This window comes from Piliocolobus tephrosceles, chromosome 17, assembly GCF_002776525.5.
Source record: "Piliocolobus tephrosceles isolate RC106 chromosome 17, ASM277652v3, whole genome shotgun sequence".
In the NCBI taxonomy this organism is placed as follows: Eukaryota; Metazoa; Chordata; class Mammalia; order Primates; family Cercopithecidae; genus Piliocolobus; species Piliocolobus tephrosceles.
The window spans coordinates 56,168,442-56,456,799 of NC_045450.1; the positions used below are offsets into that span (position 1 = coordinate 56,168,442).

General features: G+C 43.8%; 1 protein-coding gene and 1 non-coding gene across 2 annotated transcripts; both read left to right on the forward strand.

Moving 5' to 3' along the window:
- Positions 1 to 24,977: 24,977 nt before the first annotated feature.
- ZFHX3 (zinc finger homeobox 3) lies at positions 24,978 to 196,804 on the forward strand. The gene is made up of 9 exons (XM_023210312.2): positions 24,978 to 27,696; positions 34,138 to 34,634; positions 96,217 to 96,448; positions 155,239 to 155,346; positions 173,062 to 173,195; positions 173,324 to 173,524; positions 184,769 to 184,871; positions 186,162 to 191,609; positions 195,044 to 196,804. The coding sequence occupies exons 1-9, from the start codon at positions 24,978 to 24,980 to the stop codon at positions 196,696 to 196,698; spliced, it is 11,097 nt and encodes a 3,698-aa protein (XP_023066080.1). The 3' UTR covers positions 196,699 to 196,804.
- On the forward strand, positions 163,123 to 163,182 carry LOC111541499. The gene has a single exon (XR_002731272.1). It is a non-coding gene; the product is annotated as a U7 small nuclear RNA (small nuclear RNA).
- Positions 196,805 to 288,358: the final 91,554 nt, after the last annotated feature.

A 288,358-nucleotide genomic window follows, 5' to 3' on the forward strand; every position in this document is an offset into this window, starting at 1 on the left:
ATATAAACATGTCATGCATATATGTTTTATATGTATAAATTCTGTTGAGGCCTGGAGTGAGCTTGCACATGATAGTGAGGTTTGGCCCCTTCTCCCCGGCCTTGTTGAAGACCATCACGGGGGTCCTCAACATTGCAGACCCAGCAACACAGGTGCTGTTCAACCTAAGGGACATTGACCTATAACACTGTCCTCTAAGCCATCTGCCACATCCCCCCTGTGAATTTTTTTTTTTGAGTCACAGTCTTGCTCTTTGGCCCAGGCTAGAGTGCAGTAGTATGATCATGGCTCACTGCAGCCTTGACCTCCTGAGCTCAAGTGATCTTCCCACCTCAGCTTCCCGAGTAGCTTGATTCACAGGCATGCACCACCATGTCTGGCTAATTTTTAAGGATTTATAGAGACGAGGTCGCACTGTGTTACCCAGGCTGGTCTCAAACTTCTGCGTTCAAGTGATCCTCCACCTCAGCCTTCCAGAGTGTTGGGATTACAGGCGTGAGCCACTGTACCTGGCCTCACCAGTGAATTTTTCAAGCTTGTGAACACAAGTTTCATGGAGTCACTGGGGAATGGAGGAGGAGGAGGCAGTAGATAGACTAGGAGGAAGGTTGAATCAGGGCAGCTGCCACCTTCCTGACTGTCTTGCCAGGCTGCAGCCTGTGGCTTGCTTATTCCTCTTTGCTGCCCAAGAGGAGCCAGGAGTGAAACTATCAGATGGGGAGGAAGCCAGCAAACAGGTTGTTCAGATAAGGGCTGAGGCCTGTGCTTGAAGAAGTGTGAGCAGATAGAGGCAAGAAGGTTGCAGGTGTATGAGATTCCCACCCATGGGATTTAAGCTCCAGCTGGTCAAGGGTTCATGCAAAGCAGGGTCAGGAAGCCAGGCCATAGAAAGCCAACAGCAAGATGGAAGGTTCTGGACTATAACTGGTGAGGCCGGGGGGTAATGGCAAGATATGACTTTAGTATCAGACCACAGGCTTACTGAGCAGGGCCCTACCCTGCACCCACACATGCAGTGGGTAGTTAGAGCTGTGCTGGTGAGGGAAGGGACCCAAGGAGGGATGGTAAGAATGGCCTTTGACATGTGGTTGGAGAGTTGCATGGAGCCATGGCTTAAGCAGGCCTTCTCTCTCTCTCTCTCTTTTTTTTTTGAGACAAGATCTTGATCTGTCACCCAGGCTGGAGTGCAGTGGCACGATCATAGCTCACTGCCGCCTTGAATTCCTGGGCTCAAGCGATCCTCCTATCTCACCCTCCTGAGTAGCTGGGGCTACAGGTGCGTGCCACCATGCCCAGCTAATTTTTTAATTTTTGTAGAGATGGAGTCTTACTATGCTGCTCTGGCTGGCCTTAAACTGCCAGGCTCAAGTGATCCTCCCGCCTCGGCCTCCCAAAAAGCTAGGATTACAGACATGAGCCATCGCACCTGGCCTAGGCCTTCTCTCTTGACCCCTTTGGGGTTGCCCTCCTTCTAGCTGGGATGTTCGGGGACCCTGGTCACTGTTGTGTGTTCTGGATCTACTCACCCTGCCCCCTCTGCCCATACTACCCCATTCCATAATTTGGAAAGGTTTGTTTTGAGCATTCACACTCTCCCTAAAAATGTCACTCAGCTTAGTCAGTTGGACTCAGAAAGTGGTCAGCGGTTATGAAGTTGCCTCATAAGTCTTACTGTTTTCTATCATGATAGGAACGGGGGCTTCCGGGGTCTCCACCGTGATGGCAGAAAGTGGACTAAAGAAACTGCTCACACCCATAGAATAAGTGACATCCGTGACAGGGAAGAAGCCAGTTTCCTTCTTTCTGGTTTTATATAGATACGTGGACGTTGCTTCCGTCATGCCACAGTAATCCTGGGGCCTAAATCACCCTTTACTTAACCCACACCGGTCTTAACCTGAACTCTGCATTGACGTGAGCTCCTCTGAGTTCAGCCTCCTTCATGAGGAGCTCCTGGACGTTGACAGCTTATTACCTCTTTTTACAAATAGCTTTTTGAGCCGAGTGGTCAGTCTATTTTGGATGACAGTGTTGTCTGTGCAGTCGAGGGTCTAAGAGGAGGAGTTGCACCCAGGCTACTCCTCAGATCTTCAGCTATTTTTATGAGCCAAAGATCCTTGCTTCAGCACTTAGTGCTTTAGTGGATTTGTTTCTCGGGCCCTCCACCATTCTGGTCTATGTAAAAATTTATGACTTAATGTCTTGCCATCACTGTTCTGGTCTATGTGGAGCAACTCAATATTTGGTGGTGTATATAACTCTACTCCGCTGAGGTGTGATCAATGAAAATACCTCCTTTGGGTCTTTGGCGTCCTATCTTTTTCTCTTATTTAGATGATATATGTTTTGGAAGGATTTGGAAGCTTAGGCATGCCGCAGGTAGGTTTCTTTCTTTCTTCTTGTTTCTCTGCGAGTTGGTGATTCTCTTTGAGGAAGTGATGCCTTCATGGAGCCAAGAGCACCGCAGTGGAAACTGGCGCTTGTGTCCTGGTCCTTGCTCTGCAGCTAACCAGGTGCAGGACCTTGAGAAAGAATGACACATAGGAGTCACTCAAATGTTTGAATAAATTATTTTTTAAGCCTGTAAAATCGAAAATATGATTCCCATTCTATTTAAAAAGATTGTTGGAGGTCAAATGAGAGTGTTTGAAAATGTGTACAAAGGCCGGGTGCAGTGGCTCACTTCTGTAATCACAGCACTTTGGGAGGCCGAGGCGGGCAGATCACCTGAGGTCAGGAGTTTAAGACCAGCCTGGCCAACATGGTGAAACCCAGTCTCTACTAAAAACACAGAAATTAGCCGGGCATGGTGGCAGGTGCCTGTAATCCCAGCTACTCCGGAGGCTGAAGCAGGAGAATTGCTTGAACCCAGGAGGCGGAGGTTGCAGTAAGCCGAGATCGCACCACTTCACTCCAGCCTGGATGACAGAGACTGCATCTCAAAAAAAGGAAAATGTGTAGAACGCTGTGTGCATGGAAGAAGCATTGTTACGTGTCCTTTGGAAGGCTGGTGCTGGGTGTGACTGTACCCTTGGTCACATATTGGGGTCCCCCTGAAGAAGTCCATTGCACAGAGTGCTTCCGGGAGCTTGCAGTGTGGTGATGCAAATTGAAGTTGGAGGGTGTGCTGGATGATGGGGGTGGGTGTGGGCCCACATATGGCCAGAAGCCTACTTACCATTGGGCCATTTACCTACAGAGCCACACTAGAGAACCAGCCCAATTGGGAGCAGTTCAGTTGAGGCTTTGCAAAGCAATTAAGGTGCTTATAAAACATTCATGCTGAGATAAAAGACAGCGTGCGCAAAAACAATGGCTGGTAAACATCTGATTTTTTAAACTCACTGAAAGTGTTAAAAATATTTTCTTAACCCATCGAGTCAAGAAGTGAAGGCTTTTAATTCATCAATGGATGCATATTTTTCTTAATCAGACTTTGGCTCAAAGCTTGAAATCAAGCTGTTATGTAACCTTAGGCTGTTAACTTTTGTAAACAGACTGATTTTTGCTCAGTACTGACCGTGATAGTTACCACTTGTAAAGGCTGTCAGGTGCTATGCCCAGGCGTGATGCATATTGTCTTTTTCTGTGTTCTTTTAAATATCAGCAGCTTGGTGGTGCTTGGTACCTTCTAAGAGTAGGAGTAAGAGTGGGGGTCAGTTGATGGTGATTTTTGAAAGGAGCTTTAGAGATAGCTGGGGCCCACCCTGGGAGGAAAGCCCTTCTGAAGAAAGGAGAAACCCACATTTGTTTGAAAAAAGGCTTGAGTTGCTGTGAACGTATTGACTCAAGACTGAATCTCTTGGTTCTGGTCATTGCTGTTCTTTTAGAAGATGTTCCTGATAGCAAATGGTAACTTTTAAGGGAAAAAAAAAAATATATATATATATATATTGTATAAAAGTAGAAAGAATGACATAATGAACCCTTCCATAGTTCTATCACTTTGACTTAACAATGACCTTTTGGCTAGATTTGTTCCATCTTTTTTGTTCATTGCTGAAATATTTTGAAGCCAACGATATCATGCTGCTTCATCATTTTCTTATGTAAATATAATATTATTCCCTAACAAAACTGACTTTTTTTGAGACAAGGTCTCACTCTGTGGCCCAAGCTGGAGTGCAATGGTGCGATCACAGCTCATTGCAGCCTTGACCTCCCCGGTCTCAAGCAATCAAGTAGCTGGGACTACAGGTGCACACCACTGCACCCGGCTTTTTTTTTTTTTTTTTACTTTTGGTAGCAATGAGGTTTCACCATGTTGCCCAGGCTGGTCTAGGACTCCTGGGCTCAAGCAGTCTGCCTGCCTCAGCCTCCCAAAGTGCTGATATTTCAGGTGTGAGCCACTGTGACTGGCCAAAACTGACATTATTAACATGATCTAATCCCAAGTTGCAATTCACACTTATCTGATTGTCCGCAAAATGGCTTTTTACAGTTGGCTGGTTAGAACTGGCATCCATATGAAATCTACATAGCGTATCTAGCTGTTGTTTGGTTCTTAGGTGCCCTTTAATCTAGAACAGGTCTCCTCCTTTTTCAACGTCCATGTGAGCCCCTCCCCATCCAGCCAGCCTGTGGATTTAAAAGGGTGACGCGGAGGAGCTTCATGTGGGAGGGAGGCACTGTTAGTGTGGTGTGAAGATACCCAGGTCTTCGTCCTAGCTCTGCCACTGACCAGCTCTCTGACCTCAGCAAACCACCAACACCCTGTGGGGTCATTATTCTTGTCTATCAATGGAAACAATGAGACTAGCTGGCCTCACACTCAAGCCTTCTCATTATTACCTCCCCAAAGAGATCCGGGAAATAGGGCTGCACACCCTGCTTGCTCCTAGCCTTATCCCATTCTCAGCAGTTGAGAAATGACTGGAGCTAAATAATCCTGACCAGTTAATTTGTTTTTTTCTCTTGGACATTGTGAATAGTGTACCTTTAAAGGCATACCTAGCATGCCTTTATCCTCTTGAGTTTTAGAAAGCTTAGAGCCAAATGTGACTCAATGTGTAGATTATTCTTATATGCATTTTAAGCTTGATTTTTTTTGGTTCAAAATTTCCTCGAGTTTTGTTTTTTCTTTCTTATTTTGCCCTGGCCTCGATTTCTGCTGTGATGGTGTATTGTATACTGTAAACAAGATCAATAAATGACTGTGTGCTAGGTATTCTTATGGGGCCATCACCTAGTGTGTAAGCTCATTGAGTTCGGGGTCCACGTCTTATATATTCTGTGCTTTGTTGAGGCACAGATTAGGTGCTCAATAAAAGCTTCCTGAGAGATTTTGGTTGGACATACTGCCGTCACTCGTCCATGTAACATTTCCATTTTAACAGTGAAGAGTTGTGGGGAGCAGTATTCATTTCATCGCTGTGCCCTGGTTCTTCTCTGATCCATCTTTCCTATGGCAAAATGGCCCGTGGAGGTCTGCAGAGCCACCTGGCTGGTGATGTTTTTCATAGAACTTGTCTTTTTGAGGAGCTCCTTGCTGTTTTTTCTATAGGCCTTAGGTAAGCAAAGCAGTATTTGCCAGGCAAACAGTTGGAGGGATCTTAACTGCTAAAACAGTAACCATTCTACACATGCTGAAGAGAAGCCCACCTGTGATTCCAGCCTTGGACACAGGAGTGCTGTTGTTGGGTGTTCAGGATGATGGAGGTGGATGAGTCAGAATCTGTCGTCTGCTACATCAGTAAAAGAGTAAACTAGCCCATCAGATGTGCTGTATGCTCTCTTAGGACTCAGGTGTGAGCTCTCCTGTTGACAGTCAGCTTTCCTTTGCTGCTTGTGAGAGTTTGGCCTGACCCTCAGGAAGGTGTTGGTACCAACTGGGTTCTCTCCTTTACCTTCCTAGACCTCTGCCTCTTCGTCTATCCAGGAGAGAGAGAGAGAGAGAGAAGAACATTTGTCCTAGAGGGTTAGGTGAGGACCAGAATCTGGGCATGTTAAGCACCTAACAGTGCCTGGCACACAGTAGGCACTTAATAAATGGTAAGTGCCTTCAGGATCATCTCTACGACTGGCTGGAGGACATCTTTACAACTGTTGTGTAGTGGCCTCCTCTTTTCTTGTTTGTTGACATTTGGAAGGGGATCCCAAGGGGCTGTGGAGATGGGTTGGAAGAATGTTTATTCTGCATCCCTGGAAGACTTTGCTGTAATCCATAGAGAAGCACTGAGGTGCCCTGTTGGTTCAGAGAGTCCAACGATGTCCCCCACCCCCGGCCAATGCTCTCCCAGGCCAGCAGCGTGGCATTGGTCTTTTATCTTTCTGGGAGGAGAGCACTTCCAAATCCTCTGGACAGTGTGGACACAGCCCAGAGGAAGGCAAGGCCTCGGTGGGGCACGGGCCGGGGGGAAGTGGGGGTCCTGGGTGTGGCTGGGAAGTTGAGGCTCATGGCCTGCAAGTTTTCTTCTAATGGAATTTCCCATCACTTACTGCCCTGCTGATTTCTGATCAATGAAAATGAAATTGCATCACCTCCTCAGAGGCTCCACGTATGCCTGCTGCTTCCAGCTGTGTCAGTTCCGGTAAAATAATCTCATCAGGCGTGCGAGAGGGTAATAGGAAATAAAAATAAAAACCCACAATTAGCAAGAGGCCTTGTAGCTGAGTAACACTTTCCATCCCAGAGCAGAAAGGACTGGGTCATGAATACTCAGGAAAGAGTTCCTCAGAAAGAAAAACAAATCCCAGGCTGGACGCGGCAGCTCACGCCTGTAATCCCAGCACTCTGGGAGGATGAGGCGGGCAGGTCACCTGAGGTCAGGAGTTCAGGACCATCCTGGCCAACATGGTGAAACCCTGTTTCTACTAAAAATACAAAAATTAGCCGGGCGTAGTGGTGCGCGCCTGTGATCCCAGCTACTCAGCAGGCTGAGGCAGGGAGAATTGCTTGAACCTGGGACACGGAGGTTGCAGTGAGCCGAGATTGTGCCACTGCACTCCAGCCTGGGCAACAAGAGCGAGACTCTATCTCATTAAAAAAAAAGAAAAAAGAAAAAAAAATCCCTGGTCCTTTTCTTCTTCCCCTTTTTCTCCTCACTTCCCCTCAATTCCATCTCCCCCCTCCACCCTGGGGTGCATGGTTTGAAATTGTGTACAGATTTTCATGGCCCCGCTTTTGGGGTCAGTAGAATTTCTGTGTGATATGCACGTGCTGGTGTGGTTTTTGCTTTTTTTTCTCCCGAGTCCCCTGCAGATAGACAGCAAGTGAATCATAGAGATCCCAGCCCCTCCTCAAGAGCTGTGTGGAGAGTGATTTTCTTTTTTTTTCCCCACTGACCTATGACAGGAAACTAATAGTTGGGGAACATGTCAAAACCAAGCGCAGGTTGTACATAGACTTCTCAGAGGTGGTTCATGTTATTTCCTAGACTTTATGCTTCAATTATAAGTCCATTAAGAATAAGACTGCCCCCTCTGCAGCATTCCTCGTAACGCAGCATGTGTTGTGAGCATGCGACCGTATACATGGACACTGGTCATGTGAAAGCTGGGCTGAGCCACCTCCTCGTGGAGTGCAGTGAGTGTGTCAACCTGCCAACCCTCAGCACCTCTTCATAAGACCTGGGGAGGCCAGACACTGCATCCGGAACATGCTGCTGCTTATGTGTGTGGAGCTTATAAAGTCGCTGGTCCCAGCTTAAAGAGGAACCAAGGCCAAAGAAACCAGGATGGGAATGCAAAGGGCAGGTGAGGAAGTGGGAAACCAGTTGGGTTACCTAGGAGGAGCCAGTAGAAATGAAATCATATCCTTTCTTGTCAACTCGACATCAAAGGAGAAGAAATGCTTATGTGTAGGCCGGTTCAGCGGTTCTGGCAATTTCTCATCGCCATTTGTGGGATGGCATGCCCTTCATCCCAGAGAAAAACATGTTGGGCTGTCAGGAAATGGTCAACCTAAAACATCCCTAAAATGCCTTTGATGGGGGACTCCCATGTGGACTGAAGACAAGACCCCTGAGGGGGTTAGAATTCCCAGGGGACCGGCGGAGCTGAACTGAGGTCTCAGGGCCTCCGGGTTCCCCAGCACGGCAGGGTCTCAGGGCAGCGGCTTCACTAGTCCAGCCATGTGTTGCTGTGGTCAAACCGTGTTTTTAAACACGGTGGACCTCGGTCAGTTCACTGTGACCATACCTTGTTAATAGAAGGACAGAGTCTGCCATCAGAGCAGGTAGACTCTGGAATGAGGGGAGCAGTAACCCAGATAATTGTGTTGATAGAGTGAATTCGGTGGCCACGTGGAGTGCTGAGTCCATTTCTACCCGGTTTCGGATCACTGCCTTCCAGTTCCTTCCTTTGCCTGCCTGGACGCTATTGAGAGCAAGCTCGTAGGAGTCTGTATTGACAGGAGGGCCGCTGTGTATGTTGTAGGCACTCAATAAATATTGTGGCACGAATGAATAAAAATCATTAGAACAGCCAGTGAGTAGTTGGATAAGTATTATGCAGAGGAGCTTAAAACTATGACCACTGGGGCCAGAACCCCAGTAGCCTCTGTGTTATTGAAGTCAAAGAAATAAAGAAATTGGCCCCATTCACCATCCATATTTGATTCCCTGAAACTTACCATGGCTTAACATGGAAATCTTTTGGAACTGCAGGAACAGTTGCCAAAATTTGTTCCAGTGCTGTCCAAGATTAGAACTGCTGGCTGGAAGTTTTGGTGGGATGAGCAGAGCTCTAGGCGTGAAAGGAGAGAGGGTGTAGCTTCAGAAAGAAAACTGAAGTTCTTTATGTTAACATGCATTTTTCATATGTTTGTGTGTTTGCACAAATACGCTTCCCCTCTTTCATCCTAGACACTTAGCAGAGGGTCTTGATCTACATTGATCACATTTTATGACTTGAGCTGGCAATTTCTCCCCTGGGACCAGACCTAACCAGGGTGTTCAGGAAGCCATTAAGGAAAAATATGTAACCACACTCATTCCCAAACTCAATTGTTCCGTCTTAGCAGTGCTCAGATAAGAGTTTTTCAAGCATAATTAATCCAAGTACTATTTAACGTGGCCTTGGTGGTTCCTCTTAGCAGCTGTTGACCCAAACGCAGCATTGGGAGCAGCAAGAGGAGAAAGACCATCTGTGCCATTTTTGCTGAGTTGGTGGGGGTGTAATTATTGCCGACAGTCACTTGGTTCTCTGGGTGGCTTCTGGAAGGTTAAGAAAGTGTGAGCTCTTGGATCCTTACACTTTAAGAAGAATTTTTCCCTTGTTATTTTAACTAATTATCAGGGCCACTCTTTGAAGTGGCCAGTGGTAAGTATGTCTCAATATGGATTTCTTGATTAAAACTAGCAGTGCAAATAATGGGCTTTGTAATTACTATGTGGGATGGAGAAGGGGCCATGAAGAACGGGGCATGTGATTTAAATTTCATGATCCCCTGTCTTCCCCTTGCACACCCCCTCTCTCCTGATTGTATTGTATTTTATTTCGTTCGAGACAGAGTCTCACTCTGTCTTCCAGGCTGGAGTGCAGTGGCGCGATAGGCTCACTGCAACTTCTGCCTCCCAGGTTCAAGTGATTCTCCTGCCTCAGCCTCCTGAGTTAGCTGGGATCACAGGCGCGCGCCACCACTCTGGCTAAGTTTTATATTTTTAGTATAGAGGGTGTTTCACTGTGTTGGCCAGGCTGGTCTTGAACTCCTGACCTCCAGTGATCTGCCCACCTCGGCCTCCCAAAGTGCTGGGATTACAGGTGTGAGCCACCGCTCCCAGCCCTGATTCCAAAGTTTTAAAATTTGGAAGTCTTTCAGACAAATTCAGAGTGCCAGCAGAATCCATGCCCCTTTCAGTCTGTCTCAGCCCTTGGGTCCTGGTGGTAGTTCTGCTGCCAGTTCACTTTACCCGTAAGAAAGAGAATTGAGATTGGAGCAACTCCCTGGGCCTGTGGGATTTGAGGACTACTCATGATGAAATACTCCTCTCAAGTCTTCAGTCTAGTGCAATGAGTTATTTAGGAGGGAATTCAATGATGGGGTCTCTGTGCACAGCGTGCCTCCACCAGATAGGAAGTTGGGGGGAAGCTTAGTTCACACATCCCGAAGGGGTCTCTCGAGGGTGCCCAGTCAAGGCCTGGGGAAGACCCCGTGTGTGGTTTTGCCTTTGCAATAGGCATGTCCTTTTCATGCCTTTGCCAATGTCTCTACCTTACAGTGGCCATTCCTGCTTTATTGAGTGTCCCTTCGGCTCCCCACTGCTTGAAAAGCTCTTTATGCTAACAAGCCAGGGACATCTGAAGAACTTGCTGTGCCCGTGCTGGTGAGAGGCTGTGTGTGTGTGTGTGTGTGTGTGTGTTCCCCTATTAATGAGCCTCCAAAGGGCAACCTTTGTTTGTTTTGTCATGATGCCAGTTCCAGAGCCTCGTGCCAGAGCAAGCTGCTGATGGTGAGCCCACCGAGTGGTTTTCTTCCTGCCGAGAGGAAAACACACTCCTTGTTTCAGAGTCATTTTGGAGATAACTGCTGGGGGAAACTTTCCTTTGCCCAAGGCCAGCTCTCACCTCACCCGTACAGGGCTTCCCATTGTCCTGTGTGTACCATTTGGCAGAGTCATTGCGAGGATGTACCTCTGTCCAGCAGCGTTGAATGGGGTTTCCCAGGTGCTCAGGCGCAAAGAAAAGCAGCTGTACTATGTTCTTCATTTGTTCTCACGTAGTTTCGATGTGAATAAAAGAAAACTTAAGGCCCGTGGCTGGCTGCTTCTACCTGTATTCCCCAAACTGCCAAGTGCCAAGAATCTGCCCAAGTTCATTTCTCTTGGGTTTGTGCAGCCTTGAACGATAGCAGTTACTTCTGTTCAAATTAGTGTTCTCCTGACTAAGAGCTACCTAACGAGAACTTAGGAACCATAATAGACTCATCTTTCTGTTGAACTAGTGAACCCGGCTTTGATAGCCCTTCCCAGAAAGCGGAAACCCAGGGGTTTGCTTGCATGTAGTTCATATCTGATTTTTCCTCCTTCCGAGTAGAAGTTTTTTTTTTTTCTTTTTTTTGGAGACGGTCTTACTCTGTTGCCTAGGCTGGAGTGCAGTGGTTTCCATCTCTGCTTACTGCAACCTCCGCCTCCTGGGTTCAAGCAATTCTCATGCCTCAGCTTCCCAAGTAACTGGGATTGCAGGTGCCCGCCATGACGCCCAGCTAATTTTTGTATTTTTAGTGGGGGTCACCATATTGGCCAGGCTGGTCTCGAACTCCTGACGTCAGATGAGCCGCCCGCCTCGGCCTCCCAAAGTGCTGGGATTACAAGTGTGAGCCACCATGCCTGGTCAATAGGTGAGGATTTTATTGGCCAAGTAAAACTTGAGCTTGTGCTTCTTTAAGGATATCCCAGGTTTGGATGAGTGTTGAGGAAGAGAAAGGCTATTCAAAGGGCCTGGGGTTGTGGGAACAGAGCTGATAATGCATAAGAATGCAGAGATGATGGGGAGGAGTCCTCGTTTGGGGGAAACGACACAGATGATCGAATGGTAGTGTTGGCGGTAGATCTTAGAATGATTTGAAACCACTCTGGAGAGTTTCAGTTTGAATGTATTTTGGCAGTTGGTTCTTGGATGGGGAAGGATGGGGATGAACATGACATTGGAGAAGCCAGACTGATCTTTCCTTTCTATTTTCTGCAAAGATGGCACCAAAAGTTCCTTCCAGAGAGACCAGGGCCAACAGTGGAGGGGCAGTGCCCTTTGGACATGTTGAGCCATGCTGAATCTTGCTTGGTGGGACACTAGCCATATGCTGGTCCTCCGAAAGTGTGAGACACATATTCAAGTGCCAAGTCAGGAATGGAAATTTTTTGCTTTGGGAGTCAACTCATAATTTCAGTAATTGAAACCACAGAAGTAGTTAAGGTAGCTGATGTACAGAGTTAAGAGCAGAGAGCCAAGGGGGAAGAGTACGATGACGCTTAAATACCTACAGGAGAACAGGGAGGAGAGATGTCTGTGGGTTGAAATGATAAGAGCATTTTATCAAATAAGTGGAAAATGTACCCGTGGAGAGCTGTAGGAATGGGGAGAGGACAGCCAATGTGGAGATGACAGAGGTGGGAGGAGGGCCAGAATATGTCAGAAGTGGGGGAAGATTTCAAGGAGTAGCGGGAAGCAGTTTTGAAAGGAGGGGAGATTGAAGCTTAAAGTAGAAGAGGAGGAACCATTAACCAAGACCAGAAGGACACTGGTGACTCTGGACCAAGGACAGAAATCTTGGCGACATGGTGTCTTCCCACCCTCCTGGAGCAGATATCTGGCCCTTCAGAGAGCTAGTCCTATGCTCTGGGCTGGGGCTTGACATCTGTGTGTATTTTTATTGTGCCCCATAGTTGGTTCCACTGCACAACAAAGCTTGAAAATGATTGATGCGGTTTGGCCCTTTATAATCACATAAAGGAGGGGGACCTCACTTGAATACAGGAAAATTGATGTGGAGCAAATGAAGCAGTGGACAGAGTCCACTCGTTGGAAGGAGTTGAGATCTGAAGGACAGAGAACATCTTCGGAACTGGCAGTCTAAGTAGGTCGGACTCTGTCCTGTCCAGGAGCTCATAGGATGGTGGACTGATAGGAACTCAAGGGGGAGGGATCACCAGTCAAATTCTGCAAAACTCTCTCACTACTCAGAAAAGGAGAACACACACCTGCCATAGAAATAGCAGGCAAGGCCGGGCACAGATGCTCACGCTTGTAATCCCAGCACTTTAGGAGGCCGAGGTGGGTGGATCACCTGAGGTCAGGAGTTCAAGACCAGCCTGACCAACATGGTGAAACCCTGTCTCTATTAAAACTACAAAAAATTAGCCGGCTGTGATGGTGCACTCCTGTAATCCCAGTTACTTGGGAGGCTGAGGCAGGGGAATTGCTTGAATGCAGGAGGTGGAGGTTGCAGTTAGCTGAGATTGCACCATTGTACTCCAACCGGGGCAACGGGGTAAAACCCCGTCTCAAAAAAAAAAAAAAAAAAAAGAACAGGCAATTCACAAAAGAAATGTAGACTGCCAGTAAATATCCATAGATGGGTTCTGTCTTACAAGTAAAGAATGTGAGTTAAAATGAGATGCCATTTCTTGCCTGGCAAACGGACTTTTTAAAATAACAAAGTAATACCTACTGTTGATGAGGGTGCAGGATAACTGATGCTCACACACCAATGCAAACAGGAGCGGAAAGAACTTTCCTGGGGGACAGTTTGGCATGTTCCAGAGGGCCTTAAATGTTCCTAGCATTTGAGTCAGCAACTCTACTTCCAGAAATGCATCCTAAGGCAATAGAGACAGAACGTCATGAGTAAGAGCCTGGTTTTAGAGTTGTAAGGGAGGCTTACCTAGTTTCAAAGGCCGACTAAACTAGCATGCAACTTGGGCAAGGTACTTAACTCTCTAAGCCTCAGTTTCCTTGTCTGTAAAATGGGCTGCCGCAAGGATCAAACAAAACAACGTGTTCAGAAAAATCGTGCTCAAAACCATGCTTGATTCAACCAGGTGGACAGTAATGGAGCTACTTGGTTTGTTGTTTGCTTGGTTTGTTGTTGTTGTTGCTGTTGTTATGTGTGTACAAAGATTTAAGGGCCCTTATTGCAAAATGAATAGCAAAATATTGGGAATTGTTTAAATGTCTAATAATAGCATTTGGTGGAAATTACGCAATGCGTATAAGATATAGTATCTATGTAGCCATTAGTTCTAACTTATGAAGAATATTGAATGGCGTAGGAAAAATTTCATACTAAATTAGGTTAAAAGGGCAGCCTACATGAAGAGCAGTGTGATCCGAGGTGGGGAAGGAAAATCTGTATCTGTTAACATGCAGAGGAAAAAAAGCCCGAAAAACTACCTAGCAGTGGTTCTCTAGCTGGTGGAATTGTCAGTGATTTTAACCTCAGCTGCTGAGTCTTTTTGTACATATCCAACTTTTTAAAATAATGAGCTCCCACAACTTTAATCATAAGACATTATTTAAAATAAATTTGACATCATGAGGTGCCAGATTGAAACTATGATGGGCCAGATGGCATGTTTTTACATTGTCTCCTAGCTTTTGCCCTACCATCCCAATAGCAAGAATGGAGAGAGAGCAGAAATAGGATCTTGGAGAGGAACTTTGAGGAAATTGGGAGGAGATGAAAAAGTCTTGAGCGCTGGCAAAGGAAACACGTAAGTGTTGGTTATGGTTGGTGTTGGAAAGTGTCCGGTTTAGCCAGGAAGGTGCCAGGAGATGAGTGAAGATTGGGGTTGTGAGCTGTGGACTTGCTGGGTAGGAGAGGTGGGTTGGTACCGTCAGGTAAAGCGATGGTATTTGGTGAAAGGAGGTTCTGCTGCAAATCCGGGAGGGGATCAGTGCTTTATGGTAATTAACTCCAAGTCAGGAGCACCAGTCAAGCCAGTCATGGGTACACGATGCTGGTCTTTCCTGTTCTGGATATGGTGGAAAGGCCTCCACGTGACTCAGGGTGGATACTTACATACCCAAGGGTGAGATACAGTTACTATAGCTGTTTAAATTGCCCCAATCCCTTTTTAGAACAAGGCAGAGCATAAATAATAGCTGGTTTGTCTTGCTTTTTATTATTATATTCATGGGTTTGGTTTTGATTCATGGTGGTTGAACTCTGAGTATGTTTACATATATAATACAAAAAACAAGTCTTTTTTAATTCCTCTAAGTACACACAGACTGGGTTCCTAGACCTGGCTCTGCTCTCACGACTCCCTCCTGTTCCCCTCCACGACTCCATTGTAACCATTGTAACCAGAATATCACAGTGGTTGTGGAGTCCCTTCAGAATGGGCTGAGCTAGCAGTTTTCACTTCCAGGCTGATTTATGTTCATGCTGGAAATAGCACAGATGCACTTATTAGCAAACATGGAGGCCCATGGCCTGAGCGATTCTCTGGGCCTTCCGGGCAATGGGCTTCCGGCAGCACAAGGCACCTGTTCAAGCACATGTGTGTTCTCCGACCTGGCCACACTTGCAGAGCAATCCTGAAGGCTGCTGGGAAATTGCTACCAAGCAGATGGAATCACCGGTGTATGACTTAACATGTATTGCCTTCTGTGCAGCAGCAATAGATAAACGCTGTTATTGTAAAAAACACAGAAGGGAACGAACTGGGTATGGTTCTTCAGTGGATTCCAAGCTAAACAGATGCAGGTATTATTTCGTTGACCCTTGAAGGAGGTTTCACCTTCTCTTGGAATCTGGATTGCCTTTGTTTTTTTGTTTTTGTTTTTTTAAGGAGGTGGGGTTAGTGAGGGGATAGTTTCTTCATGGTAGTGTGTTTTTCTCGCTGGTATGTTTTAGTCTGGATTGAACAATGCTCAACAACAACTCTGGGGGCTGCTGGAGTTCTCCTTTTATCTGAGGGCTGCCCTTATCCCTTTACTTAGAATCACCTTTCACAAAGTTAGGGAACTCTGTGAAAGTTCCCTAGGGAACTCGGGAAATCAGCCCCCAGTCAGGATCTTGGGTGTCACGGGGAAATGGCTCAGTACTGTATAACCTGAAGTTCTGCCCAAGTTGGAATGGCCATTTATTTGTCTTCTCCAACTGGAAGGCTCCGCCTAGAAGCCTCTCGGCTGGAGGAGGGAAAGACCAGTTTTCAGTTTTTTTCTCTCTACACCTCTCTGTCCTGCCTCACAGCCACTTCCTTTTATGCAGCTCTGCTGGGAACAAATTGCACATTAAGATTTAAGATATATGTCAGGGTGGGTTGACTCTTCATGTATAGTTTTGGGGGTTTACTATGTCGAATTTTTACTCTGGACAGTTTCTTTCTTTTTTGACAATTTCAAGTGTACAGGGAAGTTTTCACAGTTGAACAAAGAATTCTCATGTCCTTCTTCTAGACTCCTCCTATGGTAACATTATCTCATATATTTATTCCTGCTATATATATGTATATATGTATATACTGACACACACACATATACACTCACATATTTTTTCCTAACCCATTTGAAAATCGAGGCATTGTACCCCTTCACCTCTAAATATACCAGTGTGTATTTTTAAAAACAAAGACATTCTCTTTTATAAACACACTGCAGTTATCAAAATTAGGAAATGAGGCTGGGTGCGGTGGCTCACACCTGTAATCTCAGCACTTTGGGAGGCTGAGGTTGGTGGATAACTGGAGGTCAGGAGTTTGAGACTAGCCTGGCCAACATGGTGAAACCCCATCTCTACTAAAAATACAAAAAAATTAGCCAGGTGTGGTGGTGGGCATCTGTACTCCCAGCTACTCAGGAGGCTGAGGCAGGAGAATTGCTTGAACTTGGGAGGCGGAGGTTGCAGTGAGCCGAGATTGCGCCACTGCACTCCAGCCTGAGTGACAGAGCGAGACTCTGTCTCCAAAAAAAAAAAAAAAAAAAGACAAAGGAACATTAACATTCATATGCCACTATTAGCCCATCTACAAAACCTTATTTCGATTTTGTCAGTTGTCCCAATTATGTCCTTTAGAGGAAAAGAGGATCCCAGATTATGTGTAACATTCATTAGTCACGTCTCCTTAGTCTCTTTTAATCTGAAACAGTTTTTCAGTCTGTCTTTCCGTCGCATGGCCCTGACATTTCTAAAGAGCATAGGACATTCTGCAGACTGTCCTCAGTTGGATTTGCGTGATGTTCCCTCATGATTAGATTCTGGTTGTGCATTTTTGACAGGAACACCAAGGAAGGGATGTTGTGTTCCTCTCGGTGTATCCTACCAGGAGGCACATGACGTCTGTTTGCCTCACTGCTGGTGATGGGAACTCTGATCACTCAATGAAGGTGGTATCTGCCAGCTTCTCCACTGTGAAGCTGTTGTTGTTTGCTTTTTCCTGCTATAATTAAGAAGTGTCCTGTTGGGAGAGACTTTGAGATTGTAAATATCCTGTTAGTATTCAAACTTTTGTTGTTGTTGTTGAGATGGAGTCTTGCTCTGTTGCCCAGGCCGGTGTGCAGTGGTGCGATCTCGGCTCACTGCAGGCTCCGCCTCCCGGGTTCACACCATTCTCCTGCCTCAGCCTCCCACGTAGCTGGGACTACAGGCGCTCGCCACCACGCCGGGCTAATTTTTTTTTTTTTTTTTGTACTTTTAGTAGTGACAGGGTTTTACCATGTTAGCCAGGATGGTCTCGATCACCTGGCCTCGTGATCCACCTGCCTCAGCCTCCCAAAGGGATTACAGGTGTGAGCCACTGTGCCCAGAAGTATTCAAACTTTCATCCATTAGTTTGGGTACCCGTTGATTCTTCCCGGAGTGGATGATGATGATGATGAGGATGATAGTTATCAAATGGTGCTTTTCTTACTCTATACCCTTTATCTACGTTTATTAGTTGAGTTTCTACCCTGTGGAAGAACTTTCCATTCTCCCACACTTTTTTTTTGTTGTTCTTAAAGTAGGGACTGGGGGATTCTTATGTTACACATTGGGTTGCAATCCTTTACTGTCACTTAATTTTCTTGCTCACATTGTCCCTGATGTGGCCAGTGGGAGCCCCTCCAACCTGCCCCGAGGTCATTTTAATACATCTTCCTTATTCTTTGAGCACAAGTAGATGCTCTGAGGTCATCTTGTACTTTTCCTGCTCCAGCCCAAGAATTGGCCATGTGTCCAAGGAGCCCCAGTTCCATTTCATAGAGAATGGTTACACCAGACATATCTTAAACTAAGAGAAAAAAAAAGAAAAGGAATGGATACAGGGATGCTCTTTTTTCCTATTTCCCCCATTGTTTTATTAAGCACCTGTTTATATGTCAGATGTGGAGGACTCAGAGATGAACGGCACAGGGAACCTGATTTCGTGCCACTCACAGCCTTGTGGTGGGGACAGACAAGCCCACCGATAACACCCGGGAATGAGAAGAATCTTCACCTTTCACAGGCTGCCTGATGTAGCCCCCTGGCCACAGCACAATCCCCTTCTCCGTTCTTGAAGCCACAGAGTGCAGTATTTCACAGCATAAACATTCCATTTGGGAACTGTGATGATCTTGAGAAAGATTTTCATTTATAGTGACCCTACCTCTCTTTCCTTACAGATTCCTCTCATTGCCCCTAATTCAACTCTGGAACTAGGTGGAAACCACAGACCCAAACTAAGGCAGGGTTTCATATAGCCGAGGATAGCTGTCTTGCCCTGCAACGAGACTTCTCTTTCCTGCACCCTTGAGCTGTGTGTGTGTTCAGCCATTCCGATGAAACTACAGTTTCTTTGTTGGTATCTCTCTTAGGAGATTGCCTGCAGTGGTTTGTTAACATTATTCATGCAGACAGAGAAAGCGGTGGGCTGTGGACCTGCCGAGCTCCAACAGGTACAGAGTAGTCCTGTTGCCAGACCCCATTATGGTCTTCGGCCACCATGCCAACTTTGGGCTTCCTCTGAGTTTGTCATCAAGTAAAACCCCTAGATATTTTGTTATTGTTGTTTGCATGAACTCTTAAGACTCCAGGTCTCTTCCATCTTCCATTGGTTTAGCAGATTGCCTGAAATTAAATGTAGGGCTTCATGTTTTTCCTTCTAAAGTTTGGTCCTGTTAGTTTGGGCCTGTCATTCCAACTCATGGAGATTTTTTTTCTCAGTCTTGATTCCACCATTGAGCATTTTAATTATTCCCTTGAGCTTGATGTGCTCTGCAAGTGGACATGCCTGCATGGTCTTGTTCCTCAAGCTGTTGATTTCAGTCAGCCGAGTAGGGACAAGACAGAGCCTTGTGGCGTGTCCCGAGACACACGGACCTCTGTGTTGACGCTTAAAGTAATGGCATCATTAGTCGGCTATAAAGTTGGCCACAGTTTATTATCTGAAAGCTGTTTTGCCATCCTGGATGTAAAGAAATGATAAATTTTGTGCTACCTTATTAAGATAAAAAAGCATACTTTACTATATTTCTGAGACCATTAAGTCTAAGTAAAGGTATTTTTGGGTTTATTTTATGTGAGTTTTCTTACTGGACCTACAGCTTATTGCTAATTCCTCAGGATCATCCCCCCACCTAAAATTCTTTTCCAGCAACTGTTGAATCTGAAAACGATGAAGAACTTGCAGCATATACTTTACAACATATTCTTGAAGTATATCCATATCCATTAAGTCACTCTGACATTGTGACTTTCTCCAAAACGATGCAGACGCATCACTCTTTCCCCTCCACCTGCTTTGTATTAACTTTATATTGCTTTTTATTTGAGTGTATTTGTGTGTGGTCTGTCTTCTCCACAAGAATGTAAGCCGAGACCTTTTATCATGGATTCTCCAGCATTGGACACATAGTACATGCTCAGTAAATGCCAAACGAGTGAATATGTTTCCTGATCTGTAGGTTCTGGAATCTGCCTTTTGTCCTTCTTTAAAAATCAGGATATTGGACCTACATTTCAGTTCTTTGCAGCAGCTTCTCCTCCCTCCTTTATCCTCTCTTGTCTGTCTAAAGATATCCAAGCAAGTCAGTCTGCTTCGAACTGTTCCCCTCATCCCCATCACTCTCAAGCAAGAAAAGCATGTTTGGGTGAGATGCCAGTGTTCTTCTGCATGAGCAGTCCCGGGATCCCATCACCTTAGGACAGTCCCTGGGTGCTTAAAGACTGAGCGTGAATGTGAGATGTAGGGATGTTCTAGTGTTCTCTTTTGAAAATTAGACATTAAAGAAAAACAGGCCGGGTGCGGTGGCTCACGCCTGTAATCCCAGCACTTTGGGAGGCCAAGGCGGGCAGATTGCCTGAGCTCAGGAGTTTGAGACCAGCCTGGCCAACACATTGAAACACTATCTCTACTGAAAAATAAAAAAAAAATAAAAAAAATAAAGTTACCCAGACATGGTGGCAGTCGCCTGTAGTCCCAGCTACTCAGGAGGCTGAGGCAGGAGAATTGCTTGAGCCCAGGAGGTGGAGGTTGCAGTGAGCTGAGGGCGCGATGCCACTGCACTCCAGCCTGGACGACAAAGGAAAACTGCCTGAGAGCACAGACTCCACACCCATACTGTCTGGTTTGTCAGTTAGGCCATATAACTGTGGGCCACCTCAGTTTTCCCATCTTGAAAATGGGGATAAAGATAGTATCTATCGGCCGGGCATGGTGGCTCATGCCTGTAATCCCAGCACTTTGCGAGGCTGAGACGGGTGGATCACGAGGTCAGGAGATCAAGACCATCCTGGCTAACACAGTGAAACCCCATCTCTACTAAAAATACAAAAAATTAGCCAGGTGTGGTGGCGGGTACCTGTAGTCCCAGCTACTCGGGAGGCTGAGGCAGGAGAGTGGCATGAACCTGGGAGGTGGAGCTTTCAGCGAGCCAAGATTGTGCCACTGCACTCCAGCTTGGGAGACAGAGCAAGACTCAATCTGGAAAAAAAAAAAATAGTGTCTATCTCCTAGTGTGGGTATGAGGATCAAAGCGATACGCTGTACCTGTGGGTCTTAACACAATGCCTACCTCATTAAGTGATGACTTCCATTATGATGGTTTTCAGTTTTATTTTCCTTTTTCTTTTTCTTTTTTAAAGAGACTAAGTCTCATTTTTGTCACCCAGGCTGGAGTGCAGTGGCCCGATCATAGCTCGCTGCAGCCTTGAACTCTTGGGCTCCAGCAATCCTCCTGTCTCAATGATGGTTTTAATTTTACAGAGCTTTGAGAAATGAAGGCACAAAGGAGGAAATGAAGTCACCCATAACCTCATTCCCTAGAATTCACCATTTTAAAAATTGTAATATAAGTCTCTATTTTCCCCACATAATACCTGTATGTGCTTTGTTCATTCAGCATCTGTATGATGATTTCCCCATGCTTATAGTTTCTTTAAGGAAAGCATCTTTATAACAACATATGGAGCTCTGTGCACTGTAATTTATTTAGGGTCTTTGTTTTTGCCTAAATTTCTCATCTTTTTTTTTCTGTTATAAATGCTGTGATGAATAAACTTAAATCTCCACGCATTGCTTAGGTTGTTTCCTTAGGATGAATTTCTAGAACGGGGAATTGTCGAGTCAAGGGGGAGGGATATGCATTTTTGAGGCCTTCAGTGTATGCTGCCTGGTCACCTGTAGGAAGGCGGTATACACTGCCTCTCCCTCCGGCAGAGTAGGGGATCACCCAGGGAAACAGGCATCCTTGCCTGCTGGCTGATGTCTCTTGAGTGATCCCGCATGGGATATTCTTGGAGGCAACAGTTTCTCACTGCCTCTAGTCTCTCTTTGTTTTTGCTCCCTTCCCCTTTGTTTCCCTTCTTGGTTTCCTACCAGACAGCCTCTTGTGAAAGGACTGCCTAATTAACCCTGTGCTAATTAACAATTTAAAATTACATGGTGCGACTGTTCATGTTTAATTCTCCGGGAGCTGGAGCAACAGCAGGAGCCCCTCCCCTTCGTCATAACCGCACCCCTGCCACCCCAGCTTCCCTGAAACTGGTGCATTTTACCCAGTCCTACCTCCTTAAGGGAACAGGATAAAACTGTCATAAGCACATTTTTAAAGAAGGAGATGAACGTTTTGATTAATAGGGAGTTACAGGGTAACAGGGTAGAGTTTTATCCTTTTAAACAATCTTTGAAAAGTAAAGATTGACATTTGCAAAGATGCAGTGGGCTTTACAGGTGGTTCCAAGGGAGCTTGGAAGATGAGCAGGGGTTGGGGGGTGCTTGATGAAGGTGCTGGAATTCTTCTGTACAAGATTACCTTTCAAATGGCAGATTTAAGTGCTAAGCAGAGAGTGCGCAAGCTAGGTCATTCCTATATCTTCCCTTTAACTTTCTCATTGGAGAGATGTGCTCTATTAAAATCTAACTGAATTCTTAAAGCCCATATGTTTAGTGCAACATCGGGGGTTGTGAGTAGAGTACCTGGACATTTTTTAGAGGGAGTTCCGGGTGCCGCCAGCAGAGAAGCGGGCTGCAGGAAGGGAGGAGGGGTGTGAACCTGTACGAGCTGGCCCTGGCGCTAGGGAAGCACTGGGAAGGGGCACAGAACCTGGGGGGAGCCTGAAGAGAGGTATGCGTGTTGGACTGGTGGGGCTGCTTGGAAAAGTGCGGGGACCCACTGGGTTCCCAGGCTGCCCTCTGTAACTGAAGATCATTGATTTTACGGGAAACCGTGTTTACAGACAGAGTGCTGATCGACCTGCCGAGTTGACTTCTGCCTCCTTAAGTAAGAACTACCTTTTTCTTATTGACTGGCTGATAAACAGAGCGAGAGAGAGACAGCTGGCTGTGGGGGGGAGTGGTAGATGCCCCAAGACCCTTGAGCTGCAGGATGGGGCGGGTTGGAGAGACTTCTTCATCTCTGTGTGCAGGTCCCCCTCTTCTCCATCTCCATCCCTGCACCTCCCAGGGACCACAGGGAGTCTAAGACTGACCTTCCCTGGTTACCTAGTAATACAGGTACCAAGGACAGAAGAGCTGTGCTTGGTATCTGTATTGGTGAAGATGGAGTGAAGCAGAGAGTGTCTTAAGTTTAATGCAAGGTCCCTGAGGATGGTGTGAAAATGCAGATTCTGATGGGGTAGGAGGAGAGGGTGCATGTGTCTTAAGCTACCCGGAGAGGATAGTGCTTCAAGTCCATGAACCACGCTTTGTTTGGCAAGGCTGCAAATGGGCCTGCTTGTCGCAGCCAGTGCATATGGGAAGGAGGCCCAGAGGAGGTAGCTTGGGTCCTGCAGTGGGTTCCTCCTCTCCCACCCGTGTCCTCATGGCTGCTGCTCCCCATGAATGGGTGGGCTCTAGTGTCACCACCACAGGGTCACCAACCACCATCATAGGTGGGTACGGTGTCATTCTTTCCTGACATCTTCTGCTTTGCAGTAGAAAACAAAGTAAGGGAGGTTTTAAAAGTCCCAGCTCCTTGGCTGGATAGTTTGTGGAAGAGGAGGAGGAATAAGAGAACAGAGCAAGAGAAGCCCACCAATTAATTGGTAAACGCTTGCAGGTTTCTCTGGCCCAACCCAGGCTGGAGAGGAGATTGGCTTTGCTGTCGATAAACAAGTCCCTGGTGCAGCATCAAAGCTGTTCTCCTTTATCAATCGTGCCCCCCCGCCCCCTTCCCGCATGTTCCTGTAACTTACCAAGCATTTATGACATTGATTTTACAATCGGGCTGTTAACCCTCCCGCCCCTTCAGGCCTGCCAACCTTTTTGGCCCAAGCTGTCAATCAGATGTCATCCAGCCAATCAGAAGCATCCCTAAGAAGAGCGACCCTGTAGTCTCACCTGTATCCCAGCTCAACCTTGTGAGGAAGTCCCATTGCGTTTGCTGTTTGGTTTGGTTTAGTGGAGTAGTCTCTGTTTTAAATGAGTATGTCCTTTCTAAGGCGCGTGGAACTTTGTGGTTGCAAAATCTGAGGTTATAAACGGAGAGATGGGGTATGTGTTTGCATGTGTGTATTAGACACATCATAGCTTTAGTCTTCCAAAAAGTTATTTCTCCCTGAGACTTGTGGTAAACCTGCCGTCCCCATCTTTTCCCGAGGGGGAGCTGTTGACTCATTGTGCAGTCAATAATCAAGAAATGAAAAAAAGATTGAGAAGATAGGGGCTGTCGGGGAGGGAAGTAAGATCAAACCTGGCCAAAACCTTCACCAGCCGGCTATGAATGAGATGGTGGGTGGAGAAGTGGCCACATGTTCTCCAGGAGGAGCTGCAGGGGAATGGTGGCTGGGGACCTACGGGCGAAGGATCAAGGCTCTGCGAGGTGCTGAGCTGCCTGTAGGAGCAGGGCCAGACGGAATAATCACCCCTGCGATGATATTACCGCAGGAGCAGAGTGGCGGCGATCTGATGCCTCCCTCCCCAGGGACGTGAGGTCTCAGAGGGCACATTCAGCTCAGTGGCACTTTGGAGTCGGAAATGGAAAAGCCCCAGGGCTGAATGACAGCTGGTTGGGTAGCGACTAATAACTAAGAGGCAGGTGTGGAGCTGGGGCTTGCCGAGCCCAGCTGCCGTCTCGGCTTGCCGCTCAGATCCTTGATAGCAAAAACCACCAAGCACGTGGGGAACGCACTCCCTCCAGCCAGGGCCAGATAGAAGCTGCTGGAGGGGGTGTTGGCAGATCCAGAGTCTGGTCCATTCCTGCTGGAAATACCAAGCTCACGTTTTGCACCTATGTAGTTTTAGTCTGAAGTCAGCTGAGTCACAGGCCAGGGAGCTTGACTGGTATGGGTGGAGGAGACAGGAATCTGGGGACCCATCTTTTCTGTTTCACGGTGGTCAGATTAGCACTGAGCCAGTTTTTAGATTCAAGCCCCTCAGTTTTACTGCTTATAAAATGGGACTGATGCCTCCCAGACCTGGAGAGGACTTTGTGGAATGCGTCTAGTCCTGCACACCCTGCCCTGTGAACCTCAGTTTCCTTACTCACCTTCTTTGAACTTCTGAAACTAGAACCATGGTCAGTAAAAGCCACGGCAACTTTTCTAAATCCATGAGCGTATCCCACGCTACCATCCTTTTTCCGGGGACATTGAACCTCCCTCTTCTCAGCCCTCCCCTGTATTCCCCTGAGGCACAGACAGTGCGGGGAGTCGGTGCTGACTTCGTGTGAGCTGTCCAGAAGTGGTAGGGCTGTGGCTGTGACCTCGTGAGGAGGAGCTGGAGAGATGACGGGTCTGTTCTCCACTGTGGCCTGTCGAAGCTGTGCTGGCAAAGAATGGATATTCCTGCTAGTCTTCAGGAGCAGAGCAGTGACAATTCGAAGTCGAAGAGGCCTGCTCCCGGCCTTCTTTCCCCATGTCCCTTGCTCAGGCTGTTGACCCGGCCGCGCCACCCCTGTGTGCTGGACTGTGCGGGGCAGTGTCCCCAGGCCCGCCCTCTGTCCCGTGTCTCTGTGTTGTGGGTGTTGTGGACAGAAGCCTCTTAGAGCGCTCCGTGCGGTGGGACCTCAGCCTCGGCCCTCCTAACCTCTTTCCTTTCTCTCTCTCTTTCCCCTCTCTCCCTCCTCCCCCCTTGCCTCCGCCCTTCAGGTCCGATCCTCCGTACTGGGTGCAATGAAAGCTCCACGCAGGCCTTACCATGGAAGGCTGTGACTCGCCCGTCGTCTCGGGGAAGGACAATGGGTGCGGTATCCCTCAGCACCAGCAATGGACTGAACTCAACAGCACCCACCTCCCTGACAAACCCAGTAGCATGGAGCAGTCCACAGGCGAGAGCCACGGGCCCTTGGACAGCCTGAGGGCCCCCTTCAATGAGCGCCTTGCGGAGAGCACCGCGTCGGCCGGGCCCCCCGCCGAGCCCGCCAGCAAGGAGGTCACCTGCAACGAATGTTCGGCTTCCTTTGGCAGCCTCCAGACCTACATGGAGCACCACTGCCCCAGCACGCGCCCCCCGCCGCCCCTGAGAGAGGAGAGCGCCAGCGACACCGGTGAGGAGGGGGACGAGGAGAGTGACGTGGAGAACCTGGCCGGGGAGATCGTCTACCAGCCGGACGGCTCCGCGTACATTGTGGAGAGCCTGAGCCAGCTGACCCAGGGCGGGGGCGCCTGTGGGAGTGGCAGCGGCAGTGGGCCTCTCCCCTCGCTTTTCCTGAACTCTCTCCCTGGCGCGGGGGGCAAGCAAGGGGACCCCTCGTGTGCTGCACCCGTGTACCCGCAGATCATCAACACTTTCCACATAGCCTCATCCTTCGGGAAATGGTTTGAGGGCCCAGACCAGGCTTTCCCGAATACCTCAGCCCTGGCGGGGCTCAGCCCCGTCCTGCACAGCTTCCGCGTGTTCGACGTGCGACACAAAAGCAACAAGGATTACCTGAACAGCGACGGCTCTGCCAAAAGCTCCTGCGTATCCAAAGATGTTCCTAACAATGTGGACCTGTCCAAATTCGATGGCTTTGTGCTCTACGGCAAGAGGAAGCCCATCCTGATGTGTTTCTTGTGCAAACTCTCCTTCGGGTACGTCCGTTCGTTTGTGACCCACGCGGTGCATGACCATCGAATGACCCTGAGCGAAGACGAGCGGAAAATTCTTAGCAATAAGAACATCTCCGCTATCATCCAAGGGATCGGCAAAGACAAGGAACCCCTTGTAAGTTTTCTGGAACCAAAAAACAAGAACTTTCAACACCCTTTAGTTTCCACAGCTAACCTCATAGGCCCCGGACACAGTTTTTATGGTAAATTTAGTGGCATTCGAATGGAAGGGGAGGAAGCTCTCCCAGCCGGCTCCGCCGCTGGCCCCGAGCAGCCCCAGGCTGGGCTCTTGACCCCCAGCACCCTGTTGAACCTTGGCGGGCTCACCAGCTCGGTCCTGAAGACCCCCATTACCTCAGTCCCCCTGGGGCCTCTGGCTTCCAGTCCTACCAAATCCTCAGAGGGCAAGGACTCCGGGGCGGCGGAAGGAGAGAAGCAGGAAGTGGGCGACGGGGACTGCTTCTCGGAGAAAGTAGAGCCAGCCGAAGAGGAGGCGGAGGAGGACGAGGAGGAGGAGGAGGCGGAGGAGGAGGAGGAAGAAGAGGAGGAGGAAGAAGAGGAAGAGGAAGACGAGGGTTGCAAAGGACTCTTTCCAAGCGAGTTGGATGAGGAACTGGAGGACAGGCCTCACGAGGAGCCTGGGGCCGCAGCAGGTAGTAGCAGCAAAAAGGACCTTGCTCTCTCAAACCAAAGCATTTCTAACTCCCCCTTAATGCCTAACGTGCTCCAGACGCTGTCGAGGGGCACAGCTTCTACTAGTTCTAATTCTGCTTCTTCCTTTGTTGTCTTTGATGGTGCGAACAGGAGGAATCGTTTAAGCTTTAACAGTGAGGGCGTCAGGGCCAATGTGGCAGAGGGCGGCAGGAGGCTGGACTTCGCTGACGAAAGTGCCAATAAAGACAATGCCACAGCACCAGAACCAAATGAAAGCACAGAGGGCGACGATGGGGGCTTCGTTCCCCATCACCAGCACGCTGGCTCCCTCTGCGAGCTTGGGGTTGGGGAGTGCCCCTCGGGGAGTGGCGTGGAGTGCCCCAAATGCGACACGGTCCTGGGCTCCTCCCGCTCGCTGGGCGGTCACATGACCATGATGCATTCTCGTAACTCGTGTAAGACACTCAAGTGCCCCAAGTGCAACTGGCACTATAAGTACCAGCAGACCCTGGAGGCACACATGAAGGAGAAGCACCCGGAGCCGGGGGGCTCCTGTGTCTACTGCAAAAGCGGGCAGCCCCACCCCCGGCTGGCACGAGGCGAGAGCTACACGTGTGGTTACAAGCCTTTCCGCTGCGAGGTGTGTAACTACTCCACAACTACCAAAGGCAACCTCAGTATTCATATGCAGTCCGACAAGCATCTCAACAACATGCAGAACCTGCAGAACGGAGGCGGGGAGCAGGTCTTCAGCCACACTGCCGGGGCGGCAGCGGCCGCGGCGGCTGCGGCCGCGGCGGCAGCCAATATCAGTAGCTCCTGCGGGGCCCCCTCGCCCACCAAACCAAAAACCAAACCCACCTGGCGGTGTGAGGTGTGTGATTATGAAACCAACGTGGCCAGGAACCTCCGCATTCACATGACCAGTGAGAAGCACATGCATAACATGATGTTACTGCAGCAGAACATGACCCAGATCCAACACAACCGCCACCTGGGCCTTGGCAGCTTGCCCTCGCCCGCCGAGGCCGAGCTCTACCAATACTACCTGGCCCAGAACATGAACCTGCCCAACCTAAAGATGGACAGTGCTGCCTCAGACGCCCAGTTCATGATGAGCGGATTCCAGCTGGATCCCGCGGGGCCCGTGGCTGCCATGACGCCTGCTCTAGGTGAGGATGACTACCTGTTTGTCTGTTTTCATGATAGGAATTTAACCAGGGAGAATGGTGAGTAGGGTGAGATAGTGCTGTGGATTCAGTTGACTCTGGTCTTCTTGAGTGGTTTTTGTGTAAACTGGAGTGTCTTACAATCAAGTATTCTCAAGAATCCCTTGAACTCTGTGTGCATATGGAAAAGTTTATACATTCAAGAGAGATATGATTGTACTCTGGCTACATGGGGCTGGGATTAAAACGTGAGTGTTTCCTCTAGTTTTCTGTTCCCATTCTGTCTTTCTCTCTTTTTTCAATTTGAAAAATCACTATAATCACCCAAAACTTTGGGGTTTCATCGGATATTTACTGAAACTTACAGGAAACTATAGCTGAGGCAATCATCTCAATAAGAGGACTAGGGACAGTTATCTCTATGATTTAAATAGAGACAATCATCTCAATAATAGGAATTTGGAACCATAGTGTATGTTATTCAGATAGCCAAAGGCTGATTCTGTGCGGAGCTGGGAGCCACCCAGATAGACTTCACAAAGTTCTCTGTGTATTTATGAGGACCTCGATGAAAGAGATGTGATTTTTTTTTTTTCTTATTTTCGGTGAGTGCTTGGTGATTAGAATAGTTGGGAATTAATTGGGAATTGAATGGCCCCAGTGGCACTGGTGTGAGAGATGAATAAGAAGTAAGTCGTAAACATTGTCCATCAAGGAAAGTTAACTTTTAATAGCAGTTAGATCCTGGTTAGCAGAGCCTTTGTTGCCGGAAAGAATGACCTCTGCTGTAGAGAAACTGATTTGGCTCTGTCCATGCTCCCAGTCTTACCAATGAGCTTACCATATCTAGAATAGGACGGATGTGGGTGCTGAAAACTTTGGGTTTTTACATAGAACGAACCACAGCCACTTTGAGGATAGCTGTTGCCGCCAAAACAATCTACAGATGGGTTTCATGAGAACCCTTTGATAGCTGGGCCACTCATGCCTCCACCCTGTATGCCTCAAACAGAATCCTGCCTGCGCCACATCCCGTGACCCTGCTAATGGACTTCGTGGGACCAGTGACAACGGCCTGAATTAAGCAATATGCCATTATTAACATGGGAATAGGTTGTTCTTGGCAACAGAGTGTCAGTGAGGACTTTTTTCCAGGATGGCTTAGATGACTGCAGAGCCAAGCCTCACCAGTTGGCAGGTGTTTATTTGTGTAGTGTTTTAGTGCTAATTGTTGCCGATGAGTTATATTTCAAAGCGTTCCATTGGTTTTTCTTGCTATGTATTCAACTTTTAATCCTTAGTACTTTAATCTTTTCCATTTTGAAATATTTGCCCATTGATCCTTTATTACCAAATGATTTGAAAGTATTTGACCAACTGGCTAATCGTGGATGCACAAGCACCGGTCGCCTTATTTGTCTCCAGGGTGAACCGTGCACGCCAGGGGATGGGCGTGAGTAGTCTATGGTTTTTTTTTAAGCCAGTAGAAATTGGAAGGAGTCATAGAATCTTGGGAGGCAGATCTTGGAGCGAATCAAACATAATGGAAGTGAAATGAAGACAGAACATGGGTAGGTTCATGTTGGGTCAAAGCGAGGTTTTTTTTTTTTGAGACAGAGTTTCTGTCTGTCACCCAGGCTGGAGTGCAGTGGCGTCATCTCGGCTCACTGCAACCTCCACCTCCTGGGTTCAAGCGATTCTCCTGCTATAGCCTCCCAAGTAGCTGGGATTACAGGCCCCCACCACCATGCCTGGCTAATTTTGTATTTTTAGTAGAGATGGGGCTTCACCATGTTGGCCAGGCTGGTCTCGAACTCTTGACCTCAGGTGATCCGCCCGCCTTGGCCTCCCAAAGTGCTGGGATTACAGGCGTGAGTCACTGTGCCCGGCCTAAAGTGAGACTTTTTAATTATCTTGAGAACAGGTAACTAAGGCTTGCATTGAGAAGTAGAGAAATATTTCACTTTCACACCAAGTGTCTGTGAGTCTTTGGGGCATCATGCACTGTCCTAGGCATTGTGGCAGATTCAGAAGGAGCAGAAGAATGAAGCCCTGTGTTCTAGACACACATGGAAGGGCCACACCATATTTCTTGGAGAGACTAGGACTCTTCCTCCCAAGGGATTTATCCAACTCAGTCACAAAGGGCCCTTGAATTTCCAGTGTCACTACTTGTTGGCCAAGGGGAGTCCCTGGAAACCTGTGCCTTCCTTGGGCCACGAGAACTGCTAAGAAGGTGTGAGAGCCACAAATCCTTTATGCCGGAAGCTCAAGTGGGTGTGGGTGCCATAGAAGTGTCCAAAGGCCTTGGAATTTGAGTTGTATGACCTCAGTAGGAGAAACCAACTTATGCAAATAAAAACAGCCATAACTTTCAGTTCTAGCTGTGGCTCTACTGATTTTTGTCTTTTTTTTTTTTCCCCATAGTCCATTTATAAGATGGCTGTAGGTGTTATTAGACGTGACTGAGTTCTGAAGGGGGAAAAAAGTTTTTGTGAAATGCACTCCTCCTTACAAGGTGATTGTTCTCATACTTCCCTTGGCAGAGCCCTCTTTAGTATCATCAAACAGACACTGATTCTGGGGATGCTTCTTTTCAGAGGCCTTTGAGGAAAGGGTTGGGGCTCCTTTGCCTAGTACAGTTGGATCTGCTGCTCTTTGTAGACAGCACATTAGATTTGAGGCCTTGTGAACATCCTCCCAAACCTTCCTTTCAACTCTGAAATTTAGCATAGCACCAAGAAAGGGGTTGCTTGTGAGGGTGGCTGTGTGTTTCCCAAGTAGCCAGCCAGCCCCTGGACACCTGCACAAGGTTTAACAGCTCCCTTCATCTTCCTTTGATTCCAGAGTGTGCCTTTTAATCCATGTGCCTTCGTGATGATGTGCTGATGGGCGGGCTCACGTGTCAAGGTGTCAGTTCCAGTGTTAGAGTTAGGTGTATACCCGGAGATGGGGACCCGCTCCAACACCAAGTATCCAGTGTAGCTCAAGACTAAAGACCTGCCAAATTCTTTTTTTCATTTCTTTTTTTGAGAGAGAATTTCACTCTTGTCGCCCCAGCTGGAGTGCAATAGCATGATTTTGGCTCACTGTAGCCCCTGCCTCCCAGGTTCAAGCAATTCTAATGCCTCAGGCTTCTGAGTAGCTGGGATTATAGGCATGCGCCACCACGCCCAGCTGATTTTTGTATTTTCAGTAGAGACGGGGTTTCACCACATTGGCTAGGCTGGTCTTGAACTCCTGACTTCAGGTGATCTGCCCAGCTTGGCCTCCCAAAGTGCTGGGATTACAGGTGTGAGCCACTACGCCCAGCTCCAGCTTCTTATTTATAGGGGCCCTGCTCCTAATTGTTTGTGAATTGGGTGAGATTACTCCACTTTGTGGCAGCTGAATTAGCAGATTTGCAGGATTCTAAGCCCTGGGCTTGTTTCTCTGAGGCATAGTTCTCGAAGGGAGTTTTCACTTGCCCGTCATCCTCACTCGTTTCAGCACTCTGCTGCTTCTATCCTTTGCATTTCATTTTAAGAGCCTAGAATGCTGGCTAGGCATGGTGGCTTATGCCTATAATCCAGCACTGTGGGAGTCCAAGGATCACTTGAACCTGGGAATTTGAGACCAGTCTGGGCAACATCTCAACAACAAAAAAAATTATTTTTAAGATCAGCCAGGTGTGGTGGGATACACCTGTAGTCCCAGTGACCTGGGAGGCTGAGGTGGGTGGATCAGTTGATTGTGGATGTTGCCTGGCAGTGAACCACTCCAGCCTGGGCAACAGAGTGAGAGATCTTGTCTCTTAAAAAAAAAAAAAAAAAAAGAGCTTAAAGTGGAAACTGGGACTTAGTTCCTCTGCTTATTCCAAGGACTTCTCATTTTCACTCAGGCATCAGCAAGTGACAGCTGAATTTCTCTTTAGAGCAATATTGATGTGCCGAGGTTAAATCTAAAAAGTGGAGACAATTTGATACTTCAGGTGGTTGGCATCAGAAACAAATATATGTTTGCTCCTTGTCTTACCCTCCGGGCAGTTTCTGCTTTGACTGAACACCGAATATGTTTCGTGGATGTTGCCTGGCCTTCGTCCCCGTTAAGGGATGGAGCTTTTAGGCTTTTTTTCTTTTTTTTCTTTCTGTTTTTCTTTCTTGTCCTAAAAAGAATGTCATAGTTATGGTTCCTCTCACCAGGGGAGATGGGAAGACAGACAACACGCTGAAAGCTTCCTAAGCCTTCTGGAATGCATGTGCAAAAGATTTCTGTGGCTCACTAGACTGTCCGTGAGCTTCAAACGCAGCTGCTGGTCTGCTTAGCAGAACCTGTACTGATCTTGTCACTCGAGGTGACTTGTGTAGCGTCAATAAGAAAATCATAAAAAAAGAAAAAATCTTTTCTCTGATGAGCCACTGACTTGAATTCTAATCAGTTATAAAAAATAAAATAACCTTGGCCCAACCACACATAAAAGGTCAAATTTAAATATCAGTTGGGGAGGTGGGGCAGACCCAATAGCTCAAGTGCGTATGTGTTTAGGAAAGAGAAACTAGACACCAGTGCCCAGCTTTCTGCTTGACCGTATACTTCTGGGAACTGGAGGGAAGGCTGCTCTCTTCAAGCCTTTCTCCTGGTAGAAATAAGCCCTTGCAGTATTCATTTACCGTAGCAAATGTGAGCTTGTCCCCAGTTTATGCAGGGCAGTGATGGACTGAAAAAGACCAGGGTGGGAGAAGGAGGAAGAGATCTTCTCCCGGCCCTTTTGTGGAGATGTGGAGCTGACCCCGTCTCACTGCCTGTCTCGGTCCACTTCCTGAACATGCGACAGTCCCATTCTTTTTTCACTCTTGTCTAGCACAGCAAACATTTAGGTGTCTGTGCCCTCTGTAGAGGTCCAGCGAGGATAAGACTGAACCCCTGTCCTGGGGAGGTGCCACCTTGATGGGGATCCCAGCTATGGTGCATTTCTGTATGTAGGTGACTGAGTGGCAAAGGGAAGGTGATAGGTCCTAGGATAGCTCCGCATGTCACACAGGGCGGAGGCTCAGGAAAGAGAATAAGTGGCCCTACTGGGAAGACATGGGAGGGTTGGCAGCATTGACTGACGGGAGGGATATTGACCAGAGGGGAGTGACGAGGAGTAGAGCGATTACTCCCCAAGTCTTTTTATGTTTCGTTTTGTTTTGTTTTTGAGACAGGGTCCTGCTCTGTCACCAGGGCTGGAGCTGAGTGGCACGATCTCAGCTCACTGCAGCCTCTACCTCCAGGGCTCAAGCGATTCTCCCTTCTCAGTCCCTGAGTAGCTGGAACTACAGGCATGCACTACCATGCCTGGCTAGTTTCTGTTGTATATTTTGTACACCATGTTGCCCAGACTGGTCTCGAACTCCTAGGATCAAGTGATCTGCCTGCCTTGGCCTCCTGAAGTGCTTGGATTAGGTGCGTGAGACGCTGCGTCCAGCCCCACTCCCCAGATCTTTGCTTTGGAGAGGCACTCTCCAACGCAGGTGTCACTCACCGCCACATAGCTTCCTAAATTTAAATAACATTAAAAATTCAGTTCCTTAGTTGCACTACCCATATTTCAGGTATTTGTTAGTCACATGTAGCCAGTGACTGTTGCACCAGACGACGCAGCCATAGATTGTTCTCAAGGTAGCGGAAAGTCATGTTGGTCACTGCCACGTCAGATACATTCTGGGCCCAATTCTGGTTCCCCATGAAGGCTTGGTATATTAAGATTGCAGCTGTAACGCATTTCCGATTTTGGAAGGTCTGTGGTGTGAGATTCTTTTATATCCAGTGAATGATACATATTTCTGTCTTTTCTTGGATCTTAGAGAGGGGATGAATTGAAATATTAAAGAGGTGACTGAGCACTGTAGCTCACGCCTGTCATTCCAGTACTTTGGGAGGCCGAGGCAGGTGGATCAACTGAGATCAGAGTTCAAGACCAGCCTGGTCAACATGGTGAAACCCCGTCTCTACTAAAAAAGACAAAAATTAGCTGGTCTTGGTGGTGGATGCCTGTAATCCCAGCTACTCAGGAGGCTGAGGCAGGAGAATCGCTTGAACCCGGGAGGCGGAGGTTGCTGTGAGCCGAGATCGTGCCACTGCACTCCAGCCTGGGCAACACAGAGCAAGACTCCATCTTGGAGGAAAAAAAAGAAAAGGAAATATTAAAGAGGCAATGGCTCCTAGCTTTTCTAGGTGTTCTTTTCCTAAAGAAAGAAAATACGAAACCTGCCAGAATTCTCAGAACGTCCACAGGAAAGATCGAAACACATCCGGTTGACATTTGTTTGCTTGTTTTCCAGCCAGTAACCCTTTGCAATCCTTGAAATGTGATCTTTTCCTTTTGGACCCCAGTTGAGGGTGGCGGAGGGCTAGGGGGTGCCTCAGCTGTGGCCGTGACCACGAGCCTGGTCTCTGACTCTCTCCTTCTCTCCTTCCCCGCAGTGGGCGGTGAGATCCCCCTAGACATGCGGCTCGGGGGCGGGCAGCTGGTGTCAGAGGAGCTGATGAACCTGGGGGAGAGCTTCATCCAGACCAACGACCCGTCGCTGAAGCTCTTCCAGTGTGCCGTCTGCAACAAGTTCACGACGGACAACCTGGACATGCTGGGCCTGCACATGAACGTGGAGCGCAGCCTGTCGGAGGACGAGTGGAAGGCGGTGATGGGGGACTCGTACCAGTGCAAGCTCTGCCGCTACAACACCCAGCTCAAGGCCAACTTCCAGCTGCACTGCAAGACAGACAAGCACGTGCAGAAGTACCAGCTGGTGGCCCACATCAAGGAGGGTGGCAAGGCCAACGAGTGGAGGCTCAAGTGTGTGGCCATCGGCAACCCTGTGCACCTCAAGTGCAATGCCTGTGACTACTACACCAACAGCCTGGAGAAGCTGCGGCTGCACACGGTCAACTCCAGGCACGAGGCCAGCCTGAAGTTGTACAAGGTAAGGCCCAGCTCCTTATGGCTCAGACGCCCTTTCTGAAAGGAGAGGGTTGCGCACTGGGGAGTTAGGGAGCACTGGGGAGGAGTCGGACCATCTCTGGCATGGCCTGGGTGGCTGTTGGTTGGGAACCTGGAGTGGAGAGGAGAGTCGGCAGTGTCCACTTTGTCACCAGATGGAAACGTGACAGGTTCAGTGAGTAGCTTGAGTAGCTGAAGGTTCTCTTTTTGGATGCCCAATTTGGGGGCAGGTTTTGTTGACAGCGCCTCTAGGGTTGGTTCTTTTCTTTCTTACATGGGCTCTTTTGCATCCTCTGCTCCTGTGGTTTCCCTCTCTCCTTTAGGCTCCCTGTTCTCCTTTTCCATCTCTTTATTCCTTTTTTTTTTTTTTTTTTTTTTTTTCCTATTTCTCCTTTCCTGGATGCTCCTGAGGTGTTTTGTTCCTCCCTTCCTTCTTCCATCCATCCATCATCCACCAACAAATATACACTGGGTACCTTCTCAATGCCAGGTACTGTTCTGGGCATGTGTCCACGTCAGTGCATGAAACTGACCAAAAAAAAAAAAAAGCCCTGCCCTCATAGAGCTTCCATTCTTTTAGCAGGAGATGGCTGAGAAATGATGAATAAATTAGGTAGCAAGCTAGAAGGTGGTGAATGCTGTGGGGAAAATGGGGTCCATAAGGGGCCTTTTTTGTCCCTCCCCCCACTTTTGTGCTTCCTGGGTTCTGTGTCCTCTTTCTCTTCGTTATACTTTTTCTTCCTCTTCCTGGGCTTCTCCCATCCTCCCCCTATCCTCCCCCTTTCCCTTTGTCTCTTCTCCTCTTCCCTCTTTCCTGTCCATTTATTCTTTCTGTCCCCCCACCCCACTCTTTCCCCCCAGCCCTTCCCTCTACTCCATAGATGGTAACCGAGGAGGAGGTGCTCCGGATACTGTAAATAGTCCTTTCACTTGCACGGCAGAATTGCTCCAGACGTCTCTATTGATTTTCACTGGACTTAAAGCCTCACCTTTTTCTCTAATCATCCCATAATGGCTTTAGTATGAACAATCAGGTACAAATCGCCATAAATCTCCCCGGCCTCATCCCACACACCTTCCACTCCCTCACTCTCTCTTTTCATTTTGCTTACTCCCACGATCAGCTTCTCGTACCTTTCACACCGTTTCTCAAGTCTTTGGGCTCATGAGTGTTTGGTTTCTGCTGTCTCTGAGCTAGTTGAGTCCCTGCTCTACTCAGCATGATTTTAAATGGAGATTCCACGTAAGGAAGGCTTCTAGTCTTTTCCCCATGTCAGCCTCTGCTGGGATTGATAATTGTACTTCATTGACAGTTGCTCCTTCTCAGGGTTTGGGGAGGCCTGCGTAACGCAGTGCTTAAGAAAGCACTTTAGGGAAAGGAGGAGAAAGCAGGAATGAGGTAGAGGTGATAGAATGTTCTGGAATTGACTGTGGACTCAGCTATGGTGCAGTGAGGAAGGTCTGGACACCAGGCAGCCAATCCCCTTATCTCAAATGAGCAAGAACCTTGCTGGACTGGCTTAGTTTTGTGCCACCATTAAAAGAAAAAAGCTCTTTGCAGTCAGTTTAAATTGGAGGTCTGAACTGGCCACAGGATGGTGCCAACGTGGTCAAGAAAACCTGATGGAAAAACCAGTGGAAAAAAGAATTTCCAAAGGACCCAACTGAGTAAAATTTGTACAAAGGACTTGGCGTGGCCATTGAAGGTTGCATGCAACTTTGATGAAGGTCGTTTAGAGGTGGCACGAAGCTGGCCTCTTGCATCCAAGGAAAAAATTGCCCTTTAGATTCTAAAATGCACACGGTGGCGATTAACTCTCACGCTGCATCCTCTGTGTGGCTGAAGTCTTGAATAACAGTCTATCAGGCGCTTGACTTTGCTTCTAACGAGCCTGGAACTTGGAGGATTTGCTGAGAACATCCTGTTTTGGTCCCCAAACCGTGTCCACGATCACACCCAGAGAATCAGGGTGAGGTGTGGACGGAAGAGATGCGGTTTATTTGTGTGTTTCTGCACTGCTAGCCTGTCATCCTGGGACTTTTTTTCTCATTTCTTTTTTTAAGGTAGAGGAAACTGTTGCTCAAAAAGATGGCGTGGGTAGAAGGGTCCTGAGTGTTGGGATGCAGGGTAGAACGTGGACCCAGCACCCGAAGGAGAGATCCCGAAATGGTGCATCTGGCCGGCACATCCCCGGGGTGACCAGCCCCTGAGGTTCAGGGCAGAATTGCCTCCGTCAGGAGCCAAAGGTCGTTAGTCTAGTCTCATTAGTCCTTGGGTAATGAATGGCCCTGTGCCTGCCCGGGCTCCGCCACAGGGCGGGGAGCTCTCCCGCTCACTCCTGAATGACACCACTGGGATTATCATTCCAGTGCTCACTCTGAGCCCTTTGGTCCCTCAGTACGACTAAGATCAAACTTCTCTTGCCACTAAGGGGGGCTCCCTCTCATAAGGTTTCATCAATCCATGAATTTAGGGTAGGGATTGGAGGTGGTTTGAGAGTCACTTTTTCTCTAGGCCCTGGTGTGGCCTGTAGTAAATGGAGATTGATTGCATGTTATTTTTCCTCTTGCTAATGTAATCCATTAGCCCGGCACATGCATAATCAGTTTAGAGCACAGTTAACTGGATGTAATCGAGTTCTTTACTGTCTGCTAGAGAAACCGCTCCAGATGCGGCTGACCCGGGGAGCTGACCGGGCTTCTCACACACAACCCTCCTTACTCACCCCTTCCCCACCCCACCCTGTCCCGGTTCTCTGGCACATTATTCATGATCAGCCAGGGCGGCTCTCCAAAGCTGCCCTCCGCGGCACCTAGTGAAGTGGCGGTGATGTATGTGGCTTCCCGGTGGCCCTCCCAGCCCTCTCTTTCAGCCTAGGCTTTTATTCTCCTCCTGTTCCTTTTTCATGTTGAAGGAGACAGAGCTGCATTCTCAGGAGATTCAAGCAGTGGCATGGCTTTTGGTTTGTCGTCTGACCTCACCCTGGGCGGGAGTCACTGTCCTTGCTGTCACACATGCTAGTGCATAGGTTGCTATGTTAAGAGGGAACTTTCTGAAAGTGTGAGATATTTTTAATCCAGAAATATGAGAGGGTTGTGCTAATCTACAAAATTTGATGGTATTGTCTTTGTTGCCTGGAATGGTGTAGTTTTGATTTGTGTGTGATACTAATTTATAAATCAGGATTAGGTTCAACCTGTTTTTCTTCTGCACCTCCTGGAAGTAGGGTGGAGTGGGGGAAGGCTGCAGGGCCCGAGGCATCTGAGGGAAGCCCCCTTACCTTGTCTCTGGGCCCCAAGTTACTTCTGCAAAGTGCTCCTGATTGAAATCCTTGGGATCTTTTGGGCTGAAGCAGTGGCCGGCTCTGGCCCAGCCCCTAGTGCTCACATGTCCATGTCCTGACACTTACCATCTTGTGATCCCTGTGATTGGCTGACATAGCAAGAAGCCCAGAGACTCCAGTGAAGCTTGGAGACTGGGCTCTTTCTGTCCTTAGTGACGCATTTGAGCCAGAATGGAAAAGGCACTTGTCTCTCACTGGGGCTGAGCTCCAGCTTCCTTAATTCCTCATCCTTCTGCTTTCACATGTAAATGTATCACTCCTTTCTCAGAGGACTACACCCTGGCCCCACTCTCAATGTTCTCCACCTATAGAGATAGATGTGGGTGCCCTCGCTCCTCAGAACTAGGAGAGCAGCTGTCACTGACACATGCTTGCCCTCTGCCCTTTCCCACGGCTAGTGTAGAGCCTGCATCTGAGCCATGTGGGTTCAGAGCTGGCACGAGTTCTTCCACGTTTATCTTGCATTCCCAGCCTAGTGACGTCCATGGTGAGCTCTCTGAAATGTGTGCTGCTTTCTGCCTGGAGGAGGAGGGGCCACAGAAAGGGCAGTTGGAAATCAGTGCACACTCCCGCCATCTCCCAGAATCTGTTTTTCACTTTGATGTTTTTCTTCACCTGAGAGTCACTGGAATGGAAATCTGTCAACTTTAGCAGATAGATTAAGGCCCCACCAGAATCTGTTACTCAAAACAGTTTCCAGCTGGGGTTCCTTTGACTGGGCCAAGACTGAAGGTTACCTATTCATCTTAAATACTGTACAAAGAGGGTTGTCTACCACGGTGTTGGGTCTGGGCCACATGTGAGCTGCCGTGGGTCAACGGGGCACACAGGAGAGGAGAAGCCAGTGTCCAAGCCAACTCTGCTTGGCCTGAAGTAGGAGGCAGAATGTGTTATTGATTCATGCACGTGGCCAGATTCTCCACATAGAGGACGTCTGCTCATGCCATTCTAGGAGGATTGCGCAGTATGGGAGGATGTAAGAAAACCTCCATCAGACTTTGCATTGCTTTAGAACCCATCTTCTCAGTTCTTTCCCTGATGCATAAGAAACTCATTGGGACTCACATTCCCAGCAGGGCCATAAAATCATCGTATGGTAGACGGGCATATCAGACAATGTAGGCGAAGTCAGACAGCGATCTGGTTTGAAATCTGCATTCTTGGTGCTCCTCTGTGGGGGTCTTAGGAAGACAGCTGCACACTTTACGTCTGTAGGTGGTGCCTGGAGGCGTTTGCCTTCCACTGAGAGCAAAAAGCATACATCCTTTGGGGAGTGTCCCCTTCCTCCCTCCCGTGCTGCTTTCCCAGCTTGGCTGTGTGTTTGAAGCTCTGGGGAAAGCGTCATATGGTTCGCATTGGGATTCTGGAGCCAGTTTGCTCAAACCTTGTTTTCTTGTTATTAGACTATTTTGTTTTGTTTTGTTTTAAGTACATACTTCCACCACCTTTCCTCCCTGCCTTGGTACCTTCAACCAAAAAATGAAAGGAAAGAAATGTTTTTCTGCAGGTGATTTAGAAGGTGTGAAAGGCCAGATGTTTTGGTGAGTTTTAGCAGATTTCACCCTCATGCTCTGCTTCTCCTGGAGCCACTGGAGGCCTGAGGTTCATTTCCATGGCTTGATGGTCGGTGCTGGTGGGACATGGGTCTCTGCAGCTGGGCTGGGAGGCTGCACATGGAGCTGATGGGTCCTCGCTGAGAGCCTGGGCTGACTCTGACAGCTCTTGTGGCCACCAGTTAACTTCAGGGGAACTCAAGGAAGATGGAAAGACCAAATATTTTGGGGGGCAGGGCTTGTGCTAGGACCAAGTTCATCCATCACTGCTGTGGGAACGTATGGCTCATGGCTCACCAGTGGTGTGCGGCATGAAAGCTGGGTACCTTGCTGGGAGGTCCCTTGTTCTTTCCTCCTTCCAGAAGCTTCCCACCTATCTTGATCCACATTCCTCCAATAAGTTATATTTCATACTCTCAGCTGATGGCTTTAGGCACAGGTTTTGTGTGGGCCACTCTGGTTATAGCATTTTACACACCCTCATGTCAAGAAGGTCAGGTCAGTGTTCTCTTTTGACTCCACGCTTTTAGACACCACATAATGGAACTGAAATCTTATTAGATGTGCCTGTTGGGGGAAAAAAAAAAAAAAGTTTAGTACTTGAAAACCACCTGTTGAAAAACCAGTTTTGCAACCATTAACCATAGCACTTTTATTCTCATTTTTTCTAAATGTTTTCAGTTTTTTTCTCTGTCTCTCTTTTCTGAGTCCTTTTTGTGGATAGTAAAGAACTGACTGACCCTTTTAGAATAGTATTGTATTCTTAATTATTTCTTACAAGGTTAGCATTCCATGTTTACCTCAAGTGTAAGCTAGTAATAAAATGTGGATTCCCTGTTTCTTAGTTAAAGTAATATGAGTAGTGCATGTTCACTGTAAAAAAATTGGAAAAATCCAGGAATAAAAAAGAAAGTAAGTATCTGGTTAATCCTACAATGTGATGGATTTTTATTTTTATTTTTATTTTTTGCATGTAACATAGGAATTTTACAAAATTGAAATGGCATCGTGTAATACCTGAGACCCTTTTTACATCTTTAAATATTTTCCAATGATTTTTAAAGTGGATGTCTTTTGTGTAGTTTCTGACTTTACTGTCCAGAGGCAAACCCACTGTTACATGTAGTTGATATTTTGTGCTCTTTTCTGTGCTTCTATAGATGAAAACGTGTGTGTGTATGTATCTGTACACACATACTGTTCATTTTTAAAAATCTTTATAGACACATGCTATACTTTCAATTTTGTTTTATTTTGTTTTTTGAGACAGAGTCTCACTCTGGCACTCACACAGGAGTGCAGTGGCCTGATCTTGGCTGGCTGCAACATCTGCTTCCCAGGCTCAAGCGATTCTCCCACCTCCGCTTCCCAAGTAGCTGGGACCACAGGTGCACACCACCACACCCAGCTGACTTTTTGTATTCTTCATAGAGACGGGATTTCGACATTTTGCCTAGGCTGGTCTTGAACCCCTGGGCTCAAGCACGATCCTCCCACCTTGGCCTCCCAAAGTGTCAGTTTGTTTTATTCAGGAAACTCTTTTAGGTCAGTACATATAGATACTTTTTATGCAAATCATTTTAGGTCGGTACATGTAGATGCAGTCGCTCTTTTTAATGGCTATATAGTATTTCCTTTATTATCCAGTCCCTTTTTGATATACTTTGAGCTTATGTGCAAGGTTTGGATACTGCAGATAATGAGCTAGGAACATGATTCTCTACACACACCATGAAGGGGGATTGTTGGCCCCAGGACCTAATGCCAGTAGATGCAGCACTTCCCAGAGGCCTTTTAGAAAGCAGGTGGCCGTGTCATCCTCCCCTGTTAGGTGATGGCCAGACTCCCATGCAATGACGGACACGGTGTTGTTGTTTTTCCATTTTCATTGTCAGATTGACAGCATTGTTCTAATGTAAGTCCCTTTTCATTGTTCCAATGTGGGTAGATGGGGGAACATTTTTTTTGTCATGTAGTTCTTCGTTTTTGTTTTTTGTTGTTGTTGTTTTTTTTTTTTTTTGAGACTGGATCTCACTCTTGTCACTCAGGCTATAGTTCAGTGGCGTGATCTCAGCTCACTGCAACCTACGCCTCCTGGGTTCAAGTGATTCTCGTGCCTCAACCTCCCATGTAGTTGGGATTACAGGTGCCCGCTACCACACCCGCTAATTTTTGTATTTTTAGTAGAGATGGGGTTTTGCCATGTTGGCCAGGCTGGTCTCAAACTCCTGACCTTGAGTGATCCACCTGCCTTGGCCTCCCAGAGTGCTGAGATTACAGGTGTGAGCCACCACGCCTGGCCCTTTTTGTGACTTTTGAGGAATATATTTTGTGTCTAGCTGTAAGACTCTGCTTTTGTATACAGTGTGATTTAGGACTCTTTATTTTCCTTCAAATTCAATGGCTAGCTGTACGACGATTGCTTAAATAACCAGCCTTTCCTAGCTGGTGTGCAGAGCTGTTTCTCATTCTCCATTCTCTTACGTCTTGCAGAGCCTCTTGTGAATGATCCACAGATTTAGGTAAATCAGACATATTTACGGAATTCTGTCATTGGAGACACTGGGGAACAAGAAGAAGGGACGGAAAGGCCTCGCTTTCTTTCCTGGCATTTGGAATCTGTGGACTAAACGCCTTCCTCTCGCCTTTTCCTATTTCTCTCTGGCGTATTCCCCAAAAGAAAATTTCTTAGATTAGTTTGCCTTCATTAAACTCTCCAGGATGAGGGAGTTTCCAAAAGAAACAGAGTCTTCAAAGAGGAGCTGGGTTTTTAAGGCACCTTAATGGAGACTGTGGATCTCACCATTTATCTTTAGAAAGGGATCAGGAATAAATTCTGAAAGCCATGGAAGTTCCCTTTCCTGAAGTTCTTGTGTAAATAGCATATAGATTTCATGACTGTGTCTACGTATTTCCAGTGTGAACTGTTTTCAGGTACTGGTTACAAGTCTTTTTTTGGATTCCAAAGGTATACCATGGCCCCTGACAGGCTGAGCAGCAAGGAGGTCTAATTTCAGAAAATCTAATAGCTACCACTTTGTGAAAATATTTACGAATCCCCTTGATTCTCTGCTTAGAAAGTTCTGGACCTTCTTATGAGAGAGAAATCTCAAACTTTCAGTCCCTTCACCCACCCCCCACCCATCCAGAGGAATAAGTCACACCGTGGAATTCTTTGCATGAATGACATCTGCCGTCTTAGGGGTGGTCTGTAACCCTTAGGAGAATTTTGTGCAAATATTCCATTGCTTCTGCATTCCAGAATAACGCGTTATGTTACGGTTGTTTTAGGTAAACACACTCTGGCAGGAAAGCCAGTATGGCAGGTGCCACATAATGGGGCAAAGGTGTGAACTCAATGTTGAATTCTTTCAGCTTGCTGAAGACTTGGACTAAAAGGGCAAATTTGAATACATCTAGTCCCAACAGGTGTTTCTGGGTTTTTTTTGTTTGTTTGTTTTGAAAGGAAAATCGTAAGGGAACAATTAGGCATTGTCAGGAACACTGTCAGGAAAAGGCAAGAGGTTTTAAATAATTATATGATCCACCTGAAACATATTCTTTATTCTGTTTTACACATAAGTTGAAACTATAAATACTAGTAAGTGTAGAGTGGGAAAGGCTGTTACTATGCAAACCATTTTGGTAGTATTGAGTAAGTGTGTATTTAATACTTAACAAAAATTGATTTTTAGCACATAAAGCAGCCGGGATGTAGGATGAAAGTGAACATTTTCTAATGGCAGAAAATCTGTCACTCGTAGAAATACTGGAGATTGTAGAAACTAGCAACATTAGGGTGGTGACTTGGGATAGTGTTGGCAAATACTGCAAAGAAAAATGTGGAATTCTTGGTGATGTGAGTTTCATTTTTTTTTTCTTTGTATAAAAAGAAATTTAAATCACATTGAAAAAAATAGAGACAGGGTCTCTCTCTGTTGCCCAGGCTGGTCTCGAACTCCTGGACTCAAGTGGTCCTCCTACCTTGGCCTCCAAACATAAATTTCAGATAAGCAACAATGGTGTTTTGTGTAAGTATATCTCATAAATTATGCTTACACTTACCTGAAATTCACATTTAACTGGGCACCTGTATTTTGTTGGGCAGCTCTGCCTCTGGATAGCCTAGAAATTCATAGTGACCTCTCAGCAGACTCTACAGAAGTGTAAAGAGAGCTATGTGACTTCCTTGTTTGTGAAACCCTTTTTCTTCCAGTGGTTCCCAACAGAAGAAAGTTACAAATACCTCTAATGATGATACCCAGTTTTTGTTATTTATAGAAAAGTGTTCTATCCGATATTCACATTTTCTGTGTTACGTAAAATGCTTTCCTATAAAGAAATCTGAAATTTTCTCCAGAGCTGTTTGTTCCAACTTACTTTTCAGTCATTTTTTTCGTGAGTCCCTTTTATTGAAATGCTTTTGCGTCACACAGTGGATATCAGGAGGCCTGGTTCAGTCAACAGCAACTTGGCCAGATGTTGAAGCTGCCTCTGGTTCGCTGCAGGCCTTCTTGGTCTCCTCCTGCGCTGGTTACTTATATGTAGACCATGAAAATTCACAGCACGTGAGCGTTGCTTACAGTGCATGGGAGACCCTGTGTGCCTGTGGTGTACAGGTCACTAATAAGGAATGCAAAGAGTAGGTTTAAATTGGGACTAATCATCAAGAATGATTAGGGGGCGTTCTCTAGGGTCCCCCTCTTTGTCCTGTAAAAGGCCAACTAGTTAGAAGGTTAGAAATGTTTATCTACTGATAGTGTTTGGTTTGTAACCTGTTAATGAGTGGAACATGTTCCCAGACTCAGGACGAGAGCCTCCAAAGCACAGCCAGTCTCTTAGGTCAACAGTGGTACCCACACTGCCTTGGCGGGGCCGGCCTGTGCACTGGGGTTGCTGAAGGGGTTTGCACCCACTTGCTGTCCCTTTTGAGTCTCTCCTCCTGTCTTCTGTCGCTGGCAATAGGTTCTTCCTGGAGGATGACTGGACCTTTCTAACCCCTTCTGAGCTGACTTCTGTGGACTTTTTTGGTGGCACGTGTTACCCCTGGGCATCCCTGTCTTCCTGCTGCCCCTCAGAGTAAGACAGAAGGCTGGGTTCTGGGTAGAAGGCATCCTTGCATCAGCTACCCTGACTTCTTCTCCTCCTGTGGGTTCAGACCCCAGCCCTCAAGACCTGAGAGGCCAGACGTATTTCCCAGATTTCCCTGTGCAGCTTCTGGGAGACTGAAATCACTGGGAAGGGGTCTTCCTTCCCTGGGTCAGCATATGTTGAGTGCCGATTTTGTGCTGGGCATTGAAGTAGGATTTTGTACAGACTCAGGCTCATACATGTGTAATGTGTTACTAAAAAACTTGTTTGGGGCCGTGGTTCACACCTGTAATCTCAATGCTTAGGAAGGCTGAGGCAGGAGGACCACTTGAGCCCGGGAGTTCAAGACCAGCCTGGGCAACATAAGCAGACCCCGTCTCTATAAAAAAATTTTAAAAAGTAGCCGGGTGTGGTGGCATCCACCTGTGGTCCTAGCTGCATGGGGGGCTGAGGTGGGAGGATCACTTGTGCCTGAGAGTTCAAGACCAGCCTGGGCAACATAGCCAGACCTCATCTCTACAAAAAATATAAAAAATTATCGGGGTTTGGTGGTGCGTGCAGTCCCAGCTACATGAGAGGGCTGTGGTGGGAGGACTGCTTGAACCGCGGAGGTCAAGGCTACACTGAACCATGATCACAGCACTGCACACAGCCTCCGCCTCTGGGTTCAAGTGGTTCTCCTGCCTCAGCCTCCCAAGTAGCTGGGATTACAGGCACCCACCACCACACCCAGCTAATTTTTGTATTTTTAGTAGAGACAGGGTTTCACCATGTTGGCCAGGCTGGTCTCGAACTGATCTGCCCACCTGGGCCTCCCAAAGTGCTGGGATTACAGGCCTGAGCTGCTGTGCCCAGCCTGTTTCTATGGGCCTTTGGGACAATGAGAATGATAATGTCGGGGTTCAGTGTTTGCTCCCAGACCCCTTTTGCCCTTGGGAAGGAGTCTGTGTCACTGCGGTGGTCCTGCAGATGCCTGTTGGCTCTCCTGAAGATCTGGGAGGAGCTCCGATTGTGTTTGTGGCAGGGAGTGTCTTAGCAGAGTGGCCCCATCCAGCTTCAGAATATGTCTTGCTGGTTTCGAACAGGGCTCGTTTGAATTGAATGTTTCGTGTTCCAGATTCTTTACGAACTGCTCACTGTCGCAGGCCTGGGAAGGTTCTCTGAGCAGCATCAGATGTTTTTCCTGTTGAGGGTACTGTGTGCCTCGGGGTGGGGGTGGTGGAGATCAAAGGTAACCCCACAGGCTCGTCCCCAACTGAGGAGTCCCCTGCTCCAAGATGGTTTTTACTGTGGTCCTCCCGTAGCTCCTGTGCCTTTGTCTTCTATACTTCCCCTCTACCACCATGTCTCTTGTTTTCTAAAATAATTATAGATAGAGAAGCATGGGGAATATTCCTCGGCTCCTCTAGTGAGCCCGGCCAAGTGGCGTGGGTCCCAGGGCTACGATTTCCTCACTGTCCTAGACATGAGTCAGCAAGTGTGACTCCGAAGCCAGCTGTGGTTGAGGAAGCACTGTGGGGAGTGATTTGGCTGGAGACATGTGTTTGTGCGTGGTTGTTCGCTTTCTGGTTCTCAGATTAGGCTCTGACCGTTTTCATTATTATTATTTTTTTTTTTTTGCCCAGACTGGGTTCACATTAGTGATGGCTGCAGCTGTCAGCGTAGGAAAACCAAACAGCTCCTTCAGGGACAAGAGCTCTGACCTTTGTCCCGTCTCTTTGTGTCCAACTTGGAATTCATCCTCGGCTCTCTTCACCTCCACAGTCTTGCTGCCCTGGTTGGTGTCTCTGAGTGTTTAGTGCTTTGAGTTTATCTAAACTCATGCTTTGCGGGTGTGCAGATTTGCTCTAAGGTGGTGAGTTCTCAAGTGACACCTCTGTGGATGGCTGTTCTGCCCTGATGTTCTAGCTGGGTTCCTGAAGGACCCAGCAAATTCTCCAGAAACTCCCTCTCCCTTCCCGCTGCCTCCCGCAGACACATTTGGACGCCTGTCTTCTTTTCCTGGCTTGCGCTTTCTTCCTGTTGGAGTGTGGCGTTTGGAATCAAGTCACCTGGGGAGATTTCAGACAACAGCCACAAAGCCCAGCTCCACTGAGGGGAGACTAATTACACAGCTAATTAATCCAGCAGATGTCATTTTAAGTGCTGATTTCCATGTGATTTGGTTACACACGCCCTGCATTGCCGAGATGGGCACGGGGGTCTGTTGGAAAGTATCTTTTATTTTTTAATCAAACTTTAAGGAAGAGTATATTTCCTGTCCATCGTTTATGCTCTAGGGACACATCCCTGGTTTTCCAGGACTGTCTCTCCAGCTGCTTTACCCACAGACGGCATCTCTGCCCCACACGGGGTTCAAACTGTTTGGCACCACGCTGGTCTGCACGTCATATGCTCGGTACTTTCACCAACTGGTTCGGAAACCTCTTGAGGACATGGATTGCCTTCAGTTCTGTGAGTTTCTCAAGAATGCAGCACAAGTAGGCATCAGCAGGTGGTTATCTGTTTCTTTCCGATTGCTTTCTTGTCTACTGAAAGCAAATTTCTTTGCAAGAAGAGTAGCTGAGGAGTGTCTGAAAGGTGTTGTTTTGTAAGCAGAGAGTTAAGACTTACAGGACACCAGTGATTGTTGGAAAACTGAGTAGGTCGTGCATAGCACCAAAAAAAAAAAAAAAAAAAAAGCTCTTGGAGGCAGAGGAGGAGAGTCAGGAAGTGAGGGGGATGGTGTTTTCCTTCCTTCTCTCTGCAGTAGTAGAAGTGGAACAGAGAGGATGGAAAGGTACTGCCTTCTGCAGGTGGCCTGGACGCGGCTGCAGGATGGAGCGTGGCTGTGGCCCTGAAGCTGGCAGCCTGTGCTCATGGAAGTTACCTGGTCCTCCGTGGGGGCTGGCACCTGCCCAAGGCCACATTGCCCAGCATCCCCTCACCCTGAATCATGCCCACTCTGGGAGTGGACTCACCATGTCCCCTCCCAATCGCTGGATCCAGAAGTGACACATTTCACCACTGGTGGGACAGATCACTGGTGGTTTCTGTGTTGCTGACTCTGTCGGCTGTGTCCTGATCCCGCTGGACCTTTCAGCCGCGCTTGCCCTTTGTCCGCCTCTGTTGGCTTCTCTTCTGTGACTTCACGGTGAGTATTGTTACGCCCCCAGGCTTGTCCCAGAGCCCCTTCCTTTTTCTGTCTGCAACTCTCCCTAAGTGTCTCATTCAGTCCAGTGGTTTTAAACCCCATCTACTTTCCGGTGGCATCTGAATCTGTCCCTAGTGCAAGCCTCTTCCTGTATGCAGCTCCCCACCTGGCATTTGCATTCAAATGTCTGAGAATGAACTCCTCAGGCTTAGCATGGTGCAGAGAGGACTCTGTGACCGGAACCCCCAAATGTTTATGGGCTCCCTCATCTCGGTTAGAGCCACCTCCAGCTTATCATTTGCTTAAACCAAAAAGCTGGGAACTATCTGTGGGGCTTCTTGTCTTTCGCTCCTCTACAGCCAAACCGTCAGCAAGTTCTGTGGGTGCTACCTTCAAAAATACATTTGCACCACCACCCTTCCAGGCCAGCCCCTGTCGTCTCTCTGTATTTCAACTCTCCCCCACCTCTAGTCTTGCCCTTTACAATCCCCTCTCCATACAGCGATTTTACGAAGAGGAAAATCAGGTCAAAGACCCCACAAAGGCTTTCCACCTCACTTAAGATAAAAACTCACCTTGGTACTGTGGCTTACAAGCCCCTTTGTGACCTGAACTCCTCCCGCCGTGCTGACCTCATTTTATAACCTTCTCCCCTTTGCCCCCTACACTGCAGCCATAGCGGCCTTCTCACTGTTCTTTCAACCTGCTAAGCTGGCACCTACCACAGGGCCTTTGCAGTTGCTGTTCTACTGAGTGTATGTACCTCCTTGACCTTGACATTCAGCTCTCATTCAGTGTCTGGTCCTCAAAGAGGCTTTCCCTGTCAACCAGTCTCAAGGAGCTACACCATCACTTCACTCAAGATAACTTCTCTGCATTGACAGGGATTATATTTATTTTTCTTGTCTGTTCATTAATTTAGTTGTCTCCCAAGACAGCAGGGGCCTACGTTGCCCCATTAACAGCTCTGTCCCTAATGCTTAGAACAGTGTGTGACACCAGCCCAGTAAATATTTATTGAACCATAGGGTACCAGCAGAGCGTGCCATGGCTTCTACTCTGTGCTAGAACAGGTACAACAGCCTCATGCACACACTTGGCATTTCATAATGTAGAGCCCTAAGGCGTACACTGGTGTAAACTGAATGGCTTGTGTGAACCAGGTCATTGCAGAGTTTCTGCAGCCCAGGTCATTTACCATCAGCTTCACACAGAGCTCTATTCCTGTACTGACTCCTGAGACACAGCCCTGGCAAGATCGTGCAGCTGGTGTCAAAGTACTTTGAAAATTCCCACGTGCTGCTGGCCACCCGTGAGTTTCGACTCTGTCCCCCGCAATTCTGCCGGCCAAAATCACAGGTCTTTCTCCCCAGCACTGTCATCAAAATGCCTTGTTCTGTTCTTATGATAGACCGTATTTTTAGTGGTCTTTCTCCTCTGCTTAGTGGTAAGACCCTTACCAGTGGGGTCTGTTTATTGTCACCCAACTTTGTAACCTTCCCAGGGTCGTGGGGATATTAGATAGACTATCAGCAAGTGTCACCTGATGATTTGATGGCAAAAGATGGAATCTTTTTGTTTTTTTTTTGAGACAGTGTCTCACTCTGTCCCCCAGGCTAGAGTGCAGTGGTGTGATTTCAGCTCACTGCAACCCCCGCCCCCCGGGTTCAAGCGATTCTCCTGCCTCAGCCTTCTGAGTAGCTGGAATTACAGGTGCATGCCACCATGCCCAGCTAATGTTTGTATTTTTAGTAGTGATGGGGTTTCACCAAGTTGCCCAGGCTGGTCTCGAACTCCTGACCTCAGGTGATCCGCCTGCCTCTGCCTCCCAAAGTGCTGGGATTACAGGCACGAGCCACTGCACCCGGCCAAAAGATGGAATCTTTTTTTTTTTTTTTTTTTTTTTTTGAGGCAGAGTCTCGCTCTGTCACCAAGGCCGTAAGTAGTGCAGTGGCGCCATCTCGGCTCACTGCAAGCTCCGCCTCCCGGGTTCATGCCATTCTCCTGCCTCAGCCTCCCGAGTAGCTGGGACTAGAGGCATCCGCCACCATGGCCGGCTAATTTTTTATATTTTTAGTAGAGACGGGGTTTCACCATGTTAGTCAGGATGGTCTCGATCTTCTGACCTCGTGATTTGCCCACCTCGGCCTCCCAAAGTGCTGGGATTACAGGTGTGAGCCACCGTGCCTGGCCAAGATGGAATCTTAAACATAGAAATTTAAAGATTAGGGGCAGCCCCGAGTTGGCTCCTCCCTCAGTTTCCCTAGAGGCTCCTCTGCTGCTTTTATTCCCTTCTCCTTGGGCAAGTGTCTTTGTCTGAATGATGCTTACTTATTCCCGTATCTGATCGCCCCCCCCCCCCCCCCCACGCTGAGAACCACGTTTTTGGTGGCAGAACATATTCCCAGTGAGAGAAACTCTGACCTGCTTCTCTCCTCCTGCCCCATGTACAAGCCTCATGTCCTGGAGCACCCGCTAGCAGGATAACGTCCTTGCTTCTTTAGGGCAGTGACTTTTAAACTTTGTTGACGATAATCTAAAAAGAAATGCATTTTACATGGGTGACCCAGCACGTACCTATAGCTCGATATTCTGTTTGTTTGACTAAAACAGAAGTTGTACAGAATGATTTTATCCTTACTGCAGGTGCTACATTCTGATGCTTTCTATTGCATTCAATTCTGTTTTGTTTTACAAATGCTGGTTGTACTCACAGCGTGGATTTCGTGATCCCCTGACATAATCCTGATTTCGTGATCCAGTGACTCTCAGCCCGGGGGCCTTTAAAAAACTATGCATGCCTGGTTTGACCCCCAGAGGTTGTGGTTTCATTGACTGTCGGATTCTGAGGTGCGGCTGCAGTTTGAGAACCACTGCTCTAATGGGTCACGATCTGCAGTTTAAAAAACATTGCGATACAGAATACAAAGAGGAACTGATCATTCGGTAAGAGCCGTCAAATGTGGACACAAGAGTTATCCAAGTTGACCGGAAGGTGGAGGGAGGGAGCAGCCGCACCCAACTGGTTACATCCAAAAAGACCTCTGGGAGGGAGGGGCAAGCGGGAGTTTGAGCAAGATTTAAAGCGGGTATAATCATATAGAAAGGTGAGCTGGACACAGGGCAAAGGCAGATTCATTCTCATGCTTACCGAACCTGTGGCTGTGGTACTAAAATAATTTTAATAACTAGAACTTCCCCTCACATACTTGGGGATACTATTCTGTTTTATTTTTTTGAGACAGAGCCTCGCCTTGTTGTCTAGGCAGGAATGCAGTGGTGCGATCTCAGCTCGCTGCAACCTCCAACTCCCCGCTTCAAGCGATTCTCCTGCCTCAGCCTCCCGAGTAGCTGGACTTATAGGTGCCCACCACCAGGCCTGGCTAACTTTTTTTGTATTTTTAATAGAGACGGGGTTTTACCACGTTGTCTAGGCTGGTCTCGAACTCCTGACCTCAAGTGGTCCTCCTGCCTCAGCCTCCTAAAGTATTGGAATTACAGGCTGAGCCACCAGGCCTAGCCTACTCTAACTTTTAAAAGAAAGTTGTGAGCTAAACATTTCATAATAACAACACACTGGAATCTGGGTCTTTTTAGTGTTTTGCTAGTCAGGAAGTCTGCTCACATGATCTATTAAAATAATAAAACTATGAAAAAAACCCATAAACAAAACGAAAACTGTAGTTGAGGCTGTGCGTGCTGGAGAAGGGGGAGGGGTAGAGTGTACTGCTTCTGCAGTTTACTTTGGAATGAATAAAAGATGTAAGGCACATTGATAGCAGGATAAAGAGATGGCTAAATAGACAGCAAAGCATTAATTTCAGCAGCTGGGTGATGGATACTTAAGTGTCTACTATATGATTTTTTTTTTAGCTCATCTCCATGATTGGAGATGTTCATAATGCAATGTGAGGGTAAAATACTAAAACCTAATGGTGAAATGTTCTCTCCTCTCTGAGCTCCACCGTGCAGAAGCTTTGAGGTCTCAACTCCTGCTGTCCTCCCTTCCACCTTCCTACTCCTGGGAGAGTAATGTTGGTGATCTGTTGTGTCTCTGAAGACAGGGCTCACATCGGTTATTTCTGTTTTAGCAGACAAGGGCATACATTTCACTAGAGGCAGAAACATACCTAGTTAAGAGTGCTCAAGCTACTGCGGGAGAGGCAGTGGAAATCTAATGGGATCTGGCCATTCGGGAGGTGTCTGGATGCCCATGAGATGCCCGGCGCTTGTTGGTGCGGCAGGTGGAATGGGGCTCAGTGAGCGCTGCCAACTAGAAAAATTTAAGATAGGACGTCCATGTGTCTTAAAGGAAACCCAGATAGCTTTTAGGATTTTAAAGAGGGAGAAGATCCCTGGTGTCAGGCTGCCTGCGTTTGAATCCCAGCTCCTGGGACTTAACATAAGTTAATTACCGTTCGTTCATCATCTGTAAAGTGGGCTGATAGAACGACTTGCTTTGATAGGGCTCTCGAATGGGTTAAATGAGATAATACATGAAATGCACCTAGACGTAGTCTGCATATAGCATCAGAAAGGTGTTAAAGGACTCCATTTTTCTGCATTAGATTTCCCGTCATCTTCTGCAGACCACACAACTGACATTATTTTTATAATTTGGTTTTTATTAGCTTTGAACTTGACACACTGTTGGTTTGGAGGATAGAAAGATCAGTGGATTTTTTTTTTTTTGGTATGGAGCAGGGAGAAGGAATTTCCCCGAAGATAGATTATGACTGATGTTTAGTGAAATGACCTTGAGCTAGTAATTTAACCTTGGTCAATCTGTCCTGGCCCCATCTGAAGGATGAGGAGCTTGGATTCCTCACTAAGTCTCCTTCAAGCACTAAGTGTGTGTTTGTAGGACTTTTTTTTTTTTTTTTTTTTTTTTTTCCAAAGGGCTATCTCCATCTCTTCTCCTGAGTAATGGAGCAAAAAGTGATCTAGTGAAGTACTTAGGAAAATTAGAAAGTGATCCAAGTCCAGCTGCATTGTGGCTACGGTTTGCTCCACCCCTTCCCTGAGAAGTACCTAAGACGTCTTCCGTTGTGAGAAGACGACGATGATGTTACTTTCACTGACATAATTTTATAATATTGTTCTGTATAACCTGGGAGGTTTCAGTTATTTGTTTGTTTCTTTTTAAATGGGACTTCCCGCAAGCATCAACACATACGTATTTCACTTATGTGACCAAAATTAGGTGCAGGTTAGAACGTAGACTTGGAAACTGGCATGGAGTACACAGAACATTCAGGGGAACTGTATTCCTTGGTATTTTTCATTCCCTTACATGTGTACTTTTCTGATTAAAGCTAGTGCGTATTCACTCTAAAAAAATAAAATAAAGCCACAATCTAGAAATACACAGCTTAGAGGGCAAAGATGGAAAAACGAGAATATATTTGACATTGGTGTCTTGTTATGGTTTGTGTTTGTGTCTGTTTACATTTTGTAACCTTGGCAATACCACAGAATATCGTAAAAGGGGGAACAGCTTCTGGACGCAAGTGAGTGTTAGCTGGTGCTGCAAAGCTCACATACCCTCCTTGCATAAGTGACTTCATTTGTATCGAAAACCGCAGTGTCCATGGCTTGGATGCCTTAACATTGCCTTAGGAATCTCACTTTAATGTTTATATGAGTGTCCTTGCTTGTGGCTGCACCGTCCCAATCTCCCTTCACTGTAGGGAGCACCTGCAGTCAAGTATGCCAAACTGTTTCCATGGCAACCCTTTGTTACCCATTAATTTAAAATATTCCAAATTTTTTCTCCAGCTGAAACTTTTACTTTTTTTTTTTTTTTTTAATGGTGCATCCCTCCTCCTCCCTGTTGGTACGTTGGAAGTTAATCTCCTTGGCTACTGAAGTCATGATTGTTTTCTCCCTTCCCCCCACCTCTTTTGAAAGCCGAAGAGTGAGTGTGTGTGTGTGTGTGTATGTGTGTGTGTGTGTGTTTTCTTTTAATGAAATAAATGGCTAATCCCGGAATCTCTGATTACAGCTCTGAGTCAACAAGTGGGAGGAGATGCCTCCCTTCTTGATTTGAAAGAAGCAGAACTTAATGTGAAACCATCTTTAACATCTGAAACGATGTGCGAAATATGTGCAACAGAATAAAAATCTCACCAAAGCTCACGGCCTGCCTGATGATTAGATGCATAAGTGGATCTGGAAAGTATACTTGAAAAACAGAGCGGCTCTTTGTAATGTGAATGGTGAATTTAATGGGTACTAGGAGGACGGAGTTTTGGCAACATATGTTTCATGCTGGTGTCAAGAGGTGTGTAAGAAATATGTCCACAGCTTATGTTTGGAAACTTTCACCTATGAAATGAAATGCAAATCAGTGGCAGTAAACATGTTAAGGTTGCAAATTTGAACACAAATGAAGAAATGCAAAAGAATGTTTTGCATAGCAACACTCATTTCACATGAGTTAATTATTACTATCAAATATGATATTGTAATGGCCAGGATATGGAGTACGGCTCAGTGATGGCGCCTTGTACCACATTTTACATTTTATGACTGTCATATGCAAGTCTTTTGCATTTCTTATGTGTATGTCATGATTTGGTCATTTATTCTTACTAGAACCATAATCTTCCTTATTTTGGCAATGTACAGGCATTATTTTTGTTTCCTTCCCTAGTAGGTTTTATGAGTATTTCTAAACTTACCAGTTCTGATCTGTTATTCACTATTGGCAGTTGCTGAAAGAGCTAAGTGCTGGCTGTGTTTTATAGCTGTGTAGCTTTCAATTGCTATTGTCTGCTCCATAGCCCTTTAATTTCTAGAAGCATCCTTACCATTATGTCACAAGCGGGTTGTGTTCAGATCATTTTGGGTCTTAGGACTTTTGGGCCTCAAGATACTTTGCACATATAAAATCTGTCTGCAAGAGATCACACAGAATCCATTATCTTCTTATCGCCCTTCCTCTTTTTTTTTTTTTTTTTTAAACTTGCTTTTATTTTTCTTTTTTCCCCTCCAATTCCAAATAGTTTGGCAAAGATTTTTAGGTGCAGAAGAACCATAAAGGGGTGTTTTGATGAGATGCTGCTCCCCTCCCTTGGGGTGACAAAAATGGGTGAGAACCTGTGTTTGTTAGGAGAGTATGAAGTATATTATTATTATTTTATTTTATTTATTTTTTTATCTCTTGAGAACGAGTTTCACTCTTGTCACTCAGGCTGGAGTACAGTGGCAAGATCTCGCCCCACTGCAGCCTCCAGCTCCCGAGCTCAAGTGATTCTCCTGCCTCAGCCTCCTGAGTAGCTGGGATTACAGGAGTCCGCCACCACACCCGGCTAATTTTTGTAATTTCAGTAGAGACGGGTTTCACCATGTTGGCCAGGCTGGTCTTGAACTCCTGACCTCCAGTGATCCACCCGCCTCGGCCTCCCAAAGTGCTGGGATTACAGGCATGAGCCACCGCACCCGGCCTGTTTTCTTTTTTAAGTGAAGGTTTCTTTTCTTCTTGTCCTCCTTTTCATGCTAGGGGTCTGGAAGCCCAGCACATCCGGGTGAACGCAGTTGGTTCAGCATAATTGATGCAGTCTCCTTTCCCACAGCTGATGAGGATTATGTCAGCTTGGTTTAACAGTCTCATTTTCTGCTCCCAATGCACACTTGTTTTAATGTGTTTCGGTTAATGAGGTAGAAGAGAGAATGAGGTGTTACTGTTTATGTACAGCCAGCTTGTGCGGAGGGCCCTGTCACAGCCCGTGTGGCCCCAGGCATCCTCTGGGGCAAGAGCCACAGAGCGAGGCCACCATTCAGAACACAGTTGTTCCTGGCTGAGGAATGCAGATCCTGATGATGACCTATAAGCTTTGCCAAATAGTCTGATTTCCACCATTTGTGTTCTCTAGACATATCTTTCTCATGTAATGATAAAAAGATTAAACTTGGCTTAGAGCTTGGGGTGCAGTTGAGGGAACTGATCGAACACTTCACCCCCAGAGCTTTTTCAAACTTGGCTTTTGTATTCCTTTCACCAGTCCCTCACCCCTAGGTGGACCCCTCCCCAAGCAAGGGTCAATTTAACATATAGGTAGAACCAATGTCAAAAATCCAAGTGGAGTTAAGCAGTAAGAATTTGAATTTTTGCCTCACTCTTTTTTTGTTTTTTTTTAGACAGGGTCTGGCGGCTCTGTCGCCCAGGCTGGAGTGCAGTGGTGCTATCTCTGCTCACTGCAGCCTCCACTTCCTGGGTTCAAGAAATTCTCCTGTCTCAGCCTCCTGAGTAGCTGGGATTACAGGTGCGCGCCACCATACTCGGCTGAATTTTGTATTTTTCGTAGAGATGGGGGTTTCTCCAAGTTGTCCTGGCTGGTCTCGAACTCCTGACTTTTAGTGATCTGCCCACCTCGGCCTCCCAAAGTGCTGGGATTATAGGTGTGAGCTCCCACACCCAGCCAAGCCTCATTCTGTTGTCCATGCTGGAGTGCAGTAGCACAATTATAGCTCACTGCAGCCTCAACCTCCTGGGCTCAGGCCATCCTCCTGCCTCAGCCTCCTGAGTAGCTGGGACTACAGGCACATACCACCATGCCCGGCTAAACTTTTTATGGTAGAGATGGGGGTCTTGCTGTGTTGCCCAGGTTGGTCTTGAACTCCTGACCTCAAGCCATCCTCCCTCCTTGGCTTTCCAAAGTCCTGGGATTACAGGCCTGAGCCACTGTGCCTGGCCTAAGAATTTGCATTGTATCTTACATGGGTCAGAACAGTGTTACTGGTGAGGGAGGTAAAAGAGATAAAAGAGACTTCCAGGGGTAATCTTATATGAACAAGCATCTGGTTTGGGTCATGACTTGGTTCTTGCTCATTTTTGGAGCTTGGGCCTGGAGTTTGGGGGCCTATCGTAAACACCGTTTCCCCCCTCCTTAGGGTGCCTTGATGAGCCGGGTGCTGCCAGAGAACAGCCAGGAAACCAAGACTTAGGCCAGTGGGTTGGGGTCGGGAGGGCTTTTGCATGTATTCAGATCTCCAGTCCTGGATGCATGGACAGCAAAGGGAATATCAGGGGTACAACAACAACTTGCCCTCTGTGGGACCAACCCAAGCCATTTTGTCAATTGCACACACATTGTGGAAGGACCTGTTCTCGTACCTCCTACCCATCTTTCCATCTTCCCCTTAAGCCCTTTCCTTCCTCTCTCTCTCTCTCTCTCTGTCGGTCTCTTGCTCTCTCCTCTCTCTCTCCCCCCCACCCTCCACATCATTGAGCACCCTAAATGGTTAAACCTGTTGCCTGACCTTGGCGCAGTGCCAGCCCCATGGGGCGCTGTGCAGCCTGGAGACCCCCGGCGCATCCCAGCTTCCCGAAGGCATAGTGGCCATGGGTTTCAGCAGGAGTTAAACAATTACTAAGTCTTAGTCCTCCCCACCTTCCGTGGATTGACTCTATAAATTGTCAGCCTGTTGACATTTTAATGCGAATTATGTCATGTGGTATCCCCTTTGATTTCGACATGCCTCAGTTTGTAAATACATGAGCCACTCAAAGGCTTGTGGTTAGTGTACACTCCGGAGGCCTCGGGGTTTTTGGTGGGGGAGAGCGCGCTGGAGGGAGCACAATGCTGGGAGTGTGCCTGGCGCTGAGAGCCTGCTGCAGCTCCCCAGGGCAGCTCCGGAGGGGCGGGGGGCTGTGCGGAGGGCCTGCTGCCAGCCCCAGTGCCATGCTGGGCACCTCCCAGCCCCTCCCGGCCACTGGGAAGGCCACTGCCTTTGAGTCCAAGTCACGAGATATTTTCATTGAGGGCATCGGTGGCTGAATGTTCCCCCAAAGTCAGCGTGCAGCTCTGCTCCTCCTTTTGTGAGGTGTGATGTCGCTTCCCCCATCACCTGCACCTGGAGAAGAACTGACTTATTCCAGATTCCAAGGCAAATCAGGAGGCCAAGGGGGCGTGGCCTGGAGCAGGTGTTGCCCTCGGAAGAACTTGGCCATCCCAGTGGGAGAATGAATCGGGAGGATTGTTAACGAAAGAATCAGTGGGGATGGAGAAATTGAGAGAAGGAAGACGAGGAGCAAGGATTGCTGTGACACAGGGAGAAGACTCATGGGTGTGGGTCTGAACAAATTTTTAAAAAATTGTTTACTACTGTTTAGAAATGGAAATTATTTTAACCAATCTCTGACCAAGTGAAACTGACCAGGTGAAATTCTCTGACCAAGTGAAGGAGGAGTGGAGACCTGAAGGTTCTTAATGTTCAGATCTAAAAGTGAAATTCTAGGGAAGAAATATGGAAATAGATATTCAGAGGCAATTTCAAGTGAGAACAGCTGAGAAGCCCCTGTGCTGGGACTCTCCTCCAGCTCATGGTTCTTAACACCCTGTTCTCTGTCTCCTGACCTCTTGATTGGAGACTTTCCTATAAATTTCGTAACCCTGGGGGAGCTGGCTTCTCGGTAATCCTTTGTGTGTAGGATGTCAGTGCTCTAGAAAGAGAGAACTAGCCATCTTGAGGTCTGATGAGCTATGCCCAGGGGAAGTTGGCCAGGAGAGACCCAGAGAATGGGCCAGGAGTAGAAACACTGGTCTCTGCTTTGTGTAGGAGAGGCAGGAGCATGTAATCGCCCCTCATCTGAATACAGCAACTGCTGGGCCTGCCGTCTGTGTTGGAATTTGGCTGATTTACAGAAATGTCATGGGATCTTTGATGCCCATGGGTGGTCAGGACCTATTTCCCACATGCTGAGCAATTCCAGTTTCATGTGTGAATAATGCCTATATTAAAACAATTAGAAGTATCCATACTCCGAACAGGAAGAAGGAACCCCAATTCACATTGATCAGAGACACTTCCAGCTCATTTGAGAAAGTACTGGTAACTTCCATAGGGTCCGAATATGTTTTTCAAAGTGGATTCTATAATTCATTTTTAAAGAGTTGTAATACACACAAGTGTTTGGAAAGTGGAGTTGCTGTAGCTGTTTTACCTCTTCCATGGATTTATCTGGTTTTGGTTACTTGGGGAGGAGAGTGAGCGTGTGAGAGAGACAGAGACGGAAAAATACATATTGCTTAGGGGAACGGTTTAGTTGGTTACTATGGGCAATTATATTCCAGCATCTAGTTTGAGTTTAGCTGTAAGGGCATATGCAAAATAAAACGATAAGACATTACAGTAATCATGACCCATAACAACATTACTCCTTGTTAAGTTTTTTTTTTTAAGGTTTCAGATGATAGACGTGTTTCCAAGTTAAAAGAAACAGTGACTTCCAAGATGTAAAGGGAGGTCTGTGCTTTTTAAATAGATCATAAAATTTTGTTTGCAACATGCAAATAGGTCTCAGTTACATGCTTCCTCTCTATTGTAATGATTATAAGTTAACTCTTGGAAATAAGCTTTCATGCACAAATACAAGGCCCTTTTCAAGAAACTGACATGTGTTATATAATGAGTAGTGGGGACAGGGGAGTAGCTGGGGACAAGGGAGTAGCAGTCTGTACCTCTTTGCATTTCCCTCCTGTCTTCCAGAGGTTGTAAAAGCTGTGATCACTGCCCACCCTTGGCTGGTGCCTGTTCCAGCCCCTCTGGGCAGTTTGGTCAGGGAAGTAGGCCCGAAGGTGACACTTGGTTTTGCAACCCTATAAATTAGACACTATTGTAGATGATTGTATGGGTTCATTTGCTTTGACTCATTTGTTTTTCCTCATGATTCCTTCAAAGTGAAAGGCAACTCAAGATAAGGGAAAGACACGGGACGGGTTTAAGTAGACACAGGTGTGGGCTGCCTGTTAGCAAACCTGGGAAATGTGACCATCAGGATCACCTGTCCTTGACCCTCCCGCAGCATGCACATGCAGCCTTGCTGCGGTGGTTGGGAACCATTTAACCTGACCTGCGACGTGCCTGTACCTCCTGAAATTTCCTGGCATTCAGGGGCCTCTAGAATTCTCTTGCCCTTTCCAGAGTTAGGGACCTCAAGGTTCTTTCTATTGAACTTTGTATTTAAAAAGTATAAGCTAGCTCAGTGATGGAACAATTGACAGGGTAAAAGTGCACTTGACTCACTTTACGGCTGTGTTGACAGTGGGCAAGGATCGGTAGGAAGGAAGAAGCTGGCCAGCTTCTGGGAGGTGGGGGAAGAGTGGGCAGCCGCACGACAGATTTCGATAGCACAGCAATGGCTTTGTGTTAACTCCGCATTCCAGCTTGCTCCAGCTGCACAGGTTATTTGCATAGCACACAAAGCACAGATTGTACAATGTATCCAGGTATCACTGGCATTGGCAATTGACTACACATATGAATGGGACCTGTGTGTCCCCGTTGTAAGGCCTTCCCAAACCAACCTCGTGACTGCCTAGACAGAGTTCAGACTTGCCAGCCGGGGCGCCGGAGTAAGACCCATCTGCATTCTCCGTTTTCGGGTCTATAGATGCGTTTCTGTAAAGGGTAGGAGGAAATGGGATGGAAGTCCCTCAGGAGAGAAGTTCCCTGAGGAAGAAAACCCAGGAGGTTAGTCTAATAAGAAGAGAAAAAAGGAAGTTAAAGGGAGGCGGGGGCTAAACGAGAGTGAAGGAGAAGGGTTTTCTGACAATTAACTAATTCTCCTTGCTCTAACCCGTGACAGAATTAATCACACATTAACACACTGACAGCAAAATTAATGTCATATGCAAATTAATAGTGCAGGCTTGGCATTCAGCAGCCTGTTGGCTTCTTAGGGCTGGCGCCGTAGTTCTGCCCACCCAGCCCCGGCCTCTCTGTGGGCCTGGTACCATCTCACCCTCATCCTGCCTGAGAATATCCAGGGTGACTTTGTCACAGAAGCAGCATCTCATCCCATCTGCTGGCTTGAAACAACTTAAGTCAAAACCCATAACCAGTTCCTGCCATGTTGTTTTCATTGTGGACACAAAGGCAGGAATAACAGGAGCCTGGGTTGAGGAACCCTTGGGCTGTAGTACTTCTCTTACCTCCTTTGTAGTTTTACCCTCAGTGACTGTCGTTGTAGGAAATCAGGGGCTGTTTTCTTGAACGATTCCTGGGAAGGGTCTGTGGTGTTGCCCCAGAGTCGCCATATTTAACAGAGGGAGCTGGGTTGCAGGGAACAGGGAGGGATAGCAGTATAGCACGGTCAAATCCAAAGTCATTTATGTTTTAGTTACATGGTACAAAGTGAATTGTTTTATGTGGCTTCAAAGAGGTCTAACCTATTGCAACCAACTCTGAAAGAGAAAATGTGAGCCTCTCCTTGATGTTAATACATAAATAAATAACAAGATGAAAGAATAATATGTTTTATAGCATTTTGACTGCTGAACTTGAGTGCCCGGGGCAAGTGCTAGCTAGCCTGTTACAGCCGACGGCTAACCCACTTGTGAATTTGCCATCTGTGATAATTATTATTTTGACATGTAATGAGTAATCATGTTGTGAACCAGGCATTACACGCAACTTAAAGACGTGGATCTGCCCGGTGGCTGTGTCTTGAATGCGGTAGGACGAGGCGATTCAAAGTAGGATGAAAACAGTCAACTATGTATGTTGATCGGGAATGAATATTGGCATTTTCTTAGTGGCGCTGATTTCCTTAGCTTTTTCATTAGCTGCCACTTCATCTACTACCAAGGAAAGAGACTTGAGATTGATGAGGTCATGACAGAGATCTGGGAATCGTTGTTGTAGGCTGTGGAATGGTCTTAATTCCTGGGTGTTCCTGGTGGTGTCTGTATATGACATGTATCAAACAGGCTCAGAAATGCATCGCCTATATCAGGGCCATGAAAATTAGGTTCCTGGGAAATCATTAACCTAAAATTTTGATTTGATAAATAATGTGAGGTGTTTGCCTCTATCAAGGATGGAAGGCATATATATTCAAAATTCTTTTTTTTTTTTTTTTCTGGTCTGAGACAGGTCTCACTCTGTCACCCAGGCTAAAGTGCAGTGGTGCGATCACAGCTCACTGTAGCCTCTGCCTCCTAGGCTGAAGAGATCCTCCCACCTCTGCCTCCTGAGTAGCTGCAACTACAGGCATGCCCAGCTAACTTTTCGTATTATTTGTAGAGATGGGCTTTCACCATGTTGCCCAGGCTGGTGTTGAACTCCTGGGTTCAAGCGATCCTCCCACGTCTGTCTCCCGAAGTGCTGGGGTTACAGGCATGAGCCACCGCACCCGGCCCTATGTTCATATCTACTGTTCTTGTAGACAGATAGATGCCAGCCTCTATTTGTGTGCACAACGTATACACAGATACATATACCTAAAAAATATATATAGATATACTCTGATGTGTGTATGTATGTGGATATACTTCCTGTAATTTTCGTGTATAGTATAGTGCCTTAGATACTAATCATTTCGTCAAGTCCTTCCAGCAGCTTTACCATATATGGACTTAGCGCTCTAATCGGAGGAGCCTGGTCTGGACAGAGCAGGAAGCAGGCTGGTGAGAGTCTGCCCTGCCCCCAGCCCTGACAGGTATCAGCCTCAGACCCTGTAACGTCAACTGTAAAGTGAAGGTGTTTGCCTCCCAGAGTTTTTAGGATTAGATATCCTAAAATAGAATATCCTGTTCTAAAAACTGTACAGCATGTTTCAGTCTGAAACAAATGTTTTATGATTCATTTTTGATCACACAAGGCAATTTCATAGGAAGAAAGCCAGCTACGAAGAGAGTGCTGGGAGTGACGGTCGTTCCATAAGGCTGTAGGTAGGTTTGGCCACACTCAGGTTCATGTGACATTCACTGTCACCGTAGTCCCTGGTTGAGGGTGACAAGCAGGTGGATTTCCTTCTGTGATGCTAAAGTCATCCTTGATGGTGGCCCTTTCTGTCTGTGCTAAAGGTAAGGATTCGTCCTCATCTCCATTGCCACACCTCCCTCTTGACACTGGCATAATGGGTGGAATAGGATGAGATGAACTTGGGCTAATAGAGAACTAACAAGTGACAGTGGCCAAAGGGAAGGTTGTGTGTCCGGGACGGGGGGCCTCACCATCCTAATGGAGAGATGGTTGGGAGAGGATGGAGGATTAAAGCTCCTTCAGCTGAGTGCAGTACCAAACCAGAGAGGGTGAGTTGCAGTAACTGCAAGGAGGAATTGGGTGCAAAGAGAGGAGTAAAGATAGGGTAGTTTGGGTGTCATCCCCTGTGATTAAAGTTCTCCACAAGAACCCAGGAGTGGGATTTCTGGCTCTGGTGCCCCTGCGGTGTGGAAATGCAAAGGGCTGCTGTTTTGATGACTCAGTGGCAGAGTGTGGGCTTCATGGCATGCCTACCATGCTGCAGGGCTGAGAAGGAAGCGAGACCCGCTCCGTGGCTGGTGCCCCCAGATGTTTCTCCATGGAGCTTGGTATGGGAGCTCTCTGGCAGGGGCCCCTGCTGCCTCTGTGCCCGGCTGGTAGGCAGGCCTGCTTTCGTTTTGCATCTGTGCATGTGGCCATTTTCATTTTTCCCTGGACAGCCTTGCCTGGGGTACTGCCTGCTGCCGGCGAGGGTTGCTAGGAAACCAGCCAAGGCCTGTCTTCTCCTGGCTCAGGACAAGGCCCCCACCAGCTTCCCGGGGCCTGAAACCAGCATGCAGCACGCTGAGCGCCAAGCCAGGCACTGCCCCCTTTTCTCTCTGTCTCATCCTTTCCCTCGAGACCCCTCGACCCCTTTCTGTACATGCAGTGATCATTTGCTGCACGAAGCATTGGGGGAAAGTGAGGCCACGTCAGCTGTCTCCATGCTTCTCACTGTACTATTAAGGTGCTTTCGTCTGAGAATAGGAGTAGCCCCAAAGCCAAATGAAAGTGAGATTCCCTCTGATTGTTTTCTGGGGTCTGTCTTGGCTAGCACCTGAGCCTCCCAAATCCCCATTCAGTTCTCTGCCCTTTTGCATCATGCCGTCTTCCCGCTTAGCCCTATGTATCTCCTTCCTCCTGAGTGATAGTCATGTCTGATGCCCTTTGAAGAACAGGAAAGCCGCAAGCATTTTTGGCCATGGGGTCTAGGAAGGAAGTGACCATGATCACATTTCTATGAAGCACTTGTCCAAGTTCCTAGAAGCTGCATCTCCTAGAAGCTTCGTTGATGACATCACCCAGTTACCCTCCAGCTCTCTAAGCATGATGCAGGGTGTGGCGGGAGAGGGAGAGCAGGGTCTGTAATTCAGAAGTGAGCTCCATCGTTAAGTGAATGAATGCCTAGATGTTCTGCAAGGACACTCTGAGTATCTGAGTTTGGTTGGATTAGCTTTTTTTTTTTTTTTTTTGGAGACAAGGTCTGGCTCTGCCACTCAGGCTGTAGCTTAGTGGTGGGATCACAGCTCACTGTAGCCTTGAACTTCTGGGCTCAAGTGATCCTCCTGCCTAAGCCCCTCAAGTGGCTAGGAATACAGCATATACCACCATGCCTGGCTAATTATTTTATTTTTTGTAGATATAGGGGGTCTCACTTTCTTGCCCAGGCTGGTCTCAGACTACTGGCTTCAAGCAATCCTCCCACCTTGGCCTCCCAAAGTGCTGGGATTACAGGCATGAACCACCTTGCCCAGCCTGGATTTGCTTTAAAAGCTAAAAGAGTTGTTGTCTTCCACTTGCAGAAGCTGCTCTGCAGGTGACCCACAGACAGTTTTTCCTCTAGGTGTGTTTCTTTTTTATTATTTTTTTTGAGACCAAGTTTCACTCTTGTCACCCAGGCTGGAGTGCAATGGTGCGATCGTGTCTCACTGCAACCTCCACCTCCCAGGTTCAAGTGATTCTCCTGCCTCACACTCCTGAGTAGCTGGGATGACAGGCGCTTGCTACCACCCCCAGCTAATTTTTTTTAAAATTTTTTAATTTTTTGTATTTTTAGTAGAAACGGGGTTTCACCATGTTGGCCAGGCTGGTCTCGAACTCCTGACCTCAGGTGATCCACCTGCCTCAGCCTCCTGAAGTGCTTGCATTACAGGCGTGAGCCACTGTGCCTGGCCGGTGTGTTTCTTTAAGGTGATTATATTCTAATCATAATGGAATCCAGGGGCTTACATGCCCTGTTGGTGGCTGCGTGTATGAGTTTAATTTTTCCACTGATAGCTATCACAGTGTAAAGTGGCTAATTCTGTGCTGAGGCCCAGTGGCTTCTGGGTGTTGATATGTGTGAGATGCTCTTCTTCACAACAGTGTTTATTTTGGTTATTTGTTTTTTTAAGTTGGCAGATTGCTCAGTGGGACTAGTTAAAATAATTACAGCATGTTCTTGTGGCTTACCATGCAGCTGTTAAAAATGATGGTGCAGGGACCAGGCGTGGTAGCTCGTGCCTGTAATCCCAGTACTTTGAGAGGCTGAGGCGGGCGAATCGTGAGGTGAGGAGTTTCAGACCAGCCTGGCCAACACGGTGAAACCCTGTCTCTATTAAAAATACAAAAAATTAGCTGGACGTAGTCACAGGTGCCTGTAATCCCAGCTACTTGGGAGGCTGAGGCAGGAGAATCGCTTGAACCGGGGAGGTGGAGGTTGCAGTGAGCCGAGATTGCGCCACTGCACTCCAGCCCTGGCGACAGAGTGAAGAACTCCGTCTCAAAAAAAAAAAAAAAAAAGAAAGATGGTGCATATATATATATTTTAGTTGGAAAGAAGGCCTCAACATAGTATAAAAATGTTACATATACAGATCATTGCGTTTATGTAAAATTGGAGGTATATTATAGATAGGAGATACCAAGATGGATATTGGTAAAAAATGTTCACATTAGTGATAGAATGTGATGATTTATACATCTCTTTGTGTACTGCCTTAAAAAAACAAAAGCAAAAAACAGATCTTTCTTAAAGATACCACCTGGCTCAAGGATTCCTAAACCTAGCTGTGTGTCAGAATCAGTCAGAGAGCCCTTTGAAGTAGAAAATATAACTGGTTATTTTGCTCATTAGTTGATGCAGTTTCTTCCTAGGCTCGATGGTCTTTACATTTTGGCATGTTTTTGCAATGGCTGGTACCGGTTGTTCCTTTCCATGTTTAGGGCTTCCTTCAGGGTCTCTTGTAAGGCAGGCCTGGTGGTGACAAAATCTCTAAGCATTTGCTTATCTGTAAAGAATTTTATTTCTCCTTCACTTATGAAACTTAGTTTGGCTGGATATGAAATTCTGGGTTGAAAATTCTTTTCTTTAAGAACGTTGAATATTGGCCCCCACTCTCTTCTGGCTTGTAGAGTTTCTGCCGAGAGATCTGCTGTCAGTCTGATGGGCTTCCCTTTGTGGGTAACCCGACCTTTCTCTCTGGCTGCCCTTAAGATTTTTCCCTTCATTTCAACTTCGGTGAATCTGGCAATTATGTGTCTTGGAGTTGCTCTTCTGGAGGAGTATCTTTGTGGCGTTCTCTGTATTTCCTGAATTTGAATGTTGGCCTGCCCTGCTAGGTTGGGGAAGTTCTCCTGGATGATATCCTGTAGAGTGTTTTCCAATTTGGTGCCATTTTCCCCCTCACTTTCAGGCACCCCAATCAGACGTAGATTTGGTCTTTTTACATAATCCCATACTTCTTGCAGGCTTTGTTCATTTCTTTTTCTTCTTTTTTCTTTTGGTTTCTCTTCTCGCTTCATTTCATTCAAACACCGCATGTTCTCACTCATAGGTGGGAACTGAACAATGAGCTCACTTGGACTCGGGAAGGGGAACATCACACACTGGGGCCTATCATGGGGAGGGGGGAGGGGGGAGGGATTGCATTGGGCAGTTATACCTGATATAAATGATGAATTGATGGGTGCTGACGAGTTGATGGGTGCAGCACACCAACATGGCACATGTATACATATGTAACAAACCTGCACGTTATGCACATGTACCCTAGAACTTAAAGTATAATAAAATAAAAAAAGAAAATATGCTGGGCACAGTGGCTCACACCTGTAATTGCAGCACTTTGAGAGGCCAAGGCAGATAGATGACTTGAGCTCAGGAGTTCAAGACTAGCTTGGGTAGCATGGTGAGACCCCCATCTCTACAAAAAAATACAAAAATTAGCCAGGTGTGGTTTTGCCTGCCTGTAGTCCTAGCTACTTGGGAGGCTGGGGAGGCCGAGGTGGGAGAATCGCTTGAGCCTGGGAGTTCCAGGCTGCAGTGAGCTGTGACTGTGCCTCTCCACACTCCAGCCTGGGCAACGGAGCGAGACCCTGCCTCTTAAAAAAAAAAAAAAAAAAGTACGGAATCTGAGCTGAGGTCCTGCCTGAGAGACTGATCCTGTGACCCTGGATTAGGGAAATGCTCAGAATCTGTGTTTTTAACAACCTCCAGGTGCATCTCCCCTTGAAGGGCTTTTAGGGAACACTGAACCCAGTGAAGGAACATCCTATAGAAATACTTCTAAACAAAGGTCATAGAGATTCTCTGAACATTTCCATTTCTTTACACAAGGGAGTAAAGGGACCTTTACACAAGGGCCACCTTTAATTGTCATAAACCCCATCCTTTATGTTGAGATACTGGCTGCCTTGTTACCTGCAGGGGTAGAGATACTTTTGTCCTGTTCCTCTTCCAGAAGAGACATCTTCCTTGTGATATGATGACTGTTTTAAGTGTTTAAAGGATACTGCTTTTTGTGACTTTTTAAAACTTTGCAGTATTTGATTTTTTTGGACGTCACTATTTTTTCCATCATAATTTTTAATAGCTGCATAGTATTGTATGAAGATATCATAAGCAGTTTAGCTAACTGTCCTTCGTTTTCTTATCTCTTGTCTTCATGTGTATGTACTTTTCTCATCCTCCTGAACGCAAATCTCAACCACTTGTGACTATTCTTTGTATGGTTTCCAAACCCCTTACTGTCCTTACCTCCTGCTTTTGACTTACTTGCTTGTTGACACATCCCTTGAATGATGATGCCTTTGATGGGATGTGGTCTTCTGGACAAGGCCTCATTCATGTTGATCACAGGGAGTCTGTCCCTTTCCTTGATATAGACACCAAGTCATTAATGTTCTAGTCTTTTATTAAGCAGCCATCTCAAACCCTCGGCTCCTGTGGAACTTGGAGTCCCCTGAAACTCTTAGAGTTTTGTTGTTGACTTCATTTTCATGGAGCTGACAGTTAAACCAGGCCTCCTTGTCCCCTCAACCTGGAGAAGGAACTATGACATTTATTGCTGTTTTTCTTCATCTTGTTTATTCCATTGACTCAGTGGGCTGACTGCCCTCTCAAATTTATAATATCTGAAAATGTGACAGTAAAGTGATCGTCTTCATATACACACATATATATTTCCACTTAGTTATTTTTATTAATTTTGAGTTCCAAAGTGCTTCATGTTTATTGTATGTAAAAAAAAAAAAAATTAGAAATGCAGAGACACACACACAAAGAAAATCATCCCTAATCTCACTACCAAGATGCTTTTAATTTTAAATGTTTTGGTATATGTCATTTTTAGCCTCTCCTGTACAGATGGGATATTATTATTTCATAGAATTGAAATGATACTGTATGTATCTTGTAACTGGCTTCTAAAAAGCTTTGCAATGTGCGACCTTTTTTGGATGTCACTAAATGTTTTCTACAACATGATTTTTGATAGCTACATCAAACACCCTGTGGTATGAAGGTACCGTGATTTAGTTAGTTACTACTGCATTCTACAGTTGGCTTGTTTCCAGTTTTTTACTATTATAAATTAAATGTTCATAGATGGATAATATAAACAAATTAAAATAGCTCTTTCTCTATCAAAGGTGTTAAACGTGTATTTGGTCTGTTACTGTCCACCCCTCCCCAAATTTATCATTATCTTTTGCTGTTTATGTTATGTTTTGAGATTCCAGTGTTTCAAAATTTTACATGGTGACAACTTCTAATTTTTGCTTCCTTCTCCTTTGTTTATTTATTTATTTATTGAGACAGGGTCTTGCTCTGTCACCCAGGCTGGAGTGCAGTGGTGTGGTCATGGCTCACTGTAGCCTTGGCCTTCTGGAATCAAGCGATCCTCCTACCTCAGCCTCCTGAATAGCTGGGACTATAGGCGCGTGCCACGACACCCGGCTAGTCTTTGTGTTTTTTGTAGTGACAGGATTTCACCATGTTGTTCAGGCTGGTCTCAAACTCCTTGGCTCAAGCATCGCACCTGCCTGGGCCTCCCAAAGTGCTGGGAGTACAGGTGTGAGCTGCTGTGCCTGGCCTCCTTCTCCTTTGTTAAGCTTAGAACTGCCTTTCCCCTGCCAAGATCACATTCACTCCATCCCCTTTCAGTCTTTCATGGTTTCATGTTTTGACACTTAACTGTGTTATCCATCCGGAGTTTATTTTGGTATATACTGTGCGATAGGAGTTCCTCTATTTATTTTTTCTCAATTATCTGTGCCTGCCATGTTTACTAATCAGTCTAGCCATCCTTTGCCGTGGTGCCTAGAAATGCCACTATATCACGCATAAAGTTCTCATTTGGGTCTGTTTCTAGACATTCTCTTGTTTCATTAATTTGCTTTTACTTGGGCCCATACAGAACTGTCTCAATTTTTTAGTTTTGCACTGCCTGGTATTAAAATATAATAATCCTCGTTAGTCAGTTTGTACAAATGATTTTCATTTCACCTGTTTCTTCCCCTATATGACTTTTTGACTAACTTTGTTGGGTTGATAGGCATGACTTCTGTCTCTGTTCAAATCTTGTTACAAACGCTGGACAGGAGAGGTTCACCTGGATAATTATATTTTACTGCAGGCGTTTTCCTCCGTGTTGACTTTGATTTATCATCAGCATTCTCTGGGCCAACATTTTTAAGTACAAAGACCTCTTACCATAGTATAATCAGATTCCCGCATTCCAGATTGTTCACAAGGATATCATGAGATACAAAATCAAATGTCATTAATCTTTAATAGTGCCTGATCTGCCAGTTAGGTATTAGTAATACCAGCAGTAGTCACCTTATTTGAGAAGAAGAAAGGGGGGGGAAAGTGAAGACTTAAGGAAGAAATGAAGTTAGTCTCTTGCTCTGTACTTGGTATTTACTTCCAGTGATTCACTGTTCTCTTTTCTAAGTGCTTACAAACATCTTCCTAATTATTTTAGATTTTTGCCATGTATACTATTGCAGTCCATCATTTCCAGCTTCTGATGCCATTAAAAATCAGAAAATGTGCCTGTCTTCAATGCTATTTTATGTTTTCTGGCTGAAGTGAAACATTGAATTGCATGGAAAAGAATACCTTGAAATGTTAAGCAGTTATGTCTAGAGTGGGTGATTCTTAGAATGGGCCTTGGAACTCTGCCTGGCACATAGTAAGCACTCAGAGATTAACTTGTTAATAACACTTCTCTGCATTTTATAAAATGATTATATATGCTTTTAAAATCACACTGAAATTCAGCCTTTTTTTTTTAAAGACAGGGTCTTGCTCTGTCACAGAGGCTGGAGTGCAGTGGCACAAACACGGCTCATTGGAGCCTTGGCCTCTTTGCCTCAAGTGATCCTCCTACCTCAGCCTCCAGAGTAGCTGGACCCACAGGCATGCATGTGCCACCACACCCGGCTAATTTTTTTATTTTTTGTAGAGACTGGATCTTGCCATGTTGCCTAGGCTGGTCTTGACTTCCTGGGTTCCTCTTGAGCCTTGGCATCCCAGAGTGCTGGGGTTAGAGGTGTGAGCCACTGCACCTGGTCTCAGTCTTGAGAGGTGGCAATTCTGTTTTCCTCTTTGAGATCTAGTTGGGTGGACAGGTTTGAGCAGAGGCCCACCACGCTGATCCCGGACACTGGGTGTCGAGAGCCTTCTGTCTGATATGTTCTGTGAATCTAGATGTTGATGGAAGATCTGCTGTCTGCCCAGTCACTGATGGGATCAATATAGTATTAGAATTTGTATGGTGTGATTCTTTATTAGTGTCATTTTTTTAAAGGCAAATTTTTGCAGTTGAAACAATGGGAGGACAAAAGACAGGGTTAAATGGAGGAGAAATAAATGCCAGCTATTTGGAGAATCCAGTGAGGGGTGGGTGTGCAGGTAGGGGACATTTGTTGCTTCCTACACACTTCATCATCTTTTCTCTGTGGACAGGATGATGGTAAAGCTCAGTATTGGAATTTTGAATTTTGAATACCATAGGTTACTTGTTAGTTTATGTGTGTTTTTTGTTGTTGTTGCTTGTTTGTTTGTTTGTTTGTTTGTTTTTAGATGGAGTCTCACTCTGTTGCTCAGGCTGGAGTGCAGTAGTGCGATCTCAGCTTACTGCAACCTCTCCCTCCTGGGTTCAAGTAATTCTCCTGCCTCAGCCACCCGAGAAGCTAGGAGTATAGGCGCCGACCATCACACCCAACTAATTTTTGTATTTTTAGTAGAGACAGGATTTCAACATGTTGGCCAAGCTGGTCGTCTCAAACTCCTGACCTCAAGTGATCTGCCTGCCTCAGCCCCCAAAGTGCTGGGATTACAGGCGTGAGCCACCACACCCAGCCTAGCCTATGTTATTCTTTTGGGTAAGAACACAGCAGTTCTTATCTAAACATTCCTTGTTCCTTTCTTGTTTCTCTAGAAGCAAGAGCTTCCTTGTTTCTTTTTAATGTCAGAACATGAGGTGTTTCACAGTTGGGATTAAACAAGCCCACGAGTGGATATTTGCAGGTTGTAGATGGGGGGCGTCGTGGGCCAAGTTTCTTCTCCGAGTCTGCCTGCTGATCGCTTTTTTCCTGACCTCTGAGCTTTATTGCTTTGTCACAGTGAACCCTCAGAATAGCAGAAAAAGTAAATGTTTTTGGGGAAAGTTCCAAGTTTGTGTCTGTGGTAGATAGGGGCTGAGACAGGAGTAAGCATCGTGGTCTGTGGGTTCTGAGCATCTTCCATACCTGTTCACAGAGAGAGAGGTCCTTAGCCCTGCTCGTATGTTCTGGATTCTCTGCCACACTCTAGAGATAACGGTGGACTGTCTTCTGTTGAAAACCCTCCAGACCATCTTGGTTTTGTTGGGCCTCCTTAGCGTTGTCACTCAGAATGCCACTGTGGGAGTGCCATGGTGCTGCCACATTGTAACTGCCCTGAAATTTCACAGTTGTATGTCAAGAAGCAGGATAGCAGAGAGGTCTCTAGTGCAGCATGATCTCTAGAGCTAGGGGGCCTGGGTTCAGCTCCCACCTCTGTCCCTTCATAGCTGTGTTAACATGAGCAAGTGATTTAACCTCTTGGTTCCACATTTCACCTACTGTCATTTGGGAGGATTGTTGTAATCTGGTGCCACCTCATTCATCTGGCTGTGGTGGGGATTAAATGGGCTAATATCTGTAGGTACACAGCACCTGGCCTGGCACCGTGTGGGTCCTGAGGCTCTTGGCATTGCTTCATTTGCATTGTCGAGAGCCCAAGTATGCAAAACAAAGACAACAAACTCTGACTTTCTAGATAGACATTTCAGCCACCTCTCTTTGCATAAAGAGAAGTTTATCTCTTTTATGAGATATTTTTTATTATTAACAGCATAATAACCAGAAGGTGAAGCTTCACTCCCCTGCTCTTAAGTATAGGCTGGGCTTAGTGACTCCCTTTTTAATGAGTAAAGTCTGGAGAAGGAAAAGTGTTAACTTACCAGTGGAGAAACCCAGCAGATGTCACCTGAACAAAGTGATCAAGGTCAACATCACCAGTGATGGGTCATGTTGATGTCACGTAGCCCCTGATGTGATATGATGGATGGGAAGGGTCCTTCCCCTTGGTGGCATTCTCTCCAGACATCTGTAATCTCAATCTAATTGTGAGAAAACATCAGACAAACCCACACTGAGGGGTCCACTGCAAATACCTGACCTGCCCCCGTCAAAAGTGCCCAGGTCTTTCCGGACAAGGAAAGACAGATTGGAGGCGATGGAGGAGAATGACATTTCAGTGCTATGCAGGGACCTGGTTTGGATCCTGGACCAGAGAAAGGCCTTGAGTGGAAAACCGGGTGGCATCTGAAGAAAGTCTGTACTTGGTCATAGGATTGTAGCAATGCTCTTTGCTTTGCTTTGACAGTGTCCCAGCTGTTAAGGTGGAAGATGTTGATGTTAGAAGCGGCTGTGTGGAGGGCACATGGGAACTCAGTGTATCTTTGCAACTCCTCTATGAATCTGACGTTACTTCAGACACAAAAATTTCAAAACCAGAATTCAAAAACCAGGCCTGTTTTACAAATCTTTAATTAGGGCCGGGCGAGGTGGCTCACGCCTGTAATCCCAGCACTTCAGGAGGCTGAGGCAGGCAGATCATGAGGTCAGGAGATCGAGACCATTCTGGCCAACATGGTGAAACTCTGTCTCTACTAAAAATACAAAAATTAGCCGGGTGTGATGGCGCGCGCTTGTAGTCCCAGCCACTTGGGAGACTGAGGCAGGGAAATCGCTTGAACCCAGGAGGCGGAGCTTGCAGTGAGCCGAGACGACCCCACTGCACTCCAGGCTGGTAACAGACGGAGACTGTCACCAAAAAGAATAATAAAATAATAATAAAAATCTTTAATTTGTTTAGAAGAAAAGGAAATAAAAGTGCAAGCCCCATCCCTGCTCCCCATTCACCCCTATCCTGCCTCCCAAGGACAGCAACCCTTAGGAGCTGCTGTTTCTCCCAGACCTCTAAGTGCACGTAAACATTTTTATTAAAAGTCTTAAAAAGCCTTTTTGACTCCCATTCTGATCATACGCCTTAGAAGCTTCCAACCTTTTAGCTTTCCTGCAACAATTTTCTAAACAAGTTTCTTTTCAGACGTATTTTGGCTCTTCCTTAAGACTTATTTAAGAGCAGCGTTTGGCCAGTGCTTAATTTCGTTTCCACTCGTACCTCGAACCCATCCAGGTCCCATTTATATTGCCACTGCCCTTGCCAGTCTTTCTAAAGCCTCCCAAATTAGCATCATCTGAGAATTTAATTAACTGGCTGTTTACTAACCCTCTCCTTTCAAGATAATTAATGAGGATGTTAAGTGACACTGGGCCTGACATTGCTCCCAGCGGCACCTGAGCAGACACCTACCCGAGCGGAGCCTGGCAGGGTCGAGCTCCTGCCTTTGTCTACCCCTTCAGCCAGCGTCTGGACTGCATGGCCACGCTGGGTGCTGGCAGCGATGGCACATGTTTGCTGAAAATCAGCCTTTCCTGCCTTGCCTTTTATCCTCTCGCTTTCTGTTTTGTTAATTAAAAAGCCTCATTTTACTTAGAATGGAATGCTTATTTTTTATGTTATTCCCTAGACAGCGTCTACATTACCGGGCTTGAAATTAAACTAGCCGAGAGAGTCCGGAGTTACAATTCGCTTTTGTTTCTAAAGTGGCAGTGTGACGTCTTCCACATCCCTCTCCCCCTGCCCTCGGCTTTCTACTTAATCCAGGTAACTAGATGTGATTGTTGGTCTAGAATTCAGCACCATCCACTAGAACTTTCTGTGATGATGGAAATGTTCTGTGATCTGCGCTGTCCAGTGTGGTGGCCACCAGCCACACGGGGCCATCGAGCAATTGAAATGTGGCTAGTGTCACCAAGGGATTGAACTTTTCATTTTATTTAACTTAATTTAAATTTAAATAGTCACATGTGGCTAATGGCTGCTATATTGGCCAGCCGCTGTGAGTGATCTTTTATCTGCCTTGGGTTATCCGTGGCGGGTCTGAAATGCCCAGCCGTTTCCATACCTTCCCCAATGCTTTGTTTCTCTGACCGAGAAGGTAAACTGATTTTGCCACTGCTTTCAGCAAGCCCTAATTAGGAAGGTAAGTTTTCCGAAGGAAAAAGATGTTACTTTCTAAATCCAAATGTAAATGACTTGGATTATCCGTGTCACTGAGCACTTCATTCATGCAGATAATTGAGAATTGACAGTGTCCTTTTCCCGCAATTACTTCCTGATAGTTCCATGTGTTACAATGGGGGAAACATGGAGCTGTTTTTAAATAGCTATGTTAATGTCCTCATTAATTTTACCTTTTTCTACCAATTAACAAATATTAACTCCTGTGGCAGAATTAAGCTGGCTTCCCTTGTGAAGCTACACTCATTCTCGACCCCCTCACCGCCTGAGTCTGGTGAAGCTAAGCTTTTCACCTTGTGTTTTGCAGTGTGCAACCTGAGCAGCAACATGACGTTTTGTAGGGGAATCTTTGTACTGGGTTATTCACGGACTAGCATAGCACAGGGTGACAAACCCCGGCTCAGGACTGGTAGATCCCAGGGTTGACTTCTGTGATTCCCACTCGCCAGCCACATTCTCTTTCACATTTGGACCCAGGGATTGCAAACCCAGATGCCTGCAGGGGCCACACAGGTATCATAAGTGGGTGACTGGTGTGGGGCTGCAGGGCTCCTGCACCATCTTGTCTAGATAATTGTTGACATGAGGGAATGTACAGTACAGCCAGAAACCCCCCCTTTTCTTAATGTCTAAAGAGGCAAAAAATCTTGATTGTATGGGAAATTGGCAGATTTTTAAATGTTCACCATTTATTAAGAATTTTTCAAACTCCCGAGGGTTGTGAAGCTGCCACCTGCAGGCTTCCCAGCCACTGCCAATTTGCCATCTCTGGATTCTCTCTCCTGTGTCCATTAAACAGAGGAGGAGCCATCTGCCATGCCGCCATCCGCTGCCTAATGTCTCAAGGTGCTTGTGAGAATCGTTTGAGCTTTGTAATGGCCAAACCCTTTGAAATCTATGCAGGACTATGTACATGTAAGATGATGTTATTGAGAAGACATTTAAGTACTTCATTTTTCTCAATCCAGATTTCCTGACCACTTGTTCTTAGATGTCAGGATCCAAGATTCTTGGATGTCCTAGCATCTGCTTTTAAGAGCATCTTAGGAAGGAAGCAAGAGCATGGCATGATGCAGGGATGATAATGACCTGACTTTTCACCTTCTCATTTTTTTACTCCCTGGCTGTTTAAAACCGGATAGTTTTCAGCTACTGGAAGGTGTAGAGTAGAAGGCTACATTTTTGTTGTCAGTAATTCCATCACTACGTTCGTTCAAAGTGGTGTCAGTTACAGGTATTGTTAAGCTCTGAGTCAATGTTATAACCTTAACCGTTACTCCTGTGGTGGTATTTACCTTGGTTGTAGAGTGAGATGCAGCACCCAAGAACCGGTGCCCTGTGACTGAGAGCCCACTGATGAGAAAGTTATGTTGGAAAGCCTGAAAACAAGGAGTGAAGTTGAATTGTTCTGAAGTCATTTCATAATTCAAAGTTAAATGTTTCTTAAATAGGTGTTGACTTTCAGGTTGAAGCAGCTTATTTTCATATGAAGTTTGCAAGTCTGACTTTTTAATTTTGTTTTTTTTTTGAGACAGGGTGTCACTTTGTCACCCAGGGCAGAGTGCAGTGGCACGATCTCGGCTCAGTGCAGCCTCAACCTCCCAGGTTCAAGTGATCCTGCTGCCTCAGGCCCCCAAGTTGCTGGGACTGCGGGTGCACGCCACCATGCCCAGCTAATTTTTATATATTTTTTTTTTTTGTAGAAACAGGGTTTCACCATGTTGCCAGGCTGGTCTCCAACTCCTGAGCTCAAGCAATCCTCCCACCTCAGCCTCCCAAAGTGCTGGGATTATACCGCACCTGGCCTGAGCCTGGCTCTTAACTTGAGTTTCAAAAATTGTAAGAAATTTATTTTGCTTATCAAAGAGTGTGTGTGAGAGGGTGTATGTGTGTGTGAGAAAGAGAATGTATGTGTTCCCTTCTTTATTGAGAGCAGGTGCGTGATTTTTCTAGATGATTGTATAAATTTGTTGTGAAGTTTTAGGTCAGATAACAGTGTATCACTGCCAGAAGAGGGAATCCAGCCAGCCATATGTCTTCATAAATAAAGTTTTATTGGAACACAGTCATGCCTATTCTTTTATGTGCTGCCATGGCAGAACTGAGAAGTCGAGACAGTGATGGCACGGGCCTTAAAACCTAAGCTTTTTACCCTCTGAATATTTACAGAAAAAATTTTCTGACCCCTTGCCTAAATTTTAGAAATGTGCCTTCCAAGAGGCTATATTTTTATGAATTCTAGGGAAACTGGGACCAAAACATTATTCTGCCCAAACCATTCTTGAGGCAGTTGTCAGGTCGGTGGGCTCTGGCTTATTTCTGTGATCGTAAGAATTTGCTTATTAGATGTTGAATGCAATGGCCCTGGTTTCATGGTAACTAAACCTGCATCTGCTTCTCGCTAATGTACTGCTAGTCATTTTATTCAGCAGACTGAGTAGCTTTCACTGTTTCTATGGGAAGGACAGTGCTCATTAGTGGATGTGCTCAGCCTTCAGTTTAGCTAAAATCTGAATGCTTTCTCAACCTGAAACAGTGGGTATTATTCTAAATGTTAAGTAATATGGCTCTCTACAAAGACAAAGTGCTTCCCAGTCATTATTAGCTGCTTCATCATCGTTCCTCATGATGATGCCTTGAAGTAGGTTCTCGTATCGCCGTGCTGATTTTAGCACTGGAGCAGGGACGGGAGGGTAACTTGCTGAAGGTCACATAATAACAAAGCCCGATGGCAATTTGTGTCATCGCATGAGTCATGTTGGCGTTGGGGATGCAGCTGGCACCAGCGGGACTGACACCCAGAGGCAAGCCAGTCCTTCTAACAGGTTCTTCCCCAGAAAAACCAGATGATTTCATTAGCAAGGTAAGTGAACGGATGACCAAGTAATTAATTCCTCTTTGTGTAGTCAGTCCTAGGACCCCGATGAAATCAGATGGCGGGGAGGCTTCCTGAATCTTCAAGTTCCCCTTTCCACCCATTGTCGTCTCCTGAGCAGCTGTTTTCTTTTAATTTTGCTTTATTGTTTAAGGAAGTTCATTCACACTGATTTTCTCACTCAAGCCTCATGGCCCCTTGTGGGGTAGGTGGCCTTATTCCTCCTTTTACAATGGAAGAGACAGCTCAGTGTCAGTCCTCCCTCTTCACCACAGCTGCTCACTCCCATTCCTCTTCACCACAGCTGCTCACTCCCATTCCCATTCTCACTGCAGAATGATGCGGCTCCTGTGCGTCAAGCCTCAGGGAGGAGAGTACAGCATCCCTGCCCTCAGGAACCTTCCAGTCTTGTTGGGTGTGCCACCTACATAAAGTAGATTACCAGCACTCAGGGTGGCAGTGCCCATAGCCATGCCGAGAGCCCAAGACTTGGAGTTCAGAGGAGAAAGGTTTGCTGCAGACAGGAAAAGGGTGGGAGGTGAGATGCTTAGAAAGGAGGATAGAATTTGGAGGAGCAGGGGCTGGGCGCAGTGGCTAATGTTGTAATCCTAGCACTTTGGGAGGCCAAGGCAGGCGAATCACTTGAGGCCAGGAGTTTGAGACCAGCCTGGCCAACATGGCGAGACCCTGTCTCTACTAAAAATACAAAAATGAGCTGGGCGTGGTAGCACGGGCCTGTGGTCCCAGCTACTCGAGGCAGAGGTGGGATGATCACTTGAGCCTGGGACTCAGAGGTAGCAGTGAGCTGAGATCCTGCCCCTGAACTCCAGCTTGGGTGACAAGAATGAGGCCCCATCAAAAAAAAAAAAAAAAAAAAATGCATTTGGAGGAGCTGGCATGGATGTGTGCACAGGAGGAAGTGTCCTGAGCCTGCACCTGTGTGCATACACACCCACAACACACACACACACACACACACAAATGGAGACCTTTGGAAACGAGAGAACTGGTAGAGCTGCTGGCTGGAGACAGGGGTTGTACAGGGGAGTAGTGGATGATAAAGACCCTGTAGTGAAAGGCCTTTCTCACGTACAGAGAATGATGAGGATAATTTTTAGAGATGATTGACGAACACTCATTTTGGGGAGAGATTAGAGTGTGAGGAAAGAAGCAGCGGGAATGTAGATAGCCACATGGGGAATGAATGAATGAATCAAAGCCGGAAGAAAGACCATAATAAAAATACCAGTGCTACCAGAACCTGAGACTGGCTGCTGTTTCCTCTGGCCTTATACTCTTATAGAGTCATCTGGAAAGGTCATCGAAAGATTTGTGTTTTAAGACTTAAGCCTTTAAAATACTTACTAAGAAAAAGCGTCCATAGACTAGATTAAGGCTAGCAGAGCAGGCTACTAGATTTGAGATTCCAAAAGACATCACAAGCGCACTGGTGTGATGGCGAGTGATTGACTGCATCTTAATGTTGTAGCCCTGGGAGAAAGCACGGCCAGGTCTGTGTCCACGTGCCATTGTGCACGTGTCACATAAAAACTTCTAGCATGCCTGATGTGTCCTGATGCTTTCCATCTGGCGGGGTCTGGGTAGTCCTCTCTCTAGTCCTCGCTTCCACCCACCTCCTTTGCTCCTCCCCAACCCCTGCCATTTTGCTCAAAGAAAATTTTCCTAGTCATCAGATGTTTGTGTTTTTTTTTTTTTTTTTTTGAGACAGGATCTCGCTCTGTCGCCCAGGCTGGAGTGCAGTGGCACGATCTCGGCTCACTGTAAACTCCTCCTCCCAGAGTCAAGTGATTCTCCTGCCTCAGCCTCCTGAGTTGTTGATACTGCAGGTGCGTGCCACCACGCCCGGCTAATTTTTGTGTTTTTAGTAGAGACAGAGTTTCACCTTGTTTGCTAGGCTGGTCCTCAAACTCCTGACCTCAAGTAATCCACCTGCCTCAGCCTCCCAAAGTGCTGGGATTGTAGGTGTGAGCCACTGCACTTGGCCAGCTCTTATGGTGCAGTTTTCTGCAAACTTGATTTTTACTGAAGAAAATTCCTCACAGTTCTCTAGAAGGTTTTGTAAACTATCATCTGTGTGGAATGAGATTGATGATACCCCCACCCTGATCCCGTGCCCCCCAGCAAGGTCATCGACCACGGCTTCTTCCTGTGTCATCACTGTTTCTTGGGCCTGCTAGTACAGTGAACTTAATGAGTATAAGCAGGGGATGTTTTGGCCAGTGTGGACTGGCCGATGAAAATTCTCCCTGTATTTTGCCCCTTAAAAATAAGTGTTAAAACGTTTTCACGGACCGGCCTCCCAGTCTCATTCCACTAGGAGCTGGAGAGCTGACCAACCGGGAGGCAGCATCTTTGGATCAGATTGCTTGGATGTCCCTGGGAGGGATCTTGTCGGGGGGGGGTTGGCCAATCAGAAGACTGGGGATTCCGGAGTTTGGGCGTAGCTGGAGAGGGAAGGAATCACATCAGAACATGCAACTCTGACCCCATGTAGAGAATGGTTCATTCCTCCTAGGTCCTAGAATGGAGAGTAGAGGAAGGTGAGAACCTTAACCACAGCGGTTATAGGACTTGGAGATCCAGTCAGCAGCAGTCTCTGGCAACGGTTAGATTAGGAGGACAGGAAATTCAGGAAGAAAATAAAGTTGTACATGTGATGTGTATATGAAAAAGATGTCCCCCTCATTCTGACTCATCGGAGCTGTAGACAGTCAGGCTGTCTTATGTTCTAGGCATGCCTTTGTGGCCACTGCCTTCAAGGTATCTCAGCACTTTCACACCACTCTGTTGGCTTGGGTGGACATTTTATGTTTGGAACTAAAATGTGCAGCACATTCTTTTTATCTGCAGAGGTGTGTGCGGTGAACAATGCGCGCACACATGCAGAATTCTGACAGCCTGAGTTACTCCCCATGGGAGGCATCTGCGGAGTGTACTCCCTCTTCTTTTCTTCTGTGGTCTTGATAGTCTTGATGTTGTTCAGATATCCAAATCTTGCAATTATTTGTCAGTTTAATAGTGAAAGAGCATAGTGATATTAAACCCATGTAAATAACATAGCTAGGGATGTAGAAGCAATGGAGGAATGGAATGAGGAGGACCAACTCAGTTGTCCTCTGGCTGGGGGACATTGTGGCTGATTGGTGGGGAGGGGCAAGCCCTTTTGTGATCCACATACTAAAAAAATCAAGTCACTGAGTACAGCCAGTGTAATTATCTCCTGTCATTAAATCTTATTTAAACAAGCAATAAATATTAGCAAACATTTTTACTCTCTTCATCCCCCAACCTCCCATCTCAATCATCGAGGGACATAGAGCCCCATGTAGAAATCAAGTGATGCATCTGCACAAAAGAAAAGGCCAGGCTTAGTGGCTCATGCCTGTAATCACAGCACTTTGGGAGGCATTGGTGGGCGGATCACTTGAGGTCAGGAGTTCGAGACCCGCCTGGCCAACATGGTGAAACCCTGTCTCTACTAAAAATACAAAAATACAAAAATTAGCTGGGTGTGGTGGCGGGCACCTGTAATCGTAGCTACTTAGGAGGCTGAGGCAGGAGAGTCGTTTGAACCCAGGAGGTAGAGGTTGCAGTGAGCCAAGATCGCACTACTGCACTCCAGCCTAGGTGACAGAATGAGACTCATCTCAAAAAGGAAAAAAAAAAGAGAATGCTTTGTGGTCCCTCATAGGGACCACCCCTTGTGGTGGGGGCCCCCCCCCCCCACAGTAAAGGAGCCACAGTTTTAGCTCAGGTGCAATGCATAAAGGCTTCCAGGCCGAGGTGCCACCAGCCTGCTGTGGGAGATGTGTGACATTTCAGCATGGGTCAGAGTTATCTGGGAGGGTTTCCCAGCGAGAAAAGGCGCTGAGACCAGAATGATCAGAGTTGGTGGGGAAGGTGGGAACTGACACGAGTAATTGCATGTGGAATGTGGAATGTGGAATGGAGCGGAGGACTGAAATCTGAGATGGGGGAAGTGAATTTGGACTGGATTAGATAGGTCTTGAAAGGCAAGCTAAAGACCCAGGACTAATAATGGAGCCTTAGAAGGATTTTCTTCATTTGTTCAAACTTTCAGCCCACAATTTTAATTTTTTTTTTTTTTTTGAGACGAAGTCTCGCCCTGTTGCCAGGCTGGAGTGCAGTGGTGTGATCTTGGCTCACTGCAGCCTCCGCCACACGTGTTCAAGAGATTCTCCTGCCTCAGCCTCCTGAGTAGCTGGGATTACAGGTGCCCGACGCCATGCCCAGCTAAGTTTTGTATTTTTGGTAGAGGTGGGGTTTTGCCATGTTGGCCAAGCTGGTCTCTAACTTCTGGCCTCAAGCGATCCACCCACCTTGGCCTCCCAAAATGCTGGGATTATAAGTGTGAGCCACCACAGTTTTTAAGTCCCTGCCATGGATCAGGAGCTGTGCTGATAACTGAGGAGAGAAAGATTCGATTTGGTCCCAGCCTGTGGGATGCTGTTGACGGTGTGGTGGAGGAGCAGGGGTGGTTTGCAACTCGCACAGCATAGGAGCTGCTTCCAGTGGGCTGGAGGGCCCAGAGGAGGAAGCGATGGAGCCTGGGGCTTGAGGACGGCTTTGGAGTAGGAGTGGCCTGTGAGCTGGGTCTCTGCATGGGGCAGGGATCTGATCTTTCTAGCTGTATATTTATTTTCTCTTAGTCTGCTGATCCCTTAGAGTTTTCAAAAGACCCAGTTATTTTCATTTTTACTTCAATCACAATATGAGACCGTTAACTTCTGAAATTCAGTAGTGTGACCCATTTCATGATCTTTCCCAACTAATAAAATGGAGTTGTCACAAGGGCCTCTGTGTTGTTTTGGTTTTATTTTTCCCAGGGGCTTTGCATTCTGGAGCAGATGGGTGATGGGCTAGAATAAATAGTTCCTCCTCTGAGCCAAACCTCAGTAAAAATAGTTCCTAGCTACATCTTGGGCATCTGGACTATTTCTGATACAGAAAGTTCCAACTCTATGTAACGTACGAGAAGGTTATCTCTACTAGAAGCCTGCCCTGTCTGACCCCCGCTGTAAGATGGTGGTCACCAAGTAAGCTTGCCTCAGAATCGCCTAGAGGGCTTGTTAAAAGCCAGATTCCTGGCCCCATCCCTAGAGTTTCTGTCCATCTGGACAGGGTCTGAATTTGCACATCTGACATTCCCAGAGGGTGCTGTTGCTGTTGGTTGAGGAGCCACACTTGGAGAACTCCCTGCTTTAACCCAAGCATAAAAGGAACTGCTGGGTTCTTGGGACCTGCCCTTGGCATGGGCCTTTCTCGACGACCTCCACAGTGGGCACCCTCCTTGAACTCTCGCAGCAGGAACAAATGCACAACGGCCTCTGAGGAAGGGAAGATGGTGTCCCAGGTTCCCCATAGAGCCCTCTCTGGTTATCCTGGTGAGACCTCAGACTCCTGCAGTGCCGGGCTGGGTGCAGTTGCATTCAAGACTCTTGACTTCCCACATCCTCATCTGGAAGGAATAACCATTCTCAAGACCAAGGTTTGGCCTCAGAATCTTGGACATCAGCCTCAGAGTGGTGGTTTTTGTTCCTGTTCAACTTTAGCCCCCGACTGGCCTGCGCGGCTGTCAGACTTCGAAGTTCAGCCTTGTCCCCCCTCTCTCTGGCTGTTTGTTCCTAAGGCCCTTCCATGAAAGGCTCCTCAGCCCCCCGTCAACCCCTTTGTGCTCTGAAAATGGTGTCTCAAAAATGAGGGTGCTCATATTCAGGGACAGCTTGAGATCCTCTACCCCAGGGGATGCTCACAGGTCTTTGCGCTCAGGCCCATTGGAATGATTAATTGGTGTCCTCCACTCTGCCGGACAATTAAGGAAAGCAGCAAAAGGAGGGAAAAGTCTTCAGTGAGACCTAATTTGGCACCATGTTGTTTTCTGTTAATCTATTTTGTTTTCTGTCCGTCTGTCCCCAGGGACGGGTGCCTTGCTGCCTGCTGAAGCATGCATAACTAATGTCCTCATTAAGGGCTGATCTGTTTATCAGGGCCATTGGAGGAAGCCAGCCTGCCAAACCCAGGCGCAAGCTGGGGGCTGTTGCCTCCCTCTGGGCCTCAGCCCCACCTCATTAAGCTGGTCCGGGCTATTGATTGGGAGCCTGTGTTTGGAAGAGTCTTACTTACTCCATGCATTATCTTGACAGATTGATCAGACCTGATTGAGAACCTCTTAAAGGAACGAACAGCTGTAATGGGAAAGTTGGACTCTGTCATCCGTTAGGATGATTCTGGGAGCAAGAAGAACAAGGCTGACATCTTGGAGCAATTGTATTTACAATTAACATGGTTGAAAACGATTGCCTCTATTGATCCCCCCTTCCTGCAATTACAGCCCCATTGTTTACATTCCAGCACTTCAGTTATAAAAAGGAAATTCAATAATTATTGCATTATTTAAAGTTAAAGTGCCACAGAGTTTGCTGGCTGCGCTTGCTGGTTGATTTAACGTTCAGTAAAATCCATGCTGAGCTCTCCATCTTGAGGCCGAACAATATCGGCTTTTAATGAGACTTAAAAAGGGGGTAGGGGAAGGAGGGCAGAACCCAGTGCATGGGGTGTTTGTCTGGGTTATTTATGGGGGAACCCAAAAGCAGAGCTGGGAAATGAGCAGTGTCATCGTTTTCAGAACTGCGGCGCGCTCGCCACGTGGCCGTCCATTCTGCACACAGCCATCTCCTGGCCTCTTGACGCAGACTCCGCTGTCCTTCCTCAAAGAACCATCTGTCTCATTTCACTGTCGGTCCCTTGCTTCCCTCCCACAAGACTGTCCCTTTCAGCCTTCCACAAAACAAATGGAATTTAAGGAGAAAAAGTGAAATGTCTGCATCAGCCAGAGTGATCGACGCCAGAAGTGTTGATTTAGAGGGAATTTTTCTGCATCGCCCCGTCACTTTCTCATTCTCTCTTTTAAGAGAAGAATAAAATAAAAAATCAAGCCCCTTGTACGAGGCAGAAGACAGCCTTGTGGGTGCTGCTTACCTCCTGCTTGTGTTGCACCGGCTGCCCTGTCTTCTCTCATAATGAAGGTGATGAGGGTATTTGTCAGCGAATAGTAGGAACTCAAGAGGAGCCTCTGGGTTTGAGCATCAAATTCATGCTCTGCAGCAACAACCAGAAAGTTCAAGAGCATAGGAGGAATTTTAAAGAGCATTTTCTTCTCGCATTTGGTTGAAATTCTTCCATAGGCTTGGTTCCAGCAAGACATCTGGGCAGGTGCACTCAGCGGGCTGCAGAGCAAGGGAGGAAAAAATGATGTCTCATGCTTTGCCATCAAGAGCCACGCTGCCAGCGACAGCCCCGGGAAATTTTCGAGTGCAGGTGTGAAAGGGGAGAGGAAGATGAATAGAGCCAATTCTGACTTTTATGAAGTATCTGGAGCAGACCAGTAGCGGGCAGCTGCTTCCGTGTGACTTTTTCATTAAGGAGGTGAATTCTTGTGTGCAGGCATTGCATGATTTATCAAGTGCAGTTTGCTAGAATTTAAGATACTCTTTGGGAAAAGCCAAGTGCAGAGATTGTTGGTCCTGGAAGTTTTCCTCCCTGCAACAGAACATCTCCATGTATTCCGACTTGGGTCCTTTTTCCGTGGCCATTGCTGTCCTGACCAGAGTATCGGTTCTCAAAGTGTGGTCCCAGACTGGCCTCATCATGACCTGGGAGATTGTTAGAAATGCAGATTCGTGGGGCTCACTCCCGACCCACTGAATCAGAAACCCTTGGGATGGCCCCAGCGATCTAGGGCATAGCATGCCTCCCAGGTGCTTCCGACGCACGCTCAAGTTAGAGAACCACTGAGCTGGAACACCAATGGCGTCATCTATCACCAAGCCCACCCGGCTGTACCTGCCCATCAGAAGCGACGAAGCAAGATCTGGACTCACAGTAGAAAGACCATGACTGTCTCAAATACTTGGGTAGTTCTTCACATATTCTGAGGCCTTTTCACATATGTGGAAATTTTCTCATGTGGTTTTAAGAATTGCTTTGAGGAAGACAGGGTGAGTAAAATATCTCCAGTTTACAGATGCAGTAGCACACCTGTTTTGACCAGTAGACAGCGTGTTTTTTTTCTGCTGGATTGACTGTCATAGAATTGGAGATACAAATAAGCAAATTCTTGAGTGGATCTGGAGAATCAGGGAAGTGTCTCCCAGGCGATTCAGCCCAGCTCTTCTCCCTTCCCTGCTCCTCACCTGGGGCGTTGGCAGACATGAGAAAGAACGTGGTCCTTGCATTCTGTTATATTGGTGTCCAGATGAGCAAACAGGCACAGTAAACTTTTTTTTTTTTTTTTTTGTGGCAAGGGCATGGGCTTAAGGTTTGGATTCGGGCTCTGCCTACACCAACAGCCTGAGTTTGGCAAGTTTTGCACTTCTTGTAAGGGAGAAGGCAGCCCTGTGTGTGTTCAGTATCCTCTGTCCATGTCGTAATTCCTATATGTCAGTTTCTTTATTGTCAACCAAGGATTCCTTTTTGGAGCCTGGGGAGGAGTGAGGGTTGGTTGTAAGGAGAGAAATATCAAATAGGTATGTTCAGTAGATGTTCATTCCCATCCCTAATCCTGAAGATTAACTGATGAAAAGTAACATTACTAATAGCCTCACTTATTATGAGGGCTAACCATGTATCAGACACATCGTATGAAGCATTTTATGTGAATTATCCCATTGATTCCTCCCAGCAGTGAAATGAGGCTCTGTTATTGCCCCTGTTTTGCACACAAGGAAACTGTATGTGACTTGCCCTCCGTGGCACAGCTGGTGAGATTCAGAGTGAGGGTTTTCCACCGGGCCGCTTAATATAGAGTGCCCCACAAACCATCATTATTGGCAACAGTTTGACATGGAGTTGGATGAGCACAGGCTAGAGTAGTGTGTATATGGTGGTGTATTAGTTCGTTCTCACGCTGTTAATAAAGACATACCCACGACTGGGTAATTTTTAAAGGAAAAAGGTTTCATCGACTCTCCATTCAGCATGGCTGGGGAGGCCTCAGGAAACTTACAGTCATGGTGGAAAGGGGAGCAAACATGTCCTTTTTCACATGGTGGCAGGAAGAGAAGTGCAGAGTGAAGGGGTGGGGAAGCCCCTTATAATACCATCAGATCTCATGAGAACTCACTGTCACAAGAACAGCAGCAGGGGTAACTACCCCATGATTCAGTTACCTCGCACTGGGTCCCCACCATGATATGTGGGGATTATGGGGACTACACTTCAAGATGAGATTTGCGTGGGGACACAACCAAACTGTATCAGGTGGCTTTTATTTTTGTGTGGGGACCTAAATTTGGGAGAGCTGGAAAATAGTGCTAGGGAAGAAGTACATCTTACAAATGAAAGAAAGTTACTGCTCCTGGTATGATATCCTAGCGAAGAGGTGATTGTCAGATTCTGGAAGTTCTAGGTTGTTTCTGAGAGTAGTCAGTTTGAGGTTAGCCTGGTGGGACCCACTTTGTTGTTTTAATCACCCACATACTCCCCTCAGCTTCTGAGCTCTGTGCACACTCACTCAACCATTGTGGAAACTAGTCCTCATTTTGCTTGTGACATTATGCTCTGGTAGGCCCCTTCCTCTGAGTCCTACCATGAAATAAGATGTAGGGGGTGTTCATTCACCATCATATGCATGCATAGCATTTACTATGGGCAAAGTGCTTACACACACCTTTTTTTTTTTTTTTTTTTTTTTGAGACAGGGTTAATAATTTGCTCCCATAATGGTAAAAATGCATGCCTGATAAATTTCCTCACCATGTATAAAGAGTGGCTCCACACTCCTTTCTGGAGCTCTCCTAACAGAGGAAAGTGAAATCTATTTACATGGAGGCATCGACATTCCACAAGGATCCATGTTTGTGTTTTCCAGAAAAGAGTCAAAGCCAAGGCAGATACAACCTATAGACAGGTATAGACTTAGATAGTTATTTTCCTTCTAGAACTTACTGTTTTTCTCAGGGCCACTAATGTTGAGAATTTTGAACCAGGAAATGTGATTTGTGTAAGGGAAAAGGTAGAGGATCGGGAAGTCTTCGCTCTGGCCTTGGATATGGAGAGCGACCAATCATGGCTTGTTCCACGGCCTAAGGAGCCTGGCCTAGAAACCAGAAACTAGGTCAGAGCAACCCAAATGGATTGATCTAAGGGAACATTTTTATTTCCTTTTACTTTTTTCTTATAAATCATGGTTGGGGCTTCTATCTTATGGTGTCTGCAGGGATCCTACAATGAAATAGAACTAAATTAGCATGTGTCAAGGACGAGAGCTTGAGCAGATGAAAAGCCAGCGTTGAACAGAATATACATATATATTTAGGTTGACCTTCCAGGAGTCTTCCTAAAAATGTGACATTACATTTGGAACTATAACGCGATCTCACTGATTAAAAAATTAACCTCCCCCACTCCTGGTTGCATTACCCCTGGGAGGATTTTCTTTTTAATTTTGGGCATTCGAGGTGAACACCTGGGTCTGCAGAGTCTCATGTTCCACAACCCCCTGCAGTCTGTGCAGCGTAGCTTGGCGGCTGTGTACTTGGAACTTGGACTCAAGTCTCAGGCTCTGGTCCTGTTTCCTCCATGCTCAGTGTGACCTTGCAGGCTTCTTTGAGCTTTGGGCTCCTCCAAGGATGAAAGCCAAATGTGACCCACCTCATGGGGTTGTAATGTGAAAATTTAAAAGTGTGTGTAGGCTGGGTGTGATGACTTACATCTGTAATCCTAGCACTTTGGGAGACCGAAGTGGGAGGATTGCTTGAGGCCAGGAGTTCGAGACCAGCCTGGGCAACTTGGCCAGACCCTCTATCTACAAAAAATTAAAAAATTAATCAGGCGTGGTGGCACGCACCTATAGTCCCAGCTACTCAGGAGGCTGAAGTGGGAGGATCATCTCAGCCCGGGAAGGTTGAGGCTGCAGTAAGCTATGATCGCACCACTGTACTCCAGCCTGGGCGATAGAGTGAGACCCTGTCTCAGACAAAAAAGAAAAAAGTGTGTGTGTGTAGATGCTCCACCCACAGTAAATGCTCTGCATGCATATGGTGGTGAGTGAACACCCGCTATGTCTTCCTTACTTCATCTTATCAAGTTGTGGAATTAGCAGACTTACTGATCCCCATCTTCTCCCCATCCCTCTCACTGGATTTGTTAGTGAGATTTCGTAGTCCTGTCCCTGAAGGGAGAGGCTGAAGCTGTTGTGTGCTGTGGTTGCTGTCTTTCCCTGGAGAGGGGTGCTGTAACAGGCAGCCTCTTCCATCATGGGGCCTCCAGTTCTATGGACTGAGAAGAGTTACAGACAGGCTCTCCTGCCTGCCTTTGGCCTGACAGGTGTCTTGGGGGTTTTCCAGAACATTCCACCATGGGGTTTCTCGAACTCTGCTGGGCAGGAAGCACCTGGCATCTCCTGGAATAGCTGGCTGGCTCAGAGGGGCTGCTCTGGAAATGGAGTTGCCCTCTGTGCCTGTGTGCACAGCACAGTGTGCCAAGAGGGCGGCTGCGGTGTGTTTATAGTAACAGGTGGTACTCCCCGAGGAAGCTTTGTTTGTGAATTGAGTGTGTTTGTGTGTGTGTCAGAATGTACTTTGTCTATTTCTACTTTAAAGGGGAGGCTTTGACAAAACCTGATCAATATTTTGCATTCCATGCATGAGGAACCAGATGTTAGAAGTTTCCTATCGTTGGGGAGGAGGAGGGAGCTGGGGCCCCTCCAGATTTATAGAAATCAATGTTCTCTGACAGAAGTTGGTTAGTTTTCCTGGGAAACAAGTAACAGGAACACATTTTTTTGATTTTCACGATGAATTATTTTCTAACAAGAGCCCTCTTTTCGTCTCTTTGACTTTCAGTGTTTGACTAGGGTGAACGAGCACAACATACCAATGGGGTAGAATCCCACAAAGTCGCGCAGCGGAGCCTCTGTTCTCTCCCTTCTTTTTAAATTATTAGTTTGCTTTTTGCGCTTGGTGTTACGTGCCAGCCCCTTTATCCGAGGTGCCTCTTGTTGCAGGGAGGGCTTTGCTGTGTTCTTCTCGGTGAAGCAGACCTAGAAGGGAAGGCACAGAGACGGATGGGGGCCGTGAGGTGTTTCCGTGTCAGAAGCATTGGAGTGTCATCTTCCAGTGAAACTGAGACGGGATGAACATTTTAAAGCATGAGTAGCCCTAATAGGATTAGGAAGAGGTGCAAGAAAAGGTCTATTTGACCAACGTGAGTGAGCCCTCGTATGAACCCTGGCTTCGTTTCCAGCCATAGCTGTTGACCCCCTAATGTGTGCCAAGTTTCCAGTGAATCCAGATGAGGACAGTCTGTTATCCACTGCACAGCATTTGGAGGACTTGGAGATAGTTGGGCTCTTTTTCTGCTCCCATTTATGACTCAAACTAGATACTTCCTTCCATCATCATACTTCTCCAAGGTTTCAGAAAGTAAATTCAACTGCCAAGCATAGATGTTTCTTTCTGTGAGAGCTACAGTACCTTTGCCGTTCTTATGATACAGTCTTTTGCAGGTGCTATCTGTCTGCTTTTATCTATCTATCTGTTCGTCTGTCTGTCTGTCTTTATCTATCTATCTATCTATCTTATCTATCTATCTAGTCTATCTGTTTATGTAGTCTATCTAATCTATTTATTTATTTATTTATTTGAGACGGAGACTTGCTCTGTCGCCCAGGCTGGAGTGCAGTGGCGCGATCTCGGCTCACTGCAAGCTCCACCTCCCGGGTTCACGCCATTCTCCTGCCTCAGCCTCCCAAGTAGCTGGGACTACAGGCGCCCGCCATCTCGCCCGGCTAGTTTTTTGTATTTTTTAGTAGAGATGGGGTTTCACCGTGTTAGCCAGGATGGTCTCGATCTCCTGACCTGGTGATCCACCCTTCTTGGCCTCCCAAAGTGCTGGGATTACAGGCTTGAGCCACCACACCCGGCCTAATCTATTTATTGAGACAGGGTCTCACTCTGTCAGCCAGGGTGGAGTGCAGTGGTGTGATCATACCTCCCTTCAGCCTCCACCTCCTGGGATCAAGTGATCCTCCTGCCTCAGCCTCCCAAGTAGTCGAGACTACAGGTGTGTGCCACCACTCTTGGCTAATTGTTTATTTCCTTTTGTAGAGACTGGGTCTCACCATGTTGCCCAGGCTGCTCTTGAACTTCTAAGTTCAAGTGATCCTCCTTCCTTGGCCTCACAGTGTTAGGATTACAGGCGTGAGCCACCACGCCTGGCCTCCAGGTGCTTTCTAAACAAGCAAGTGAGTTGGAGTGGGGGTGATCAAGGAAAAGTATAGTTAGATTTAAGGTTATAGGGCGAGGTTGGCTCAACCAAGTGAGTTTGGGTAGACCCGAGTTCCCAATCTTTTTTGGTTAGCTAGGTTGACCTGGAGCTACTGGTTGGTCTTGCTTTCTCATTAGTAATTTGTGGTAAGATACTGGATTTTCTTGAGTTAGCTAGGAGGCCTCTGTGATTTTCAGTATTCCAGGAAGTATATTCTCAAAACAGTATTCAAGCCAAAGGGGGATGCCCTCATTATACTCTTCCTTGTGCTCTTGGAGTTGCTGCTGTCACTGCCTGCATCACCTACAGGTTAAGTCCCTGGGGTTGGGCATATTCTGTGTGCATGTGTGTGCCTGTGTGTGCGTGCCTGTGTGTGCGTGTGCACACAGTGTCTTGTGTTGTAGACACTTAGACTCAAACCTAAACAATCCCCCGCCAAATGGGCTCACCAGCTGGTTTTCTCTGGGTCTCCGGGTGGCATGCATCCCAGTACACTACCCACAGTTGGAGCTGTTGTTTTGTTTTCTTTTTAAAATTACACTCCTGACCCGACAAAGGAGAGTAGGTAGGAATTGTGAGCACAGAGTAAAGAAAATGGAAAAAGTAAAACAGAACCCGGTTGCCCTCCTCCCCAGCGGGTGAGCTCTGTGATAGAGGCGGAAGGGGTTGGGGAATTCAGGATTTGTGTGGGAGAAAAATGTCCTGCCTGGCGAGGAGAGCAAGAACTCTGAAAGCAGGCAGCTCCTTTCTTGAGTGCACCACTGGGATTTGTGCCTTGGTGGATTCTTCATATATTACAGTGAATTTAATTAAATACATTGTGATCCCAATTGAGGGTATTCTAATTAGCTGGGTCAGGAACAAATTATTCTCCCTCCTCCTCCAAATGAAAACATCCACTCTGTTCTGCGGGGAAGGCATGTTCTTGGCTGACTGACGTGCCCCGTGGAGTGCTCACGGGCCTCTTAGCACACTCCCTACCGCTGCTTTTTATTAGGCAGGTTCCAAGGGTGGGATTCTGGGGGTAAAGCCAGTGCCACTTGGGAGGAAGGGAGAGAGGATCTGACCAACAGGGTCAGGGGTTGAGCCGCTCAAGGCCTAGGAAATGGCCGAATGATGTGGAGAAGGGTCACAGAGGTCAGGACCCTGCCGCTAGCTTTGGGTCTCTGTTTACTTCTGGTTGGACAACTTAAAAAATAACAAGACACTTGGAAAATCTGGGGAGAACAGGACTTGTCACATGCAGGTAGACACCAGTGGACCCAAGCAGAAGTTTGGGTTGGGATGTTAGGTTTATGCGCAAGTGTTTCCTGGCAACCAAGATATAGTTTATTCTGTATGTTTTGGTTTTTTTTATTTTTTTATTTTGAGGCAGAGTTTTGCTCTGTCGCTTAGGCTGGAGTGCAGTGGCTCACTGCAACCTCCACCTCCCAGGTTCAAGCGATTCTCCTGCCTCAGCCTCCCAAGCAGTTGGGACTACAGGCATCCACCATTACGCCCGGCTAATTTTTGTATTTCTGTAGAGATGGGGTTTCACCATGTTGGCCAGGCTAGTTTTGAACTCCTGACCTCAGGTGATCCACCCGCCTCAGCCTCCCAAAGTCCTGGGATTACAGGCGTGAGCCACTGCACCTGGCCCATTCTGGATTTTTAAAAGTGTTTTGGAGAATAAACTTGGAATACAAAGCAAGCTTGGAATTTTGAATGAATCTTTCACGGAAGTTTCTAGGAGAGGACCCTAGGTGTGTTCACTCAATCAGGGTAGGTGGGAGCAGCCATGGCTCCATTTTCTTGTTTCCTCTATTCTTTTCTCCACGATTTTTAGTGTATGCCCAGTTTCTTGCTAAAATGACTCTCAAAGTGGCAGACAAAAGAGTTCATGGCAGTGTAAGAGATTGTAGTTTACCAACATGAGCTAGAGTGTGGTGTGGATTTTAGAATATCTTTATCGTATCCTATTTTTAAAGTGTGAGTCCCCGTATGATGTTTATTTCAATCCGGGGTTTATATGGTCCTATGACCCAAGAGCCCATGGATTTAAGGACAAAAGACATTTGACATCGTATTTCCATGCAACTCTTTTGGCCACGTTATTCCTCTCTTCTGGCTCGGAGATTGAAGACTGCAGCCATTTGGAATAGAACTCTCACACATCCATATTCAAATTTGATGTTTGAAATTCAGTGCCTTATTGTGAGGAAATCCTGTTTCATAGGGAAGTAGTGGGGGATTGGAGCTAAGGCTTTAGTGATTCTTGATCTGATTTCATAGTTTATTCTACCTCCAAAATCTCTTGACGGAACGTATTTCTTTGAATTTCATGGCTGTTGTCTCTGCTATCTTTTATTCATTCAGTTTTAGTTGAAGCTTTAATGAATATCATTCTTTCGGTCCTGGTGACCTAAGACAGCAGTTCTTGGCTCCCTTACAGGTTTCCAGCTCCTCGGTTTTAGGACAAACTAAATGGAATATCCTGGAATATCCTGGTCCTGTTTGTGGCTTCTGAGTTCTGAGGGGCTTCGTGGAGTAGTTTGGGGGAAGGGATGTGGGCTAGCTCATCTTCTCCGTTCACTTCTGCCTGCCTTCTCCCCAGGATTGTCACCTCCAGAAAGCACTGCCTCAGCACATTGCGTCCTCCTGACACCCTCTGAAAGGAACCTCATCGCAGAGAAGGCAGTGAAGTTAAATCATTTTTAAAAAGCAGCTCAGAGGTCAGGCGCAGTGGCTCACGCCTGTAATCCCAGCTACTTTAGGAGACTGAGGCAGGTGGGTTGCTTGAAGTCGGGTTCAAGACCAACCTGGCCAACATGGTAAAACCCTGTCTCTACTAAAAATACAAAAATTAGCTAGGTATGCTGCCTCACGCCTGTAGTTGCAGCTACTCGAGAGGCTGAGGCAGGAGATTGCTTGAACCCAGGAGGTGGAGGTTGCAGTGAGCCAAGATTGAGCCATTGCACTCCAGTCTGTGCGACAGAGCAAGACCCTGTCTCAAAAATAAATAAATAAATAAATAAATAAATAAATAAATAAATAAATAAATAAATAAACAAAAAGCAGCTCAAATTTATCTCCAGAAAAGTAGCTTTTTATCACAAGTTGTAATTTTTGTAATAGTTAAGATTGAACTCACTGGTTCTTCCAACACTTTCTTGTTGTAGAAATTTTATTTTGTCCAAGGTGCTGCATTTGAGTGTGTGAATCACCCATTTGGGGGGCAGAAGGGATTGTACTCTCTTGGTGCCTGTGAAGCTCGCTGCATTCTTACGTACAAGTTGGCAAGATTTCCTGTGGGATACTTGAGCCAGTTTATGTGATTGAGGACTTCAACCCCCCTCCCATGAGTTTTCTGTGACACTCAGTTGGTGCATTTATGTTTCTTCTTCCAGCAAAGTACAAACGTGCTTCTGGATTTTTCATACGTGATCAATGAACGCAGGACGTGTGCATGTCAGTACGTGAGCCTCAGGGCAGTGTCCCTTGATAGGAAGCACTCAACAGGGCCACTCTGGTATTTTCAGGATTGCGTGGAGTGCAGGGCATTGTAACCATTCTAGCTTGTCAGTGTCTTGCATTCTGAGCTGGGCAAGGATGAGCCATCCAAGCAGGACTAGAAACCATTATCCCGGCATAGACATCAGACAGAAGCAGTGTGGGTCAGAAAGGAGACAAGCAACATGGGCAGTTCCGTGATGTTTGTTGTGGGCCTGCCATGGCTCCAAGGGCCAGGTTTGGCTGACTGGGCTGGGGGTTGGGGACAGGTGGTGAGGAGGAAAAAGGAAGGACACGTAATCACAGGAACACATAAAGCACTCACATGACCTGAATTTCCTCCTTCAAAAGGGTGCTGGGTACATGGCTGGAGGAGACAAGCCTCAGGTTCTACATCTCTCTCTCCCCCCAACTAACTGAGTTACCTTGGGTCAGTCATTTAAGCTTTTGGGGAGTGCTTCCCTTGCTTCATGTGTACCCAATAGAAGAATTCCCTCTTCCCCTAAAATGAATCATTGGAAATGAAGGAGACGGCCTTTCTACACCAGGAGCACATTCATTCTGTGATAGTCAAAAAGGGTCCATAGCCTTCATTACATTCCCAGGAGACTCAGAAACATTGTGAGTTTTGTTCTTAGGTCGCCTTTAAGTCTTCCTAGCCACAGAAACCTGGGGTCTGCCACCTGTCTGCATGACCTCTTCTATTCTGATACCCCAGACATGAATCCTTTCTGTGCCTGCCTCCTGGGGGCTCTTAGGCTGCCATGCTCTGGGATCAACACTGTGTCTACTAAAAACAACAGAGGACGTAATTTGGATGGTCTGACCATCTGATATACCAACTTACCAATGATATTGGCCAATGATAAGCCAGGTGACTTTGAGATCCTGACAGGGGAACTAGTCTGGAGAAATGTATTTTTCTGGCATTTTTCAATCTAGGGGAAAACCTAATTTGGGGTTCTCCCAGTAGACTGTGGTTTTAAATAAAAACACTGGAGTTGTCTTGTGAAAAAGCCAGATACTAGCTGTGGCTCCATGTTCCTGTCCTAGGGTGCTGTACAGGCAGGATGACCAGAGGCTATTACCTGAACCAGGGGTTGGCTTAACTTTTCCTGTCATAATTTAGTACATTTCTATAGTAACAATCTAGACCTTGTGGACTATACCATCTCTGTCACAGCTGTTCAACTCTGATGTTTCAAAAACATCCATAGATAGTATGTAAATCAATGGACGTGGCTATGCTCCAATAAAACTTTATTTACAAAAAACAGGCAGTGGGTTGAATTTGGCCTGTGGGCCATTGTTTGCCAATCCCTGATCTAACAAGAGAAGGACACTTTAGAGAACAAAAGGGGAAACCTTTACCCTTGTGCCAGGAAAGCCAGTGTTGCACTGAGAGGGCCCATGTGATCAGGATTATCAACATTCTGAAAAGCCACATGGCCGGGGCTGTTTGGGGGAGACAGGAGTGGGTATCAGCTTGCTGTGCCTCTTCAAAGAACTGCTAGAGAAGGGTACTCTGGGGAAAACAAAAGCAACCCCTCTAAGGAGTCTCACAGTTGAAGACTATATTAGTCCATTACTGTGCTGCTACCAAGAACTGCCCAGGACTGGGTAATTTACAAAGGAAAGAAATTGACTCACAGTTCTGCAGGGCTGGGGAGGCCTCAGGAAACTTACAATAATGGTAGAAGGGGAAGCAGGCATGTCTTTCTTCACAGGGCAGCAGGAAGGAGAAGTGCTGAGTGAAGTGGGGAAAAGCCCCTTATAAAACTTATCAGGTCTCATAAGAACTCAGTATCACAAGAACAGCATGGGGAAACCACCCCCATGATCTAATCACCTCCCACGAGGTCCTGCCCCCAATACGTGGTTATTACAGTTCAGATTACAATTCAAGATGAGATTTTGGGTGGGGACACAGCCAAACCATATCAAAGACTGTCCTGTTTGGCTGTGGAGATGTGTCCCCTGGAGGCATGCCTCTGCCTGTGACCAGGATGGTGTGGGCTGATGCCAGTGGTGGCTTTGAGTGGCTTATCCAAGGCATGTCCTTCTCTTTTGTCCCTCGCAGCACCTGCAGCAGCATGAGAGTGGTGTGGAAGGTGAAAGCTGCTACTACCACTGCGTTCTGTGCAACTACTCCACCAAGGCCAAGCTCAACCTCATCCAGCATGTGCGCTCCATGAAGCACCAGCGAAGCGAGAGCCTGCGAAAGCTGCAGCGGCTGCAGAAGGGCCTTCCAGAGGAGGACGAGGACCTGGGGCAAATCTTCACCATCCGCAGGTGCCCCTCCACGGACCCAGGTGAGTGGTCTTGCAGGTGTAGGAGTTTCAGGTTGGGCCTGGGTGTTCACCTCCTTGAGGCCTCCTGAGGACTTCTGTTTGAGGGAGACATTACTGATTTAGCTGGTCCTCATGTTCCGTACTGACTTCATAGGTGAGCATTGTGTTTTGGAAGGAACGTGCAGGGATTGTCGCCTGCCTGCCTTTCTTTTTCTTTTCTTTCTTCTTCTTCTTTTTTTTTTTTTTAAGGAACTTGGCAGCACTTTTCTTGGAGCAAGGCTCAGTCTTAGGAAAGTCACAAGCTACTACCCAGGGAGCAAGCCAACAGAAGATATTCTCTATTCTAAGATTCCTCCAGTACATACTTTAGATTCAATGTATTGGTTCAGATTGACATAGCAAATGCTACATCGCATGTCCTGCTCAGTGTTAAGAGTAGACAATTTGTGGCCTCAAAGTCTGGTCAGTAAAATTGAACTTTATAACAAGTGCTTGTTATAAAAATTTCAGTTGTATTTGGGAGTGATTCTGGGTGTTTCTTGGGTCCACACTGCTTGCTACTTCAATGCGTCTAGACCTTATAGTGGGAGCTCGCCTCGTTTCTACCTCCCCATGTCGTCTCCCTGCAGCCACCTTTTTCCCCACTTCCCTCCCTCCACCCGTCACTCCCTCTCCCATTGGGACTTCATTGGGTAGAATCACCTCCTCTTTTCTGTTTTTTCAATCTTCCAGTCTCTTGTGCTCAACTTAGATGCACAAGACTCGCCTCTTTCGAAATGAAAACTTTCCAAGAAAAGCTCTCCCTTCATCCTAGGTCCCATGCTCTCTGACAGAATCTTTCAGATTCTTAAGAGAATCCTCTGACCTGCCCACCTCTATTCCATGTCTCAACCTCCTATAGCCCATTTCCTCTGTCACCACGCCGCTCTTGGGAGGGTGCTGCTGATCTTTGCCTGACACAGCCCAGTATGCACTGGGCCTGACTGTTTTCTGTTTGCAATGTTTGAAATTGTTGCCCAGCCCTTTCTTGAAGCTCCCTTCCCTTCCCTTGACTTCCCTTGGCTTTCAGGATGTTTTCCTCTTGTCCTCTGGCTTCCCTTCACAGTCTCCAAGCCTGACCCTGGCTGGTGGTTCTCCGCCTGCCCCATGTGCCTGGGCATCAGGCACTGTGGCCTAGTCCTCGGCTCTCAGCCTCTTGAGCTTTGATCTCCTGGTGCTGCCAAATGCCCTTGAACAGCTTCCTGGACGCCACTGGCCCCACCTCCCAGATGCTGAGCTTCCTGGACATCTCATTGGTCACACCTCCTGGACCCCTTGCTCACCACTCTCTCTGCCACACTTCTTTTTCCTTTTAATGACAGCTTGTCTAATGGCCTGGCCAAGCCAGAGACTCGAGGCCACTCCTGGTCCCTCAGTCTCCCGCAGCGCCTTTTTAAATGCAAAAAGTTACATAAATTATATGAAGAAGAGCATGCCCCGTTCCCATCCCCTTTTCCAGGGGATCAGCTTTCGACTTTCAGATGTTTCTTTTGTTACTTATTTCCATGTTTCTCCTCATGCTTCTACGACTGTATCTTGTTTTTAAGTTTCAGATGTTACCTCTTGACTTTCTACCTGGGCAGATGAGGATTTCACTGGTGTGCTGTTCCACAAACCCACCTGCGTACGCACCTACACCCATACCCCAACCACAAACTCACTGAGATGGCACACACACCAGCCCCGATACCTCATACACACACATTCTTGCACCTGTGCACACACGCATGCACGCACGCGTGCACACACACACACTTTCTCTGCATCCCACACATTTCATCGACATTCACATACACAGCCCACAAACAAGACACCATATCCACATACATTGTATACACACACACACCCTGTATACGCTCACACACCCACACAAGCCATATACTGCACCCACACGCCCCATCCGCGTGCACCTCCTGCACATACACTGCACCCCCCACATGCAAACGTCATAAACTTATAGACACTGTACCCCACACACCCCACACACACTGACAGGCACCCTCACTCTACCCGCAAATACACAGGCACTGCCCCGCACACACCCGCACCCCGCATACCCCACTTGGACTCCCTCCCATTCCCCAGCCCCCTCCACACTCAGTCCTTCCTCCCTCCACCTTCTATTATGATTAAACAATAATTGGGGGTTATATTAATATTCAGTGTTTTCATTATTATAACTATAAATATTAATCGCAGCTGAGCCATGTAGAGTTTTATAATTTCATTTACCTTCTTGTACAACTTACTGTTTTCTCTGGTTTTCTAGGTACCTATGATTAATTCATGGCGAACCTTACTCTGCCAGCAGTAGACATTTCCTAATCTCTGAACGCTCTGCTCTATCAGTTTTTCTGTCAGCTTCATTTCCTCCTGGAGGCATCCCTCCTAAGCCCCTCCAAAGCCCTCTGCCCACCTGCTCCTCTCCGGATCATCCGACTGCTCCTTCGCTGCCTCCTCATATAAATGAAACAGCAATTCCCAAATGATGGGATAGAACACAATTCAAGAATTTTTCTCCCAGCTAGAGTGGTCGAGGTTTCGACAGTCAGTAGGAATCGTTTGTTCAGGAAAGGGCTGTTGGGTGCTGGGGTAATTTTTGTCACTTGAAGGTCACTGCAAGACTGTCTCTTGCCACGTGTTTTTCAAACGCCTCTTCTGGTTAAAGTTGAAACACCTTAATTGGTGAAGCTTCTGCTTTGCCTCTGATCCCATCCATCTGCATGGGAGCACTCTCAGGAGTGAGGGACGAGGACGGGCCTGAGGCTGAGGCCACTGGGCCATCTAGCTGTGGGGGAGCCCGTGCCCCACCCAGGGATTGTGGCCTCCGTTTGATCCGCTGCTCTGCATTAGTGCAGAGATTCTTTTTCTGGATTAGTGCACCGGATTCTTTTTCTTTCTAGCAGCACACCTAGACCTGTTTCTTGTTCAGGGTTTGTGTTTTGTTTGGGGTGTTTTTGTGGCCAGCTCTGCAAACATCATTGTTTTCATTGTCTGTTAAAACCTGGTCCATTTCACCCCTCAATTCTTTCTTTCACTCTGCTCAGAATTACTTTTGTATTGAGATGCCCACAGTAAACAGTGTACAACTGCCACTTCACCCGGAGTCTGTGGCCTGGAACAAACGGTTACCTGTTGTGGAATGTGGTGCTTCCGTGGATGCAGGCCGGCACCAGTGCCTTCGCGGTTCCTCTCGTTTAGTGTGTACCAGGGGTTTTTCCCCCCGAGAAGCGTGTGGGTAACGTCAGTGAGATGATGGACTTCCCTTCCGTATTTCAAGATCCTTTGGGATTGGCTTTGACCTGCAGTCATGCTTTTGTTCTCTCCCCTGCTCCCTCCCCACACCACACTTCCCCTCCCACACACAGGCTCCAGTTCAGTCCATGCTACTGATGACAAAAGGGACAAAGTATGACGTATTATTTATTCATATTGACATGAACAAGAACTTGGTTCTGTTTTAGGAACCACTTTAAGAAAACTCACCTTAAGATATATCCTCCCGGCCGGGCGCGGTGGCTCAAGCCTGTAATCCCAGCACTTTGGGAGGCCGAGACGGGCGGATCACGAGGTCAGGAGATCGAGACCATCCTGGCTAACACGGTGAAACCCCGTCTCTACTAAAAAATACAAAAAACTAGCCGGGCGAGGTGGCGGCGCCTGTAGTCCCAGCTACTCGGGAGGCTGAGGCAGGAGAATGGCGTGAACCCGGGAGGCGGAGCTTGCAGTGAGCTGAGATCCGGCCACTGCACCCCAGCCTGGGCGACAGAGCGAGACTTCGTCTCAAAAAAAAAAAAAAAGGTATATCCTTCCTCTCCCCAGAGGTTGGCTCTTCGAAACTTGAAAGGGTATCTTCAAGAGAGTGGACGTTATGGACCTGGTAGAATTGAGATGTTTAAGATGATCAACTTTAAATTTTGTAAACATCGACTTTATAGACTATTCCCAACTCTGTTCTCTTTAACACAAGGGTCAGGACATGATTTTTCAGCTAGAAACGTCATCCTGTGGCATCAAGAGCATTAGGAAGTCCTAGAGCACCTTTTAGGAGCCCCACCCGCTCTGACCAGAGGCTGCCTATCCATGGCTGTGCTGTCTCGAGTTAGAAGTTCTGGCTTTCTGTCATCATCCTGCTAAGTGATGACATTCCTTCTCCTTTCCTCTTCTCCTCTGTTGTCCACGTGCCACAGAATATTACACAAAACCCTTCAGAAATAACTCCCTGTCCCTTCTGAGTTCTGGACCTCATCCCCAGTCTCAGTTCACTACCTGCGGGTATCTAGATGTCTCCTCCTAAGGCAGGAGGGGTGAACTCCACAATAGTTTCTGCCCTGTGGATGACAAAAAAAATCATCTATTCCCAGTTTACCTGTTATTTAAGTCACTTGTTTGCCAGTCGGCCCAGTTCATCATGTAGCCTGCCAACCCATGTGAACCTGTGGGTCTGGAGGAAGGAGTCAAGGTAGAAGAAATTGAAAAGGTCTCCTCCGTCCCTTCAGAATTTTCTGGTAGCAGCCAGGATCTATATCTGTCATGACTGGCTACGTAACCCTGTGAGAGGCCTTGTGGTTGGGCACATACATCTAAGTCCTGCCCTGCACCAGAGGACAGAGCCTTGGCCACCAGCTGAGTGCTAACAGTTAGGCTGCTGTGCCCGTGTGGCCCTGCCGTGGTGGAGTTCTGCCCTTATGTCAGTGGGCAGGCCGCGTCCTGTATTAAATTGTCTTTGGTTCAGTGTGATGGTCTTTGTCGTTACACTTTTCCACCCTTACCCCACAATAGACGCAAGCACACATGCCTGCTGGGGCCTTCCTGTTTTAAAAATGGCCTGGAAATACATCTCTCAAAGACAGTAACTCACCAGGTGAGGTTCCTCTTCCAACCCCCACAATTTATTTTTATTGGCTTGAGTGTTTTTTCTGCAAGACCAAGTAGTCTCTGGAATTGGTTGGGATTTGGTCTCGGCATTTCATACTTACCCACCCACAGGTAGAAGCCACTCATCGTCACTGGCCGATGCCCTGGGCCGGAGCCCTGAGTTGCCGGCAGCTGCCATTTGCTTCCCTAGTTGACCAGAAGCTCTTGAAAAATGGAGAGCTCTCAGAGGTGGGTCATGTGGAGGATCAGCTTCCCTGTTTGCTTATTTAAAAGGCATTTCTGGCTCCTGGGTGAAACTGTAGTTAATTTCATTCTATCAAGTGCCCTGGGCTTTGAGAACACAGGCCCTTTGTGTTTCTGCTGTCAGCCTTTCTCCTTCTCCTCCTCCTCCTGTTTTCTCTCTTACTGGCCTTGTCCTAAGTACTCTCTCTTTCATGTAGACATAGACCTCCAAATTTTACATGCATGTAATTAAGTTCAACAATTCTTTACTGACGACCGATTACACATAAGGCTTTTTCTGAGCTGGAGAGTTTAGCTGATGACTGATGCCTCCTCTGCGCTCTCAGTATGGACACACTGATGACTAGACCAGCTCAGGCATTGGAAGTAACTGGACCCGGACTCAGTTTACAGGGGGCACACGATGATTCAGAATTTAAGAGACTTGTTTTGCTTGGAGCAAAAAGCAGTATCCCCCTTTACAGATACATCTTTGGCATTCACAGTAGTGAATTTCTGGGGCCAGAGAGGTGCACACAGCTTGCCAAGTGGTAGTGTGGTTTTGGTGACAGCCTTTACTGCAACACTCCCTGGCCTCATTTGATGGATCATTTTTTAAACCAAGTTTCAGGGTGTTCTGCTTAACTTATATAGCTTAAAAGACCAAGAATGTATACTGTCTTCAGCTTTCTTACTTGGTTTTGTTTTTATTTTTCAAAGTTGGTGTAAGGCTGCTCTCTAAATATAAAGTATATCTTTTTTTTGTAAATAGCTAAATTATATGCAATTTCAGTGTAATTTTTCTGATAGCACTAAAATATGTTGTGGCCAGCTCTGAATTTCCGAAATATTGTTTTTATAAAACCAGCACACCCATACTTTTTTCTCCTCTCCTTTTTACTGTACTTCTTGTTGACCGGGCTTGGGGAAGGTATAGGAACTTAAAGTATTTTTAACTAGAGAAGTTAAATGTAAAAGTGCATCAAAACAAATGGGGGTGACTGAAATTTTAAGCGTTTATGGAGGCGTGGAGAAAATATGACTTTATCTGTCTAAAGGACATTCCCTGATGAAGGACTGTTTGGACAGGGATTGTACATTTCAGCATGCTTTTTAGAAAGATGCTTCACAATGCAAGGGTAAAGAGAGGTCATTATGTATGAACATGAAAAGAGAACATAATGTTGTTAAATGAAAAATGAGTGTACAGGATAACATAGGTTGATTCCTTTTTGTAAGTATTTTTCTTACAGCTTTAAAAATAATCATTCAAGCAAGGAGTTTGTGACTGGTGTCTGGCTGTTTTGGGGGTGGGATGTATTTATATGGACTAACAGAATGTCAGGTGTGTGGCACGGGCTCAGATGGTGGTGGTGTTTGTTGATAGAGATTTTAGCAAAATCACTAACAGGCTACCGAGAAGTAAATCTTGGTTGTCTTTTGTTCATGGAGGTTTTTCTTATTTGCCAGTATTTGTAGTTTGATCGCTCTGTGATTCTCTTGCATTTTGCATTTACATAGAGAGGACAGGAGTAGTTCTCAGGGTGTACACTGTCTTGTTTTTCTGTTGGAACAGAGTTCTTGATTTGCCTTAATTAGTCCTCTAACAATCTACAAAGGTCAGTGCCAATTGCTTGTTAATTTACATTTGTAATTGTGATGGCTTCTGATTACATATTTCTTGTCTTAGTCCTTCCTAAGTACATGCTAGTGTGTCCTCCCCCACCCGGCCCCCCGCAACACACACACCCCAGAGTGATGTGAAGGCCAAAAATCTGACTTCTCATAGATGAAACCTTTGTAGCGACTGTCCAGCCTCACTGGAACTTCAGTGTCTGTTCTGGAAAGCCATCTTGGAGAGGCTGTTGCTTCTAAGTTAGGGATATAATGAAGCCAGAATCAGGGAAATTACGTCCATACCAGGAAAGAAATCCGAGAGCCATTATCTAGGAGCCTTGTTGTACTGAGTAATTAAGGGCAATTAAACTTTTCTGCTTGCTCTCTGCAAAATATGCTAATGATCTGGTCTGCTGGAAGGTGGACATACGCAGTGCTGTTTCACTGCTGTCAGATGCTGCTGGCCTGTAAGGTCTCCTGGAGAAGGTGTGGCATCACCAGGATGGACAGTTGGGCAGTGGGTTGAGCGTGCAGCCTCCCACCCAGCCTCCTATGTCCTGGCTGTCTGTTCCAGGACTTGCACCTGTTCACCAGTTACCTAGACCTGGCTGCAGTGGCCTGGGCTGCAGTGATTCATATTCACTCATTCTTTGATATTCTAGACCCACCATTCATTCGTTGTGTTATTTTTCTGAGATGATGAGCTCCCAGGGTTTTGTGCGTATTTTTTCAGCATGTGACATTGTGGCATCAGCTGTACACTGCCCTTCTGGTTAATGTTGTTCTTGGCCAGGGTCTCCAGGCTGTCTTCCATGCTATCTTCATGAATGGGTGGCAGTGCATGCCTAACGCTGCCCGCTGGGAGAAGCAGTGATACTGTAGCCTCTCACTGCTAGGGAGGGTTTTTTTTTTTTTTGGCACAGCAAAAAATAAAAGGAAAAAGGGGTACCTGCCGGTGGTTCCTGGAATTAGGAGAGACAGTATATGGGTGTGGTTGTGTGTTGAGGGGTGAGCATTGGGCAGGGGGTCCTCTGTTTACGGATGTGAGCATGCCAGAGACCCCCGTTGGCTCGTCAGAGCCCAGTGACGTGGGGACCCCCAAGGGAGCCGCAGGACATCATGTCATACCAAGTGTTCTTTTTGTGAAACCTTTATTTTCAAACATCCCAAGTCACCTTCGAAAGGTATATCCAAGAAACTTGACAATTTGAACCTCTGCCCTAGACTGAATGTGGACAGCTAGCCAGTGAGTGGGTGTTTGTGCTGGGCTGGGAGTTGGGGGTTCTGTCCCTGGATTTCACCAGAGGGGAGAGACGTTCTAAAGCCGACCGTAGCAGAAAGTGGCAGCCGTCCTCTGCTGTCTCCTGCCATGGGTGCAGACCCCTCCCATATGGATCCCCCATCCTAGCCTCTGGAGTTCACACTTTCTCCATTACCTGAATGGATGTTTCCAGAGAAATAATGATTTGTACCTGTACCGTCTTTAGTAACGCCCAAAGAATCCATTTCTAGGGCTACTTACATCCTATATGAAACTTGTTCCCAACCTTGGTAGGGGCCAGGGAGGAAATAGAACATGCATCTATCTCTCTGCAGACAGAAATAGCTCAAAGGCTTTTTCTCAGAGTCACAGATGTTAAGGAACCCCCTTCAAACTGTGACCCAATTATAAGAATTATGGTTCCAAATTATTTTTTTCAAACATTGACGAGCAGTGGAAAGTTTTGTGGCCTCACAAATCAGTCTAAGCACTACCCATACCTCCCTGGTTCCTGGGCTTTCAGATTCCCTGAGAGCCACAAGGAAGCATCTCAAAATTCTCTATTAATGCTAAATAAAATTTTAAATCCAGTTTCTGCATCATACTAACCAGATTTCAAGTGCTTAATAGTGCCATGGGGCTCATGGTTAACTTCGTACAGATTTCTAGAACAGTTCAGAAAGTTCTGTTGGACCATGCTCAGCTCCTCCTCACTGGGTTTCCTCAGACTTCTGGTAGATCCAGACTAGGTTTGGGTGACATTTTCCTTAATCCTTTTTGGCTTGCATTTTAGAGAAGTGTGGTTCCCGCCAGCCTGGATGGGGGTACATCTTTTCTTACTGATCTTTCTCTCTGTTTCACAGTTTTTCTCAGTATGGGAGAAACGTCTTCAAATAAGCATTTAATTTTGCGTTTTGCCACTTATGTCTTATTCCATTAGCAGTTTTGAGGGACTTTGAAAGGACTTTGTAAAGATGTGTTTTTCAGAGTGGATGTTAAATGGCTTTTTATCGTTTTATACCTCAAGACTATCTTGAGACCTTTTGTGTATATGTTAATAAAAGGAGCCATTTATTGCTTTTAAAAGATCTTTGACCTCTGCTCTAATTAGAATATCAAAAATCAGACAGTGTGTGATTTTCTTGGTACAGGGCCATCTGTTGTTTCAACCCAAAATTTTATCCACAGTTGTCATATTATAAAGTCAAAAAAGAATGTGTGTATTTTTCACCCCCCATTTCCATTGGTTGGCTTAAACAAAAGAATTGTATTTTCTCACAGTTCTGGAGGCTAAAGGTGCAAGATCCAGGTGCTGGCAGGTTTGGCTTCTCCTGAGGCCTTGGTCTCATACAGCCTTGTCTCTGTGGGAGTCCCCCTGGTGTCTGTCTCTATGATTAGGACATACCAGATAGATTGGATTAGGGTCTACCCTAAAGGCCTCACGTTAACCTAATCACCTCCTTGAAAGTCCTGTCTCCAGTCATAGCCACATCCTCAGGTACTGGAGGTTGGGACTTCAACCTAGGATGCTGGGGGGAACCACAGCTCAGTCTATAACCCGACTTTCTGATATCTGAGGCCAGTTTCTTGTTTCCTTTTCTATGGTTACTTTGGGTGGGGCAGGAGGGTAGGACATAAAGGTGGTGGCAGAGATGAAGGGAGGTCATGGAGATCCTGGAAGTCGCCTCGGGCAGAACCGTCAGCGCCCACCAGGCCTTCTCTGGCTTCCTGCTCTCAGCACACCGTTCTCAGTGCTGGCTTTGGTATGGGATTAACTACTGCAACCACTGGAAGGGGAATCCGAATGAAGCTGGCAGTGCTCAAAGATACTCGTGAGGACAGGAAAAGGGGTCAGAGCCATGAGTCCTCTGAGCCCATTTTACCATGACTCTTTCCATAGCCCTCGCTGAAACCTCGCTGCTGGCAAACAGAGGACTGATTGCCGGCCACATAGAGGAAGGTTCTTGTGCCTGTGAAATTTGATGGTCTTAGCATCGAGAAAAGCTGCCTTTGCTGAGGGTGCTCCTTCAGGCTGGCCTGTATTGGGCTCCTTTTGGAGGGATTTATAGAAATAGAAATTCCTTGGCCGGGCGCGGTGGCTCACGCCTGTAATCCAGCACTTTGGGAGGCCGAGGTGGGCGGATCACTAGAGCTCAGGTGTTGGGAGACCAGCCTGGCCAACATGGTGAAACCCCATCTGTACTAAAAATATAAAAATTAGGCAGGCATCGTGGCAGGTGCCTGTGATCCCAGCTTCTTGGGAGGCTGAGGCAGGAGAATTGCTTGCACCCGGGATGCGAAGGTTGCAATGAGCAGAGGCTGCACCACTGCACTCCAGCCTGGGTGACAGAGCAAGACTCCGTCTCAAAAGAAAAAAAAGAAATATAAACCCCTCCCTGCTGCCCACTGCGCTTTTAGGAACTGAGCAGATCTCACTAGGCTTGTGTGTGGTGTCTGTGCTCTGGTTGGGGTAGATGCTTCCTAGAGTCTTACAATTTTCTATGACCTGTTAGAGTAGAGAATTCAATACGGTGCCAGTTGATTGACTGGACTTCCATCCAAAGGATTTCAGTTGCTGGAAGTACCTGAAGGACTTTTTATTCCTTGGTTTTTCCTTACCCTGTGTTATATACTCCAGGCTAGACATGATAGAAAGATCCCAGTGTGTATATTGTTACCCTGTGTAGCTTTCATTCACTTGTGCCTCCAGGGCAAGTCACATCCTGCTTCCCAAGGCTGCTCTTTCCCAGATTGAGCCTGTGATGCAAGCCCCGAGGGCAGCCTCCACAGGGCCATTCCTGTCCTGCACGAGTGTAAAGCAAAGGCGAACTGGGGCCTTTCCTGGCAATCCTGGATGTCTCAGGTCGCTAGGTTCCCATTGCACCAGCCCATCTGTCTCAGTGCCATGTTGCCAGTGGCTGCTGTATTGGATATGCAGACAGAAGCCATTTCCTTCCCTGTAGAATGTTCCTGAGGACAGGGCTGCTGTAGACAGCAGCAGAGTAGGGACTTGGTGCTGAGGCCCAGGGCCCAGGGCCCAGGGCTGTGCTCTTCTCGCTGCGTCTCGCCTCCTTGCTGCGGGCTGACAAACGCATCCACGGGACAAGTAGCACTTTGCCCGAGGGGTGGGATTCTTTGTGTCTAGAAAACAAAACAGTGTGATCCATCGCTGAATTCTCTCCAGGATAGAAATGAAGAAATCCTAAGACTGAGGTGAGCAAAGAGGCAGCAGTTACCTGTGACTCTGCACACTCCAGAGCGCGTGCCTCGGGTTGCTCTGAGAAGTGGGAACGGTTCGAATGGTTTTCCTAATGCCCAAAGCCCTGTGTGCCTTTCTTGTGTGAGTCTATTTCAGAAGCACTGAGAAACCCCACAGCATGGAGGGCAGCCCTGATCTGATTGGCCCTGGCAGGGGTCCTCACTGGAGTGGCTTCTAGCCTGTCACCGGCACTGGCACCAGTGAAGTGTGTGTGTGATGAGGATGTGGCCTGGCCATCTGCTGTGCAGCCCTGAACCCAGCCCATATGTTTTTGTGGCAATAACTGGGATTTTGTAGTAGATGTCAGCTGGACTTTTGGTTGGTGAGTTTTTTTGTTTTTTTGTTTTTTGTTTTTTTTTTGTAGAAACAGGGTCTCTACACAGGCTGGAGTGCTGTGGCACAATCATGGCTCACTGCAGCCTCCCATCTCCTGGGCTCAAGTGATCCTCCTGCCTCAGTCTTCCAAGTAGCATAGGCATGCACCACCACACCTGGCTAATTTGTTTATTTGTAGACAGGGTCTCACTATGTTGCCACTGAACTCGTGGCCTCAAGTGATCCTACTGCCTCAGCCTCCCAAAGTTGTGATTTGCCCTGTTCAGGTTTACAAGTCCACTATAATTCAGGTGTGAGTTGCCTCCTTCGCCACTCAACCCATGGCCTCCAGTTAAGGGGAGCCCCTTCGGGCAGGGAGTAGAGGTGCCCTGTCTCCGGCAACCTTGAGTACAGGGCTGACTGCAAGGAGAAGGGGTCTGAGTTCACCTGAACTTTGAGGAATCCATGCACCTGCTTGTCTGGGATCAGCATAGTGCTTTGGGGCTCTCTGTTTTAGCCCAGGGATCAGAAGTTTTTTTTTTTTCCTAAAAACTAAATCCTTTCCTAGTGACTCACTGCCCAAGCATGAAACACAGGAAAGACTTTTGTCCTTTTAACTTGAGGACGAGTCGTCTGTACTACAACAGAAACACCAGACACGAAGAATGAGAAACTGGCTGTGCTCAGGGTGTGTGCTGTGATGACTAAGGCAAATTGAGATTCTCCTCCTACGCTGGACCCTCTGATGCGTCGTCACTTTCCACAGACCATCTTCCTACAGAAGACCGTGATGTTTATTTCCACAATAAGAATTTGATCTCACTCTTAGATATTGTAACAACAGCAAAAACCTACACAGCGCCTTAACACCGTTGTACTCTTGGTGGCCACAGTGCTGCGTGTCCAGAGGTCATTATTCCATTCTTGAGGGCTGATGACCTACTTCTGATTTCCATGTCTAGCTGGCCTTTGACAGACAGGCCTGATCGAATTCTGCAGCCATTTGATTCTCTGAGGACCTGTGCCCAGACCTCAGGCGGATCTGGAGACTTCCTTAGAACACATAAGACCGGGGAGATTTGTGCCATACTGGGCTGTTTTCTCTGGGCTTTGCTTTAATCAGGAATGTAGACTGTTTTTTGGTTTTGGTAGACGGCATGTAGGGGCAGGGCTTCCAGTCATTTCTGTAAGGCATTATTACAGGGCTAATTGGGAAATAGTGATTCTTTTTCAATAGCTATTTTGGAATCACTCCCCTTTGTCCCCCACCAAGTCCCCGTTCCCCTTGGGATTGTCAGGCTCACGTTGAAAGACCCCCAGAGGGAAGGATGTTGGCATATATCACAGATATCTGGAAAGAATGTTTCAACCACACCTGGCTGCCGTGTGTGAGGACAAATTTAATTTATTTTAAAAATCTGGCCACAGGCAGCCTTTTCTGTTTGTTTCTTTAGGGGGGAAAAAAATTGAAAAGCAGCAGCAAGCTATGGTTCACATTTGTTTTCTTCCAGATTGGACCAGCCAGCAGAAGAGAGATTATCTCTAAAGGATATGAAAGGTTTAATCATTTTAATTTTGTTTTTATTAAAGTTTATCATAACTTTTTTTTTTTCAACATGCCTGGGTAGAACAGAAGGAGAGAAGAGGAGGTAATATAAATATACAGAAACCCCCAAGCATTTGGTTAATAAAACTTTCCAACGGGCGATGCCTCTTGGGGAGGAAGTGGTTGGATGGCTGGGGATGGCGGGCCGGCTGGAGAAGGCGGTGACTGTGCTGAATCGTGGCCAGCATCTTGCAAGCTTCCTGTCCAGTTCCAGCAGACACTTGTGGGAGCTCAGAGCTTTCACGAAACGGAATGAGAAGAAGCTCTGACTGTGGGCTTATTCCATCATGTTTCTCAAGCAAGACTGAATCCCTGAGCCATCTGTAGAAGTCTGAATTTACAGAGAACAATAAAATTTGCTTCTATGAGATTCTTCCACCCCTACCATCTCAGTGAAACATTTGAACCCGGATATTTTGAAAACTTGCTTTAGGCCAAAACCTCTGAAGTTGGATGTGTGCACGTGTGTTTTATGAAGCGGTGACGTTGGGATAAAAATAGCCTTGGTTTTTGGATAGAAAAACTATCCTATAAATTATGATGAAGCTGAGTAACTAGGATGCTAGATTAACAGGACTTTAGGCTCCTTTTCCCTTTAGGACAGAAAAATAAGCTCATGTCAACATTAATTCAATTGTCAAAAATCACCTGGGCGTGGGCTGGTGTTATCATCACAGGTGTTCAGTGCGGCCTCCCGTCTTCCAGGGCTGTAAAACTCGGCAAAGGCGTGACTGTTTGGAATTCCAGTCCTGGGACCGGGCAGGATGTTGCATCACCTGATAATCATGAAATTATCTTTACCATTATGTTCTTACAAAGGCTTGAAATTTGACTTGCACATTTTAGACATCGTTTTAAGCAGCAGGATTAAAGCATTGTCATCTCGTTATACCTGACTTAACCTGGCAGTTCAGTTAACCCTATACCAGTCTTTAAGTTTTTGGCTGCATTAGCGCTTGCAGTACTTTCTACAGCATTTTTATGGGTGGAATGGTTTGTTCATCAAGGAGAAGCGGCTCTTCTAGTGAAAGCTGCAACTCCAGTTCCTCAAATGGAGTGGAAACTCACTGAGGCTTCACCTCAGCCATGTGAGCAATAACCTGGCTGTGTAGATAGTCACATGTTTTCTGAAGTTTCCCTCAGGGTTTCCCAGGGCATCTGGCTGTGCCTCCTGGCATAGAGGGCTTCCAAGAGGAGCCGCGCTGGATCTGCAGCCTCCCTGCAGGGCTGCGCTCACAACCAAGCCAGGTCTCCCCGCTGAGAAAGGGACCCAGAGCCTAGTGGCTGCCCCCAGTCTGCAGGGATCTGCCGTGTTCAGTCAGCGTGTGTTCCAGGTGGAAGGACGGCCGGGCCACCTTACTGGCCTGTAAGTTTGGAATTCTTCTATGGGAGTTACGTGAGCCAGTAAGGGGTAGTTTTCTTGGTTACTCTCAGCTCAAGTTGTACAAACACTAAAAAGGAACAGACACTGGCCCGTATCATTCTCTGTGGGCTTCTTGATGGGAGCACAGCATCAACAGGTTCGGCTTTCAGAGGAAGAGAGACCTGACACCTCTCCCGTCCAGGACTTCTGTCCCGGGTTGGACTGGATGACCCCAGCAGTTGTGGTGTGTAAGTTTGGTCCTTGTTTTTGAAGCTGTATCACAGGTTATGAACACAGCAGAAGGTGGGAAAACAAAAATTATTCTTCTGTTTCACACCACTCAGCTATAGATCACAGAAACACCCCAGAGTGGCTTCCGTGAGTTAGGAGGGCATGGCGTGGTAGCTCACACCTGCAATGCCAGCACTTTGGGAGGCAGGAGGAACCCTGGAGCCAGAAGTGTGAGTCCTGCCTGGGCAACATGGTGAGACCCTGTCTAAAAAAAAAAAAAGAGGTTTCATTTTTCCTTATATAAGCAGCCTTGGGAGGAGGGCAGTCAGGTGCAGAAGTGAAGGTTCCACTGAGTCAGCAGACACCCCCTTTCCTTCTATCCTTCCATGTAGCCATTCTTACCAAGCACTTGTTGGCTCCTTCATCTGAGCTCCAGGCAGGAGAAAGTGGGGCTGGTGAGAGTGCATGTGCCACCGTAGACCACCTCTTTCAAGTTTCCTCTAAAGCCCCGTCCACTTGCTTTCTCCTACATCTCATTGGCTGGGACTGCATCATATGACTGTCCTCAGGCACAGCAGACAGCACTTTTTGGGTGAGGGATTGTGCTCTGAATAAAGGGAGTGTTCTGTTAGCAAGGAAGTATGGTTTTTACGAAGGCAATTAGAAATGTCAGCCATATGTCTTTTAAAAGATAAGAAGATTAAGTAAACTGTGTTATGATTATGTGGTGGAAATCTGTGTAGCCATTAAGAATAATGTTCTTGATTAATATTTAAGGATATGGAAGCAAGCTCCCTAGACTGAGGGGTGGGTAGCAAGACCCTAAACCACATATAATTGTCACAATTTCCTTAAAAATATCTGTACGTAGACAGCACTGATTATGGACAATTTTTATTGTCTTCATACTTTTTCTGTTTTCAAGACTTTTGACAATAGGCACTTAGGCTTTTATGATCAGAAAAAAATGGGCGAACTTGAAGTGTAAGGAGTAGAGAACCTGGTAATTACTACCTCGTATATGAACTATATTCGATGGAAAAAATAAAATGAGTGATAAAAGGGAAAATCTATAAACACGTAGCGATAATGGAATGATGACGAGTAGCTGAGGTGGTACGGATTCATCAAGAACAAATCTCATCATACTAATAAGATAAAATGAAAGAACATACGTGAGTTCTCACTGAAGAGAGAAGTCGTGCAAATGCAAATTTATATTCTGGGGCCTCTAAATGTGCAGCAGAAACATTTGCCATTTTCTCCAAGCATGCTTTTTGAAGTCATTCAGAGGCATTCTTTTCCCTTCATTCTTGCATTGGAAACATTGGGGCATGTTGAACTTTGCAGCTGTTTATTAAACATCTGTTGTTAGTTGTAAATACTGGTTGCTGTGAGGGAATATAAAAAGAACAGAAGAAATGAGCCCAGTCTATGATCTTTTGGAAGGATGTGAAAAATACTCCCATTGAAGGTTAACAGGGTTCAAGGTGGTCCATGGTGAGCACCAGAGAGTGGAACAGGAAGTAAATACTCTGGGCCTTCGAGGGTAAGGAATTCCTGGGCTGAATGATGGGGAAGCTCTAAGGAGAGGGTTAGGCTGAACCTGGAAAGATAAATGGATAGAGGCAGAGGAAGAGGACCCCGGGCTGTTGTGGGAGTTTGGGACTCTGGTCAGGAGCCAATGAGCAGGCCATTCTGCCTAAAGAGAGGATCTTGGGTTTCCAAAACCCCGTCTCTACTAAAAATACAAAAATAAGCTGGGCATGGTGGCGCATGCCTGTAATCCCAGCTACTTGGGAGGCCGAGGCAGGAGAATTGCTTGAACCAGTGAGTTGGAGGTTGCAGTGAGCCAAGATCGCACCATTGCACTCCAGCCTGGCAACAGGGCGAGACTCTGTCAAAATTGGGTTTCCAATTCCAAAAATTGGAATCCCATTTGCTTCCATCTTTGGGAAGTCTAGTTTCACCCATTCCCCGGCCCATGCTCCTCCACCCCCACCCCGCCCCGTCTTTTGAAAGACGAGTAGGTGAGTGTGAATATGGATTTATTTAAAACAAATACCTGGCTGGGCAAGTGGCCCATGACTGTAATCTGAGCACTCTGGGAGGCCGAGGCGGGCGGGTCACTTGAGGTCAGGAGTTTGAGATGAGCCTGGCCAACATAGTGAAATCCCTTCTCTACTAAAAATATGAAAAATTGGCCAGGCATGGTGGCGTGTGCCTGTAGTCTCAGGTACTCGGGAGGCTGAGAGGCATGAGAGTTGCTTGAACCTGGGAGATGGAAGTTGCAGTGAGCCAAGATCTCCCCACTGCACCCCAGCCTGTGTGACACAGTGAGACTCCGTCTCAAAAAAAGCAAGAAACAAATACATGAAAACTCCTGTTTTTCTCATAATCTGCTAAACAAATTGAGAACCTAGAGAGTGCTTTCACATGTTGAATTCTAACTAAAAAGAAAGCCTTAAAGATGGGAATAATATGTTGATTTGGGGGCTATTTGTATTGGAGGGGAACTGCAAGTGCTGATGGGAGCTCTGTTTTCATTGAACATTTTCCTTTATATGGAAACAGTAAGTAGTAAATGAAATTTACATATGATCTGAAGTATGCGTAATACGTATAATTGCAAACTGCTTAAGAATACAAAATTATATAATTGGACTAAGAGTTATTTTATTTTCAATTTGTAATTCCTTAAAAATTTTTAAAATTTTGGCCAGGTGTGGTGGCTCACACCTGTAATCCTAGCATTTTGGGAGGCTGAGGCTGGTGGATCACATGAGATCAGGAGTTCAAAACCACCCTGGCCAACATGGTGAAATCCCATCTCTATTAAAAATTAAAAAAAAAAGAAAAAGCCTGGTGTGGTGGTTCACACCTATAATCCCAGCACTTTGGGAGGCCGAGGCGGGTGGATCACAAGGTTAGGGGATTGAGACCATTCTGGCCAACATGGTAAAACCCCGTCTCTACTAAAAATACAAAAATAAGCTGGGCATGGTGGCACATGCCTGTAATCCCAGCTACTTGGGAGGCCGAGGCAGGAGAATTGCTTGAACCAGTGAGTTGGAGGTTGCAGTGAGCCAAGATCGCACCATTGCACTCCAGCCTGGCAACAGGGCGAGACTCTGTCAAAAAAAAAAAAAAAATTAGCTGGGCATAGTGGCTACTTGGGAGGCTGAGGCAGGAGAATCACTTGAACCCTGGAGGTGGAGGTTGCAGTGAGCCAAGATTGCGCCATTGCATTCCAACCTGGGCGTCAGGAGCAAAACTCCGTCTCAAAAATAAATAAATAAAATGTTGATATAATTTCAGACTCACAGAAAAGTAATGTACTTTACGTAGTAAGAAAATTCTCTCACCTGCATTCCCCAAATATTAGTATTTTACCACATTTCCTTTTTTGACTTCTCTCTCGCATTCCCACTCTTACTGTCTCCATAAATATGGAGAATAAATAGAAATAATACACATTGCTATTTTTTTGGAACCATTTCAGAGTAAATTTCAGATATGGTGCCCCTTGACATCAAAATAAGTTAGTGTCTTTTCCTAAAAACAAAGATATTTTACATAACCACAGAACAATCATCAAAATCAGAGAATTAACATTGCTATAAAACTATTAGGTTATTATAGTTCTTATTCAGATTTTCCTGATGATATCCTTTGTATGAAAATAATATGTTAGATCACAAGGTATATTCAGCTGTCCTCTTTCATATTCCTTACTTTTTTTTTTTTTTTTTTTTTTTTTTGAGATAGCATCTGGCTCCTTCACCTAGACTAGAGTGCAGTTGCACGATCTTGGCTCACTGCAAGCTTCACCTCCTGAGTTCACGCCATTCTCCTGCCTCAGCCTTCCGAGTAGCTGGGATTACAGGCACCCACCACCACCGCCACCACTCCCAGCTAATTTTTTGTAGTTTTAGTAGAGACAGCATTTTACTGTGTTAGTCAGGATGGTCTCGATCTCCTGACCCCGTGATCTGCCCGCCTCGGCCTCCCAAAGTGCTGGGATTACAGGCGTGAGCCACTGTGCCTGGCCGTTTTTTTTTTTTTTTTTTTTTTTTTCCGTTTTGTTTGTTTGTTTGTTTGTTTGTTTTAAAGACAGGGTCTAGCTCTGTAGCTCTTCACCCAGGCTGGAGTGCAATGGCAAGATCTTGGCTCACTGCAACCTCCGCCTCCTAGGCTTAAGTGATCCTCCTACCTCAGTCTCCTGAGTACCTGGGACTACAGGCATGCATCACCACATCTGGCTAGTTTTCGTATTTTTTTTAGAGATGGTGTCTCACCATGTTGTCTAGGCTGGTGTTGAACTCCTGGGCTCAAGCAGTCTGCCTGCTTTGGCCTCCCAAAGTGCTGGGATTACATCTCACCTGGCCCATATTCTTTAATCTAGCATTGTTCCTCAGTCTTGCCCTTTTCTTTTGTGACCTTGACATATTTGAAGAGTGTAGGTCAGTTATTTTGTCAAGTATCTTTCAACTCGGTTTGTGTGGTGTTTCCTTATGATTAGAATCAGGCTGTGTATTTTGGTAGAAATTCCAAAAAAGAAAGTGTGTTCTTTCTCGTATATTGTTTCATGAGATACATGATATTGATTTGTCTCTCTATTGCAGGCATCAGCTTCGGTCAGTTAGTTATGGTGGTTCCTTCTAGGGTTATCCATTCTCAAGTTTCTATTTTTCCCTTTGTGATTAATGAGAATCTAGTGAGGAGATACTTGGAGATGATTTAATAAGGAATTGAATTGTTTGAATGAGATTATTTTGAAAAAATAGCTAATAAAAATCAATAGGGAGAAATATTTGGCAAATGAAAGTGGTGGTCATTAAGGATTATTTTTAGCCTGTACTCTCCTTCCCAGTTTTCCAGATGATTAGGAAATTCAGCAGGCCAGAACTTCAAAAAGACTAGGAAGAATTTTCCAGAATGTCACTGATCACTGATGGCGTAAATGGGGGATGATGGCTTTGGGAAGTGGACAGAAAACTATTATAGAATAAGAAGGAAGATCTTTGTGTTACCTTGGCCAGGGCCTGAGTAGCAGGGTCTTAGGAATGTGAAAGTTGGTATTATGATAAATTGTAACTTATTTCTAACTCCTCTTTAAGAAAAAAAAAAAAAAAAAGCACTTCTAGCTGTCATCAGTGTGTTCTTCCATAACTGAGCCTCTGGTTGGCGAGGGCTCTGGCTGGCTGGTCCTTGATGGATGATGGCAGAGGAGTTGGTAACTGTGCAAGAGCCGACAGAAGGGAAAGTGAGGGCTCCGGGGCCGGGCTCGCTGTTTCGCATTTCTAGTCTCCCCCATATTTTTTAAATGTAAGACCTGGAAATAGCATTTGATGAATTTTCCATTTTCTCTACTAAAACTATTAAAAATTTGAAGTCCTTCCTGCCTTCCTTTCCATCTTCTCTCCCTTATCTGAAGGAAATGAATGAGAAGCCAGATGTTTGCCCTGAGATGGCTCAGAAAGCATAGTCTCATCTTCACCTTTCACCCTTTTTCTGTTATTTGGATTTTGGAAATACAGCCTTCTGATTTTTCTTCCTCTCATGTCAAATCATCGTCAGCTTTTTCTCCTGTCCATTCTTAGAATTCCTGCCAAGCCCCACTCTTCCTTTCTGGAGGTAATTATTCCTGCTTTCATCTTCAAAGCTGTACGTACAATAGGGTCGTTTCTCATGACTCCTGAGGTGAACAGAGGGCTATTGAGCCCTTGAGCCTGGAGAAGCAATCAAGGTGGAGGTGCAGAAGGTGACCAAGAGGCTCTGTGTGCCTGAGGAATCTCGCTGTCTAACAGGAGAAGATTCCTAAGAAGCCTGTTGATGTGGACACTGAAAACTGAAGATCTCCCAGTGTGTAAAGGTCATGGGATGTAGTTGTAGCCAAAGATAGAGCGCGAACAGGTGGAGGGGGAGAAGCAAGAGCCGACGGGCGCTAAGGACTTTCCCCTCTAGGGAGTGCGGAGCCCTGAGATTTGGGGGACCTGACAGAGTCACCTGATCTTTCCTTGTTTTAGAGGGTAAGACTGGCTCCCCTGTGGAAGATGGAAGAATGTGAAGGAAAGCTTACATAAGGTGAAAGATGCCAGAGGGTCTAGGTTAGAGTGAGATACTTAATGCTGTGTTTAGGTGGTTCCACCTGAGAGAAATGGGGAAGAGAGCAGGTAGGGATGATCTGAGGATGTGGCCTTGGGCCTTGGATGGGCGCTGATTCTCCAAGTGGGAGAGAACAAGATGAGGGGCAGGAATGGGTAAGAGGGGAGGGTGAAAATGATGTTATCATCAAAACCACACATACCTCCCTCATTCCCCACTTTTCTAAATGAATACAGCAGAGAATCTGTACCGCTGACTTTTGCACACAATTATATTTATGTATTCTTTATGTATCTCGTTATTCCAAAAAGACTGGACAGCCTCGTTTGGCTGATTATTTAATATTTGCTTACTATTCATCCCTAAAATTATAAACCTCTTGAGGCAGGGGTCATGTCTTACATTACTTCTGTCCAGAATCTATCCCATTGATCAGTGGCTCAGTCAGTTCCATGCTTCCTTGGGCGCCATCTTGCCAGAGCCCTGTGGGTTCCTTGGCAGATTCTGTGCGGCTCTTGCTATTGTCACCATTTTTTTTTTTTTTGCCTCCACAAACACCCTTTTCAGTGATTGGTGAGAACTTTCCAGAAAAACCGACTCAACTGGTTGGTGCAGTGACCAGAGGTATCATTAGAAGAGGAAAGCTGCTACCTTAAGAAAATAGTGCCTGGGCATACATAAGCATCCCTTTTTTTTTCTGTCAAAGAGTCTACTCTGTGGGTTCGCTACTTTTTGCCTTGGCTAGAAACTTGACAGGAAATGACTACAAGAGCAAAAATAGATGATCCAATCAAAATAAATGTGGATTACATGTTTAAACTGGTGTCAACAATAAATGGAAGAAGAGTTTACTCCTGGGTGGTAGTACTCCATGAGGGTACTAACGTATGAGATTACAATGTTGCTTCTTTCGGTCTTAGATTTTGGCATGTTTTGTCTTCTGAAAGGCGTTCCACGTGTCTTGCCATCTTCCAGATAGAAGAGGACCTGCTTAAAAAAGAGTTCTCATCTTCCTACTCAGGATTAGGCAGAGCGCACTTCTCCATTGCATAAAGTGCACATTTCCAGAGCTGTGCTCTGTGAGTGATGCTGTGAGTGCAGTTTTTTCTTCTAAAGTGTGTGTAACCACTCAGAGTCATCACATAGTGTGCTACACTGACATTATTGACACCTGGTGGAGTAGAATTAATGCTGAGCTTCTCCCAGCAGAGTCCCAGATGACAGCTTCCTGTGGGGTTGAGGATGCCACCTGGACAGTCTCATGCTGCCTTAGTGAGACTTGACACTGGACCCACCAGGTCATCTTTTGTTCAGTCCATGGTGGGAAACACTCATGCCAATGAGATGCATTCTTTCTGAACAGTTCACTCTCCAAAATAAGAAAAGCAATACAGGCAAGAATAATGACTTTTCGTATTTTGCAGAACATCTTCCAGAAAGATGATAATTTAGGGAATCTGGATATTTCCTGCTTATCCCATTGTTTCCAGGTCATTCTCTGGCTTCAGTTAAGCTGGAACTGCAGGTTGGTGGGTTTGTGCCTGTGTGGATGGTGAATGGGTGGGGTTGGTGGTGGTGGGGTTGGTTCATGTCACTTCTGTACACCAGAGATGTTCAAAGAGGTGGCATTGCTTTGAAGAACCTCTGGGATAGAGTGAAAGGGGCTTGTAAATGTCCTTGGACATTCTGCTTAGACCCAGTGCCCATCTCATTTCCATCTCCTCAACTCAGAGGGACTCTCTTATACTTCTTTTTCTTTCTCACTCAGTGAAGACTGGAGGCTTTCAGATCAGACCTGGTTGCAGGAGCTTTTATAAGTGACATAGAAGTTTAGATCCCAACTTTTCTGAGCTTCACGACCTTGGTCAAGTTATATAACCTGAGGATTTCTCACATTTTCAGGTAACCTAATGAAAAAAATGGTCCCTCACCCCAGAAGAATGCTCATGAATGCACATGCACAAAAAGTGTCCACATGTTTGTTTCAGGGGCTCCTAATTACACCCTTCTTGAGCCTCAATTCTTTTACCTATAAAAGGGGATGCAAATGCACCCTCAGGGGTCTACCTCATTAATCTTTGTTTGACAGGTAAATGAGGGTATGTACATAGAGTGTCATCATACTTAGTGTGGAGCCTGGCACATAGTGGGTGCAACCTTTCTTTCTGACCCTTCCTCTCTGGCTACTGCTCTCACTCTTTCTCTCTCTGTACATCTGCCAAGGGAGAAAAGTTAGTCTTATTTCATTTTAGGATCATTTGTTAGGACACAGCCCTGCCAGATTTTCATTTCATCTGTCCACAGTGATTTCTTTGTTCCTTTTTTTCCTCCTTCCAATTTGGGCATCTCACGACTGCATCACATTGTCTTTCTGGGCTGCAGCCTCAGTACACCCGTTTCCTCTGTGTGGGAGGAGTATGTTGAGCTCAGAGAAGCCCCGGGTCTCCCTCTCCCACTTAGGGCTATCCCAGTGGTATGTGGAATCTTCAGCATGGCGTTTCCTTCACTGTGTAGGGCAAGGGGAGCCCTACTGCAGAGTTCATGCCTCAAAGGAGCATGAATGGCGTAACTATGACCTCAGTCTGTGGGGTACACAGCAGCACAGAGTGCTCCTCTGCAGATATGGAAGTCTTGGTCAGCAGCAGAATTGGGAAGAACCAGTCCTGATGGTGGAAGCCCTCATTTGTGATGAGTTGGAGGTGACCCTGACCACCTCCAACCCACAACCTTCCTCCTTAGGCAGTCACAGGTAGTGGGAGGTACCCTCTGTCTCAGTAGCAAAAACTCGGCTTCTCTTTCTGTTTCCTATACCTGCCCCCATAGCCTGTGACAGTGTACTCCTTGTCAGTGTGCCCTTGGGTTGGCGCATTGGGTGGGGAAAAGATCCACATTCATTCTCAGAGCTCACCAGAGAGCGAGCCAAGTACTGCTGTTAACAAGGGGCTGTCACAGCCTAAATGCCTAATATAGTCCAGCACAGGGCTGCCATGAAGGTGAAGACAGATCCCAGCACTCACAGCCCAACTTGGGGCTGAACGGGCTTGTATGTATAGTGAGGGTTCAGCTGGGCTGGTGGATGGTACCTTGGAGGGATCTTATCCACAAGCCCTTTTCCCATTGATGTCTTCACCTTCTGACCTTACCTGGTTCTCAACTGCGTCCTCAGTCTTGTGCCCTGCCTAGGCATTTGGAAGTCATCCGTAAATGCTTGTTGGTGAGACTCCTTCAAGTCACAGATTCGTCTTAAGAAAGTGAAAGCTTCTCTCTCAGGTTCTTAAGTTAATGTTTCATCTTCTATTTAAAATAATTCATTAGGGTGGTTCAGCCAGCTGTCACTATCCTGACAGTAGGCAGGAATGTAAAATCCACTTTTTAAAATAGCCTCATTGGTAGAGGAATATTGGCCTCTACCAATAAACCCACTTGGGCTTTCCTGGCTGGAAATGCACTGGCCCACATCTTTATTTGCATCCTCCAAGATTCCAGGACAGTCTGTCATTTTTCAGGTGGCATCATCACGACTCATAAATTGAGCAACACTTCCGTTAGATTGCCCTAGGCATCATCTTCAAAACTCTCACATCTGGATGTCTCCAAATACTCTGCCATGTAGATGATTGATAGCTTTCATTCTTGGCTGGATTCTGAGATAGGCCATAGCTGTTGGGATTGGAATTGGTGGTCCTGATGTGCCACTGTGTGATCAACAGATCGATAACATTGGTGGCCATGCAGTGAGGCCCAGGAGTGTGGGCCACCTGAGAGGTCAACTGCTGCTCTGTCAACAGTATTTGGTGCTTCATTCATAAGTGTAGAGAAAGATTTCAAAGCTTTATGTGTGTGTCTATTGATACACGACAGTCTGTTGCCCAGATACAATGCTTAAACTGTTTGGGTGGCCTGGGAATACTTTCACATCTTCCTAAGAAGGGGGATGAACGCCCCCTCAAGCTTCCTACAAAGACAAGAGAGCGCAGCGCTCTGAGTTGCTGCTGAATGATTGATGTGGTCTTGTTTGTACATGTGCTTCTGTGTTTTCTGATGTGTATTTAATGAAGCTTCCCATGTGCCAGGTATCTTCAGAACCCTAGAGACATGGTGGTCAATGTGGGTAACCAGGCCCCAGGTCTTGTGCAGCTTACATCAAGAAGGGTTTATGAGGAGTAAATAAAAGAAAAATATAAGGGTCAGGTAAAGAATTCAAGTCAAATATAAGATGGGTGACTAGGGGTTGATGGGGTACCTGTTGTAGAGAGATAGTCAAGAAAGGAAGTTTTTTAAACAAATAAACCTTCTCTGTTCCTGTGTTGGATAATTTCAAACATATCCATAAGTAGACCATGAACCAGCAGACCCCATGAACCTGTCATCCATCCTCAGCAGATACCCACTCACAGCCAGTCCTGTTCCATCTATACACTACCCCTCACTCCCTGCTTCCCTGTACTCAATTACTTTCAAACAAATCCCGGTTATATCATTTCATCCATATTTGTCTCTCTCTCGCTCTCCCTCTCTCTCCCGCCCCCCTCTCCACGGTCTCACTCTGTCACCCAGGTTGGAGTGCAGTAGCATGATCATTTACAGTCTTGATCTCCCAGGCTCAAGCTATCCTCCTGCCTCAGTCTCCTGAATAGCTGGGCCTGCAGTCACACGCCACCATGCCTGGCTAATTATTTTTTTATTTTTAGTGGAAATGAGGTTTTGCTGTGTTGTCCAAGTTGGTCTTGAACTCCTGAGCTCAAGCAATCCTCCCACTCCGACCTCCCAAAGGACTGGGATTACAGGTGTGAGTCACCATGCCTGACCTGTATCTCTTTTTTAACAAGACTACAATATCATTATCAGACCCCTAAAAATTATAAACTCATGGAATCATCAAATATTGGGTTCGTATTCAGAATTCCCTAATACATGGATTATTTTTATTTATTTTAATTTTGATTTTTGTAGAGGCAGGTTCTTGCTTTGTTGCCCAGGCTGGTCTCAAACTCCTGGGCCTAAGTGATCCTCCACCTTGGCCTCCCAAAGTGCTGAGATTGCAGGTGTGAGCTGTCATACCCAGCCTAATACATGGGGTTTTTGATGGTTGGTTTGTTTAAATCCAGATGCCAACATGGCGTTCACATTACATGAGGTATGTCTCAGAAGTCTCTTTACCTGTATGTTCCTCTTCTAACCTGTTTTTTTCCTTCCTTGCAATTTTGGTTGAAGAAACTGAGTCATGTATCCTGTAGAATCCCTGCAGTCTGGATTTGGATGTTCTGATGATTATAGCCCCACAGTGTTGTATAACATGTTCTTCTTTCCCCCTGTGTTTTCTGTGAACTGATAGTTACATCTAGACACTTGATCTGATTTAGGAGCAGTTTTACTTTTTCTCCATGGCCTCTTCATATGTGTTAGTCAGTGTGTCTGATCAGGAGATACATGATGTCTCACTGATGCTTTTGTGATGTTGGTAACCGTTATGATCATTGCCCAAATCTCATTTTATTTGGAGCTGGCAAAGTGGTGATATTCTCATTCTATTATTTCTTCACTTATTAGCTGGGCTACTCCTTATCAAGGGAACGCTTTCCTCATTAAATATTTGTTTACCCTGTATACTGTAAAGGCTGGTTAAATGCTAGATCTTTAAGGTGGTGACATTTAGCCTGTGACCTGACTTGACCTTGAAGAAGGCAGGAACATAGCAGGCATAGGTCCTGGTTGGTACAAAGGCCTTGGGGCAGAAGGTAGGCCAGTGCAATTGGCGTGTCCTAGGGAGGGCTGAGGTGAGTGGCACGTACCACGAGACCCACCTTTGTAAGCAGGGTCCTGAGTTTGGGGTTTCAGTGCTATGGGAAACCCTTGGAGGTATTAAACAGTGGCCTAACATGATGGATTTCCCTTGAAGTTGCATGGTATACAATGTGTTCCTCCCCACAGAGCATGTGGTCTCAGGGAGCAGAGGACACAAACAGTGAAACAGAAAATTCTACTTCTATCTATTCTTTTTTTTTTTATTTTCCCCCAAGATGGAGTCCTTCTCTGTTGCCCAGGCTAGAGTACAGTGGCACGATCTTGACTCACTGCAGCCTTTGCCTCCTGGGTTCAAGCAATTCTCATGCCTCAGCCTCTCTAGTAGTTGGGATTGCAAGCTCGTGCCACTACACCTGGCTAATTTTTGTATTTTTAGTAGAGGCGGGGTTTCACCGTGTTGGCCAGGTTGGTCTTGAACTCCTGACCTTAAGTGATCCGCCTACCTCTGCCTCCCAAAGTGCTGGGATTACAGGCATGAGCCACCATGCCCAGCAAGTTCTGTCTATTCTTGTGCAAATTTTAAAAATATGTGGACCTTCTGGTTAGGCTTTCTGGTTCTTGCATCTTTGGCATCTTGGTAATTCCACATTTTCAGATAGAATTTCTCTCTGATGTATTTTTCCATTCCTGGACTCTGGTTTTCCAGGAAGCATTTGGGGCTTCCTTGGGGGTATTCGGTTGTTCTCTTGCTCTGGTAAGCTTGAAATTACCCAGGTAAAAAGATTCACTGGTGTCATGAAATGTGCATGTGAATGGGGAAACAGTCTCTTTTTCTAGACTCTGAGGAGTAACCTACCTCCCAGTGAGGGCTTGTCCTTGTGTCTGGGGCTACACCCGAAACAGGATGGCCGGCCAGCCTCGGAGTGGCTTCTCCAGCCTGGGGGTTGGGTTCACATTGCATTGTTACTGATGTGAGATTTTCCACCCAGTGCTTACAGGGAAGCTCTAACAACCTTTTATCTTTGTTAATATTCTTGACATAGAGATTTAAATATGCAAAATGAGGACATGCCATATGGCAGTGTGTGACAAGACAGCCCAGTGGCTGTAGGCGACAGTCGATACCAAGCACTTCCAGAAGGGTGATGTAGACACAGCACAGAGGACACAGGTGTCTGCCAGGTGGATGGCAGGTTAGGGAGTCATTTGGATGGGAGAGGGAAGGTGCGTGAGAAAAGCATCTGCTGGCCCGTTGCTGTTGGCCAGGTAAGAGAAGATGAAGAAAAGTGGTGGTAAGTGGTATCTGTAACTTGGGAAAACCCTGAGAGGCTGTAAAGTCAACTTTGTGCACACAAAAAATAAATGCATGATTTTAACCGTCAGACCAGGGATGAATTTTTGAGAGCTGTCAGAGGAACAGCCAGGCTTGCACAAAGATCAAGAAAGGACGGATACTGAGCGTTTAGCCAGCCCCTGCCCTGAGGTGATGTGCTCCGTGAGCACGGTCCACAAGGTGGCAGCTCCAAAGGGGACTTAAAAGTTTGTAAATTTTGGCTGGGCGTGGTGGCTCACCCCTGTAATCCTAGCACTTTGGGAGGCTGAGACGGGTGGATCACTTAAAGTCAAGAGTTCAAGGCCAGCATGGCAACATGGTGAAACCCTATCTACTAAAAATACAAAATTTGCCGGGCGGGGTGGTGCACAACTGTAGTCCCTGCTCCTCGGGAGGCTGAGGCAGGAGAATCACTTGAATCCAGGAGGCAGAGGTTGCAGTGAGCCGAGATCGTGCCACTGCGCTCCAGCCTGGGCAACAAGAGTGAGTGAGACTCTGTCTCAAAAAGTAAAAAGTTTGTAAGTTTGGAAGGTGGTTTGGAGGGACACGTTTGATATTTGTTAAACACTGAAAGGAAAGAGGGGGGAAAGTGGGCAAGTTTTTAAGAATTGTTGACTGTGTGGATTTGGAGCTTCCTGGGGGAAAACAGAGCCGTTCCATCGAGGCCTGATAAAACAGGAAGCGGGTATCTGTGGCTCCATCCCAGAACCACCTCTGCAGGGGGACCGGCTGGAGGGGGCTCTGTGTTTTCCTTCCTGCTCTAAACAGAAAGCCGATCTTCTAGATGGGAATCTGGATCTGTTAAAATATAATCGGTGACAAGACCAGCATTATTTATTTAAGCTGAGGGAGTGTTGTACTTCCCAGCCGGGCTAGGAGCTGCAAACGTCCACCACGTCGAGGGGCATGGAAATAAGAACTCACCACCCCCTGAGAGATGCCCGCATCATGTCCTTATAAGCTTCTCTTCTCCTCGTTTTCATTGTTATTTATCCTCCATTTCTGTAAACTAGCCTGTCTTATGGCCTGGGGGCTTCTGTCGTGACACCTTGGAGTGGAGTCCTGTTTCTGTAAACTCTCCGGATGTCAGAGATATGAAAATGGAGTGGCCCGATTGTGTTCTTAAGGCCATTACCAGAAGTGACCACAACCCAACTGTTCATTTCCTCTAACCCATGTCCTGCCGCATTCTCCCCTCACTGGACAACTCCTTGTAGACTAAAGGATGGGCTCAGTAAAGCTCATTTCTGGTGTGAATTTTTCTTGCACTCCAGGGGGGACAACGAGTTTTAGCCTGTGGTTTCTTCTGTTGTAATTTATATGAAGTTAAAGCTATATTTCAAATCCCTAAACGTGTTTATTTCCCTCTATGGAAGACGGAAAAAAGTGGGGCCTTGTAAGTGGACCTCACATGTCCAAGTTGGGAATCTCTTCTAGACTTCCAGAGATTTTAAGAGAACTGTAAAAGAGGAGTTGGGAGAAGGCTGAGGTGGGATTTTGTCCCTTGCCCCCTTGCAGCCTGTCTGGGATGATAACGGTTGTCATGGAAATCTAGACCCACAGGCAACCCTTTGCCCCATTTCCACCCACAAAGAATGGAATCCAGAGAACTTTCTTGCCTTTTGGACATGCAGAGAATGGCTGAGTTGGTGACGGGGAAAGAAAGAGGATTGGCCCAACAGTTTGTATATGTGGGCCGGCTATTTCTGGAGAGCGTCATCTTTTCGGTAGAAATGCCCTTCTGTGGATTGCTTTAAAAGAAGAAAAACAAAGATGAAAGTTCCCATTGCTTTTTGGAAGCATCAAGCTGTGACCTGGTTGGAGGAGTCCAGTCCACGTGGGGAGGGCTTTCGGAGGCACAGAAGCCAGAGGGCAGAGGGTGTGGAGGGAGCCTGGGAATACCCCGTGCTGGCTAGTCCAGCCTGGCTATCAGCTTCGGGGACTCAGGATCTGATTGTGAGAAGCAGACAGAAAGCGAAGTTGAGCTGGGCACAGCTTTCTAGATGAGCTGTCTGAAGCTGCCGTGTTTGGTTTGGCCTTAAGCTGAGCAGGAGGCCTGGCCGGCTTTCCAGAAGGGAGGCCAGCCCCGCCCCGCTGCAGGGCCTGGGGCTCTGCCCTCCGTGTCGCCCAGGTTGCGGCAGCTCGTGCATAAATGGGGCAGCCAGGTCCACATCTCTTCCTCCCTCTGCACAAATTGGAAACGACTAACCTTGCCATATTTAGTGCAGCACTCACGGCTGCTCGCCTCCAAGGGGTAATCATGCAGGCATAAATTCGGAAAGTTGCTAAGCTATGAGCAGTCTTACGAGCATTAAAAGTGTCCTCTTTGCCAGAAAGGTCATTCATAACTTGGCTACCCTGCTGATGTACAGCCAGTGATATTGATTGATTAATGTATAAAAGCACCAGATCCATTTGCTTCTATGAAAGAGAATAAAGTGCAGTCAACTCTCTCTTTATTTTCACCTCATCCTTTTGTTTGAAGGACATTTTTCCCCCCTCTTTTTGTTTTGCCGGCTATGTTTAAGGGGGTTACAAAAAGCCAGTTTCTGCCAAGTAATGTGTTCACAAAGGGAACACTGATTCACATCAGTGTCGCTTGAATTACCCTTAAAGGTTTGCCAAGGAGTTGCTCTTATATTAACCTTCTGTTCATGAAGGAAGAAATAAATAAATAAGTCATAAAGTCAGCCTCGTTGCTTTGGCTTTCATTTTGGGCTTGATCTAAAATAATTTCTTCTACGGCTGCTTGTGGCGAAAGGTCTGTGTACAGAAAGGCTCTTGTTAGTTTTTAGGGTATGGGATGGGGGCACCAAGGGAAGCAAGCCGCCCCCCCACCCGCCACCACCAGAGCCCCTCCCACCGCACCAGATCAGGGAAGAGAACATTGAATATACTTCCAGTGCAGAGATTAGCTCTGATTGGCTGCCCTGCCTTTCAGACTGAGGAGCTGCCGGCCCTGGTCCTTGCTCTCTTGCTCGGGCAGTTCATGCTGTCAGGTGTTGGAAACGGCAAGAAAACCCTGCCTTTGTCTGAAAGAATGAAGGATTTTGGTGGGGAAGGCAACTTTGCTTTTTAGCACCAGTGGCACGAATTATCCAACCTTCAGAGTCATCCTTAAATTTCCCAGTTCTTTGCAAACGTAGCAGGGCTGCAGCCTGAAGTTGGGAAAAAAGAACTCAGCTTTTGTTAACTTCGAATTTTGTTAGTGTTTTGTGTTGTTTTGTTTGTCAGTTACAGAGACAGGATCTTGCTCTGTCACCCAGGCTGGAGTGTATGGCCATGATCGTGGCTCACTACAGCCTCATACTCCTAGGCTCAAGCTATCCTTCCATCTCAGCCTTCATAGTAGCTGGGACTATAGGCATGTGCCACCATACCTGGCTAATACTTTTATTTTTTGTTGAGATGAAGTCTCGCTATGTTGCACAGGCTGGTCTCAAACTCCTGGGCTCAAGTGATCCTCCTGCCTCAGCCTCCCAAAGGGCTGGAGTACAGGCATGAGCCACCACACTCAGCTTAGTCTTTATTTTTTATTTTTCTGTTATCTCTGTAGGTGGAGGAACTTCCTGTCCTTGTGAAACCCGAATGGGGCTGGTACTCTATGAAAACTAACAGATACTGATTACCCTGTGATTTGGTTAGCCCAAGGTATTATACAGAGTAGAGCATCTTGCCAACTAATTCGCTCTGGTGTTCAGGTTTTCTTTCAGTGACTTGATCAGAAATGCCTAGGAAGATAGCCCCGTGCTAGGCAATGTATGAGGCCATTGGTCAGTATCAGCTGGCTGGCCATCTTAGATTCTTTATCATTTGACATGGCTCTTTTCAGAGTTGGAAGGATTCCAGGCGGGTGGGAAGGCAGGGGAATATGGAATTGTGGAAACATAAGGCCGCATTTAGCTCCTGTGGAGGTGCGATCTGAAGCATCACCTGCGGGTGTCAGTGTGGAGTCCTCCTTACCAGCTGTCCCAGGGGCAGAATGGCCTTGCTTTTTGAGGTCTGTGTACTTTTAGTGTGTGCTGTAGAGTGAAAACTGATCTTCCTGTCTGTATTTATAAGCCGGGCCCCACTCAGTTGACACAATCCATTTCACCAAGGGTGGAGATGGCCCAGGCTTTTCCTGCAACATGGTTTAGTAGAAGGTGTCCACCTTCTGCCTACAAAGCTGATGTGTATACGGAAGAACTAATTTCACTTCTTTTTGCAGCTCTTGAGCATTGAGGTTGATGATTGCTGGGAGCCACAGAGGAGTTTTCCGTGTGCTAGGAAGATTAGACATCTCAGTCTCTCCTAGGAGTCTAAGCCCTCGGACCTACACGTACCTCTGTCTGCCCTGGGCAGCCGTCCCCAGGTGGTGTAAAAGCAGCAGGTGAAAAAGTAGACTGCTTTCTTCTCCTCACAGAGGCAGTTTGGGATTTTGAAGGCATCTAAGCTCCTGCGAATCCCTCTTAGTTAAAAGAGGCACAGAGTAAGCTAGCTGCACCTGGCCTGTGCTTTGATAAACAGTTCTTCACTTGGGAGCACTGGAAGCCTCATGAGCCCCCCAGGTCTTGCATGACACTTTGAATAATCTCTTCTGTTCAGCCATGGGTAGTACAATGTTACTGATGGCTTGTGGTCTGACCGCGTGTGTGCTCATTGTCAGTCTCATTGGCTTTTTCTTTGTTCTAGAACATGGCAGGGGAGCTGCAGACAGACAGGTACAGCGCCTAGCTTTACAGTTACATGCACGCTGTGTCATCAGTTTCTTTCCCTTCATAGCAGCCAGAGCTCTAAACGTTCATTGCTAAGCTAACCCCAAGGCGCTGGTGAAGTGTTGGACTATACAGGGAGCCAAACTAACTTTTATGTAATTGTTTAATTAAAACCTTGGTTTTCTAATTGCAGCCTAAACACAAGCGCCTTTTGTTAATGAAAGGCAGCCTCTGTGCTTGGTGTTCCCATACACGGCATTTCTTTCCCACTGTTTTCAACTTGAAAATCGACCTTTAAGTTCCCACCATGGGGAAGGTGGCAGTTGGCATTTCTTGCCATTGGGGGAGATGTTCCACAATCCCTTTCGTCAGTTCTTGTCAGCAACTTATCTAGGCTGCAGTTGCCTTTCGGATTTCCTATTGCAATGAGTCAAGTTTGTAAGCTGCTTCACCTGCTGGAATAATCGGAAAGCCAGAGAAGAACCCCTGTGTTTCTCTGGCGTGAGCATTATTTTCCATATTCTGCATTATTTTCCATATTCCTGGTGCAGGATATTGAAATAGATATATTTTAATGTTTGCTTTTTAAGGGGGAAGCTTCTCTTCATTTCCAGATGAATCTTGGAACCTTTCTTTCCCTCCTCCCTCTGCTGAGGTGATAGGAGCTGGCTCAGTGGATATACTGAGAATGAATCCATTTTCGTTCCTCTGTCTCTGCAGAATAAATTAGAATTTGCCTGATTTAATAAAATGGCTTCATCTCCCTGCCATCTTTTCCATCTCCAGAGTATTTCTTCCTTAGTGGCCTGCCCTTCTATAATGGATCTCCGCTCCGTATCTCCTTATTACAGGCTGGTGGTTTCGTATGTAATGCATTCACTCACGCTCTCACGCATACACTGTTTCACACGCGTGCACACACTCTAGCATTGGGGGATCCTGATGGCTGAAGGTGTGGAAGTTTGTCACCAGATCTCATTTTCCCCATTGTCAGGCATGATGGTTATAATTGATGAGGTTAGTGCAATTTGCCATCCATCTGCCATTAACCCCAGCCTCGTGGAGTTGATGTGACCACAATGTAGAATATATTTTGGGAGAAGAGGGAGAGGTTGAAGATGGGGAATTGCAGTATAAATCTTCTCAATCTGCCCCAGCCCTCTCTCTGTTTAATTGGAACATATTTATCTCTGTGTACAGTAGAGTATCTTGCTATCTCCCCATTGCCCTCAGATGGACTGATAGGAGTCTGTTGTTTGAATTTGGAATGGTTTTCCATTTGATCCCCTCTCGCCCCGCCCGCCAATTTGTGTTTTAATTTCTATTTCCTAGGTTGATTTTTTTTTTCTTTCCATTTTGACACTAATTATGCCAGCCGCATTGGGAGTGCGCGCTGCTGGGAGGTACCCAGCTAAGTGTTAAGAAGGGTTTTAAAAACAGGCTGAACTCCCTCTTAATGAGGCTCAATTGGGCTCTCCTCCGGGTGGTTTTGTTTTGCTGATCTGTCAGTTTTTCAAGGATTTAATTGCACTTTTTTCATATTAGTCTTTGAAATTGGCCTATCCAGTCTTACTATAAAATACTTTTTTTTTTTTTTTTTTTAAAGCAAAAAGTTCGTGGTTTGTCCCTCCCCCGCCATTGTTAGGGAATTTTTACTTTTCGCTGTCATTTCTCCAGGACCATCTTCTGCCAGTCATTCTTGGGACCCAGGAATAGTGAAGAGCCAGAATGGAAGTGGCAGGAGGGCCTTAGAGCCCGGATTTGTAGGCCTCTGAGGCAGCGTCCCTGTTCTTTAAGTCTTCCCTTTTTAGCCTTCAGTAATGCAGCTTGGTTTATATCTCCTCTTCCAGATTTGCTCTTGGTCAAGGGCAGGGAGAGACTCGCACACAACCGCCATTTCTTTCCGTGTAGAAGTGACAGATTCCATAAAGTGGTGCCAGGCCAGCTCACCAGTATCTCGAGTCTTCAAACATGGGAGGCAAAGAAAAGGAAAAGTCCAAAAGCTAGAAGGCAGAAGTTAGCAGGCAGGGGAGGAAGAGAAGCAAGGCCGTATCCTTTATGCTATTATCTTTATGGCATAGAAAACGTGCTTAGAGCAATCAGCATGAAATTCTTAATTGCTTCGCTTACTTCTGCTCTCCTCATGGGACAGATTGTGCAAATGCTGGAGCTGCCAGGACCCTCATGTTAGCACACTGTCCCTGCTGCATACACTATTTTTAACTAGTGCTTTGTTTTGCAAAGATGCACAAAGCTTTTTCTTTTCTTTTCTTCTCTTTTCTTTTTTTTTTTTTTTTTCCTTCTCAAGGATGCTAATAAACAGCAGAGGCAATAAAGAGCTGTTCCAGCCACCTTGACAGCAGCTACACTTTATTAGGCTGTGCACCTAGCTCTCTCCCCCTGCCGCTCAGCCTTCTGCTTCCTCTCTTTGGATTTCTTCATTCTCTCCCTTTCAGCATGAGTTTTGGCTTAAAAAAAAAAAAAAAAAAAAATTATGTGACCAAACCAACTTCCCTTTCTCCCTTCCCCGCCCTCCTGAATCTGATTTGCATCCTTCTACTGCCCTCTCTCCCAGTGCCTACCTTCCTCTTTGAGATTTCCAGTCTCCTCTCATGAGAATGTAAAATCCAAGAACCAGATCTCAGAGATTTCAAAATAAAATAAAAGTAAACTCTGCTTAAAAAACACTTTAGCAGGAAAGCCAGGCTAATTGTAAATCAATGGGTCTTAAAATGCAGCATCGATCTCCAGTTAGAAGTTTGAAGGGGAAAGCAGTAATTACTGCACCAGAAGGTAGTTTTTCCTCTTAGTAAGTTCTGGGCAGAAGGAAGGCTCATTAGGGCAGCACTTCAGAATCTGAGTAATTAGTTTAAAAAGTACTTTTGTGGTGTTATTCCCTTGGCTAGAAATTATAGGAGTCCTCACAGATTTATAGCTCAATTCTGATAAGATTTGATTTCTTATTGTGTTTGGTGGTGGAAGAACCTTGATCATAATCACCCAGGTGAAGATTCAGGGAAGCCTGGATCAGACAGTTTTTTTAGAGTAGGTACGGTTTAGTTCTTTAATGATTCCTGCTATTCATAGTATTGAAGGTGTCCAACTTAGAACCTTAGCATGATGGCCCCGTTAGACCACCCAAGGTCAACCTTGTCATCCCTCAGGTGAGCAAACAGAGTCAAAGAGGTGGTTTTCTTGCCCAAGTACATGTTGATGTGATGGTTCAGTGAGAAAGCTCTAGACATAACACAGCCATCTTATGTTACCTACAGTGGATCTACTGGAGGGTAAATTCCATGAGGGCAGGAATGTGACTCACTTGTCCAGTTGGATCCACAATGACTGGAACCTAGGAGGCGTGAACTGATAGGTTTAACTGACGACTTCATGAGCAAATAAATGAATAGAGGACTCTTCCGTTCCAAAGAGAGAGCTTCTAAGCGCTTGTCTTTGGAGGAGAAAACTACCATGGGGAACATTCCGTCTGGTTAGATGATCAAAAGCAAGGACAGCTGCCCTGTGAGCGTTCAGCATTGCAGAGAACAGAAGTAGCCCCTCTCCCTCTTTTTTTAAAGGAAACTTTTTATAAAAGGAACTTGGTTTTGCTTCTATGAGGAGTCATCAAGAGATCTTTCTCTTCCCTCATTTTTCACTTAAAAGAAAATAGACAACATAAGCAATACTTTTAAGTCATCCATCATTGCACAGCTGTCTCCATTTTGGGACATTATTTTTTTTGTGCCTGGGTAGTATTAATAGCCAGTCAAATGTATGTGAGAGTGTTTTGTCGACTTAAGAGCTGTGAAGTTCTTAAATTCTTCCTAGAAAGTTTCAGTTATCCGTGCTGTTTCTCAAGGGAGGCTCTCTGAAGAGTGCACTCCACTTTTAATCTAGAAATAGACATCAGATAGAGTGGTGGTTTGTAAAATTTTATTAGTGGAGCCCTCTTTTAGAAAAAAAAAAATGAAAACTAATTTGGACCCAGCATATAAACAATGTTTCAAAAGGCTTGAAAACGATATTTTAGGAGTTCAGATTTTAAACATTTACTTATTAAGTTAAAAAATTAGAACAAAACAGAGTTGATCAATAGATCAAAATTAAGAATTGTGGAAGGTAGTTAAATAGTATCAACTAAGCTTCTGTTTTGTTTCTGTATTTCATTTAAGTCCATTTCTATATAATCCTCTTTCAAATAGAAATAGTTCCAAACAGGACTGGTTTTAATAGCCTGCCGTGTGATCCCAGAAGAGTCTCCCATTAAGTGAGAATGGCAGAAGTTTTATGCTGAAGTCTACGCAAAAACTGTTTAACTTGGCTGCATAACTAGTTCACCTAGCCGCCAGTGTGTTAAATTTTGGCATATACCACATTTGAGCATGCCTTATTATTACAGCATTCGAAATGAAATTGAGGTCATGTGCAGTGGCTCACACCTGTAATCCCAACACTTTAGGAGGCCGGGATGGGTGGGTGGATCACTTGGGGTCAGGAGTTTGAGACCAGCCTGGCCAACATGGTGAAACCGCGTCTCTACTAAAAACACAAAAATTAGCCGTGGTGGTAGGGTCCTGTAATCCCAGCTACTCGGGAGGCTGAGGCAGGACAATCTCTTGAACCCGGGAGGCGGAGGCGGAGGTAGCAGTGAGCCGAGCCTGCACCACTGCATTCCAGCCAGGGTGACAGAGTGAGATTCCATCTTAACAACAACAACAACAAAAGTGAAATTGGAATCAAAATGTGCAGAACCCTTGTGGTTCCCCAGAGAGGAATTTAGACACCATTGTATTAATACTATAGGAACTCTATCCAGAAGTACACTGGGATTTTTGCCATTGGAAGAACCCAGGAGTACTCTCTCTGGAAGAATCGCTGTGGTGTTGAGTGGCTGATGAAGAGCCCCTCGTCGGGGTATCTCCCTGTCACCCACATTGGGTGACCTTTGCATATAATGTGCAACCCTGTTTCATGTAAAGTCGCTTCGTGGGTTGCAGAGGTCTTGGCCTCCCCTTGGAGGCCTTTTGTCCCTCTTCTTCCTGGTATCTGTTGGTCCTCACCCTGAGAGTGTGACACCTGGCTGGGGCATCTCTCTCTGGTCCCTGCCCTGTCTGCTTAAGACTCTCCTCTCCTCCGTACTGTGAACATGCAAGTGATGACGTTCCACGTGGAAAAAAATGGCACTTTCTATTTATAAGTGAAAGGAAATATTTCTGCTGTTTATCCTAGAAACCCTGAGCCATGCTTTCAGACGCTGAGAATTATGTCCCTGCATTGCAGCCTCAGTCAGGCTCCTGGGCCCTGTCACCACTTGGCCCAAAGCTGCTTTCTCCCCCCAACCCCATCTGCTTCCCACCAGTTTTCATTGCTTGCACCCCCTCTCCTTGAGTCAAATGTTCCTGCTTGCAAAGTTTATTAATAGCTCTAGCATCACTGAGTAGTGATTTTTCTTCCTTTTTGATTTTTATTTTATTGTTTGTAATTTTAGGCTTTTAGAAACAAATGTGGAATAATATTTCAAGCTGCTCCCATCTGGGGCAAACTCCAGTCAATCTTCTGAGCCCAAAGCACGTCTTAGGGGGAGGTGTCCTCCATGTTGCTTCCCAAACCTGTGGGCCTGGCCGAGCTGGGCCTCTTTGCTCTGGTGTTAATGCCCTGGTGATCACTGGTCATCAGTAGTCCAGCTCTACCATGGTCCATGGTTCTGTGGATCCACCCTACGTCCCCAGTTCCTTGAGCATCCTCTAAAACAATGTCCCTAAAAACTTCTCACTGCCCAGAGAAATTTTTTGCCCAACTTCGACTCTACAGTGATATAAGTCCTGTTGAAATGATTGTCCGTATTTCAGCACACATAAAAATGGCACTTCTGAGCACAGATTGACTGCACACTTGGTAGTGGCAGTGGGATGGTCGTTCCTCCTGTGATAAGTCCTTTTCCACACGGAAGCATGGGAGTGACGATGGGCGGGTGATGTTTCCATGTGGGACCTGCGGTCTGAAGTGCTAAGTGAGGTAGACGCTGGTGGGTGTGACTTTGTGACTTTGTGGGTATGACTTTGTAGGTGTGACAGCAGGTGTGACTGTGGCTTGGGGAGGCCGGGGTCAGGAAGGCTTCTCCAGGGCGGGCAGAAGGCTGATGATGGCTGTGGCTTGTGTTTTCAGGCTGGTCCCATCTGGAGTGTTGTCCAGAGTCCAGTCTGGGGCCTGAACCATTTCTGTCAGTGCCTAACCTAAAAACATCTGATTTCTCTAATCATCTTGTCTGCTCTAACAGACCCCCAGACTGCTCCCACCTTTTCCTTCAGCTTATGTCCCCTGACACAGCTTAGCCCTTCTATCATCACTGGAACAGGGAAAGGTGATTTTCAGATGGAAGGGTAGGTGTGATTTTTTTTTTTTTCTTTGATAGGTGAACTCCAAGTGGCAGAGAGCCCACCTGGAAGTCAGCTGAGAGCTGCAGCTCTAAGTAAAGGCATGCTTGACAGGGCTCTGTCTCCTACCCTCGAACAACCAGGGAAGCGAATGGCAGCCGCTGGCCAGGAATTGATTGCATTAATTGATATGCCAATAAGAGCGCTTGTTACATCCGCCATTGGTTAGGAGGCCAGCTAACAAGTCCGCTGATCAATGGCACCAATAAAGATTTCATCCATTAATGAGGAACGTGGTAATTAATGTTATCCATAAACCTATTAGCCTGGCTAGGTAACGCGCTGGTTAGTGCCATGAGTGGCAGTGTCGAAAGTGGGCAGGGCATGGGTTGGGATTTAGGCAGGATCGTGGGCACCATCTTGGCAGGATCGTGGGCCTCATCTTCAGGCAGATTTATTCCAAATATAAGCACATTTCAAGCCCCTGGCAAAGAGAGAAGGCAGGCTGAGCCTGCTGGGCCCCAGGCTGGAGTATGGCTGAGCCCTGCTTTTGTCCGGTACCTGCTGGGAGGAGACCAAGCCATTTTTTTCTCTTCCAGCTCCTCTGGCTGCAGAGCTTTCCCACGCAAGTCTCTCAGAGGCTGTTAGGGGCGTAAATGGAATGACTGAGTTCCTGGGTCATTCCAGTCCCAGCTGGGCACACTGTCCCCAGGGACACTCTCCATCAGTGGCTCACACGCACTGCCCTGAGCTCCTGGAGGGCGGGCGTTGGCCTCTTCTGGGAACCATGAGTAAGTGGTAAAGTAATTAACATCCTCCACCCCCGGGCTTCATTAGGAAGAAAAATTTTGCTAGACGAAAGAAAGAAGGAGAAACAGATGATTTGAAGCTGTGCCTTTTTCCTTCCCCCCTGGTTTTCTGAAATGACATCAGTGGGTTGTTTGCCAAGCATAACCTGGCAGCCCGGCGGCTCTGCCTGCCTGCCTGAGATTTCTGGGGACCGTGCAGCTCGCCAGCTCCAGCCGTGGCAGCGTGCCAAGGTGACGTTCCGTGACTAAGCAGAAACGAGGGAAAGGGAAAGAGGGAGGAAGAAGGTATGTGTGGTTGGGGAGCTGGGGGAGAGAGTGGTCCTGGGTCTGGGCGTGGCATGGGGAGATGAGGAGGCATGTCTGGGGGCATCTGATCAGGAGGGCACGCAAGAGGGGCAGGCACTGGCAGGCCAGGAAGTGTTCCAGTGGCACAGGAGATGGGGGCGGGGGGGGGGGCACAGGGTGATGGCCGCAGACCCAGCCTGGGAGGCCGCTGAAGGGGTCTGAGTTAGGAGGGAACCAAACGAGCCACAGCGAAGGTGACAGTCCAGAGGGCCTGAAACTGTTGAGGAGGAGGCTTTAGGAAGCTTTTATCAGCATCAGGCCCGATACTCCACAGCGGAGTTTCCTTTGCATTGTTAGGTATTGACCCTCAGAGACCCCTTGTGGATTCCCTAATTGAAAATTAATACTAGATCAATGCCATGGGCAATTTGCATATTGATCATAAACAACTTTGAAGGCACCGAGTGTGCGGCAGATCAATAGGGCTCCTGAATAGGCTGCAGAGGGAGCACCTCCCAGTACAATGCGCTCAGAGAAAGGTTAATGATTTGGGAAGTTCCTAACTGCTTAGCCCAGGGAACAGCCCCCATGCCACACAGCATCCCCAAGAGCAATTAGTGCCAGGCCTGAGTGCCTGCCCTCCATTCCTCCTCAGCACCCCCACCCCCAGGAGCGGAGGGAGGGCCACCGTGCTGGTGTGAGGCAAGGGGCTGGTGACCTGTGTTTTTGCAGTTGCCTTTTTTGGTGATGGATGAAGTCTTGGGGCAGTTTATTCTGGGAAGCCTACTGGAAAAGGCAGCAGCCAAGTTCAGGCTCCAATCATTGTCCTGGCCCCTTCCCCAAAACACAGTTCTCCTGATGCTGTGAATGGAATGAGATGGAGGAGGGGAGGAGCCTGGCTCCACCCAGCCTCCTCCCCCTCGGGCTTCTGATCAATGTGGAACCTACGTTAACGTTTGCTTTAAGCTGTGATGGGTTTGGCCCTGGTTTGCTTCCTGTTCCATTCAGCTCTCATCCTTGGGCTTTTACCTCTTCACCCATCGTTTACTCTCCCCTGCTTTGTGCCTGCTTGTTTTTGCTCTGGCTTTAGGCCTTGCCTTTTGGGCTTTCCCTGTTGGGTCCCCAGCAAGCCTGGAGCTCCCCTGGGGGGATTCCCTTTACCTGCCACCCCTCCCCTTCTTTATCCTGGCCTCCATCCATCCCTTCTTTTCCCTTGGCTGTGGAAGCTGTGTGTGGATCAGCTGCCCTGGGGGTGCTCCGGGCTCACTTCTTAACGTTCAGCAGCAAAACCTGGAACGCTCGGGGGCCTGACCACTGAGTTTCTTGGAGCTCCCAGGGTACCAAGAGATGGTGGTCCTAGGATCAGGGCCAGATGCAGCCTGCAGAACTAATACTGCCTGCCTGTACCTAGCTGCATTGCTCCAGCCCAGAGACAGTGCAGGGTGGTGGCGCCAGCAGCAGAGAGGTCTGCGTGTCACTAGGGGGAGACACCTCTTAGATAGTACTGAGTTGAGCAGACTTTCTTCCACAACAGCCAATTTGAGAAAAATAAAGCCCCCCTTCATCCTCAACATCAAATTTATCTTGTACTAGGAAGCGCTAACTTAAAATAGCCCTGCCAAGGTCACGTAGTTTTCTATGGCTTTTAAATTTACAAAGTCCACTGAAATACATTTATGTGCGGGGACAATGCATTTCCATAGAAGGGACATGCAGAACAGTCAGTAACTAATTTCTGCGTTTGCACCGCAGCCATTCTGAGCCTTGAGTGCTTCACCCCAGTCTTGGTGCTGCCCTGGCCTCTTCTCAGGGAGAGGCTTCGGAGCATAATGGTCATATGGGTCCTTTGGTTTATGGGTGTCCAGACTGTCCAAGTGCTGCAGCACGGCCCGTGGCAAAGGACAGCCTTTGGTCTCCTTTCCCTCTTTGTGTTTCTTCACTGTGAGGCCAGCTCTGTCCCCACCCCTGCCAGCCCCCAGCCCCCAGTAAACAGAAAGGTTCAAAGAGATTTTATCTGTATCTGCAGCCACATCTCTATCTGCACTTACATACTGACCATGCATGTTTAGGGAAAGACAGGAGTCTTTCCACTGGACAGGACCACCAGCTAAAGCTGTGCAAGTTGCCCCACACACAAACAGCTCTCTGCTAAGGGGGACACATAAGGACTGCAGTCCATCCCAGACGCTGCCTTACCCAGCAGAGCGAGTGGCGGGTCCCAGGACCATCTGTGCCCAGAGGAAGGGGTGCTGGAGGAGCACCTTGTTCTGACTTTCACAAAGGTACCTTTTGTGTTCACCGTGCCCATGGCCCTGCAGTGGGTAGCAAGGCCTGCAGGATGCTGCCCAAGACCTCTCTGAGCTTATCCCCTGCCTTGTCCCTTCTCTTCCTGCTTAGTGCTCAGCACTTCTCCAGCAGGCCAGCCCTCCTGCTGTGCCCTGGGCCTTTGCACGTACCATGCCTCTGCCGTGTGAGCCTCCTGTGGCTCCCATTCTCACTTCTTTCAGGTCTGTGTGCAAATGCCACCCTCCCTGAGATTCCCATGTTAAGGAACTCCCTGGAATCCTTTTTCTACTTTATCGTTGTCCCTTAGCAGCCCCTGACTTAGAATATGCTCACTTACTGAGCTTCTCACTGTGTGTTACCCTCCCCTCACTCCTGCCCCTGCCCCATGAGAGCAGGGGCTTTCCTGTTGTGTTCACAGCTGTGGCGTCGGTGCCTGGAGTAGGTGCCCCATGGATATGTGATGGGGGGTGGCTGGATGGACAGACAGCACAAGCAGAAGTGTGTGTTCTCCTGTGAAGGCCACCATGGTGCCTCTAGAGGTAGCCATTAAACGTATGGTCCTTGGCATCAGCTGTCACCTCCTAGCTATGTGACATTCACCAGTAATTTAACCTCTCTGAGCCGCATCTGGGAAATGAGAGTCCTAATACTATCTACTTCAGTTGAGTGATGATTGTGTTGCTATTGTTAGATACTTGCTAATGACTTAAGCCAATGGAGGCTTTCTGGGTGCGTGGTATTGGTTTTCATGATCAGGCTCTTTGTGGTGAAGGGGTCTACACAGGCAGGAGAAGAGGAAAGTCATCAGTGTTTTGTACTGATTGGTTCGGTCACAAATCCTTTGCAATCAGAGCATTAGGGATTGGGTCAAAGAAGATGGCAGCTGGAGCACAGGCTCCTGGAGCAGGATGGGGGTGCCGTGACACAGAGCATAGGAGCACACGGCATGGGGGAGTGATGTGGGTTGGGGGTGAAGAGCCCACGCAGGCTCGGTTCAGGGCGGGGCGTGGCTGCAGCCCTGCCAGCCCAGCGGGCAGCTGCTGGGATGTCCCTGTGCATGTGATTACTTCATTATGGAGCCTTTCATTGACTTGGCTGCACTGTGCTGATGAACTGAGACTGGGGACAAGAGCACATAATTGAGGGAAATAAATTCCCATCACAGGCCGGGCTGCAGCCAGGAGCGTGCGTTCTCTAGGCGTGTGTGTGGTGGCAGGGGGAGGGGATTCCAGTATTTTCTCAGGTGCATCTCCCCTTCTTTCCTTCCCTTCCAGACCTTCACAAGCTCTGGGCGCAGGGGGAGGAAGGAGTGTGCTGCATCTCCCCAGTCCTGCCTCTGTTTCCCCTGCTTGGAGCTGCTTTTCCAGAAGCAGGCCTCTGGTGTCCTCTCCTTGCCCTCTTTTCAACCACGCGGAGGAGCAGGAACCTGCTGGGGCCTCCCTCGTTCCCCTCATGCACCCGTTCATTCTCTCATTCATTCCGTTACCCTTTGTTTGTTCACCTTCAGTTCTGTCTGTGTTCTCGGCTTAGATATCTATGAAGACAGGGAAGGGGAGTAATGTTACTGCCAGTCTTAATTGAAATAGTGTTTCATTCATCTGGGAAATGAGGCAGGGGAGGGGGCGGGGCAGGGTTTTCAGGGCAGTCTACTTGCCTCTGATTGGACACAGAACCAGGCCTGAAGATACCAATGCCACAAACGCATAGCAAGATCTTGAGAATTTAGGAACCAGAGTCATTTGCATCAAACTAAACCAAAAACCACACAACCAGCCAGCCACATGGTTTAACCACCACAAAGCCAATGTCCTGCTGCAATGCATTTTCTAAAACCTGGGATATCAGCTGCTCGGGTCACCAGAGCATCTGAGGTCAGTCATTATTATTAATCAGTTGTTTACAGCAAAGAGACACACCCCCCCCCCCCATCACCCCCAACCCCCAGTGTGTTTTGGGCCTTAAAAAATATTTCCTGGAATGTGAAGTCTGTGTGCTGTGTGCTGGGGGTGCATGTAATGGTTGGGCGAGGGAGGCAGGTTGCCTCAGTTACAAAGAAGCATGGGCGGTGTGAAGGCAGAGTAGAAAAGAAATGGAGAGCCCTCACTTGACACCCTCTGACCTCAGCCAGTGGAGCTGAATGCTGGAGAGCCAGGACTGAAATTGCAGTCACTTTAGATTATTTGGAGCTAGGAGAGGCAGGGAAAAAAGGGTCTGTTGACTACAGGAAGCTGAATTCTTCCTCTGCTGAAAAGCTTATTAGTGGAAGGGGAAAAAGCAATTACTTGGCTTTTGCTAGTTCTCTGTGGCTGGGATTCGGGGCTGTGACAGCAACCCCGTCACCAGTGCCTTCGACCTCACCCTGATCCAGAATATCAGTGATGAGCTCTGCCCCAAGCCATTTGGGAGCAGTACTTCTGGGATTCCCCCCTTTCCAGAAAAGAGCATGGAGGGGAGGAGTATGTGCGTGAGTGGGTGAGTGTGTGCAGATGTAGGAGAGGAGGAGAGAGAGCTGGGTCTTGTCCTGTCTTTAAATGTGATGCTTTTATTGGGGGCTTCATGTTGCCACACGGCAGGAAGTTAACAGGGTACCAGGTGCCTGGAAACAGGATGGCTGGTTTTGTTTTGTGTATCGTGGGGTTTGCTTGGGGTTTGCTTTGGTTTTGGTGAGTTCATTTTTTATCCTTGCCGTGCCATTTGTCTTAAAATGTATAGAAAAATTAGGCATTTCTTGGAACAACTATGGTACCATTATTAGAATCCACCTGCCTCAACATCACCACCTTGATTGAGGGAAGATTCCTGCAGAGCCAGCACCCAGGGAGCGGGGTGTGAGGCTGCACCACTCACACTGCCCTTGGCTTCTGTCTTGTTGGACTGTGTAAGCGTCTCCCAGAGCACGTCTTCCCTCCGCAGCTGATGGCCTTCATCTTCCTTTCGACACCCTCCTTCGGGCTTCCTCACTGTGTGGCTTTGGAACGCTATCCTGCTCTAATCCCTGGTCTCCTAGTCCGTAAAATTACGTTACTTGTGATCACCTCCCCCAGATACCTCAAAACACAGGTAGAACCTTCCAGTGGCCAGGCTTTTGCGAACAGCCTTCATTCCTCCTTCCCAAATCTGCTGTCCTCATGTTTATGCTCTCTTTGTGTTTGAACTATTCTGCCTAGTTATCCTTTTTATATTTTCTAAAACACCTAAGAAATTTCTGCTTTTGCCATCCTAATTGTATCCAGCTAAATTTTACACAGCTAGATTTTTAATCCAATGTCCCTTCTATCTTATCTTGCTTCTGTATCTCCATTCTTTAGGTAACCTGTCTTCAAGGCTGTTTTCTGTCTTAATTTCCATTCTCCTGGAACATTTCCTTTTCTTTTTAACCTTTCATCAAAGTTCTTTAGTAGTTGAGTCAACTCATAGGCCAACTCTTCTTAACAGAAATTGATCTGTTTTTTTTTTTTTAACCATAATATATATTTAATTTTAAGATACAGCCTTACCTGGGTTTGTTTTTTGAAAATTTTCCTTGGTTTCCATCTAAATCACCTTCCTTCTCCTCTTCCTCCTCGTATTTGAAGATGTTGCTTGGCAAGTGAAGAATCACTTAACTTTATTCTTTCTAATCATGGGGTGGTCTCATCTTCAGTGTTGCATTGCCCTGTGGTTAGTTCACCTTCACACCTCTGGCTTGTTTTACCCTTCCTTGCTAAAATCTTGGCCTTACAAAATGAAGCAAAACCTTTCACTTGTTTCGAGTTTCCTTTCCTTATTCTCTCACTGTCCAGTTTCTATATTTCACTTGTGAAATGTTGCTGGCTGGGCATGGTGACTCACACTTCTAATCCCAATACTTTGGGAGGCTGAGGCGGGAGGACTGCCTGAGCCCAGGACGCTGAGGCTGCAGTGAGCTGAGATGGTGCTACTGCACTCCAGCCTAGGCAACAGAGCAAGACCTTGTCTCAAAAAAAGAAACAACAACGACAACAAAAAGCCAAAAAAAAAAAAAAAAAAAAAAAAACCAAGTTGCTCACTTACGAAAGTTTGGGGAAGTCTGAAGTAAGGATTTTTCTGTCAGCGGGTTTCTAGTACTTCCTCCAACTGCAGTGTGCACACGGAAGGATCTCGGCATCCCAGATTATTTCTTTAAAATGTAATTGTGTGCTATGAATTTCTGTAGATCCCTTATTTCTGTCTCAAGTACCAACTCTTTGTCACTAAACTGCACCTTCTGCCTGATCCCTGATAATTTTGTCATCTCATGGCAACGTTTTCTTTCTCTTTGGTTTCGTGTATTTGTGGTTTTTGAATATTCCCCCCACTAAACAGGATGGGGTGTGAGTCTAGAAGTTAAATTACTTTTATTCAAGTGTTTGTCTTGATGACTATCGCTGTGTGTTGTGGGGCTTTGAGAGGTATTGCTGTATGCATTTGTGGAACGGAATGTATCGCTTTTCAAGGGTTGCTAGCCTGTTCTTAGGTTTGAGAAACACCTCACGGGAGGAAAAGCTAAATAGATAAACAGCGAGTCCTGAGGCTGAATCTACAGGGCAGTTTAGTAGCTGTGGGAGATTTGAGGAGCGCTGCTGTAGCTAAAATCATTGTGAAAGGGATGTGGGGGTGGCATTTTGTTAAACCCTAGCAAAAGACTATTTCATTGTATAGGATCCAAACTTTAAAAAAGAAGAGGCTTTGGATCCAACTACTGGCATTACTTTCTGAGTTTCTAAAAAGGAGGAGGAGGATCCAATATTCTTTCTCCCTTTGGACACAGAATAGCTGTACAAGGTGCCTATATAAAAATGACAACAAGTTAGCAGTTCCATCTGCTTTTCCAAAGACCCCATTAATGGAGGAAAGCTCTTGAATGCAAACCTCTGGACTTTTTCTGTACCTCAGCTTCCTGCTTCACTTTCTTTGCAGTTTCCCAGGAAATGTCAACTGAAACATGTTGCTTCTGTTGCCTGTTTGTTTCAAACTGATGCATGCTTGGGGACTGGATGGTTTTTGGAGAGTGGCCCAGTTTTTGACTTTCCACGTGGAGATGCACCTTGAAATGTCTTGGGTCTGGCTTCTGGCAGAGTTAGGTTCTTCTCCGCTGGCACCAGGGAATTTGTGGTAGGCACCTGAAGGCTCCCCAGGATGCTTGCAGTTTGTAAGGGTCTTTCCTTGGCCACTCCCGGTGTTCGTTCACACATGTTTCTAGCATTGCATTCTTGAATGTGCAACCTGTAAATACATAGTGACCTTTGTGGATGCTTGGTGCTGGCCAAGGGAGAGCAGATTTAGCTGGTGTTTTTCTGGGGGCAACATTGACTGAAGTTGGCCTGATTTCTGTTCCCCAGATTTGGTTTGGAAAGTGTAAGCCTTTTGTTTGTGTTTTGTTTTTATGAATCAGCTTGTTTTACCAGCTGTGCATATTAGTGGCTTATGATCATGCAAAACGAAGCTCATTGACAGTCAGTTCCTGATTCTGCTGTCCACTGGTGGGAGTAAACTCTTATTTCTGCCTGAGTTCTGTGCTTCGCAAGGGTGAAGCTGTTTTCTGAATAGGTTAGAGATTCTTCAGACACTGTGGGCTTCAGAGTAAGGTGGCGAACAGGGAATTCAAGTCCCTCATTTGTATCCTCATGTGACTCAGACCTCTGGAGTCATGGTTTTATTTTTCTCTGTTGTGTGCCATTTGTTTCGATGGTCAGACACAAAATGTTTACCTCTTTCTTTTTCTGTTTGCTTTTTTGCTTCTCTTTGCCCCAAATATTGCGTCATTCCCATTGGTATTGTCAAACTGTGTCTCCCCAGCATTGCAAATGCATGGCTGCCCCTCCAGCTCCCCTTCCCTGGCTGTCGTTCTTGTATAGATTGCATCCATCACCGCTGATGTTCCCGTTACGAGAGCCATCCCACAAGGTTTCACTTATACCCATTAGGTTCTAATCACCATCATTTAGTATCACTTCTGGTACATCCTGTTCATTTCCCATACACCTTCATTTGTATATAGATCCTTAAGTACACTTACAGGCCCTCCTTGACTTTTTTTCATCTATATATTTCCAACATTTTCCAATTAAAAATAAATAAATAAGGAAACACAGATTTTTTTTTTTTTTTTTTTGCATTTAGCATAAGATCTCTCCCTGACAAGCCAAGTCAGTTTTGATTCAGAAGGAGATAGCAGTCTTCTTTAATGGAAACTGTTAAATTTTTAAAATTTACTCTCTATCACTCATGTGTGTTTATCTATCTTGTTTTCTTCCCTCCCAGCGTGGAAACCTGGCAGTGTTTATTTCCGGCAGGTTGTTATTGAAAGACAGATGCTTGTAGGGACTGCTCAGCCTCACACCTGGAATGTTAAAAACCTTTCAGGCAGATCTGCTCTGTTGAAAAATGTCGCTTCCTACAGAGGAAGGGGACAAGAGGGAACTGGTACTCCATCAGGGAAACTCCCCTTCTTTATCCCCCCCCCACATTGTCATGAACCCCCGATTCTGACCATAAATCTAGACACCTTAGATGATGCCTCTGAATCCACAAAATGGTTAATTCTGATGAGCAGATACTCCATTGAGACCTTCCTCTTTCTATAAACTCCAGCTTTTCTTTGACCTTTATCAAATTTTCTGTCTTTAAGACATTACTATTTCCTCTCTCACATCCTCCTCTCTTTCCCAGTAGCAGACTGCATTGGAATCATTTTTCTTGACTACTTTGTTTTTAATGAGATGGGGGACACCCTTCTTGGTATCAAGGACCTTCTATTTTGCATGCCCCTTCTTTCTAGAACATTCCAGTTTGGTGTGAGGTTAAACTGTGTAAAATACTGTTTGAAAGAAAGGAGAAAAAGAGAAAGGAACTTGTCAAAATGCATTTGTTAGATCACGTTTTAAATGAAGTACAATTGAAGGTAGTTTTTGTCCAAAGAAAGGAAAAACCCCTGCAAATCCGCTGAGCTCCCAGAGAGCGCGCCTCCTTTGTCGTCGCCCTGACATTGAAGTGTAATTTTTCATGGTTATTTGGACTGGAAAATGGGGGAGGGAGAAGGGAGAGATGGGCCTGCGATTATTTCCCATAAATGACAACACAATCACATCACACTCTGCTACAGACATGCTCAGGGAATTTGCCTTTTTTACATTTCATGTGTGAAAGTAACAGCAACAATCATGGCTCTGTAGAAATCCGAGGGAACTAATCCCTGCTGAATTCCGTTTACTTCAGAGTGCTGGGACCTAGCTAGGTTTCTTACTTAGTGTGTATTCCAAGAGCGTTTCGGGGTTGGGTTTGTATTTTACAAACTGGAACTCACACCTTTCAGTTATTAAAAAAAAAAAAAAAAAAAAAATCTTCCTGTGAATAGCCACCAGGCGAGTCTGCAACATATTTCGTTCCGTTGTGCTTTGTCGCCGCACATTTACTTTTATCCTTTCTGGATTTCTGCAGGGGGCAACCCAGGTGCTTTTGCTAAGAACACAGATAAATGGAACGTGTTGCAATACTGGCTCTAGGCGTTACCTCCCTTTTTCTCCTCTCTTGACCCCCACCCACCCCCGTAATTCTAGTGTGGTTTTGACAAACTGTTCAAATGGCCAAGTGGTCTTGCCTGGGAAAGGAAAAATGGCAGGACCCGTCCCTCACCACACAACGGCAGCATTTTTCACTTCATGCTCTGGCATTCTGTGCTGTTCCCACAGGAGGGACAGCTCAAAGAGGGGAAATTTTCTCCGGGAGGCCTTAATAGGCCCTGGCCGCTTTGGACTCGTAACAGGCTCTCTCCTGTCAATGCTCAAGTTGGAGGTGAAGTTAAGTAAAAAGGCAAATGGAGAGGCTCCCCCAGGCTTGCGTTCTTGTTGAACTGGACCACACTCTGCCCAGCAGGGGCGGAACACGCAGGCAGGCTGCAGCCTGGCCCTCCCTTCCCAGTCTGCCTCTTGCCACACAATCCCCATTTTTCTTGTTTCTGTAAACAGTGGTAAGATCTTCAAATATACAAAAGCATAAATGGTCTCTATTCTCCAATTAGTCATTTTTAATAATACCCAGAGTTGCTTTCAGAGTGTTGATTCTTACAGCCTGATGCCAAAAAACAGGGATGGTGGTTGTGGGGGACAGGAACGGGGGTCAGGGTGGGGGCGGTAAGGAGGCTGAATTCCTTCAGTGTGGGGTGTTCCTGCAGGGCCTCCCTGCTGCAACCCCGCTGGAAGCTGGCAGCTCTCCACCACCTTTCAAGCTCTGTCCAGAAACTACAGGCACTGTGGCCCCAGGTGTATTTGGTAAACGAGCATCTAGTGGTAAAAAGAATTCTTGTGGTAAAATGATTATTTAAAGGATCCATGTGAAAAAGTGTGTGTAGAGCCAGGCATAGTGGATCACATCTGTAATCCCAACACTTTGAGAGGCCAAGGCAAGAGGATCACTTGAGCCCAGGAGTTTGAGACCAGCCTGGGCAACACAGTGAGACCCCTATCTCTAGGATTTTTTTTTTTTTTTTTTTTTTTTTTTTAAGCTGGGCATGGTGAAGTGCACCTGTAGTTCTAGCTACTCAGGAGGTCAAGGCAGGAGGATCACTTGAGGCCAGGAGTTCAAGACCAGCCTGGGCAACATAGTGAGACCCCATCCCTACTAAAAATACAAAAAGTATCCTGGCATGGTGGCATGTGCCTGTAGTCCAAGCTACTCAGGAGGATCGCTTGAGCCCAGGAATCTGAGGCTACAGTAAGCGATGATTGCACCACTGCACTCCAGCCTGGGTGACCAAGAAAGACCCCGTCTCAAAAAAAAAAAAAAAGAAGAAATCATCATTGGAGCCAGGGTGTGTGTCTGATGTTTTCCGTGACCCCAGTTTCTTTGTTTATTCCATCCTCTTCACTTTTAGAGGGTTGAAATCTGTTTGTGCCATTGTCATCTTCGAGAAGGCCGTTTTGTTTAAAACAAGCTAGCGGTTTGTTAGCAGTTTGGCTACTTATTTTTGGTAAGCCACCAGAGTGGGAAAATTACCTGTAGGAGCGTTAGGCTGACCCCTGACTGTTTAGTCCAGCAGATAGTGAAAGGTCTTTCGCATGGCAGAGAGCTTAAGTGGGTGAGAAAATGGAAAAGGATGAAGGCATTGGCGCCCTGGAGGGAGACCTGCCTCTGTTTTTCCCACACTGTGTCCCACTGACTCAGTGCACTTGGGTCCTAATGAAGAGGCAGCTTCTAGAGGCCCAGGCCCACAGGAGTGCGGCAAGCCCATTTGCTTATCATTCACACAGACAGCAAATGGGCATGAATGTTTCAAGCGTTATTCATGCACTGGAGTTTGCCCATTGGAAACGAAATGATATCCTGAGAAGGTGGAAAAATATTACACTTCTGATGAGTGAATAGATGCTCCAGCTGTAGAGCCCCTGCCTGCTCTCCCCTGCCCCCACCCCCACACACATCTGCACTCAGTCTCACCCCTTTGAGGTTTCCTGCCTGGATTACCATAGGGTTAGCTCAAGATGTCCCACTCATCAGTGTTGGTTTGGATCCCAGGCCCTTCCTCTTGTGATGTGGCATTTTCCTCAGTGAATGTATATACTCTGCTAAGAGGTGGAAGATGGAATGGGCAAAGTTGGTTGGTAATTTTTTTTTTTTTTATTTAGATGATTATCCACAGAGGACTTCCACGGAGATTGGTAAATTCCGTTTTCCGTGGACATCCATGAGAACATGCAGTCACCTTTACTAAGATGCTGAGTGTAAGGTGTGTGAAGAGAACAATTTGTACTTGTTGTAAGCAAAACCACCTTGATTTAAGGGAAATTTTCCAAGGCAGGGCATTGTCACCCAGAAAACCTAATCGCTTGGAAGTTACCTCTCGGGCATCTAGCCAGGTTGTCAGGGCTGGAAGAACACCATGGAATAAAACCATGGAGTAAATATTTGAGAAGATGTGTCAGGGATGTTGCAGAGTAGGCTACTACATTCTGGATCCGGCTGTCACGGTACGGTAGGATATAAGCTGGGGCACATGGAGAGTCACTGGCAGGACTTCTGGTCACTATTCGATGAGATTCCACTTGCCCAAAAGTCACAGAGGGAGCATGGCGTAGGGAGTGGCCCACCTCCATCGGTGTAGCCACAAAGATTATCACCACTAGCCTCTTCCTTTCTGGCTTGGAGAGAGAAAACGGGAGTAGAAGTAACAAGCTGGGAGCAACACAATTGCCCGTCTATCAGCATTACAGATTGTATTCTGTTATAAGTTTCTATTGTAGCAGAATTATAACGCACTGGATTTTATTTGAAATAAGTGCTCTAGGCCTTAGTAGTCATCTTTTATATTGTGGGATTTGATTTGACCTGTATTTGCAAAATAAAGCATGCATATTCTGTAGAATATTTGCAGCCAGTAGAGGTTTCCCATTGATAACAAAATGCCAAGAGGATTGGACACGCTAGAGTGTTCTGCCCTCGTTTTCCAGTTGTGTCAGCCAAGGCTTAAAGAAAAGTGATTGGCCAGGGTATACAATGAGTCTCAGGATGCTGCACCTACACAGGAGTTAGGGGAACAAGAGAGCGAGACACATCCCAGAGTCCTTTCTTCCACCCACTACAGAGACACCAGCAAACGCCACTTGTAGCTGCCACCCTCCATGTCACTCCTGATGGTCAGGGTGTACCCCGCCTTTTCCGCCTGCTTCAGTGGTCGTCCTTGGGTTAATTAGGTTGAAAATGGAGAAAGGAAAAGCTTTAACTCTATCTTCAAAGTAAGCAGATTGGTTATTTTGTTTTTCAAAGAAGAGGTCCTATATACAATTAAAACTTGTTTCTGGTAAACCTCATTCCAGGAAAGATGAGCTTTTAACAAAAGGCTTTTGACAGCTGCAGGCTATTTCATTTTTTTAATGCCGAATGAAAAATCAATACATTTTTCTGGGTTATACATATTCAGAACAGGCCTGATATTTCCATTATAATGGAAAGTGGGTGTCTGTGCACATCTCGCCTGTCAGAGCTGCACCGCCGCATTTTCCAAGCCACTGCTAAATATTTCAAACCTGATTTGATTGTGGTTCATGACAGCTAATGTTTCTCAGCTCTTGAGCCTGCCGACAGGCAAACGCACTTTATTTCACCCCCACCCTCAAACATCGCTCCCTCCAAAGAAAAAGGAAAGAACAGTTTCATTCTTCGGGGATCACAGATTGGTGTATTATTTAAGTAACATGATCATGTGAGAGCCTCGGGTACAGATACCCTGATTCTTAGGAGAATTTCCAAATTTCTATCACACCAAGGCACTATGGGGGCTTTGTCAGGTTTGGGGAAGGTTTGAATTAATCTGCATTATCCTGTTAAGAGTTAGGAACAGAGGGACTAGTCTTAATCATTGATTGACTCCCCTTCCTTCAAGCTTGTAAGTGATTCATAGAATACCCCCCATGGACATGTCACTCGGCCCCATTATTTGGGAAAATAGTACCATTTTTTTTTTTTTAACAATTGGAACATTTTCTTGGGTGATGCGTTCAGGGAGTGTGTTCAGTGAGGTTGTGGGGTTGAATGCTGACTTTGTGGTGATGCCACCTCTATTTTTGGCTTCTGCCTGGTGCTGCTTTCACGAACCAGTTTCCAGGTTGTTCATAAGATTGGTGCAAATTCCCATAGGGCTGCCAGTTGGCATGCTTGCCTCCTTTGGAAGCAGATTTCACCATCGATGGTGGAATTGTGCAGTCACCTTTACCAAGATGCTAAGTATAAGGTATATTAAGAGATCAATTTGCATTTGTGGTCAGCAAAACCACTTTGATTGAAGGGAAATTTTCTGGGACTGGGGAATCATCCCCTTGAAAACTGAAGCTATCCTAGGAAGCTTTCCCCTTTAGAAGGTATTTATCTGCTGGAATTCTTGCACTTGAGGGCGCTGCACTTAACCAGGTGGCCTGACTGATGAGCAGGATGGAATGGATTTGGCCAAGCACTAGTAAGTAACTGCTATCTGGGAGAAGCAGTTGTAAAAAGGAGGTGGTGATGGAAAGAGTTTTGTTGTGTTTTTCAGACAGGGTCTCTCACTCTGTTGCCTGTTGCCTAGGCTAGAGTACAGTGATGCAGTCATGGCTCACAGCAGCCTCAACTGCCCAGGCTCAAGTAATCCTCCCACCTCAGCCCAGCTAATTTTTACATTTTTTGTAGAGATGGGGGTCTCACTCTCTTGTCCAGGTTGGTCTCAAACTCCTGAGTTCAAGCAATCCGCCCACCTCGGCCTCCCAAAGTGCTGGGATTTACAGGCATGAGCCACCATGCCCAGCCAGAAAAGAGATTTTTAAAGGTCTTCAGTCACCGTTGAAGATGGAAATGAAAGGCAGAAGGGGCCCTAGGACGACACTGCAGTTTTCCAATATTTGCTTTTATTTCCCTAACTCTTTAATATGAAAACACATACAGGAGTGGGTGCTCCAGTTTGAGGCTACTGTGGGCTTCCACAGGGGTTTTAAAGGCACCTTCTCTGGTGTCTTCTAAAACACAGAGCTGTCTGGGAGGCATTGGGCCTGCTACCTCCTGCCCAGAACCAGGGTGGGACTAGGGGAGTGGGGATGACCTCCTCTCCCAGGTCCTGGCCGTGCCCTTGGGAAAGCATACCTGGTGTGCTCTGGTTGGGATCGGAAATACCATTAAATGCTTGAAGGAGAAGATGGTTTTGATTTGTCTGTTTCAGCCTTAAAAAATGGCACAGTGGCCGTTATGTGTCTTGGTCTCTTTTTCTATAGGAAAAGACAGGATTTTCCAGATAAAACTGATCATTAGTCCATCAAGTCTTCACTTGTTCCCACCATCTGTCAGTAGCTGATACTATAGGGGAAAAAAATCTGCAGCCTCTGTAATAATGACCCAGCCAGTTGCCACTGACTTCGCAGAAGAGGGGGGAATGCAATCCGTGATCCGTGGGGAAAAATAGCAAGAAACAAAAAACCTCCCCTCCATTCTCCAGCATGTGTGTATCAAATCTACATTCCTAAAGAGAACAAGGGCTCCTAGATAACAGTCCTAGGAGCTTAGCATGTGGATGCAGACTTCTGTTTCAAAGTGGGATGCCATTTCGCCCCTGGTTCCCACGTGTTTCCAGGGCGGGGAGACCAAGCCCTTCCCCAGGCCTGGCTCTTGGTAAGCAGCTTGCTTTATGCTTTTGGAACCAATAAAACACACCCCGCCTGCAAAGCATTGTGGGCCTGAGCTGTCCAGAGGAATTTTCAGTTTGCATCTCTGTTTTTTAATCATTTCTCTACCTTTATTGGTATTCAGAGCTCACAGTTTTCCGGTTACTGTCAGCCTGGCCTTTCATCCATTTTAAAGAGCTATTTTTCCTCTTGCTGTTGATGATGATGGTATAAAGACAGATGGTGTAACTGCTTATGAACGTCCTATTTTATATCTACAGGACCAGACAGTTCACTTGAAGACATATATTATTTCCACATGCTCAGGTTAGGCGGCCCAGACTCGTCTGCCTCCTGCAGCCAGCAGCCCTTCCGGGCCTCGCCATGCGGAGGGCGACACCTGTAGGTCACAGCTGGAACTGCAGAGATGAGCTGGCTGGGCTGAATGGGACCTGGTTTTTAGGTGGGGGTTGGGGGCTGAGGACACTGATCCCCTTGAAAGGGAGCTGGCTTATCCTGGATTTTCCTAATCATTTCTTCTTCCACCACGCATAGAGCAGTCTTTTAGTGAATGAATCACAAATGATAATATTAAACCTAGGAACGCAAGAAGAGGACTTGATTTGTAAATCTTTTAAAAAAAAAGAGAGATAAGCAAAATAAGTTCTTGAAATAACCTCTTTCGTTGATCCTCTCATCGGAACTCAGCTGCCTTCATTTTCTGCTTGCAGTAGGGCAGGGAGGGAAGAGAGCAAAGGCCCAAGTGGGCTCACAGAATGAGAGCTCCAGGAATATTCACAAAGCAACATGCAGTTTCCATGCTTGATGCATCAGTGATCTGCTTATACATTACAGTCTCTAGCTTCTCAACAGATTTGTTTGGTAGGGCTCAAAGAATTGGGGTCAGTGTCGGGTGACCGTGAGTTTTTAATGCTCCGCTGTGATAGCTGCAGGCTGTATAATGTGCTGGCTTGGAGATGGTCCCCCAGTGGGTACATCCCTTCCTGTGTCTGCTGAGCAGCACCTTCAGACACTGCTCATCACCATCTCAGGGTGTTCTGTAGTTTGTACATGTCACTCTCCCCACCTAAGGTGGTCATATGTATGCACTAGAAATGAGAGGCCACTGAGCCATCTCTTTGCCTAATCAAATTTGGTTAACCCATTTATGCCAGAGATTGAAAAATTTTTTTGCGTGAAAAATCAGACCCTGGCGATGACCTTCAGCAGTAGGATATAAATAACTCCCACAAGCTTAGTGTTCCAATAATGGAACACTAGGCATAAATGTATCAACACTACAGATATTTTGTGTCACAGCATGTATTAGGACAAATAAGGATCCTTTAAGAGACCTAGCTCATCTGGGTAGACCTAATGTAATAATATTCATAGACCGAATGCTGGTATCACCATTCAAAGATGAATTTTATTATAGTGTTGAACAATTTTATTGAAAGCCTAAAATTGTGCTCGGAACATCCCACCTGAACATAATGAAGATAGTTCCTGTGTCATGCTGTGTAATTTGTTATTACTCTACTGACACCTATACATGTTTTCTCTGCTAAATGATGTGTGGTGTCAAAATGTGGGGCTCTGTAACTGATTGACTTCAAGCTGTGGTTGCCTCATTTTTCTCTGTTTGAACTAAGGGTAGGGCAGGGAAACCTGATGTTGACTTTATTGTGCAGTGAGACAAAGAAGGAGACATAGAAATTATATGTGGAATATGAGTTGGAGATGAAAATGAGCAGTACCGTATTTCACCTGGGTTCCCAGTGACTGCCTCATAAGCTCCCTCTTGGTGGTAAGGAAGGAAGAATGTTTGTGACACTAGTTCAGTTTTCCAGACCTTGGACCTCTGTCATCTCTTGAGTCAAGACAATCTGATTCTAAATAGACACCTTCTTCCTCAGTGTTTTAGAAACTCTTTAAGAGCAATTTACTTTGTACTCCTATTACTTTCTTCGTGAGATACATTTAGAGGCTGTTTTCTAGACAGTCAGAAGGCATGACACTTTGAAAAACTGAAAAGTAGCATCGGGGTAGAGGCTGTTTTCTAGAGGGTCAGAAGGCATGATCCTTTAAAATACTGAAAAGTAGAATTGGGGTTGGAGAGACCTCTGGCGGTGCTGAACAGAGGCCTGATCCAGTGTTCTTAAGCCAGACCCAATACTTCCTTGCTGGGGTCTGGTCTACTGACAGATGTGGGCATCCTTGCCCTCATGCCTGTGCACCTGAGAAAATGTCCTCTTCATAGCCTCCTAATAATTTCATCTTTATTAAAATTATTTCACCTTGGTTTGTCCACTTTATTCATTCCCTTAGCCCAGTCTTACTGAATGCATGCTCTGGATAATGTGACTCAGAGGGCCAGGAAAGCAAGAGAGAAGTGTCTCCCCTTCTTTCCCTCAGTATCTAGAGTATCTTATTCTCTTCCTCCCCACTTGGCCGAATGACATTTCACTTCATAAGCAACCTAGCATTGGCAGCCATCATTCTGCCTTCACTGTAGCACTGTATACTGAACTGGAGAGACATTTCCTGCATTAGTTTTAAACCCGTAGTGAGTGAAGGATGGAATTGCTTCAAAAAGAAAGTGTGTGACTCTGTTACCAATTTTTATCCTTTACTCTACAAATCTCACTTCCCACCACTGCCTCCTGGCATGCTCACAAGATGCCATTTGGTTTTGATGAACTCCTATCACTGATATTCTATGACTCTTCACAACCTGAATGACTTCCAACAATTCCCACACCCTCTGGCACACGCATAGGCACTGTGAGCCCTGCGAGGGGTCAGTGACTGGGGGTGGTCTAGGCCAACGCCTAGACCGCCATTGGGAGGCTCTGGGAATGGAGCTAGGCATGAAGTGAACAGGTGGCCACGTTTTGCATTTTCAAGTGTAAAACACTTGCATGCAACTTCAGGGATTCAGGTGGAGCTACTGCTTCAGCCAGGATTGGTTTTTTAGTTAGAACTAGTCAAGTGAAGCATTCAGAATCCATCTGGAAATACCTAATGGCCACATGTCTGGGGCAAGTCACAGCCTCATACCAGCTGTTTACCCAGAAGGAAAGTCCCCACTGCTTACCCAGACGTTGGTATATCCTTAGCACAGTCAGCCTCTCAGGGGCCTCTGGAAAGAGAAGGGGGACGAGTCATTGGTGTCTGTTTTGTGGTTGGCAGTTCTTTGCAATAGGGGCCAACAATCCTTCATCTTCTTTTTATTTTTAACCCTTGACATGTTTTTCTTCTGTTTCAGAAGAAGCCATTGAAGATGTTGAAGGACCCAGTGAAACAGCTGCTGATCCAGAGGAGCTTGCTAAGGAGCAAGAGGGTGGAGGCGAGAAAGACCAGGGCAAGTGGGCAGGTAGTGTGCGTGGCTGCCCTCGAACCTTCTAATCTTTCCTTCCCTGGAAGAATGGAGCTAACAAGTCAGGGAGCAGACACATCCTTAGTCTGCCCAGAAAAACTCTGTTGGCTTTGGGCATGTGGGAGGGGGATTTCATTTTGCTTTTTTGAGCACTCACCTTTATTCTCCTTTATTATACTATATATATGTTTTAATGGTTAAGCTTTTTAAGTGGCACCAAAGCCAACTTGTTTATTGAGTATCCAGGTAAGTGCCAAGCTCTGTGCAAGGGCATCTCAGTTTTGGTCACCTCTCTTTGGTAGCTCTTCACCAAAATGCCCTTGATGTCATTCTTCCTCTGTTGAAGGTCCAGTCGCTGGTCCCACCTGCTCCCAAGGCCAGTGGAGGGATTTGTTATGTGGAACTTGATCAGGGTCACCCCTGATTCTTAGCCTCAAGATTCTCTAAGGGTCAGGCACAGGGGCTCATGCCTGTAATCTCAATACTTTGGGAGGCTGAGGTGGGAGGATCACTTGAGGCCAGGAATTCAAGACCTGCCCGGGCAACATAGCGAGTCCCTGTCTCTACTAAAAATTAAAAAAAAAAAAAAAAAAAAAAAAAAAGTGCTGGGTGTGGTGGCACATACCTGTAGTCCCAGTTACTCAGGGGGCTGAGGTGGGAGAACCACGTGAACCCTCAACTGGAGGTTGAGGCTGCGGTGAGCCCTGATCATGCCAGCCACTGCACTCCACCCTAGGTGACAGAGTGAGACTCTAGATTCTCAGCTGAGCATAATGGCTCACACCTGTAATCCCAGCCCTTTGGGAGGCTGAGGTCGGCAGATTGCTTAAGCTCAGAAGTTTGAGACCAGCCTGCGCAACACAGTGAGACACTGTGTCTACAAAAAATTAGCCAGACATTGTGTCACATGCTTGTAGTACCAGCTGCTTGGGGGCCTGAGGTGGGAGGAGTGCTTGAGCCAGGGAGGTCGAGGCTACAGTGAGCTAAGATCATGCCATAGCACTCCAAGCTGCATGACCAAAAAAAAAAAAAAAAAAAAAAAAAATTCTAAGGGAGTCAGCAGTGAAGGGTGATCTTTGTCCTGTATTTGGGGGCCTGGGCAGGGCCCTTCACAGGTGGTGCCTGCCCTGGATATTCTTCCTGTCCTCCCCCTCCCCCAGGGTGAGCATTCACATGCTGAAATCCACCCAAAGGGGAGACAAGCAGTGCAGCCAGGAAGGGGGACATCTTACCCAAAGCAGAAGACATTGAAGAAACCAAGACAGAAAGTGCTATTTCTGGAAAAACTAGTGTTGAGAGAAGGGGAACGGCCATTTCTCAAGATGATAAGATTTCTATATTGAGGGGAAGAAGAGCTGAGACTAAAAAAGCTTAGGGTTTCTGAGGAGGAGCAAAGTCACTTCAGAGAAGACTTAGGGGACAGTTAAGTCTTTTAGAAAAAAATCAGAGGAAATGATGTGACAGGCAACAAAAATGATTTTATTTGATCAACTTAATTCTTACTACCATGATTAATATTACAATACTTTTGTTTTTGAGAAAATATTTACTTTCTAGGGCCCATATTCATTGGGCCTCTGTTACTTTTCCAGGCATGACTGTTCTTAAATCATATTCAGTGTTGGCCTTCACTATTTAAACAAGATACAGAATCTTGGAGAGAGGCCAGAAGAGAGCAATGAAAATGACTGAAGGGCTGAGAAATATTGCCTTTGAGAAGAGGCTGAAGAAATGGGTCATTCAGCCTAGAAAAGAGAAATTAGAGAGGTAGTACAGTAGTTCCCAAGTATCGGGAGGGATACGCAGGGCGGGCGATGCGCTACTGTTCAGTGTTTCCTGGGAGACACAGACAGGGCCATACTGCAGCCGAATGAATGGACGGCACACCAGGTGGACTCTAGTGTCCACCGTGCTTAGCGTTCCCCTTCAGACTGGCCTGTGTGGTGTCCAGAAGCCTGAACTCCAGAAAACAGTGAGGGTTACGGCCAAACACCCTAGGAGGATGTGTAAGGTAGGACCGAGGAAGAGAGGATGACCATCTGTGCTCAAAGGAAGGCCCTAAATGTAGTGGGGGACGTATCCTCCTGTGGGGCTTTGCCTGGACCCTGATCCCAGTTTTGCCTCAATGTTGAATGAGAGCGAAACAAATGGCTCAGATGGCAGTTAAACAGATCACCAGGTGAGCTGGGGAAAAGGATTTCACAAACACAGTTTGAAGACTGGGTGACCTTCTGGGCCATCTGTCCTTGGTTGTCACGATTTGGGTGCTTGATTTCTAATCCTGACTCTGCCACTCATGAGCTGTGTGACCCCAGTCAAGGTACCTTGCCCTTTCTGTGCCTCAGTTTCCTCAGATGAGATGAGGATTAAAAATGGTACCTATTTCTTTAGGATTGCTGTGAGGATTATTTGACTACGGGAAGCTCAGAACAGTGCTTGGCATGTTGTAAGCTCTATGTAAGTTGTTTGTTTGTTTAATGGTTTAGTGATATATAAGCTGAGGAAAACTGGTAGCAGTTTCTCTTTGGGTCCTCTGTTGCAAGGCAGCATGTGGCTCCTGGGAATTTTGAGCTGAGGGAGGAGCAACATACAAGGATTTAGTGGGATTGTGCGAATGATGTTTGGTGCATATGTTTTCTGCATTTTGTGTGCTAAGGCACTACAGAAATAATAAACAGGAGCCACCATTTGCAAAGCCCCTACTGTATGTGCCGGCCTATGATAGTCACTCTATATGTGCTTCTCTAATCCTTCCAACCAGTTTAGGGCAGGCTTTGTGGAGAGCAGTTCAATTAAATCTTATTCAGAGTGTTTCCGATTCAGTGGGAGTGTGTCTTCACAGCACTAGTGGACATGCTAGGCAGTCAGGAGACTACTAAAAGACGTAAAATAAGCACCATAAAAAATGAATGTCCTTAATAAGGTTCCCGTTTCTCATGCATTCATTCAAGCAACAGACCTACTTAATCTTTACTTCCAAAAGACACACAGAAAATGGATGAATGAGTGATTGAATGAATAACTCAGAGGTGCACCTTGCCAGCTGCACAGTAGTAAAGAGAGAAGGGAAAATTCTTTCCCTACTCCTGCAGATGATCCTCTTTTGACCCGAAGCATAATTTTGTCTATAGTATCTGAGTGTGTAATGACAGGCTTTATTAAGGTACTTGGGCCGGTTTGATCTTGGAATCGATATAGGTGCCAGCAACCTCTTCTGAGCTTTCTTCTGGATTCTTAGTATTTTATATATTTTTTAAAAAATCTACATTTGTTCTGTTCTCTCCCTAAATTGAGCTGTTCCTATCTGATTACATGTGCTGGGGAATGCTTCCTCCTGGCAAGTAAATAAAGATTTCACAATTTATGTTGATGAGCGGCTGTTCATGATGCAGATTAGTAATATTTCAAATGGGCCTGGATAATTGACATTTTCTCAGATACTGATTTTGTAGTTTTGGGGTATGTGCAGGAATGGGTAATCTTTACTGAACACTTTCAGCTATTTATTTCTACTTTTGGAGTGGGCCTCCTGGTTTCCTTTTTGGGTGTCCCTCTTTGGGATTCTTTTATTCAGATGTCAGGTCTTTTACCCTGGGTGGCAGCACAGCAAGCAAGATAGTGATCTGAACCAAGGTTGGGTCAGTTCTACGATCAGTGGCTGGGTCCCTACCCCATGCAAGGCACTGGGCAGAGTTCCACTGATGACAAATTCAGTGAGATTATAGGGCCTGCCTTCAGGGAATCTAACACTCTTCTGGGGATTTCAGGAACGCCTGTAGTTGTCAGAGCAGTATTACTATAGACCAGTGCTGTCGAATGGAACTTTCAGTATGGATAGAAATGTTCTGCATCTGACCCGAACAATACAATAGTCACTTGCCACATACGGCTATTGAGCCTGTAAAGTGTGGCTGGTACCAGTGAGGAACTGAACTTTAAATTGTATTTAATTTTAAACAATTTAAATTTAAAGAGCCACATGTGCAGCTTATGGATACCCAAAAGGAACAAAACTAACCCTGAAAGAATGCATCATAGATATAGCAACTTTCCAGTAATTATAAAGGTTGCATAAAGCTCTAACCCTGTGCCAGGCACCATTCTAGAGCTTCACACCTGTCCTTCCCAGCAGGCATGCCATGAATTGCTCACAGGTACACAGGTCCTGCTTCATCTGTTTATCCCAATTTGCCATCATTTTGTGTGTGCCATGATGTGGAAAAAAAGGAAGGTTAGAAACTCTAGCAAGTTGCCAAAAGGTATACAGACAGGTGCAGATTTACACACTGGCTTTTCCACTTATTCTAATTTAGGACAGAGCCCAAGCTCTTACCAATATACCATCTCTCAGAGAAGGATCATTTTCAGTTTGATCATTTGATCTAGTTTTCATCTATATGTCTGAGTATAAGGAGCAGCAGTCTCCCGACATTGTAGAGTGATTATAGTAACACGACAACCTCCAGGATGTTCAAAATGAACTGGATTATCAACCATGGATATATATCTTCTAAGGAGTTGGTGTTGTGCTCAGTCTGAAAGCAGGATGGTGATGTGGAGAGACTCTAGATTTGGAGTCAGGGAGTCCACCAGCCAGCACATGACCTTGGTTGAGGCACTTGGCCTCTTTCGGCTCAGGTACATCCTCTGTGAAACATGGACAAGGGATATCCACTAGTCCCAACCACCTGAGAGTTCCAAGATGGTGAGTGGTAGCACATGTACAGGCCCTTGGGGCACATCTTGTCAAGGAAAGTGTGATGAGCTCCTGTGGGCCAATGAAGGGTATAGGAAAGTTCTTTGTTCTCTTCCCTAATGCACAGCCATTGCCACTGTCCAACTTTGTGGTTTTCTCTTTTGAAACATGAAAATGACCCTTGTTTTCTTTTACTGGAATAGATTTGAATGTGTGTATTCTCGAATGAAGAGCCCCTCGTGTCATCAACTGAGCAATGATTAATGCAGTGATTATCCAATTAATCATTAATTGCAATAAGTTAAGCGATATACAATTAATGTGATGCTTTATCACCAATAATTAGGGGAAAAATTGAACTCTTGGCAAAGAATCATAGCAAGATGGTTATTTAATTCCTGTAGTCGTCATGGTTTCCAGCCACAGAGCACCAAGCTGAGTCTAGTTAAGGTAATTTGGGACAAGATGACCAGAGGGTATTGGTGCTTTTAAAAAATGGGGGTTGGAGGGGAAGCAGGGAAATAGCTCAACTTGAAATGACACCACAGCAATGCTTCAGAAATCCCTGACATTCATGTTTATATTTTTGTAAATTTTTGAGTTAGAATGGTAGTTTGAGTGTTTTCATTTTTCTAAAGGATTGGCCTGAAGGGATTTTACTTTATTAATTTTTTTAAATCTATGATGCTCACCTAACACAGCAATTAGTGTAGTGGAGCATCCCTTATTTGAATCTATGGAAGATTCCTATTAGAGGAAGTATTAATGGGCTGGTGAGGTGTGGGTGACTGTTAGGGAAAAGAATGTTTATGGAATATGGTGCTGGCAGGCATGATTTCAATCGGATTTGACATGTTTAACATAAATGTATAGTGTATGGCTCCTGCCGCATATGAATAATTCCTTCAGACCTGCTGCCTTTCTAATTACTAAGGTTGAAAAAAAGCAGGTCAGGCACATCTTGGTGCAAATCTATTACCAGCCCTCCCCCTATTTTCCCTGTTGTTTACAGCTTTGTATAAATAGAGATGCCTTTGTATGGGGAACTTAGTGCCTGAAATATAATCTGTGACAAAGAATGGAAAGAGGTTGAAAAAATAACTTTTTTTTTTTTTTTTTTTCCAAATTGAGTCTCTAAAGACAAAAGAAGGTATGTGCTGAGAGGAAACATGTGTTAGGAAAAACACAGGACTCGCAGGAGTCAGAAGCCCTGGGTTCAAGGCCTAATTCTGCCACTAAGATTACCTTTGTGACCTCAGGTCTCTGGACCTCACTTTCCAAATCTGTGAAGTGGCAGGTTGGACCAAATGGGTTCTTAACAATCTGGAGCTCCATAAAATATGACTAGGGGAGGGAGAGTTGTAGAGTAGTATAGAATCTTGGAGCGTATTAATTACTAAAGTTGGAATGCTGATAACTTTCCAAGATTTCCCTTGTCTGTGGCTAGTTAATATACCCTGGATAAAAGGTTCAAGGCTTTCTTGATGGAGGTCAGGCAGCACCAAGCCTACTTTTCTTGATGGGGTGTCAGAGCACCATATGCCCTTACCTAGTTCTGTGTTCTTGGGACAGACTCACTGTGGTGTCAGAGCCAGTGTGATGAGGACATCAACAGAGGAGTCCTTGGAGACTCACATGGATGCCTTTGAGTGGCCACCCATATCCCAACCCTGTTGTTGACTAGAAACCAGGCCATTCACCACCACCACACCTCTACAGAAATCATTTTGGCCTAACTCTGTATCTTTCCAGTACTTGGTTTCATTTCTCCACCTCACCCAAAAGTAAATTTGTCTTTGCAGACGGGTGCATGTGAGGGAATGCTGGGAGCCCATTGTGCGTGGCCGCTTTGTGGTTCACGGTCCTGCCAATGGAAACCGTTTTTGGTTTTATGTTTTCACACATAGATGGGAATTGTGTGACTGTGTCAGCTTTTTCAGAGTCAGCTAGTCTCCCCTTCTCTCACTCCCCACTCTTTTTTTTTCCAGGCCACTTCCAGTATACTTGGCTGCTTAAAGTCACTGCAGGCGGAATTCTGTCTCACAATTGAAAACAAACCATGAACTATTTTTACGTTGGGAAGCCAAAATAGATACAGGCTGTGGTGTATATCTGGACTTGCCCGAATTCCAGTTAATTCAAAGGTCTTGGCTTTGAGAATTTATATTGTAAGTCATAAGAGAGAGAGGGACTACATCAGTTGAACAAATATTTTCTTGCACAGATATATCTAAGGCAGGTACAGGACATGCAAAAAAGAAAAAAGGAACTCACTTTCTAGAAGTGTTGTCATATGTAATCACATAATTATGACACAGTATAATGAGAACTATCATCAAGGTATAGATAAAGGGCAGTGAAAATGTAGATTAAGGAGCAAATCATTGTTCATCACTATAGAAAATACCTTATAGATTTGCATACTATTCTTACAGAGTGGCCATGTTAATCTTGCCTGCTTTGTTCTGGCTTTAATTTTTGTGCCAATGAGAAAGTACCTCTGTTATTATAATCATGATTGTTAAAAAAAAATTACCATTGTGCCTTTCCGTGGGGGATATTAGAGCATGTTCATTAGGTTCTCATATTCTTCTTGGGTCCAACGTTACCTTCGTTTTGCAGCCTCGAGAACTAAGTAAGGCTCAGAGATTGGGAACTTCTGGGTGTCAGAGTTGCACTCAAACCCCAATTTGCCTTCTGAGTCAGATACATTTCCTACATTATAAAGCCAAAGAACATGTAACATTATCACTTTCTCTACTTACAGGAAGGTTGGAGGAGGAGAACTTAAGCTCTGTGCTTCTCTTGTCAGATAGAGTTGTCAGCTGTTTATGGTCAGGAGCTATGTGGCAACCATTGATTTTTGTAATCCCTAGCACCTAGCAAGTGCTTAATACTGTTCAGATGTTTCATTAACAATCAATTGGTAAAATAGCATGACATAAGTACCTTCAAGTCCAAGTTATTCTACTTTCTGCTTTGTAGACATTAAATCCATGGGTTAATAGGACTGTCTCATCCTGGTATACAGAAAAGACAAATTTAGGGTGCCTTTGCTTGTCCTAAAAACCAAGTTTCAGTGTTATAGCTTTTAGAATTTGTCTAGCAGGCTTTCCGGTCTTCACTGGAAAGCCTGTAAAAAAGCAAAAATAAACAAGTTTCTCCCCTCGTTCTATGGTTTGATAGCCCCACCGGTATTATTTTCCAATCCTTCCAAAAAAGAAACCATAGCAACAAATGTTTGCACTTTCACCATGTGCCAGACTCTGTGGTAGGCGTCGTATGCCTGATCTCTGGCTAGCGGCACAGAAACCGTGTGTAGTCAGTGTTACCCCACTGACAGATGAGGAAACGGAAAGTTCACTGTAGTCAGATAGGATGCTTGAGGTTACACAGTCAGGATCTGAACCAACTGTGACCAGCGCTACAAAGCACTGTGCTTTATTACCTAGCAAGGGGGGCTGACTGATGCCTTCGGGTGAAGAGAACTTGGCCTTAGGCAAACAAGTGAAAAAATATCAGTTCCTGAGGAGTCCCTGAAGGCGCTCCAGAACCACCTCCCCGCACCTTCACACAGGTCACTTATTCTAGGCCTTTGGAGTACTGTGAGTGAGCTGAATGTGGGAACTCAATGGAGATGGAAAGCAGCACTGATATTAAATATAAACATTACTCAATGTAGGGTGCCTATCTCTCTGTACTGTACACAATACCAAGAGAAGATGTTGACAGTCTTTGTAGTGCTTAAATCTGGAGGGGAAAGTGGAGAATCATTCCCATTTCCCACCCTTGCAGGAACCTGAGTAACGTCTTTTTTCCCTAAGTACAAGTTCTCACACTTTCCTGTGGAACGTGGACTAGCAAAAAGAAACCCTAGGTGGATCACGAGGGAAGACCAGTTTGTAAGGTTCTGATAAGTTACATTCAGCAGTTCTCTGTATCTGTCACCATTCTGGACACATACCCATATTTTATCTGTTTATGTTCACAAGTTCACTTTCACTCATAAAATTTAGTATTTTAGGAAGACAGATTTAGAATGGAGAAGAAACTAGAAGAATATTGCTATATTGCAGTCTCTCAGAGTCTAGACTGTGTTGGGGCTCGGAGACCCTAACTAACCTAATTATTGTTTGACTCAGTAGAGACTGAATGGGCCTCTGTTAATTAACTTTGGCCCGATCCCAGAATGATTCGCATGCCACTAGTTTTGATCTATGTCCTGCCCCTCTGGGCTTTTTCCTTTGTTGGTCCAAAGGTCTCTGAGGTTCCTTCCCGCTCTGGTTGTCTTCACAGTCCTGTAATAAAGCCACAGGGAAGCGTGATAAATGCAGACCCCCTAGTGTGTCCCTGGACTGTGGCCACCCGTCCTCACAAGATACCATGGCCATAGCTGTAGGAAGCCATGCCAGGGGAAGACAGCATATTTTGAGGGAACCAACAAGAGGCCAAAGACAGGCAGGTCGACTCAGTACCTCAAAGTCAGGAATCAGGTCAAAGTCAAAATCGGGAATATTTAGCAGGCCTCCAAAATCCTGGCATGAGCCAGGCTCACGATGGCAGTCCATTGCCTGTAATTTATTAAACAGACCAACAGCTGATGTTGGTCTAAACCAGGTGGTGGCTCTGTTTTGACTGGTGGTTCCTTTGCAAACCTGACACAGAGGGAGCAAGGTGTCTTGAAACTGAAATGTGAAATGGCCTTTTGGGAACTCAGATCAGTGTGGTTAAGCAGCCTTATGCATATTTCAGCAAGGAATTAGTGCAACAGATTGATGTCTCTGATGTAGGGCTCAGCACTGTTTTTCTCCCCAAATACACAGAGCAAGCAGTAGCACCCACCTACCTGTCAGTGTGTGCCCACCATCCCACCTTGAGGCTTCCAGAGCCTGTCAGAGAGGCTGCTTCCTGCAGAGAAAGCAGAGGCCCCACAGAATGGTGCCTGAACCCCCACTCCCAGATTGCTGACTTGTGCAAATGGGGGCTAGCATAGATCTGTGCATCCTTCCAGGGCTGAAGCAAAGAGGGCCTTCAGCTGCTGAGGCCCGCAGGTGCCTGGCCTAGGGAAGCCAGCACTAAAAAGATGCTTCCTTTTTCTGCAAGGTGGAAGGAGCCCACAGGTATCTGCGCTCTTTTCACAGAGGCTCTCCAGGATAGGACATGTGGAAATAAAGAGATTTCTGTAAATAAGGGAGTCTGTCCTTTTTCTGGATTACGCTGCTAACAGAACACGTGGAGCTTATTCCTTCTGAATTTCTGGTTTTGAAGGTGTCTGCATTTGTTTTAGAGTAAACAGGTGGCCCGAGGGTATTTTAAAACAGCTAGGCTATGAGACCGGACCTGGCTATCATCCCTGAGTTTAGATGAGAGTATCATGTCATCAGAGTCATTTAAAGTGGACTGACAGATTGGCCCATGCTTGCTGGGCCCTCTCATTTAATTCTAGTTAGACCCCAAAGCAGCGTGGTTCCTACCTATTACACAAAGCCTTGGCTCTGACCACTCTTCTCAAAGTGTGGTCCCTGGACCATCCGCATTACCTGGGAACTTACTGGAAATGCAAATTATCTGACCCAGACCTACTGAATTAGAACCTTAGGACAGGGGCTGTGATCTGTGTTTTAATGAACCCTGCCTGGGAGTCTGACACATTGTGGCATTTGCTGAACCTCAAGGCTGCAATCTCAGTGACAAGCGTGAGGTTTTGAGATCTACTTCTTAACTAGACAGGAGGTCCTGAGCCCTTGCTGGGTTAGGGAGGCATGGAACTTTCCTAACGGACAAGGAAGGTGTATGACAGGCATAGGGCCCTAAGTTTTGGTAGATGTAAGCAACATTGGGGCTTGGGGAGAGACAGAGGGAGGGAGCCAGAGAGGCAGGGTCACCATGAAGAGTGATTGAAGACCTGGAAATCTTTATCTAAACTGCTTAATAAGTAACACCTGGGTGAAGTATACATGGGCTCTTTCTATGCTGTTCTTGTGACTTCCTGTGAAGCTATAATTATTTCCAAACAAAAAGTAAAATCATAACAACACCTAAGAGCTGCTGGATTTTTGAAGTGCTGACCTATTTTGTTCGTATTTAAGTTGGAGAAGAAAAATAATTAGCCTTTCCCTGAGTAACTCTTATAACTATGTGTAGTATAAATCAAATTTTCTTTGAAATCCTTTTTAGAAACAAAAGGTCTGTGAAGTTGATGGAACCTCTGTGTCTTGCCATACCTGTGTAGGCATATTCTGCTTTTGGGGGTAGGTGTTTTCTAGGGATATATGGGGGCAAGATAGCTTGCATTTCCTGAGAATAAGACTTTGTTTTGAATAAAAGGTTCTTAACTTCACCAGGTTGGATGTTGAGACAGATTCTGCTCCTTTGGATAGGGAAGACAGACTCAGCTCCTTTTTAGCTGTGGCATGAAGACCGCCCCCTGCTGAGTGGACATGTGCATGCATCTGCTTCACACAAATCCTCTTCCCCTCTACCCCTGTTCCTCTTTGAAACATCTCTAAGTGCTTGGTTGGAGGCAGAATGAGACCATGCATGTTTAAAGACCAAGCTGGCAGGAAAGCAGATTCTTTAAAGGAACCGTTGTTCTCTCTACTAGGGGAGGAAGAAAATTTAGCCAGATCTTTGGCCACTTATCAAGTGCAGTAGCTCCACAGGAGATTTGAGTAAGAAAGCCCAGCCTGTCCTCTGGGGAAGGAATTGCAAGCAAATGCCAAGAGTAACTCTGCTTTCAATGAAAGTCAGAAGATCACAAAATCCAGAAGCACAGATGACCCTCTGGAAACATTGCATTTGTGCTGTCTAGAGGGAGCATGAGGTATGAGAAGCTGAGAGAGAGGAGCTATGGGAAACACACATTGCACCTTCCATTTAATTATGAGCTGAAGGACCATTTTCAGATCTCCTGATACATCTATGTCTCGTGTGTTGGAATAGTTATCTCAACTCAGACATTGAGTATGGAGTTGTGTGAATTTATTTTTTTGCTAGTCAACGGAGATAGAGAAAAGATTGCTGTAAATTTCTGGGGCAGGTGGCAAGCTGGTTTACGGAATGCAAGGCGATGAGAACCTCTGGCTTACGGAAAGTAGCATGAATTAATAATCATTTAATTGGTTCCTCCATTATGTTGCTGGTTTGGGAGATGGAAGTTTAGATGGAGGGGCTGTCAGTGATACTTTTTAGCTAAGAGTCTGATGGTTGAGAGGTGGGGGTGGTGGCTGCCTTTGGATTCTCCACAAGGTTCAAGTGTCAGGCAGCATCCCAGGCCCTCAGTGGGCTCACCTTGGGACCCCAGAAAGGAAGAGGATCAGCACTTTGGTGATTACCACCTCCAAGAGCCACTCCACCATGAAGAGATGCAAAAGGATCTTCCCAGTAATGTGGACACCTCAATGCCTGCCCAGGATCTCACCAAGGGAGGGAGGCCTCTGGCCAGAGGGTTACTGGTCTGCATCATAGGATGCCCACCATGCCAACAGCTCACTGGTGTGCTGAGTGATGAGAAGATGAATTTTTCTCAGGAAACACAGAAACTAATGCTGCCAGTATGTTGGTTTTCTTGGAGGGCAAGTGGATATCTTGAAAATGAGGGACCTTAAGGTTCCATATTTATTTCATTTCCAATTTTTCTTCAGGTTTATCTTTGATGAAGCAGCAGCTCCACGCCTTACTTGGCTTCAGAGTTGTACAGAGTTACTAAATGAGAAATGAAGCCTGTGTTGGCATTAAGTCCACTGGGATTACAAGCACAACTCTTAAGTTTTCTATGGCCAGAATTTCAGTGATTCGGATGTCGAATTTGCTAGCAAAGATTGGGATCACATGAGAATTTGTTCTAGCAAGAATGGTTTTATCAGGTAAAGTTATAAGGGACTGTGAATGTTGAAAGGCTGTGCTTCTACCGTCTTTGGCCACTTCATAAGCTTTCTAAGTGATACTGTTCCTTGAAGTCAGTCACTTCCTACATGAAGTTTTGCTAGCCATATTTTAATTATTCTATATGCTTATGATATAATAAAACCATTTCTTGCAAATTTCAAACAAAACTTTGCATGAATGCTTATCAGCTCTCTTCCCTATTCCCTCTAACTAGCATGAGTAGACGGGTAACTTTTGAAGTAATTATTTTTACAGGTTAAATACTTCTAAAACAAATATGATAAAATCAAAGGGTATCTGGAAGTTGGTGTCTCCATGCATAAATGATTTTCCCCCTAAGGGAGCCATGTATTGACAACTGTGCTTCCCTTTGAAATGAAATACTTTTGCCTAGAATGCAGAGGAGCCCAAGAGGATAAAATAGACAATCATGAACAGGTTTGTCTCTCTCAGTATTTGTCTTTGTGAGTTTTAGTTGGCCAACTCATCACAGTATGAGGAGAAATGGTGGCTGTTGGCCCAGAAACCCAACTTTTGAATTTTTGAACTCCATAACAGGGACATGCTAGTCTTTCCTGTGCCTCGTCAGCGCGCATTGGGTAGGGCCACCCTAACACTAACAAGCAGAGCAAGTGCTTTCTCACTCCCTAGAAAGTCTGTGTGGCATGGAATCCATAGCGAGCACATCCGGTTAAGTTTGAGTAGGAGTTTGACCCAGCATTTCGTTGTCACAATATCCCATTTTCCTAGCTTTATAGAGTTTGTCACCTATAGTGCATTCAGGCACATGATTCCTTACCACATTTTTATTCCCTTTGAAATCCCAGGAGCCTAACATGTTGCCTGTGGAAGATTCTCTGAGCTTTAACACATATTTTCATATTTTATAACTGCCAAAATGAGAGGAATTGCTTTTACCAGCAAAGTAAAAAATACCATCTGATGTTTTGCACAGTATAGAGCCAATACCAACTTTTTCATGGACGGTTGAACTTAAATGATAACTATAATATTAAAAATGAAATGACTGTGAAAAACGTATAAAGTGGTCCTTGATGTCATCACCTAAAGACAATGATCATTCTAGTCTTTTTTTCTAATACCTGCTTTTTACATAGCTGTAACATAATATAGTACACATTTTATCTTCTTTTCTGATTTGCATTCTCAATGATTTTTCCATATTGCTTCATAGCAATCAGTTTTAATGTCTTCTAATACTCAGTAGAATGGCTGTACCATTGTTTACTTACACCATGCCCTATTGTAAGATATCTAGATTGTTTCCAAATCATTTTGTCATGATTGTGCAAACCACTACAGTTACTAACGCTTCAAGTTGTTTGTTTTTTTGTTGCCAGTATAAACCAAACGTTCCAGGCACCAATTGTCTAAACTATGTCTTGTCTCTGGAGTGCATGTATTTCCATTTCACTTATGTGACATCATAGTAGGCTTAAAGTGACCAGTAATTGATTTTTAAAAGAGTGTTTTGTATATTGTGACATGTCTTCTAGAGTTTAAGTTTAGAAAAGCCTTCAAAGTGGGAAACCACAGTACTTTCTCCCTTGGTATTCATCAACTTCATTTACTTATGCCTATGATGTATGCTAGTGACAGAACTAACGTAGAAATTGATTCTGAGACTCTGGCCCTTTTGAAGTTGTTCAGAGAGAAGAAACTTGAGAGAACCTTTGACCGTGGACTGTGATAAACTCTCATCTAGCATGCTGATGGAGAACTTGCAAAAGGTTTTTTTTTTTTTTTTTTTTTTTTAGACAGTCTTATTCTGTCACCCAGGCTGGAATGCAGTGGCACAATCATGGCTCACCACAGCCTCAACCTCCCAGGCTCAGGTGATACTCCCACCTCAGTCTCCTGAGTAGCTAGGACTACAGGCATCCACCACCATGCCTGGCTAATTTTTGTAGAGATGGAGTTTCACCATGTTGCCCAGGCCAGTCCTGAACTCCTTGGGCTCAAGTAATCTGCCCACCTCAGCCTCCCAAAGTGCTAGGATTACAGGCGTGAGCCACAGCACCTGACCAGAACTTGCACAACTGTTTGCCCATCTACAGAAATGTTGTAACGACTTTGGTACCATGTCATGATAGGGACTGACATTTTAATGTCTGAGGTCAATTAAGGGAGGGGCACGGGTCAGCCGTAGTTAACTCTTAGGAGCCATCCCCACATCACTCAGGGAAACACAATGAGATTGTAACTGGATGTTTATAGAATCTTTTATAAGAATGGCATTGCTTTATCTTTAGAGAAGGGGCCAGTGAGCTGCAGGTGGCTAATATCTACTTCTAGACAGATTTGATCTAATAAAGATGCAGATTGTCCTAGATAGAAAGGAGATGAACCCGAAGTTTGTGCACCAGTGGATGCAGCATTTCATGTTAAAGCAGGGCTGTTGTATTACTGGGAAGAAAGAGAAATGAGTGAGCAAGTGGTGATTTTATTTTTTAAAACACTTTATGATGGGTCCTTAGCTCAAGCTCACAAAAGAAGCTTTAGAATTCCAGAGCAGTTTGAGTTTGAAAAAAAAAAAGAAGTTCCCCTCTCCATGCAGGGGGAAAGAATAGTGGCTTCTGAAACCAGAATTCTCACCTCTGCAACCTCACCACAATTCATCATGTGTTCAGCATTCAAGGAAGAGGATGGACTCTTTGGTCCTATGAGGAAACTAATGCTGCACTGGGTTACTGTGTTTGCTTTTCAGCTCTGGGAGAGAGAGATGAGTTGGGTGGTCTCAGCCTCGGTGCCCATTCATCCACACTATTGAGCAAGTGCACAATTGACTCATTCCATAGTAGGGGGGCAGGTAGATTGAGGGCATTTACAAGGCAGTCACAGTCCTGTAAAACAGGTGTTGTTTTTAGTCAGGCAGAGTAACAAAAAGATGGGGATGGGTGTATGGAATAGAATCTATGTCTTAGTTTGCCTCTACTGGAAGGAGGAGCAGACAGCAGCTTTTTCCTAACTTTATATACCCTGAACATAACCTAATGCCTGCTGATGGGGGTTCACAGTAGAGAAGGTAAAGAAATGGCTGTGACGAATAAACACTGAAAGTATTATTTGATGCCCTCACCCATCCCATCTTGAGAATACATTTGAAGAGTTAATATGTAGAAGATAACCACCAAGCAAAAATCAAAATGATAGAGACTAAGGAGGTCTCTGGGGGCAAGGGAACTTAAGTTCCTGAAAACCTTAATTAGACTCTAAATGTAGACGTGTTCAGGAGCAGCCCATCGCACTGCAAGTTCTAAAACCTGCAACGCAACGTTCTGTAGGATCAGGTCTAAGCGGGGCCAGGAGATGGGAAGTGGGCCATGGGGGAACTGGTGTAGAATGTTACAGCACCTAGTTAATCGGCAGCCAGTCCATCACATTAAACATCCAGCCGTCATGTATTACCTTTCAAGTGAAAATGAATAACTCCCATTAAGAGCAAAATGGGTTTGAAGTCGATTCGAGACAGATTAAAGTACTGTTATGAATGTGTGTGTTGGGAGGAGGAGGATCTGTGTGTAATATGCTTGTCCTTGTACTTTTTAAATAATAGATGCCCTACAAACTTACGTAGACCAGGTTACCAAGATACTGGGGTTAAAGGTCACAATATGTGCATTCTGGGAAGAGCATCAACTTCCTGGAATATATTTCCTGCATCTGGCAAATTTTTCTTTTCAAAATTATATTGTGGCCTTATGATTTTAATGAATAAAATTGATTTTCTAAAATTGTTTATTAAAGTAATGACAGCATCTTGGTGTCCACATCAGAACAAATTTCAAACCCAAGCATAAATGGAAATACATGACAGATAACTAGACAGGGTAAAAAAGAAAGCAGTTTAACAGGGAATAAAAATTGGGCTTTCTAATTCAGTGACCTGAATGCTGAGTCACATTATTTTTTCATGAGGGCAGTGGGTATGTATATTTTCTCACTACCACTTTTATGACTTTTTTTTCATACTGCTTTAAGTGAAATTCTGAAAAATGGAGTCCCACATTCAAAACAAATGAAAGAGCAAACACTCAGATATTGACCAGGTTATGGAACAATCAGATCCAACCACACTGTGTTTCAACTGGAGGAGCCTTGCTTATCCTGGATAAACCCTCAGCCTGGCTGTTTTCTTATCAAAGTGTTTGCCTCTACTGGAAGGAGGAGCAGATAGCAGGTTTTTCCTAACTATAAACCTTGAGCCTAACCTAATGCTTACTGATCAGTGTTAACAATAGAGAAGGTAAAGAAATGTTTCCTTTCCATCCTTCAGAGAACTCCTTCCACCAGCACTTCTGTACATGCTGTGTGCTACTCAATCCTCATGGGCCGCTCCTCTTTAATTAGTGTTTGGTTTTTTTGGTGGTATAGGCAAGAGGGGCGTGGAGGCATGGTTTGGGCAAGCTGATAGGAAACTTTCCCTATTCCCACCCACTCTGAATAAACTCTTGGGTCTGGAGCATTGGCTAGGTTTTATCTTGGATTCAGGCCTTGCCTAGTTCCACTCCTCAATTATACTCTTCCCCAAAAGCAAACTGCTGAATCCAAACTTGATTTTTTTGCCCACATATTTGGTGTGCTGATATTCATGTGAACCTTTCTCAAATCACATTTTTCATGTTGCTGGTGCTGTACCATGTTGTGATTCCAAGAGGAGGGACAATAGAGTTGAGAGCACATCTCTTCTTAGATTTCTGAAGCACAGCATGTCTGGTACTGAGGTTGGCAAAGCAACTGGTGAGACTTTCCCACCCACCCTCAGCCCTACTGCCCCCCACAAGCCAGCAGATTGTGTCTAGATTGGGGGAGGTTAGAACAGACTGAATTTAGCTTAATCCAACTCCAGAGCCTTTTATTCCATTTCTTTGCCTTCTTTTCCTAATGTTCAGTTGTTAAAGTAGTGACAGAAATTCATGGGGGAGAAAGAAACACTTGCTTCTTTTCCAACATGCTTGATAAATCAGTCCGGATGTTCATCCTTCTTGAATTGTGGTGTTTTAAGAAAATCCTGTGCTATAAATGAATGTTGATTTTCACCCAACACAAACCCTCTGGGAGCTGGCCTGGTCTGGCTGCTGTATTGCATCTTCTACTTTCTCTTCTAGCATCGTCCAGCCAAGCAGAGAAGGAGCTGACAGATTCTCCTGCAACCTCCAAACGCATCTCCTTCCCAGGTAGCTCAGAGTCTCCCCTCTCTTCGAAGCGACCAAAAACAGCTGAGGAGATCAAACCGGAGCAGGTGAGGCTGGAAGGGACTCTGCTGGTGGGAAGGCGAGGTGTTTTAGACATTGGTAGGGAACAAACTTTTGGGTGGGTGGACTTGGGGGCATACACAGTTGCTCAAAGCAGTGGGTGTGTTCCCCACAGATGTACCAGTGTCCCTACTGCAAGTACAGTAATGCCGACGTCAACCGGCTCCGGGTGCATGCCATGACGCAGCACTCAGTGCAACCCATGCTTCGCTGCCCCCTGTGCCAGGACATGCTCAACAACAAGATCCACCTCCAGCTGCACCTCACCCACCTCCACAGCGTGGCACCTGACTGCGTGGAGAAGCTCATTATGACGGTAAGGCAGCCAGAAGCAGCACCCTATGGTCTTTCTCCAGGGTCAAAGGTGACGCAGTAACATGGGCAAGCTACTGTGTTATTGGACGAGAAAGCCAGTGTAGAGGTGGAAACGTCAGAAAACAGTCCTCATTCTGTGACCTTTGTTGTACTGTCCCTGCCTTAGACTTGGCATGACCATAGCCCAAAGTGCTGAACATGTTTCTCAACCTCCCTTATCATCCTCTCTCCCCTCAGGGGACAGAGGCATGGATTAGCTAACCATTTATATGAAGAAATCATTATTCAAATTCTTTAAACCTTTACTGAGCAGGTCATGGACTAGATTGCTCTTACCTTCATTGTGTCTCACTTCATCCTCATAACAAATTCTGTTTTTCTTTTTGTTTTAAAAGGGAGCCAGGCACACTAGCTCACGCCGCTAATCCCAGTTCTTTGGGAGGTCATGGTGGGGGGATTGCTTGAGGCCAGGATTTTGAGACCAGCCTAGGTAACATAATGAGACCCCCGTCTCTACAAAACATATTTTAAAATTAGCCAGGCATGGTGGTGCATGCACCTGTAATCCTAGCTACTTGGGAGGCTGAGTTGGGAGGATCACTTGAGCCCAAGAGTTTGAGGTTGCAGTGAGCTATGATCAGGTCAGTGCGCTCCAGCCTGGGTAACAGAGGGAGACCCTATCTCTTTAAAAAAAAAGAAAAAAAAATTTTTGGCACATTCCCATCAGCAGATAAGGAAGCTGAGGCTAAAAGATGTGAATTGACTTGATGCCATTTGTAAGGAGCAGAGTTGAGATTTGAACCCGCAATTTCCAACTCTAGGGGTAGCCCTGTAATGGAGGAGTTTTTCAGTGGATACTTTGATTTTCAAAGCAAGAAAATGTTGAGCTGGATTTGCTGATTCGTGAATGTGGGTTTTGCATTTGAACATGATATTGCTACAACTGCAGATTTTGAAAGCATGCCCCTGAGTGACCACTGTAAACATGGCCTAATTAGTGTAAAGATGTAAATCTAACTGTAATATGAAAACTTTTCAAAATAGTGCCGGTGATGGTGATGTCCTACTTTTGACTATGCTGGTGCTGTTATGAAAGTCATTTCCTGGCCAGGCGTGGGGGCTCACACTTGTAATCCCAACACTTTGGGAGGCCGAGGCGGGCGCATCACCTGAGGTCAGGAGTTCGAGACCAGCCTGGCCAACATGGCGAAACCCTGTCTCTACTAAAAATACAAAAATTAGCCAGGCATGGTGGCGAGTGCCTGAAATCCCAGCTACTAAGGAGGCTGAGGCAGGAGAATCACTTGAACCCGGGAGGCAGAGGTTGCGGTGAGCTGACATTGCACCACTGCACTCTAGCCTGGGCGACAGACCGAGACTCCGTCTCAAACAAACAAACAAACAAACAAAAAACACCAAAGCCCTTTCCTGATCATTAGAGGAAAAACCACCAAAGAGAACTATTGACACCTCGTTCTCAGCATTATTTTAGCAGTGGAGTAATAAGTTAATTTGATTGCTGTTTCATGTGAAGATTCCCAGAGGTAGTCTGTTCACAACTGCACATTATAATGTGCAGGTCACAGACATGTCACTTCTAGGCATTTCCTATTTCATTTGGTTCTGCAAAAATTAATGAATAATGTTGTAAGTGATGTTTAGTCGTGAAGAACATATAATTGATGATGCATCAAGAGAACTTTAGCAGCCAATGGGAAGCTCAAAGGTGACCTAGCATGAGTTGCCTTTCAGAGGTCTTTCAAGTATAAATTAACTTTCTGTGAGTATTTTCAAATCAGCTGATAAACACTGTGTAAAGATTCTGTGTAAATGATAACCTCCTTCTGTGGACCGGTGGGTTTCTGTGTTACTGGTTTCCTCAGCTTTCTCATCAGCCTTGGGTAACAGGCCTCATTGTACTTCCCAGTTGATGGACTAGAACCATGGGAGCCTGAAGGAACAGAAAGAGATGTGGGGAGGGAAGCATTGTCAATACTGACCTACATTTTTCTTTTACTTAGGTGATTGTTTTTGCTATTTTAATATAAATCTAGTCTAGGGACTGAGCTATAGTAATCTGCACGACTGGTTTACATTGGACAGTAAAAACTTCATTTATATATCTCTAGGGACTAGAGTATAACTTATATTTCAAATATTCATTGTTTGTCATATTTTCATAACAGCAATAGCAAGGTAAATTTCAAGTGGCAAGTGTGGTGGTCATTGTGAATCTTCATTTACCAACAGAGTCTTCAAGGGCAGGATATTACTTCTGTGTTTGCTTGGGTATCAATCCTTAAGATATTTCTGGAAGTTACCCATTAACTAGCACCTTTGGAAGCAGTGATCCTTAACCTTTATGGAGACTCTCATGAAAGCTATACAACAGCCATACTGGATTATTCTTTGCACACCAGTGTTTGATAACCACTGTTACTGACCCTCCATCAAGTATTTTGCAAATATAAAATTGTGTGTACAATGCCAGGGAACATAAGGATATAACCATGGGATTGGCCAATAAAAACTGTTCTGGAGACACTGCTCCCTAAAGCACTGCTGTGCTTGGTACCTTGTATAGAAACCCCTATGTGCCCAGTCTTTCCATAGCAGACCATGGAAATGTTTTCTAGACATTTCTGAGAAGTATGCAGATTGTGGGAAATGCACTGGTAATAGGGAGTCAATTTGTTAGCAACAAGAGAAAGTTAATGGATTCAGGAATAAAGTTGAAAGTTATGAGAAATGTAATAATGTATTTTACTTTTTACCGAAGGATGTATATGCAAGGATGAGTTTTCTCTTTGCATGGGAAGATGGAGGTATGGCATGGCTGTCAGTATTGAACTGGTCTGTCCAGTCATGGGGATAGTTTGCAATGAGCCAAACTATGCATTTCTATCTCAGTCCTTTTGTTCAGCAGGAAAAACATGAGCAACCAGGGTTGTTAGAGGGAATTTGTGGGCCTACCATAAGGTGAACCCGAGATCCTGTTTGAGGACTGGAATACTGATGATCTTGGGCTCTGCCCTGATGAATCAAAGCAGATGCCAGTGTCTTTCCTCTGAAAAATCTGGTGTAAAGATGGAATTTGCAATTGTTTTAAAACTAAGTGATTATAATGAACCTATGGTTAAAATCATGTCACGGGAGGGTATCTTACTGTCATTTTGTTAGAAAATTGGCCCTGGGAAAGTATTGGTTAGGCTCTCTAACGATGTATCTGTTTGTTCATGGCCAACTGGACCAGGAAACTGAAAACAGCATGATGAAAAATGCCCCTCTAATCAGGGCTCCATTTTCTAAACCATATCGTTAAGGAATGCCAGTTCTACGGTCATTCATCCTCCAGGAGAAGAAAGTTATGTCTGCTTTGTCCCTGAGTGGCTAGGATGAATAGCAGCAAGAGGAGTCAATCTTCTTTCTTTCCAAATGGGTTGACTGAGTTAGTTGCCGTTGGCTGCAGAATAGGAAAAGCTTGCAAAATCTCCCAAACAGATGATTCCTGGCAGACATGGGGTGTGTCCGGGCTATTTACAGCTATAAATTCTGGTAAATATTTTTTGCTGTCTGGGTCCAAAGTCTCAGGATTTAGCTTGAGTTCGGTTCAGTCCCACTAAAAGTAAATTCCACCCTGATAAATGGAAACAGATTACTTTCTACACGTCTTTCCGTTCAGTTGTAAATGGAGTGCGTTTTGAGGAGGCTTCATTTAATAATACCTTATCAGACAGCTTTCAGGAACCTGCAGTGTCTAATATGTCTGTTGCTATGGTAACAGCTGCTTGCTTATGCTCTGCATTTCATATCTATGTCTTCCATGGGCCCCCTTCTTACTGATGAGGGGGCTTGAGAAATACTCTCCACTAGGAACAATTGCAGTGCTGGCCCTCCACTATGGAGACCGCACCCACAGTACTTCATTCTTCTTGGCCTATTGGAAACAGAGCTGCAAAGAGTGTCTCTGCACACGTCATATGAAATCTATAAAGCTTAAGGGAGATGAGACAAGGGCCCCTCCACAACTGGCTGGGCAGCCCGCCCCTAATGTCAGTTTCACATAAGAACTCTCACCTATTTACAAAGAAGCTTGAGATTTCAAATTGGTGAAAGAGATGTAGGAGCTGCTGCTCAGTGCCCTTATTTTCCTATTCTTTCAGGAAAGGAGGGTGGAAGGCATGGGGCCTGTGTTTCTGGCCCCTGGATGAGAATAGGAAAGACCACCTACCATGCATTTCAATACTCTTAAATTATTCTAATTGATCACTATCTTTCTAAGTGACAGGACATACCACTGGGATCCTGAAGCACTGATATGGGGAAATTCTCTTTGTTCTTTCATCATTTAACAAAATATGACCTCACAGTGGAGATGGGATTGGCTCCTGGGCAGCTTAGGAACATATTCTCTAGCCCTTTGTCTTCGCTCCCTTTGGTAGTTCTTAATTATTCTGTATTTTTTTACCTGCACAGATTTCCCTTCCATGCTCCTGGCCCTGTGTTGCCTGCACTTTTCTCTGTATCTCTTTTGAGACCAATAGTTTGTAACCTTGTGATTTTTTTCCATCAGTGTCTGTGACTCTCTATGCCTCATGTGTGCCTGTGTGTCTGTGAGTCTCTGGGACAGGCTGGTCATCTGGGGCTCTAGGGCGGCCACTGGCCTGGGGATGGTCACACCCACCTGGGTACCAGCTCTCTCACCTTGCCTGTATCTTAAGAGGAAGGTAATGAAAATAATCGGGCTTCATTAATTCCAAGCCCTGTGAGATGATAGCCATTTGGAGCCTGTTTGCCAATTAGATAGTCTAAATTAGAAGTGACCTTGGTATACTGCCACTGCTTGCCTCTCAGTCTAATGAAGCTTTTCTCACCAATTCATTCTCCTTCTCAGTTCTCACCTCTCTCTGCGCACATGTGTATAACTCTTCATGTGTTTCCTGTTCTCCCATCTACCTTTTCAATCTTTCTCATCCTCAGTTTAAAAAATCTGGTCCTGAGCTGCATTTGTTTCTAGCCCACATGAATGTTAACACGGCCCTACAGTATTTTCTTTTGAGCTTGATGTATTTAAAAATTGAATGAACCACCATACAGAAGGAGTTTTGGAAAAGAAACAAGAAGGCCAAGGTGGGAGGATGGCTTGAGTCCAGGAGTTCGAGACCAGCCAGGCAAACATGGCAAAGACTGTGTGTCTACCAAAAAAACAAAACACACAAAAAATTGCTGAGAGCGGTGGTGTGCACATGTAGTCCTAGCTACTCAGGAGGCTGAGGCAGAAGAATCACTTAAGCCCAGCAGTTCGAGGCTATAGCGAGCCATTATCATGCTACTGCACTCCAGTCCAGGCGACAAAGTGAGACTATCTCAAAAAAAAAGAAAAAAGAAAAAAAGAAAAGAAAGAAAAGGAAATGGGACAAGGGGAGAAGAAGCTGGGCCTTTTAAACTCCATGGTCCAGTTCTCCCTGGGAGGCAGAGGTTGCAGTGAGCTGACATTACGCCACTGTACTCCAGCCTGGGTGACAGAGCGGGACTCCGTCTCAAACAAACAAACACCACCAAAGCCCTTTCCACATGCAGAAGGCAGTAAAGGGGAGTGGGGAACCCAACTCTGAAACTCTCCTGGCAACAGGCGCCCTGGTTTGTTGGCTGTTAAGTGTACAGACACCAGCTAGTGGGCCCCAGTGGCTGTCTAGGTACAGGAAAGGAAGTGAGCAACTGGCCTCTTGCTGGAACAGCTGGCTTTAGATATACCACTAGCTAGACTGCTCAGCCCTAAAAGCAGCTGGGTTTTAACTTCATGCTTAAATGACCAGCCTCATCCACAAGGATGTAGAGACTGGCTTGGTCTGTGCCAAGGTGGTCTGTGTCTGAGGTCTCTCTTCTTTTTGTCTGAGTTTCTTCATTCTATTCATTTTCAATTAAAAGTAAAGGATTTGAGGCATCCTTGGGAGCCTAGGTATTAGCAAATCTACACTTTCACCTGTAATAGTGGGCTTTTCAGAAACAAGTCCTTAAAGTGAGCAATGCCAAGGTGGTAGGAATAAGGGTCTCAGAGAAACTAGGTTCACCACTTTTGCTAAGAAAATATCTCTTCTGGCCAGGCACAGTGGCTTATGCCTGTAATCCCAGCACTTTGGGAGGCCGATGGGGAAGGATCCCCTGAGGTCAGGAGTTCGAGACCAGCCTGGCCAGTAAGGTGAAACCCCATCTCTACTAAAAGTAAAAAAAAAAAAAACTGGGCGTAGTGGTGCACACCTGTAATCCCAGCTACTCGGGAGGCTGAGGCAGGAGAATCGCTTTAACCTGGGAGGAGACTGTAGATCGCGCCATTGCATTCCATCTTGGGCCACAGAGCGAAACTCCGTCTCAAAAAAAAAAAAAAAATCTCTCTGCTTTCCAGCACACGGAAAGTGTCGGGGGCATCGATCTAACCTGGGCAAGCCTGTCTGCAGGTAGCCTTGAGAGATGAATTGGCATGAGCAGTCCTGTAAGAACTTAGCAAAGGGTGACCTTGGCTGCACAGGATGTTGTATTTGGCCCTTCCACATCTGTGACCTGCAGGGGTTGGCGTAAATGGCAGGATGGTGTTCCTTATCACTCCAGCTTCTACCAAGAAATTATACATTTCAGCAGCCCCTCCCAAATGTCAGAGTGGGAGACTAGTCCCATACCTCAGAACCTGGGCTGTATAAGGTGTGCCCTGGAGGCTTTAGGGTCCACTCACCTCATAGAATCTTGAAAAGCATTAAAACATAATCCGAAATAATAATGAACCAAACTAGGAAGAGCTTGGAACTATGTATTTATGAACCTATGTCGCTTCTCCTAGTAGATCAAGGGCAGTTCACTTGAGTACGTGGACTTCCTTCTGGGGAGCTTGTGATTTCCTGAAATTATCTGGAATATTCTTTCTGTGAAAGTATTTTCCTAGGAGTCTGCAACTTGTATTAGATTTCTAAGGCTTTTGTGACCGCTAAAGGGTTATTTATTCCGCATCATAAGCTTTTTGGAGACAGGGACTTTTGTCTGGCTCTCTGCGTCTCAGAAGCATGCAGCAGCACATGGACCCTGTACAGTGTTTATTTAGTAAATTATGGTCAGTTGAATGAACTGAGAGTCACTCAAGGCTACTCTTTCTCAACTGTGTTATTTTGGAAGTACTTAAGCTTGAACATTTTTAGCATCAATGTGGCATGCTTCTGTTTCTGTTATATATGAAAATTGCTTAAACTGGGAGGTTTTGAGCACTGGAGTAGAACTCCACATTTCTTTTGTTATGCATGAGACCTGTTTGTTAGGAATATGTCAGAGCCACTGTTTGCTTTCAAATTTTCTGCACTCCAGTCAGCTGATGGTTTCTTCCCAAGTTTCCATGAAATGTACAAGTACTCTGGGAGGAAGGTAGTTGAACTGGCTCAGAAGATTTGGGAGGAAAACGTGGTATCTAGAAGATCACCATGGAACTGCCTTTTGCATGGCAGAGGCCAGTCTTGAGAGACCCAGATGTTGTAATGGCTGTAATCAATTGAATTTTCTTAACCAGAAAAACTTTTGTCTCCTTGTTACTTCTCAGGTTTATTAGTGAATAGAGTGGGGAATATAATTTAATGTAGTAAATGTTTATTGATGTATGGATCACTGGAATAATCAATGTGGATGGTACATTCAATGTAGAAAGTGTAGGTGTTTGGGCTGATGTATACTGTCATCTGGCCAAACCTTAGAACTTTTTCTTGTTTGGCTTTTGAGTCCATAGCTGGAAGTATGGACTGGAAGTAGGACTGTGGCCAGAGATGGAGAGATGGAGAGAAGAGGAGAAGGGGAGAAGGAAGAGAGAGAAAGCATGTATATTGTTCTGCAGGAAAATTGGTGGTAGGACCAGTTATTTGAGGGCTTGTGAAGTTTGGCACACTTGGCATGACCCTGGTTATGCTACAACAAGGTTTTGTCTTCTCATAAACCTACATATTTCAGTGTTCCTGGCAAAAGGGAAGTGAGTCACTACCTGTGCTCAGCACAACTGGGATTGATTGATTGATTGATTGGAGACAGAATCTCACTCTGTCGCCCAGGCTGGAGTGCAGTGGTGCAATCTCAGCTCGCTGCAACCTCTGCCTCCCGGGTTCAAGCAATTCTCTTGTCTCAGCCTCTCAAGTAACTGGGACTACAGGCATGTGCCACCACGCCTGGCTAATTTTTGTATGTATAGTAGAGATGGGGTTTCACCATGTTGGTCAGGCTGGTCTTGAACTCCTGACCTCAAGTGATCCACCCGCCTCAGCCTCCCAAAGTGCTGGGATTACAGGCGTGAGCCACTGCATCCGGCCGACAGCTGGGTTATTACTTTCCCATTTTCAGCTATCCATTAGAGACTATGGCTGGGACAGTCTGAATTCATTGCATTTTAGTGGCCAGATATGATTGGAAAACAAAGGGGGTGCCAAGGCAAGTGTTGAAGGAAGTCTGCCTTTGGATATATATATCACCTCAGTGAGCGGAAGGACTCCTCAGTGTGCTCTGTTGACAGGATCATGTTTATGGCTCTTCAAGATGAAACATGAAAGCTTTGGAAGCTGGTAGCAGAGGGAAGAGTGGGGCAAAGGCATGGGAACGTTAGTGTCTGACTGACATGGGGCCCTCCAGTAGCCTGTGTAGCAAGGCCGCTTCCATTCTCAACCTCTGTTCAGACACATGCGCAGACAGACCCCACCTGCATTTCCAGATCCTTAGGATTCTCTTTAGGGATCTTCCTGTTTGCCTCCCGGGAATTTCTTGCCCATCGAAATTTCATGTACCAACCCCCACTTTTTTTCAGGGAGAGTTTGGGTACACTATAGATGAGAAGATGCAGGTGGATAAAAGTAGTTACTTAAACACATATGGGGCAAGACTTACAGGTTTGGAGGCCCAGATTAAGATGCAGAGGAGCATGTGAGGTTGATGATTATATTTCGGGGAGAGTTAATTGATGGAAGGTGAAGGCAGACAAAGAACCGCTGCTTACTGCCTTCTTGAATCCCAATCAGGAATTATGATTAAAGTCGCAGCGAGACAACAGAGGGCTGATGAATTGGTGTCTTTTTTTTTTTTTTCTTTTTTGCCGTCATTCACACTTGATTGACTTCAACCTTTCAAGTGCAAAAGTCTCTCTTTTCCATTATTATTCATAGCCATCTGAGTTTTTCTAATTAAAGTGTATGAAAACAATTACTGATCCGTCGTACTGAGTCTGTTAGAGGGGATGTCTGCCTTACTGTAATGCGTATGAAAAGCCCACAGTTTTCTATAATGATGTGCAGCTGAGGTGTTAGATAATTTTATTCTTTTTTACTCTGTAGGGCTTTTTTTTTTTTTATTTCTCATGATTCATTTTTCATAATTCCTAAAGATCCCAGGAAAGGACTGATCCTGCAGCTACAACCGAGAAAGGAGGTGGGGGGGAGTCTTTTTTCCTTTCCCTTTCTCCCCCTCTTACCCCCAACCTCGTGCTCCCCCTCGGCTGAGGACTGTAAATTAATCGGTGACCTTTCACTTCTCGGATTCCCGCTGGACTCCCCAACCACACTGGTCAGAAATGCCTTCTATTAAAAAGAAAATAGATGGAATGAGTTTGGCAATCTCTACTCCATTCCCAACGGTTCATCAACAGCTAGCCTTAGCCAGCGCCGATGAGCTTTGTGTGAGGTGCAGATGTCTGTGGAGGCAAGAATGCTATGGCACACACATTCACCTGCCATGCACCTGCTCTTCGTAAACACAGCATTTCTCAGAATGCTTCTCCATAGTGCCTGTTGCTTACTTTTTGCACCCGCTGGCACCTGGGTTGCTGAAATGATTCTAATACCCCTAGGTGTGATGAGGAGTTATCTTATGTTGATGGGGCGGCTGTCTGGGTTTCCTCTAGTTGTCAAGCCTATTGCTGATGATTCTAGTGGACATTTCAGTAGCTATTTTGAGCAAGGCTGGGATCTTCACAACCATTAAAAATTAATAGTAATGTATTTAAAATATTTAATTTTGAACAGAAATCTAAGTATTCCAATCTTTGCAACAGATAGTGAAGATGTCTGTGCAGTACGGTTCTGTTTGATGGTTTGGTGGAAAAATAATGTCTCCAACTGGGGCTGGGCACCATGTAGAAAGGTTAGTGGTGACTGTAGTTTCTGGTCCTGTAGCTTCTAGGTCAGTCCATTTCTCTGGCTATCATCAGACGGGAGGCGGTTTCTAATTCATTTGCAATATCATCGCCACCTACCCTTCCCACCCCATATCAGGCAAAGGAATATTGCTTCTTTTTGAATGAAGAACCTTTGATTTTTTCCATTGGATATTGAGGGCTGCTTATCACAATAACATAGGGCAAATGATAACCTGTTTGGACAGGCTTCTGGCCATATGGCAGGGAGACCTAGAGAAATACCTGAGGCTCTGCCCAAAAGTTGCAGCTATTTGGATCCAGGTGATTTCCAGAATTGCTGTATTGAGAACAAATGGCCGTGGTCAAGGTGAGGCTTCCCTGTTGTAGAATGCCGTGCAGGCCACCCACTATGGCTGGGACATTGATCAGAGGTTCCCTCTGATGTTGTATACCTTGGGCAGAGACTCCAGAAGAAATCGTGGCTCAAGTGAGTCACAAAAAAAGGCTTGTTTGTGCTTGATGTCAGCTTGTAAAGGGTTACCAATGTTTCCTGGAAAATCTGCCAGCATGTCTGCGTGTCCTTAGCCTTCCCTTTGTTCTCTTCTTTTCTTCTTACCCTTTCCTTCACTCTTACTCCCCTCCTCCTCTTGCCTGAATACATTTTGAAAACAGTACTACAATGCTCCCTGCTTCAAGATTACAGTGTACTTTACTAGGTATGATTTAATTAGGGCCCTTATTATGTTTTCAGCAGCTTAAGGTGGGCCTTTCAACTTATCTACCTAATTGGTTGCACAAGAAGTTTCACAGCCCATGACAAAACATTGTCAGTGATCAAAGTCAAAATTCTGCATAAAGGAAAAATATTAATAATAAGATTATTCTTCAAGTGTGCACTGCTAATTATGTCCAGAATGTAACCGTAGAAACACTTTTGACTGATGTGAGCTTTGTCTAATAAACATGAATCTTCAGTGAGCTATAAAAAGTGAGACACCTCTAGCTTTACACTAGTGAAAGCTAACTTTGCTTATTAAATACTTTTTAAACATTTCCTGTTTTGTGTTGCTTTCCTCTCCATTTGACTCTCCTTGCTCTTCTCAGGTGACCACCCCCGAGATGGTGATGCCCAGCAGCATGTTCCTCCCAGCAGCTGTTCCAGATCGAGATGGGAATTCCAATTTGGAAGAGGCAGGAAAGCAGCCTGGTCAGTATCATTATTCTTGACCCCAGTAAATTGAAACAAGATGGAATGCCAAAACGTTCATGGAGAAGGGCTTTCGGGAATTCTTTACAATACTCTTAAGGTGAATGTAACTAATCAGGAGATGAGGGGCACTGTCATTAGCTACTTTATACTCTGTCTGGTTCTTGGCATGTATTTGTATATTACTCACGTGGTTTAAAGTGAGAGAAAATCAGTGTGAGAACCAGTGGAAGTCTGGCATAGACACACACGTCCCCTTAAACTATACAATTAGGGAGTGAATAAGCAGAGACTCAGTCAGTAGGCCCCACCGTCGTAAGCCATTAAACACTGTATTTCTGAGGACTTAATTAGTAGGGACTTGTGGGTTGATTTTTAGGTACACTGGATTCTTTCGTTCTCAGTTTTCTGGGATTGGCTTAGGATGAAGCACAGAGGTGCCTTTGGAAAGAACACTGTTGTAGACATGTATGCTGCAATAGTTGGTGCCACATAGTGCTTCCTGGCTAGATGGATGGTTAGACCTCTGTGAGGCTGTCCTACATCTTTCACTTCTAAGGTGGGAAGAGTTGGCCACACTAGCGCCCCGCCTCCTCTCTTTCTTGTGAGTTTTCCATATCAGACAATGGACAAATGACCTGATAAAGGGTCTCGGTATTTATGGGTGTGATGATCTCGTTGTAGGAAAAAAAGTGTATTTTAAATAATTGAACACTTGAATGTTCATTGCTTATTGAATAGAGATGGCAATCAGAAGTCACATTATAATAAGAGATTAAATGCCTACAAATATGTATCCCCAAATTTCTTGTATTACAAATTCCTCACAACTTAGGACAGCATTAATTCACATATTCTACACTTCAGATCTACTGTGCTAAATTCTTATTACATAAAAGATGAACATAAAAGGGAAATCCAGTCTAAGATCAGTAACCTTCAAACCAGTTCTTGAGAAATTGAGGATTCTGAGTCAAGCAATTAAATGCTATTTAAAAGACTGTTAGATCTGTGATATGACATGGGTCTATTATGCATTGAAACTTTTTGTATTTCCTTTTATTCATCTCTGTTCATGTGCACCCTGTTTATAATATGTGCTCTATTGGAGGAACAAAAGAAAGCAGGAGGCGCTCTGCACAGATTTTGCCATTCAGGTTGGGCACTTCCCTCATCATCAGATTCTGTGTTCATGAGGCCTGACTAGGTAGACCGCTCTGGGTGTCATCCTTGAAACAAAGCCTTCTTTATCTTTGGGTTTGATATATATATATATTTTTTTTTTAACAGAAACCTCAGAGGATCTGGGAAAGAACATCTTGCCATCCGCAAGCACAGAGCAAAGCGGAGAGTTGAAACCCTCCCCTGCTGACCCAGGCTCTGTGAGAGAAGACTCAGGCTTCCTCTGCTGGAAGAAGGGGTGCAACCAGGTTTTCAAAACTTCTGCTGCCCTTCAGACGCATTTCAATGAAGTGCATGCCAAGAGGCCTCAGCTGCCGGTGTCAGATCGCCATGTGTACAAGTACCGCTGTAATCAGTGCAGCCTGGCCTTCAAGACCATTGAAAAGTTGCAGCTCCATTCTCAGTACCATGTGATCAGAGCTGCCACCATGTGCTGTCTTTGTCAGCGCAGTTTCCGAACTTTCCAGGCTCTGAAGAAGCACCTCGAGACAAGCCACCTGGAGCTGAGTGAGGCTGACATCCAACAGCTTTATGGTGGCCTTCTGGCCAATGGGGACCTCCTGGCAATGGGAGACCCCACCCTGGCTGAGGACCATACCATAATTGTTGAGGAAGACAAGGAGGAAGAGAGTGACTTGGAAGATAAACAGAGCCCTACGGGCAGTGACTCTGGGTCAGTACAGGAAGACTCGGGCTCAGAGCCAAAGAGAGCTCTGCCTTTCAGAAAAGGTCCCAATTTTACTATGGAAAAATTCCTAGACCCTTCTCGCCCTTACAAGTGTACCGTCTGCAAGGAATCATTCACTCAAAAGAATATCCTGCTAGTACACTACAATTCTGTCTCCCACCTGCATAAGTTAAAGAGAGCCCTTCAAGAATCAGCAACCGGTCAGCCAGAACCCACCAGCAGCCCGGACAACAAACCTTTTAAGTGTAACACTTGTAATGTGGCCTACAGCCAGAGTTCCACTCTGGAGATCCATATGAGGTCTGTGTTACATCAAACCAAGGCCCGGGCAGCCAAGCTGGAGGCTGCAAGTGGCAGCAGCAATGGGACTGGGAATAGCAGCAGTATCTCCTTGAGCTCCTCCACGCCAAGTCCTGTGAGCACCAGTGGCAGTAACACCTTTACCACCTCCAATCCAAGCAGTGCTGGCATTGCTCCAAGCTCCAACTTACTGAGCCAAGTGCCCCCTGAGAGTGTAGGGATGCCACCCCTGGGGAATCCTATCAGTGCCAACATCGCTTCCCCTTCAGAGCCCAAGGAGGCCAATCGGAAGAAACTGGCAGATATGATTGCATCCAGACAGCAGCAGCAGCAACAGCAGCAGCAACAGCAACAACAACAACAAGCACAAACACTGGCCCAGGCCCAGGCTCAAGTTCAAGCTCACCTGCAGCAGGAGCTGCAGCAACAGGCTGCCCTGCTCCAGTCTCAGCTGTTTAACCCCACCCTCCTTCCTCACTTCCCCATGACGACTGAGACCCTGCTGCAACTACAGCAGCAGCAGCACCTCCTCTTCCCTTTCTACATCCCCAGTGCTGAGTTCCAGCTTAACCCCGAGGTGAGCTTGCCAGTGACCAGCGGGGCACTGACGCTGACTGGGACAGGCCCAGGCCTGCTGGAAGATCTGAAGGCTCAGGTTCAGGTCCCACAGCAGAGCCATCAGCAGATCTTGCCGCAGCAGCAGCAGAACCAACTCTCTATAGCCCAGAGTCACTCTGCCCTCCTTCAGCCAAGCCAGCACCCCGAAAAGAAGAACAAATTGGTCATCAAAGAAAAGGAAAAAGAAAGCCAGAGAGAGCGGGACAGTGCCGAGGGGGGAGAGGGCAACACTGGTCTGAAGGAAACACTGCCAGATGCCTTGAAGGCCAAAGAGAAGAAAGAGTTGGCACCAGGGGGTAGTTCTGAGCCTTCCATGCTCCCTCCACGCATTGCTTCAGATGCCAGAGGGAATGCCACCAAGGCCCTGCTGGAGAACTTTGGCTTTGAGTTGGTCATTCAGTATAATGAGAACAAGCAGAAGGTGCAGAAAAAGAATGGGAAGACTGACCAAGGAGAGAACCTGGAAAAGCTCGAGTGTGACTCCTGCGGCAAGTTGTTTTCCAACATCTTGATTTTAAAGAGTCATCAAGAGCACGTTCACCAGAATTACTTTCCCTTCAAACAGCTCGAGAGGTTTGCCAAACAGTACAGAGACCACTATGATAAACTGTACCCACTGAGGCCTCAGACCCCAGAGCCACCACCACCTCCCCCTCCACCCCCTCCACCCCCACTTCCGGCAGCACCGCCTCAGCCGGCGTCCACGCCAGCCATCCCCGCATCAGCCCCGCCCATCACCTCACCTTCGATTGCACCGGCCCAGCCATCAGTGCCGCTCACCCAGCTCTCCATGCCCATGGAGCTGCCCATCTTCTCGCCGCTGATGATGCAGACGATGCCACTGCAGACCTTGCCAGCTCAGCTACCCCCACAGCTGGGACCTGTGGAGCCTCTGCCTGCGGACCTGGCCCAGCTGTACCAGCATCAGCTCAATCCAACTCTGCTCCAGCAGCAGAACAAGAGGCCTCGCACCAGGATCACGGATGATCAGCTCCGAGTCTTGCGGCAATATTTTGACATTAACAACTCCCCCAGTGAAGAGCAAATCAAAGAGATGGCAGACAAGTCTGGGTTGCCCCAGAAAGTGATCAAGCACTGGTTCAGGAACACCCTCTTCAAAGAGAGGCAGCGTAACAAGGACTCCCCTTACAACTTCAGTAATCCTCCTATCACCAGCCTGGAGGAGCTCAAGATTGATTCCCGGCCCCCTTCGCCGGAACCGCCGAAGCAGGAGTACTGGGGAAGCAAGAGGTCTTCAAGAACAAGGTTTACAGACTACCAGCTGAGGGTCTTACAGGACTTCTTTGATGCCAATGCTTACCCAAAGGATGATGAATTTGAGCAACTCTCTAATTTACTGAACCTTCCAACCCGAGTCATAGTGGTGTGGTTTCAGAATGCCCGACAGAAGGCCAGGAAGAATTATGAGAATCAGGGAGAGGGCAAAGATGGAGAGCGGCGTGAGCTTACAAACGATAGATACATTAGAACAAGCAACTTGAACTACCAGTGCAAAAAATGTAGCCTGGTGTTTCAGCGCATCTTTGATCTCATCAAGCACCAGAAGAAGCTGTGTTACAAGGATGAGGATGAAGAGGGACAGGACGACAGCCAAAATGAGGATTCCATGGATGCCATGGAAATCCTGACGCCTACCAGCTCATCCTGCAGTACCCCGATGCCCTCACAGGCTTACAGTGCCCCAGCACCATCAGCCAATAACACAGCTACCTCCGCTTTCTTGCAGCTTACAGCAGAGGCTGAGGAACTGGCCACCTTCAATTCAAAAACAGAGGCAGGCGATGAGAAACCAAAGCTGGCGGAAGCTCCCAGTGCACAGTCAAACCAAACCCAAGAAAAGCAAGGACAACCAAAGCCAGAGCTGCAGCAGCAAGAGCAGCCCGAGCAGAAGACCAACACCCCCCAGCAGAAGCTCCCCCAGTTGGCGTCCCTGCCTTCGTTGCCACAGCCTCCTCCGCAAGCGCCCCCTCCGCAGTGCCCCTTACCCCAGTCGAGCCCCAGTCCTTCCCAGCTCTCCCACCTGCCCCTCAAGCCCCTCCACACATCAACTCCTCAACAGCTGGCAAACCTACCTCCTCAGCTAATCCCGTACCAGTGTGACCAGTGTAAGTTGGCATTTCCATCATTTGAGCACTGGCAGGAGCATCAGCAGCTCCACTTCCTGAGTGCGCAGAACCAGTTCATCCACCCCCAGTTTTTGGATAGGTCCCTGGATATGCCTTTCATGCTCTTTGATCCCAGTAACCCACTCCTGGCCAGCCAGCTGCTCTCTGGGGCCATACCTCAGATTCCAGCAAGCTCAGCCACTTCTCCTTCAACTCCAACCTCCACGATGAACACTCTCAAGAGGAAGCTGGAGGAAAAGGCCAGTGCAAGCCCTGGCGAAAACGACAGTGGGACGGGAGGAGAAGAGCCTCAGAGAGACAAGCGTTTGAGAACCACCATCACACCGGAACAACTAGAAATTCTCTACCAGAAGTATCTACTGGATTCCAATCCGACTCGAAAGATGTTGGATCACATTGCCCACGAGGTGGGCTTGAAGAAACGTGTGGTGCAAGTCTGGTTTCAGAACACCCGAGCTCGGGAAAGGAAAGGACAGTTCCGGGCTGTAGGCCCAGCGCAGGCCCACAGGAGATGCCCTTTTTGCAGAGCGCTCTTCAAAGCCAAGACTGCTCTCGAGGCTCATATCCGGTCCCGTCACTGGCATGAAGCCAAGAGAGCTGGCTACAACCTAACTCTGTCTGCAATGCTCTTAGACTGTGATGGGGGACTCCAGATGAAAGGAGATATTTTTGATGGAACTAGCTTTTCCCACCTACCCCCAAGCAGTAGTGATGGTCAGGGTGTCCCCCTCTCACCTGTGAGTAAAACCATGGAATTGTCGCCCAGAACTCTTCTAAGCCCTTCCTCCATTAAGGTGGAAGGGATTGAAGACTTTGAAAGCCCCTCCATGTCCTCAGTTAATCTAAACTTTGACCAAACTAAGCTGGACAATGATGACTGTTCCTCTGTGAACACAGCAATCACAGATACCACAACTGGAGACGAGGGCAATGCAGATAATGACAGTGCAACGGGAATAGCAACTGAAACCAAATCCTCTTCTGCACCCAACGAAGGGCTGACCAAAGCGGCCATGATGGCAATGTCCGAGTATGAAGATCGGTTGTCATCTGGTCTGGTCAGCCCAGCCCCAAGCTTTTATAGCAAGGAATATGACAATGAAGGTACAGTGGACTACAGTGAAACCTCAAGCCTTGCAGACCCCTGCTCCCCAAGTCCTGGTGCGAGTGGATCTGCAGGCAAATCTGGTGACAGCGGGGATCGGCCTGGGCAGAAACGTTTTCGCACTCAGATGACCAATCTGCAGCTGAAGGTCCTCAAGTCATGCTTTAATGACTACAGGACACCCACTATGCTAGAATGTGAGGTCCTGGGCAATGACATTGGACTGCCAAAGAGAGTCGTTCAGGTCTGGTTCCAGAATGCCCGGGCAAAAGAAAAGAAGTCCAAGTTAAGCATGGCCAAGCATTTTGGTATAAACCAAACGAGTTACGAGGGACCCAAAACAGAGTGCACTTTGTGTGGCATCAAGTACAGCGCTCGGCTGTCTGTACGTGACCATATCTTTTCCCAACAGCATATCTCCAAAGTTAAAGACACCATTGGAAGCCAGTTGGATAAGGAGAAAGAATACTTTGATCCAGCCACCGTACGTCAGTTGATGGCTCAACAAGAGTTGGACCGGATTAAAAAGGCCAATGAGGTCCTTGGACTGGCAGCTCAGCAGCAAGGGATGTTTGACAATGCCCCTCTTCAGGCCCTTAACCTTCCTACAGCGTATCCAGCGCTCCAGGGCATTCCTCCCGTGTTGCTCCCGGGCCTCAACAGCCCCTCCTTGCCAGGCTTTACTCCATCCAACACAGGTGGGTTCTGCTCTAGCAGATTGTTTCAGGGCTAAATAGATGCCCAGTCAGCATTCTGTTCTGTGGATACCACCCAAACCCTCTAAATGCAGGGCAGATGGGAAGTTTCCCTTTCTAGTTCTTTAAAAGCAACAAGACTTCAGTTCATTCCTGTTGATTCTCTCAAGTGCTGGTGTGTCAGGGATGGGATCTCCTGGTTGGAACAGTCTCCTTAGAAACCACTCTTATCCACTCTAATAGGGAAAAACTTGAGGGTCCTGGTATACTAATTTCTGGAATATTTCAAGAAACAAGTTTCCATCATAGATCCTTTCATTCAGTCCTTGTGGAGATGCTGATCCTGTCGAGATATTTGTTGTAAATATAAGACACCTGAGTTAGTCCTAGCTAATTCTGGATTATGCCCTAAGAAAACTGGTCCAAGAGCATTTAAATCAACTCTTTGCTCTCACCTAGGGTCCCTGCCTTCTTGAGAAAGCTACAGTGGCAAAAGAACTGCTATTAGGGCCAGGCGCAGTGGTTCATGCCTATAATCCCAGCACTTTGGGAGGCCGAGGCGGGTAGATCATGAGGTCAGGAGATCGAGACCAGCCTGGCCAACATGGTGAGACCTCCGTCTTGACTAAAAATACAAAAATTAGCTGAGTGTGGTGGTATGCACCTGTAGTCCCAGCTACTTGGGAGGCTGGGGCAGGAGAATCGCTTGAACCCTGGAGGCAGAGGTTGCAGTGGGCCAAGATTGTGCTACTGCATTCCAGCCTGGCAACAGAGCAAGACTCTGTCTCAAAAAAGAAACAAAAAAAGAACTGCTATCAGAAAGAAGCTCTTATGTGGTAGATCCTTAATGTTGGGGTTCTCTTCTAGCCAGAACAGTAGTGGCTGTTTCTAACAAGATGACTGTTCTACTTGAATGCACTGACCAGGAATCTTGTATTGGGCAACATGGTTCTGCTAAAATACTGATGCATGTTTCAGAGGTCCTCAGTCACCTCTTTTTTTTCCTTTTGCCCATTTCCCTTTCCTTGCTCCTGATCATTGAGAATGATAAATACTTGGTTGGCACTCTTATAGTCTCAATAGGGAGTTCTGCAGTTCTTCCTACATACCTCTCGTTTTCCCTTCTCTGTCCTCACATCTTCTCTGGATCCAGCCGTCTTTGCTAAATTGGACCTTCACCTCCAGGGTCCTGTTAGGCTTAGACATAAGTCTGCAAATTTCCCCCACAATGGCCTGAATTGATTGGTTCCTGTTTTCCGAAGAACTCCTCCTAATGCTACCTTGCCTTCAAAATGTGTCCCTGTTCCCAGGGGTTAAAGCAGCTGTAATGCTTCCCACAGCAGTCTTAGTTTCTGGTTGAATTAGTTCCACATTTTACACTTTGGGTGGTGTTTTACCAAACATGAAGCTACTGCATTCCTGGTCCCCATTTCTTACTCAAAGAGAATAAGAAAGCATTAAGACATAGAAGTTGTTGCTTATATGTGTTGACAAGTCATGTCACAGAAAGCCAGCTAGACATAAGCCAGGAAACAAACTATGGAAAACAGCACATCACTTAATTACCCCTGCAGCCCAAAACCCTGGCAGAGGGGCTTGGGAAGGCTTAACACATCATACTAATGTGAAAAAAGGAGAATCAGAATGTATGATTTATTCTGCTTGTTTTACAGATGAGAAATCTGAGGCCCAGAGAGATCGAGACCATTCAACAAGCTAGGGTAGGAGCTAGAGCTCCCACCCAGGCCTCTGGGCTCCCAGTGCTATGTGCTTCTTCCACAACACCCAATATGAGCCAGTGATGATGAGATGCTGACCAGTGCTATGTGCTGCTTCCACAGCACCCAGTATGAGCCAGTGATGATGAGATGCTGAAGGAACCTTCCTCCTTAGCTATCCAGTATTTACAGATGTTTGGGATTGGCAATTTGAAGCAATCTTGTTATTTCCATCTGAAATATGAGGGTTTTGATGGTGAACACTGTACCACGATAGCCAGAAATTAGCAGTCTTCCCCCAGGTCTGGGCTTCAGAGTGCTTTTTCTGGCTGTTGTTTCCTCAGTGTCATGTTATGGAAGTCCTTCCCCAGCTTTCTAGCAGAAGGTGATCCAGATGAAATAAGATTGTTTTGATTTTGCATTTTGGTGTCCTCTGAAGAGATGTACGTACCATCTAGTTTCTTGGATATGGTGAATATAGAGGTGTTCTGAGAGTTGTTGCCTGTGGGATCCTCCTGTCTGTTTCCTCAGCTTTTCATCATCCAGCACACTCTGCATGCCACCCCCATGCTGTCCTTCCCTACTATCTTGCTAGTTTCAACACACCTGAAGCTTGGAGTAGCATCCACAGCAACACCCTCTTGCATTACCTTGGAAATGATGACTCAAACCAGGAGATAGCTATGGGTCAGGGAAGGTATTACAGGAAGTGGTTGGTGGTAGATTAGGGGTGAGTACGATCAAGGATGGGGCTCTAGTCCATGAGGGCCTGGTAACACGGTCAGAGACCTTTGCTATCCATAGGCAGTGGTGTTTGGGGTAGGTTGTGATGTCTTGGGAATTGGTGTCAGTACCTTGGACTGTTCCATTTTCTGACATGGCTTTTCTCCTTTTCCTGTGGTGGTTTCTTAACTGTCTACAGTCCCACTGGCCCTCCTGTGTTATCATTCAAATGGGCAGGAAGAGCAGGTGGTCATTTCTCCAGCAGATTCCAGAATCCTATTCCTAGGTGGTTATACTGTTCAGTAGACTTGTTGAAGCAGATCAGCTGGGCCAAGGCACGGAAGCAATTTTCCCTGAATGGATTGTTCTTATTTCTTCCCAGGCCCTTCCTCCACACTTTCGCATTCATCATCATCTCTCTACCCTCCCAAAGCATCCAGTCAACTGCAGCAACAGAGGTCAGAGAGGGGGAACACATGTAGAGCCTGTTTTGTTTGTTCATGTGGCCGTGCTAGCTTTCTTGCTTTTGTTCTCTTCTCTCTTCTCTTGTCACTCTCCTCCAGATAACTTCTCTGGGGACCTCGTGGCCATACTATTTCTGTGATGAAGGCCTTTGGTGCAAATGGGCCCCAGCTAGAAACAGCTAGCTTTGGGGCCTCTAGACTAATTGCAGTTGGGCAGAGTGAATGGGAGCTGGGAGTGCTTGGCAAAGAAAATGTGAACTAGCAGGTGTGGCACATTGGGCAGGAAGGTGTTGGAAGTTGTTTGGCTGAAAGGGGAAGCATGGGAGCTGACCCAGGACTGAGTCCTCATTAGAATAAAAGGTTGTCCAGCCCTGAGCCTGGTGGGATACTTCTGTTGAAAACGTTGGTTTTGAGAGGATCCTTCAAGCCTTGACATCTCAGACTGTGTGCCAGTGACACTGGTAAAATGTCTTGAGCTTCAGCCCTACCCCTGCCCAGACTGACCGGTGATTTCTGTCTCCATTCCTTTCAGCTTTAACATCTCCTAAGCCGAACTTGATGGGTCTGCCCAGCACAACTGTTCCTTCCCCTGGTCTCCCCACATCTGGATTACCAAATAAACCGTCCTCAGCATCGCTGAGCTCCCCAACCCCAGCACAAGCCACCATGGCGATGGCCCCTCAGCAACCTCCTCAGCAGCAGCCACAGGTGCAGCAGCCTCCCCCGCCGCCAGCAGCCCAGCCGCCACCCACACCACAACTCCCACCACAACAGCAGCAGCAACGCAAGGACAAAGACAGTGAGAAAATAAAGGAGAAGGAAAAGGCACACAAAGGGAAAGGGGAACCCCTGCCTGTCCCCAAGAAGGAGAAAGGAGAAGCCCCCACGGCAGCTGCAGCCACGATCTCAGCCCCGCTGCCCACCATGGAGTATGCGGTGGACCCTGCACAGCTGCAGGCCCTGCAGGCGGCCTTGACTTCCGACCCCACAGCATTGCTCACGAGCCAGTTCCTTCCTTACTTTGTACCAGGCTTTTCTCCTTATTATGCTCCCCAGATCCCTGGCGCCCTGCAGAGCGGGTACCTGCAGCCTATGTATGGCATGGAAGGCCTGTTCCCCTACAGCCCTGCACTGTCGCAGGCCCTGATGGGGCTGTCCCCGGGCTCCCTACTGCAGCAGTACCAGCAATACCAGCAGAGTCTGCAGGAGGCAATTCAACAGCAGCAGCAGCGGCAACTACAGCAGCAGCAGCAGCAAAAAGTGCAGCAGCAGCAGCCCAAAGCAAGCCAAACCCCAGTCCCCTCGGGGGCTGCTTCCCCAGACAAAGACCCTGCCAAAGAATCCCCCAAACCAGAAGAACAGAAAAACGTCCCCCGTGAGGTGTCCCCCCTCCTGCCGAAACCCCCTGAAGAGCCAGAAGCAGAAAGCAAAAGTGCGGACTCCCTCTACGACCCCTTCATTGTTCCAAAGGTGCAGTACAAGTTGGTCTGCCGCAAGTGCCAGGCGGGCTTTGGCGACGAGGAGGCGGCGAGGAGCCACCTGAAGTCCCTCTGCTTCTTCGGCCAGTCTGTGGTGAACCTGCAAGAGATGGTGCTTCACGTCCCCACCGGCGGCGGCGGCAGTGGCGGCGGCGGTGGTGGCGGCGGCGGCGGCGGCTCGTACCACTGCCTGGCGTGCGAGAGCGCGCTCTGTGGGGAGGAAGCTCTGAGTCAACATCTCGAGTCGGCCTTGCACAAACACAGAACAATCACGAGAGCAGCAAGAAACGCCAAAGAGCACCCTAGTTTATTACCTCACTCTGCCTGCTTCCCCGATCCTAGCACCGCATCTACCTCGCAGTCTGCCGCTCACTCAAACGACAGCCCCCCTCCCCCGTCGGCCGCCACCCCCTCCTCCGCTTCCCCCCACGCCTCCAGGAAGTCTTGGCCGCAAGTGGTCTCCCGGGCTTCGGCAGCGAAGCCCCCTTCTTTTCCTCCTCTCTCCTCATCTTCAACGGTTACCTCAAGTTCATGCAGCACCTCAGGGGTTCAGCCCTCGATGCCAACAGACGACTATTCGGAGGAGTCTGACACGGATCTCAGCCAAAAGTCCGACGGACCGGCGAGCCCGGTGGAGGGTCCCAAAGACCCCAGCTGCCCCAAGGACAGTGGTCTGACCAGTGTAGGAACGGACACCTTCAGATTGTAAGCTTTGAAGATGAACAATACAAACAAATGAATTTAAATACAAAAATTAATAACAAACCAATTTCAGAAATAGACTAACTGCAATTCCAAAGCTTCTAACCAAAAAAAAAAAAAAAAAAAAAAAAAAAAGAAAAAGCGTGGGTTGTTTTCCCATATACCTATCTATGCCGGTGATTTTACATTCTTGTCTTTTTTTTCTTTTAATATTAAAAAAAAAAAAAAAAAAAAAAAAAAGCCCTAACTTGTTACATTGTGTCCTTTTGAAGGTACTATTGGTCTGGGAAACAGAAGTCCGCAGGGCCTCCCTAATGTCTTTGGAGCTTAAACCCCTTGTATATTTGCCCCTTTTCAATAAACGCCCCACGCTGATAGCACAGAGGAGCCCGGCATGCACTGTATGGGAAAGCAGTCCACCTTGTTACAGTTTTAAATTTCTTGCTATCTTAGCATTCAGATACCAATGGCTTGCTAAAAGAAAAAAAGAAATGTAATGTCTTTTTATTCTCAGGTCAATCGCTCACACTTTGTTCTGTTTTCAGAATCATTTTTTTATATATTAATATTTTTTTCAGTTTTTTTTTGTTCCAGAAAAGATTTTTTGTTTTGTTAATTTAAAAACGGGCAGAAAGTATTCAAGAAAAACAATGTGAACTGCTTTAGCTTTCTGGGGATTTTTAAGGATAGCTTTTCTGCTGAAGCCAATTTCAAGGGGAAAAGTTAAGCACTCCCACTTTCAGAAAAAAAAAAAAAAATAACCCCCACACACAAAGAGTGTTGAGGACTTGTAGCTTAAAAAAATAAGTTTTAAAAACTGACTTTCTGTATTTATGATAGATATGACCATTTTTGGTGTTGAGTAGATTGTTGCATTGGAAATGAACTGAAGCAGTATGGTAGATTTAAAAGGAAAAAAATAACCTTTTGTGTACATTTAGCTTTTTGTATGGTCCAGCTGACAGCTCCTCATTTGATGTTGTCTTGTTCATTCCTAGCAGATAGATTGCAATCCGTTGATTCGCCTAAGCTTTTCTCCTGCTTTGTCCCTTAATTCCACTTTCTCTTTCCTTCTCCCACCTCCCATCCTATAATCTCCCACTTAAGGTAGCTGCCTTCATTTCTTAGAGGGAGCTGCAGAATTATTTTATAAAACTAAAGAAAGAATTTCAAGGGATTCTAGGGGTCATTAGGATCCTCACAGATTATTTTTGGTTGGGGAGTTGAAACTTTTTAAAGGCATATAGTTCTAGTTACCTGTGTCTGTTAGCCTTGTGCATTTATTTTTTTATTTATCCTTCTTTTGGCCTTTTCTTTGTACCCCTTCTTTTCCTCCTTGTTTGGTAGATGCTTCAAATATTCTTTTCCTTTACTAAAGGATTTGTTCCCATTTGTGTAATTGGCTGTGTACTTTATTTTCTAAAAAAGTTTTTGGTTAGGGATTTGGTTTTTGGTTTTGTGTTTGTTTTTTCTTTCCTCTCTCAGAAAAAAAAAAAAAAAAAAAAAAAAAAAACTTTAAATTAAAACAAAAACCAAACCCTTTCACTGCTGATGCAGAAAAAAGGGAAAGGGTTCTTGTTACTTGAGAATTTGTTTCTGATTTAAACAAACAAGACTTACTTTAATAAAAGAAAGAGAAAAACAAGATTCCCAGGTTGTTATGTGCTTCTTCTGCAAGCAGAGAGGCAACTGTTAATGACAATTCCATATACCAAAAGACACATTTTTTTACTTCAAAGTTTTGTCCTTGTGTTAGGCAGTCTGAGCAGCGAGTGATCCGGAGCGCAGCCAACAAAGCAGCAGATAGCAATGTACAGAAAGCAAAAAAGGAACCGTATGTGAGGCACTTGTTTATGTTAATATCCATATTCCTGTAACACACACCCTTTCTCATGTAAAAAATAAAATAAAATAAACGGTCTGAACTTTGAAAACTTTGTGCTGCTAAAACATAGATTTTGGAGACAAATAGATGCTTTGCTGTTTCACTTTCATAGCTAAACATCAACAGAAACCATCTCCCCTTGCCCCCAAAGTGTGAAAACCTTCTCCCCTTCATTTTCTTCCTTATGTTTCAAAAGGGAACTTTGAAGACTGTGAATGCAGGTTCCATTGGTCACCTTTCGGGCTTCTTGATCCCCAGTGCTGAAGCCACTCATCGACTTTGCAAAAGACTGGAGCATTCCAAGATCTGAAAATGGATTTTTTTCTTTTTTTCTTTTTTAGCCGGGACTATTTTATTTTTATGAATTTGTTTTTAGTTTAATGAAATTGTAGATCCTGAAATGTTGTACATATTTCTAACTAGGCTGATGCACAGTGCAAATTCCTTTTTAAACTTTTTTTTAAAGTAGAAATACTAAAGAATACCATCTAACTATTCATACCAGTATCCAGTTGTAGCATAAGGTGTCAAAAGCAAGTACGCAAAACATTTACTGTTTTAACAAGCTATTTCCTTTTAACAAGAAATCTTGTATTTCTCCCTGTGTTTGAGATGAACATTTTTAAATTTTAAAGTTGTACAGTTTTTTGTTTTCCATTATTTTATCTTGTTTGTAACTCTATGAAATATATATATATTTTTTGCCATTTAACTGTTGTATGTTACTCTGTGTCTGTACCATATAGAAAAAAAATTGTTTTTGTTTTTGGTTCTCTATGTGATATCAGTTAACAATTTAACACTAGCTTTACCTGTCAAATTCTGCTAGGTCTTCTCTGAAAACGTTGTTTTTAAAAATGATACTGCTTGGTAATAGTGCAATTTCTATCCCTTTCCCTCCCCCCTCAACTTTAAGTTCTTTTCTTTAAAATTTTGCTGCCCCCTCCCTGATGGTTTGGGTTTTGGTTTTTTTTTTTTTTTTTTTTTTGGAGCTACTATGCCATCCTCCCTCTGTGAGGCAGAGTGACTGTCGGTGTTTTGTTACGCCATGCCTTGAGCTGTGGGTGTGTCTGGCGACAATAAAGTGGTTAAATAGATTGGCTGAGCAGGCTTCCACCCACCTAGTGGTATCAGAGGGGTTATGTGATTGTTTCAACCTGGAGTGGGTTGCACCCTTAATGCTTTCCTCTACAACTAAACCGCCCACATATATGTTCATTGAAAAAAGTAAGAATAATTCTCAGCACTAACCCAGAAGTAGCAAAGCAGTCAGTGATGGTGAACATTAGAGGTCAAACATGAGTTAGATGTTTGTGGGCTGACAGCCACCGTGGCTATTTACAAAGCATGAATTCACTACAATGCTCAACTGTTTAGCTTGATCTCACTTGGGGAATTTATTCCTGTCTGCTGCATTGTAGGTAGCTGGGTAGGATATATTTCCACTTGCTTTTTAAATTAGTTCTTCACCTCCATTGACACTTCGTTTTTTGGTTTTCTCCCTATAGTATGGGTTGGTGCTCTAGACACCAGTCTGTCATAGCACTCAGTGGAATGGAAGTTATTTTATCCATACTGACTCAACGGAATGGGAGTCATTTTATCCATCTTTCCTCCATCCTTCCAAAAACCACACATCTACAGGAGGAAAAGTTTAATACATCTAGGAATTTTTTTAATTAAAAGCTATTTAAAGAGATGAATGTGGCCAAAGTTTTACACAATTGAAAATAAAGTAAAACAGACGGCATGTGTTTAAACCTGAGTTTATCAGGCATGGCAGGAAGTTGCAGGAGAGAGGCAGTGACCCAAGCCAGTGCACTTGATGTTCATGGACATATATTTTTTTTAAATAATAAATTAAAACATTTTAAATAGAAGCATAAATTGAGTTGGTGGTTTGTTGGCGCTGAGATACTGCCCACTGTGAAACAAAGCTTTGACTAGTTTTTTGTTTGTTTGTTTACTTTCTTCGGGGGGGAGGGGGGCAAGTTTGGGTAGGAAAGAAAGCATAAATGAACGTGACCCTGAGGTGAAGAGGTATATGAACAGCCTTTGCAATGTACAAAAAGAAAAAAAAAAAAAAACAAAAAAAAAAAATAGAGCAAGTGAAACCAAAAATGATGTTCTTGGTGTTTTTCTATAATGTAGTCTTGTTAGCTTTTTTGTTACTGTAACAATGCTGATCTCGAACTGTACCAAAATACATGGAGACTAACAAACAGAACCACATGGAACTTTCAAACTGAAAAAAAAAAAAAAATTGTCACGAAAACTTTGTTGTCATAGTTAAGTTGATTGTAGATGGTAATTGAATATACTCCTTTGAAAATATTTCATCAAGTATGTTTCCTGCTCATTGTGATACATTAAAAAAAAATATGAGCAAAAGTTCCTGTCTCTGTTACCAGATTTGTGCACATGCATGTGTGTGTGCAGAAAAGAGAGGCTGATGGCTGGCAAAGTATAAATGTGAATACCTTGAGGTTGTGTGTGCAGGGAGTACTTATCCCAAGGTACAAAAGGATGTACACAAGCTGTTTAGTGTTTCTAAAGATGCTTGTATTTCCCATCTCCTGGGGCTCATGAATGTCAGCAATTTGGGCCATGATGCTGTCTGTGTTACTTCATTGGGAGGGGTAAGCCTGATAACTTGAACGATATTTGGCCCCAGAGTGCCCTAATAGCAACTCGATTTTAAATTCAAATATTTATATGAAAGTTTTTTACGCTTGACACAATTGCAGGCAAAAAAGTTTTACTGATAACCAGGAGAAAGGTAGGTTCAACTTTTTTGAAATGGGAATTGGATCTAGTGTTTATGACAGAAGGATACAAATGGTAAGTTGAACTAAGTGGATGACCGACTACGTTTACCTGTCCTAGCAAAGGACTTTTCCAAACCTCTGTTAGAGCAGAATCTCTCTTGAGAGGTCCAGTCTGCACAATAGCAGTATAAGTAATGTCTGCATACAAGAGATGATTCAGTCCTCTTACCAAAAACCCTCCTGTACCACAGCAAATGCTTGAACTTCATTAATAAGGAGTGCCTTTAAGATCAGGCCTGAAGGCCTTCCATTCATCTCTAATTTATAGCCACAGCGAATAAATAATTTACAAAACTTTAGCGAGTGGACCTGGATGACATTACAGACTGGCTATGTCACTATAAGGTCTACAGCATCTGCCCACTGTCAAAAGAAGTATTTTCTTCCCCAGGAGTTGAGCTACAAAATCCTCTTCTACTGGCTCAGACAGCCATTTTTCTTAGTTTCTGCAGCAGGCATTCAAAAAGTAGTGACCCTATTAACTCAACATTTCAAAGAATTCTACAACTGACACAGGTATTACTAGTGCTCAGGGAGCAAAGGTGGTTCCCTGGCCAGTGCTGGAACCTCTACACCAAATAGGTAGCGTCACTGTCCCTAATGAAATCCAATCTTTCCCCAAGCGTTGTACCTTTCTTTTCGGTGTTCCTGCAGAAGTGGATGGCTTCGATCTCGGTATGTTTTCTTGGCACCCAGTTAATGTTTCTGATCTCTCTTCCACCCTTTGAAAAGGTACAGTAGGATGAAACTTGTTCAGACCCAAAGCCACGTCTGCCTTTCTAAACTATAATTATTTTAGGATCTGGCAGGATTGCATTGAAACATTTTAAATGGAACTGGTTTTGCAGAGAGGTTTTGCTGCTTCAGCTCTTTGGAGGAAGGTGACTACAATTCAAATTCTCCTATGGATAAATTTCTACCAAGAAAATAAGACAAAACTTTATTGATGGTTGAGCCCTTTGTATCACAGAATCTCTGAGCACCTATATTACACTAACGAAGGGCTGGGTAAGAGACCTGAAGCTCTTTCTGTTACTGGAAAGGCTATTTTTCTTAAGGGAAAAGAAGTCCTCCAATCTGGCTTCAATATCATCCTCATGTGGCTGCATTAATGGCTTTCTCTCCCTTGGAAAATGAAATGGCAACATCTGAAAATGGCAAATATGTGTTAGGTAGCTGTTTCTAATTCTGCTTTAAAGAAATGTCTGTAGTGCCTAACCCCTGTTACAGACTAATGACCTTCCAAATCTTACTTTTAACAAGTTTAGACTTTAAGTTACAAGAGCACAAGCAGTTTAAGAGTCAAGTTAAAAGGATGAGAATTTTGCACCTGCTGCTCTACTCTGCAGCTTTAATTACAGCAGGACAGATGTGCTCACTCAGCCTCTGTACATTACTGCTGGGGATGAAACAGCCAAGGTTCTGGAAAAACTTGCAAAGAAATCAGTGCTCTCAGAAACAGTAAGGTAAAAGCAGCTTTCCATTCCTGTCTTCATGATGAAGGTTGGTATTTTCCTTCCCTCCTTCCTGTTTCATTCTTTTTTTAAACTAGAGGCATCTGTTTTTAGGATGTCCTAGTCAGTAAGCTTGGGTTCCTCTGAATCTGTCTTCTTGACTTTTTAAATTATAAGCAACATAAATTTGCTTTTGATCCTTTATGTGTGTTCACTTCTTATTCTATGTAGAAGAGATGAACAAAGAGGCTATTTAATTCAACTTTTCAATCCCTTATTGACATGGGAATGAAAAATCTCAGATGAACTGTTTTACTTTTGGGCCAAGATCCCTTGGCCTGAGAAGTGAGTGCTGAACAGCAACTAATAGTAACAGTGGAGAAAGGCATCGGTGGCTATTCTCTACCTCTGCAATGTTCACAGCTTTTATTTTTTTTAACATCATTCTTCCTTGCCTTCCTACTCAATACTCTCCTAAGCCCCCTCACACATTGCTGCTCTTTTAATTCCTGTGTATGCCTTATATTTGCATAACACTTGTAAAAATATTTTGTAAAATTACATACTTCTTGTTTGTTCCTGAAATGTTCTGTAAGGTAGACAAGGTGGGTGACATTTATCCCCAGTATTCAGGACAATGAGGTAATGAGGGGAGAAGGCACTAACCAGGTGTTTAGCCTTCATCCAGTGCTCTTCCCCCATCACACTATTTCTTGAGAGACTACAGAAGAGTTAGAGTGGGGGCTCCAGAGTCAGACTCACAGGGTTCACATTCTGGCTCCATCATGGTGACCTTGATTGAGTTCTTTATTCCCACTGTGAAATGAGGGTAACGGTACCTGCTTCATAGGGTTGTTGTGAATTTTAAATAAACTAATATACGTAAAATGCTTAGGACACCACCTGGTACATACTAAGTGCTAAAAATTGGTTGTTACTATCAGTCATTATGACCTCTCCATGTCTCCTTTCTGTAGACCCCTTGGACCTGCTGCTTTCTAACCCTGGCTTTCCTTCACAGAGGTTTGGGTACTGCAGCTGTAAAGTTAAGTGCCATCAAGCCTCTGTCATCGTTTATTTCTGATATTTTCCTGTCTGTACATATCTCAGAGGGTGCAGAGATCCTTTAGGAGGATTCTGCTTACGAGTTGTACAGGAGTATGGTATAGGAGTTTGGATTATAGTATTTCAGTGCCCACCATGTAGTAATTAATTTGGACATGAGAAAAAGATGGCTTGTAGTTTGCTTTTGTTTCCAAGACTACATATGTCTGTTTCACCGTGCCTTGAAAGATGAGCCACTTAGATGTATGGGGTTACAGAATAGGGAAAATAGAATACGCTGTGACAGTTTGCCCACTGCCTGATTTGAGGTGGTTCAGATGTACAAGTTGAGAGGTGTAGCATCTGAAATGAGACTCCGCATGAATTGTAGGTGAAACAAAATTGAAAGGGGAATACACGCAAAAGAATGCAGCAAGAGGATCTCTTCACCCCTAGACCCAGGAAGAGGTTTTTAAAATACTATTATTGGAGTAAGGTGCAAAATAAATATTTAAAAGATGCATGGGAAAAATGGATAAAAACTAAATCAGCACAGAGAAAAGACTCAGAGTGTTTCTACAATAGCCTCTGCGGGTAAGAACTCATCAGGTTTTAGGATACAGGCTTTAGAAGGCTATTGCCCTATCTGTGAACTTTGTCTGTTTTTAATCAGAACAATGATGGCCTTAGAAATAAAGTTGCCAATATTGATATCAGAGGGCTAGTAGAGGCCTCTCTATTAGAGAATGACTGGTGGGTGATTTTTCTTTTTCTCTGAGGATAACAACCCATAAATGTAGCTTTGTCATACTGCCTCTAGATAAGACATTATCATACAGTGTCTTCATTTGTTACATGGTTGTAAGTTTGACACTGTTTGAATAGTTAGCAAAGTGTGATTTGTATTCAGCGTAATATATCTTTTTTTCTTTTTCTTTGAGTACTTTAAAGGTAATGCTCCACTGGTGCCTCATTTGCATGGTTTCCAATAACAAATCTGCTGTCATCCTTATTTTTTATGTATTTTTTTCTCTAGTTGCTTTTAATTTTCTCTTTATCACTGATTTTATCACATCACAATTTCATTATGATGTGCTTTGGTGTAGTTTCATTCACGTTTCTTGTGCTTATGGTTTGTTGAGTTCTTGGATCTGTGGGGAATTACTTTTCATCAAAATTGGAAGTTTTTCAGCCATTATTTCTTCAAACACATTTTGTCTGCCCCTTCTCCCTTCACTTTCCCTGCTACCACCCCCACCCCGCCCCTACAGGGATGCCAATTATATAGGTATTAGGCCACTTGAAATTAATCCATTACTTACTGATGCTCTAAGTTTCTCATTTGTTTGTTTGCTTTCTTGTTTTGTTTGCTTACTCTTTTCTCTGTGTGTTTCCTTTTGGATAGTTTCCAATGCTATGCCTTCAGGTCCACTAATATTTTCTTCTAATCTGCCATTAATCCCACCCAGTGTATTTTTTCACCTCAGATATTAAAGCTTTTATCTTGAGAAGTTTAATTTGGGTCTTTCAAAATATCTTTCATGCTTCTCCTTAAATTTTGAACATATGAAAAAACAGTTACTTATAATTGTTTACCATCATCCTATGCTAATTCTAACATCTGTGTAAGTTCTGGATCAGTTTCAGTTGATGGTTCTCATTAAGGCTATTGTTTTTCTGCCTGTTTGTATGCCTGCCGATCTTTGATTGGCTACTAGACATTGTAAATTTTACCTTGTTGGGTCCTGGATATTTCTGTATTCCTATAAATTTCCTTAAGCTTTGTTCTGGGATGCACTTATTTGGAAATACTGTGATCCCTTTGGGTCTTGTTTTTGTTTTGAGCAGGACCAGAGCACTATTTACTCTACAGCTAATTATCCACCACTACTGAAGAATGATCGTGCTGATGCTCTACTCGTATGTCCCATGAACTGTTCCCCATCTTGTATGAGCATCAAGTACTGTTCCCTTTTTTGCTTTCCGCTGGTTCTTTCCAGGGCCAAAAGTAATTGGTACTTTTCTGAATACTTATGAGGGACCCCATTAAGATCTCCAGGTTTTCTCTTTCCTGTGGCACGTTGTCCTAATAATTCGAGCTGCTTTGGTCTCCCTAGACTCAGCTTTATCTCTTCAACTCAGGGAATCAGCTGGGCTTCTCTCAGGTTCCTCACCCTGTGCTGTGGTCTGGAAACTCTTTCAAGGCAATAAGATGGGATAATCATAGGGCTCACCTTGTTTGTTTCTCATCTCTCTGGGATCACTGTCCTTCACTGGGTGATGTCTAGTACCTTGAAAACCATTCTTTCATATATTTTGTTCTGTATTTTTTGTTGTTGTTGTTTCAGCTGGGAGGGCACATCTGGTCTCTATTATTCCATCTCTGCTAGAAGCTGAACTCAAATTTATTTTTTAGATATATGTGGTAAAAGTCCTGCATACCTTTCCAAAGTGCTGCCAACACTTATGAAATTTCCCAAAAGGTTTGAACACAGGAACCTGAAGTCCCCAGCAGACTTCTCTGGACATAAGGTGCTGATTGACCTCTTAAGATTAAGGTTGCAACTAATTCATCCTTTTGCTTACAATGATCAGAGGTGGAAGAAAGGTAGGCAAACATATGAATTCTTCTAGCCACCTGTTTTGCTTTGCCATAATGCCACAGAGAGTGGGAAAACCATCTCTTAGGTTTTGAAGTTGTAAGAAGGCCCAGAAATATGAGGGAGCAGATGTATGACTGACCCTAAAACAATATATTAGCTCTTTCCCCTTAACTACAAGAGTTACCACTATTCATAAAGTTATTATAGTCTTTTAAAAAAAAAATTTTCAATGTCTTCTTTCACACAGATAATTGTACAGGCTAACCAAATATGGCTCAAAGAAATCCACTGATTTGAAAGTATAGCTCTCACTCTGACATGAATTCACTGCACTGAGTAATACAAGGAAGTGAGAAAAGTTAGACCCCAGCAGAGGCTGGTCATTTTGGTTAAACCTAAATAATGCCATCTGTATGTTTGTTTATTTTACAAAACTTAGTTCACACTTAAATTGGGCATATAATACGTCCATGATAAGTGAAATTCTTAAAGTGTTAACTCATTACCTGCTTTCATAACTCAGTATTTGTTCCAGGCTACCTTTCTTTTTTTTTTTTTTTTTTTTTCTTTTTGAGACGGAGTCTCGCTCTGTCACCCAGGCTAGAGTGCTGTGGCCGGATCTCAGCTCAGTACAAGCTCCGCCTCCTGGGTTCACACCATTCTCCTGCCTCAGCCTCCCGGATAGCTGGGACTACAGGCGCCGCCACCTCGCCCGGCTAGTTCTTTGTAGTTTTTAGTAGAGACGGGGGTTTCACCGTGTTAGCCAGAGTGGTCTCGATCTCCTGACCTTGTGATCCGCCCGTCTCAGCCTCCCAAAGTGCTGGGATTACAGGCTTGAGCCACCGCACCCGGCCCAGGCTCCCTTTCTCACTATACTTATCTGTGGATAATCTGTTCCACCAAAACAGCCTACCTTCCAAACATGCCCTGTACTTTCCCCTCTACTTTTACAGGCTTATCTAATGTCATTTATTTCATGACATTTACTCTCGTCATATCTGCCCAATCCTTTTTCTGATCCCTTACAGTGGCACATGAAATATCTTGTTTGGCAGTGCTTCATGTATGTGTCTTATCCTTAGGTAGCCTGATAAACTGCATTTACATTGAATGTTCATGTAACTGAGTAAATTAATTAAAGAATGAATGAAATACAGGGTATTCACTCTCACCTTTATGCTAAGGGGGGAAAGGTCTTAAGTGAATGAATGGGTATATATGGAATTATATAAAATTAGGATGGAATGGTTAAAAATATGTTTAGTCCCCAAACCCTCTGTAAAGTAGAAGGAAAGAGACATTTTTCAGTAAGCAGAGAAGTAATGGAGAATCAAAATCAATTTAAAAATTAAACTGGACAGATTAAAACTATGCTAAGTAAACATTTTATTTAGATAGAATAACCTAGAATAAGGTAAATATTTTATTTTTAAGGGAGAAAATGATTACAATAAAAAACAGTCTAGATATTTGGAAGTACCAGACAAAATCCTTTATAGCAGTCCCCAAGTTGAAGGGTGGTGTTAAATACTATTGCAAAAGAGTTACATGGTTATGTTTTTCTAATTAAAATGAAATGTTTGTAGAATATTTGAAAGCTAGGCCTTACCCTAAACCTAGAAAAAATACCAGAATATCACCCTAATAGACAGTTAGATAATTATGAAGTCTGAAATCTGCCTCAGTCTTTACTAGCTGGTAGATTAGGGGAAAGGAAAGATACATGGATTTTTTTTTTTTTTAAATAGAGACATGGTCTCACTATGTTGCCCAGGCTTGTTTCAAACTCCTGGTCTCAGGCAACCCTCTTGCCTCAGCCTCCCAAAGTGCTGAGGTTACTGTGCTCAGCCACATGAAAAATTTTTTGATTTTTCTATCCGTAAAATCTCATACCAATGAAATTTCCATGTCATGCATAAATGCAATAGAAAGAAATTGAGTACAGAAAAGACAGATGCAGACTTCTTGAGCTCCATTTAGTGGAGCTACATGATCTGAAAAGCTACAAGAGTTTTTCATACTCCAATTGTGTGGATAGGGGGCTGCGGGCAAGGCAAGGGGTCTCTGGTAAGATCTGAAAGGGATGAAACTGAGTTCCCTTTTAGGACAAAACCCACAGTAAGAAGAAACTACAGGCAAGAGAATTCAAACTGAGCAAGACGGGGCAAGAGGGACTGAAGATAAAGGGAGGGGAAGAGACCAAGAATCCTCGGAGAATGAGGCCATGTTCTTGAATGCTTCATGAAAACAACATAAAGCTAGAAGGACCACTGGAGCTGTGAAGCTAAAAAAGTTATCCCAACCTATCTGTTCCTCCTAAAATTCAGAAAACTAGTTACAGATGAAAATGATCAACAGAAAAGGACCGTGGTTGAATTCCATAAAAATTTATTATAAGAAAAAATGGTAAAGAGCAGAATAACCTTCCTGCAGTTAATGAAAGAAAAGACATGCCCATAAAATAGGTAAGTTATATAGCCAAACATTTCAAAATGAGCCAATGAAAAAGTTTTAAAAGATAAAAGATATAAAAGAACAGCATCAGAATTAGAGAAATCTACAAAAGTATCATTTTTCCTGCATCCATCAGAGAGCTGAAGTTAGATAACAATGAAGAAAACTGAATTCCAAAAAGGAGCAAGCCCCTTCAGGAAGAAAGAAGACTCACAACTACCTTACCTTTAGCACAGCATAGGAGAAAGGGCCACTCTAACAGCCTATAAGGAAAAATAAAGTACAAATGTGACAAAATATTAATGACAAACTGAAGGCTAGTTCAGTATGGAATACCTGGGATGAGGGTGGGGACAGACATAGATAAGTGAGTGTAGCATTCACTTGCTACTCTTTTCCATGGGCCTCTACCAGGCCTACTGGAGGTGATCAGCTAATGTTAGGAAACAAGCATTAAGCACAGCCTGTTTCACAAGACCTTCTCCCTTACAAAGCAAAAGCACTGGAGGAAGGAACAGCTAACCCTACTGCCCTATGGACACAGGCAAAAGACACTTTGTGGCGAGAAAAAAGAGTAGAAGGAAAAAAACCCTACCTCCCTGGGGCAGAGGCAGGAGCAGGAAAAGGTCTTGGGTACAGGATCCTACACCAATATCCATCAGGTATCTGCTACCACTAAGGGAGAAGCAGAAAACTCTTGCCCAACACCAACGACTCAGAGTAGAGTTTGCTGCTATGGGGAGGAGGAGCAGGAACACGGAGAAAGCCCACTGCCAAGTGCTTTTGCCAGGGCCTGCCTATGATGGACGCTAGATCTGGATCACCAAGAATACCCCCTTCCTACTCCTACCATGAACCTAACACTGAGTGAGAAAAACCCACTGTATGATACCCAAGCCTCCATCCAAAACACATGGCAACAGCAGCCCACAATTAGAGGGTTTGAAGTGTATGGTATACTGAGGTTACTCTTCTTGACTTATTGACTCAATCCCCCAACAAACAAAAAGTATGTCCCTCTCTGGTCATAAATACTATTTACCTTACTCTCTACTGTTCTACACACAATGTTATAAAAAAGCAGCATTCAAACATCATGTCACTATCTATGGAAAAATATAACATTAGTCAGGCATAGTGGCTCACACCTGTAATCCCAGTACTTTGGGAGGCCCAGGTGGGATGACTGCTTGAGCCCAGGAGTTTCAGACCAGTCTGGACCACATAGCAAGACCTTGTCTCAACCAATTTTTTTTTTTTTTTTTTAGTTAGCCAGGAATGGTGGCATGCACTTGAAGTCCAAGCTACTTGGGAGGCTGAGGTGGGACGATCATTTGAGCCTTGGGGAGGTGGGGTCAAGGCTACAGTGAGCCGTGATTGGGCCACTGTACTCCAGCCTGATCCTGTCTCTAAATCCAACTATCAATTCCTAAGGTGTTACAGGCTGAATTGTGTCTCCCCTCACTCCTAGATTCATATATTGAAGTCCTAGGAATGTGACTGTATTTGGATCTAGGGTATTTAAATAGGTAAAGTTAAATGAGCTTATTGAAGTGGGCCCTAATCCAACATGACTTATAAGAAGAAGAGATAAGGACACAGGCCCAGGGGTATGACCACATGAAGACATCACAAGATGACAGCCATCTACAAGCCAAGAAGAAAGGCCTTCAGAAGGGCCAACATCTTGAGTGTGGACTTCCAGCTTCCAGAATTGTGAAGAAATAATCTTCTGTTAATTCTTCCAGCCTATGGTATTTGTTTTGGCAGCCCTAGAAAACTAATACAAAAGTTATATAAAGAATAGAGGAACACATTAAACTACAGCACAGGGACACAATAAACCAAAAGCAGACTGTGGGAAAGTCTCTATATTAAACAAAGAGATTTCTTCTTCAAATAAATTGCAAGGAGACTGAGGACATTGGAAGGAAAAAGCTTATGCATTAAAATATACCTAAAAACTATATTTTTAAAAACAATGGCAATATAAATGTAATTGGATCCTGATTCAAACTGTATATTTTTTTAAAGTTATGATATTTAAGACAATAGAAATTTGATCATGACTAGACATTTCATAATATTAAGAAAGCATCATTTAAAGGAAAAAAGAGTATGAAAATTAAAGTCCAGGGCCCCTACAAAAGAGGATTCTAACAGGAGACACCTTACACTATAAACTAGGACCAAAAGAGGCTACAACCTTGAGGTATCCTCAAGGGGTAATCCATAGATAGAACAGGCCTCATCCAGATTGACAGTCTGAGTTCAAATTCACTAGGAAATCCATGGAATCTCAAGATTTAAAGTTGGTTTTCTGGACTGATAGTAGCCACAGTTACCTGACACAGCAAATATAAAGCTTCAGTAGAAGAAAGTACATTCATTATATACCTAAAATTATCTCTACAAATAATTTTCAAACACAGTATTATGTCTGTAACTTATTCCTTCCGGTGGGTTCTTGGTCTCGCTGACTTCAAGAATGAAGCCGTGGACCCTCAAGGTGAGTGTTACGGCTCTTAAAGATGGTGTGTCCGGACTTTGTTCCTTCAGCTGTTCAGATGTGTCTGGAATTTCTTCCTTCCACTGGGTTCATGGTCTCGCTGACTTCAGGAATGAAGCCGCAGACCTTTGCAGTGAGTGTTACAGCTCTTATAGGTGGTGCGTCCAGAGTTCTTTGTTCCTCCTGGTGGGTTTGTGGTCTCACTGACTTCACAAATGAAGCCACAGACCCTTGCGGTGAGTGTTACAGCTCATAAAGGTAGTGCGGACCCAAAAGGTGAGCAGCAGAAAGATTCATTGTGAAGAGTAAAAGAACAAAGCTGCCACAGCATGGAAGGGGACCCAAGCTGGTTGCCATTGCTGGCTCAGGTGGCCAGCTTTTATTCCCTTATTTGGCCCCACCCACGTCCTGCTGATTGGTCCATTTTACAGAGCGCTGATTGGTCTATTTTACGGAGTGCTGATTGGTGCGTTTACAATCCTTTAGCTAGACACAGAGCGCCGATTGCTGCGTTTTTACAGAGTGCTGATTGGTGCATTTACAATCCTTTAGTTGGACACAGAGCGCTGACTGGTGCATTTTTAGAGTGCTGATTGGTGTGTTTACAATCCTTTAGCTAGTCACAGAGTGCTGACTGGTGTGTTTACAATCCTTTAGCTAGACACAGAGTGCTGATTGGTGAGTTTACAATCCTTTAGCTAGGCGGAAAAGTTCTCCAAGTCCCCACTCGACCCAGGAAGTCCAGCTGGCTTCACCTCTCAGTATCAGCTCACAAAGATAAATAAAACACAAGGAAATTAGACTCCATGAGTGAGAAACAGGAGACAACAGAAATAGAGCCTTAATGACTTAGCTGTTCAAATGATCAAAGGCAGAGAATGAAATGACTATGCTGAATATACTTGAAGAAATTTTAAAAAGAGCTTGGGGATGTAGTCACTGGACAAGAAAGTAACATTCAAATGACAAAAATACAATAACTAAAATTAAGGACTCGATGAATTTAACAGCAGACTGGGCATAGTTAAATAATTAACGAATCAGAAAACAGAAGAATTTGCCTAAAATGCAGAACACAGAAAAAGATACAAAATACAGCTGAAAGGGTAAGAGATACAAAGCACATGGTGAGAAGGCCTGATATATATTCAGTCAGTGTCCCAGATGGAGAAGAGAAAGACAATGGTAAAGAGCCAGTATTTGAAGAGAGAACAGCTAAGAATTTTCTAGTAATATTGAAAGACACAAATCCAGAGATTCAAAAATGGAAAGTAGAGAAGAAAAGGGAAGAAAAGAAATTAATTATATAGGCCAGGCATGGTGGCTCGTGCCTGTAATTCCAGTACTTTGCGAGGCTGAAGCAGGTGGATCACTTGAGATCAGGAGTTCGAGACCAGCCTGGCCAACATGGCAAAACCCTGTCTCTACTAAAAATACAGAAATTAGCCAGGCATAGTAGCACATGCCTGTAATCCCAGCTACTAAGGGAGCTGAGGCAGGAGAACCTAGGGGGTGGAGGTTGCAGTGAGCTGAGATCTTGCTACTGCACTGCAGCCCGGGCAACAGAGTAAGACTCCATCTAAAAAAAAAAAAAAAAAAAAAAAAAAATTACAAAAAAGAAAAGAATTATACATATCATAGTGAAGATGCAGAAAACTAAGGCCAAAGTAGGCATAGAAAGCAGACTTGTTACCTTCAAAGGAATAGCTTTTAGATAGTCAAGTGGTTATGCAACACAAACAATGGAAGCCAGAGGACAGTGGAATAATATCTTCAATCTACTCTAATAAAATAACTACCAACATAGAATCCGATACCCAGAAAAGGATAATTTTAGAATAAAGGCAAAATAAACACATTTTCAAATGAACAAAAACAGAGTTTGCCACTTGTAGACTGATTAAAGAATGTACTTCAATTAGAAGGAAAATGATCCAAGGAGAAGATCTGATACAAAAAAGACATGAACATTTAAAAAATATTGAAACTGTACATAGGCAAATCTAAATAAATACATATAGTATGAAACAATAACTGTGTAGCTTGAAAAAAACTATATAGAAATAAAATACACAACATTAGCATTTAGGTTAGGAGAGGGTAAATAGAGTTAAAAATCTTTTAAAGTTATTGTTTTGTCCAGGAAGTGAGGATAATTATTATCATTAGCCTTTATATGTAAATAATGATGGTTTTAAGTCTTAGGTATTTACGAATTTGTATTTAATACTCAAAATTACAAGGTAAATGAGAGGCAAATATTCCATGAGTTCAATACATGGTCAATAAATTGAGAAGGCATTTTTGCCATAGAGGGGAAAACAACGTTCAGAAAAAAGGTAAATATATTTTAATTTTCAAAAATTCATTAGCAAAATAGAATATATCCATTAGCCAAACTTCAAACTCTACTGTTTTTAACAACAACAAAAATCCTTGAGTACTACTGTTTTTACTTGCTTAAGTCAGATTTATTTAGGTATAATCAACATACAGAAAAAAATCATCCTTTTTAGGTACACAGTTCTATGATTTTCGACAAATATGTGTGTAATCACACATATTTTAGTGTGCAATCACCAAATATAAAAATAAATACTAAATTGTTTCCATTACCATCAAAATGTTCCCTCCTTTGTTGTTAATGCCCTTCCAATCCCCAACCCAGGCAACTACTAATCTGTGTTCTTTCCCCATAGCTATACCTTTTATAGGATATAATATAAACAGAAGTATACAGTATGTAGCCTTCTAGTATGTAGCCTTTTGTGTCTGGCTTTTCTCACTAACCATAAGACTTTGGAGACTCATCTATGTTGTTACATGTATCAGTAGCTCCTTCTTATTGCAAAATAGTGTTTCAATGTATGGCTATGCTATGATTTAACTATCGGTTCATCAGAATATGAATATTTGGGTTATTTCCAGTTGGGGCAATTTTTAATAAAGTTGTTATAAACATCCATGTTTAGATCTTTGTATGAACGTATATTTTCAGGTATGTAACTCTTACTCTGTGGCTTGTATTCTGTGTTCTTTGTAGTGCCTTTTGATATGCTGAAGAAGTTCTTAGCATAGCCAAATTTATCAGCACTTCCTGTTCTCATAAATGATTTTTTTTTGAGACAAGAGTCTTACGCTATCACCCAGGCTGGAATACAATGGTATGATCTCTACTCACTGCAGTCTCCATCTCCCGGGTCAAGCAATTCTGGTGCCTCAGGCTTCCAAGTAGCTGGGACTACAGGCATATACCACTATGCCTGGCTAATATTTTGTATCTTTAGTAGAGACAGGGTTTTACCATGTTGGCCATGCTGGTCCTGAACTCCCAACCTCAGGTAATCTGCCTGCCTTGGCCTCCTAAAGTGCTGGGATTACAGGCGTGAGCCACCATGCCTGGCCTCATAAATAATTTTTTTTTTTTTAAAGAAATCCCCCCTGCCCCAAGGTCATAAAAACATTCTTCTATATTATCTTCTAAAAACTTTATTATTTTGCTAAAAGGGATTTTGAGTGTATAGTCTGCCTTAAAGTCATGCTACATAGGGGTCCAGTTTCATATTTTTTTCATACATGGATAAGAAGAAAAGGTAGAAGAAAATCTTTGTGACCTTAGGTTATCAGAGATTCTTGGCTTAGTCACAGAAAGTAAATATCACAGAAGGAAAACTGACAAATTGGACTTGAAATTCAAAGCTGCTGCTCTTCAAAGTACATTGTTAACGGTACATTTAAGTCTTAAGCCCTTTTCTATATTTGTGTATTTTCTACAATAAAATGGATTTTAAAAAATACAACATGGATGCAGAACAAGTTATACAGTATGCTAACATTTGTATAAAGCAATAAATAACATTTATTTTATATGTATATATACTGTATCTATGCAGGAGTATATGAGAGAGCATGCTCGTGCAAGCAAGCACACATATTGAGTATATGATGGACTCACAAGTAACAACTGTCACTTTTGAGGAATTGAGAGCATCAGGGATGGGAGAGAAACTTAATTTTTATTGTATTCCCTTTTTACTGTTTGAACTTTATACCAAGTATATTACTTTTAAACAAAATGTGTTTTAAATGTTATTTCAAAAATAACAAAACAAGAATTACATGTCATGTTAGATGTGCCTAATACTACAGTGGGCCAAGAAAACTGGTCCATCTCAGGTTTATTTTAGTGAAGAAGAGATTTAAATATAAATGCTGTTTCCTGACACCACAGCTTATTGCCTTGGGCTCTTTTGTAGCTGGTTACATCCCTGATTTTAACTGGTTTGGTACAGTGATGCCATAGTAAAGTTTTATACACTAGTGATGAAAAGTTACTTGGGAACAACAAAACCCAACAGGTTATTTGACAAGGCTTAAAAGTAGCCATTGATCTACTTTGGGTTTCATCTTGATGTTTAGTGGAGATAAAGGCATTTCTCTCCCAGAAACCTGGAGATTTATTCCCACTCATATCACTTAAATATAATGGCAAAGCAAACCTACTAAAGCAAATGCCCAGAATCATGAGGTAGCTGGCCCAAACAGTCTTATGGCACTGTGGCTCATGCCTATAATCCCAGTGCTTTGGGAACCCAAGGAGGGAGGATTGCTTGAGACAGGAGTTCAAGATCAGCCTGGATAACATAGTGAGACCCTATCTCTATAGAAAATTTAAAAATTAGCTGGGCGTGGTGGTGTCTGAAAGTAGTCCCAGCTACTAAGGAGGCTGAGATAAGAGGATGGCTTGAGGTCAGGAGTTTGAGGTTGCAGTGAGCTATGAACATGCCACTGCACTCCATCATGAGTGATACAGCAAGACCCTGTCTCAAAAAATAAACAACAACAACAACAACAAAAAAACAGTCCTAAGAGTTCTCTAAAAATTACTTCTTGTTGTTTTGGATTGCTGTAAGTGAATCACTGAGGGCTTTTTAAGTACTCAAAAAAGCTTTTCTAGATGGCAGTACTCACAGGAGGAAAAACTGAGACAATCAGAATGAAACTCCTATTTAGTAATGTGTTTAGCCAAGTAAAATTTTAGTAATGTTTTAATGTTAGAAATATGAAAGAAAGAAAATTCTATGCAATAGTTAACAACTGATTCAGCTGAGAATACTTCACTTAATCCCCTTTCCTAAAGGCCCATTATGTACAGCTTTTGTTTCCACCACTAGGTCATCCTGTTCTATTCTCTTGCTTCATCCTCAGCTTGCTGTCTCAAATCCTTTTTTGAATGAGGACTACATGTGCACACTCCTCAGGCGTGCTTGCTTGCTTTCCTTTCTCTCTCCCTTCCTCCCACCCTTGTGTATGGGGGGAATGGGGGTGGGTTAAGATCCCACTTCCAGTGACTGATTATAAATGCCCTTCCTTATAATACACTGAGGGAACCACAGGACATCTTTTCCTCTTCTATAAATTTCCGTAGTCAAAAGCTCAAGGAGGGTAGTCATGCTGCTCAAACCTTTTTTTGTTTTGTTTTGTTTTTCTTCTTCTTCTTCACCTGCTGAAATGTTCTTTGGTAAAACACACCATAACATAGTATGATAAAGATAAATGAAGGGCATTTACTGAAGGAAATGAAATATTTTCGGAAACCTCACTTCTGAAATTTCTTTTTCAAGAATGATCTATGTCATAGTTTGGTGTTTTGTTTTTATTTAGTTTAAAGTTCCATTCAATATAAAGACTGGCTATATTAACATACAAGAAACGGTGATTTCCTAGCAGGAATTTACATACTATTTCCTACATTTTGATATCTAAATATAACCAGCACAACTAAACTCTATAAACGTAAGCACTCAAGATCAGACTAATTTATTCAAATTTTAGGTTTGGACTCAGCACTTTAAAGCCATGCTCTTTATTAAACACCATGAAAGAGTGAATCATCATGGATTCTTGGCTGATGTAGTCGTGAATTCTATCAGTGGTCCTTCTCCCTCTATAGACAAGCGAGATTCAAAAGCCAAGTGTTTTTGTAAGTAACCACCTTGTTCTTGTCTTCTCTACCATAACTTTGAGAAATTATGACATCTACTCTGTATTAATGTGATAGTTCTTGTAATGAGAGAAAATATGTTTTTAAAAAGAAAAAAAAAAAAAACCCCAGGCCATCAGATGTTCTAAGATACGTTCTAGATATGAAATATCATATCTAATTATGTGAGTTTTGCTACCAATATCTACCTAACAGTCCCCTTTCTTCAGATAAAAACCTCAAATTCTGCACACACACGTGTGTGTGTGTGTGTATGTGTGTGTGTGTTTAGAGACAAGGTCTTGCTCTGTCACCCAGGCTGGAGTGCGATGGAGCAATCACAGCTCACTGCAACCTCGATCTCCTAGGCTTAAGCAATCCTCCTGCTTCAGCCTTCTGAGTAGCTACAACTATAGGTACCACCACCATACCCTGGCTTGCTTGCTTGCTTGCTTGCTTATTTATTTCTTTATTTATTTACTTAGGAGACAGAGTCTTGCTGCGTTGCCCAGGCCAGTCTCAGACTCCTGGCCTCAAGCAAATGCCTAGAAATGACTGACTTGGACTGTTGCTGCCTTTTATTTACCTTTTGTTTGCTTGAAGCATTTCAGGACTTTTCTAGGATCTATAAATTGCTCAGCACCTTATAGGTTGTGCAGGATGAGGACTGGGGAAGCGGAGGACATCCTTATGACCTATATTTGTTTTCAGAGAAGGCTGTGTCTCTGTTTATCATTGCAGGCAAAGAAGATTGGAATCTGAGACATTGTAAAACTTGAAACAGAGTTTACAATCTGTGCTTGAGGCTCCCAAAGACACCATTCAACACATCTCACTATCCTCTAACAAGGACTGCCCTGTGACACATCTGAAAGAGAAGCGACAATTTTATTCGGACTCTTCTTCATGGACTGGCCCTCTATTTAGGCAACTGCATAATATCTAGATCTTTGATATCATATCTGAGAACAAAATTTTGTCAACTGTGCCGCAACCAGATATAGTAAAATAAACCACAAACTAATTTTTTTCTATTTATCGAGCAGAGCAAAATGATATCGCTTCCTTTAAATCTGGGTTGGTTCCCTTTTTCTTACCTAACCAGCCCTTCAACCTGGGGCTGCAACTGATTGGGACTTTAAAATGCTTTGTTACCATTCATTCTTTTCTCTAATAAGCACAATGGTTTACTCCCTTTTGAGGCAGGGGCCCCGTGTAATGAGTCAATGCTTCTGCTAACTCCAAGAACCCTTAATTATTTCCACCATTTTCTCCATATGTTTCCATCACTGTGTGAATCAGAGGCAGGCTGCTGGTTGTCAGAGACTGGAAAAGTCACTGGCCTTCCATGTTGGCAGGGAACTGAATTCTGCAGCGTCTGTATTCATGGACAGAGTATCCTGTCTCAGAGTTTATGCAGCACCTTCTGTTTTTAGTTTACTGGTGAACGGGGCACATCACAAGAACTTGGAGTGCAGCTAAAGCCAAATCAGACTTGACAGAAAATTATTAGCAGGGTACAGAAGGAAAAAAGATCCCCCTTCCTTTCTGTAATCAGGTTAATATGTGCATGGAATGTTTCACTTAAAAAGGTAGTGTGTTTTGGCAAAGCTGGTTTCTTAAGTAAAATTTCAGTTCCCATTATGCGAGGCTATCCACTGCTGCTCTGGCAGAGCCTTTGATCAGTGAACTCAGTAGGGGAGAAGGACATAGGCATATTAATAACTTCAACATGTGGCCCTTCGGCCCAGCTGCACCCTGTCTTGGAAAAAGGCCAACTGGAAAGGGTTTTCTTAACATGACCTGTATATGCGTATTTTGGAAAGGGGAAAGAGAAAGTAGGGATTCAAAGAAGGAAACAAAATCTGGTTTTATCGTGGTTCTTTCTCTTGTCCCTATTACCTATTTGGGGCATTCTACTACTACATATGTGGATCCTGTGGAATCTGGCTCCATCTTCAACTGTTAGTATCTTTGTTCCCCCTCCTTAATATTATAAAGATTAAAACTGGGGGTTTAATTTACATACCAGCTCAGGACAAGGTTAGGGAGAGGCATGAGGCACCATAAGAATCTACAAGGATGAGAGATTAATGGAAACCATGTGTCTGAAATAAGAGCCCAGGGTCCATTTTGCCAGGATTATATCTTTTGCCCTTTCCCCTCTGCCCTGGTATTTTTTTTTTTTTTTTATTGTTTAATTTTAACAATCGCAGAGTTTAGGCCTCATTACATTACTGCTGCAAAGTAGAGGCTAGCCTGCTCTTTTAATGTGTGTTTCCTTTTATTACTTTTTATCATTCTCCTTTCATTTTCTACTTCTGAGAGGTTCATTTTCCATGTATCCCTGTCTGATCCTGAAAAGGTTCCTGAGTGACTCTTCATCATGGTCATGGAGCAGGCTTCAGTTCCCATCACAAGTGGCTATGCAATGATGACCTCAGCTGACATTCATCTCACATTCCCTCACCCTCCTCCTCTTCTTTCTTCAATTTTATAATATTCTTATCATTTTCTTGATCCAAACCTCCCATGCTTCCAATTCCCTAGCTGCCTGATACCAACTTGTCACAAGGGATTAGCAGGGAATGATCCCAGAGGTGGGATGCAATACCTAAAGGCACTATATAAGTTAGCATATAGATTTGACTTCTGTAACAAAGGCCAAAATATTAATGGCTTAAACAAGAGAGTCGTTGATTTTTGTCTCATGTAACAGTCTGAGCATTAGCAGCATGGGACTGAAAAGATGACACCATCATTTCTGGTAACGGAACTCCTATCCTTTTGCTTTCTGATTTTCAACACACAGCTTACATTTTGTAGTCTAGGATTGCTTCTCCAGTTCCCATGCCCACATTCCCATGTAGGGAGAAAAGTGAGGGGAGGGTACACTCCTTCCATTTTGAAGGTATTAAGTTTTACTTATTACTTCTCAGATTCCATTACCCAGAACCAAATCACTTGGGTATACTTAGCTACCAGGCAGAATGGGACATAAATTCTTTACCTCCTGGCTTTCTTTGGCACAGAAACCTACTTAGCATTTTGTCTCAGACAACTATATAGGGCAGTTGTGAAATTTTGAAATAGTTATAAAACTGAACTATCACAGTTATGTTATCTTCTTGGAAAGGGTAAGAATTAGAAGAACAAGTAACAGTGTAACGGCAATGTTTCCTTTTGTTTTTGAACTACTCTTCTTTGATCATCTCAGTTCATTTATTCCTTCAACAAACTAAGCTCTAGACCTATAAAAGCTCCCCCAACATAGACTCTACCTTTATGTATCTTCACACAGGCATGGGAAGGAGTCAGACAAAAACACAGGTGTGCATGCTGGGGATCGTGAGTTCAGAGGGACTCTAGTAAAGAGTTTCTACAAAGAGTGAAAGGAAAGGAGCTAGGCAAGAATGAGATTAAGATCAGGATAAGGAGATTCAAATTTATCCTATACAAGGCAGTAGCAAGATATAAAAGATAAATTAGCAGGAAATACATGGATACATTTCTTTTTTAAGGACAGAATTCCTTTATAAAAGAGATACTTGATCAATGTGACTAAATGAAAAGTTTTTAAAAATTTTTTGGCACCCATTGTGGAAGACAGTGTGGCGATTCCTCAAGGATCTAGAACTAGAAATACCATTTGACCCAGCCATCCCATTACTGGGTACATACCCAAAGGATTATAAATCATGCTGCTATAAAGACACATGCACATGTATGTTTATTGCAGCACTATTCACAATAGCAAAGACTTGGAACCAACCCAAATGTCCATCAGTGACAGACTGGATTAAGAAAATGTGGCACATAAGCACCATGGAATACTATGCAGTCATAAAAAAGGATGAGTTCATGTCCTTTTTAGGGACATCGATGAAGCTGGAAACCATCATTCTGAGCAAGTTATCACAAGGACAGAAAACCAAATACCACATGTTCTTACTCATAGGTGGGAATTGAACAATGGACACAGGGTGAACACTTGGACACAGGAAGGGGAACATCACACACCAGGGCCTGTTGTGGGGTTGGGCGGGGGAGGGATAGCACTAGGAGATATACCTAATGTAAATGACAAGTTAATGGGTGCAGCACACCAACATGGCACATGTATGCGTATGTAACAAACCTGCACGTTGTGCACATGTACCCTAGAACTTAAAATATCATAATAGAAAAAAAAATTTGTTGGCACAAACATCATGAAGAAAATCAAAAGATGAATGACAAATGTGAAAAATATTATCTACACATATGAAAGACAAGGAGCATATTATCCTCATATAATACAAAAGCAAATAATCTGAAGACCAGTAACCCATGAGAAAAGTACCCAAAAGATATGAACAGATCCTTCACAGAAAAAAAATGATTTACTATTGACTTTCAAGTAAAGGAAATAAGCTCAATCTTACATTAAAAAATTAAAACAAACACTTGATACACTACATCCAAATTCTGCTCATACACCATATTGGTAAGTACTGTAAGGAATAGGCACTCAAGGCAAAAAGGGTTACTCAAAATGAAAGGAATGCTTTTTAATAATAATCGTTTTAAAGGTATAGCCCACTATGGTAAATAGCCTCTAAAATAGCCCCCAATCCCTGCTTCCTGGTATTCATGTCTTTGTATAATCCCCTCTCCTTGAGTGTGGACTGGACTTACTGACTCTCTTGTAACCAAAAGAACATAGCAAAAGGACTGAGATGTCATTTCTGAGATTAAGTTACAAAAGAATTCTGGCTTCCATCTTACTCACTCTCCTTCTTTCTTCCTTACTTACTCTGAGAAGGACCAACTGCCCCACTGTGAGGTGCTCTGTGAAGTGGATTCTCTCCCAGTTGAGCCTTTAGGTGACTGCAGCCCCAAATGACATTTTGATTACAGCCTTATAAGAGGCTCTGAGCCTGACAGTACAGCTCAGCCATGCCCAATCCCTGGTCCACAGAAACTGAGATAACAAGGGCTTTCTGTTTGAAGCCACTAAGCTTTGGGACAATTTGTTGCACAGCAAGAGATAAGTAATACAGACTTTGGTACCTGGAAGTGGGGTGCTACTTTGGTTTTGGAACCAAACATGGGCAGAGGCTGGAAGCATTTTGAGGATTCTGTTAAAGAAAGCTCAAGTTGCCTTGAAAGACTATTAATAGAAATCTGGACTTTGAGGATGCCACCAGTAAGGGCAAAAAATGAAGTCAGGAATATGTCATTAGAAGGTGGTAAAAGAGGGATCCTTTTTATGTCATGGTAGAAAGCTAAACAACACTATTGCCTTCAGTAACATGGAAAGCAGGATATGCATTGAATGAACTGGGTGATCTAGCTTAGATTCCCGAACAAAGTGTTGAAGTTACTGCCTAAGTTGTTATGCTGTTTATTGTAAAATGTGAGATAAATTGAAGGAATAATGGTAAAATGAAAAGAAATCAGGACTGGAGAGGAGAATTCCAGGAAGATGGTGGAGTAGAAAGTAGCAGAAATTATCTTCTGCAGAAACTAGCTGATGTAACTATTCTGGAACTCTGGAGTCTATTCAAAGACTTGCAACTTCCAGACAAAGGCTTGGACAGTTAATTAATTTTGTTCAATTTCAGTTCTTAACCTACTAGCTTGCCCACCCACTAGCTCCAGGGCAGGCAGTTACACATGTGTTCCAGCAGCAGCTTATACACGACTTGTAGAGGCATGGGCAATAAGGGTTCTGTCCTCCAGATATAGAAGATCTGTGCTCTGATGACTGATAGCTACTTCCGAAAGCAAAGATGGAGACACAGAAGAGAAGCCATTGTTGCCTCCCTCACCACCATTGCTGTAAGCCCCTTCCCCTGTGGCTGAAGCAACTTCTAGAAGATTTAAAAAGGCAACACATTTCCCCTCTTCAGTTTTCTCTCTTTCCCCTTTTGGGAGTCAAGACATTTAAGGACTAGGACATTCAAAAGCAACGACATATAAAAGACAATTTAGGAAGTAATTACACATATTTAGAGAAAGGTGCCAGCTGAGAAAAGACATAAGAAACCTTAAACTTACTGATCCCAGGCACACAGAGAGCCTATACCAATTTAAAACAGAAAGAAAAGCAAACTCTGAGAAAGGAGAATCTGATTTCCAGACTTTCCACATTATAAGATTCAAATCTCCAGTTTTCAACAACAGCAACAAAAAATCATAAGGCATAAAAAGAAACAAAACAGTATGGCCCATACAAAGGGAAAAAATAAATCTATAGAAAATGTCCCTAAGGAAGATGAGATGGTGGATTTATCAAAGGCTTTAAAACAACTGTCTTAAAGATCCTCAAAAAACTAAAGGAAAATATGGAGAAAAATGTTTTAAATGTATATGAACAAAGAAATATCAATAGAGAGAAAGCATTTTTAAAAAATCTCAAAAGTGGTTCAGAGCTAAAAAGTGGAATATCTGAATTGAAAAATTCACTATAGGGATTGAAAGACAGATTTGAGAAGGCAGAGAAGGAATAAGAAAACTTGAAAATAGGACAACTGAAGTTATTAAGTCTGAGAAATAGAAAAGACAGAAAAAAAAGTGAATACAGCCTAAGGGATGTGTGAGACACCATTAAGCTGACCAACATGTATGTAATGAAAATCTCAGAAAGAGAAGAGAGAAAGAAAAGGCAGCCAAACATTTCTGAAATTTGATGAAAGACATGAATATAGAAATCCAAGAAGCTAAACTGATGCTAATAGGATGAAATCAGAAGCCAGTATCAAGACATACCATAATTAAACTGTAAAAAGACAAAGAATCTTCAGGCCAGGCGTGGTGGTTCATGCCTGTAATCTCAGCACTTTGGGAGGTCAAGGCAGGTGGATCACTGGAGGTCAGGAGTTTGAGACCAGCCTGGTCAACATGGCGAAACCCCGTCTCTACTAAAAATACAAAAATTAGCCGGGTGTGGTGGCTCACTCCTGTAATCCCAGCTACACGGGAGGCGGAGGTTGCAGTGAGCCAAGATTGAGCCACTGCACTCCAGCTTGGGTGACAGAGCAAGACTCCATCTCAACAAAGAAAAAGAATCTTCAAAGCAGCAAGACTGATGCAAGTGTTACATACAAGTGTTCCTCAATAAGGGTATCAGTAGATTTCTCATCAGAAACTTTGGAGGCTAGAAAGCAGTATAGGATGATACATTTCAAATACTGAAAAAGAGAAACTATCAACTAGAATTCTACATACAGCAAACTATTCTTCAAATGTGAGGTACAAAGTAACACATCCCGAGATAAACAAAAGCTAAGGAAGGTCATTACCACTAGACCTGCCATTCAAGAAATGGTAAAGGTATTTCTTCAGGTTAAAATGAAAAGACACTAGAAGTTAACATGAAACCATATGAGGAAATAAAGGTCTTAGTTAAGGCAAATATAGACAATTATAAAAACTAGTATTATTGTAACTTTGGTTTGAAACTTCACTATTTGTTTTCTACATGATATGAGACAAATTTTTAAGGTTATTAGTCTAAAAGTTAGTATCACTGTAATTTGGTAACTCCACTTTTTGTTTTCTACATGATTTAAGAGAGTAATGCAAAAAATCTCAGTTATTAGTCTATGTTTCTGGACACATTATACATACAGATGTAACATTGTGACATCAATAACTGAAAGTAGTTATTGAGGGGAACAAAGCTGCACATGAGTAGAATTTTTGTAGTTATTAAACTAGTATAAATTCAAATTAGAGTGTTATAACATTAGAAGGTTAAATGTTATACCCATGATAACAACAAAGAAAATAGTTATAGAAGATATATGAAGGGTAAGAAAAAGGGAATTAAAACATCTCATGACCAAAAATAAAAAAAAAAAAGACTAATGCAGGAAATGAGGAACAAAACAGCTATCAGACATGTAGAAAACAAACAGCAAAATAACAGAAGGGAGCCCTGCTGTATAGGTAATTATTTTAAATGTAAAAGGATTAAATTCTCCAATCAAAAGACAGAGGCTGGCATAATGGATTTTTTAAAAAGGAATCCAACTATAGGCTGTCCACAAGAGATTCACTTTAGATCCAAAGACACAAAGAGGTTCAAAGTAGAGGGATGAAGAAAGATATTATATGTAAACAGTAACCAAAAGGGAGCAGAGGAGCTATACTAATACAAGGCAAGATAGATTTGACATTTTAAAACATTACAGAGGACACAGAATGACATTATATATTAATAAAAAATTTAATGCAGCAAGAAGATATAATAATTATAAATATTTACACACCAGCAACAGACCATCAAACATAGGAAGCAAAAATTGCAAAAAGATAAACAAAACTGACAACTTTTAGGTAGACTGACTAAAGAAAACAGATGTCTCAAACAAATCAGAAATGAAAGAGGGGACATTACTAGCAATAAAAGGGATTACAAGAGCTAGCAGAGTGACACATTCCAGCAGTTCCAGCTACTCAGGAGTCTGAGGTGAGAGGATTTCAAGGAGTTCAGGTCCAGCCTGGGCAATATAGTGAGATCCCACTTCTCAAAAGAAAAAAAAAGAGGAAAGAAAATAAAAAACGATTATAAGCAAGGACTATGAACAACTGTATGCCAAGAAATCGGATAACCTAGATGAAAGACTTATACAATGAAAACTACAAAACACTGCTGAGGGAAATTTATAAAGACATAAATATATGGGAAAAGATTCCATGTGTGTGAGTTGGAGGGCTTAATATTGTTAAAAATGTCAACAGTACCCAAAATGATAGAAAGATTCAATGTAATCCCTATTAAAACCTCAGTAGCATTTTTTGCAGAAATATAAAAATCATCCTCAAATTCACATGGAATCTTGAGCAAAACAGCCTAGAAAAAGAAGAGCAAAGTTGGAGTACTCAATTTCTTCATTTCAAAACTTACTACAAAGCCACAGTAAACAAAACAGTGTGGTGCGGGCTATTCTATTCCAAATGATTTCTTAGCTATGACACCAAATGCACAGGCAACAACAAAAAATTGGGCCAGGTGTGGTTACTCATGCCTGTAATCCCAGCACTTTGGGAGGTCGAGGTGGGTAAATCACTTGAGGTCAGGAGTTCGAGACCAGCCTGGCCAACATGATGAAAGCCCATCTCTAATAAAAATACAAAAATTAACTCGGTGTGGTGGCACGCACCTGTAATCTCAGCTACCCAGGAGGCTGAGGCTCGACAATTGCTTGAACCCAGGAGGTAGAGGTTACAGTGAACCGAGATCATGCCACTGCACTCCAGACTGGGTGACAGAATGAACAAAAAAAAAAAGAGATGGTGCCCAAGATGGCCGACTAGGAACAGCTCCAACCTCCAGCTCCCAGCCTGAGCAACACAAAAGATGGCTGATTTCTGCATTTTCAACTGAGGTACTGGGTTCATCTCACTGGGGCGTGTCAGACAGTTGATGCTGATGCAGGTGCAGCCCAACCAGCAAGAGCTGAAGCAGGGTAAGGCATCACCTCACCTGGGAAGCGCAAGGGGGAAGGGAATTCCTTTTCCTAGCCAAGGGAAATTGAGACACACAACACCTGGAAAATTGGGTAACTCCCACCCTTATACTAAGCTTTACCAAGGGCCTTAGCAAATGGCACACCAGGAGATTATATCCCACACCTGGCTGGGAGGGTCCCACTCCCACTAGCACAGCAGTTGGAGATCTAACTGCAAGGTGGCAGTGAGGCTGGGGTAAGGGTGCCCTCCATTGCTGAGGATTCGGTAAATAAAGCAGCTGGGAAGCTCGAATTGGGTGGAACCCACTGCAGCTCAAAGAGGCATGCCTGCCTCTGTAGACTCCACCTCTGGGGAGAGGGCATAGCTAAACAAAAAGCAGCAGAAACCTCTGCAGATGTAAAAGTCCCTGTCTGACAGCTTTGAAGAGAGCAGTGGTTCTCCCAGCACAGACGCTGAGATCTGAGAATGGACAGACAGCCTGCTCAAGTGGGTCCCTGACCCCTGAGTAGCCTAACTGGGAGACATCCCCCACTAGGTGCAGATCGACACATCACACCTCACACGGCTGGGCTGGGTACACCGTGAGACGAAGCTTCCAGAGCAAGAATCAGACAGCAACACTCACTGTTCAGCAATATTCTATCTTCTGCAGCCTCTGCTGCTGATACTCAGGCAAACAGGGTCTGAAGTGGACCTCAAGCAAACTCCAACAGACATGCAGCTGAGGGTCCTGACTGTTAGAAGGAAAACTAACAAACAGAGAGGACACCGACACCAAAACCCCATCAGTACGTCACCATCATCAAAGACCAAAGGCAGATAAAACCACAAAGATGGGGAAAAAGCAGTGCAGAAAAGCTGGAAATTCAAAAAATCAGAGGACATCTCCCCCTCCAAAGGAACGCAGCTCATCTCCAGCAATGGAACAAAGCTGGATAGAGAATGACTTTGACGAATTTAGAGAAGAAGGCTTCAGTTGATCAAACTTCTCAGAGCTAAAGGAGGAACTACGTAATCAGCGCAAAGAAACTAAAAACCTTGAAAAAAGAACGGATGAATGGATAACTAGAATAATCAATGCAGAGAAGACCTTAAAAGAACTGATAGAGATGAAAACCATGACACAAGAACCACATGACAAATGCACAAGCTTCAGTAACAGACTCAATCAGCTGGAAGAAAGAATATCAGTGATTGAAGATCAAATGAATGAAATGAAGCAAGAAGAGAAATGTAGAGAAAAAAGAGTAAAAAGAAATGAACAAAGCCTCCAAAAAACATGGGATTATGTGAAAAGACCAAATCTACGTCTGATTGGTGTGCCTGAAAGTGACAGGGAAAATGGAACCAAGCTGGAAAACACTCTGTATACAGGATATCATCCAGGAGAACTTCCCCAACCTAGTAGGGCAGGCCAACATTCAAATTCAGGAAATACAGAGAATGCCACAAAGATACTCCTCGAGGAGAGCAACTCCAAGACACATAATTGTCAGATTCACCAAAGTTGAAATGAAGGAAAAAATCTTAAGGGCAGCCAGAGAGAAAGGTCAGGTTACCCACAGAGGGAAGCCCATCAGACTAACAGCAGATCTCTCGGCAGAAACTCTGCAAGCCAGAAGACAGCGGGGCCAATATTCAACATTCTTAAAGAAAAGATTTTTCAACCCAGAATTTCATATCCAGCCAAATTAAGTTTCATAAGTGAAGGAGAAATAAAATCCTTTACAGACAAGCAAATGCTTAGAGATTTTGTCACCACCAGGCCTGCCTTACAAGAGATCCTGAAGGAAGCACTAAACATGGAAAGGAACAACAGGTACCAGCCATTGCAAAAACATGCCAAACTGTAAAGACCATCGATGCTAGGAAGCAACTGCATCAACTAATGAGCAAAATAACCAGCTAATATCATAATAACACAATCAAGTTCACACATAACAATATTAACCTTAAATGTAAATGGACTAAATGCTCCAATTAAAAGACACAGACTGGCAAACCGGATAAAGAGTCAAGACCCATCAGTGTGCTGTATTTCAGAGACCCATCTCACATGCAGACACACACATAGGCTCAAAATAAAGGGATGGAGGAAGATCTACCAAGTAAATGCAAAACAAAAAAAAGCAGGGGTTGCAATCCTAGTGTCTGATAAAACAGACTTTAAACTATCAAAGATCAAAAGAGAGAAAGAAGGCCATTACATAATGGTAAAGGGATCAATTAATGAGGAAGAGTTAACTATCCTAAATATATATGCGCCCAATACAGGAGCACCCAGATTCATAAAGCAAGTCCTTAGAGACTTACAAAGAGACTTAGACTCCCATACAATAATAATGGGAGACTTTCACACCCCACTGTCAACATTAGACAGATCAATGAGACAGAAAGTTAACAAGGATATCCAGGAATTGAACTCATCTCTGCACCAAGCGGACCTAATAGACATCTATAGAACTCTCGACTCCAAATCAGCAGAATATACATTCTTCTCGAAGTAAAGCACTCCTCAGCAAACGTACAAGATCAGAAATTATAACAAACTGTCTCTCAGACCACAGTGCAATCAAACTAGAACTCAGGACTAAGAAACTCAATCAAAACCGCTCAACTACATGGAAACTGAACAACCTGCTCCTGAATGGCTACTGGGTACATAACGAAATAAAGGCAGAAATAAAGATGTTCTTTGAAACCAATGAGAACAAAGATACAACATACCAGAATCTCTGGGACACATTTAAAGCAGTGTGTAGAGGGAAATTTATAGCACTAAATGCCCACAAGAGAAAGCAGGAAAGATCTAAAATTGACACTCTAACATCACAATTAAAAGAACTAGAGAAGCAAGAGCAAACACATTCAAAAGCTAGCAGAAGGCAAGAAATAACTAAGATCAGAGCAGAATTGAAGGAGATAGAGACACAAAAAACCCTCCAAAAAAATCAATGAATCCAGGAGTTGGTTTTTTGAAAAGATCAACAAAATTGAAAGACCGCTAGCAAGACTAATAAAGAAGAAAAGAGAGAAGAATCAAATAGATGCAATAAAAAATGATAAAGGGGATATCACCACTGACCCCACAGAAATACAAACTACCATCAGAGAATACTATAAACATCTCTATGCAAATAAACTAGAAAACCTAGAAGAAATGGATAATTTCCTGGACACTTACACTCTCCCAAGACTAAACCAGGAAGAAATTGAATCCCTGAATAGACCAATAGCAGGCTCTGAAATTGAGGCAATAATTAATAGCCTACCAACCAAGAAAAGTACAGGACCAGACGGATTCACAGCCGAATTCTACCAGAGGTACAAGGAGGAGCTGGTACCATTCCTTCTGAAACTATTCCAATCAATAGAAAAAGAGAGAATCCTCCTTAACTCATTTTATGAGGCCAATATCATCCTGATACCAAAGTCTGGCAGAGACACAACAAAAACAGAGAATTTTAGACCAATATCCCTGATGAACATCGATGCAAAAATCCTCAATAAAATACTGGCAAACCGAATCCAGCAGCACATCAAAAAGCTTATCCACCATGATCAAGTGGGCTTCATCCCTGGGATGCAAGGCTGGTTCAACACATGCAAATCAATAAACGTAATCCAGCATATAAACAGAACCAAAGACAAAAGCCACGATTATCTCAATAGATGCAGAAAAGGCCTTTGAGAAAATTCAACAGCGCTTCATGCTAAAAACTCTCAATAAATTCGGTATTGATGGAACATATCTCAAAATAATAAGAGCTATTTAGGACAAACCCACAGCTGATATCATATTGAATGGGCAAAACCTCGAAGCATTCCCTTTGAAAACTGGCACAAGACAGGGATGCTCTCTCTCACTACTCCTATTCAACATAGTGTTGGAAGTTCTGGCTAGGACAATCAGGCAAGAGAAAGAAATAAAGGGTATTCAGTTAGGAAAAGAAGAAGTCAAATTGTCCCTGTTTGCAGATGACATGATTGTATATTTAGAAAACCCCACTGTCTCAGCCCAAAATCTCCTTAAGCTGATAAGCAACTTCAGCAAAGTCTCAGGATACAAAATCAATGTGCAAAAATCACAAGCATTCTTATACACCAGTAACAGACAAACAGAGAGCCAAATCATGAATCAACTCCCATTCACAATTGCTTCAAAGAGAATAAAATACCTAGGAATCCAATTTACAAGGGATGCAAAGGACCTCTTCAAGGAGAACTACAAACCACTGCTCAGTGAAATAAAAGAGGACACAAACAAATGGAAGAACATACATGCTCATAGATAGGAAGAATCAATATTGTGAAAATGGCCATACTGCCCAAGGTAATTTATAAATTCAATGCCATCCCCATTAAGCTACCAATGACTTTCTTCACAGAATTGGAAAAAAAATGCTTTAAAGTTCATATGGAACCAAAAAAGACCCCGTATTGCCAAGACAATCCTAAGCCAAAAGAACAAAGCTGGAGGCATCATGCTACCTGACCTCAAACTATACTTCAAGGCTACAGTAACCAAAACAGCATGGTACTGGTACCAAAACAGAGATATAGACCAATGGAACAGAACAGAGCCCTCAGAAATAATACCACACATCTACAGCCATCTGATCTTTGACAAACCTGACAAAAACAAGAAATGGGGAAAGGATTCCCTGTTTAATAAATGGTACTGGGAAAACTGACCAGCCATAAGTAGAAAGCTGAAACTGGATCCTTTCCTTACTCCTTATATGAAAATTAATTCAAGATGGATTAGAGAATTAACTGTTAGACCAAAAACCATAAAAACCTTAGAAGAAAACCTAGGTAATACCATTCAGGACATAGGCATGGGCAACGACTTCATGTCTAAAACACCAAAAGCAACAGCAACAAAAGCCAAAATTGACAAATGGGATCTAATTAAACTAAAGAGCTTCTGAACAGCAAAAGAAACTACCATCAGAGTAAACAGGCAACCTACAGAATGGGAGAAAATTTTTGCAATATACTCATCTGACAAAGGGCTAATATCCAGAACCTACAAAGAACTCAAACAAATTTACAAGAAAAAAGCAAACAACCCCATCAAACAGTGGGCAAAGGATATGAACAGACACTTCTCAAAAGAAGACATTCATACAGCCAACAGACACATGAAAAAATGTTCATCATCACTCGCCATCAGAGAAATGCAAACCAAAACTACAATGAGATACCATCTCACACCAGTTAGAATGGCAATCATTAAAAAAATCAGGAAACAACAGGTGCTGGAGAGGATGTGGAGAAATAGGAACACTTTTACACTGTTGGTGGGACTGTAAACTAGTTTAACCATTGTGGAAAACAGTGTGGCGATTCCTCAAGGATCTAGAACTAGAAATACCATTTGACCCAGCCATCCCATTACTGAGTATATACCCAAAGGATTATAAATCATGCTGCTATAAAGACACATGCACACGTATGTTTATTGTGGCACTATTCACAATAGCAAAGACTTGGAATCAACCCAAATGTGCATCAGCGACAGACTGGATTAAGAAAATGTGGCACATATACACCAAGGAATACTATGCAGCCATAAAAAAGGATGAGTTTTTGTCCTTTGTAGGGACATGGATGCAGCTGGAAACCATCATTCTCAGCAAACTATCACAAGGACAGAAAACCAAACACCACATGTTCTCACTCATAGGTGGGAATTGATCAATGGGATCACTTGGACACAGGAAGGGGAACATCACACATTGGGGCCTATTGTGGGGAGGGGACAGACTGGAGGGAGAGCATTAGGAGATATACCTAATGTAAATGACGAGTTAATGGGTACAGCACACCAACATGGCACATGTATACATATGTAACAAACCTGTACGTTGTGCACATGTACCATAGAACTTAAAGTATAATAATAAAAAATAAAATATAAATAAAAAAAAGAAAAGAAAAAATAGACAAATTGGGCATCATGAAAATTTAAAATTTTTGTGCCTCAAAGGACACTACCAACAGAGTAAAAAAGCCACCTCCAGTATCGGAGAAAAAATTTGTAAATCACATATCTGGCAAGGGATTAATATACAGAATATAGTGAGAACTTCTAAAACCCAACAACACACACAAAAATAAACAAACCGATTCAAAAATAGGTAAAGGACTTGGATAGACAGTTCTCCAAAGAAGATATACAAACGGCCAATAAGCATGTGAAAAGATGTTCAACCCCATTAGTCATCAGAGAAATACAAATAAAAACCAAGTAAGGTACCACCTTCACACACATTAGGATGGCTACTATAAAAAACAAACAACAAAATGGAAATACACAAATGTTGGCAAGGATGCGGACAAACTGGAAACAGTGTACTGTTGGTGGAAATGTAACATGTTGCAGCTGCTGTGGAAAACAGTATGGTGGTTCCTCAGAAATTAAAACCAGAATTACCATATGAACCAGTGCTTCTACTTGAGGGTATATACCCCAAAGAATTGAAAGCAGAATCTTGAAGAGACATTTGTACACCCATGTTCATAGCAGCATTATTCACAATAGCCAAATGGTAGAAGCAACTCCAGTATTCATTGATGGGTGAATAATGTGGGGTGTGCATATACACATATACATATATGTATACATATATACACACACATACATACATACACAATGGAATATTGTTCAGCCTTAAAAAAGAAGGAAATTCTGACATGTTACTACTTGGATGAACTTTGAGGACATTAAGCTAAGTGAAGTAGACCAGTATCTGAAAGACAAATACTGTATGATCCAACTGATATCAGGTACCTAGAGTAGTCAAATGCGTAGAGACCAAAAGTAGAATGGTGGTAGTCAAGAGCCGGAGGGAGAAATTGGGAATTGTTATTTAATGAGTATAGAGTTTCAGTTTTTAGGATGAAAAGTATTGTGAAGATAGATGGTGACGATGTTTGCATAACAATATGAGTGTACTTAATACCAGTAAACTGGACACTTAACAACGGTTAAGAAGGTAAATATTATGTGTATTTTACCACAATTTTACAAATTTTTTTAAGAAATCAGGACTTGATATTTTTGAAAATTCTCAGACTCTCCAGATTTAGAAAATGCTAACATTAAGAAATAGCTCCTGACCAAGCATGGTGGCTCATGCCTGTAATCCCAACACTTTGGGAGGCCAAGGTGGGTGGATCACCTGAGGTCAGGAGTTCAGGACCAGCCTGGCCAACATGGTGAAATCCCATCTCCACTAGAAATAGAAAAATTAGTCGAGTGTGGCGGCGTGTGCCTGTAATCCCAGCTACCTGGGAGACTGAGGCAGGAGAATTGCTTGAACCGGGGAGGCAGAGGCTGCAGTAAGTCGACATTGCACCACCACACTCCAGCCTGGGTGACAGTGACATTCCATCTCAAAAAAAAAAAAAAAAAAATAGCTCCCAAGAAAAGTTCATACTGTGGGCACTGCCAGGAGAACCCTGGTCTAAAGGTGACACTAAGAATGTGACTGTAAAAACTTCTGTTATATTAAAAAAGATAAAAAGTGATACCATCAGAATTCTATTCAGTCACACAAAGGGCCTTTGAAAAATATAAGGGTATGCTTCATAGATCGTCTCAAACAGTAAGGACTTCAGAAAACTTACGTGCCTTGACCCTCAAATTTTTAAGCAAGAACCAAAGGTAAAGTAAGACTTATCGAGAAAAGATTTCTGGTTTGACTTTTGTGTAATGGAGTAAATGCTAATAAGAGTCACAGGAAGCCCACAAGGTTTTTGCAAGAATTTTATCAGGAAGAACTCAGCCACCTTGAACTGAAAAGGACAGAATGAAAAGTATAGTATGAAATGAAGAAAGGCTATTAGACTGCCAATATGAATGACAAGAAAAGAAGGCTGAGGCAATTTCCCAACTGTAGCATGTGCTACCTTTCTTGCAAAAGGAAAGGTGACTCTGAGAGTGAAACCTGAGCCCAAAGAGCAGAGCTGAAGGCCACGGAGGATCATTCCTAGGTCTTGAGACCTAATCAAAAAGCTAACACTGGAAGGCCAGGAGTGGTGGTTCATGCCTATAATCTCAGCACTTTGGGAGGCTTAGGCGGGTGGATTGCTTGAGCTCAGGAGTTCAAGACCAGCCTGGGCAACATAGCAAAACCCTGTCTTTACAAAAAATTTAAAAATTAGCCAGGCATGGTGGCATGTGCCTGTAGTTTAGGCTACTGGGGAGGCTAAAGTAGGATAATCGCTTGAGCCCAGGAGATCAAGGCTACAGTGAGCCAGAATTATACCACAGAACTTCACCTGGGCAACGGAGTAAGAAACTATATGGAAAAACAAACAACTTCTCACATTGCAGGAACTGGATTTCAGAATTGCACTGGACCTTTACGCCTCCCATTTCCTCTATTTTAAAGCAAAAATGTCTAAAATGGTTATCCTGTGTCTGTCTCACTAATATATGTTGGGCTTGGCTTGGTTGGGGAGGATTTTTACAGATTGAGCGGAACTGCAGAGGAACTACACCTGAGGCACCTCATCTACACCTGGAGATGATTTAGGTGATGAAATTCTGAACCTTAAGCTGATGCCATAATTGGATTAGACTTTGGGGGACTGGAAAGGGGGATGAGAGTATTGCATGGATGAGGGACATGATCACTGAGGGCAGAAGGAAGACTATTTTAGAGTAGACAGCCTCTAAAATAGTCCCCGGTATGCCACAGTTTCTCATATTTATGCCCTAGGCAATCCTCTCCCCTTGATTATGCACTGTACCTAGTGACTCTTCTAACCAAAATAATACGGTAAAAATGATGAGATGTCAGTTCCCAGGTTAAGTTATAAAAGGACTCTGGTTTCCATCTGGCTACATTCTCTCTTGCTGTTTCCCTCACTCAATCTAAGGAATACCAACTGTCACACTGTAGGCTGCCCTGTGGAGAGGCCTACATGTCCCTGAACAGGAACCCATGTCTCTGTTGAACAGTCGGTAAGGATCTGAGGCCTACCAACAGCCAGGAGAGTAAACTTGTAAGCAGATCCTCCCCTAGTTGAGCCTTAGGATGACTGCAATCCTGGCTGATACCTTAATTGCAGCCTTGTGAGAGAGACTGACCCAGAGGACACAACTAAGCTGAGCCTGGATTCCTGATCCAAAGAAACTGAAATAATAAATGTTTGTTGTTTGGTGTTGCTAAGTTTGGGGGTAATTTGTTATACAGAAATAGAACTAATACAACCACAGTGAAGGTTTAGCAATCCATTGATGGCAAAAAGCGTTCTTGATAAAAATGTCTTTCAATTTTTTAAATAATTTTTAAGTTTTAAGAAAGTTAAAATTTAACGATTTGTAATGTTTATGTTCAATATATATCTAATATACATATTATATTCATATTATACATACATATATTTTAAGAACATTGGGACATTTACAAAAGTTAACTCTATATTGGTCCTTAAAAAAACAATACAGTCCACAAAGTATCATGAAACTAGTACAGATAAAATTATCTGATCAAATGGGGAAAAATATCCTAGAAATATTTTTACAACTTTCTTAAAAACTCTTGGGACAAAAGGAAATCAAGATCAAAATTACACAATTTCTTTTTAAAAAATGATAGCAGAAAAAGATTTATCAGACCTTATAGATAACCCTAGTGCTCAGAGGAAAATATATAACATTAATTAAATATTTATGTTCATTTATGTTATTCACATAGGAACAAAAGTTTAAGTTTCCAATTCAAGAAATTGGAGGGCACCAACAAACCATTTAGCTAATTAGTAGTCTAAACAAAAAAAAAAAAATAATAAAAAAAATTAGAATGTGGAGATAACAGATTCAGAGAAAATATAAAACAAATTATAACAGATTGCTTTTCTCATCTCTACATATTTATTTGAGACAGAGTCTCTGTCACGTAGACTGGGGTACAGTAGCATGATCATAGCTCACTGCAACCTCGAACTCCTGGGCTCAAGTGATCCTCTTGCCTCAGCATTCCAAGTAGCTGAGACTACAAGTGTGTACCATGACACCCAGCTAATTTTAAAATTTTTTTGTAGAGACAGAGTCTTGCTATGTTGCCCAGGCTGGTCTTCAGCTCCTGGCCTCAAGAGATTATCCCATCTTGGCCTTTCAGAGCACTGAGATTTCAGGCATAAGCCATAGCTCCTGGCCCCTGAAAACATTATTAAAATGGATGTATTTTTAGGAAAATATAAATAATAAAAATCTACCTTCAGAGAAGGCAGCAAATCTAAATGGACAAATTATGATACAAAAAAAAAAAAAAAATTTGATCGTGAGAAAGCTACACCTCAAAATGCACCAGGCCAATAAATTTTTAGTAAGTTCACTTTCACTACTATTACTTAGCACTGTCATAGAAGGAATAGCAAACGCAATTAGGAAAGAGAAAGAAACATGGGGTCTTATATTGGAAAGGAAGAGGCAATACTTTCATTATTTGTAGGAGACACATGCCTATCAAGCCTTCTTAGGTTCTGGAGGCCACACATTCCACAACTAGGTGTACTGATCTGGCTTACATATCAGGCAGTATAAGAGGCTGCTAGCTTTGAGTGGGGCTGGGAATAAGAGCTCTTTAGAAGGTACATCCTGTAGTGCAAGTGGCCCAGCCACTTGAGTTACACAATCCAGCAGACCCTATGGTGTTATGTGTATCAGTTGTCACAAAAAGTGCAGTGTGTTTACAGTAAAATCTAGAGGAAGAATCACAGTGTAGAACCTGGGATCCATGACATCTATAGCATAAAATTATATGACTTTTTAAAAACAGCTTATGGGCCAGGCGTGGTAGCTCAGGCCTGTATTCCAAGCACTTTGGGAGGCGTATGTGGGTGGATCACCTGAGGTCAGGAGTTCGAGACCAGCTTGGTCAACATGGTGAAACCCCGTTTCTACTAAAAATACAAAATTAGTTGGGCATGGTGGTGTACACCTGTAATCCCAGCTACTGGGGAGGCTGAGGCAGGAGAATCACTTGATCCCCAGAGGCGGAGGTTGCAGTGAGACAAAATTGTGCCATTGTACTCCAGCCTGGACAACAAGAGCAAAACTTTGTCTCAAAAACAAAACAAAAACAGCTTCTGATATGGTACTGGGACCCAACAGAGATGGAATATTTGGCCATGTGACACTTAGCGACCTTGTGTCCAGAACTGCTGAACTCAGTAAGTCATAAAGTTAAGATGGCTTGCCAACAACCCATTACAAAATAGAAATACTACATACAGGATAATCACGAGCAGGACCACAGGGCACACGTAAGCTACATGAGCGGAACCCCCATCATCCACCACAGTTCACCCAGAATTCTTCCCTAAGTCACACCTATGGCCTATGTACCATAACCTATGTACACACATTTATATCCAATACACATATGTACAACCATGTGAAGGAGGTAGACAAAGCCTGGGTTTTGAGGTAATGAATAGGTTACTCAAGCCAAAAATGAAAGGCAGCTGCATTACAACTTCATTGGCAGGTGGCCTTGAAAGACAGTGGAGAGGGAAAATCTTTCTGATGGTCCCAGTTCAGGCAATAGTCATCCACCTTGTGTAGAAGGAGGAGTGGGCCTGTGATGAGAGTATGTATGTATTCTTGGGCAGTGACAAATGGCTTGGCCTACTGGTCAGACACATGGAAGACTGAAAGATACAGAGACAAGGAGTTCTGGGGTACCAGCATGTAAACAGGCCTGTGAGAATTGGCATGAATGAAGTATAAAGATTGTTGTATCACACATTAATGCTCAGTAGGAAGGTACAAGGGTCTTGGCATGATGCCCAGGCTGGTCTTAAACTCGTGGCCTGAAGCAATTCTCCTACCTTGGCCTCTCAAAGCACTGACATTACAGGCCTGAGCCACAACACCTGGCCCCTGAAAACATTATTAAAATGAAATTATTATCACAGAAGGAGCATTAAACAATCAAGTAAACAAAATGACTTGGTAAGTTAATATTAGCCAGTTTTTGTTACTGGCCACCCCAGCACAATGGCCCATGAATGAAGTGACCAGAGAGGCAGAAATGGAGGCTATCCATGGGCTCAGTGGCATGGACTCTCACCAAGGCTGATATAGCTACAGTTGTCTCTGAGTATCCCACTTGCCAGCAACACATTAGACAGAAAGTTGATTATGTTGGGCTCCTTTTATCCTCGAAGGGTCCACAGTGTTTTGTTTTGTTTTCTTCCTCACAGCAATTGGTATCCATTCCAGATGTAGGTTTGCCTTTCCTTTCCTCAGGGTCTCAGCCAGCGCTACTAACCAGGGGTTTAAGGAATACCTGATACATAGGCATGGAATTCTGGCCTGTTGTATAAGGGTCATTGTTTTTCTCCTCTCTCTTCCTCGGTATTCAACCCAGACCTTGGCCAGGTAGTCTTGTGTTTACGTCTACCCAAGTCATGATCACTCCAGTCCAGATGAGGTCTGATAAAGGCATATTAAGATTCTTGTCCCAAGGTGACAATGGAGATAAACCTGATGCTGTCACAAGCTCACAGATAGTCACTTCTGTTCTGATTACGAGGCTGTACCTTCCCTTCAAATGTACCCTGAAGTTTTCTAAAAGTCACAGCCCAACGTAGTGACCAGAAACTTTGTTTTCCCCTAGTCTTTTTGCCTTTTTTCATGAGAAGAAGATCCTTTTCCCCAGCCCCCGGTTTCACATGGCAATCAGGATTCATGCTCCTTGTTCATATACTTTAAATACTCCTTATCTCACAGCAGCTAAACTCCCAGCAAATACTGCCCCTTAAAAAAAACAAGAAACCCACAACACAGAAGCCCTCTGACTTCAGCTCCACTCACTGTTTTGCTTTTCTGTTCTATATTTGGTTCACAGAGAGATTTATCTGCTTCTGAGATTGTGTCTTTTAGTGTTTTAATATTTCATTGAACATTGCTAAATATTGGAGTGTTTTATATCAAAAACTTATGATTATTGTGATTGGAAACACCCTAAAGGTGGCATTTAAAATATTAATTGAGAAATGTTTTCAGAGAAGTTTAAAAGCATTTGGAAAAAAAAAAAATTGGATCCCTACCTCATATCTCTTACTAAAACAAATTGTAAATGGATTAAAGATTTAAACTTTGAAATAAAGCAGCTGAAATATTATAAAATACCTTAGGGTAGACAAAAGTTTTTAAAATAGGACATACAAGTGCTAAGTATAAAGGGAAAAACTGATAAATGTCACTATATTAAAATTAGGAACTTATATTCATCAAAAGACACCATTAAGAGAGTAAAACAGCAAGCCACAGACTGGAAGAAGATATTTGCAAGATGCATATCCAGTAAAGAACTCATATTCTAGAATATATTTGCTTTTAAACTACTAATCAGTAAGAGAGACAAAAAACCAAAAACCAAAACAAAACAGAAAACAAAAAAACAACCAACCAACCCTCAAAAACCTCACCTCATTTTTAAAAAAAGGCAAGAAATTGGAACAGGCACTTTACAATATATGATATCTAAGCATCCAATAAACATATGAAAAGGTGCTACATACCATTTGTCATCAGAGAAATACAAACTAAAATCACAATAAGAAACCACCATCCACTCATCTGAATGTTGGTGAGGATGTGGAGACACTAAAACTCTAAAAAATTGCTGATGGGAATGTAAAATGGTAAAACCATTTAGAAAACTGGCAATATGTAGTAAAAATAACTGCAGAGCTAGCAAAGGTCATACAGATTAAGTCATAGGCCCACCTAAAGTCACATAAAAAGGAAGTAAAAGAAATGTCTATTAGATGTCTGAGCCTTTTTTCTTTACTGCTACTCCTACATAACCCAGATCTTGTACAAACACACCAATGCCTTAAACAGACTTTATGTCTCTTTCTGGTTCAATGTTATTTGTGTTTGTTTAAAATGCAAGACTTTATCACAGCCCAGTCCTTGGTCAATTGTCACAGTTTATTGAACCTTAACAGGAACCTAGAACTAAAATACCAGATAAGAATTAGAAGAAGCATCACATAAACTACTAGTGGTTATTTTTCTGATTTTAAGTTGAATAAAATCCTTCCCAATATACATTAGAATTATTTTTTAAACTGATTTGCCTTGCTACTGTTTCTCTTGGTTGAAATCCTTGGGGTTCAGAATATCCTCAATTCCCAACTCTAATAAAAGTTCAGGGCCATGGCCTTGCCTAGAACTTATTTTGTTTCTGATGTCATATGTCTATCACCTTAGATTCCTGACTAACCTCATGTTTGTGAGTCTACTAAACCTGCCAATATTTTATTACTTCAGGATCTCATGTGAAGTTCTTTACTTAGAAATCACTACGGGTTTTTCTTCTAGAAAATGCTTTTCACTCCTGTTGTTCATCAGGATCCAGTAAATCTGCATCACTAGACTAAAATTTATGACCTTTGTGGTCAAAACTTTCCAAAGTTTTTCCAAATCTTTGTCCTTTGGGCAATCCTAAACTGCTGCTTTCCCAGCCAGTCCATGGGTGTCCAATCATATAGACGCACCAAACCTGGACACCTAAACATTCCTGGGATAAATAATATTGCCACATAGATCTGCTAACTTAATAAGTCTTGCTAATATTGTATTGGAATCTAAAAGTTATACATTAAACATTCCATTAAAAAGCAGCAACTCAGGGTGTAGTGGCACATGCCTACAGACCCAGCTATTTGGGAGGCTGACATAGGAGTGCTTGAACACAGAAGTTCAAGACCAGCCTGCTGGCCAACATTGTAAGACTATATCTTAAAAAAAAAAAAAAAAAAGCAGTAGCTTAGAAACCATAAAAGTTTAATTTGTATTCAGTTATTTAATAATAGTAATATTCACCCTGGAGGTCCCTCAACTAATTAGAAATCTTTTTTAAAACACTGAAAAATTTTAGACAGTACCTAAGGGACAGAAAGAAGACTCAAATTTTGGTCAAAAGCCTGACTATTTCAAACAGTTTGCTGGAACAAAGTGAAACAAAGAAATCTCCTCAGATGTCAACCCTTTCCCCAGAGATCAAGAGGCTTCGGCATGGACAGGAACAAGGAAGAGTATACTTCTGAGCTCTGAATCTGCAGGAGAGCGTTTTCTTGATTGATTAAAGCAGCAAAAAAGGATATGAATTAAAGCAATCTGGCTAAATGAGAGAATAGGTTAGTAATGACTTTTTCCTCCTTAAGAAATTTTATGACGATTCTACACATGTGGGAATGTCTAGGCTTCTTCAGCAAAATTTTCATTTTAAGCTTTGAAACTGTGAAGCCTTCTTTCCCATGAACAATAAAGACTAAGCATCCTTAAACTGAAGTTAATGTTGAATTCAGATAAGCAATAAATGTATATTATGGATATTGTCACACTGCTTTTTATCAGTTTGGTTCATATTATGCTATTATATATGCCCTATTGCTCATGTTTATTTTAGACACTGTGACCCAACGTCCTTTGTTCCTCTTCTAATTAAAAAAAAAATAAAAATAAAAATAAAAATAAAAATAAAAAAAAAGTTGTCCCAAGGTTTAGGTTTTTAGGTTTCTTACATTTTCCTATGTTTTTGAGACTGCTCTGCCTCACTTGAGGGTGCTCCTTTCTGTCTCCAAACCTGGGTGTAAAGGTTCACAACAATAAAATTCTGAGTCAGGAACTTAGAATCTGTAGGATGGAACTGGCCAGAAGGGTTTGAGTGAAGGCAGTGGATGTCAGGACCTAAGGCAGAATGACAATAATCAGGGATACCCCAGAACCCACTTTGCCTCTACCTTTGGCCACCCTGGAGAAGAAACTTACAGGTAAACCATTACGAGTATTAATCCTCACTCATTCTTACCAAATAATAGATGTGGTTTTTTTTTAATCTTAGAAGAGAGAAGGATATTTCTTAGAACCATCACTGTCCTTATGTTATTACCATTATTCTCTCGATCCATGTCATAATTCATTTTTAGCCTTCCACAGCAAATTTCCTACAATAGCCTTCTTGTACCTCCCCGGAATTATATTTGCCCCCAAAGGTAATTTGTTCACCTCTTTTTTTTTTTTTTTAACAAGTAGAACAGTGAATGCCAAAAACTCGTAAGAATCATCATAGATAACTGTTAAAAATACAAAAACACCAGTTTCCACCTCTGACTTACTGAATTAAGATCCATGGGAGGAACACAGGGATATCTACCTTTAAAAGAACCCCAAATGTTATCTTGGTTAGATAACTTTAAGATACATTGCAGAAGATCATAGTACTTCTGGTCACACATATGGTGATCATATAGTTTATCATCCAAACAGGACACTTTTGAAAGTTAAGGCAGAGCAATTAACAATTCATTGGCATACCTGGCAAAATACTGGTAGTTTGGGGCAATCAGAACATATGGTCATCCTAATTGTAGATCACCACCTTCCTCCTCACCTACACCCCTTTTTTATAATAACCTTGAGATAAAATCCTCAAATTTCTCATACCATGCAATTCATCCATTTAATGTGTCCAATTCAATGTTTTTTAGTATATTCAGAGTTTTGCAACCATCACCAGAGTTAACTGAGAACATTTTCATCATTGCCAAAAGAAACCCCATATCCTTTAGCAGTCACCTCCACCTCCCCTCTTATATGTGGAATCATATAATAAGTGGTCTTTCATGACTGGCTTCTTCTACTTACATAATGTTTTCAAGGTTTATCCCTGTGGTATCGGGTATCAGTACTTCATTCCTTTCTATTGCCAAATAATATTCCATTATAAGGATATATCACATTATATTTAGCTATTCATCAGTTGATGAATATTTGGATGGTTTCTACTTTTTAGATATTATGAATAATGCTGCTATGAATGTTTGTGCACAAGTTACGTGTGAATGTATGTTTCCATTCCTCTTGGGTGTATACCTATGTTCTCCCCCACCACCCCACCCACTTTTTTGTCACCCCTGTGCAATGCACTTACCTTGGACGACTCTAATAGTTTTCACAAGCCATACAGGAGAGCAAGACATCAGTAAGAAGGACCTAAAAGGTAGAAAAGTATGTTACTTAGATCAAAGAGCTATTTTTGTCTTAAAACTACATGTATGCCCTTTTTAGCAATTACCCAAATATTGGTTCAGAAATTAGTGACTGAGAAACAGACCCAGTGACGGAAGGAATCAGCCTGCAGTATCAACAGAAGTCCCTGCTAGGCTACTAAGGGTCCTTGTTTCAGAGCTTAAAGTCATTTATCTGTGAGCAGATGGACTAATACATTGAAGCTAATATAACGGTTCCAAAAAGCTCCTGGGGTCTTTGTTCTCTGACCAAATATTTGCATCCTGTGTCTTGAATAAAAAGTTTTAATTTCTTTTGGTCTTTTTCTTTAAAATGCATGACACAGGCAGGCTAAGATTTCAGGAAATGTGTTTAACCTTATAAAGATCAACACGTAGGTGTAATGGTCTTATGTGAGGAGAGGTATTGTAAAGTTAGTTGTGTTAAAGTAAAATCAATACCTATATAAGAGAAAATTAGAAAGGAAACTGCTGATTTTCCATCCCTCTTTCTTTTTTCTTGTCAACAGTCTGTGTATGTTTGGAACTCTAGGAATCACTACATTACAAAAGTTTCCAGATTTCCATTCTAATGGGTTCCAGGTTTTCCTGTTATGGGGATGAAACTAGCAGACTTAGTAAATCCTTATTTATTTGTCCCAAAGGCCAGGCAATACTCTTTCTTCTCTGGTGCTGGTTTCTATTCATTCACCACCTCTTCTCACGTTCTTTCGCTGCCCATCATTAATCTTTCAAGCTACAGCTGGGTGGGTTCAGAACAAAACCATCAGAGGAACTGAAAAATGAAATATTTACCTGCACCAATGGGGAAAAAAGGCCTATCAACTTTATCCTTTCAATGCAATCACATTCTCAAAAATTTTATTCTACTCACTTTCTAGATAGAAGACAGGATGTATACATACACACACATATATATTCACTCTTGGGGTGTGTGTGTGTGTGTGTGTATATATATTTTACTATCTATCCTCATTTGTAATGAGGTATAATATATAGAGCTCAGTTAGTTACCATGGAGACAGTGGTCCTCTGTTTCTTATCACAGAGCCACACTATCATCTGGTGTCAGCCAAGGAGGGATGACAAAAGCCTCCCCAAGAACCTAGCTCTGCAATTACTGAGCAATCAAGCGCCTCTTTTAATAGAGCACATCCAGGTATACACGGCTCCTCTCCCAGCACTGTCTTCCCTTTTTCCTTTTTAAACTTATACATAGCAGGATGCACTTACCAAGTGCAGATATCTTCCTCTGTTGGATGGCTTGTTTATTTAGGATTTCAATGATATTCTTTGGTTTAAATAACAGAGCTCACTATCGTCCTCTTTGTTTTTAAATCTCTAATTTTTAAGCAATTATTTTCTTGTAATGATACACAGTGATAATCCTTTTATGCATTAATCCATTTTTATGGTTTGTCATAATTAATGAAGTGAAGGAGTTGATAAATGAAAATCATGGTCTCTAAATTTTCTTAGTCCTGAATTTTCCTACTTTCTCTAACCAAATTGCTAGAGCTATCAACAACAACAAAAAAATTTTTAACTTGAACGACCAGCATTCATTCTTTGTCTTTTGGTGGTGATATAAATGAGAAGCTAAATGAATTGAATGCATTTAAGAGGAGAAACAAAGAAGTCTAATTTTTCTTTAAGTATTTTTATTTTATTTGGGGGTTGGCTCCTATTCCAAGGTTTGCTTTTGATGCTCAGACATTCTCAACTCACTCAGAAATCTAAGGTGAAACAAACATGAAAAAATACTCAACACCACTAATCAGAGAAATGTAAATCAAAACCACAATGAGATAGCATCTCACACCCGTCAGAATGGCTACTACTAAAAAGTAAAAAACAACAGATGCTGGTGAGGTTGCAGAGAAGACAGAATGCTTCTACATAGTTGGTGAGAATATAAATTAGTTCAGCCACTGTGGAAAGCAGTTTGAAGATTTCTCAAAGAACGTAAAACAGACCTACTGTTTGACCTAGCAATCCCATTACTGAGTGTATACCCAAAGAATAATCAATTGTTCAACAAAAAAGATACATGCACTTGTATGTTCATCCCAGCACTATTCACAATAGCAAAGACATAGAATCAACCTAGGTGCTCATCAACAGTGGACTGGATAAAGAAAATGTGGTACATATGCACCACAAAATACTATGCAGCCATAGAAAAGAATAAAATCATGTCCTACACAGTAACATAGGTACAGCTGGAGGTCATTATCCTAAGCAAATTAATGCAGGAACAAAAACCAAATACCGCATGTTTTCACTTATAAGTGGGGGCTAAACAATGGGTACATATGGACACAAAGATGGCAACAACAGACACTGGAGACTCCAGAAGATGGGAGGTGGGGGTGGAATGCTGAAAAACTACCTATTGGGTAGTGTACTCACTGCCTGGGTGACAAGATCAATTGTACCCAAACCTCAGCATCATACAATATACCCATTTAACAAGCCTGCAAATGTACCCCCAGATCTAAAATAAAAGTTGAAATTAAGAAAAAAAGAAATTGAGGATGAAATAAGGTATAGACTGAGGCATTCAAATTAGCCTGAATCTATTATTGCAGATAGGCTTCTTGCAGTAAAAGCTAAGCTTTGCCCGGTGTAGTATCTCTCACATTACAAAATATACCACTGTCTTTGATTTTGCTCAAGTTATAGAACTCTCACCTGAGAATTCGAGTGTCAAAGGAAAAAACAAAAAATGTCATAGAGCTTTGCTAACATACCCTTATCGTCAAGGAAGAAGGAATGTTCAGGTGTTTAAAAAGAAGTATGATTATAGTTGGGGTAGGGAAAGATAAAAACAGTGAGATACTATAAATATGTATGACACAATCCCTGCTCTGAGTAAACTTATAATCTAATTGGAGAAACAAGCCTTTAACTTACGTACCAGGTTCTGTAATATGAATTAAGTAGCAAAAAGTATACAACAGTGTAAGTGTTGAGTGGCAGGGGATCAATCAAGTTCAGAGTTAGTAAGATGTAGTAGAAGAAGTAAGATTTGAGATTATTCTTGAAGAAAAGAAGAAAAAAAAGCAAATTAGACAATGAAAATCGTAGAAGCTAAAATGTAGTAGAAAACTGGTGATGGTCTTCTCAGGGGATTGTGATGTAAGTATTACTGAAGTAAATCATTTTTGAGTTTCAAGAAAACTTCTAGAATCAGTTTAAGTGATGATGTAAGTTTCCTCCTCTAAGACCAATGCCCAAGGTCCATCCCTCTTCCCTTTACTAGGAAGGGTGGAAGCAGTGGGGGAAGGGAAAAGAGGGAAAGAGAGAGAGAGGAAGGGAAGGAAAGAAGAAAAGGAGGAGAGGGAGAGAGGGAGAACAATGACATTAAAAAATGACACAAAAAAGAAATGAAAAGCAGAGGCTGCCTTTTTTCAGGTGGAGAACAACATGGGTTTTCACAGGCAGAATATGGACACATTCTGTGCTATATGATCCCCATATGCCAAGAATGTCATTAATTAGATAGAAAGGAAAGACGAGACTGGCCGAATGCAGCTCAGGAGATCAAGGGCTATATACTCAAGCATTTTCACCTATGCTATGGAATCTTTGGTATAGCTACACAGTATGCATAGGCTTTGTTAGGAGATTGACAGGAGCCTGAATTAATACTAGGATTTTAATAAATCATTGATTCCTGGTATTTTTGTTACCAAAAGATGGTCTCATAAACATACAGAGTCTTTGAGCTGGACAATAGAGAAAAAGGTATTTGGACAATGGCATAAGCTGGGGGAGGTGGGATGCCAGCCTAAAAGTTTATTGGAACTATTTGAAAAAGTTTGCAGAAAAGGTTTACTGGGAAGTGATTTGAAAGAATAAAGATATTCATGGTAATATAACAGCGAGGACAGGCATGGTAGCTCACACCTGTAATCCCAGCACTTTAGGAGGTGAAGGTGGAAGGGTTACTTGAGCCCAGGAGTTTGAAACCAGCCTGGGCAACACAGTGAGACCTCGTCTCTGCAAAAAAAAAAAATAAGAGTTAGCCAGTAATGATGGTGTGCACCTGTAGTTCCAGCTAGCCAGGATGCTGAGGTAGAAGGACTGTTTGAGCCCAGGAGGTTGAGGCTGCAGTGAGCAAGGTTGTACCACTGCATTCCAGTCTGTGTGACAGAGCAAGACCCTGTCTCTAAAAGACAAACAGTAAGTGCTCCATACACATTATCTATGCGCCACGCACTGTGCTAAATGCTTCGTGTGCTTGATCTCATGTAATTCTATAAGATAAATAGTAGTCACTTCCTTATATTATAGAAGAGGAAACTGAGGCTCAAAAGAAATTAAGCTGCCCATGATGACCTGACTCTATTATAACAAAGGCAGTATCTGCTTCAAAATATATAATTACTATAGTATCTATTTCTTCAGTGTTTTCCTCTATTTCCTTTGATAAGGTTATATGCAAAGGCATAAAAGAAGAATAATCTGAATTTCCTTTGTAAATTTTGTTAAGAAGGCAAACAAAAATTGAAAAGGATATTTCTGAATAAAGAGGGGGAATGCAGACATGGTGCTCATAGAGAAATACTTCTTAGGACACTAGGGGAAAGTAGTAAAACAGTCAAGATAATTCTCTTCTTTAACATGCTTCATCTAGCTATGTAGAAACTCATGCAAAAACAAAAAAAAATGTACAAATAAAGAAAAGTTAGTGTATTTCATCTTCCCTCATTCACTTGCCATTCTGCAGGCATGAGATTATAAATTCCAATGAGCTTTGCTCACTTCATAACCTGGTCTTCTTGTCATTCTGGAACATACCAAGCTTCTTCCTATCACAGCATCTTCACACTGCTTGTTCCCTCCACTTAGAATTTATGGCTGACTTCTCAAGAACCATGCCTCAGTTCAGATGTTAGTTCTTCAGACTGACTTTTCCTGAACAACCTCGGTAAAATGTTTCTCCTCTTCCCTACTCAAAACCTACCCTATTCCTCACACACTATCTAAATATCTTGCTTTTTCCTCTTCACAGCCTGTATCACTATCTGAAGTTATTTTTTATTTTTATTAGTTTTTAATAGAAACAGGGTCTCACTCTATTTACCAGGCTGGTCTCAAACTCCTGGCCTCAAGCCATCTTCCCATCTTGGCCTCACAAAGTGCTAGAACTATAGGTGTGAGCAACCATGCCTGGGCTATTTTTTATGTTTTATTTTATGTATAAAAATTTATTTATATGAACATAAAGTTTTATTCATTACTGTATCTCTAGTACTTACAAAAGTAGCTGGCACATAGTAAGCACGTAGTAAATATTTGTTGAATGAATGAATGACCACAGTACCTGCCAATAGGAATAGGGCAAACCTAAAACAGATACATTTGGTAATGCTTCATAATTTACAAAGTGCTTACATATACTTCAATAGTCAATATCCCACTGGGGACTAATCTGCATGTCAACTGGTTATATCAAAACACCTACAAATCAAAGAATTCTATTTGCTATTACAAGTCCTAGCCTTATTTGCATGAAGGCCCTCAACTCAACTAAAATTCTTGGCATAACTGTGTGCCTAGTTACTGTCTAAACTCCTTTCAAAGCACTGGTAAGAAGGACTTTTGATAGAATACAGAAGAGCAACAAAATATGCTATATCAATGAGTTCTGAAGTTTTTATTGCCATTTGCAACACACAAAGTTCCTGCTTTCATTTGCCAGAAATGTCCTTATAAACACTAAGGTTTTATTTCTGCTTTTCAGACTAATACAAGTTATACTGCTCTGCACAGCTAGAAGACAACATTATGGTTAACACATGAAAAATAGCTGGTCAAAGCAGGTAACTTTTTTGTTCATAACCCAGAGTTACTTTGAAATTTTCTGGGTATTTGAAGAGAGAATGACATCGAGGGTTGAGAATTCAATCTCATGTTCATACATTTTCTTTGCTGACTTACCCAAGATTAGGATAAATTCTTTATGGATTTTATCTCATTCCAGTTTCACTGGCCTGGTGTTATTCTGAAGAATTAGCACCTCCATCTCCCACATGGGGCTTGACAAGAATCAACATATTTGGAATTGGTAGAAGATACAGGTAGCATACACTTAACTTGCAGAAGTAATGACATTTCAAAAACACTGAATTATTGGTGTCCCCTCTACCAAATGATTTTTTGTTTTCATTTGCAGAATGAGGCTTAGGTAAAAAAAATACCATTAAGAAAATCCTATGTTGGGGCCAGCTGCGGTGGTTCACGCCTGTAATCCCAGCACTATGGGAGGGCAAAGGGAGATCACCTGAGGTCAGGAGTTCCAGATCAGCCTGATCAACATGGTGAAACCCCATCCCTGTTAAAAATACAAAAATTAGCCAGGCATGGTGGCGCACACTGTCATCCCAGCTACTTGGGAGGCTAGGGCACGAAAATCGCTTAAACCCAAAAGGCGGAGGTTGCAGTGAGCTAAGATCACACCACTGAACTCCAGCATGGACCACAGAGAGAGGCTCCATCTCAAAAAAAAAGCTAAACAAAAATGTTTCACTTAGTTTTAATTTTAAAATAAGTATTAAAAAAAGAAAATCCTATGCTGGACTTAACAAAGAGAGCCCAGGTCCTTTCACTCTCTCCAGTGGGAGTTATAATTATTTTTGCTGAACTGATGACTGAAGGTTTTTCCTACAGAGTATTTTCTTTTCAACAAGAGGCAGAGAGACTACAGTTCTCATTGACCTCCATCCATCCAGATATCTGCTCTTAACTCATCAAACAGTTCTGTCTGAATTCTAGGACATTACACATTGTTTCAGAACTCTTTTCACTATAAGAAATGAAAATAGATGTCTAATCCCTACGACTTATACGGTGGAAAAGACAGTCCCACTCCTGGTGTAGACTCCAGTTACAAGAGTCCTTCTTAACTGACTGAAAATAACTAATCATTCGCTTTTTGTCATTTTATTACTGTGCAGATGTATATCCCATTAGGTATTCATTAACTGATCATTTAAAAGATTTTTGTCTATAAATAGCATGTTTATCTTGGAAACACTGCTAGCAATTTCAGCTTAAAATTTTGCAATGTGGTTCATTTGCCAAAAAAGGGGGTGTTCTAAGTAAAATGCAACGTTCAATGCATCACATACACTTATTTTATGAAAGGCTTTTGGTTTTTTATCACCATGTCAAAGCAGGTACAACGTGAGAGGAGAAAGCTTATTGGATGAGCACATAGGGCCATACTTATTGAACTGCACATGGGTAAACAATATGGTAAGGAACCATTAATAAACTCAATAATGGTATCAATAAATTGCAACAGAATACAATTAATGGTAGTGCAAGCATGCATCTTTGAAAAGCTATGTAAAGCATTTGAGATCACCCAGATGAAGTCCCCTCCCTCACTTTGCTAGTAACTAGAGTTAACAAACCCTGGCTTTTGTCCTTCCCCTCCTGTTCTTCATTTTAACAAAGTTGGTTTTAAAAAAAAACGTTGAGTGTGGTGGTTCATGCCTATAATCTGAGCATTTGGGAGGCCAAGGTGGGAGGACTGCTTGAGGCCAGGAGTTTGTGATCAGCCTGGGCAACATGATGAGACGTTCATCTCTACAATCAATCAGTCGAAATATAGAAGATAAAAGCAAATAGTAACAGAAAGAAGGGAAATCAACAAGATGTGGGAGCACCCACGAGGTACACATATCAGTAAATGCTAAGTAAAATGAATAAAAGACCAAATTTTGGTCTTTAAATATATTTCAATCTCCATTCTGTAAGTATGTAGTCAAGAGATTATCATAATAAATTAGTAACTTATTTTTCAAATTTAATTTCATTAAGAAGGGAGGATGTATAATATTACTGATGATTAGACAAGCACACTAACTTTTATACAACAAAGTGCGTATTTTCCTTTATAGTAATAATTGGGAAATTATACATTTATTCCACTACTAAATGTACTATACATTTTTTTAAAGCAAATCTCCTTTGGATTGCCTTTAGTATCACTTTAAAAATCCATAGAAGAAAATTTGCCTCATTACTTTAAGAATCCATCTCTTTTTTATTTTTTGAGACAGGCTCTCACTTTGTCACTCAGGCTGAAATGCAGTGGCACGATCACAGCTCACTGCAGCCTCAACCTCTGTGGGCTCAGGTGATCATCCCACCTCAGCCTCCAGAGTAGCTGAGAACACAGGTACATGATATCACAAGTGGCTAACTTTTGTATTTTTTGTACAGAGTTCCACCATGTTGCCCAGGCTGGTCTTGAACTCCTGGACTCATGTAATCCACCCACCTCAGCCTCCCCAAGTGCTGGAATTACAGGCATGAATCATCATGTCTGGCCTCTAATTAAAAAAAAAAATCCACCTTGGTCACTATACTTATTTCCAAATGACTTTTGATTATTTAAAAAACAGAGATACCTTCAGTTTAAACACTTGAAAAGTATGGCGGGGAGGGGCCAAGATGGCTGACTAGAAACAAGTGCGGTCAGAGGCCCCCACTGAGAATGAAAATGACAAGTGAATCCCGCACTGGCAACTGAGGTATCCTGGTTCTCTCAATGGGACTGACTAGGCGGTTGGCATGACCCACAGAGAGCAAGGAAAAAAGCAGGGTGGAGTGACTGCCCACCTGGGAGCCACACATGGCAAGGGGAGCTCCCACCCCCAGCCAAATGAGATGGTGAATGATTGTGCTGTTTCACCCGAGAAACCATGCTTTTCCCACAGATCTGTGCAACCTGTGGATCAGGAGATCCCTTCATGAGCCCATCCCACCAGGGCCTTGGGTCCCAAGCACAGAGCTGTGGAGATTCTCAGTGGTCACTCAGCTGGAGACTACTTAAGACTACTACTCCCTGGTAGGAGGGGCAGCAGCCATGACTGCAGCTCCGATCTGCTGTTTTCCCCTGCCTGTGCCAGGGATTCTGGGTGGTTTGGATCCAGTGGGAATTCCCCACAGCACAGCACAGCATAGCAGCTGTGGAAGACCATGGCCAGACTGCCTCTTTAGGCTGGACCCTGACCCATCCCTCCTCACCACACATGGTCTCCCTGTGGGAATTTCAGCAACTCCGGCCAGGGGGTTAGGGACATAACTCTGATCTCCCTGGGATGGAGCACCTGGAGGGAAGGGTGGCCGTGATCTCCAGGGATCAGTGGACTTAGTCTTTCCCCCTGCTGGCTCTCAGAAATCCAAGCAGTCCAGACAAGTGGTATTCTCCCCAGTGCAGTACAGCCCCTCCAGCAAGTGGCAGCCAGAGTGCTTCATTAAGCAGGTCCCCAATCCTGTGCCTCCTGACTGGGTTAGAACCCCAAACACTGGTCACCAGACACTTTATACAGGAGCATTCCTGCTGGCATTAGGTTGGTGCCCCTCTGGGATGGGGTTCCCAGAAGAAGGAGCAGGCAGCCATCTTTGCTGTTCTGCAGCCTCCACTGGTGACACCTTCAGGTGCAGGAGAGACCCAGGTGAAAAGGGTCTGGAATAGACCCTAAGCAAATAGCAGCAGCCCTATGGAAGAGGGACCCAATTGTTGAAAGAAAAACAAACAGAAAGCAACAACAACAACAGCATCAACAAAAAAGTCCCCATGAAAATCCCACCCAAAGTTCAGTAACCTCAAAGATTGAAGTTAGATAAATTCATGAAGATGAGAAAGAATCCACAGAAAAACAATGAAAACTCAAAAAGCCAGAGTGCCTATTCTCCTCCAAAAAATCACAATACTTCTCCAGTAAGGGCATAGAACCAGGCTGAGGCTGAGATGGATGAACTGACAGAAGTAGGCTTCAGAAGGTGGGTAATAACGTACATTGCCGAGCCAAAGGAGCATATTCTAACCCAATGCAAAGAAGCTAAGAATTATAATAAAACATTGCAGGAGTTGTGAACAAGAATAACCAGTTTGGAGAGGAACATAAATGACCCAATGGAGCTGTAAAACACAAGAGAACTTCACAATGCAACCACAAGTATCAATAGCTGAACAGATCAAGCAGAGGAAAGAATTTCAGAGCTTGAAGACTACCTTGCTGAAATAAAACAGGCAGATAAGATTAGAGTGAAAAGAATAAAAAGGAATGAACAAAACCTCCAATAACTATGGGATTATATATAAAGACTGAACCTATGACTAATTCAGGTTCTCCCCAATCCCTGAAAGAGATGGAGAGAATGGAATCAAGTTGGAAAACATACTTCAGGATATCACCCAGGAAAACTTCCCCAAGCTGGCAAGACAGAACAACATTCAAATTCAGGAAATCCAGAAAACCCCGGTAAGATACTCCATGAGAAGATCAACCCCAAGACACTTAATAATCAGATTTTCCAAGGTCAAAATGAAGGAAAAAATGTTAAGGGCAGCCAGGGGAGAAAGTCCAGGGAAGCCCATGAGACTAACAGTGGACCTCTCAGCAGAAATGCTATAAGCTAGAAGAGAGTGGGGGCCAATATTCAACATTCTTAAAGAAAAGAATTTCCAACCCAGAATTTCATGTCCAGCCAAACTAAGCTTCATAAGTGAAGGAGAAATAAAATCCTTTTCAGACAAGCAAATGTTGAGGGAATTTGTCACCAGGAGGCCTGCCTTGCAAGAGCTCCTGAAGGAAGCACTAAATATGGAAAGGAAAAACCATTACCAGACACTACAAAAACACACTGAAGTACAAAGACCAATGACACTATGAAGCAACTACATTAACAAGTCTGCAAAATAACCAGTAAGCATCATAATGACAGGATCAAATTCACACATAACAATATTAACCTTAAATGTAAATGGGTTAAATGCTCCAATTAAAAGACACAGAATGGCAAGCTGGATAAAGAGTCAAGACCCATTGGTGTGCTGTATTCAAAAGACCCATCTTATATGCAAAGGCATGCATAGGCTCAAGGAAAATTTACTGAGCAAATTGAAAGCAGACAAAAGCAGGGGTTGCAATCCTAGTTTCTGACCAAACACACTTTAAACCAACAAAGACTTTTTCAAAAGACAAAGATTTTTTAAAAAGACAAGGAAGGGCATTACATAATGGTAAAGAGTTCAATTCAACAAGAAGACCTAACTACCCTAAATATATATGTACCCAATACAGGAGCACCCAGATTCATAAAAACAAGTTCTTAGAGAGCTACAAAGAAACTTAGACTCCCACACAATAATAGTAGAAGACTTTAACATCCTGCTATCAATATTAGATAGATGATCAAGACAGAAAATTAACAAAGATATTCAGGACTTGAACTCAGCTCTGGATCAAGTGGACCTGATAGATATCTAAGGAACTCACCACCTAAAAACAACAGAATATATATTCTTGCTGCCACATGGCACTTACTCTAAAGTCAATCACATGATTGGAAGTAAAACACTCCTCAGCAAATGTAAAAGAACTGAACTCATAACATTCTCTCAGACCATAGGGCAATCAAGTTAGAACTCAAGATTTAGTAACTCACTCAAAACCACACAACTACATAGAAATTGAACACCCTGTTCCTGAATGACACCTGGGTAAATAATGAAATTAAGGTAGAAATCAAGAGGTTCTTTGAAACCAATGAAAACACAGAGACAATGTACCAGAATCTCTGGGACGCAGCCAAAGCAGTGTTAAGAGAAAAATTTACAGCACTACATGCCCACATCAAAAAGCTAGAAAGATCTCAAACTGACACTCTACCATTACAACTAAAAGAACTAGAGAGCCAAAATCAAGCCCCAAAGCTAGCAGAAGACAAGAAATAACCAAGATCAAAGCAGAAGTGAAGGAGATAGAGACACAAAAACCCTTCACAAAAACCCCAACAAATCCAGGAGCTGTTTTTTTTTTTAAGAAAAAAAAAAAACAAAAAAACCTAATAAAATAGATAGACTACTAGGTAGACAAATAAAGAAGAAAAGAGAAGAATCAAATAGACACAATAAAAAATGATAAAGGGAATATCACTGCTGATCCCACAGAAATACAAATAATGATCAGAGAATACTATAAATACCTCTATGCAAATAAATTGGAAAATCTAGAAGAAATGGATACATTCTTGGACACATACACCCTCCCAAGACTGAACCAGGAAGAGGCTGAATAACTGAATAGACCACTAACAAGTTCTGAAATTGAGGCAGTAATAAATAGCCTACCAACTGAAAAAGGCTCAGGACCAGACAGATTTACAGTTGAATTCTACCAGAAGTACAAAGAGGAGCTGATACCATTTCTTCTGAAACTATTACAGATAATTGAAAAAGAGGGAATCCTCCTTTTTGTTGCCAGGATGCAAGGCTGGTTCCACATATGCAAATCAATAAATATAATTTATCACAAAAACAGAACTAAAGACAAAAACCACATTATTATCTCAAAAGACATGGAAAGGCCTTTGATAAAATTCAACATCCTTTCATGTTAAAAACTGTCAATAAACTAGGTATTCATGGAATATACCTCAAAATAATAAGGTATTATTATTTAATGACAAACCCACAGCCAATATTATACTAAATGGGCAAAAGCTGGAAGCATTCCCCTTGAAAACCGGCACAAGACAAGGATGGCTTCTCACCACTCCTGTTCAACATAGTACTGGAAGTTCCAGCTAGGGCAATCAGGCAAGAGAAAGAAATAAAGGGTATTCAAATAGGAAGAGAGGAAGTTAAACTGTTTGTTTGCAGATGACATGATCCTGTATCTAGAAAACCGCATTGTCTCAGCCCAAAAGCTTCTTAAGCTGACAAGCAACTTCAGGCAAAGTCTCTGGATACAAAATCAGTGTGCAAAAATCACAAGTATTCCCATACACCAACAACAGACAAGCAGAGAGCCAAATCATGAATGAACTCCCATTCACAAGTGCTACAAAGAGAAGACAATACCTAGGAATACAACTAACAAGAAAAGTGAAGGACGTCTTCAAAGAGAATGACAAACCACTGCTCATGGAAATCAGAGAGTGCACAAACAAATGGAAAAACATTCCATACTCATGGATAGGAAGAATCAGTATCATGAAAATGGCCATACTGCCCAAAGTAATTTAGAGAGTCAATGCTATTCCCATCAAACTACCATTGACATACATTCTTCACAGAATTAGAAAAAAAAATCTCCTTTAAAATTCATATGGAACCAAAATAGTGCCCATATAGCCAAGACAATCCTAAGCAAAAAGAACAAACCCAGAGGCATCATGCTACCTGACTTCAAACTAAACTACAAGGCTGCAGTAACCAAAACAGCATGGTACTGGTACCAAAACAGATATATAGACCAATGGAACAGAACAGAGGCCTCAGAAATAACACCACACATCTACAACCCTCTAATCTCTGACAAACCTGACAAAAAGAAGCAATGGGGAAAGGATTCCCTGTTTAATAAATGGTGCTGGGAGAACTGGCTAGCCATATGCAGAAAACTGAAACTGGACCCCTTCCTTACACCTTATAAAAATTAAATCAAGATGGATTAAAGTCTTAAAAGTAAAACCCAAAGCTATAAAAACCCCAGAAGAAAATCTAGGCAATACCATTCAGGACATAGGCACGGGCAAAGAGTTCATGATGCTGTCCCCAAAAGTAATTGCAACAAAAGTAAAAATTGATAAATGGTATCTAATTAAACTAAAGAACTTCTCCACAGCAAAAGAAATTATCATCAAAGTGAACAGGCAACCTACAGAGTGGGAGAAAATTTTTTGCAATCTATCCGTCTGACAAAGGTCTAGCATTCAAAATCTACAAGGAACTTAAATTTACAAGAAAAACACAACCCATCAAAAAGTGGGCAAAGGACATGAATAAACACTTCTCAAAAGAAGACATTTATGCGGCCAAGAAACATAGGAAAAAACACAACATCACCGATCATTACAGAAATACAAATCAAAACCATACTGAGATATCATCTAATGCCAATCAGAATGGCAATTATTAAAAAGTCAAGAAACAACAAATGCTGGCAAGGCTGTGGAGAGAGAGAATGCTTTTACACTGTTGGTGGGAATGTAAATTAGTTCAACCATTGTGGAAGACAGTGTGGCAATTCCTTTCCTCAAAGACCTAGAATTAGAAAACCATTTGACACAGCAATCCCACTACTGGATATATACCCAAAGGAATATAAATCATTCTATTATAAAGATATATGCATGCGTATGTTCACTGCAGCACTATTAATAATAGCAAAGACATGGAGTCAACCCAAATGCCCAGAAATGATAGACTAGATAAAGAAAATGTGGTACATATACACCATGGAATACTATGCAGCCATAAAAAGAAATGAGATCATGTCCTTTGCAGGGATATGGACGGGGCTGGAAGCAGTTATCCTCAGCAAACTAACGTAGGAACAGGAAACCAAATACCGCATGTTCTCACTTGTAAGTGTGAGCTGAATAATGAGAACACATGGAAACAGGGAGGGGAACAACACACACTGGGGCCTGCTGGCAGGGGTGGGGGAAGTTTAGGGGAGGGAGTGCATCAGGATAAATAGCTAATGTGTGTTAGGCTTATTACCTAGGTGATAAGTTGATAGGTACAGCAAACCACCATGGCACATGCTTACCTATGTAACAAACCTGTACATCCTGCACATGTATCCCAGAACTTAAAGTATGTACAAGTCATGGGGACCCTCCAATGTTTCTTGCATCCAGTCCCTCCTTTTCATTCCCATAGCTATTGTTCCAGTGCAAGCTGGCATTTCCCCTTCCCAGGATCTCTCTTAACTAACATCTCTCTCATGATCAACTGTACACAGTAGTGCCAGGATCATACTCTCAAAGTATAGCGCCTATCTTTTCACCACCTTGCTCAAAAACCTTCAGTGGCTTTCAGTAGAGAAAATACTCCACTCTCTCATTTTCTAACACTTACATGGTGCTTGTTATGTGCCAGGCATTGTTTTAGATGTATTATTGTGTATTATTCCTCATAACAACCCTGTGATGTAGGTACAAATCTTATCCCCATTTTACAGAGGAGAAAACCAAGACACAGTTCAAGTCACTTGTCAAAGGACACGGTACGTTTCAGCATTGAGGTTAGTACCCTGGGACTCTAGCTCCAAAGTTCTATCTCCATTTCTTTTTCTGTCTCACCATTCTCTGACTGAACCAAATGCTTTTCTGCTTTGGGGTCTTTGCTTACAATTTTCTCATTTCCTGCTACACCCTTCTCCCATATTTTCCTATATATACCCATCAAGATCTGAAATGCCGCCTCTTCCATGATGCTCACCCAGAGACATTATCGATTCCACTGTATACAGTTATCTACTATAACATTGTATTTTCTCCATTTTTTGGACCTCTGAACTTTTTACTGGACTCCTGTTCCCCTAAGGGCACCCTGCTTCTGCTGGCTTAATGTTTCAGAATTTGGTGGCATCGATCTCAGACGCCACTTCGCCATCCACTATCAGGCAGGTGGTGGTCTTTTGGATGGTTTGCATGGAGTTGCTGCCGTCCAGGGCATCACCAAGATTGAAGTCCTCGCCCTCTTCCAGCAGGCGGTGGTAGGTGGCGATCTCAGCCTCCAGGTTAACCTTGATGTTCCGGAGGGCCTCATACTCCTGGGCCTGGCGCTACCCCTCTGCCCGGGTCTGTGCCAGCTCTGACTCCAGGTAAAGCAGGAACCCATTGAGCTGCTCCATCTGCAGGGCGTAGTGGGCCTCCACCTCCCTCAGGCTATTCTCCAAGCTGGCCTTCAGATTTCTCATGGAGTCCAGGTCAATCTCCAAGGACTGGACTGTACATCTCAGCTCCGTGAGTGTCATCTCAGCAGCTCCAACCTCGAAGGGCTGCGTGATGACCACTGTGGTGCTCTGCTCAATCTGCTGAGACCAATACTTGTCCAGTTGTTCTTGGTTCTTCCAAGCCACCTTGTCATATTAGGCCCAGATGTCTGCCATGATCTTGACGAGGTCCTGAGATTTCGGGATCTACCTCCACAGTCAACCCAGAGCTGGCAATCTGGGCTTGTAGGCCTTTTACTTCCTCTTCGTGGCTTTTCTTCAAGGAGAGCAGCTCTTCTTTGAGAGCCACGATCTCTATCTCCAGCTGCAGCCGAATGACACTGGTGTCATCAGTGACCTTGCGAAGCCCATGGATGTCGTTCTCCACAGACTAGTACATGGCCAGCTCTGTCTCATACTTGACTCTAAAGTCATCAGCAGCAAGACAGGCACTGTCGATCTGCAGAACGATGCAGGCGTTGTCCACAGTATTTGCAAAGATCTGAGCCCTCAGATCCTTGATGGTGTGGAAGTAATGGCTCCAGTCTCTGAAATGGGGTCCCTTCTTCTCCAGGTGCTCCCAGATTTTGCTCTCTAGTTTCCAGTTCTCCATCTCCAGGTTCCTCACTCTGTTCAGATAGGAGGCCAGGTGGTCGTTCAGGCTTTGCATGGTCTCCTTCTCGTTCTGGATGCCTCCCATTCCTGCCAGATCCCCGGCCATCCCCATGGCCAGGCCCCCAGACCACATGCCGCCCTGGAAGCTGGTGGAGTGGGACACGGAGATCCGGGAACCAGAGCCCCCGGTGCCTGCATAGACGCTGGCCGTGCTGCTGACTGGCCAGGCACCATAGCTGGGCACCTGGACAGAGCCCAGGGACTGGTAGTTGGTGGAGAAGGTGGAGTGAGTGGTGAAGCTCATGCTGTCCACAGAGAAGAGCGAGAGGACAGGACTGAGGCTTTGCTGACCTGTATTTTCTAGTATATTAATTTGAATGTACATTTCTGAGTTATAATTCTTGGAAGAGAACCATTTCTTATTTTTATTTTATATTATTTTATTTTTATTCTATCTTATTTCTCACTGTCCATCTTCAGACTTAGTAACTGTTCCCGACACAAGGGAGACTGCTGCGCAATAGCTACAACTGCAGTAAATAAGCTAATGGTTGAAATCATGATATTTAAACAATACAGGCCAAGTGTAGTGGCTCATCCCTGTAATCCAACACTTTGGGAGGCTAAGGCAGGAGGATTGCTTGAGGCCAGAAGTTCAAGACCAGTCTGGGCAACATAGTGAGACCCCCATCTCTACAAAAAAAATTGAAATACATACGTTATAGACACTAAATAAATATTAATTGACCTGCAAAGATAAGTATATTCAAAAGACTCTAACACAAGCTCTGAGGGCAATTCCAGAACTGTTTTTAACACTGATATAATAAATACATAGCATTCCAAGAGAATCACTTTGAAAATAACCAAAGATTTTCATGGCTTCAACTCTTATTTATTGAGTACCTATTACATGCCAAACATAAAAATATGAAGACAAAAATAAAACTCCTGAAGTGTTTAATAAAAAAAAAATCACTCTAGCTCCCTCATATTTTTAAGGAAAGAGGTCTAAATGATAAAGTATCATTGGGAACTCTGCTGTGGTATAAAAACATGCCAGCTGGGCACAGATCTCCCTTCAGTGGGAATAATCATCACTAGGAACCCAAAGAAAAATTCCTAAAAACAATGGGATATAATGCATATACCCACCACCCCTGCTCCACACCCTGCCAGGAATTTGCAGGAAGCTTCATGTTTTGTATATTTCACATATAATAACTACTATCTATGAAATTTATGGGAATTTGATATTCCGGGGTAAAAGATGCCATACTTGTTCAAAGTATAAACAAAAACGATAGCTTCACCTGCCATTAAAAATACAGTTTTAAAAGAAAATCAAAAGGAGGTGAAGATGGAAATTCAGGTTTAATATATCTATTAAGGGGTATGTTTAAAGCTGAGCTATTTCCTAGATCTCTATATGATAACATCCTCAGCAGAGAGCCTAGGTTTTTAAGAACTGTAGATTTTTCTTCATTTCCACAGATGTCTGCTTCTATTTTGAGATGTCTGATTCTTCTGATGAAATAAACCCAATCAAAATGTTCATTTTCTTTCAGTTTTTGTTTATTTAATTAACATGATTTTCTACATGATTATAAAGGCCATAATTATATTATCAAATCCCTATCAAAGTAATGACTTAATGTAAAACGTTAACACTTAGCAGTGCTTAAAACAGTATTAAAAAAAACCACAAAACCCTGTGTATGAATAGGGTGAATTTATTCAGACTATTTCCTCTGGAATGCAAATGAACATTTTGGCTATGCTTATTTTTTATTATATGTTATTGCAAAGAGAAACAGTTTTTAGCCTTTATGAACAGTAAATGTCTATCCCAAACCAAGATCTTTTTCTGATTGGTTTATAATGGGCACCAGCTATTATGAAACCAGGAATGATAATATGACAAAATAACATAGGACAAGCAAGATACACACTACCAGGTAATATTTATAGTTAAAATATTTGGGGATAACACAATCAGAAGTATGGGGCTAAAAGGGATTTCATTACAATTTTCTCTTTCCTTTGGTGGGAAACACATGCACATAGCAATTCTAAATACATTAAGAATATTCTTTGTTTTTAGCCTCTCAGAGTTAGAGAGTCTATCATTCTCTTTTGTCTTACATTCTGTGTTTGTATGCTCCACTGAAGTCTATTTCTCTTCTTTTGTCCTGAGGATGGAGAACTGGCAGCCACCTTTCTGTAGTAAGAATCTTTGTGTACTTGAAGATAATGTTTAATCACTCATCAGCCTTACTGCCTCCAGAATAAAAACAAAGTAGAGGGTTTTGTCTTTTGTTTTTTAAGGATGTCACAGGATATGGTTTATTATTGACCCATATATAACATTCAAAATCCTTACAAGCAAGTGAGGGAAGAAGAAAGGAATACACAAGAATAAAGGTCCAGCAGGCCAGCTGGAATGTAAAAGAAAGGCTAAAAGGAAGAAATAAAGAAAACATTCATGGAGAGCTTCAAAAATAATATGTGAGTGCTTATGATATGCAAGGCACTGTGCAGAGTCCTTTATACAGTTGTCGTCATCACCATCCTATTAGCTAACGCTCACTGAACACATACTTTTTGTCAGGTACCATTCTAAGTGCTTTTCATGAGTGAACTCACATAATCTTCAGGATATCCCAAGGATGGGGTTATTACTACATTTGAGAAAGTAAACTGAAACATAAGTTCATAATACCTTCATATATTTGGTGCTTTCTATAAGGTTAGACTTATTCTTTTTGACAGATAAGAATACTCAGGATCACAGATTAAGTAACATGCTCATGATCAAAATGGCTAGGAAGTGACAGAGCTGGGATTTAAACCCATCATTGTCTGATTCCAAATTTTGACTACAGTAAATCTTCAATATCAACAGGTTCTTGGAAACTGACTTTAAGTAAAACAAGATACATCGGGTCTTTGAATAACAATGTGTCATTATAATGTTGACAATTAAAAAATCATTTTTTATTTGTTGTATCACTTAAAGTTAGTTTTCAACAACCTCTCAATGTTAAGTGAGGACTCACTGTACATGCTTAACTTGATTGAGAGAAGAAAAATAATGATGATGATAAGCACGAGCAGTTACAGAGCTTGTGTTATATGCCAGGCACTGTGGAAAGTGTAACTATTAACATATTTAATCCTGATAACAATCCTATGAGAATAGGTACTATTATTATTTCCATTTCACAAATGAGGAAACCGAGACACAGAGAGACTAATGTACTTAGTGTTATTCAGCTGCTAATTAGGAAATTGGGCCTCAAATCCAGTCCCAGAACCATGCTCTTACCAAAGCACTATTAAAATATATAATGAAAGCAATTGTTTGTGATACTAAGAATGGTCTCACAGGTAAATATACATTGACACTATTATATAGCTAATATTTATTGAGTGCTTACTAAACTCTTCTAATAGACATTGTAATGTGCCACCCAACTCCCCCTTCAAGAATAAAGGAATTTATTTCTAAATAAAGGATTAGAAAAATAAAAAATCCCTTATTCCTAAATAAAGGATTTATTTCCACAGCTAAAAAGGTTGGTAAAAGACAATACCCCTTAGTCATTGTCAGCTCCTAGGAGGCTGAAAAAAACCTGCCCCAGCGTTGGCTGAGGTCTTTCTTGGAACGTACTGCAGCTCACCTTCCACAGATATTGACAGCACCCCCTAATAAATACACTGAATGTTAATCTCAGGTCTGCTTCTCTAAGAAAGCAACCTATGACAATACTCTACTTAATCTCATTTAACTCACATGATCCTATACATTAAGTGTTATTATCCTCATATATTCATCTTACGAATTAAGACACTCAAGCTTAACTTGCCCAAAGTGACAGAGCTAGTCAAGGATGGAGTCAGAACTTAAACTGTGACTGTCTAATTCGGAGGCTTCACTCTCAACATCTCTGTGATTGCAGAGGAAAATACTTCAGTGAGACCTGTCATTGGTTTAGCATGTATTTTTTGTTTAAAGCAGAGGTAAGAATAGTAGTTGGAATGACCTGTAACGCAAACAAGGTCTCCTGAAACAATTTTTCCTCTAGGTCTTCTACAACTTATTTCTTGGGAAGAAAGAACTGAGGATAAAGTTGCCATATGATAGGGAAGAGGAAGATATTCAATTAAAAGTATACCTTTATAAATTAAATTACCTTGAATTCAAAGATAAAGGTTTCACTCTCCAATATGAAATATTTATAATTTAATACACCTGTATAGCATCTTTCCTCATACGAAGGAAGTTGAAAACATAAAATACCAGCATGTGGCCCTAACTTTAATGAGAAGTTACAGTATGTTATTTGTCTGTAATATCCTAAAAATATGGAGTACTGTTAAAAGGTAAGATGGGATGAGATGGCTTGAGGTGGCATAGGGCCATAGCTTTTGCCTCAGTTATGATGGTATACAATCACAGATTTTATCCAATGTTGTAAATTTCCTGGTGCTTTTCTCCATCTTTATTGCTTTTTCCAGGATAGAATCACTCAAGACATATACAAATCTCTTCACTCATGTAGGCTTAAATTGTGTGGAATCCACTTTTAAAAATTATACTTTTTTGTAACTGCCCATATTTCCAGCAGAGAAAAGGGAAAATTTGCAACTCAAAAAAAAAAAATCCAAATATTAAATGTATCCTCTCAGTATTTGTATGTTCTGGGTACATCTTTGATTTCAATTAAAATACAGAGTAAATAAAATATATACCCAGACATAAGAGGGCCTGAAAAATCCAGTTCAGGGAAAATGAGATGCAGTTACCAAAGATTACATGCATCAGTGAACTGTACTAAATTGAGCACTTTTAAATGCCACAGATTTTCACCGTGAAACTGGGGAGTTTGAAAGAAAAATCAATAACATTGGGGAAGGGAACCCTTCTTCACACATCTCTAATTAGTCACAGCAGAATCTGGTGGGTTTCCATATTATGACTCGATCAAACTTGCAAAATTGGTTTTGATCCCAGACTCATTTGGTACCATCTTCCAGAAGAAGCTCCACTCCAGATAATCAAAGGTTTTTTCAACCTTGAGCGAGCCTCAAGATCACTCTTTCAGTGTGCACCCATCCTATATTATGCTCAGTGTCTGTATAATGTTGACAACAGCAATCTCCATGGGTTTACCCTGTAAGAGCTCCATTTCTAAGAACAGGCAAAGTATCTTCAAACTGCTTGGCTTCAATGTTAGCATGAGGCTTCAAAACCTGTATTAGTAAGTGAAACCAGGCATAAAGAGGCACACTTCTTCAGATCTTTTTTTAATAAATCGAATAAATATTGGCCACATTGTTTATATTAGGGCATGCACCCTTCTGTAAAGTCATTGCTCGAGTCTAATAATGGAGTAGGTAAAAGGTTTCTGTATTTTTCTGCATAATCAATACCAAAGCTGCTGATGCAAATTTATTTGAACTCCAGGAAACATATCCTTTGAAGTTCTGGGAAAATTTTAAATATAGTGTGCAAATCAATAAGTGAACAAAAACATCTCTGTCAAGGTGTTCATTTTTATTCAGAGAGGAAATATATCTTTAAGTGTAATCTCTCTCTCTCACTCCCTCTATGAACCTCTTCCCCAAATCATTTCTTTTACAAAAGAAACTCATGACAATCACCTGAACAAAAAACATCCTTTTTGGCATAATTATAAGTGGTATGGAGGTACCTCTCTGAACAGGATGATTCTTCAAGCCCTAAATAGTCTTCCTCTTTCTACCCTTTCATAACATTCTATTTTTTCTTTACCCATCATTTCACATCCAAGTTTTGGAGCCTGAGTTAACTACGATGGTTTGTGGGCATTTCCACAAGGCCTAATTTGGTAGCATGTCTTATTTTGAATGGGATGCATCTATGAAATTAAAAATAATTTTTTTTTTCATGACTGCCTATTTTCACAGTCCACTAAGCAAAAACACAAAGTGATTTTTTTTTTCTTACCCCCATCTTCCCTTTCTCCCTTCATTCTCTCTCTTCCCCTGTGGAGTTCAAATTTTAAAAAGGTGAAAATTGAAGCTGTTGTACACAAGGCGAATGCAACATGCATATTTGATTTTTATGATGGATCTAAATTGCTGAATAAGGCCATGGAACAAAGGGAGACTGCAGCTTCCTGCCCATCACACGCAGCCACTGAATGCAGAACAAAAGCTTCGGCCATTAGGGGCTCAGCAGGGAGACACATTATATAAATGACTTTGTCTTCTCTGCCCCCTCCCCCCCACTGGGTGCACTGGACAGGGATGGGTGTGTGTGTATGTGTGTCTATGTGTTATGATTTGCTAGGGCAAGAGACAAGAAATCCTAGGAGAAGCAATGGGAATAGAAATGAACAGCACATTAAGATTCAAAAGGGCCACGTTTTCCTTACTACATCAGTGTAGCTCTTAGTGCTGTGGTGAGAGCGCCACCTAAGACAACTACTCCCCTACCAAACTTGGTGTGTATTCAGAGTAACCTGTAGCTTTTCTTTATGCTGTTTTGTTTCTTTCATCAGGAATGATGAAGTAGAAGGAAAAAACATTTAGAAAAATACAGAGCCCTAGAATTCCAAGGTAATTGCTAGGTCGGCCTCAAGAACAAACAGACATAGTTTACTGTGGCACCAGTTTCTTAGGAAAATACACTCGAATTCCTCCTTCCAGGCTCAAGGCTTTTCTATGGGCAGGACAAGAGATGATATCAATAAAAATGTCCTAAGCTATTACATAGCAGAGTCAGTCTATTTTTAGGAGGCCCCCTGTGGTGGTGACTTGAATAGGTACTACTGTTTTATCTAGCTTGAAAAACCAGCAATCCCGCACACACCTTCTCAACAATCTCTGCACAGTATTTCAGTTTTGTAGAAGAATTGTATTAATTTCATTAATTTTTTCTTTTTATTTTCCTCATCCCTGTGAATTACCTGAAGATATGGAAGAATTTTAGTAAGCTTCACAAAGGTGAATCTTTTTGCTACTTCTGGTATCAATGAAAGGGGTAAGGAACAGGAGAGAGTCTCTGCAGATTATAGGCTGAAGCACAAACTGTACATTATTAAAGATGACACAGTGAACTGGGTATGATAGGACTGACACCCAGGGTCAATGGACCCCTATTTCTACCCCAACTGTCACTAAACATTTCATGTGGGGAAACATCTCTGTGGTAAGTTTCTACTTCCGAAATTGTACTAGGATTTTCCGATAATCCTCCAACTCTCTAATACAGTGAAGAAAGCAGTCCTACTGTGAGCCAAAATAACTGAGGGCCTTTCTATCGTGTGCGTGGAACCAGAACTGAGGGTTCTTGAAGAGAATCAATCTCAAAGACAAAACCAGCATAAGGGTGTATCTTACAGTCACCTAACAATAACTGAATTGAGTAAAGCTAGCTAAGGGAAATGTCATGAGACAAGTGCCATTTGTCACATACTATCATTACTCTGTCAAAATGGGCTATTCATTTAAAACAAGGTAGAATCTTATGACTTATATAAAAGCTGAGAGGTTATGAGGGACAAAGAGGGGGTTGTCACTGTAGAGTAATTCAGTTCTGAGCTACAGAGGTCACCAGGCTATCTTTTTATTAGTTCTTTTGGGTCTCACTTTAAGGGGGTATTGAAATTTTTTTTAAAAGATATTTAAATCTTTTTATTGGGTGGGAGACGGTCTCTGCTTCATGGATTATGGATAATAGAGAGACTTACGCTTATCAATAGTTTTAAGTAACCGGGATGAATAGGTTAGGGAGAGTCCCTTAACTCTGTATGGCCAGTGGTGAGGGGGTAACAGTCAATATGGATAAATAAGCAGATGGATGAGTACAATAGAGATGAGACTGCTGAATACTTTATTCACTTATTCAGTTATTAAATATTCATTATTGGACTACTAGGATTTCACATACTGTGGATTCTATGTGAATAAGACAGGCACAGTCCCTGCCCTAAATAATATAATAATCTTATGGTTGAGCATTGCACAGAAGATATAGAATAGTTATACAAATACATACATAGGTTAACAAATGACAAAAGATTAAAAAAGTGAAATGTTCTATGAGAATATTAACTGGGAGGACCTATCTCATCCTTTAATGAGCAGGAGACATTAAGTTGAGGCAGGAAAGAAAAAGTTAGATATGCTGTCACCACCTACATTTCACCTTTTGGAGTGCATCTTAAGATATCAATTAAAAATATGAGTCAAGGAAATTATGTATTTCTTTAGGTTCTTACATATCTTCACCTCTCCTTTACCCTATCAAAAAAGGAAACTTTATTATTTTGCTTAAAAGTAAAACAAAATACCAATTTAGCTACAGGCCTTAGGTAATTCAAATTTAATTCAGAGTAAAAGCCCAAGGTCACAAGGCTGTAACTGTTCTATCCAATATGGCAGCCACTGGCCACATGTGGCTATTCATACATTTAAATAGAATGAAGTAAAATTTTAAAAATTCAGTTTCTCAGCTACACTATTTACCCTTCAAGTGTTCATTAGCATACTATACACTACAGCTAGAGGCTATTAAATTAAAATTAACTAACATTAAATATGCAGTTCCTCAATGGCACTAGCCATGTTTTGAGTGCTCAATTTCAAGTGAGTAATGGCTATCATGGTGAACAGTGCAGACACAGCATTTCCATCATCACAGAAAGTGCTATTGGATAGTACTGCAAAACTACCTGGCACACTGTTCCTTCTCCAACTTCACTTTTTACTCTTCTCTCCTTGCTCATGCCCCTCCAGCCATGGTGAAATTCTTGCTGCTGCTTGGGCATACTAGGCATGCTCCTATTTCAGGGCTTTTCCATCATTTGGCCCCTACTTTCCTCTCCAGTTCCTTGTCTCTACACTAGCCATGCTGGCTTCCTCTCTCTGTCATTCCCAGTCTTTCTTGTCCTAAGGCTTTACACATTTTGATACCTTTAGCTGGAAGGCTCCTCCCTCCCTGCTTTACTTTTCCTTCAAATATAACTTCACTTATCACTTCATTAGGAAAGCCTTTTCTGACTAGATCAAATTTTCCTGTTACAAACTCATGTTCCTTTCTCTCATAGCACTTATTACAGTGGCAGGTTTACATTTACTGTGTCATTTTTAAATTCATGACAAACTCTTCAAATCCACTGAGAGCTCCATGAGGGCAGGGACCATGTCTGTTTTTGATTACCACTGTATTCTCAAAAGGTAGCAGAATGAATGGAAAAAGTAGGAGTTTAACAAACATCTATGACTGAATTATGAATGAATGAATGCTCGGGAATGACAGCCAATGGTACAATAAGTTAAAAGATGTATGTTGTGTTGCATCTTCCATGCATATCAAGCACCCAAATTTCAAAGGTTATACACAGTGAACAAAAATGAATGACAGAGATTGTAAAAATGTGGGCGGTGTGAAGTACTTCTTTTAGGTTGATAAAAAAGTACTGCTCCCCCAAAGAAAAACTATTATTTGAAAACATTATATTTATGAGAGTTATTTGTATTATTTTTGCTTAGCTAAATTATCTAATATTTTCCATAATCATGTATTAATATTGTAAGAATGTCATTTTTTACTGCAACATAAAATCATTCTGGCTTCAGTACAGCAGAAAACCAAAGTATCTCAGAGGGGCAGCAGTTAACCATAGGAGAGCTTTTTCCCGCCCCCTCTTCTAGACAGATAAGAGTTGAATTCTTGGTTCATGGCTAGCTGAGCATAGATCTCAATAATCATACTCATTCTTATATATTAATTTCAAAGTAAAAGATTTTAGTTTACAGATTCTAATTTTGGTTTCTGATACTGGGTTTGCTCACAAAATTACATGATCTTTCTTTCGAATGTAACGAGTCCACATATTCTACCAATTGCGATTAGTTCTGAGGAATTAAATATATTCACTTATTCAACAAACATTTTTGTATTTTTTTTTTTTTTTTTTTTTTGAGACAGGGTCTCACTCTGTCCCCCAGACTAGAGTGCAGTGGCGCGATCTTGGCTCACCGCAACCTCCGCAGCCTGGGTTCAAGCGGTTCTCCTGCCTCAGCCTCCCAAGTAGCAGGATTACAGGCACGCGCCACTATCACCTGGCTAATTTTTGTATTTTTAGTGGAGACGGGGTTTCACCATGTTGGCCAGACTGGTCTCAAACTTCTAACCTCAGATGATCCACCCACCTCAGCCTCCCAAAGTGTTGAGATTACAGGTTGAGCCACTGTGCCCTGCCTTTTTGTATGCCTTCTGTACATAAGGCATTGCGTTAGGGAAATGGTTGGCAAAACATGTATTAATACATCTCTTTCAGCCCTAATAACATAGCTAATTCCCAGGTGAGCATGTAAGATAAAAATTCATTTACCAACTGTCACACATATTATTTCATCATACCCACAAGAAAATATTTTAATAAATAATTTTTTAATGAGTGCTATTTGTAGATGTGTGAAAAATATTTTATCGGTATTATTTTCATAAGGGGCCTCTGTCACCCAGGTTGGAGTACAGTAACACAATCATAGCTCACAGCAGCCTAAACTCCTGGGCTCAAGTGATTCTCCTGCCTCAGCCTCCTGAGTAGCTGGCATTACAGGTATGAGCCACTATGCCAGCTGAAAAGTAATTTTTTTTTGGGGGGGGGATGATACAGTTTTGTTCACTCACTCAGAGTGGAGTGGAGTGGTACAGTCTCAGTTCAGTGCAGCCTCAACCTCCCTGGGTTCTGATGATCCTCCCACCTCAGCCTCCTGAGTAGCTGAGACTATAGGCATGCACCACTATACCTGGTTAATTTTTTTATTTCTTGTGAAGTTGGGGTTTTGTCATGTTGCCCAGGTTTGGAAAAGCACTTTTACAGAGATATTCTCTTAGCATTGTTTTTACTATTGAAAATGTAAGTGCTCAATAATAGTTACATAAATGATAATATAATCATATAATGGAATATTACACAACTATTAAAATGTAGTACAACTATTAAAATGTAGTGGCAGAAGTATATTTACTGCTACGGCAAGATATTGATATGCTGGTAAACGCAAAAGGTTTCAAAACTGTAACAACTTATTATATAAGCAAAAAGGTTGGAATGACATCAAAAAGTTATTTGCTGTATCAATGGTTCTCACCTGTGCTTCATATTAGAATCAATGGGGATATTTAATAAATATACTAATACAGGAATACAATTAGAAATTCTGATTTAATTGACCATATGAGGGGCCTGGGCATCAGTATTTTTAAAAAAACAACAAAACACTCCAGATAATTCCAATGTGCACCCAGACCTTCTTTTTAATACCTGAATTTGGTTAGTTATACCTTTCTTATCCTTCCTCTAGAACCAACTTTTGGCTTTGCCGATGTGCTATACTGAATGTTTGTTTATTATTTCATTAATTGCTATTTTTAAATTATTTTCTTTCTTCTAGTTCTTTTTGGTTTTCATTTGTTCTTTTTTCTACTTTCTTCAGCTGGATGCTTAGATCACTGAGATTTTTGCTCTTCGTCTTTTCTAATATATGCACCTAAAGCATCTAACATATGCATCTAATATACGCATCTAAGCATCCCTTAGCTATGCCCCCCACAAGTTTTGATATAAAGTATTCTGATTATAATTTATTTTAAAATATTTCCTATTTTTCTATTGTGATTTTTCCCAAGGCATGGGATATTTAATAGCGTATTTTGAAATTTCCAAATATACAGAAGTTTTCTAATTATCTCTATATTGTTCTTTTCTAGTTTAATTCCATAGTGATCTGAGACTATACTCCATCTGATTTCAATTTTATCTGAAATTTGTTGGTACTCTATGGCTAAAATATAGTTGTTATAGACTGAATACGTGTGCACCCCTATCCCCCGCATATTCATATGGTGAACTCCCAATCACCAATGTGATGGTATTAAAAGGTGGAACCTTTGGGAGGTATTTAAAATCATAAGGGAGGAGCCCTTATGGATGAGATTACTGCCCTTTTTGAAGAGATCCCAGAGAGTTCTCTACCTCTCCTCCTGCCACCTTAGGGTATAATGAGACAGCAATCTACAGGCAAAAAGAAGGCCTTCACCTGCACCCAACCATGGTGGCACCCTGACCTTGGACTTCCAAACTCTGAAACATGAGAAGCACAATTCTGTTCTTTATAAGCAACCCAGTCTATCATACTTTCTCATAACAGCCTGAACTGCCTGAGACAATGGTCCAATGTTTAAGTGTTGTGTGCACTTAAAAATAATGGGTATTATGTGGTTGTAATATGTATTCTGAAGTTTTTGCATACAAAATAAATGTCACATTTTATTAATTGTGTTGTTCAAATTTTCCCTCTATAAATTTATCTGTCCTAACAGCTATTGGGAATGGTGTACTAAAATCTTCTACTGTAAATATGAATTTGCATTTCTCCTTCTTGTCTTATATGTTTACATTTTGAGGCTATGTTATTAGGTGCATACATTTTCAGAATTATTTTAGTTTCCAGGTGAATTAAATATTTTCTCAAGAAGTATCACTATTTTTCTCTGACATGTTTTTAAATGACATCCTTATATGATATTAATATAGCTTTCCCATATATGTTTGGTTAAGATTTGAATGATTGGTACATTGTATTATTGGTTCCAGTTCTTCATCCCTTCCTGTATCCATATCCTTTGCCACATGACTGCTTTTCCTTAAACTAGAGGCAGGGTACCTCCCTGCCCTTTGACTTTGGGTTCAGTCATATTACTCATTCTGCCTTAAGATGTTAGTAACTGTGCTGCAATCAGAGCCTTGATTTGCACTTATTCAACTGAACTTGCCCATGCTTCCATCATCACCATGAGATTATGTCCTGACTTGACAGTCCAAAGCAGAACAGCAGACCTGGACCCAAACTCCAGTTTGAAGCCAAGCTAAACTTAGATCCGTTCATCACAAGATGCATGAGAAAAAATAAATTATTTCTGTCACTAAATTAGAAGCATTACTATAGCAAAAGCTAATAGAGAAGATGGTAACCTAGACATAGGATGCTCCCGTAGCAAAAAACCTAAAATAATGTGATACATTTGGAGTCAGAAAGCAAGAAGTATGAAACTAAAACAGCAAGCTGGAAAATGGCAAGGAAAATGGTTACAGGAGAAATGATGACTCATAGTGGCAAAACATTTGGTTAAAATGTTGCATGGGATAATCTGAGAGAAAAATTATATAATAAAGTTGTGGAGTTCAGGTAGTAGAATATGAGGGAAAATGAACACATGAGCTGTCTGTTTTGTGCCGTATTTGGTAAGTTACTACAAGAAAGAAATGACATCAAAAAAAAGTGGTCCATTTCCAAGTAGAATTAAAGGGACGATGAATTGTCCAGACATTTTAGAATTGTAAAGTAAAACTGTTTGCTCCCAAGTAAAAGCTACGGTCATTAAGAAACAGCTTCAGAGAGAAGACCAAACCCAGGGAACTGGGTAAAGACCACATCAAGGACATGGCTGTCAGACCCTGTGCTAAGACCTCTGAAAGATGGTGGTGCCTCACAGGTCATCTCTACTTGAGAAAAAAGGGTGACTTCTAGAAATATAAAAAGCATAGTCCCACAGATATGTGATGTACCGCCAGGTACCTGTAACATAAGTCTAAAGAGAACAGCATGTCTAAAAAAGAATTGTGGGTGTGGGTTTTGGCATATAGAGTGAATTGGAATCAAACATAAAAACCTAGACAGTTTCTGAGAGAGACAAATTAGTAGAAGCACGGCCGGCCTGGCCTAAAAGAAGTGGTGATTATTTGAGGTGTAACATACTTGTGGGGCAAAGGATTCTGGGAAATTAGTGGAGTAAGAAACACCAAGAATCCATCTCACCACCTGGACAAAAATTTCACTGGCAGAATCTAAGATAACTATTTTGAAACTCTGGGAACTACTTTGAAGGCTTGCAACTTCTAGAGGAAGGCTTGGACAGTAAACAGTGATTATTTTCAGGTAGCTCTTAGCAAGGTGGCAGCTACGCATTCCGCATCCCCCAGCCCCATGGCAAGCAGCCATGCAAGTGTGTTCCTGGAGCAGCTTGCACACAATTACAAGAGCCAGATTGGGCAATAAGTGCCCCATGCTCCAAATATTGAAGAGCCAAGCTGGAAATCACTGATTGCTGATGATGGAGGGACAGACACAGAGACAGGCAGCCATTGCTTCAAGCCCCTCCCACTCCAGTTAAATCAATTTCCAGGGGATTTAAAGGACTAGCATATTTTGTGCCCCTAAAGTTTTATCTTTTTCTCTTTTTGGGAGTTTAGTATTTTTGAACTAGGGGATTCAAATGCAGCCACATATACAGACGATTTAGAAAGTCATGGCATAGGCCCAGGGAAAGGCATCGGCTCAGAAAAAAACTGAGGTTTTAAAATCTTAAGTTGAACCCTCAGGCTGATTCCCAGCATGGAGACAGCCTAAAACAAAAATTTTTAAAGCAAACCCTAGGGAAGAGGAGGATATGATTTCCAGAGTAAAAGTTCAATTTCCGTATAGTGATTTATCAACAAAAAATTCACAAAGCATACAAAGTCATAGGAAAGTATGACCTATTTGAAAAAAAATATTAAATAAACAGAAAATGTACTTGACAAAGACAAGATGGCAGACTTACCAGACAAAACCTCCCAACAACTATCTTACAGATGCTCAGTCCTAAAGAAAAATTTAGAAAAAGTCAAGAAAACATAGTATGAATGAAGTAGAAACATCAACACAGACAGAAAACATAAGAAACTAAAAAGTTCTTGACCTGAAAAGTACAATAATTGAAATAAAATGTTCACTAGAAATATTCAAAAGCAGGTTTGAGCAGATGATAGAAAGAATCCGAAAACATGAAGACAATTGAAATTATCAAGTCTGAGGAATGGAAAGAAGAAAAGAAAAGTGAACACAGCCTAAGGCAATCAAGCTGACCAACACAATGAAATCCTGTCTCTAATTAAAGTGAGGGCCCCAAAAGAAGAAGAGAAATTATTTGAAACAGGAGGCAGAGAGATTATTTGAAGATAATGTGTCAGCTCCTCAAATTTGATGAAATGCATGAATATAAACATCCACCAAACTCAACTAACTCCAAGTAGGATAAAATCAAAGAGGTCCCACGAAAACACACTAAAATTAAACCGTCAAAAGCCAAAGCCAAAGCGTCTTCAAAGCAGAAAGAGAAGGAACTCATCACATATAAGATTTCTTCAACAAAAGTATCAGCATATTTCTCATCGGAAACTTCGAAGTCCAGAATGCAGTGGGCCATTACACACAAAGTGCTAAAAGAAAACAACACAAAACTGTTAACCAAAAACTTTTTATCCAGACAACTGTGCTTCAAAAGTGAGGGAGAAATTAAGACATATACAGATAAACAAAAGCTGAGGGAGTTTGTTACCAACAGACCTGCCCGTAAAGAAATGGTAAAGGGAGTGCTTCATGTTGAAACAAAAGACACTAGAAAGTAACATAAAGTCATATGAAGAAATAAAGATATCCACAAAAGTAAATATGTAGGCAATTATAAAAACTAGCATTATTTTGACTTTAGTTTATAACTCTACTTTCTGTTTGTACCTGACTCAAGAGTCTAATGCATAAAAATTATTAGTCTATGTCTCTGGACATACAAAAATTATTAGTCTATGTATAAAGATGTAATTTTGTGATATCAATAACTGAAATGATAAGGAGCTATATATAAGCAGTGATTTTGTATGGTATTGTGTATTTGCATGATATTGAAGTTAAGTTTGTGTACGTTTAAATTTGAATGTTGTAACTTTAGGATGTTAAATGTAATTCCTACAGTAGCCACAAAGAACACAGCTATGGAATAAACACAAAAGGAAATGAGAAGGGAATTAAAACACCATACTATAAAAAATTAATTAAACATTGAAGATGACAGCAATGTAGAAAATGAGGGGTAAAAAATGCTCTAAGGCATATAGAAAGCAAACAGCAAAAGAAATAAGTCTCTCCTTAGCAGTAATTACTTTTAATGTAATTGAATTCAATTTTTCAGTCAAAACACAGAGATTTGCAGAATGGATTTTAAAACATGATTCAAATATGTGCTGTCTATAAGAGACTCATTTTAGATCCAAAGACATAAATAGGTTGAAAGTGAAAGGATGGAAAAAGATATTTCATACAAATAATAACAAAAAGGGAAGAGGGGTGGTTATACTAACATCTGACAAAACACTTTATATCAAAAGATATTACAAGAGGGTGAGTATGGTGGCTCATGACTATAATCCCAGCACTTTGGAAGGCCAAGGCAGACGGATCACTTGTGCTTAGGAGTTCAAGACCAGCCTGGGCAACACAGTGAAACCGTCTCTAATTAAAAAAAAAAAAAATTACAGGAGATTAAAAATGGTGTTATATATATATTAATAAAAGACTCAATACAGCAAGAAGATATACTAATTATAAACATTATACCTCATAATTGACCATCAGAATATATGAAGCAAAAATGGACAGAATTGAAAGGACAATTCTACAATAATATTTGAAGACTTAATATCCTACCCTTAACTAACTGGGATTTATTTCTGGAATGCAAGGATGGTTCAACATATGAAAATCAGTTTTCTTCAGTTGGCTTTTCCATTCTATATTTTACATGTATAGATACATGTAAACATATCATGTCAACATGTAACAGATATTCTATATGTATAGATACATGTAAACAGATACCAAGTTAACAGAATGGAGGAAAGAGAAAAAAAATAGATGATCACCTCAACCGACTCAGAAAAGCATTTGACAAAATTCAACATCCTTTCATAACAAAAACACTCAACACAATAGGGATAGAAAAAAACTACTTTAACATAATAAAAGCCATATATGAACAACCCACAGCTAATATCATACTCAATGGTGAAAGACAGAGACTTTTTTTTATAAGACCAGACACAAGGCAAGGATGTCCGCTTTGCCACTATACTCAACACAATAGTGGAAATTCTAGCAAGGGCCATTAGTCAAGAAAATGAAAAAAAAACAAAAAACAAAAAGAGACATACATATTCCAAATAAAGAGGCAAAATTATCTCTGCTTGCAGATGTTGTAATTGTTTACATAGAAAATTCTTAAATATGCCACCCACAAAAATTGTTAGAATAAACGAATTCTGCAAAGTAGTAGGATGCAAAATGAATACTCAAGCAGCAGATGTATTTCTAAACACTAATAATGAACAGTCCTAAAAGGAAATTAAGAAAACAATGCCATTCACAATAGCATCCCAAAGAACAAAATATTTAGGAACAAACTTAACCAAGGATCTGAAAGGCTTATAAAACAACAAAACATTGTTGAAAGGTATCACAGGTTAATGGGTTTCAAAACTTGATATTGTTAAGATGTCACTACTACCCAAAATGATGTACAGATTCAATGAATATCAAAATCTCAGTAACATATTCCGCAAAAATAGAAAAATCCATCCTCAAAACCATATTGAATCTAAAAGATTCTGAATAGCCAAAACAATCTTGAAAAAGAAGAACAAAGTTGGAGTATTCATACTTCCTGATTTCAAAACTTACTAAAAAGCCACAGCAGTCAAAACAGCATGGTACACGCATAAAGATGACATATAGACAAACATGACAGACAGTGCAGAAATAAACCCTAACATACATAATCAAATTATTTTCTTCAATGATGCAAGATCACTGGGGAAAGACCAATGGGGAAAAAACTGTCTTTTCAAAAAATGGTGCTGGGACTTTGGGAGGTTGAGGAGGGTGGATCACAAGGAAAGGAGTTCGAGAGCAGCCTGACCAACATGGTGAAACCCCATCTCTACTAAAAATACAAAAAAATTAGCTGGGCATGGTGGTACGTGCCTGTAATCCCAGCTATTCAGGAGGCTGAGGCAGAAGAATCACTTGAACTCGGGAGGCGGAGGTTGCAATGAGCTAAGATCGCACCACTGTACTCCAGCCTGGGCGACAGAGCGAGACTCCATTTCAAAAAAAAAAAAAAACAAAAAAAAGGGGGGGGGGGGGGGTGTGCTGGGAAAACAGGATATCCATATGCAAAAGGGTGAATTTGGACCCTTACGTAACACAATATGCAAAAATTAGCTAAAAACGAATAAAAATCCTATATATAAGAGCCAAAACTATAAAACTCTTAGGAGAGAACATAGGGCAAAAGCTTTACTACACTGGATTTGGCAATGATTTCTCAAAAGTGACATGAAAAACAGTAAAATAAAAAATAAATTAGACCTCATCAAAATTAAAAACTTTTGGGTATCAAAGGACACTATCCACAGAGTAAAAAGTTAATCCATAGAATGGGAGGAAATACTTGTAAATCACAGGTCTCACAATAAATATCTGGAATAGAGAACTCCTATATTAAGCACAATCATTTTGAAATATGTATCTGCAAACTCCATTATCTGAATCATCTGTGTGACTGTTTATACTGAGTGCTGCTTCTTTTGGTTTTCTATTATGCAGTACTTTTCTATGCTTTTTTATTTTTGATAGAATACCAATACAGCTTATAAAAACATTGCAGTGAGACAACTGATGGTCTAGGATAATTTTATCTTCCCCTAAAAATGGTTTAAATTTGTTTCTGTGATGGGAAAGGGCACTAGCAATTATAAATCAACTAAATCAGATTAGGATTTCAAATAATTTGAAGTTGGTTTTCACTTGCCTGGGTGAGCTGGTCTATTACAGGTTTAACCTTCCTCTTAGATTTAACTAGACATTACTCCCCTCTCTGAGGGCCTTGAACTCCAGTTTCCCCCCAGGCTTCATGATTCTTGGTATTTCTATTCAGCTTTGTAGTCTTTTAGCCATCATCACTGGAAATGGCAGATATTTCTATCTACAGGAAGTGGCATACACCTATAGAGGGAATACACTTCTTTTTTTTTTTTTGAGACTGAGTCTCTCTTCATCACCCAGCCTGGAGTGCAGTGCTGTGATCTTGGCTCACTGCAACCTCTGCCTCCCGGGTTCAAGCAATTCTCCTGCCTCAGCCATCCAAATAGCTGGGACTACAGGCACCTGCCTGGCTACTTTGTGAATTTTTAGTAAAGATGGGGTTTCACCATGTTGACCAGGCTGGTCTCGAATTCCTGACCTCAGGTGATCCGCCTACCTTGGTCTCCCAAAGTGCTAGGATTACAGGCATGAGCCACCATGCCGAGCCTACGGGCAATGCACTTCTTTTTTTTTTTCCCAGAAATTCTAATTTAATTGGTGCAATTAACATATATACATATTTTAACAGTTCCCAGTTTACATATATATATTTTTTAACGGTTCCCAGGTAATTCTAATTTGCAGACAGGATTAAGAACCACTGGACCAGACATTCTCAAAGACAAAGCAGCATTGCTTCCCCCAGGGAGAAATCACACAAATAGCAGAGAAACAGCAGGGAGCACAGGAAGTGGCTGGCATGGAGTACAACTCACTCCTGTTTTAGACGGGCTGTTCTGGCCTCACATCAGGTAACAAAAAGCTGCATTCATCAAGAAGAGACAGCAATGTCCACTTTCTGCATTTTATCATTCCCATTTCATGACACACTATTTGAACGCAGAAGGTCCTTTATGAGTCATTTGGAAAACATAAGAAGGCCAAAAAATGGCTGTGGTTATTCCTGGACTACTACCCATAATCAGCGTTTTCTGCACAGATGCATTTGGAAATCATCTCTAGCTTGACTCCTAAAATTCTAAGTTCTAATTGAGTGAGTTAAAAAAGCCATTCAGCATGAGATCTTTATCACCTATACCTAGGAAACTCTAGATGCCAGAAGGGAACTTTCACATAGCATGCAAAAGTTAAAAATTAAAGAAAATTAAAAACAATTAGGAGGGCACTTTCTCTTTCTTTCCGTGGAAAGAGGCTTGGGCTAAATTACAGTGACATGGGATTATTGTGACTGAATTCAGTCATTAGATGAGTCACCACTTATTCTTCCCTGAAAGGTCACTTGGAATTGACAATGGTATGGCCATATATATATATATATATATTTATATATATATACTTTTTTTTATTATTATTATACTTTAAGTTCTAGTGTACGTGTGCATAATGTGCAGGTTTGTTACATATGTATACTTGTGCCATGTTGGTGTGCTGCACCCATCAACTCGTCAGCACCCATCAATTCATCATTTGTATCAGGTATAACTCCCAATGCAATCCCTCCCCCCTCCCCCCTCCCCATGATAGGCCCCAGTGTGTGATGTTCCCCTTCCCGAGTCCAAGTGATCTCATTGTTCAGTTTCCACCTATGAGTGAGAACATGCAGTGTTTGGTTTTCTGTTCTTGTGATAGTTTGCTAAGAATGATGGTATCCAGCTGCATCCATGTCCCTACAAAGGACACAAACTCATCCTTTTTTATGACTGCATAGTATTCCTTGGTGTGTATATGCCACATTTTCTTAATCCAGTCTGTCACTGATGCACATTTGGGTTGATTCCAAGTCTTTGCTATTGTGAATAGTGCCACAATAAACATACGTGTGCATGTGTCTTTATAGCAGCATGATTTATAATCCTTTGGGTATATACTCAGTAATGGGATGGCTGGGTCAAATGGTATTTCTAGTTCTAGATCCTTGAGGAATCACCACACTGTTTTCCACAATGGTTAAACTAGTTTACAGTCCCACCAACAGTGTAATAGTGTTCCTATTTCTCCACATCCTCTCCAGCACCTGTTGTTTCCTGATTTTTTAATGATTGCCATTCTAACTGGTGTGAGATGGTATCTCATTGTGGTTTTGATTTGCATTTCTCTGATGGCCAGTGATGATGAGCATTTTTTCATGTGTCTGTTGGCTGTATGAATGTCTTCTTTTGAGAAATGTCTGTTCATATCCTTTGCCCACTTTTTGATGGGGTTGTTTTTTTCTTGTATATTTGATTGAGTTCTTTGTAGATTCTGGATATTAGCCCTTTGTTGGATGAGTAGATTGCAAAAATTTTCTCCCATTCTGTAGGTTGCCTGTTCACTCTGATGGTAGTTTCTTTTGCTGTGCAGAAGCTCTTTAGTTTAAATAGATCCCATTTGTCAATTTTGGCTTTTGCTGCTGTTGCTTTTGGTGTTTTAGACATGAAGTCCTTGCCCATGCCTATGTTCTGAATGGTATTACCTAGGTTTTCTTCTAGGGTTTTTATGGTATTAAGTCTCTAATCCATCTTGAATTAATCTTCGTATAAGGAGTAAGGAAAGGATCCAGTTTCAGCTTTCTACTTATGGCTAGCCAATTTTCCCAGCACCATTTATTAAATAGGGAGTCCTTTCCCCATTTCTTGTTTCTCTCAGGTTTGTCAAAGATCAGATGGCTGTAGATGTGTGGTATTATTTCTGAGGACTCTGTTCTGTTCCATTGGTCTATATCTCTGTTTTGGTACCAGTACCATGCTGTTTGGGTTACTGTAGCCTTGTAGTATAGTTTGAAGTCAGGTAGCGTGACGCCTCCAGCTTTATCCTTTTGACTTAGGATTGTCTTGGCAATGCGGGCTCTTTTTGGGTTCCATATGAGCTTTAAAGCAGTTTTTTCCAATTTGGTGAAGAAACTCATTGGTAGCTTGATGGGGATGGCATTGAATCTATAAATAACCTTGGGCAGTATGGCCATTTTCACGATATTGATTCTTCCTATCCATGAGCATGGTATGTTCTTCCATTTGTTTGTGTCCTCTTTTATTTCACTGAGCAGTGGTTTGTAGTTCTCCTTGAAGAGGTCCTTCACATCCTTTGTAAGTTGGATTCCTAGGTATTTTATTCTCTTTGAAGCAATTGTGAATGGAAGTTCATTCATGATTTGGCTCTCCGTTTGTCTGTTACTGGTGTATAAGAATGCTTGTGATTTTTGCACATTAATTTTGTATCCTGAGACTTTGCTGAAGTTGCTTATCAGCTTAAGGAGATTTTGGGCTGAGACAGTGGGGTTTTCTAAATATACAATCATATCATCTGCAGACAGGGACAATTTGACTTCTTCTTTTCCTAACTGAATACCCTTGATTTCTTTCTCTTGCCTGATTGCCCTAGCCAGAACTTCCAACACTATGTTGAATAGGAGTGGTGAGAGAGGGCATCCCTGTCTTATGCCAGTCTTCAAAGGGAATTTTTCCAGTTTTTGTCCATTCAGTATGATATCAGCTGTGGGTTTGTCATAAATAGCTCTTATTATTTTGAGGTACATTCCATCAATACCGAATTTATTGAGAGTTTTTAGCATGAAGGGCTGTTGAATTTTGTCAAAAGCCTTTTCTGCATCTGTTGAGATAATCATGTGGTTCTTGTCTTTGGTTCTGTTTATATGCGGGATTACGTTCATTGATTTGCGAATGTTGAACCAGCCTTGCATCCCAGGGATGAAGCCCACTTGATCATGGTGGATAAGCTTTTTGATGTGCTGCTGAATCCGGTTTGCCAGTATTTTATTGAGGATTTTTGCATCGATGTTCATCAGGGATATTGGTCTAAAATTCTCTTTTTTTGTTGTATCTCTGCCAGGCTTTGGTATCAGGATGATGTTGGCTTCATAATATGAGTTAGGGAGGATTCCCTCTTTTTCTATTCAGTGGAATAGTTTCAGAAGGAATGGTACCAGCTCCTCCTTGTACCTCTGGTAGAATTCGGCTGTGAATCCATCTGGTCCTGGACTTTTTTTGGTTGGTAGGCTATTAATTATTGCCTCAATTTCAGAGCCTGCTATTGGTCTATTCAGGGATTCAACTTCTTCCTGGTTTCGTCTTGGAAGAGTGTAAGTGTCCAGGAAATTATCCATTTCTTCTAGATTTTCTAGTTGATTTGCGTAGAGGTGTCTATAGTATTCTCTGATGGTAGTTTGTATTTCTGTGGTGTCATTGGTGATATCCCCTTTATCATTTTTTATTGCGTCTATTTGATTCCTCTCTCTTTTCTTCTTTATTAGTCTTGCTAGCAGTCTGTCAGTTTTGTTGATTTTTTCAAAAAACTAACTCCTGGATTCATTGATTTTTTGGAGGGTTTTTTGTGTCTCTATCTCCTTCAGTTCTGCTCTGATCTTAGTTATTTCTTGCCTTCTGCTAGCTTGTGAATGTGTTTGCTCTTGCCTCTCTAGTTCTTTTAATTGTGATGTTAGAGTGTCAATTTTAGATCTTTCCTGCTTTCTCTTGTGGGCATTCAATGCTATGAATTTCCCTCTACACACTGCTTTAAATGTGTCCCAGAGATTCTGGTATGTTGTATCTTTGTTCTCATTGGTTTCAAAGAACATCTTTATTTCTGCCTTCATTTCGTTATGTACCCAGTAGCCATTCAGGAGCAGGTTGTTCAGTTTCCATGTAGTTGAGCGGTTTTGATTGAGTTTCTTAGTCCTGAGTTCTAGTTTGATTGCACTGTGGTCTGAGAGACAGTTTGTTATAATTTCTGTTCTTTTACATTTGCTGAGGAGTGCTTTACTTCCAATTATGTGGTCAATTTTGGAATAAGTGCGATGTTGTGCTGAGAAGAATGTATATTCTGTTGATTTGGGGTGGAAAGTTCTATAGATGTCTATTAGGTCCACTTGGTGCAGAGATGAGTTTAATTCCTGGATATCCTTGTTAACTTTCTGTCTCGTTGATCTGTCTAATGTTGACAGTGGAGTGTTGAAGTCTCCCATTATTATTGTATGGGAGTCTAAGTCTCTTTGTAAGTCTCTAAGGACTTGCTTTATGAATCTGGGTGCTCCTGTATTGGGTGCATATATATTTAGGATAGTCAGCTCTTCCTGTTGAATTGATCCCTTTACCATTATATAATGTCCTTCTTTGTCTCTTTTGATCTTTGATGGTTTACAGTCTGTTTTATCAGAAACTAGTATTGCAACCCCTGCTTTTTTTTGTTCTCCATTTGCTTGGTAGATTTTCCTCCATCCCTTTATTTTGAGCGTATGTATGTCTCTGCATGTGAGATGGGTCTCCTGAAGACAGCAGACTGATGGGTCTTGACTCTATCCGGTTTGCCAGTCTGTGTCTGTTAATTGGAGCATTTAGTCCATTTACATTTAAGGTTAATATTGTTATGTGTGACCTTGATCCAGCCATTATGATATTAACTGGTTATTTTGCTCGTTAGTTGATGCAGTTTCTTCCTAGCCTCGATGGTCTTTACATTTTGGCATGTTTTTGCAATGGCTGGTACCTGTTGTTCCTTTCCATGTTTAGGGCTTCCTTCAGGGTCTCTTGTAAGGCAGGCCTGGTGGTGACAAAATCTCTAAGCATTTGCTTATCTGTAAAGGATTTTATTTCTCCTTCACTGATGAAACTTAGTTTGGCTGGATATGAAATTCTGGGTTTAAAATTCTTTTCTTTAAAAATGTTGAATATTGACCCCCACTCTCTTCTGGCTTGTAGACTTTCTGCCGAGAGATCTGCTGTTAGTCTGATGGCCTTCCCTTTGTGGGTAACCCGACCTTTCTCTCTGGCTGCCCTTAAGATTCTTTCCTTCATTTCAACTTTGGTGAATCTGGCAATTATGTGTCTTGGAGTTGCTCTTTTCGAGGAGTATCTGTGTGGCGTTCTCTGTATTTCCTGAATTTGAATGTTGGCCTGCCCTACTAGGTTGGGGAAGTTCTCCTGGATGATATCCTGAAGAGTGTTTTCCAACTTGGTTCCATTTTCCCCCTCACTTTCAGGTACCCCAATCAGACGTAGATTTGGTCTTTTTACATAATCCCATACTTCTTGCAGGCTTTGTTCATTTCTTTTTCTTCTTTTTTCTTTTGGTTTCTCTTCTCGCTTCATTTCATTCATTTGATCCTCAATTGCTGATACTCTTTCTTCCAGTTGATCGAGTCGGTTACTGAAGCTTGTGCATTTGTCACGTATTTCTCGTGTCATGGTTTTCATCTCTGTCATTTCGTTTATGACCTTCTCTGCATTAATTAGTCTAGCTGTCAATTCTTCCACTCTTTTTTCAAGACTTTTAGTTTCTTTGTGCTGGGTACGTAATTCCTCCTTTAGCTCTGAGAAGTTTGATGGACTGAAACCTTCTTCTCTCATCTCGTCAAAGTCATTCTCTGACCAGCTTTGATCCATTGCTGGCGATGGGCTGCGCTCCTTTGCAGGGGGAGATGCGCTCTTATTTTTTGAATTTCCAGCTTTTCTGCCCTGCTTTTTCCCCATCTTTGTGGTTTTATCTGCCTCTGGTCTTTGATGATGGTGACGTACTGATGGGTTTTGGTACAGGTGTTCTTCTTGTTTGACAGTTTTCCTACTAACAGTCAGGACCCTCAGCTGTAGGTCTGCTGGAGATTGCTTGAGGTCCACTCCAGACCCTGTTTGCCTGGGTATCAGTAGCAGAGGTTGCAGAAGATAGAATATTGCTGAACAGCGAGTGTACCTGTCTGATTCTTACTTTGGAAGCTTCCTCTCAGGGGTTTACTCCACCCTGTGAGGTGTGGGGTGTCAGACTGCCCCTAGTGGGGGATGTCTCCCAGTTAGGCTACTCAGGGGTCAGGGACCCACTTGAGCAGGCAGTCTGTCCCTTCTCAGATCTCAACCTCCCTGTTGGGAGATCCACTGCTCTCTTCAAAGCTGTCAGACAGAGTCGTTTGCATCTGTAAAGGTTTCTGCTGCTTTTGTTGTTGTTGTTATTAACTGTGCTCTGTCCCCAGAGGTGGAGTCTACAGAGACAGGCAGGTTTCCTTGAGCTGCTGTGAGCTCCACCCAGTTCGAGCTTCCCAGCGGCTTTGTTTACCTACTTAAGCCTCAGCAATGGCGGGCGCCCCTCCCCCAGCCTCGCTGCTGCCTTGCGGTTAGATCGCAGACTGCTGTGTTAGCAATGAGGGAGGCTCCGTGGGGGTGGGACCCTGCCAGACAGGTGTGGGATATATTCTCCTGGTGTGCCCGTTTGCTTAAAGCGCAGTAATGGGGTGGGAGTTCCCCGATTTTCCAGGTGTTGTGTGTCTCGGTTCCCCTGGCTAGGAAAAGGGATTCCCTTCCCCCTTGCGCTTCCCAGGTGAGGCGATGCTTCGCACTGCTTCAGCTCTCTCTGGTCGGGCTGCAGCAACTGACCAGCACCGATTGTCCGGCACTCCCTAGTGAGATGACCCCAGTACCTCAGTTGAAAATGCAGAAATCACTGGTCTTCTGTGTCGCTCGCGCTGGGAGTTGGAGACTGGAGCTGTTCCTATTCGGCCATCTTGCTCCGCCCCCCCGGGCAATGCACTTCTAAGTGCCAGACATCACTCTTGGATGTTCTCTGAGTTGGGCTCATAATTTTTCAGTATTTTGTTAGTATGATGAAGCCTCAGGTTTTTGTTTCCATTTCATCCAGTTTTTCTTTCTCTTTTTTTTTTTTTGGAAACAGGGTCTCACTCTGTCCTGTGTCACGCAGGTTGGAGTGCAGCGGCCCTATCATGGTTCACTGCAGCCTCAACCTCCCAGGCTCGAGTGATCCTCCCACCTCAGCCTCCTAAGTAGCTAAGACCACAGGCATGCACCACTACAGCCTGCTAATTTTTTGTATTTTTGGTAGAGATGGTGTTTTGCCATGTTACTCACACTGGCAAACTTTCTAACTCTTGTCAGTATTAGGAATGGTCCAAATTACTTAGTCTACCATTATTACTAGAAACCAACTGCATGCCTTAATTTTTAAAAGCATATTTAACTGTAAAAGTAAATTTTCATAAAATGGTCTTTATATCATTTACATAAGAATCATCTATGATGCTGGTTTAAAATTCAAATTCCTATATTCTCTCTCCAATCTATCTGAGTCAGAATTGTATTTTAAAACAGAATCCCAGTTCACTGAGTAACTACAGGTATATAAAAATAAATTATTGCAACAATACCTTATTTATATAATCGTACTTGACCATCAGTCATAAATTACTACTTTCCAGATGAGTTAATGGAAATATACGTCTTCTAATAGAGTTCTTAGTGTAAGTTGCATCTTTAATATGAAATCAGATGAAAAGAAAGGCAAAAGTGAAGAAAATTGCCATAGGTTCCAAGTAATCATTCTTAAATGGATAAGCAAATACATTGTTAAATTTTCCACATAGAAATACCTTCCTGATTTTTTATTTAAATATAAACTATTAGTTTAAAACATGGTGGCTGGGCACAGTGGCTCATGCCTATAATGCAATCACTTTGGGAGGTGGAGGCAGGCAGATCAGCTGAGGTCTACAGTTCCAGACCAGCCTGACCAACATGGAGAAACCCCATCTCTACTAAAAATACAAAATTAGCCAGGCATGGTGGCGCATGTAATCCCAGCTACTTGAGAGGCTGAGGCAGGAGAATTGCTTGAACCCAGGACGCAGAGTTAGTGGTGAGCCAAGATCGTCCCATTGCACTCCAGCCTGGGCAAGAAGAGCAAAACTCCATCTCGAAAAAACAAAAAACAAAAAAAAACATGGCTATAAGATCTGTATCTACACATGTAAATTATGCAATGAAAAGAGCCAAATGAGAAAATTTCTTCCCATTAATAAGATCAAGATGTGTTATAATGGGAAACTATCCAATAACAGAAACCATTTTATCTTTTCTGTCCTGATTTAAAATTCTTATTTAGCAAACTGTCAGATAAAAGAATTTTAAGATCAAGATAAATGATAAGGGTGAACACTACAGAATATGTTTAAAAACTTAGCCTAATGACTCTTGATTAAAACTTCCTAATGGTGAACTTAAAATTTCATGTTTAGGAAGAAATGAGAAATAAATTTGTTCTCTTATATATATAACTCCCAGTGGCATGTTAGATAGCTTCTATATCTTCTTGAAATTTTAAGTGTTCACTGCCAGTCTTAGTTTTTACTTAGACAAGCCATACATATTATTAACTTCCATTAAACTTGACTGAGAGATTAGTTCCCTTTAACCCATGAACGTCTGTAAATATAGTCTTGTTAATTTATTCCAATTTTCTTTTAATATAATG

Excerpts from the sequence above, each read along its gene's own strand:
- ZFHX3 (XM_023210312.2), top strand. The coding sequence starts at position 24,978 with ATGGAAGGCTGTGACTCGCCCGTCGTCTCGGGGAAGGACAATGGGTGC. Across the intron at positions 34,635-96,216 it reads CCAGCCTGAAGTTGTACAAG|CACCTGCAGCAGCATGAGAG; the intron begins GTAAGGCCCAGC and ends TGTCCCTCGCAG. Across the intron at positions 96,449-155,238 it reads GTGCCCCTCCACGGACCCAG|AAGAAGCCATTGAAGATGTT; the intron begins GTGAGTGGTCTT and ends CTTCTGTTTCAG.